We start from the raw sequence: 288,358 nt of genomic DNA on the forward strand, positions 1-288,358 counted from the left end.
TGTTACGGAGTTTATCTGAAAGGACAGGAAATATTCCATATGGCTCTTGTCAGAATGGCCCTGAAGAAGGAGACAAGATGCCCCTAAGAGTGGTGAAGAGAGAGCAAGGACGGGAATTTACCCTGAGATTAAAAGAGTGGGAGGAGGAAGGAGGCAACAAGAGGCAATGGAAAGAGACGCAGAGGAGAGGGAGGGCATGGGGCGCCAAGGAGAGAGAGAGACTCCTGCCGGAATGATGACGTCATGTTTTCCACTTATCTCATCTGGCATCAGCCACCCAGGGGCTTGTTTTCATATGAATGAGAATGTTACTCAGCTTGGTCTTTGTGTATTTCCCCCCCAAAAGCTATTTGTCTTAATCAGCATCTCTAACCGGAAGGCGGAAGGCGAAGGCACCCCACTCCAGTACTCTTGCCTGGAAAATCCCATGGACGGAGGAGCCCGGTAGGCTGCAGTCCATGGGGTCACGAAGAGTCAGATACGACTGAATGACTTCACTTTCACTTTTATGAATTGGAGAAAGAAATGGCAACCCACTCCAGGGTTCTTGCCTGGAGAATCCCAGGGACAGGGGTACCTTGTGGGCTGCCGTCAATGGGGTTGCACAGAGTCGGGCACAACTGAAGCGACTTAGCAGCAGCAGCATCTCTAACAGCCCTCTTTCCACAACCTGCCCTTCTGGAGGCTGAAAACAGACATCCATCTGGATACATGGAGAACACCTGCACCAGGCAGGAAAACTAGAGGCACGAGAAAGACGCGGGGCGGAGTCACAGCTGCCCTTAGAAGGTGACCCCGGCAAGAGGCATCCACAGTGATCTCTCATGCCAGGAGGTGGGTCTCTGCTTTTCTCTGCACGATTTGCCCAGGAATGTCCACTCTGCCTCCAAAAGCCTGACTCGAAGACCTGGCATGCATGTGCGTGCGGGTTAAGTTGCCCCAGTCATGTCTGACTCTTTGTGACCCCATGAACCATAACCTGCCAGGCTCCTTTGTCCATGGGATTCTCCAGGCAAGAATACTGGAGTGGGTTGCCATGCCCTCCTCCAGAGGATCTTCCCAACCCAGGGATCGAACCCAGATCTCTTATGTTTCCTGCATTGGCAGGCAGATTCTTTACCACTAGCACCACCTGGGAAGCCCGGCAGACCTGGCACCTGGAGCCAGCTTCCATCAGAATCAGGGAAGAAATGAAATGAGAAGGAACCGGCTGAGTTGAGGAGAAAGAGATGCTGAGTTTAGGAAGCCTCAGTGCTCTTGCGGCTGTGGATTGAATATGATCCTCAGGCCTCAGACAATAAACCAACCAACCCAGACAATAAACGGGAAAGTGAAAGTCACTAAGTTGTTCCGACTCCTTGCAATCCCATAGACTATTTAGTCCATGGAATTCTCCAGGCCAGAATTACCAGGGTGGGTAGCCTTTCCCTTCTCCAGGGGATCTTCCCAACCCAGGGAGCAAACCCAGGTTTCCCACATTGCAGGCGGATTCTTTACCAGCTGAGCCACAAGGGAAGCCCAGGCTGGCGTGGGTAGCCTATCCCTTCTGCAGCAGATCTTCCTGACCCAGGAGTCGAACCGGGGTCTCCTGCATTGCAGGTGGATGTTTTACCGACTGAGCTAGGAGGGAAGCCAGACAATAAAAGCGGCAGACATCTGGAGGTAGAGATAACAGGTGATGAGCAAGTACCCATCTGAAGCATCGCCTGTCCCTCAGCTCAGGTCAGACCTCTCCTCCCTCAGTGCCTGTTTCCTGGCCTGCAAAACCAGGACAACGTTAAATCACTTCACTTATTCCCTCCATGAATGAGTATAGAGTCAGGCCCAGAGACTGGGGCCAAGAGCTAGGAAAACGAAATACTACAGCCCTTCAACTAAAAGCACCTGTGCCTCCCTATTGAGCCGTCTTCTGAGCTTGCAGAGGGCCTTCACGTCTGACCCCACCCAGCCCGGGAGGGAGGAAACCTCCAGATGAAAACTCCAAGGATGCGGGGCTTCAGTGCTCTGTCCACAGCTCCATAACCACTCATGGCTGGACCGGGCTATGGAATTGGGTCTCCAAGGTAGGAGGACCACCCAGGTGGCCCACAGGTTTGAGGGTAGACTGTAATGGAGAGGTCTTGGAGGGGGGAGGTGGGTGCTATAGGCTGGAGGTTTGTGCCCCCCGAACATTCATGTTGAAATTTTAACCCCCAAGGTGATGGTATTAGGAGGTGGGGCCTTTGGGAGGTGATACATTCATGAGAGTGAAGCTATGAATGGTTTCAGTGCTCCTATAAGAGGGGTTTAAGAAAGCCCCCTTGCCCCTCCAGGCATGTAGTTATAGTGAGAAGACGGCCATCTGTGAGGAAGTGGGTTCTCACCAGACACCCAACCTGCGGCACCTTGACCGTGGACTTCCATCCTGCTCATCGGAACCTGTGTCCTTGGAGAACTGAGCTTCCATGCGTGAAATCCCACTCTCCTAAGATGACATCCCCGAGAGACCATGTGGCAAGCTCTGGATGGCAGCCCCCGCCACGCCCATGCTTCAGAGAGAGACCTGGTAGGTGAGCCAAGAAGACTTCTGGCCTCCAGAGTCCAGCCATGGACGTCTCCCCAGGCACCGCAGAGCCAAGGAGGCCTGTGCCCTTCTGCATTGCCTGCCCACCATTTCCGTGACATCATGTGGTCATTGCTTTACATCCTGCAGTGTCAATAGAGTTGTTCTGCAGCAATGAATCAATCCCAACAAAGCCGGGCCTGAGCTAAGGACACTGGTCACACTGGTCTGGCCCCAGGTGCTGAGGATGACTCTCCAGGGCAAGGTGGGAGAAAGTGGCTTGAGTGTCAGTCATCCCAGCACCAGGAGAGACCTGCAGGGAACTTGGAAGCTCTGCAGCCAAGGAAGTGAGGCTACAGGTGAGGAGGGACAGCTCCAAGTCCTGGCAGTGGTGAAATTAGCGCTCCCTTGGCAGGCAAGGCTTCTGATGGTGTTCTACAGCCCACTCCTCTGGCCTGTCCATGGATCTTGGAAGCACGCTGCCCCCAGTATTAAATCCTTTTTTTTTTTTTTTTTTGCAGATGAAAGCCAGAGTAGTGTCTGATACCTGCAACTTAATCTGCCTGGGGCAGAGTCCACTCACCCTGCTTAGATAACTGATCAAACCTGATGCTGATCCATTTCAGAGACCGCATCCCAGCCTTTTCACTGATTCTCTGTGCTCCCCAGAACTCTTCCAGTAAATGCCCTTTGCTTTGCCAAAATTGCTTTCTGTTGCTTGCAACCAGAAAACCCCAACCGAAATAAAAGTTAAGTTGCAAATTACAAGGATATGTTCTATTTAATCCCATGTTTGAAGAACTCACTTTTCAGATGATCAACAGTGTAGAAAAGAATGATGATTTCCATAGGATGGAAAGATGTAATTAGGAATTTTTTTTTTTTGGTCTTTAGGAGTGGCTTTTTTGTATTGAAAAGAATATTCAGGAGCTACTTTGTACTTAAAGTTAATACTCAGGTAATTCAAAGCCTTGGTTTTCTTGAAGTTTTTAAGTTCAATTTAGAAATAAGTTCTATTTATAAATCTTTCAAATTTTCACAAATGATTTTAAGAACACTTTCATAATTTAATTGAATTCCTTTAAATATTTTTAGCTGTACTGATAAAGCCAGCACACTCAATTTCCTTTTTAAAGTAAGTCAGTGGCTGGCAAACCGAACAACTTTTCCAAGTACCTAAGAAATTCTTAGAAATCTAATAAAATTTATCGAGATGATGATTAAACTCTTCTACATATTCCTATGTTGTTTAAAGACTAAAGCTGTCTTGGACATTTCAGCTTAAAATCTAGATGAACTGCTCAGTCCTCTAATAAGCCAAATTCTCCAGATTTTTTGCACTAGTCACTGCTGGGGCCCAGCTTTGCACAGACGAGGCCTGACAGCATCTCCACCTGCAGTTCCTTGCTTTTCACCCTTGTCTTGCTCCTCAGTTCCAAGGCCAAGGACCCCTTGTGAGCCACTCACTGTTCCTGAACACACGCACCGACCCGGAAGTGTAAGGGAGTTGAGGTCATGCGGGAGAACCCAGAAGCACTGGTTTCTTGCTCTGGTCTCCTCCACTGTCCCTTGAGCAGACCATTCCCCGGTGTATTCCACACGGTTCCTCAGAGGCGCTTGAAGGATGGGGCCTCAGTGACCCACTGCAATGACCAACTCAATTGAGAGTGAGTGGAAGTCGCTGTCATGTCTGACTCTTTGTGACCCCAAGGACTGTAGCCCGTCAGGCACCCCTGTCCCTGGGATTCTCCAGGCAAGAATACTGCAGTGGTTGGCATGCATGCGCTCCTCCAGGGGAATCTGCCCTGACCCAGGGATCGAACCCGAATCTCCCACGTTGCAGGCAGATTCTTTACCATCTGACGCACCCTGTTTTATTGTGTTACTCCTATTCCCTGGCTTTCCTTATCAAAACAAATTACCTGCCCAAATCCCATCATAGCAGCTCTGCTTCCCGAGGTGAGGTAGCGGGTGGGATGGGGGTGTGTGGGCTAAGACAAAGACCAGTACATGCAAATTATTACCAGATTTTACACGATAGTGACACCATGGATTTGGTTTGCCTCATAATCTCTGTTGTCAATTCCAAGTCACTCCCAGGTTAAAGGTTTCACTAACTGGGTAGCTTAAAACCATTGAAATTTATTCTCTCATAAACTTCTGGAAGCTGGAAGTCTGAGATCAAGGTGATTTCAGGACTGTCCTCCCTGTGAGCCTCTGGGTAGAATCCATCCTTACCTCTCCCAGCTTCTGACGGCAGGGGGCAATCCTTAGAGTCCTTCAGCTTACAGCTTCATCGGTCAGGTCCACTCTGCCTCCATTTTGATATGGCATTCTCGCCGTGTTTCTTCATGTTGTCTTCCCTCTGTGTGTGTCTGAGTCCAATTTTCCCCCTTCTATAAGGATACCTCTCACAGAATTAGGGCCCACCCTAATGACCTTATCTTAACTTGGATAAAGCTGCAAAGACCCTTTTCCCAAGTAAAACCACATTCTTTTTTTTTTTTTTTTTTTTGACTATGCTGGGTCTTAGTTGCAGCACTCAGAATCTTTGCTGTGAAAATGAGGGCTCTTAGTGGCATTCTGGGTCTTTTTCCCTGACCAAGGATCAAACCCAGGGCCCCCCTGTATTGAGCTCAAAGTCTTAACCACAGGACCAGCAGGGAAATTCAATATCGAATTCTGAGATACTGGAAATTAGAGCTTCAATTTGTCTTTCAATTCAATTTATAACGCCCACGGAGGGAACAATTAAGTAATTCTAATCATCTAGTGGGTTTCCAAGCAAACTTTGAGGTTTCCCTTCAGCTGACCATTTTGCAAACTGACCAGAGATTCTGGCAGGAGGTAAGAACGGAAACTGTAGGTCTCCAGGATGTGGAGAAACTGAATCATCTTCCATAGTCATTGTGCCAGGGTGAGTCTAAAAGCCCAGGCCTTCTGAATGGGATTATGGAAACAGAGATCATAAACTACAAATTCTTTCATTCAGCTTCAGCTAGAAAATGGGAGAGGAAGCAGATCCCCAGGAATCAGCCGTTGTTAAAGAACCCTGAGAAAATGAGAGATTGTTGATACAGGTGCTCTCTAGACAGAAGTCCTGGGGTCGCCATTAAATCTTGTTAGGTAGAACAGGAAATAGTAGTGAATATTTACACACCTGTGAACAAATAACATAAGCTAATTCTGTTTACACTCTGTATCTTGTCATCAGAGTTGAAATTCTGTCTAGTTTGCTAGAAAGTGCAAAGATATTTGCTGTGATATTAAAAGTTTTACCCTTATATTTCCAAGGATTTTGACTTAAAATCTTAAGACTAATATGTTTGTTTTTTGCAACTACATTTGAGAGGATGTTTACTGTAGAAAATGGTGTTTGTTCACTTGGAGGTATAAGCTTCACTTGTCAGAGGAGGTTAATCTTTCCCAACAATCTTGGTGACAAATTAATTCACTATGACAGCATTTGTCTGGCTCAGATGAACTCAACTCATAGAAAAGGACTGAACAATTTTTCTTATTATTATTATATAAAGGGACATGCCTGTGTGCAACGTGCCTTTATTAGTAGAGTGATTCTAATGGATTACCTTAACCACAATCTGTCAGGGTGATCCTACTGGTTAAGTTGCTTGAATTCATCACATCTTTCCTCATTCTTGAGTTTGAATGATCGTGTTCCTAAGTCACTGGCAGCCGCTTGAGGGGATGTGACTATTTACTTTTTTTCTCTCATGAATTCTTGTCATAGTCTCCCTACAATCCACAAATCCATCTGAATGCAACAAAATGCCATTTGATTGAATTCTTCAGATCTCTCTGACTTTATCTAGCTTAATAGTCATAACCTTCACGGTCATACAAATGACAGGAGGTCAACTTCTCAAAGAACAAGCATCCGACGGGCACCCACTTTCACAGTTGCCATAAGGAATTTCCAGGTGAAAAGTAAGTAGAAACTGAGAGAAGTCTGATCCTTACAATGAATAGTTAAAACCCCTTATAGAAAATGAGTGGATCTTTGGCAAACGCTGTGTTCATTCATTCGTTCAGGTGCTCAGTCCTGTCCTACTCTTTTGTGACCCTGTGGACTGCAGCCCACCAGGCTCCTCCGTCCATGGGTTTTCCCAGGCAAGAACACTGGAATGGGTTGCCATGTTCTTCTCCAGGGGATCTTCCTGACCCAGGGATCAGACCCGTGTCTCCGGCATTGGCAGGTAGATTCTTCATTGCTGAGCCACCAGGGAAGCCTTTAGTGTGTATATATATACATACATACATATGTATATATACACACATATATATGTATGTATCTATATATACACACACACATACACACACATGTATACAACAGACTATTACTCAGCCATAAAAATAATGAAATTCTGACATTTGCAACAACATGCATGGATCTTGAGGATATTATGCTTGGGAGAAAAGCCAGACAGAGAAAGGTAAATACCATATATTATCGTTTGTATGTAGGCTCTGAAAAATGAAACAGATGAGTGAACGCAACAAAACAGAAACAGACTCTCAGATGTTGAGAAAAACTAGTGGCTACCAGTGGGGAAGGGCAAGATGATGGTAGAGTATTAACAAGTACAAAGCACATTTATAAAATAAATAAGCTCCGAGAATATATTGTACGACACAGGGAATTCAGCCAATATTTTAGAATAACTTTAAATCTAGTATAATCTCTAAAAACATTGAATCACTATGGTCTACACTTGACGCCAATATAATATTGCAAATTACACTTCAACTAAAATAAAGTTAAAAAAAAAAAGAATTCAAGAAAGATGACACGCAATAGTAAAACCCTTCCATGGCAAAACGAAAACAAAACAAAAAATGCTCCACTCACGAAGCATGTGTCCCAAGGTGGGAGGCATGTGCCCACAAAGCCATGCCTCTCTCTGTCTGGGCCTTGACCTGCCCACATGGCCCCTCGAGGCAGGCACTTCCTCCAGGACCTGTGAGTACGCACGCCTCTATTTCAGTTTCTCATACGGTTTGTTGAACTGGGAGACTCACCACCAGCACCCTGAGCTCCACTTAACAACTGTTCGTTTCACAGTATCATATCAACACTAAACTTGGATGAACCTTAAAAACGCTAAACAAAAGAAGACAGATTCAAAAGACCATATATTGTACAACTGCGTTTATAAGAAATACCCAGAAAGCAGGTTAGCGGTTGCAAGGATTTGGGGTGGGGGCAGGGAGGGGGAGTGAGAAGTAGAAGTGTTTAAAGGGTACAGGGTTTTCCTTTGGGGTGATGAGAAAGTTCTGGAACTGTAGAGTGGTGATGAATGCAAGACACTGAATATACTTAATGCCATTGAATAGCACACTTAAAAGTTATTTAAATAGTGAGCTTTCTGTTATAGAAGTATTATCACCAAAAAAAAGTCAAAAAGTGGAACAAAACAAAAAACATATGGACAAGGAGCTGGCATGGAGTGAGGGAAATTAGCCAGTCCCAGGAAAAAGGGGGAGGTGCTTCTGCCGGGGCAGCCCCTAGCCAAGGCGAACCGCAGGGCAGGGCCATCTCAAAAGCCCAGACATGCACCTGCAGTCTTCAGGTAACAAGGTAGACTAATCCTTACACAATTGCCAACCAAGTACAAAAAGCTTCAACAAATTCTTATCGAAGGGCTGGAGACAGAAACGAAAGAAACTTTCTGCCCTTGTGGTGAAGAATGGTACCTTCCCCTCCCACCTCTACCTGCAGCAGCAGGACAAAAGCCTTTCCAACTCCGAGAGTTCCCGCTGTGCCCTGGAAATCCTGCACCACCCTTTTCCCTGGAGGACTCTGAGCGGAAGAAAGGCAGGGCGTTGGCGCCCTCTTCTGGTCACTGAGTGGCTTTGCTTTTCTCCCTCTGATTAAGGTGAGTCTCACCGGCTGGCTGAAAGGGACCGCAGTTTGCACTCGCTCCGTTCCTCGAGGTGTTAGGGAAGCTGAGAAACCACGGTCCTGAAGGCAGCACAACCTTTATCTATATAATTAAATTTACCATTTAAACATTTTACATGAAAGGTTCAATGGTGTGCTGTGCTTAGTCGCTCAGTCGTGTCTGACTCTTTGTGACCCCACAAACTGTAGCCCACCAGACTCCTCTGTCCACAGGATTCTCCCCAGGCAAGAATACTGGAGTGGGTTGCCGTGCCCTCCTCCAGAGGATCGTTCCAACCCAGGAATTGAACCCGGATCTCCTACATTGCAGGTGGATTCTTAAGTTTATTCTCATTGTTGAGAAATATCACCACCATCCATCATCAGGATATTTTCGTTTTCCCAAACAGAAACTCCATGCGCATTAAACACTAACTCTCCATTTCCCTCTCCCCCAGAGCCTGTCAATCCCTAGGAATGTGACTACTCTAGGTACCTCAATTTCAAATGAAATGGTTTATTAGGTTTATATCTGGTTATATATATAACATGATATATTGGCATAAAAGTAATTGAAGTTTTGCATTGTTGAACACTGCCATTTAATATTGGAATTCATTCTTAAATAAATGTGGTTATGTTACACATCAGTTTAATGAGCATTTCTCGCTATTTTTTTTGCTATTGACTTATTACTGTTTATTTTATATTTATTTTAGACTACAGAAATTATACTGACAAAAAGCAAATTCAAGCAATTTTTTTATTCCAATTCAAAATGGGTCATACAGCAGTGGGAACAACCCCCAACATCAACAACCTGGCCCAGGAACTGCTAACGAACGTACAGTGTAGTAGCGGTTGAATAAGTTTTCAAAAGAGATGAGAGTGTTGAAGATGAGGAGTGCAGGCCAGCCATCAGAAGTGGACAACAACCAATTCAGAGCAATCATCGACGCTGACCCTCTTACAACTGCACGAGAAGCTGCCGTAGAACTCAACATCAACCATTCTATGGTCATTCAGCATTTGAAGCAAATTGGAAAGAGGAAAATAAGTGGGTGCCTCATGAACTGACTGGAAATCAAAAAAATCATCATTTTGAAGTGTCATCTTCTCTTATTCTATGCAACAACAATGAACAATTTCTCATTTAGATTGTGACACGTGACAAAAAGTGGATTTTTCTATGACAACTGGTGATGACCGGCTCAGTTGCTGGACCAAGAAGAAGCTCCAAAGCACTTCCCAAAGCCACACTTACACCACAAAAAAGGTCATGGTCACTGTCTGGTGGTCTGCTGCCCCTCTGATCCACTACAGCTTTCTGAATACCGGCAAAACCATACGTCTGAGAAGTATGCTCAGCAAATTGATGAGCGCCACGGAAAACTGCAATGCCTGCAGCAGGCATTAGTCAACAGAAAAGGCCCAATTCTTCTCCATGACAGAGCCTGACAGCATGTCGCACAACCAATACTTCAAAAGTTGAACAAATTGGGCTATGAGGTTTTGCCTCATCTGTCACATTCACGTGACCTCTCAGCAACTGACTACCACTTCTTCAAGCATCTATCTAGACAAACTTTTGCAGGGAAAATGCTTCCACAAACAGCAGGAGGCAGAAAATGCTTTCCAAGAATTCTCAAAGCATGGATTTTTACATTACAGGAATAAACACACTTATTTCTCATTGGCAAAAATGTGTTGATTGTAATGGTTCCTTAATAAAGATGTGTTTGAGTCTAGTTAAAAATTTTAAATTCACGATCTGAAACCACAATTACTTTTGTACCAACCTAATAGTATTTGTCCTTTGGCTTCTTACACTTTGCATAAGGTCTTTATCAATATTTTTTTCTTTCTTCCTTTTTCCCTTCCCTCCTTCTTTCTTTTCTGCCACAAAGCATGTGGGAGTCTTACTTCCCCAACCAGGGATTGACCCCACAACCCCTGCATTGAAAGCACTGAGTCTTAACTAACCCTGGACCACCAGGTAAGTGCCTTCATCAATATTCTACCTTTGAAAGCAGCAGAGGACTTTTTAAAAAATTACTGATACCTGGGTCATAGCCCTAGAAAGTCTGAGGTCATGGGTCTGTGGTATAACTAGGCACCTAGGTAAGACCCTTCAGGTGATCCCAATGTTCAGCCAGGTGGAGCGCTGTTCCCAAACCAGGCTGCACATCAGAGTCACCCGAGGTGCTCCCAGCCTCGCCTGTCCCACCTCTGACCAACTCGTTCAGAATGTTCAGGAACAGGCCATCTTCAGCAACACCCTGAGTGACTGCTCAACACCCAGGAGACCCTTTGACAGAGCCCACTCTGCCGGTGACGCTGGGAACCCATCATGCAGACTGCCCCCAGCTGCAGCATTGACCTGCAGAGGGCGTGTCCCCCCCAGCTGCTGGAAACAAGATAGGAAATACTGCTATCAATATTTAAGAAGAGAAAGCTGAGTTTCAAAAAAAAAAAAATATAGTGATAATGACCATTTCCACACTTAGCTATGATAGTCTAGATTCTAGCATAATCCTACTTAGGGAGGGAGGTTACAGGGCAGACATGCAGTTTCTTGTACTGTCCTCGTACAGAATGAGTGGAGAGGCTGTGGGAACCTCTGACAGGTTCATGCAGCCATGAGGACCTTACCCCTGACTGGGCCCCAAACAGCCCTGATAGCTAAAAGAGGCATGTGGATAAATGCACAGGAACAGGGCCCTTATGAAATAGAATATGGAATTATTGATTATCAATTGTAGCAGAAAAAAAAGTCAGGGCCAGGCCAAGAAGGGAGGTTCACCTGGGGCTCCTGCCACATGCATCTGAGCATGGGTACCCACCCCCGCCCCCCGCCAAAAGTTCTCTGCCTGGACCCCTGGTCTAAGATAGCAGGCTTTGGGGCTGCAAAGGGTATTACACCCAGGGCTGAGGGCCCCTGGTGATGACTTTCAGAAGAGGAGGTGAGAAGGGGTCTCACGAAGCTACAGAGAGAAATGAGGAGGGCCTCACACCTGCCTCCACTCCATCCAGCTAGGCTGCCTCTGCCCGACACCACTGTTAGCTGTCACCCACTCAGAGCGCCTCTCTTCCCAGGAATATTCCATGCAGCCAAGGTGAAGACCTTAGCTCATACCAGGCCAGCCACGTGGGCAGAATCCTGCAGGCAGCACTTCCCAATGGGGTCCCAGGGAAAGAGCAGCAGTTCTTAATATAGAAGGCCTTCTCCAAGAAGTGCCAAGGTCCTAGTTGGTCTCCAAGAGCCCTGAACTCTTAGGAATGTAATGATGCATGGGAGAAGGGATTTACTGCTAGAGCCCAAAAGTTGGCTGTCAAATCCTAAGGGCCTCAGGGGAAAGAAAAGAAAGAAGAGAAAATGTGAGCCCGGTTAGATTGGGCTATTTGCTACAGAGGATGGAGGTGGTTTTAAAGCAACTCCACTGAGTTTTCCAGCACTCTTTGAAATACAGGTTCTTCCATAAGTAGTGTATATTTGGGAAAGTTTCTCTCTCTGCAGAACATATATCTTGTACCCACACACACACACACAATGCCCCACTGAGTTCTGGAAGTTATACCATTAAAGGAATAGGCTTAAATTTGGTGAGAAATAGCAGCCTAATGACAGGAGGGGGTGGACAGCAGTCCTAACGGACCACGCTTGCCTTCCCTGTAGACTCTGTGTGGTTAGTTCAGCTTGTGCTGTTAAATAGTCCTAGAGAGGGCAGGGCAGAGTAGGGTACTTGGAGATCTCCAGGGCAGACTGGGGTGCTGGGATATCTCCAGGCAACCTTCAAACCTGTGGTAACAGTGAATAAACCAGCAGAAGAGTAGGAAGCCCAAACTGAGTATCAAGTGGTCACTCAGGGAGCTGACCCGGAAGTGAAAGGGCTGTGCTCAGAAAAACAAAGAAAAGGGCCAGCTGGGCCCTTGGGGGCAGCTCTGTTCGCAACAGGGTGGACGAAGCTGGGGGCAGGCGGGCAGGGGGGGGGGGTTGTTTGTTTTCTTGTTTGTCATGCAAGCTGGATTTCAGTTCCCCAGCAAGGAATCACAGGGATCAAACCCAAACCCCAACCCCACCCCACCCTCGTGGCAGGGGAAGTCCCAGGAATTGAGTTTTGAGGCCAGAAATGATTTCCACCCCCTCACCCCGCACATCGCACATCCCGCTGGGATGGCAAATCCCATCCCAGTGGGAACCTTTCAGTGAGCCCCTTGTTGTATTTTGTCCAACACCTCTTCATACAAAACATCACATAGCACAGAGAGTGCGTTTATTCAGCCCAGCGAAGCCGGGGGAGGGCCAGAAAGAGAAGAAGGGAGGAGTGAGCGGGAAAAGAGACAAGGCAGTTGCCAGTTGGTTTTTCATTTTGAGTGGCTGTTCCATGCCCACCCGTGGGGAAAAAATCTTTGTCTGGTGCCTTCACTGCTTGAGAGATCACCATTCACTGCTCTTACTAAATGAAAGTCAAAGTGTTAGTTGCCAAGTCGTGTCCAACTCTTCGAAACCCCATGGACTGTAGCCCTCCAGGCTCTGTCCATGGGATTCTCCAGGCAAGAACACTGGAGTGGGTTGCCATTCCCTTCTCCAGGGGATCTTCCCAGCCCAGGGATCACACGTGAGTTGCCTGCATTGCAGGCAGATTCTTTACCATCTGAGCTACCAGGAAAGCTCTTACTAAAAAACACTGTAAGTGAAAAAAGCCTGAGATTCAGTCCTCTCCCATGGACTTAGGCCACTTGCCACACCGCAGGCTCCAACTCTAGGAATACTTAGAAGCACCCAGGGTAAGATTTGGACGCTTCCTTAGAAAAGGTATAAACCCACATTCCCCCTCCATCACCTCCCCACACTACAGTCTGAGAGGGAGGCAGCTGGGAACAGCTTTGCATCGATACAAGGGAAACCAGAAGTTACAGGCTTTGATCCCTCAGGCAGACTTCATTTATTGACATGTATGTTTAAATCATATTTAATAAAAAGCCTTGTGATGTCCAAACTGCTACGCTAGCCATTACTTTTCTTGGGAAAAGTAGCGCAAGGAGGTTCATCCATAGTTAGGTCTAGAAATCAACACAGATCCAAGTAAGCAAATGTTATTGCAGGTCTAAACCACTGCAATAAAGCAAATACTGTAATAAAGTCAGTCACATGATTTTTGTTTGTTTCCCAGTACGTATGGAAGTTATGTTTCCATTATACTGTAGTCTATCAAGTGTACAATAGCACTTGTCAAAAAGCAATGTACAACGTACATCACTTAATTTTAAAATACTTTATTCCTAAAAAATGCTAACCATCACCTGAGCCTTCAGTGGGTCATAATCTTTTTGCTGGTGGAATTCTTGCCTTGATATTGATGACTGCTGACTGATCAAGGTGGTGGTTCCTTGGGGCGGCTGTGGCAATTTCTTAAAATAAGACAAGAGTTTGCCACACTAATCGCCTCTTCCATTCATGAATTATTTCCCTGTAGCATGCAATGCTGCTTGAAAGCATTTTACCCACAGTAGAACCTCTTTAAAAGCAGAGTCAATTCTCTCAAACTTCGCCACTGCTCTATCAACTAAGTTTAGGGAACAGTCTAAATCCTTGGCTTCCCTGATGGCTCAGTTGGTAAAAAATACACCTGCAATGCAGGAGACCCCAGTTTGATTCCTGAGTCAGGAAGATCCCCTGGAGAAGGGATAGGCTACTCACTCCAGTATTCTTGGGCTTCCCTTGTGGCTCAGCTGGTAAAGAATCCGCCTGCAATGCAAGAGACCTGGGCTCAGTCCCTGGGTTGGGAAGATCCCCTGGAGAAGGGAACGGCTACCCACTCCAGTATTCTCGCCTGGAGAATTCCATGGACTCTATAGTCTGTGGGGTCATAAAGAGTCGGACACAACGGAGCGACTTTCACTTTACTTTACTTTTGCTAAATCCTTTGCTGCCATTTCAGCAGTCTTCACAGCATCTTCACCAGGAGTCGCTTCCATCTCAAGAAACCATTTACCCATCTATAAGAAGCAACCTCTCCTCCATTCAAGTTTTATCATGAGGTTGCAGCGATTCAGTCACATCTTCAGGCTCCACTTCTAGTCCTAGCTCTCTCGCTATTTCCACCACCTCTGCAGTTACTTCCTCCCGTTAATTATCTTACCTGGATTTTTTGGATAATTTGCTGCGGCTTCTACATCAGCACTTGTTGCTTCAGCTTCTACTTTGACATAGTGGAAATGGCTTCTTTCCTTAAACCTCATTGACCAACCTCTCCTAGCTTCAAGCTTTTCTTCTGCGGCTCTCTCTCCTCTCTCGGACTTCTTAGAATTGAGAGATAAGGGCCTTGCTCTGGATTTGGCCTTGGATTAAAGGAATGTTGGGACTGGTTTGATCTTTCATCCAGACCACTAACACTTTCTCTAGGTCAGAGTGGGCTCTTTCACTTTCCTATGATTCGTTTGTTCACTAACTGCTTAGCACAAGAGGTCTAGTTTTGGCCTGTCTGAGCTTTTGACACGCGTGATGTGTGTGCGTGCTAAGTCACTTCTGTCGTGTCTGACTCTTTGCAATCCATGGACTGTAACCTGCCAGGCTCCTCTGTCCATGGGGATTCTCCAGGCAAGAACACTGGAGTGGGTTGCCATGCCCTCCTCCAGGGGATCTTCCCGACCCAGGGATCGAACCTTCATCTCTTCGGTCTTCTGCATTGGCAGGCAGGTTCTCTGCCACTAGTGCCATTTGGGATGCCCAAGGCAATGGCACCCCACTCCAGTCCTCTCGCCTGGAAAATCCCATGGACGGAGGAGCCTGATAGGCTGCAGTCCATACGGTCGCTAAGAGTCGGGCACGACTGAGTGACTTCACTTTCACTTTTCACTTTCATGCATTGGAGAAGGAAATGGCACCCCACTCCAGTGTTCTTGCCTGGAGAATCCCATGGATGGAGGAGCCTGGTAGGCTGCCGTCTATGGGGTCACGCAGAGTCGGGCACGACTGAAGCGACTTAGCAGCAGCAGCAGCTTTTGACATGCTTTCCTCATTAAAACAAAAGTTAGAAATGACTAGGCTTAAAATGAGAGATGGGCTCCTCGTCCTTTCACTTGAACACTGAGCGGCCACTGTAGGGTTATTAACTGACCTAGGTTATTAACTGACCTAATTTCAATGTTGTTTTGTCTCAGGGCATAGGGAGGCCCGACTAGAGGGAAAGGTGAGGGGACAGCTGGATGTTGGAGCGGTCAGAACACACACAACATATATGGATTAGGTCCACTTTCCTACATGGGCATGTTTGTGGCCCCCAAAACAATTACAAAAGTAACATCAAAGATCACTGATCACAGATCACCTTAACAAATATAATCATGCCAAAGTCTGAAATATTGCAAGAATTACCAACATGTGACACAGGGACACAACGTAAGGCACAGGGCACCCCTAGCGTGCTCGGCCGGAGAAGGCAATGGCACCCCACTCCAGTCCTCTTGCCTGGAAAATTCCACGGACGGAGGAGCCTGGTAGGCTTTAGTCCATGGGGTCGCTAAGAGTTGGACACGACTGAGCGACTTCACTTTCACGCATTAGAGAAGGAAATGGCAACCCACTCCAGTGTTCTTGCCTGGAGAATCCCAGGGACGGGAGAGCCTGATGGGCTGCCGTCTATGGGGTCGCACAGGGTTGGACACTGAAACGACTTAGCAGCAGTAGCAGCAGCATCGTGCTTGGTGCAGGCTTGCCACAAACCTTTGATTTGTAAAACATGCAGTATGTGGGAAAGGCAGTACAATGAGGCTCAATAAACTGAGGGCTGACTGTGAACAGACTCACGGTGTGTATTCCATTGTCAAGCTAATAGCCTTTCTTTGTTTACCGAGCATTAATCAGAAACAACACTTACAAATAAAACCAGTTAACCATCTAAACAAGTACACTGTGTTTAATACAGGAAATTGGATTTGTTCCCTTAAGTCATAAAATTCTGTTTAGGGAATTGAATTTGTTTGCTATGGTTGTAAAATGAGCTCACTAGTGAATTAATTTAATCCAGCATTCTGGACATGGTGTTGATTTTCCTGCTGGTCAGAAAATCTCCGTTCCTTGGATTGTTCTTCTCAGGCTTATAAGGGTCTAAAAAAATAAACTGCCACTCTAACAGCTCTAAATCCAAACAGATTGCAACTTTTATTTTTCCCTAACAGAGTCATAAATGTTTTGAGTTAAACTTGATCCCAATATTTGAGGGATCTAAAAAAAAAAGTGCCATGATTTCTGAACACTGCTGTCCTATCATAGAGAAAAGGTTTGGGTGTAACTAAATTGTACAAAATAGATTCACGTTGAACTTGTAAACGGAATCCTATTTCACAGAGTTAACAGGGGGACCTGTTATCTGGCAAAGCATCTTGATGTAAAACCATGTACCATAGCTAATTTTACTGTTTTTAAGATTATTATATATTGACCGTTCCTTTTAAACAGAAGCCTGTGTTAATATTGTAGTTCATTCTTTCTACCACTTTCCCTTGGATAAATAGGCTACGATAATGACTGACTACTATTCCTCATCTTGGAATAACAATTTACAATTTACACAGACTGCTTCATCTGATCATCAGAATATCTTGTGTGGTGAGTTTCTCTCCCATCTCACAGAGGAAGGAACCGAGACTCTGAGAGGTTATATGACTTGCTGAAGGTAACCAGCCAGTAGGTAGGTGACAAAGTCAGGGAGTGTCTTCAGATGCCTAGTCCTGTGTCCTTCCAGCGCACATGATGTCAAATTAGGGAGTCAAGCATCTCTCCTTCTCCAGGGAGGCTGTATCTGCTGATGAGTCAGTGCGAGTGAGCACGTGGAAAGCTTTAAACTTCTGTTCACATATTTTGCTATAGCAGAGCCCTGTGTCTCTACTAGCAAGGCTTAGCAAACAATTTTAACTCTCTGATCTACATTTCTGAAAAACATTTCTTCTTGAAGGGAGACATTCGGGCCATTTCCTGGTTAACATTTGCAAAGCGCTGCAGGAAACTCATTAGCTTGAAAGGAACAGGATCACGGCAGTCGCATTTGGAAACAGAAGGTGAGGCGTTAATTATTAACATGATATCACCCGAAGATTCACACAGAATGATTAACGGTGCTGTTGGGAATGTTAGGACGGAATGAACAGAGCCCTTGAAGCCATTCCCGGAGCAAGAAAAGGCCTGGCTCCTGCTCTGAGTGTTCACAGCAAGGACCCAGCGGGAAAGAACAACTTGTTATTCTTATTCAGTTATGATTCTTCCTTATTAAAATGCATTAAGCCATTCCAAAGCCTACAAGGTGACAGATTCAGGCTTTGTTGAGGCACCAGCATTTGCAATTCTATAAACTCAGCCATCTTTGTTGAGCCAAGGCTCAAAGTTAGTCTTGGGTGCCTGGTGAGGGGCAGGGTGCACAGCTGTCCCTGGGATTCCAATCATTCACTGGGGAGGATCAGGATCAGACTCACATCCCCACGCTGCAGGCCGGAATGGACCTCGCTGAACACCTGGGTGCCTTCAGGAAGAGAAGGAACAATATCTGGAGAGTGGGTTGCGGGTGAGGAGCAAAATTAACTGGTGTTTGCAGGGCACCATCTATGAGCCAAGCACTATGTGAAGTGCTCCCTGTTATCTAACTGAATCTTTGTAGAACAACAACTCTGAGTTATCGTTTCCATTTTAGAGATCAGCACACTGAGGCGTGGTGCACTGACTTACAGGGTCACGCAGGTGAGTGGCAGAGCCAGATTCACACTTGTGGGGCCAAATTCCAGGCCGCATCCTCCCAACTGCTCTGCCCTCCCTCGGGAGAAGAAGGGCGGTTGGAATTGACCCAGGGAATGGTAGGTGGAAGCAAGGACATGGATGGTGAAACATTCAGGAAGTAGGAATTTAAGAAGTGCCAAGGGAAATTAGAGGTTGGTGTCTATGAAGAATCTTATGTGTCAGGCTTAGAGGTCTGTGCTTAACTTGGTAAATAATAGGAGCCTTTTAACACATACATAAATACAGAAAACACTTACTATACTAAGGTCGGACTGGAAGAACGTAAATTCTGTAATATAAATACACCGATAGTCAACCATAAGCAGTTTCACTTATCGACAGGTTATGTCATCAACAAGTTAAAACAGAAATGCGACAAAAGAACAAAGGCAAACACATATTTACTGAGAGTGAACAATGGCCATCCCAGGCTTTTCAAAGCATATCACTTTATACACTGATAGGCATTTAATTTTTACCTTAAAAGACCATTCTGGTATGTGTTCTATGATTATAAAAGTAATACAGGCTTACTGCAGACAACTTGGAAACTGCAGAAAAGCACCAATACGTGTCTGCCTGGTTTATAGCACTACCTGCTGGCTCTCCTACTCGGCTGCCATTTCTTTTAACAAAACCCACTCTAGTGTTTTTCTAACGTGTGAAGCATTCTCTCAATTACTCCCCAGGATTCGGTTCACACCGATGACCAGTACTAACCACACTTGTTAGGTCCTCAACTTCCTTCTGTGTCTTTTTCTCTCCCTTCTCCTCTCCCTTTAAGAAAACCCCATCTCATGAGTGACCTAAAGCCGGGGCCAAGCTACATGCACATCCCCACCCTGACCGCTTAGCCTGGCAGTGCTTGAACTCTCCTTTCGCTCTCATTCATTCGACAGTCCCGATGTCTAGGGTTTAAAAGTAAGAAATGTCAAATCATGGCCTTAGGCTGGCATTCAGCTTAACAAGCACCGCCTGGGGAAAGAAAAACTTTAAATACATAAGCATAAAAGTAACCTGTAGATGGGTTATAAGGAGAGAAAGGTCACTTTCATTTGTCAAAACAGGCTCCTCCTGAGGAGTGATAACTTCAGATGACTTTCAGACTCTTCCTCCTTGCAGTCAACATTCATTTTCTAATCACTTACTGAGCACCTATGAGGTCATACAGGAGATAAAAGGGTTTCCCCTATGGCTCAGTGGTAAAGAATCCGCCTGCAATACGGGGGACACAGGAGATGTGAGTTCAGTCCCTGGGTCAGGGAAGATCCCCTGGAGGAGGGCATGGCAACCCACTCCAGTGTTCTTGCCTGGAGAATCCCATGGGCAGAGGAGCCTGGCGGGCTGCAGTCCATAGGGTTGCAAAGAGTCAGGCACGACTGAAGCAACTGAGCACAGCACCGCGCAGGAGACACAAAAATATGCGAGGTAGGGTGACGCCTTTAGCAGTTTCAGACCTACAGGTTAAAAAAGTTTTCAGTGAGGTAAAAGATGTTAAGGGGCCTAAGGTGGCTGGAGTGCTCTGGGCATTCAGAGACGGGAATTCTCCCCTGAGGAAGGGGATCAGGCGTCTGATTCAGGTCTGGGAGTACAGACAAGAGACACACGTGAGATGTGCATGTGTGTGCGTGTAAGTGTGCCTGGGTGAGTGGGGGAGGGGATCTGAAGCAGGAAGAACAGACGGTACAAAGGCAGGGAGCCCTAGAGACCAGGCAGTGTGCAGGGAAGAGAACAGCCAAACTGAATGGAAGCAGAGAGAGGAACAGAAGACACTGGAAAGGAAGCGTGTGAGCCCATGGCTGAGAGCCCGGGATGGCAGAGTTTGGACTCCATTCCCACTCGTCTGGAACTACTCAGTCATTCACCAAATGTTTCCTCATCATGATGTGAAGTGACGTGAAAGTCGCTCAGTCGTGTCCGACTCTTTGCGACCCCATGGACTCATCCAGGACTTCTCCAGGCCAGAATACTGGAGTGGGTAGCCTTTCCCTTCTCCAGGGGAATCTTCGTAGCCCAGGGATCGAACCCAGGCCTCCTGCATTGCAGGCGGATTCTTTACCAGCTGAACCACAAGGGAAGCCTGTTTCCTTATCATAGACCCCATCAGATAGAGACAGAAAAACAACTCATGGGCCCTTGCTCTCACCACGGAATTCCATGATGATTTAACTTTCTAGAAGGATAGTTTAAACTCAAAGACAGCTTATTTAGAGAAGAACAAAACCAGCCAAAATGCAACACTGGTGACAAGAATTTTTCCTGTTTTTGCTAAGTGATAAGCTGTCCCAAAAGTTAGTCACTAAAAACAACACTCACTTGATTGCGTACTAAATTGATTCAGTCATGTCCGACTCTTCGCGACCCCATGGACTGTAGCCTGCCAGGCTCCTCTGTCCATGGGATTCTCCAGGCAAGAAGGCTGGTGTGGGTTGCCATGCCCTCCTCCAGGAGATCTTCCTGACCCAGGGATCAAACTCATCTCACTTACATCTCCTGCATTGGTAGATGGGTTTTTTACCACCAGCGCCACCCGGGAAACCCCGCTCACTTGATTCCGTACTTGTAATTCTGCAGTTTGGGATGGTCTTGATGGAGACAGCTTATCTCTTTTCCATGTGGTGCTAGCTGGGGTAGCTTGATCGACAGGGTCTGGCTAGAACGGCCAACTTGTGTCCTACATCTGGGTCTCAGAACTCACCATGGGCTGGTGTGGCCTGCACCCTGAAGGCCTGTGAGCTTTGCAGTTGCCCAGCCTTGAGGCCAGAGACAGCAAAGAGCCGAGAGATGGCAATGGGACATTGATGGTTTCTTAGACAGGGGATCTGACACAAAGGCTCCTGGAGCAACAACTCACCATGTGCAGCAGAGGGCAGGTGGGCCATGCCAGCAGCCTCCTTCTCTACTCCAGGAAGGAGGAGGCTACCATTTACAGGGGGGAATTGATATCAGGTGGCCTCATCAGTTACCAGGGAATAATTAAGCCTTATAATTAAGAGAATTGTATAGTCATGTGAGTGAATCGGGGACTGGCCAAGCAGGACATACCCAGAGAGCAAGAGAACAACCTTCTTGAGAGGGGGAACCCCATAAAAGGGGTCCTCAGTTCTCCTCCACATGGCATCTCCGTGTAGTTACCTTGGTCTTCCTTCCAAAACGGAGACTTCAGCTGTTTTTCTTCCTTCCTGGTAGTCTGGCTGTTGATGCAGCAGCTGGCTCCACCCAGACTGCAAACCAGGAAGCTGCTGGGGCTCTTAAAGCATAGCTAGAACCGGCACGTGGCCCTGCCAGCGCGTGCTAGTGGTTACCGCAGGTCCCAACTGCTACGTCACTTCCTGTCTTGACAGGAAGCAAGCAAGCCCACTCGTGCCTGGCTCCAGCCGCCCCTTCTGCCCCCTCCCACAGCCTGTCCCTCCCAGGACACATCGCACCCCCTTGTCTGTGTATGTGGTCCTGTCTTTGGAGAGCTAGGACAGAAAACTGAGCCCCTGGTGCTCAGACTGGCATTACGATCCCCCTGCAGCATCTGTGGCCTTGTGTTTTCCAGTTTCAAGGCTGGACATAGTTGGTCCAGGTATGACCCAAACGCCAAGATCAGCAGTAAATACCAGGATTTCCAGGAGAAGACTGAGAAGCCATCTGGCTGGAGGGAAGGTGGGAGGGACTGTGAGATTTTCCTTCTTGTAAGATTTATAAGACTTTTTGCTTTTTATAAATCTATAAGATTTTTATAAGAGGGACTGTGAAATTTAACTCATTATAAGATTAATGTGACCCCACTTATAACTAGGATTGATCACCAAAAAACTGACATAGTAGCCAAGAGATGATTAATAAAAATGTATACTCAGGACACATAAAAGCAAAAGTTAACTGAGTCAAACAGAAGAGCAGCAGTGGCAGGTTTTTTTAATTAGTTTTATTTTTTTACATTTCTAACCATCCATCAGTTATTCCATAACAAGGCAGTGTGCTGACTGAATGTAGGCTCCTGTAGTCAGGGTTTGAATTCCGCTTCGATTAATTTCTGGGTAATCTTGGGCAAATTAATTTCCCTGGGCCTTAGTTTTCTTGGGCTTCCCTGGTGGCTCAGATGGTAAAGAATCCGCCTGGAACGCGGGAGACCTGGGTTCGGTCTCCAGGTTGGGAAGATCTCCTAGAGAAGGGAACGGCTACCCACTCCAGTATTCTGGCCTGGAGAATTCCACGGACAGAGGAGCCTGGCGGGCTATAGTCCATGGGGTCACAAAGAGAGCGACTTTCACTTTAGTTTTCTTACCTATAAAATGAGGGTACTAATAGTACCTTTCTCACAGCTTGTTGTGAATATTAAATAATATTTGCAAAGTGTGTAGTACCCAGTGAACTGTAAACATGCTCAATACACATTATTCATTATTAGTATTCCACATATTACCATTACCTCGAGGTTTTTCAACACATGCTTCATCGATTTTTTTTCTCTTTATTAACTCTTGTTTGGAATGATCTTGGAGACACTGGCTGTTGACAATGATGAGCATCTAGAAACTGCCCTCCACACTAACTTCTTAGTACCTTGGCCAACTCTAAATAGGTCTCGCCAGAAAAAGGTATTAATAGCAAATGGCAAAGGATCAATAGCAGATTAAAAAAAAAACAAAAAAAAAAACTTCAGGTAATATTCTCCTAAACCTTAAAAATTAAAAAGAAAGGTTGGTCACAGAGATATCCTTAAGAAGAAAAATGCTGAGAAAAAAGCACTGAATCCACATATACTTTAAATGTTTTAAAGAAAGGACGCACCTTACCATCAAACTTGTGTGGAAGAAAATGAGATACGCTATTTAGAATTTACTTTCGATGTAACTATGCAATTCCACGGTCTTAAGTTTGCCATCAATTGCTCTCCCAACATCCCATTTTCTATTGCAATCACCAGAGGCAACGGAGCATCCGAAGGGTTAAAAGAGGGGGACTACCAGCCCCCAGCCATGCGCTCCGGGACCCACCTCCCTGCTGCTCTGTGTTTACAGGATTTTATTTGCATAGAAGAACTGCAGGAGCTCGGGATGGTAGTGGCTCTGAAAGAAATTGGCAAAGGGACACGTGAGGGACGGATCCAGTAAAGCTCCTCGACTCTAGAACCAGTAGATGGTCATCAAAGGCTGAGCTTGAGGGTAAACAACTTTCAGGTTCTCAGAGGAGGAGGCATCATCACTGGCATTCACCCAGAGATCTAAGACAGGTGGTGCCAGTGGTAAAGAACCCGCCTGCTACTGCAGGAGACATAACGCAGGTTCCATCCCTGAGCCAGGAAGATCCCCTGGAGGAGGGCACGGCAACCCACTCCAGTATTCTTGCCTGGAGGATCCCCTTGGAGCCTGGTGGGCTACAGTCCATGGGGTCACAAGGGGTCGGACACAACTTAAGCGACCTAATACACACACACACACGCAGAGATCTAAACAGGAACTGCCAATGTATTCTGTGCACAGTCCTCCGGGCGTTTTGCCATTTACATTGCGTTGTGGGTCAATTACAGTTGAAACATACAGTTGTTTTATGGGGGCAACTCCCTGGTGTGCCGACCACCTTCCGCCTTACACCGGCATCGACTGCGCAGGGACTGGAAGAACGTCTCCTGCCCTCGCTCACTCACCAGCTGCCGGCAGAGCTTAGGGTTCCTTTGATCCTCCTCATTCTGGAAGCTGTAGTCCTTGCTTTGTCTCAGATACGGAGAACAGGCTCGAAAAGTTGTTTTGCAGGCCTGAGAGAAATAATATTACCACCTAATGGTCACAAACGTGAGAGAGTTTTATAATTCCAAGCGAGGAGGAGGAATGCGCCGATCTGTGGTCTAGGGACCACTGAGAGGGTGAACTTCACTTCCAGAAAGTTTGAAAATTTGAATCTTAAAGGATTTCTGCTTATGTTTTTTATTTTATTTTTTCAAACTTTAAGCTTTTTATTTTGTATTGGGGTATAACTGATGAACAATGTTGTGATAATTTCAGGTGAATGGAGAAGGGACTCAGCCATGCGTATACATGTATGCATTCTCCCCCAAATTCCTCCCACCCAGGATAGCACATAAAAACTTTGAGAGGATTTATGCTTATGCAATGACCATGTCTATAACTTGGGCCTGTAGGGGAGGGCAGAGCCTGGGTTTACCACAACACTTCCTGTCTCATCAAAAGTAGTGCTGGATTGCTATATTTAAATGGGTAACCTACAAGGACCTACTGTAGAGCACAGGGAACTCTGCTCCATGTTATGTGGCAGCCTGGATGGGAGGGGAGTTTGGAGGAGAAGGGATACGTGTATACGTACGGCTGAGTCCCTTAGCTGTTCTCCTGAAACTATCACAACATTGTTAATCGGCGATACTCTAACACAAAATAAAAAGTTTAAAAAAAAAACTATTTTAAAAAGTCATGCTAGATTCCTAAATTCAATCTCAATCTCTCTCTCTCCCTCTCCCTCCCTCATGCACCGCCTTAAAGAAGATCAGTGATTTAGTGGAACCCTTTGCTGGGCTTCCCTGATAGCTCAGTTGGTAGAGAATCTACCTGCAATACGGGCAACCTGGGCTCGATCCCTGGGTTGGGAAGATCCCCTGGAGAAGGAATAGGCTACCCACTCCAGTATTCTGGCCTGGAGAATTCCATGGACTGTGTAGTCTATGGGGTCTGACCAAGAGTCAGACAGGACTGAGCGACTTTCACTTGCTCCTGATGGTTTTGAAACTCTCACCTGCTCTAAAGCAGCCCTGAGGTCCACCCAATCCCATGAGGACACATTTTCTCCAAGAATGAAACAAAAGTTTCATGGCTCAGACAGTAAAGAATCAGCCTGTAATGCAGGAGACTCGGGTTCAATCCCTGGGTCGGGAAGATCCCCTAGAGAAGGGAAAGGCAAGCCACTCCAATATTCTTGCCTGGAGAATCTCTTGGACAGAGGAACCTGGAGGGCTACAGTCCATGGGGTCACAAAGAGTCACACACAACTGAACGATTAACACACTTCTCATTGGAGGAAGAAATGGCAACCCACTCCGGTGTTCTTGCCTGAAGAATCCCAGGGACGGGGAATCTGGTGGGCTGCTGTCTATGGGGTCACACAGAGTCGGACACGACTGAAGTGACTTAGCAGCAGCAGCAGCAGCACTTTTCATAGGAAGCTAAGAAGCCAAATCTGAACCAGGTGGAAAATCTGAACCAAGTGTGCTGACAAAAGCTAGCTGGGCATGAACGAATCTCCTCTGAGAGGAGCTGCTGCCCTAGAGAGTCAGCCAGCACCTCCCTGCCCCGTCTCCATTAACCTGACTGTATCTGGCATTGACAGGGGCCAGAACCAGGCAGGCAGGGCAGGAGCAGATGGAAAAGAACACCCCTGCTCAGAGAGGAATCAGGTAGCCATCAGAGAGGCACTTTCTCCAGGACTCACACGGACGCTCCTCTGAGCTTCCATGATGGAACTGGCCGCAGTGGAGGGCTTGACATCCCGACTCAGCAGGGCTGCCTCCCCGCTCCCTCCGCAAACGGTGCTGTGGTTCCAGGTGTTTGGTTGCCAGGAGAGGCTCAGACTTACCTTGGCCACCTGGGGATTCCTGTCCTGTAAGTGGGTCAGGAGGGAGTCCTGAGTCTGCTTCACCTGACGGGTGAAGAAGCTCTTCCACTTCCGTCCAGCAAGGTCAGCCAGTTGCCCAAACAAGACAAAGGCCGAGTATCTCAGGCTGTCATTCTCCTGTGGGTCCCCCGTGAACAGAACAACAAACCCCGGTCAGTACCACAAAGAGCTGCATCACGGGACAGCGCGGCCCTGTTCCCTGCACGTTCCAGGTGAGCCCTGACCTCCCGTCTCAGCACTTGGCCAGCTGGGCTGGGGGATGGAGAGAAGACCCCCGAGTCTGCACTGAGGCCCTCCTCCAGCAGACACGGGCATCACTGTGGCTACTCCCAGCTCCCCAGATTTTTTCTTCATTATTCAACGTTGTGGAGATTGACGATGTTTACAGGGTTTGAAATTCAAAATAACCAAGTATTATGGGCTTCCCTGGTGGCTCAGATGGTAAAGAATCTGCCTGCAATGCAGGAGACCCAGGTTCGATCAATTCAAAATAAACCAAAAAGGTTTATAAAAAAAAAAAAAGAGTAAGTCTCCTTCCTACACTTCTCCACCTGCCACCAAAGTTCCCTCTCCACAAAGTCATATATTTTGTATGCAGCCCTTCGGAAAATTAAGAAGGAAAAAATATATATATATTATTATATAGCCCTTCCCACGTTTTTACACAAATGGACATGGACCATTCCACTGTTAGGCACCTTGGTTTTTCATCAGTCTCTCTGGGAGCTCTTTTCCATGTCAATCCAAACAGAGGTTTTTGGCGGGGCAGGGGGTGGGGGGTGGTGCTGTGTCATAGTTCATTTGACCCACTCCCTGTTAATATTCCCAGCATTTTTGCCAGGCCATCTCTATGTTGGTCTGAATTCTCCCACATGCAGCAGAAATCATTGATGAGGAACAGAGAACCAGAGTGGTAACCCAGTCTCCTGACTCATGGTGAAGGAATTTTTATATCAGTGTTTCCTGATCCTCACCAGCTCTAGGTGAACCAGAGGGAACCGGACTTGGACGGGCCTCCTCACACAGACGTTCAGCAAGACTGGACACCACTGATCTCTTGTGAAACAATTTTTAGCATGTGTAACACATACAGAAATTGCTTTAGTGTTGCACTTTCTCCACTGTTCTACCGGTGTGTGTGTGTGTTTAATTCGATTCAGCTGGCGCTCACGGAGTCCTGACTCCATCTGAAGCACTACCCTAATGCTGTGAGATGTACAGAGGTGTGTAAGGGGCTGTCTGTCCCCCCGGGAGTCTGACAGTCATCTGAAGGGGACATAGCACAGGCAGGCAGGGAAGAATGCTCTGACAGAGTTACAAACTGTCAGAAAGAGCTCCCCACAAGTATCCCCAGGTTTCACTTTGACAAGGGCTCTCTGATCAAAAATCAGTCTACCTAGCTTTAAAAAATGATTGCATGAGAAAATGGGTTACCTCTTTACTCATTAAAGCCAGACCTGGGGCAAGTTCCTTGACCCTCCCGGCCTCAGTTTCCTTAGTCACAAGATGGAGCTGATAAAAAGAGCTCATAGTCCATTAACCAAGAAACATGGGGCCAGAAACTTCTTGGAATTCCATTTTTCACCTCTCAGATTTGGTGTCCTTAAGCGTTTGTTTTATGCATTACATAACACTCCCACGGAAGGGTCTGCAGAGTACCCCCTAAGCAAATGCGCTTGGAAAGGGGACTGAGGAGTTTCCCCTGAGGCCCTCGAAGTCCTCGTCCTCCCCGGCTCCTCCTCCTCGAAGTCCTCGTCCTCCCCCAGCTACCCCTCCTCGAAGTCCTCGTCCTCCCCAGCTATTCCTCCTCGAAGTCCTCATCCTCCCCGGCTACTCCTCCTCGAAGTCCTCGTCCTCCCTGGTTCCTCCTCCTCCTCAAAGTCTGCGTCCTCCCCAGCTCCTCCTCCTCAAAGTCCGCGTCTTCCCTGGCTACCCCTCCTCGAAGTCCTCGTCCTCCCCGGTTCCTCCTCCTCCTCGAAGTCCTCGTCCTCCCTGCTACTCCTCCTCGAAGTCCTCGTCCTCCCCGGCCACCCCTCCTCGAAGTCCTCGTCCTCCCCGGCTAGCCCTCCTCGAAGTCCTCGTCCTTTCCAGCTACTCCTCCTCGAAGTCGAAGTCCTCGTCTTCCCCAGCTACTCCTCCTGTGCCCCCCGCACACACGACCTTAATGCCTAACTGCTCCTCTCCTCTGGAGGAAATCCAGTTTGCCGGGACCGTGGTTGCTGATGTGCACAAAGAATCCTCCCTCTTTCAAGGCCCATCTTTGACCACCATGTACACACACATAGGGTTCCATCACCTAGGATTCCATCACCTGCCCGCCCCCCACCCCGCCCCACCCAGGAGGATTCACTGTAATGGAGCCGTGAGTATATACACTCTGATGACGTTGACTCCCACATGTGTTAAATGACATTCCAGAGACTTGATAGATTAGGATTGATGCCCTGATCCCCGGTCCTATTTAAAAAATCCCTCCCTTTTTCCCTAAGAGTCCTTTCAGGACTCTCATGCCTGGAATTCTAGAATAAAGGCTTATGCTGCGCCCCCACCCCCACCCCTCAAGGTCGCATGGCAAACAAGCCCTGGCGATTAAGATGGCACCTCCAGAGAGACTTAGAGACACCTCCCTGGAGATACCTGCTTAATACTCCAGGGAGGTGGAGTGGAGACCTCCCTCCCCACCCCAGAGAGCCCTGGTTCACATCGAGCACAGGCCTCCCTGTGAAGGAGGGGAGGCAAATGTCCCAGCAGCTACTCATAAGCTTCAAGCTCCATACTTTGCGGGTTTCTCTTCCTCCGGTGGGGTGCAGGCACCCGGCTCTCACGGAGTTACTCCTGAGGAATCAGGTGTGAGGAACTCATGCAGGATGCTCTGTGAGTAAATGCAAGGTCTGCTCCCTGCTCTACAGGTCTTGCGTGTATGTGTGTATGTGTGTGTGTGTGTGAACTATGGTAAGCTAACTGATCAGCTGTGTGTGTGTGTGTGTGTGTGTGTGAACTACAGTAAGCTAACTGATCAGCTGTGTGTGTGTGTGTGTGTGTGTGAACTACGGTAAGCTAACTGATCAGCTGTGTGTGTGTGTGTGTGAACTACAGTAAGCTAACTGATCAGCTGTGTGTGTGTGTGAACTACGATAAGCTAACTGATCAGCTGTGTGTGTGTGTGTGTGTGTGTGTGAACTACAGTAAGCTAACCGATCAGCTGTGTGTGTGTGTGAACTACAGTAAGCTAACTGATCAGCTGTGTGTGTGTGTGTGTGTGCGTGTGTGTGTGTGTGTAACTATGGTAAGCTAACTGATCAGCTCCCGAGCCCTCACATTCTGTGTCCATGCACTTTTTGTTCAGCCTGCCTTGTCACCCAGCAGTTAAGAGGGCAGGCCCTGATTGTAAAGCAAGTATCCAATTAAAAATCAATTATAAAAATTAAAATAATAAAATAGATAAGCAACAAGGATATATTGTACCAAGAATTACAACCATTATCTTGTAACAACTTTTAATGGAGTATGAACTGTAAAAATACTGAATCACTGTGTACCTGAAACTAGTATTGTAAATCAACTATACCTCAATAAAAACAGAATTCAATTAAAAAAAAATTTTTTTTAAACAGGAAAAAAAAAAGTGCAGGCCCTGCACAGAGGGCCTAGTTTCATACCCACTGACTCACACCACGATCCCTGGGAAAGCTACCTAACCTTTCAAGGCCTTGGTTTCCTCCTCTATAAAGTGAAGATAACAGCGCCTGCCTCACCGGGTTATCATGAAGGTGAGATGATCCATGTAAACTGCCTGGAGACAGGCCTGCACACAGTAAGACCTCACTAAACATGGACTATGCTGATCATCACATTTGTAAGAAACCATTGAACACACGTGAGCGTCATCATCGTTAAGTGTGTATATACGCATCGGTTCTACTATGATGAACACTCCTTGAGGGGTGGTGATGGAATCCTTAATATCTTTATATGTCTTCCATAACCCCCAGCACAGTACCAGTCTCTCAACAAGAAAGTTGAAAGTGAAAGCCACTCAGTCATGTCCGACTCTTTGCAATCCCACAGACTATACAGTCCATGGAATTCTCCAGGCCAGAATACTGGACTGAGTAGCCTTTCCCTTCTCCAGGGGATCTTCCCAACCCAGGGATCGAACCCAGGTCTCCTACATGGCAGGCGGATTCTTTACCAGCTGAGTCACAATTTCTTAATAACTAGCGAATAACAGAGGCCTTGTTTCCTGAGCAACGCATCACCCAGGGCTCACATTTGACTTTAAGAACCTGGAATTTTCCCGCATCGTCTCACTTACGTCATCGAGCAGAGTTCGGGTCTGGAGGGTGATGTCTATGAAGAAGGAGCCCAGGGCTTTCCCCTGCATCTTGCCCAGGATGATGGTCAGGGTTTTCATGCTTTCATGGATGACTTCAGAACTCACCGGGTCATACAGACCATGCACCAGCAGATCTAGGATAATCTTCTTATACTTTCTCACCTGTTAGCAAGGTTTGGAAAGTGTTAGCAGCACAGCAATCGCTCTGCAGGGGTTGGAAAGCAACTCCACTTCTAATCATCCAATAACCTGGGGCTTTGGACTAAGAGGTCGTGGCTTTCTTCAGCACAGGATGCAATATCTCTCGGCAAAACAACAAACACTTTCACTAATCTGACCCAAGAACCCAGCTCGGTCTTGGAAGCACGGAAAGAGCAGTCTAGAGCCTGGCCTGTGGGTGGGTGAGGCTGGGGAGGGCATGTTAAGGAGGGTGGTGGGCTGGGTGACCTAGGGACCTGTGGCCTATTGGGGATTTTGACAGGGGATGAGACGAAATGGTCACGGAAGTGGACAGATGCTGAAGGAAGAAGTGGGGAAAACATCTTTTCCTAAACAAACAAATTCTTAGAAAAATTAAATTCTTCTACTAAACATAAATTCTTAGGAAAATTAAATTCACCAGAGGGTGATGTCCAGCTGTGTGTTAACCTTGCCTGCGGTTCCGTATCCCAAGGCTGATGATACTGAGCAATGATGACCCTGAGCCGACCCCAACGGAGTCACATGAGCATCTGTGCAGTCTCCTGCCCTCGAGGGTGGAAGGAGCCAGTGACTTTGAGAGCTTCTGATCTCTCAAAGGTCACGGTGGTGATAGACGTCGTTCCCATGGTTCCCTTAGATCCCATGGCAGACAGGAGCGGGAGACACTCTCCTGCTGACGATGAAGAACTAAAGCTGCCGTGCTGTGTGAGGGCGGCCTCTGGGAGCCCATGGCCAGTCGGCAAGAAAGGAGGGACGTTAGTTCTACAACCGGAAAGAACTGAATTCTTCCAACAGCTCCCAAAGCTTGGAAGATGACCCTGAGCTTCAGAAAGGAATGCAGTCTGGCCCACACCTTGATGGCAGCCTTGCGGGCCCCTGGGCAGAGGACCCAGCTGAACTGTACCTGGACTCCTGGCCCAAGGAAACGGTGAGATACGAACGCCAGGCCATGGAGATCCTTTACACAGCGTGGACCCCCAGCCCTGGGGACTCCAGGCCACGAGGGCTGGCCGAGTGCCCCCTGCCCTTCCTACCTTGTCCGGGGTCTCACAGGCCATGGTTCCCAGGCCTCTCATCACCATATGACGCTTTTTAACACTGGGGTCCCGGGCTGTCTCTGCCAAGATGAAAAACACATTCTTCAGAGGTTCCTGCTTCTGGAGCCTCAGATTCCAAGAGACCTAGGTGGTGGGTCAAAAATACATTGATTTGGGAGTGTTCAGAGTGGCACCCTACCCATCACCAACCCTAATCCCTCCCTGTAAGAAAAACCTGTTTTGCTGCTCCATTTTACTCCTTTCTCCGCCTAAAGACACCTGGCTTTTACTGGGAATATATTGTTTAATCTACATATTGGAGAAAAGAATGGAGGAAGAGAAAAAGGGGTGGAGAAAAGTGATGCAGAGCTTATGTTGAGGTAGGTTTGGGGAGATTACAGAGAGGGGTGCCTGGGCAGCTGTGGATGTGACACAGCTGAGACAACGGGGCTTTAGGAGCATTCATGAGATCTGAGAAGCCCAATCTCTTTAAACAGGACAGGGGAAGCTGTGTTCCCCAAGTCCCAAAGAAGGGTTTCCTTGACCTTCTTCCTCCCACAGCTCTTCTTGTTTTTCTGCTCCACCTTGTAGCTAAACCTTGAAAAACGTGTCTATACTCACTTTCTCCAGCTGCTCCATTCTCTCTTGAACCTTCTCCCATCAGGCTGATGGCACCCATACCCCCTCCCCTACTCTCTGTCCCCAGTATGACTAAATCCCAGGGTCAATTCTCAGTGTTCATTTCACTCAACCTCTCAAGAGCCTTTGACACAATTAGCAAAGCACATCGACAAGCATTTTGGGGCACTTGCAAGATGTCCTACCCCAGAATGTGAGCATCTGAGCAATGATTAGGAAAAGAAACGCATAAATAATGCATATTGGGAAGCACTGTGTGGCTGATGCATAAATCTGGACTTCAGGGTCTAAACTCTAACTGTAGGGCAAGAGATGGGATATTAGGGCTTTGAGCCCTGACACCAAGAAGGGCGTGTTGTCCTGGGCATCACAGGACATGGCAATGTGTTGGAGTCAGAACCAAGACAATGCAAGATTCAGGCAAGATCCAAATTATCCTTAGTAGAGGGTGTGGGGTGGGGCTGGAGACGAGACCCTCAGCCCTATTTGGAGTTTGTGTGATACCAAGGCTCATCAGTATTTCTGAATATTCATTGCAGTTCATTCTATATTATTAAGTTCGCAGCAAGCTAAATTCTTCCCAACTCATCTTCTTGTTATCCTATAAACATTTCACTCGTGTTAAGAGCTGCCATCAAACTTTTTTCAGAAGAGGCACCTCAGTAGAAGGAAGGGAAGGAACCCACAAGCACATGTATCACAAAGTGGCTACTGAGACAGCCCATTTGTTCATAGTAATTTGTCTCAGACCTTGGAAAAGAAAGACATCACTGATGTGCTTCTCTTCTTGGGCTGGGTGGCGGGGCTGGAAAGGGGCTGGCCCAGCATTCTTCTCGGTGTTTGGTCCATGGAACTGAAAAAAGAACAAATCATCATATGAGCCACAGACACTCAAAGCCCTGTGCCAGGTAGGGCTATAAAGAAGCAGCATCCCTGAGGTTTGTCCTGGGGAACCTGTCACCAAGGAGATGGACCAATCACATCAGAAGATAAAGAGCAACACCAGCATCACAAATCATCAGCGAAATATAGATCAAAACCACGGTGAGATACCACCTCTGGGAGTGTACCCTCGGTCAAAGCCCACAGTGGGTTAGGGCTTATTCCTTGAAGAACCAGGTGGTAAGCCAAGCTATTTGTTCTTTGTTTATATACAGCTTGCAATTTTACCACGTGTGTATATTATTTAAAATATATCGGGTTGGCCAAAAACCCGAACGTTTTGGCCAACCCAATACATTATAAATAAATACAGCTTGCAAAGTGATTCTGATCTGCAGCCTGGTTTGAGACCCACTGGAGTAAACCAGCGCTTCTCAGACGTGAGTTATCAGAGGAACTTTGTAAAATGCAGATTCGGACTCAGTGGGTCTGGGGTGGGGTTTCCTGCCTTTCTTATAAGCTCCCAGGTAACATCAAGGCTGCCAATCCTGAGTACCACGCTTTGAGAGCAAGGATGCAAAGTTGGAAGCTACAGGAGATAAGACTATGCACTGGAAGTGCTGGTAGAGATGCCCCACTGCGCGCGAGAGAGCTTCAAAGGAGAAGCTGAAGCACACTGAACACATCGAGGTTCCAGTGGGATTCCATGCAGTAAGTTACACGGGAGAGGTAATAATAACAATTAAAACAGGGAAGTGGTAGAAGATACGGCAACAGGAAGTAGTTAAAGGCCAGCCATGAAGGACTGACTAGAGAGTTCAGTTTTAATTGTAATATTAAATTAAATTTGATTAGCTTAATTATGTAATTAAATTTAATTTAGTTTTAATTTGTATATGAGTGAACCATTGATTTTTTTTTTAGATGAAATCCATGTAACATACAATTAACTATTTTAATAACATTGTGCAACCACCACTTTTATCTGGTCCTAACCTAAAATGCTTTCATCAAAGAAAATCCCATACCCATTAAGAAATTACCATTCTGCCCTCCCCCACCAGTCCCTGGCAACCATTAATCGGATTACTGTCTCTACGAATTTACCTACTCTGGATATTTAATATAAATGGAATCAAACAATATTAGGGCCTTTTGGGTCTGGCTTCTTTCTCGTGGCATGATGTTTCTGAGGTTTATCAATGTTGTTGCACATACTCGTACTTTATTCCTGTTCATATCTAGGTAATATTTCATGGTATGGATAGCCACACTTGCTTAGCCATTCATCTTTTGATGGACAGTGGGTTGTCTTCACCCTCCAGGTGCTTCGAATAGCGCCTCTGTGAACAATGGTGAACAAGTGTTTGAATATTTGCTTTAATTCTTTGGGTGTATACCTAGGAGTGGGATTGCTGAGTCATATAGTGATTCTAAATGGGCTTCCCTCATAGCTCAGTCAGTAAAGAATCTACCAGCAATGTGGGAGACCCAGGTTTGATTCCTGGGTCGGGGAGATCCCCCAGAGGAGGAAATGGGAACCCACTCCAGTATTCTTGCCTGGAGAATCCCATGGACAGCAGAGTCTGGCGGGCTACAGTCCACAGGGGTCACAAGAGTTGGACACGACTTAGCAACTAAACCATCACCATCGTGATTCTATGTTTAACTTTTTGAGGAACTGCCAAACTGTTTTCTGCAGTGGCTATAATATGCAAGAGTTCCAATCTTCCCACATCACCAAAAGCTTAGTTTCCAGTTTTTAAAAATTATTATTACATTCATCCTAGTGGGTGTGAAGTGGTTTGCCCTTCTGGGTTTGATTAGCACTTTTTAAATGACTACTGGTATCTTTTAGTATGTTTATTTGTGGTTTGTACACCTTTTTCAGAGCCATGTCTATTAAAATCCTTTGCCTGTTTTTTAATTGAGTTGGTCTATCTTTTTGTTTATTAGTTGTAGAGTTCTTTACATATTCTGGATGTGTGTGTGTATGTGTGTGTGTGTGTGTGCTTAGTGGCTCAGTCGTGTCTGACTCTTTGTAACCCCATGGACTGTAGCCCACCAGGTGCCTCTGTCCATGGGGATTCTCCTGGCAAGCATACTGGTGTGGGTTGCTTGTCCTCCTCCAGGGGACCTTCGCAACCCAGGGATCAAACCCAGGTCTCCCACACTGCAGGCGGACTCTTTACCATCTGAGCCACCAGAGGAGCCCCATACTCTGGATACTAGACCCTTATCAAGGGCTTCCCAGATGGCGCTAGTGGTAAAGAATCTGCCTGCCAAAGCAGGAGACCTAAGAAACCTGGGTTCAATCCCTGGGTTGGGAAGATCCTCTAGTGGAGGGCATGGCAACCCCCTCCAGTATTCTTGCCTGGAGAATCCCATGGACAGAGAAGCCTGGTGGGCTACAGTCCATGGGGTCACAAAGAGTCAGACACGACTGAGCCATGAAGCACACACACACACACACACATCCAGAATATGTAAAGAACTCTACAACTAATTCCCTGTCCATGGGGGTCACACACGACTGAAGCGACTTAGCCCAGCACAGACCCTTATTGGACATTTGATTCACAAATACTTTTTCCCACTCGGTACATTGTCTTTTTATTTTCTTGACAATGTTTTTTATGCACAGTCGTTTTTAGTTTTAACAAAGTCTATCCATTTTTGTTGTTGTCATTGTTGTTGAGGCTTTCAGTGTTATATCTAAGAATTCACTATCAAATCCGGTCACAAATATTTACCCCTATGTTTTCTAAGATTTTTATGGTTTTAACTCTTAGGCTGTTCATCCATTTTGAGTCAGTTTTTGTGTATAGTGTGCAGTAGGGGTTCAGCTTCGCCAAAACCATTAACCTTTGTTTTGGTTTTAAAAAAACTTTAGTAGAAGAAATGACAGGTATGTAGCTACAGTGGTTCTCAACCCTACTCATGTTGGAATCATCTAAGGAACTTTGAAATGTTTAACACCCTGTCTACACCCCAGACCAAGTCTACCATCATCTCTGGAGGTGGGCCTGGGAATCAGTATTTTAAAAAAACTCACCAAGTAATTCCAATATGCAGTTACTGAATAGACTAGTGACCAATCATCTTGTTTTGCCCTGGTGATACTGTGATTAATAAGAAGAAACATATATTTGGTCTTGGCCCCATTCCTGGCACGGAGGTCCTAAAACCCTTGGAATTCCCTAAGTGATTAGAACCATAAAAGCATCTTCTCTTACACTAATGAGGTGGCCCTAAGTCATCTGAAGGTGGGGACTGGTTGTCAGGGGAACCAATCCAGTGATCAGAGGGCTGGAACTTTCAATTTCACATCTTCTTCTCCTGGGAGGAGAGAAGGGCTCGAGATTGAGTTCAGTAACCAGGGGTGAATGATTTGATCAACCGTGCCTAGATAAAGAGGCCTCCACAAAACCCCAAAAGGATAGAGAGCTTCCAGATCAGTGACCACATGGAGCTTTAGGGCAGGTTGTGTACTTAGAGAGGCAGGGAAGCTCCTTGTCCTTTCTCCACATCTTCCTGTGCATCTCTTCCATCTGGCTGTTTCTTAGTTATATTTTTATAATAAACCCTTGATTCAGGAAGTAAAATGTTCCTCTGAGTTTTATGAGCTGCTCTAGCAAATTAATCGAACCCAAGGAATGGGCTGTGGGAACCTTCAGTCTACAGCTGGCTGGTCACACATACTGGTGACAACCTGGCCTTGGGATTGGCCTCTAAAGCATGGGGACTGAGCCCTTAACCTGTGGGATCTGATGCTATCTCCAAGTAGACAGTGTCTGAGTTGAACGGAACTGAACTAAATGGAAGTGAATCGTGCGGCACCCAGACAGTGCCCGCCGAGGAACTGGAGAATAGATTGGTGGTGTGCAAAAAAAACACACTGGGGCATGGCCCTGATGGGTTTCCTGGGACATGGGACTTTCAGAGCTAAGAGCCGAAAAGTCCTGGGCAAGCCAGGACAAGTTGGCCCTGCTAGTTTTGCTGCAGTTCTGAATTTATTTAATGCAGGTGACTGCTAGAACCCAGTCCTGTTAAACAGCTGTGCTTTGGAACATTTGACTCTTTGACCTGGAGGTACACGGGGATTTGGCTTCTCCATTATCTTTGCCCCCCTACCCCAACCCAAGCTGGTTTCAGTAATGCTCTCTTAGTCAGAAGACACTCAGGAGACCCATGAAAACACCTCTTCACCCTGTAACCCCTGTCTCTGTTGCTTCTTCATCCCTGGACAGCACACCTCCCCTCACCACTGCAATGAGGGACCCCCAAACCCCCCAGAACACTGCATTCCCACTAACTAGCAAGATTTTTTTTTTTACTGCAACGTGGCATGTGGGATCTTAGTTCCCCGAACAGGGATCAAACCCACACCCCTTGCATTGGAAGAGTGGAGTCTTAACCACCGGACCAGCAGGGAATCCCCTAGCAAGATGGTTTTTGTTGCTTGAATAAAGGCGTTCCCACACACTTCGCAATGAGCCAGTGGTTCTCACACCCAAGTGCACACCCAAATCACCTGGAGGATCTGTTAAAACACAGATTCCCAGAGCCCGTCTCCAGGGTTTCTGATTCTCTACACCTGAAGCAAGACCCATCAGTCTGCATTTGTAACAAGCTCTCAAGTGATGCTGGGATGCTCCCAGTCCAGGCATCACCATACTTTGAGATCCAGGGCCTTTTAAAAAAAGAAACCACAGTATTACTATGTCATCCCCTTCCAGAATGAAGGGATTTAAAAATTTACAGAGGCAAAAAAAAACAAAAAACAAAAAACAAACAAAAAAAACAAAAACATGCTTGGTTGTTCCTTTCTGGGGAATTTCTGGACACAACCCTTTGTATCAAGGAACCTGCCACTCCTCAGGCTGAATGCTCTGGATCGGAGCTGACGGGCGCTGAGCTGCGGGTATGTAGAGCTTAGAAGAAGAAAGTTCCCTCAATGGTCACTCCCCAAGGAGGGCACAGGCCTCAGTAATAAACTGCTGGTGTCCCTGTTCTGCTGCATAAGAAAATCATGCCTGAAGCTTCTCCCCATCATGCCTGAAGGAAGGAAAGCCAACCCGATTCCCTGGTCTTCACTCTGGCCTCTCTTGCAGGATTAGCACAGCACAGCTGAGGGCTTTAACCACCCAGGCCGCTTCCCCAGGCCTCAGGAGGGAAAGGCCTCACCTCTTTTTAAAATTTTTATTGATTTATTTATTTCTGGCTACTCTGGGTCTTTGTTGTTGCAGGCAGGTTTTCTCCAGTTGCAGCGAGCAGAGCCTGCTCTCCAGTTGCAGCTCAAGGGCCCTAGGGTGCATGGACTTCAGTAGTTTCGATTCCCGGGCTTTAGAGCACGATGCACAAGCTCATTAGTTGTGGCACACAGGCTGAGTTGCCCCATGGCATGTGGGATCCTCCCGGACCAGGGATCGAACCCGTTTCCCCTCCACTGGCAGGCAGACTCTTAGCCACTGGACCACCAGGGAAGTCCCAGCCTTGTCATTTCTTAAGAGCCACATCTAATGGAATTTAAGGCCATGGAAGGCTCTCAAGCAGAGCAAAGTACTTGAGGTTGAGCACCCTGCTTGGGGGATTCAGTTGTGTTTAGAAAAACACAGGGCCGCTCACCAACGCCCACCTCCCCAGCACAAGAGAAAAACTGTGATCTCGTTTAGTCTCGAGGTATCAGGGCTCATCTCCATCTTTGGGGCAGGGAAAGCAAAGCATTTCTCACCGTGTTGGCTGGGCCTCCTATGTCAGAATGCCCCAGAGCTTGTTAGAAGTGCCAGGCCCGCTCCATAATTACAGGATCCGAGTCCCAGGGAGCGGAGGACCTGATGGCGTTTACAAGATGCCTGGTGACGGTCCACACAGCTGGCATAGAAGAACCTCTGGAATATTCAGGAGGAAATTTACCAACTCCAGAAGTGGCAAACTCCACTCACCTAAGGCTGCACATTGAATTTCTCTTTCAAAATAAAATTAAAATCAGGCCAACTGTACAGGCTATGACTTGGACATACCTCTTCGATACTCTTCTTAAATTAAAGGTTTGCTTTAAGAAATACAACAAATCTAAAAGTTACTTTGAGGCTGCTGGGCCCTTCACCTGAGTTTTGTCTCCCAAGCTTGTGGCATCTCAAAGGCTTGCCTCCACCCACCTGCCTTGCTGCCTGCCTCCCTCCTCCTCTCCGAAAATTAAGTCCTTTCAACCCAAACCAATCAAACAAAAGGATCATCTCCACCTGCTGCAAGACAGGATCTCCAAGAGGAATGTTATAAACAAACTGTGAAGAAACAGAGTGTGTGGATTTGAAGGCTTAGGTGTTCATAACTCCACCCATAAGCCCACTGGCCCCCAAACAGCCGTTCTTTGCCATGAGAATTGGGCTCTTCTGCTGGGTGACTTGGACTCCTGGTCTAGCATGACTGAGTCCGCTCAGTCCGGAGGACATCTGGACACCTTGAGCCTAAGGCCAGGCTCTGCTTGGAGTTTTGTTCACCCCTGTGCACATTCTTCAACAAATTCTTCCCCCTCTGGAAAGTCCTTCCCTCTATGCTGATGACTTGCCCCCGATGGGGACAGTTTCACCATCACAGCGACCCTGAAGCTTGTCTTCATGGCCCCATTGTGTTCTTACCTGGTTTTCCTGAACAGACCTGGATTTGGGGTGACTTAGATGAGTTTTGCCCTTGAGGCTGACTCCCAAATGCCTTTGCAAATTTAATTCCTTCTGACTGAAAATGTTAGATTTATAATCAATAACCTTTTAACTCACTAAAACTGAAAGCTATATTATGAAGACCAAAATTCTTATCTGTTAAATGAGGGAAAGAAACTGTTAGGTTTGCAACAATCCTTCCAACACTGAAGTTATTAATGATAACAATAATTAGTAGCTACCACCACTGGACACTCGTGTATGCTAGGCACTATACTTAGCACTTTGTATACACTGCAGGCGAGGCTGTTTATGACCTCTATGAACCAACCTGCCAGGTTAACCACATTCTGCAGGCCCTCTGTGAATGGTACCTACCAGTGCTTGTGGCCCATCGTACTCTCTGCTAACTTCTGCTGCGTTAGTCCTCATATGCTTACCAAGAATCGGTTTATAACAGCTGTACTTGTTACTGTAACCGTGAATTTTAACTATTATAGAAACTGATGAAATATGAGAAAGGGAGTTGTTTCTGTGAAAGCAAAATTGAATATTTTGGGAGGTTTCAACAATGGGGAAGCAGCTTTAAAAAAATGCTGTCCAATTAAGATTTGTGTGGGTGGACAGAAGTTTGAAAACAGTGTTAATAATCTGGAATGATTTACTGGAATTGGGATGTTCGTACAGAAAGCGATTTTACCTGAGTCTTCTCAGATGTCTTTAAGTTCTCACTACACTGAAAGAAACCCAACCTAGACCTCACAGATCCAGTGTTATGCGTGTGGCTCATGGAAAAAAAGCTCAACAAACACTCCCTGGAGGATTCTATGTTCAAAGAAAAGGCCATAGCCCCACATTAAAAACTGGGAAATTCTACCTTTTAAGGTAAATATTTGATGTGATGTTTTATATCAATAATTCACTCCTTCAACCATAAGCTCTCTAAAATCCATTCCCAATCTCTCAAATAAGTCTTTGTTTTATTTCATTTAACCTTTACAATAATCTTGACAGATAGGTTTACTTATGCCCACTTTAGAGGAGAAACTGAGGTTTAGAGTGGTATAAACAACCTATGTCGATGTGTGCAGGCTGAGTCACTTCAGTCGTGTCGGACTCTGCGACCCTATGGACTACAGCCCGCCAGGCTCCTCTGTTAGTGGATTCTCCAGGAAAGGATACTGGAGTGGGTTGCTATTTCCTCCTCCAGAGGATCTTCCCCACCCAGGGATCGAACCCACGTCTCCTGCACCTTCTGCATGGCAGGTGGATTCTTGACCACTGAGCCACCGGGGAAGACCGTAAACAACTCAAAGTGAATAGCTACTAGCAGAGAGGAGTTTAAGATGCCAAAACTACACTTCCCATAACTGTGTCCTAAGCCTGTATCCAGCTCCTAGACGATGTCCTGAGTGCGGGCCAGGTGAGGACACACCACAGGGACACTTGAGTTTGAAGCATCAGTATCTTTTCAGCCCCACCCCCATCTAAAGCTCTTAACACAATGATCTTAATATAATCATCTATAATCTATTGGTCATAGATTGGCATAGTTTGTGAAAAGAAAAGAAAAAGTCATCAAATCGCCTACCACAGTTTTACAAAGGGAATATCAACTCTCTGATACGGTGACCCAAGTGACATTCCAGAAAGGTCTGGGGACGCAAGCAGACCGTGGCCTCTTCCAGCCGCAGCCCAGGTGGTCCCAGCCCGCAGCCGGCCCTTACCTGCGGTCACGTGGCGATGCGGCAGGTGCGGCCGGAGCCGGGTCACCGCGCAGAGCTGCTGTTCCCGGGGTAGCCGCCAGATGGGATGACTCGGCTCAATTTTCCCAGCCCTGAATTCCTAACATAGGAGAAAGGAAACGAGAAGCAGAGTCTGTTCAGGATAACGGGTCAGCGCAGAGTGCTGGAAAGTGAGACTCATATGAGGAAAAACAAAACAAATCAAAGTTTAGATGGATTGAAGTGGGGGAGGGGACCGACCTCTGATAACCACAACGTTGTCTTAGGTGGACACAAGCCCCCTTGTACCCTTTCCTTCCCCAGACCGGGATGAGGTGTTTTCCCACCTCTCTGTGCTGTGTTCGCCCCTTATTCGCCCCTCACTCCGAGTCCCACCCACAGTTTCTAAAGACAGGACTGCAATTCTGAGGCTCCTTCGCCTGCGCGGACAGGGCCCTGCCCAGCCGCGATCCCGAGGGCGGTCACTAGATGGCGGCATCACTCAGTGGACCGGTTCCAGGGAGCCCCCGCTCACGGCCGCCGCTGCGGCGCTTCCCTCCCTAATCCAGATGGAGCACTTTTGAATCTCAGGACGGGACACTGTGTTCCCGGCCAAGCGGCTTCATTGTGACTGACTGCTGCACCACCAGCCAGAGGGTTGACCGTTGATGCCCCTTCCTGCCCAGCAAACAGGTCCTGAAAGGACTGATTTGAATTTTCAATAATGTAAATGATTTATTGGGAAAACCAAGCCAAACAAAAAAGCCTGTGTATAAAAAATACTCGCGCAATTAAAGAGCCTCCCTTCCATCATTCTTTCTTCCCTGGATTCTCCACCCAAGTGCATAAATCTATTTGTTGATAATTATTTACTGTCTGGGTGTGTGTTGGGTAACTTGGGCAATGTGTGAGAAAAAGGAAAAAGTTCTATTTTTTTTTTTAAGTTCTAGGAGCTTATGGTTATGCTAACAGGTAATGTTTATTGAATATTTCTGAGTGCCAAACATTGGGGTAGATAGTGTGTAGACTATCTTGTTTGATTCTTAGGTTAGTACTCTTAATTATGATCCTCATTTTCATGGGGAAATTGAGGCACAGAGATGACCTTGCTCAAGGTCACATGGTTAATTAGTGGCAGAGTTATAATTCAACCACAGGTGGGCTCATGTCAGAGCTTAGCCCGTTAGCCACGATAACTGGGCAGTGGAAAAGTTTGGGAGATCTAACTGGGAGACAAGTGGACAAATATAAACTGAAGTAAATCAGAGTGGAAGTTTGGAAGACAAAGCAGAGGGAGAGAAAACAGATGCCTTGAAAAAATAAGAATGAGGCTAAAACAAAACCCTCTCTGGGCATACACGGGCACCCAGGTGACCTCTGAAAATGCAGTTTCAATGGGGAAAAGAAGCTAGACTACAGAGCTGGGGAACTATGTGGAGAGAGAGAATGAAGGCATCTTACTGCAAAAGGAAGGCAATAAAGAGACTAGAGGAGACAACAAGATCAAGAAAGGCACTCCGGTGTTGCTGTGTGATTTTAAAATAGAATACAGCTTGGAAGTGTTTCAAAACAGTTGCAAAGGAGACCTAAGAGGTGGGTAGTGCAAGCAGTGAATAGTGAGATAGGAGCAGCTGAAGGGAGGGAGCAAGGGGACAGGGGAGAGAGCTAGCTGTGCGGGGGAGGGAGAGAGGACCCCCCCAGATCCCCACTCCTCATTTTTTTATCTGAAACTGGGAGACAACCGCAGAGATGGAGATACATCAATGTGAAAATGAGAAGAATGAGCAAGTTCAATTCATCCAAATCGGCCTCTCTCTTCTCAGGAACACCAGAGTTGGATTATCTGCCTAGAGTGGGAATAAGATTGGGGAGGTCATAGCCTTGTACTGAACTAATCTATGCAGTGTTTAGGATGACCAAAAAGCAGATAAAATTAAACCAGGCCACAGAAGCAGCTGAAGAAATAAAATCTATGCTGCAAGTGTCAGGATTCTCTGCCAAGTCTCACGGGTGATTCAGGACTGAAATATACCTGCTCCCCCCCACCCCCATGGACGGAAATACAACAGATAGACTATTAATAACCCCTCAGGTCTAAAGTTTCTTTGTATTCAGGTGTTGAGACATTTGGCAGAGAACTAACGTGCTCCTCATTTGCCAGACGGGAAAACAAAAGGGCAGACAAGTTTCCCTGTTTGGCTTCAAGTCACAGAGAAAATCTGGGCACAACCAGAATTGGTATTCAGGAGCCTTGCTGATCCAAATTCTGCTCTGTTCAACACTTCCCACAAAGAGCATGGACACAGCTAACGACCCCAGAGAGTCCCAGACACAGCACAAACCTGGGAAGCGTCCAGACCAGGACACAATGCCCAGGGAACAAAGGTTCACCTAACATGGCTTTGGGACACCACACAGCTCTTCTGGGAATGAGAAGCCTCTTTGATAATTCGATTGCAACAGATTGATGTACTTATGACACAATATCCTTCACATACTGTAATTATTTTATTGTTTAACAACTCTATGTTCACTCGCTCAATTAATATTTCCTTATTGTCGGAAGTTCAGGGGCTGATGCCTCTGGAAAAATCAAAGAGGGTAATTACTGAGTCTGCTGTTACTGATGAAAACGACAACAGGCAGAACTAAATTGGTCAGCAATTCACTGTCGACTTAGACTTGGCACATGAGGACAAATGCCTGGCAGTGATCAACACGGTTTCCTCTTTAGGGTCAGGATGTTCAGAAGACCCTCCTTCTGTACTTGTGTGTGGTCCCAGCAGGAAACTTGCCTAAAAGGGATGGCAAGTTTTGAGTTTCTTCCCTCTCGTCTTTTTTCCAGAAATACGTCCAGGTCAAGCCAAACTCTCCCTTCATTTTCACTTCTAAAAAGAAATCTAATCAGCTGCCTGCTGCTGCTGCTGCTGCTGCTGCTAAGTCACTTCAGTCGTTCTGACTCTGTGCGACCCCATAGACAGCAGCCCACCAGGCTCCTCTGTCCCTGGGATTCTCCAGGCAAGAACACTGGAGTGGGTTGCCATTTCCCTCTCCAATGCATGAAAGTGAAAAGTGAAAGTGAAGTCGCTCAGTCGTGCCCGACTCTTAGCGACCCCATGGACTGGAGCCTACCAGGCTCCTGCATCCATGGGATTCTCCAGGCAAGAGTACTGGAGTGGGGTGCCATTGCCTTCTCCGAATCAGCTGCCTGCTCAGCCACAAATTAGGAATGCCAGTTCCTCATTCATTCTTTCCTTGTTCTTCAGTTGCTTATGGAGCTCATAGTTTCAACAAGGCAGAGCGCTCCCAGGTGGCACTGTGCCCTCTGGAGACCGCAGAGGGAAGACATGGTCTTCTGTGTCTGTAGACATTGGTGAGGGCCCAGGACAGGAGGTGACAAAGAGCAGTTCCCTCAGGCTAGCCTTCGTGAAAGAATGCACCTCAGCACCTGGGCTTACCAGAAGCAGTTTAGCTGAGAGAGGCAGAGAAGAAAGGCTAAGGTGCTCAGGGTGCAGGGTCCCAGCTGGAGGACCCTGGATGAGTCAGGGAACCTTGTGCTCCCCAGATTCTTCCACAAGACCCCCTCATCCCCACCCCACACCAGTGGAAGCCCAGAGCTGCCACCACAAGCAGGAATCCCTTGGGAAACTCTTCTCCACCATCACCCTCCACCATTTGCCTCCCATTGGCTTCCCTTGTGGCTCAGCTGGTAAAGAATCCGCCCACAATGTGGGAGACCTGGGTTTGATCCCTGGGTTGGGAAGATCCCCTGGAGAAGGGAAAGGCTACCCAATCCAGTATACTGGCCTGGAGAATTCCATGGACTGTGGAGTCCATGGGGTCACAAAGTGTTGGACACAACTGAGTGATTTTCACTCTTCACTTTCTGCTACATATCTGGTTTATTTTAATATAAAAGCAACAGTCTTTTTGTTTCAAATCTTTGAATACAGTAGACAGCACAAGGAGAAACACAGGGTTTATCCCTCTTCAAATACCCTCAGGCACAGAGGGTAGAACACAGGGAGGCAGGAGCCTACCTACGAAGTCTCTCCAGTTCTACCAACTATGAGCAAGAAGCTGCTCTCAGCCGTTTCCTTGTCCAGCCCACCATCTGGCTGCCCTGCGGTCTGTTTTCCTAACTATATCACTTGACAGTCATTGTCAGTACTGAAAGCAAGAATATGTTCCAACTTTTCTGTTAAGTAGCCTGAGATGATCTCAGAAAACAGTTTGCTACTCAACCCGGAAAACCCACTAAGTCATGCAAATTGAGAGGTTCAAATCTTCATGTTCACTGCCCGGACCATTGAAGTGTGTGTATCTGAAAAGCCGGCAAGTCTCTGAAAGATGTCACTTTGCAGAAGCAACGTGTGCCCCTCTGTCGTCCCAGTGGCTGAACGCCCAGGCCGAGAGGGCTGGCACAGGGTTGGTGAACCCTAAAGAGTGCTGCGCGTTTGCCGCAAATGCTTTAACGTGCTGAGGGTGATCCTGAACTAATCTGATGTCACTTCTCACTGGGCATTGAGCTCATCCAGGTGAGCAAAGCCCCAGGGTGTGCCTCTGGGTTTACAGAACTCATGGTTGGATTAACCCCCACGAACTCCTGCCACTGTCCAGTGAGCCTTACTGAAAAAGGGCAGATGGCTGCACAGAGGAAAACGATGCCCCAGAAGAAACTGAAGAAGCAAAACCTTGTGTTGCAGGAATAAATTCAGCATAAAGTAAGTGCAAATAAAAGTAAAAAAGAGAAGAAGTTCAAGCTTTTGTTTGTTTGTTTGTTTGTTTATGACCCCATGGACAGTCTCTTGTGTCTATGCATGGGATTTCCCAGGCAAGAATACTGGAGCGGGTTGCCATTTCCTTCTTCAGGGGATCCTCCAGACCCAGCTATTGAACCCGAGTCTTCTGCATTAGCAGGCTGATTCTTCTTCTTTTTTCTTTTTTAAGAAGTTTGAGTTGAAACATCTTTCCTATCTGAGACATTAATTACCCACACCATCACCAGTACCCCCACAGCATCACCAGAACCCCTTACTTGCAAAAATAATTGTAAAAATATGTAAACATTTCCGAGCCCAACTGGTTCAATCTATAGCAATCGATGAACTGTGTTGAGCAACAGTGTTGAATAGAATCGGTTGAATCCAGAAAATACTCCGTGCTATCTTACCTGAGCTGGGTGATGAGGCCTCCTCCTCGGAACTCATCCTGGTGAAAGACGAAGTGATTACTCCCAGGAACATCGAAGTCCTTTAAGCAAGCTCGGGGCTGGCCGTCAGTTGCGTTCTTGTCCTTGAAGATGAAACATAGGGCAGATTGGCATTTTATCACGAGTGGGAAATGCATAATAAGGCCTTTTTAGGCTATCTGTCCCTGACAGTTGCTAGAGATTCATTACAGGCCATACTGTTTTGCAAACTTTGAAAAATTTTGTGTTCGTTTCCTGTTTCTGCCAGCGCCCAGAGAGAGAGCCCCAGGAGCCTCACTGCCGCAGAGAATTGAAACAAAAGATAGCCCGAGAGTCAGATCAAGCCCACCAACACGACCACAGGTCACATTCTCCCTGCTCTTCACATCCTCAGGCATTCTCATGCTCTTTGCCCTGTTGTCTCCTGCAGTCCTAGGAAGGGGATCATTCTCAGGCCTCTTCGACAGCAGGGAGGCTGAGAGGCTGGCAGAGTGAATAGGGGTCTTGCCCAAAGACGCCAAGCTGGTTGATGGGACCGGGCTTCCTCTCCTGCTTTGAGCAGCCACAGTCGTTGGAGGGTTCAGCCACTCACCTCTACGGGCCGTTCGCACTCTGACATCTTCCCTTCTCTCACCCTTGACCTTTCTCACCTTGGTTTCTGCTCCCCTCCCACACCTCCCTGGTCCCTGTCTTCAGTTTGCTGTGGGCATTGCTTCCCAGGCTCCTTCCTCCTCAACGACTTGGTGTTAGGATTGTGTTTACTTTCCCTTCTGTGTTGCATTTACAGTAGAATCCGATAGAATTCCCGATGACAAGTGTGTAGGCATTTGATGACAATGAGAAAGACCTCAGTCACAGTTTGACCATCAGAACCATATATCCACATTCAGAAGTGCTCTATAATGTGGGCTGGATTAGAAACCCAGGCTGTGGGACTTTCCCGGCAGCCCAGGGGTTAAGACTCTGCCTGCCACTGCAAGTTCAATACTGGTGATACTGGTCGGGGGAATGAAGATGCCACATGTCACGGGATGGGGTCAAAAATTAAAAAAAAAAAAAAAAGAAAGAAAAGCAGAAAGAAAGAGATCCAGGCTATGACTGGGACAGTTGACTCTTCCTTGAGAGACTGGAGAAAATTACAGTAGTAGAGTAGAGTACTCTTTGTAATAGCCCACAACAGATGTGTTTCAACAACTCCATCTTTGATCCCACAACACCAACCTCCCACCATAGCTCCATCACAGTATTCCTGCACCTTTCCTGATATTGTTCATTTAATCTCTCCAGAAAAGAACAAAAGAAGTCAATCTGATCAACACACATCTGTTTAGGAATCAAGTCTGTAGCTTTAGGTTCTAGAGCAGCTGCTTCTCTTTCCTGCTGGTCTCTATTCCTTCGAGAAACGATACATTAGAAGGTCCCCTGGAAGGAAGGGAAAAGGAAGCAACAAGCAAATCACCCAGTTTCACCCACTAGGACTTCTTTTTTTGTAGCTCTTAAGTTTGGGAGGGAAAGTTGACAATATCGACTAAAAGTCCATGTGCCCCCCGCCCTTTTTTTTGGCTGCGCTGGGTCTTCATTGCTGCACTCGGGCCTTCTCTAGTTGTGGGGAGCAGGGGCTACTCCCTAGTTAGCGGCCCATTGCTGTGGCTGCTCTTGTTGCGGAGCATGGGCCCTAGGGCATGCGGGCTTCAGTAGTTGAAGCTCCCAGGCTCTAGAGTGCAGGCTCAACTGTTACGGCCCACAGTCTTAGTTGCTCCGAGGCATGGGAGATTTTTCCCAGACCAGGGATCAAACCCGTGTCCCTTGCGCTGGCAGGCAGATTCTTTACCACTGAGCGACCAGGGAAGCCCTCATGTGCCCTTTGATTCAGCAATTCTGTTGATCGTTGCTCACCCAGGGCAGAGATGATTTTTTTGTAAATTAGAAAAAAAGAATTTCTTCCTCAAGGCATTTTATGTTTATCTGCCAGAAAATTATCATAATAAGTATTTACAGGTGTGACATCCACCTGAAACTAACACAACATTGTAAATCAACTATACACCAATAAAAAAAATTTTAATAAAATGAAAAATTAAAAAACTAAAGTTATGATGTCTACAAAGTGATTGGTGCCCATATAAAGGAGTCACTTTGTGTAGTGTACAACCTGTACAATTGTATACATTAGCCCTGCCTGCGTGCATGCTCAGTGGCTTCAGTCGTGTCCGACTCTTTGTGATTCCATGGACTGTAGCATGTCAGGCTCCTCTGTCCATGGGGATTCTCCAGGCAAGAATACTGGAGTGGGTTGCCATGCCCTCCTCCAGGGGATCTTCCTGATCCAGGGATCAAACCCGGGTCTCTTATGTCTCCTGCATTGCCAGGAAGGTTCTTTGCCACTAGCACCACCTGGGAAGCCCACATTAACCCTGGTTACCTTATAAATACATACGAAGAACAACATCAGGATACACGTTAGAAAGTGCTGAGAGAAACTGTTTTTGTAATAACAAAAAGATTGTTGTGATGTCCATCGGTAGGGGACAGTTTAAATAAAAATTTGGGGCACATTTATATAATGGAATTCTAGGGAGCCTTACAGGAAAAAAAAAATGGAGATTTATCAGTTCAGTTCAGTTCAGTCGATCAGTCGTGTCCGACCCTTTGCAACCCATGGACTGCAGCACACCAGGCCTCCCTGTCCATCACCAACTCTGGGAGTTTACTCAAACTCATGTCCACTGAGTCGGTGATGCCATCCAACCATCTAATCCTCTGTCGTCCCCTTCTCCTCCGGCCTTCAATCTTTCCCAGCATCAGTGTCTTTTCCAATGAGTCAGTTCTATGCATGAGGTGGCCAAAGTATTGGAGTTTCAGCTTCAGTACCAGTCCTTCCAATGAATATTCAGGACTGATTTCCTTTAGGATGGACTGGTTGGATCTCCTTGCAGTCCAAGGGACTCTCAAGACTCTTCTCCAACACCACAGTTCAAAAGCATCAATTCTTTGGTGCTCAGCTTTTGTTATAGTCCAATTTTCACATCCATACATGACTACTGGAAAAACCATAGCCTTGACTAGACAGACCTTTGTTGGCAAAGTAATGTCTCTGCTTTTTAATATGCTGTCTAAGTTGGTCATAACTTTTCTTCCCAGGAGTAAGTGTCTTTTAATTTCATGGCTGCAATCACCATCTGCAGTGATTTTGGAGCCCCCCAAAATAAAGTCTGTCACTGTTTCCACTGTTTCCCCATCTATTTCCCATGAAGTGGTGGGACTAGATGCCATGATCTTCGTTTTCTGAACGTTGAGCTTTAAGTCAACTTTTCCACTCTCCTCTTTCACTTTCACCAAGAGGCTCTTTAGTTCTTCTTCACTTTCTGCCATAAGGGTAGTGTCATCTGCATATCAGGTAATTGATATTTCTCCTAGCAATCTTGATTCCAGCTTGTGCTTCATTCAGCCCAGTGTTTCTCATGATATACTCTGCCTATAAGTTAAATAAGCAGAGTGATAATATACAGCCTTGATGTACTCCTTTCCCAATTTGGAACCAGTCTGTTGTTCCGTGTCCAGTTCTAACTGTTGCTTCCTGACCTGCATACAGATTTCTCTAGAGGCAGGTCAGGTGGTCTGGTATTCTCATCTCTTTAAGAATTTTCCACAGTTTGTGGTGATCCACACAGTCAAAGGCTTTGGCATAGTCGATAAAGCAGATATAGATGTTTTTCTGGAACTCTCTTGCTTTTTCGATGATCCAACAGATGTTGGCAATGTGATCTCTGGTTCCTCTGCCTTTTCTAAAACCAAATTGAACATCTGGAAGTTCATGGTTCACATACTGTTGAAGTCTGGCTTGGAGAATTTTGAGCATTACTTTGCTATCATGTGAGATGAGTGCAATTGTGCAGAAGTTTGAGCATTCTTTGGCATTGCCTTTCTTTGGAATTGGAATGAAAACTGACCTTTTCAAGTCCTGGCCGATGTAGATCTGTATGTGCTGATATAAAGAAATGTTCAATATATATTACTAAGTAAAAAAAAGCAAGGTTCAGAGGAGAATATATTATAACTCAATGTTGTAAAATTTTTAAAAGAAATCTGATACAGCCCTTTTTTTCTTCCAAGACACTCAAGAAATCATTAACCAGAGTCTTTTTGGAGGACAGTAACTGCAGGAAGAAGGAAGCTTTTAGTTCAAATGTATACCTTTCTGTGTAGTTTGAACTTTTCTTACCAAATGTATTTATTGCTTTCAATTTAAAAAAAATAAAAAATAAATCAACAGGGGTAATCAGAATAGAAAGTTACAGGTCTTTTAAATTTTTTATTTATTAAAAAAATGTTTGTTTATTTATTTGGCTACACTGGGTCTGAGTTGCATACATGGGATCCTCAGCTGCAGTCCTAACTCCCTGACCAGGGATGCAACCGGAGCCCCCAGCATTGAGTGCTAGAGTCTTAGTCAGTGGAGCACCAGGGAAGTCCTTACAGATCTTTTTTAATTCTTGCACTTTTGAGCATAAAAATATCTAAGAAACATTTTTTAATTGTTGTGCACATCCTCCCATAGAATACATTTAAAAAATAAACTACGGGTTTTTTTTAGTTTGTAAATATTGTTGTTAAAACTTTTTTTTAGTAAAAGAAGTTCAGTTTATAAATATTTAAGGTAACTTGAGAAATACATAGTAAAAAAGAGAACAAAGCCCAATACAAAGATTTAGCTAATATGCAAACTCCTGTTCCATCTAAATTTGGCATATGCAATCTACTTAACTGATTTGCTTCATGTGGTGAATTTTTTTGATAAAATTCAGCATTCCACCCTGGTTATCCTTGTCAAGCGCATAAATGTATCACTTTGCCCCCAGTGTTTTGGGTTGTCTCTTGTAGCAGTGGGGCTGAGAAGTGGGAATGGGTAGGAAGCTGGTGGAGGAAAGGGAAGACAGAATCCTCTGCACCTTTTAGGGCATTTTCACCTCTCACTTCATGCCTCTGAAAACAGAGACTAAACTCATGTATCTGTTAGACCACAAATACATTTAATCATAGAACAAGAGCATCATTAATCTCACTTTATTAATTCAGTTCTTGTTGGGTGTAAATTCAGCGCTTCCTGAGTTGCCTGTCATTTAAAACCAAGAGACCTGGTAGAAAGCCGATAATTGTATGTCATTTCACTTTATAGTACAAAGTGGGCGTAGAAGAATCAGATGAGCTGTCTTTCTCCCTTTGATCTCTGGAGAAAAGAGAATTCTAATTGTTCCTCTCTATTTGTTCCTGAATTTAAAACTTCGTTAGCATGGAAAAAAAAAAAACTGAATTCATTATTACAAATTTTGTGCTAAGAGTTCATTCTTCCCAAATGAATATTTATTTAGGCTTCGGATACATAATTCCAAAAAGAAAAAGAGAGAGAAGGAAAAGAATGATTGTTTTTGGATGAGCAGAAGTGACATTGAATATCATTAAGTAACATAGCAACCCCAACTCTAACGATGAAGTGACATTTCTTTTTTTTTTTTTTAAGAAAGAACTATTTGTATTTCTTTTAAAAGTCTCTCCGGGATGTAGGAGGAGGGCACACTGAATGTGATAACTTTTACAGAACATTTTCTACTTGGGAGTTTTGTATCGTGAATCATGCATTTGTTCCGGTGTTAAGGGTATCAGACCTCAATTTTGATTACAAGTTACACACATTCTACACGTTAGAAAGTAAGTTTTAAATACTGAACTCCAGGGCAAGGTCTTCCCTCAACCCATTAACGTAACAAATACTCTTTCTACTTCGCTGAATTTCTGTTCGGAGACGTTATTTAGAGCCCAGTATTTATTTGCTGGCCACATCTGCCCCGGGTGTCCCCCGACTGTGTCATTAAACAAATATTTGTTCATTCAATAAACATTTATTGAGAGTCTCCTCTGTGCCAGGCTCTCTGCTCAACACGAGGGTATAGGGAAGATGAAGATAAATATATAAAGAAAAAGACATGATCCCCACCCCCTAAGAGGTCACAGGCTGGCAGGCTACGGGCTCTTCCATCCAACGTCCATGAGGATGATTTTTCCTGTGCATTTCGGGCCAGGACTGAAGTAAGGCCAACTTACACAGTAGGACAAAATTCTAGGAGCCGCTCACTGGCAGGGGTGAGCGAAGGCAGACGGCATCCCCTGGCTGCCCGAGCTCCCCATGTGGCCTTTTCCTCCTGTCTGCTGCCCTTCTCTCAGTTCACTGACACACTCACGCTTATCTCAGTCACTCCCCCCAAGTGTTTACACTCGGTGTCTATTTATCACGCCCAGGTTACCCTCCCGGTAACCATCCTTCGTTTAACCACTTCTTCCAGGCCTTGTTCAGTCCCCACCTTGAACGTCCTTCCCAGGCCTAAGAGCCTGGTCAGCTTCTCCCCACGCACTTGCATTCCTGCAATGGCCTTTATCACCAGCCAACTTTTTAAAAAGTAATTTTAATTTTTTTTGAGATACTGCCTTGGGACAGACCTTGGTCTTCTCCTTACTTGTTGTTCAGTTACTCAGTCGTGTCTGACTCTTGTGCCCCCGTGGACTGCAGCACGCCAGGCTTGCGTGTCCTTCACCATCTCCTGGAGTTTGCTCACGTTCGTGTCCATTGGGTCGATGATGCTATCTAACCATCTCATCTTCTGCCACCCCCTTCTCTTTTTGCCTTCAATCTTTTCCAGCTTCAGTCTTTTTGTAAGTAATAAGTCTTTCCTTTTCCCTGAAAAAAATTTTTATTTTTAATTGAAGTATACGGTTTTGTTTGTTTGGGGTTCTTTTTGGCCATGCCACAGCTTGCAAGATCTGAGTTCTATACTATATATATAGGCTTTCCAGGTGGCGCTAGTGGTAAAGAACCCAAACTGCCAATGCAGGAGACAGAAGACAGGAGAGAGGTTCAGTCCCTGGGTTGGGAAGATCCCCTGGAGGAGGGCATGGCAACCCACTCCAGTATTCTTGCCTGGAGAATCCTATGGACTATAGCCCACAAGTCTTCTCTGTCACAAAGAGTCGGACACAACTGAAGCAACTTAGCACATACACATACCATCTATATAGTATATAGTAAATATATGTAGTATATGTATAGTATATATATATATATATATACAGAATCTGAAAAAGAATATTCTTTTTCAGATTTTTTTCATTATAGGTTATTACAAGACTAACACCAGCCTATTTGTATCCAAATTATTACCTAGGAACCTGTCTCCCCAACCTGGGGTCGGGTGCCCGTGGAAAGCAAGGCTTGTGTTCCAGTCTTTGCAGACCTCACTCCAAACCTTCGGGACCCAGTGCAGTGCTTTACACGGGTGTGTGTCTTAGTCCACTCAGGCTGCTATAACAGATACCACTGACCGGGTGGCTTAACAACAGACACCTGTACTTCTCACGGTTCTCAGAGTTCACAGGAGGCAGTGAAGCCCAAGGTGCCGGCGGCAGTGGCTGGTGAGGGCTGGCCTCCTGGTTGGCAGACGGCTGGCTGTCTTCTTGCTGTGTTTTCACACAGAAGCAAGTTCTCTCTCAGTTCTCCTGTGTAAGGGCACCAACCCCTTTCCTGAGGGTTCTGCTCTCTCGACCTGGTCACCTTGCAAAGGCCAGACCTCCAAATACCATCACACTGGGAACTAAGTTTCAACATAAGGATTTAGGGGGTCAGTCCTGTAGACCAGAGTTTTAGCAAATGATTCCTTTATTTATCTGATTCTTTACAATCTTCAGCACATTTTTAGGCTTTCTTTTTAACAAAAGCAAACATTGATCTAAGGCATTCCCAGCTCTTGAATTTAATTCTACAGAAGCAAAATAGGAATTGTAAGAAGTTAGCTTGCTAGAAAATAAAAAATGTGTTTTTTTCCCCTAACGGCTAATTAAATGCAACAACAGATTAAGTAAACAAACATTTTGTTCAGCACTAATTTCCTCTGTGGGGCAGGGAGGGAGTAAATTGGTTAGGACAAAATAGGCTTTCTATTTATGGTGTAAGAGATGGCTACTGGGTGAAGGTCTAGGGGCTACTATTGAATGGCTTCTAATAAAGAATCACCCTGGTGAGCCTCTTCAAACTGGGCAACAATCGCAAGATCTTCTCTTTCCTGGTGATGAAAATGTGTTGTGGAATAGAACTGGATGCAGCCAATTTTATAAGCAGCGTTTTCTATGTATTGCTAAGGCACACCACTCCCTCATTGTAGGAAACACTACGCACATAGCACAGATGGTCATCTAAGCACATGAGTTAGAGTGCTTCTCAAGATGGTGCCCTTCATGCGCTATGTTTAAAGTGGATAACGAACATAGACCTACTGTATAGCAGAGGGAACTCGGTTGAATGTTATGTGGCAGCCTGAATGGGAGAGGAGTTTGGGGAATAATGGATACATGCATATGTATGGCTGAGTCCCTTTGCTGTCCGCCTGGAACTGTCACATTATTAATCAGCTGTACTCCAATATAAAATAAAAATTTAAAAAAGAGATGGTGTGCTGGAGGAGTTAGTGGGCTGGGCCTTAGCATAGTTTTTACCAATGGCATTGGCTCTGTCCCGTGGCATTTGATCTGTCACAATTATTTCGGTATTGATCCCACCCAAGCTTTTGTGAAATCCATCCTGAATCTGCCCAATCACTGGCCTCGAGAGTAGTCCTTCCATCTTCTTGCTGTTGCCGCACACCAAGGGCCTGGTGGAGGAGCCGTTTGTCTTCATGTGGTGACTATATAATGCAGTTTAATTTTGCTAATATAGTTTAGGCCAGCAAATTCAGAATACTGAATGGAAACGCGTATCTTTCTTGGAAGATCTTCGCTAAAGGTCTCTGTGATCTGTTTTTCCTCCCTCCACATCCAGGCATCAATCCTCTTCCACCTTAAGGACGCAAAACTCAAAAGAAGCACCACTTGCTGAATGTGGAACAGAGCAGGGTGTCTCTAACCCACGATGACTTTACAACTGCCATCAATATAGGCTTTGTCAACTAGGAGCAGTTCCAAATATGGAAGCCCCAGGGCACATTCAGGAGACGTGCTCTGAAACATGGGAACATTGTAGCCAGAGGGTAAATAAACCTCAGAATATGTGTTTCTGAAATCAAGGAGATTTTTAAATTAGTTAATTGGAAGTTGATTGTTTTAAAGGAAAGAGGAATGAAGAATTCTCGATTTTTATCTGCTTGAAAATTTTGACTTAAGGGCTACCAAAAAGTATGGAGGGTCCTCAAAAAGTTAAAACTATAACTACCAAACATATCTATGAAACAGAAGCAGACTCACAGATAAAGAGAACAGACCTGTGATTGCCAAGGGGGAAGTGGGATGGGGAGGGAAGGACTGGGAGTTTGGGATTAGTAGATGCAAACTATTATATACAGGATGGATAAACAACGAGGTCCTGCTATAGAGCACAGGGAATTATATTCAATACCGTGTGGTAAACCATAATGGAAAAGAATAGAAAAAGGATATATATATATATGTATATATATACATATATATATAAATAATTGAGTCATTTTGCTGTATAGTAAAAATTAACATAGCATTGTAAATCAGCTATACTTGATAAGTTTTTTTTAAATAAATAAAATCATTTTCATAAAGTCTACTTTTTCTTTTTTGCGGCTTTTTTTTTCCTGGATAAGTTAGCTCTCTGTACTTTTCCTGTTAATACCGTTCAAACCAATTTGAACCAGTATCATTTAATCTTTCTACAAACATTGACAAAGCTCTTTTTTTGTGTCTCATTCTGGGAATATAAAAATGGAGAAGAAACCATGTTTTTGGTCTACAAGCAGTTTATAATGTAGAAGAGACAGATTTATAAGCCAATAACATATAAGAAATTGGGTGTCATACGTCTACCAGAGAATTATAAGGGTGGAGGACAGAAAGGGCAGAGTCATCAGTTCCTGATGAAATAGAGTCAGAATTTAAGAATCTGAGTCATTAACATCAGAGACCTTTTCCAGAACTAGCATTTTCTGAGTTGATTGTATCTTCAAGGATTCCTCAGATGTGTCTTCCCTTAATTAACAATGGCATATGTCAAAACTCCTTTTTTTTTTTTGGTTGTATCGTGTCTTAGTTGAAGCACACAGGATTTTTTTAGTTGAAGCATAAGAGATCTTGTTCCCTAACCAGGCATCAAACCTGGGCCCCCTGTACTCATCCAGCACTCTTAGCCACAGGATCGCCAGGGAAGTCCCTGTCATAAGCTCTTTAATAAAGTCCTATTAGTTGGGGAAACTCTTTGTGTTTTCAGTGATGATAGATTCATTTGTCTTTGCCTATCTTGACGATCTCTGGTTCATAGGAAGATAACCAAAGGGCAAATTTGAATTCCCAGTTTCCTTCAAGGTCAATGGGAAATCACTCCCTTTTTTCCCTCCGGTCACTTGGCTCTCCTGATGTACAGCAGTACACAGCGCTAGCAACTGAGCGGCCAGCTGCTTGTGATCTCCAGCTTCTGAATTCATCCCCTCAACTTTTAGCTAAATATGGATGAAATTTAAAATTCCGTGACTTCTTATATCAACTAGTATTTTTAACCTGCAGATTGTGACTCATTAACAGGTCATGAAATCAGTTCAGTGGGTCTTAATCAGCTTTTATAGAAAGAAGTAGGATAGAAGAAAGCAAAATAGAAAATATCAGGATGCATTTCATCAAGTAAGATAAAAACTGGTGAAACTTTTTATTCCCACTTTTGTGTGTGTGTGTGGCCACAACATAAAATGTATTTCTTACTGTGTCACAGGGAGAAAATTAAGCCACTAGACTCTAATCTAGACTCTAATCATCATAAAGGCACTTATAACCAACTAGCAAATATTTGTTGAATCGACCTGATTTGTACGTGTGTTTGTGGATTTACTCAACAAACACTATGTCTGTATGTGTATATGACATTGACCATTGCAACCCCTCATTTAAATTTTGTGAAAATGAAGGATGAGAGCAGGCTTTCAAAGGTTAATCAGCTTCAGTAAATGCTCTTTTTTTTTTAAGAATAAATCATTCTGTTTACCAGGACTGCTTGATAACCTTTAATCTGGCTGGTATAAAATAGACCCTAAGGTCTCTAAATCATGTCCAAAACAGATCCTACAAAGCAGGAAGCGCCTGAGAAAGAAAGAAAGTAAAGTCGCTCAGTCATGTCCAACTCTTTGTGACCCCAAGGACTGTAGCCTACCAGGTTCCTCCATCCATGGAATTTTCCAGGCAAGAGTACTGGAGTGGGTTGGAGAATAGCTACTACTGGAGAAGGAGAATATCCCCTTCTCCAGGAGATATTCCGGACCCTGGGATCGAACCCGGGTCTTCCGCATTACAGGCAGACAGTTTGCCATCTGAGCCACCAGGGAAGCCCCTGGGTCATAAGCAAACAGAGCTTTCAGATCCTAATCTGTCCTGTGCTGGCCCAAACTGTTGCCTAACAGCCAATTTGAGCCGCTCAGCACACGTTCCTGGCCCCCTAGCATAGATGCTGTCTCAGGTACCTGTCCCTGTCTCAGGTAGCATAGATGAGAATAGATTAAAAGAACCTATCTTAAGGACCGAGTATAGTATCTGGCACATAGATAAACAGAGCAGGACCCTGTGGTCCTTGGTCTTTCATGCCATGAGGCTGAGTGCTGATTTTTTCTGGCTATGATGACTGCCCACCCCCACCGGCATTGCCACCATAGGCGTCGCTCTTCCTGCGAGCCACAACCTCCCTGTCCCTCGGTGGGCGGAGCCACCACTATCCAGAACTCCCAGTGCCCACGACGGTCACAGGCTGTACCCAGCTTGCAGATCTGGGCCAAGCCTGCAGGGGCCTGCACCGTCCCATCTGCCCTTCTGTGCTTCTGTCTCCCTGCTGTGTGGGCTAGATCATCCTACAAATTCTTCAGTTCTCTGCCTGCGGGTCCAGAGGAGTGGAATGGGGTGTTGGGAGGAGACTGGGGGGAGGGGAGTTGTGGCAGGGGTGTCTGGTGATGAATGCAGTCAATAAGACTCAGCCTCTGACCTGCTTGCAGCCCGGTGGAGGGCATCGGACTGTGATGGTCCACAGATAATCTGAGCAACTTGGGGAGGTGGCGGGGGAGGATCGCAGAGGCCCCCTTGCCATCCCTACAGCAAAACAGAGTGCCCTTCAGCAGGACCAGAGCTCTGAGGTTTCACAGCTGCTGCCGCAGCCCATGTTCCAGCGCTTCCTGGAGCAGGGGCTTATCGCGTTCCCTGTTCCCACCCCTGAAGGTCAGGCATGTTTCTCCCATCTAAGCGCCAAACCTTCTTTTGTGGGGAGCATAGACGTGGCTCCACTGAGATAGAACACCAGAGCCTACTACCCAGATAGAATCTGCAAAAGGGTCCATTTTTGTGCCCTCTGTTTTCCCTGGTGGCTCAGTGGTAAAGAATCTGCCTGCAATGCAGGAGACCTGAGTTCGATCCCTAGGTAGGGAAGATCTCCTGGAGAAGGGGATGGCTACCCACTCCAGTATTCGTGCTGGGAGAATTCCATGGACAGAGGAGCCTGGCAGGCTACCGCCTATGGGGCCGCAAAGAGCTGGACACGACTGAGCAACTAATAGTTTCACTTTTCCCAAATTCAAACATCACAGCAGCCTTGTCTGTGTCTTAGAGCAACGCAGAGTCCCAGCTTTCCAACGTAGACAGCTAATGAATGGAGCAACATAAAAATGAATGCTGAAACTCCCTTAAGGGGCTCCTCCTCAGAAACTGAAGAGAAATTCTTGCTCACTCCTGTGTGATCTGGAAGATCAATTGCATTCCAGAATCTTCTAGTTTAAAAAAGCAAGCAACCAGCAAGGAGTTTTAAATCTGCCATTTGTCTGGTTTTTGGCACAGCAGCAAAATGGCTAAATCTAGATCTGGGGTCAAATCCCAGCTTTGCCACTTAACATCACTTAACCCTCTAAGCCTCAGTTTCTCTCTCTATAAAATAGGGATAATCCCACAACCTACCATATTAGGTTGTTATGAGGATAGATTAAAAGAACCTATCTTAAGTACCGAGTATAGTATCTGGCACATAGGTAAACAGAGTAGGGGCCTGTGGTCCTTGGCCCCCATGTCCTCTGCCTGCCCTTCACAGACTGTGAAAAGCTTTAGCCAATAAATAAGTTTAATCAAGGAAGTGAGAACATGCAGAAACAAAGGAAAACAGTCAAAGGAGACCAAATAATAATAGTTTAGTCATTAAGCATAGTCAAGGACCTTGAGTTCCTTCTCAAGGGCTATAGATAATATTTTGAGCCATATCCTGTGAGCTGTCTGATAGATCCAGAAACCAGCACAGGGAGAAGTGAACTATGCGACGGCCGATTGCAGATGATATAAGCTGCCACAGTTCTGAGGACTGGCCTCAAGAAATGGAAGCACACCGACCCTGAAATGAAGATTAACTGTATGTAAAACAATCGAGATGACGCTGGGCAGACAGCTGATGACCAATTTCGAGATGACTGTCAGAGCTGACTGAGCTATCTCTGCTTGTAGGCCTCTCCGTCTGTCTACAAACGCTCTAGCCACTGATCGTCGGTTGTGGGGACTCAGCCTTTGGACAGGATGGCCTTCCCCGTTTGCCAGCATCCAAAATAAAGCAGACTTTCCTTTCCGCTAACCTTGTCCCGCTTTGGCTTTTGAACAGCTGCGCAGCCAGACCACACTTTCAATTACAATAGGAAACAATAAATGTTCATTGTTGTTGTTACAGTTATTAGCAATTATGAGAACTGGTGAAAGAGTAGGACAAGGTAATTCAGACTAAGACAAATGATAGGGAGTTCATAGACATGTGTCCTTACTTCAAAGTAGAAATTAAATTTACTGTATTTCAGTGTATCCTACTTGTTTGCTTGTACACATGCCAAAACCAGAGACACAGCACATCATACAGTGGAAAGAACATGGACTTCAGGGTCGGACTGTGCTCACATCCCCGTCTTTTACTTCCTGAGACATTTGGGTGAATCATCTAACCTCTCTGAGCCTCAGTGTGCATGCGTGCATAGTTGCTCAGTCATGTCCAACTCTTCGCAACACCATGGACTATATAGCCTTCCAGTCTCCTCTTTCCATCGGATTTTTTCAGGCAAGAACACTGGAGCGGGTTGTCATTTCCTCCTCCAGGGAATCTTCTTGACCCAGGGATCGAACCCGTGTCTCCTGCCTCTCCTGCATTGCAGGCGGATTGTTTTACTGCTGAGTCTTCAGGGAAGCCCCGCGTGTCAGTGCATTCATCTACAAAATGGAGTCATAATAAACTTGTACGATTGTGCTGAGGATTTACAAAAACCCCTCTCTTCTCCTTCTCTCGCAGGCTGACACTCTGTCCCATGCGAACAAACAATTCTTACCCTATAGGAGCCCTTATCACGTTGTACCATATTATCTCCCCCACCATAGTGTAAACATCTTAATTGGAGCGAGCCTGTTTTGTTTGCCTTTCAATCTCTGGTATTTAGTGAGGTCCTTGGACGTAGCTGGTGCCCAGCAAAAGCTTGCTAGCTGACTGAATAAATCACTGAAAAGGCAGAAAAATACAGTTGATAGGAAAACGAAATTCATTTACTCCCCATCTTCCCGAACAAGCTTAGTATCTCTTTCATAAGCGAATTGTGTTGTATGCTGAGATTTTCTCACTGTAGGAGATGTAATCTGATTCGTGCTTCATCTAAATCTTCACGATAAGTGGTATTACCATGCATCCCACTATATTCCCATGTCCTCTGGGTTCTGTGTTATCTGACCTTGCTTCTGAACTTTCTGCTGAATGGAAATCTTTTGTTAAATTATCATTACACAAATAACACACAATCACAAAAAATCATAAGTCTGGAAAAGTTAAACTAAAAATAAAACTAAAACACTCCAAATTCTACCAATAAATTATTATTAATATTTTAGGTATTTTTTTTACACAACCTTATTGAACTACAATTCATTACATTGTTGTATTAGCATTAGTTTGTATTACTAATTGTATTCTTGTATTAGTTTGCTAGGACAAGATATCAGTTAGGGTTCTCCAGTGAAACAGTAAAGGGTGTGTGTGTGTGCGCGCATGTGTGTGTTTGTGTGTGTGAGAGAGAGACAGAAAGAGAGAGATTTGTTGATTAATTTTAAGGAATGGTCTCACACGATTGTGGAGGTGCAAGTCCAAAATTGACAGGGCAGGCCGGCAGGCTGGAGACCTGGGGAAGAACTGCAGCCCAAATGCAGTCTTCTGGCAGAACTCCTTGCTCAGGAAGGTCAGTCTTTTGTTCTATTAATGCTTTGATTGACTGGATGAGACTCACCCACATTAGGGAGGGTAAACAGCTTTACTCAAAGTCCACCATTCAAATATTCATCTCATTCAAAAACACTTTGACAGAAAAGTCCAAAATAATGTTTGACCAAATGATTTTATTTTCTTGGGCTCCAAAATCACTGCAGATGGTGACTGCAGCCATGAAATTAAAAGACACTTGCTCCTTGGAAGGAAAGTTATGACCAACCTAGATAGCATATTGAAAAGCAGAGACATTACTTTGTCAACAAAGGTCTGTCTAGTCAAGGCTATGGTTTTTCCTGTGGTCATGTATGGATGTGAAAGTTGGACTGTGAAGAAAACTGAGCACTGAAGAATTGATGCTTTTAAACTGTGGTGTTGGAGAATACGCTTGAGAGTCCTTTGGACTGCAAGGAGATCCAACCAGTCCATTCTGAAGGAGATCAGCCCTGGGATTTCTTTGAAAGGAATGATGCTAAAGCTGAAACTCCAGTACTTTGGCCACCTCATGCGAAGAGTTGACTCATTGGAAAAGACCCTGATGCTGGGAGGGATTGGGGGCAGGAGGAGAAGGGGACGACAGAGGATGAGATGGCTGGATGGCATCACTGACTCGATGGACGTGAGTCTGAGTGAACTCCGGGAGTTGGTGATGGACAGGGAGGCCTATGTGCTGCAATTCATGGGGTCGCAAAGAGTCGGACACGACTGAGTGACAGAACTGAACTGAACTGAACTGAAATATATGGGCACTGGCTGTCCTGCCAAGTTGACACTTAAAAGTAACCTTTGTAGGCAGCCATGACAAAAATACCACAAACTGGGTGGCTTAAGGAATAGGGATTACTTCCTCACAAATCTGGAGGGTACAAGTCTAAGATTAAGGTGTAGCAGGGTTGATTTTTTTCTGAGGCTGCTCTCCTTGGCTTGCAGATGACTGTCTTCTCCCTGGATCTCCATATGGTCTTTACTCTGTGTGTCTGTGCCTTAATTTCTTCTTCTTAAATAGACACCGGTCATATTGGACTAGGCTTCATCCTAGTAACCTCTTTTTAAATGAACTTCTTTAAAGACCCTCTCTCCAAATATAGTCACATTATGAAGGGCTGAGGGTTAAGATCTCAACAAATGGCTTTTAAGGGGGCCATAATTCAGCCTGTAATGGTACCATTTTGAAACTGGGCAGGACCCTGTGGGGCCCTCCTGGTACAAAAAGACTTTCTGTGTCCCCTGTTTCTCGTTGGTAAAGAAAAGGCTTCAGCCTCCTAGACCTTCCCTGAGTACCAAAAAGCAGATTTAAACAGTTGTTAACCAGGGAACTGAGGGGATGCAGAAAGAAAGGAAGAGTCGTCAAGAAAACAGTAGTGCAGCAGTAAAGCAGAGTCCTCTGAACTGTGGTGCTGGAGAAGACTCCTGAGAGTCCCCTGGCCTGCAAGGACATCCAACCAGTCCATCCTAAGGGAAATCAACCCTGAATATTCATCGGAAGGACTGATGCTGAAGTTGAAGCTCCAGTGCTTTGGCCACCTGATGCAAACAGCCGACTCATTGGAAAAGACCCTGCTGCTGGGAAAGATCGAAGGCAGGAGGAGAAGGGGATGGCAGAGGGTGAGATGGTTGGATGGCATCACCGACTCAGTGGACATGAGTTTGAGCAAGCCCCATGAGATGGTGAAGGACAGGGAAGCCTGGCATGCTGCAGTCCATGGGGTTACAGAGTCAGACATGACTAAGTGACCGAACAACAAAGCAGAGTCCTAGTTCCTCCTCAAGCAACATACAACACATCTCCAAGTTCTTCCACAGGAACTGAGGCCCCCACCCTTACTTGGTGGAGGATGGTAACCACATGCTGAGACCTCAGACCAACAGAGGGCTGATGGTTGGGATTCCTAAAGTCCCACTCTGTTACTTCAGGACCAACCAATCAGAAAAATTCACATGCCCTGTAGCCCTCCCTGAATATTTTGCCTATAAAACTCTTCCTGGAAAACCATCAGGGTGTTTGAACTTTCTGAGCATGAGCTACCCATTCTCCAGGCTTGGCCCTGAGATAAACCTTTCTCTTCTCCAAACTTGAACAATTTTGGTTTGCCTGGCCTCATGGTGCATCTGACACACGAATTTGCATTCAGCAACAATTCAGTTCACTCACTGAAAGTGTATAATTCAATATTTGTTTTTTTTTTTTTTTAACATATTCACAGAGTTGTACAACTGAACTCTGGTCCACTCCCCTGCTGCACAGCAAAGTCAATGAGCTGACACTGGATTGTAGTGAAGGAGAGTACAGCGTTTATTTGTAGGGCACCAAAAAGCCCAGACACCCTGAGATAAATTTCAGGGAGAGTTTTTTTTTTAATTAATTAATTTATTTGGCTGCACCAGGTCTTGGTTGCAGCATGCGGAATCTAGTTCCCTGACCGGGGATTGAACCTAGGCCCCCTGCACTGCGAGCTCAGAGTCTTAGTCACTGGACTGCCAGGGAAGTCCCCAGGGAGGGGTTTTTAAAGGCAGCATTTGGAGTGAAGGTTGCAGCTCATGGACTTCCTTTTGATGGGTTGGTAGTGAGGTTCTTCAAGGAAAAAAGATAACCTTTTTCTTCCACTTTGGTCTGGTGTCTACGTGCTTCTGATCGGTAAATAGTCACCATTCTCCACTTGGGTGGGTGGTGGGGGGGGGTCTTAGTATCTGCAGAACAGCACAAGGATATGTATCATATTGCTATGTATATCCCTCAAGGTGGAACTAGGACTCTATTTCATTGCCAAATGATTGTCATTTCCTTTTTTGCCTAACTGCTTTTCTTTGGTCTCTGTGTTCCCTCACTTTCCTAATTAGTAACAGACGTGCCTGCTCTTTGGAACTCAGGGAAGTACTGGGAAACTAAAACCTTTTTCCTACAAACGAGAAACAGAGGCACTTTTGTATCTGGGAAGGCTCCATGGGGTCCTGTTTGGTTTCACAACCATCACCGTAATCAAATATAGACCAGTTTTATCACCCCCGAAAGAATTCCCATACCCATTAATAATTGCTCCCCATTCAGCACCCCCAGTAAAGGAAGGATCTAAAGCTCTATTCATAATTAAGGAAATGGAGGCCTGGAGATTAGTCCAGGGCTAGAATCTAGCTGAGGAAAACCACAGGGCTTCCTCCCAGGGAGGAATTTGAGATACTGATAGACAGCCACCTGTTCAGTCATACTCATTTTTCTAAGTGCCAAAGTGAGAACTGATATTCCCAAGAATTTTTCCATCTGTCAGTAAATCCCACGGCTATCCCAGCTGTATGATTGTGGAGCTAGATATCTGCTTCTTGTACTCATGTTCATCAGGGTGTTACAGTCTTTTGCTTAAGCATCTTGTTTATCCCCTCTTAGAAGCAGGTACAAAGTGCCCTTCTCAGAGAGTAAAGAGCCATCCAAGTCTGAAGCACGAGCTACCCACACACCTAGGGTTTAGTTCATAACATGGATGTCAGCAAAAAAAAAAAAACAAAAACACATGATATTAATTGTTCAGAAGTGCTGCCACAATATCCCCACTTGGAAAAGGCAGCCATTTAGTTTTCTTTACATTCTTTAGAAAGGACGATGGGAAATGCCACAATAAATTATGTCATGGGTTACACAGTTTTTTGGTTGAAAAACAAAATACAAGGAAGGGGGATTTCCTTTCTAATGATGTGCATCCCTAAGATGCTAGTTTCTTTAGACTTTTTGTCACTTTTCCTTACTAAAGTGACTTCAAGCACTGCACTTAGCAGCCCCATCAAACTTCTAGCCCCATAGGCTTCAAGCATTATCTTCAAAGACGTGCAGTTTAAAGATTCCCACCTAGTACACTACTGTTTTATAAAACGAACAAATAAGTAAAATTATTCTGGGGTGATGGGGTCTCTATAAAAGAAAGCATGGTAGGAGACAAGTTTATATACTCTGTCCACAGTACTCTGTCCACAGTGGGGTGGGGTAGGTACCAGATTGCAAAATAGCTTAATAAACCCAGAATCAGCTCTGGTTTGATGGCCAAACTAGGCTAGGGCCGAATTCTTATCAGTGAGCTAGGCTTATAGACACTTGCTTGGATTTTGCTTTGCAGTGTAAAGATATTTCAGACCTAAAATTTGATCTCTGGCCCAATAACACTTTTTTTTTTTTATGACCATGTGGCAAGCAAGACTTTAGTTCCCCTACCAGGGATCAAAGCCCGCCACAGTGGAAGCTCGGGGTCCCAATCACTGGACCACCAGGGAAGTCCCATAAATTTTGAATCAAAAGTCAGAGCATGGTCAAAGTTGCTGATATACTCCTGTTTCAATTCATGCCCCTTTTAGTGTGACAAGCCGGTCCACATCCAGATTTCTAGCTCTTCAGGTCCAAGAATAGAACTGGAAATGTGCACCAGCCTCAATGTAGAAAAAGACCAGGATTCTACAAAGGTATACAAACTCTGCCCAGCCATATACCTCTCCCTCAGCCAAAACAAAGAGAGCTTATCAATTTTTGAGATGTAATCAAAAAGGATAATCCAGAACTTACATGCAGATTACGTGTTTGCTTCTCTATAATGTAATTATCTATTAGTAATAAAATAAGTTACCATTAGCAGCATTAATTGACTTTCATATGAATTCATTGAAATATAGGACCCTGAATGTACAGACAGATCCAGGTCAACAAGAAGAATTACAAGGACCCAGAGTTTCTTCCCTTCAACTTAGGGAAAAGGTTTCTTTCCCAACACCCCTAGCTTTGTTGTAATGCTATTTCTTAATCACTTAAAATTCCAAAAGAAGTACCTTTGACCCACTTTTCTTTCTTTTGTGGCCATAATCCCTTTAGTCATCAATTTCCAAGCATTATTTCCTTGAAAAGTCTCACATCCTCCCTTCTTTGGTCCTCAGTCAGGGCAGGTCCTCAGTAACTACATGCTGCTCACGTCTTGCCCCAAGCTCCTCCCCATCTAATCCGCTTGGTACATCCATACCAGAACCCCTGTAATGCCATCTTCATTGAGTCATTCCTCAGCACAAACACATACAATGGTGGCCCCCTGGCACCTCCAACTTCAGCCTGTAATCCCCTACCAGGTTTTTGAAGTCCTTCACAAACAAGATTCCTCCGCTAGACTTGCTACTCTTGGATGGCAAGGGTGGTCTTAACGATCCCCCATTGTAACACAGAGTAGGCAGGGAGAAAATTCCAGCCAAACGAACCACCAACAAACCTTGAAGTCCACAGAGTAGGTCATACCACCCATTTGACCATAATTACTGGGACAGAGAGTTAATGAGTAGTGTGGATGTTTTGCGTTTATACCGGTGAGAAAGCACAGGAAGGGCATTTTGACAGGTCAGTACTTTGCCTGGTCTTGTAAGCGCTTGCAATCCTTCTCTTGAGTGCAGAACAATAAAACACAATTATTTCATGAGTACTTTTAAATGGTAGTATAGGCTCAGAAGAATTGATGTCAAATATTTCTTAAAGTTGACTGCAATGTGGTGATTTATAGGAATAATATATGTTTGGTCTTCATCCACAGCTCCCCAAACCCTTGGAATTTCCTGAGCAATAAGAGCAATGGGATATTTGGTCTCTTGTCTTCTGCTCCTGGAAATACTTCAGGGAAGTTGACATTTAGATCCCACTCAAGCATGGGACTGGCTGCCAGGAAAACTGACCATGCATTTAGAGGGTTGGAACTTTCAGTACCACCCCCATCTCCACTCCATGTTTCTCATTTCTGGGGAACATGGAGGGGTCAGAGGTTGAATCAGTTGCCTTTAGTCAATGATTTAGTCAATCATGATAATGCAATGAAGTCTCCATAAAACCCCAAAAAGGACAGCTTCTTGATTGTTTTGGGGGGAGCTTTCATGTTGGGGAACCAGAAAACTTCTCTGTCCCCTGAGCCAGACCCTAAACACATCCATCACAGAAGCTCATTTGTTCAGGACTTCTCCTTATGTATTTCTTCATCTGGCTGTTGATTCATGTCCTTTAATATCCTTTTATAATAAACTGGCACTCTAGCAAGTAAAATGTTTCTCTGAGTTTTGTGAACCATTCTGGCAAATTAATGGAACCCCAGGACGGGGGTGTGGGAACCTCTGATTATATGGCCTATCAGTCAGAAACACAGGTAACAACTTGGACTTGCTCCTGGCTCCTGAAGTAGGGGGCAAGCTTGTGGGACTGAGCCCTTTACCTGTGGAATGTTATTCTATCTCCAGGTAAGACAGTGTCAGAACTGAGTTGAATTGCAGGACACCCCGCTGCTGTCCACGACTTGCTCGCTGGTGTGGGGAAATCTCCAAGGACTCTGGATGGAACTGGGTCCAGAAACCCTCTTCATTTACTGCACAGAATTCAAGGCTGTGGTGAATACCCTGTCTGACCACAGAACACTGTTTTGTTTGATCACATACCCTTTCACACAAGTCAGATATATTATAAATAGCACCACTTGAAAATATAAAAATAAAAGAACACATCACTGGGGAGATCACTTAACATTTCTAGACCTCAGATTCCTTATCTAAAATGAGTTTGTACAAACCGGATGATCTCTGTGTTCCCTTCAATTTTGATGTTATTTGATTTCATATGCTAGACAACCATCTTCTGCTCCATAAATTAGTAAGTTAATTAGTTTGAGCATTTAGTTTTAAGAGCACACAGGCCAGTAAACTCCTGTATCTCCAGTATATTTCTATGGAATATTCAGAGGGTTGGAAACTATTTATTTTGATAAGGAAGGAAGTTTTTTTTAATTTTGAGCACAACCATGCTGCCAATCATTACCATCATATCATTTTAAGAAGACATTTTAAAGCCAAAAATTTAGTCTCTGGATAAAAGATAAACCTTATGTTTAAAACATTTATTTTATTTTTAAAAACTCATTGCAACCTCTTTATTTGTCTCATTTCACCACAGACTAAGGAAAACTTAGTCACAGACTGATATCTGTTGTCATCCTGACATCATTTCTTTTCCTCTGTGTGACCTAGAATGTATTAAATCCACCTTCCCCATCTACACATAAGGGTACAAGTAAATCCACCATTTCATCATCTATAAATATAAAATATAAAATTTTGGCATTGGAAGATGTATTAAATAGAAGAACCAAAAGACATATTCCACCCCAATGTTTATAGCCTCACTATTTACAATAGCCAAGGTACAGAAGCAACCCAAATGCCTATCAACAGATGAATGGATAAAGATGTGGTATTACACTGGCGCAAAAGTAATTATGGTTTCGAACCTGAATTTGAAATCATTATAACTAGGCTCAAACACACTTTATTAATCAAAATAGGAGCCATTACAATCAACACATTTTTTTAAATTTAATTTTATTTTATTTTTAAACTTTACAATATTGTATTGGTTTTGCCAAATATCAAAATGAATCCACCACAGGTATACATGTGTTCCCCATCCTGAACCCTCCTCCCTCCTCCCTCCCCATACCATCCCTCTGGGTCGTCCCAGTGCACCAGCCCCAAGCATCCAATATCGTGCAACAAACCTGGACTGGCGACTCGTTTCATACATGATAGTACACATGTTTCAATGCCATTCTCCCAAATCTTCCCACCCTCTCCTTCTCCCACAGAGTCCATAAGACTGTTCTATACATCAGTGTCTCTTTTGCTGTCTTGTATACAGGGTTATGGTTACCATCTTTCTAAATTCCATATATATGTGTTAGTATACTGTATTGGTGTTTTTCTTTCTGGCTTACTTCACTCTGTATAATAGGCTCCAGTTCCATCCATCTCATTAGAACTTATTCAAATGAATTCTTTTTAATGGCTGAGTAATACTCCATTGTGTATATGTACCACAGCTTTCTTATCCATTCATCTGCTGATGGACATCTAGGTTGCTTCCATGTCCTGGCTATTGTAAACAGTGCTGCGATGAACATTGGGGTACAGGTGTCTCTTTCAATTCTGGTTTCCTCACTGTGTATGCCCAGCAGTGGGATTGCTGGATCATAAGGCAGTTCTATTTCCAGTTTTTTGAGGAATCTCCACACTGTTCTCCATAGTGGCTGTACTAGTTTGCATTCCCACCAACAGTGTAAGAGGGTTCCCTTTTCTCCACACCCTCTCCAGCATTTATTGCTTGTAGACTTTTGGATCGCAGCCATTCTGACTGGCGTGAAATGGTATCTCATAGTGGTTTTGATTTGCATTTCTCTGATAATGAGTGATGTTGAGCATCTTTTCATGTGTTTGTTAGCCATCTGTATGTCTTCTTTGGAGAAATGTCTATTTAGTTCTTTGGCCCATTTTTTGATTGGGTCATTTATTTTTCTGGAATTGAGGTGTAGGAGTTGCTTGTATATTTTTGAGATTAGTTGTTTGTCAGTTGCTTCATTTGCTATTATTTTTCTGAAGGCTGTCTTTTCACCTTGCTAATAGTTTCCTTTGTTGTGCAGAAGCTTTTAAGTTTAATTAGGTCCCATTTGTTTATTTTTGCTTTTATTTCCAATATTCTGGGAGGTGGGTCATAGAGGATCCTGCTATGATGTATGTCGGAGAGTGTTTTGCCTATGTTCTCCTCTAGGAGTTTTATAGTTTGTGGTCTTACGTTTAGATCTTTAATCCATTTTGAGTTTATTTTTGTGTATGGTGTTAGAAAGTGGTCTAGTTTCATTCTTTTACAAGTGGTTGACCAGTTTTCCCAGCACCACTTGTTAAAGAGATTGTCTTTTCTCCATTGTATATTCTTGCCTCCTTTGTCAAAGATAAGGTGTCCATATGTGCGTGGATTTATATCTGGGCTTTCTATTTTGTTCCATTGATCTATATTTCTGTCTTTGTGCCAGTACCATACTGTCTTGATGACTGTGGCTTTGTAGTAGAGCCTGAAGTCAGGTAGGTTGATTCCTCCAGTTCCATTCTTCTTTCTCAAGATAGCTTTGGCTATTCGAGGTTTTTGTATTTCCATACAAATTGTGAAATTATTTGTTCTAGCTCTGTGAAGAATACCGTTGGTAGCTTGATAGGGATTGCATTGAATCTATAAATTGCTTTGGGTAGTATACTCATTTTCACTATATTGATTCTTCCAATCCATGAACATGGTATATTTCTCCATCTATTAGTGTCCTCTTTGATTTCTTTCACCAGTGTTTTATAGTTTTCTATATATAGGTCTTTAGTTTCTTTAGGTAGGTATATTCCTAAGTATTTTATTCTTTCAGTTGCAATGGTGAATGGAATTGTTTCCTTAATTTCTCATTCTGTTTTCTCATTATTAGTGTATAGGAATGCAAGGGATTTCTGTGTGTTGATTTTATAACCTGCAACTTTACGATAATCATTGATTAGTTCTAGTAATTTTCTGGTGGAGTCTTTAGGGTTTTCTATGTAGAGGATCATGTCATCTGCAAATTTTGCCAATAAGAAATAAATTTGTTTATTCCTGTAGCAAAAAAATCCATGCCTCAGGATTCAATGAACTCTTGGAAAGTATTTTCTGTGTGGAAAATGTGAAAGTATTTTCCCTGCAAAAAGGTGTTGAGATGCTTGAAGAAGTGGTGGTCAGTTGGCAAGAGGTTAGGTAAATATGGCAGATGAAGCAAGCCTTGTAGCCCAATTTGTTCAATTTTTGAAACATTGATTTGTGACGTGCAGTTGGGAATTGTCACGGAGAAGAACTGGGCCCTTTCTGTTGACCAATACTGGCTGCAGACCTTGCAGTTTTTGGTGAAGCTCATCCATTTGCTGAGTATACTTCTCAGATGTAATGGTCTCGCTGGGATTCAGAAAGCTGTAGTGGATCAGGCCAACAGCAGACCATCAAACAGTGCCTGTGACTGCTTTTGGCATAAGCTTGGCTTTGGGAAGTGCTTTGGTGCTTCTTCTTGGTCCAATCACTGAGCTGGTGGACATTGGTTGTCATATAAAATCTGCTTTTTGTTGCACATAACAATCCAGTCCAGAAATGGTCTGTTGCTGTTGCATAGAATAAGGGAGGATGACACTGCAAAATGACAATATTTTTGATTTGTGGCCAGCTCATGCAGCACCTACTTATGGAGATTTTTCACCTTTCCAATTTGTTTCAAATGCTAAATGACCATAGGACGGTCGATGTTGAGTTCTTCAGCAACTTCTCTGTAGTTGTGAGAGGACCACCTTCATTGATTATTTCCAGTTGGTCATTGTCAACTTCCAATGGCTGGCCACTGCACTCCTCATCTTCAAGGCTCTCGTCTCCTTTGCCAAACGTCTTGAACCACCACCACGCTGTATATTTCTTAGCAGTTCCTTGGTCAAATGCATAGCTGATGTTGTGATTTGTCTCCTCTGCTTTATGACCCATTTTGAACTTGAATAAAAAAAATCGCTTGAATTTTCTTTTTGTCTAACATCATTTCCATTGTCTAATATATATATATATATAAAAGAATTAGCAAGTAATAATTCATTAGCAAAAAAACATAAAGCAAAAAATGTGCATTAAAATGATGTATAACATAACCACATTTATTTAAGAATGTATTCCAATATCAAATGTGAAATTTAAACAATGCAAAACTGAAATTATTTTTGCACCAACCTAACATGTATACAATGGAATATCACTCAGCCATAAAAAATGAAACAATGCCTTTGCAGCAACATGGATAAATCTGAGACTATTAAGCTTAGTGAAATAAAATACTGCATGATATCACTTACATGTGGAATCTAAAAAAATAATACAAACAATTGTATATGCAAAATAGGCTCACAGATGGAGGAAAAAATTAGTGGTTACCAAAGGGAAGAGAGAACGAGGGACAGGCAAATTAGGAGTATGGGATTAAGTGATATAAACTACTGTATATAAATAGATAAGCAACAAGAATACAGAACAGAGAATTACAGCCATTATCTTGTGATACACTTTTTTTTTTTTTGGCTATAATGAGTAGATTACTGCCTCGCAAAGTCCATAATTGAGGTCCTGTTAACAGTAGCCTCTGGAAACTCATTTTTTTCTAACCTGCAGCTGATATAGAAAAAAAGGAGGATGTATTCTGTCCGTCAGCATAAGCAGAGACAGTGGAGACTGTGTTCCAGCCCCAGTGGCCGCCGGCAGACTGGACACCTGCATGTGATGAAGGGATGGGGTTCCAGGAGGAGCTGAGAGGTGAGTTACATGTTCAGATTTGAAAAGCATCAAACCACCCCTCATCAAACCACCCCTCCAGCTACAAAAGCACCTTTGAAAAACATGACATTATCTTTTAGAGTAAAAAAAAAATTTGTCATGCAGTCACTCAGTCATGTCCTTCTCTTCATGACCCCATGGACTGTAGACAGCCAGGCTCCTCTGTCCATGGGATTTCCCAGGCAAGAATACTGGAGTGGGTTGCCATTTCCTTCTCCACTGTGATAGGTTTAAAGAGAGTAAACCTCTTTTACAGAGTAAACTGTAAAAATACTGAATCACTGTGCTCACACCTGAAACTAATATGATGTTATAAGTCAACAATGTTTCAATTAAAGAAAACAAGAAGTAAGGTTAATTGGGCCCATCCATCCATCAGAGGGTGTTCGCATTCTTTCTGGTGCACCACCACCAGTTATCCTAACAGACAGTTGACAACTGGGCTGTTCTCGGATTCCCAAAGTAAGAATGGAACCATAACCACAGACAACCCTGAAAAACGCTTATTTACCATCAGCTTCCCTGTTACAGATCCCACATCTGCTTTCTGCGCTCTGAAAAGAGACTGAGAAACATAAACTTGGTTAAGTGTATGCATTCGGTCTAACACAGAGAGAGGCCCCATCTGCACACGCTTCAGTTCAGTTCAGTTCAGTCCAGTCACCTAGTTGTGTCCAAGTCTTTGTGACCCCATGGACTGCAGCACACCAGGCTTCCCTGTCCATTGCCAACTCCTGGAGCTTGCTCAAACTCATGTCCTTCGACTCGGTGATGCCATCCAGCCATCTCATCCTCTGTCGTCCCCTTCTCCTCATGCCCCCAATCCCTCCCAGAATCAGGGTCTTTTCAAATGAGTCAGTTCTTCCCATGAGGTGGCCAAAGTATTGGAGTTTCAGCTTCAGCATCAGTCCTTCCAATGAATATTCAGGACTGATTTCCTTTAGGACGGACTGGTTGGATCTCCTTGCTGTCCAAGAGACTCAAGATTCTTCTCCAACACCACAATCTAAAAGCATCAATTCTTCAGCACTCAGCTTTCTTTATAGTCCAACTCTCACAACCATACATGACCACTGGAAAAACCATAGCTTTGATTAGATGGACCTTTGTCAGCAAAGTAATGTCTCTGCTTTTTAATATGCTGTCTAGGAATTATAAAAGATGCTTACTTCTTGGAAGAAAAGTTATGACCAACCTAGATAGCATATTCAAAAGCAGAGACATTACTTTGCCAACAAAGGTCCGTCTAGTCAAGGCTGTGGCTTTTCCAGTGGTCATATATGGATGTAAGAGTTGGACTGTGAAGAAAGCTGAGCACTGAAGAATTGATGCTTTTGAACTGTGGTGTTGGAGAAGACTCTTGAGAGCGTCTTGGACTGCAAGGAGATCCAACCAGTCCATTCTGAAGGAGATCAGCCCTGGGATTTCTTTGGAAGGAATGATGCTAAAGCTGAAACTCCAGTACTTTTGCCACCTCATGCGAAGAGTTGACTCATTGGAAAAGACCCTGATGCTGGGAGGGTTTGGGGGCAGGAGGAGAAGGGGACGACAGAGGATGAGATGACTGGATGGCATCACTGACTCGATGGACGTGAGTCTGAGTGAACTCCGGGAGTTGGTGATGGACAGGGAGGCCTGGCATGCTGCGATTCATGGGGTTGCAAAGAGTCGGACACAACTGAGCGACTGAACTGAACTGACTGAGGATGGTCACAGCTTTTCATCCAAGGAGCAAATGTCTTTTAATTTCATGGCTGAAGTCACCATCTGCAGTGATTTTGGAGCCCAAGAAAATAAAGTCTCTCACTGTTTGCATTGTTTCCCCATCTATTTTCTATGAAGTGACGGGACCAGATGCCATGATCTTCTTTTTTTGAATATTGAGTTTTAAGCCAGCTTTTTCACTCTCCTCTTTCACTTTCATCAAGAGGCTCTTTAGTTCCTCTTCACTTTCTGCCATAAGGGTGGTGTCATCTGTGTATCTGAGGTTATTGACATTTCTCCCAGCAATCTTGATTCCAGCTTGCGCTTCATCCAGCCTGGCATTTCGCATGATGTACTCTGCATATAAGTTAAATAAGCAGGGTGATAATATACAGCTTTGCCCTACTCCTTTCTTGATTTGGAACCAGTCTGTTGTTCCATGACCAGTTCTAACTGTTGCTTCTTGACTGGCATACAGAATTCTCAGGAGGCAGATAAGGTGGTCTGGGATTCCCATCTCTTGAAGAATTTTCCATAGTTTGCTGTGATCTACACAGTACATGTTTCACTTGTCTCTAATTTTCAAGGCTTAATTCAAATGTCCTCCCCCTCCAGGAAGTCTTCCCTACCCCTTCCAACCAGAAGCAATCTGCCCTTTTTTGAATTTCCTCAGTCTTGTTTCATACTATTTTATCTCACTTTTCAGTTTCTTCCAACTTTGTATTTAGTATTATAGTGCTATGCTATGCAAGTTGCTCAGTTGTGTCCAATTCTGTGCGACCCCATGGACTGTAGCCCACCAGGCTCCTCTGTCCATGGGATTTTCCAGGCAAGAGTACTGGAGTGGGTTGCCATGCTCTCCTCCAGGGGACCTTCCCCATCCAGGGATCGAAACTGCATCTCTTAAGTCTCCTGCATTAGCAGGCAGGTTCTTTACCACTAGTGCTACCTGAATATTATAGTAAAAGATGTAAAAAAAAATCTTACTTGCTCTAGTCAGTTGTAAAGTCCTTGGTGTTGAGAATAAAGTCTTTGGACTTCATGTGTAGCTAGGCACATGTAGCAGAAGATCCTACAGGAAATGGATTCTCAGTAAACTCAGGGAAGAATGAAGCAAGGGAAGAAGGAAAAACAACAACAACAACGAACAAACAAACCTTTAAGTCTGTAAGCTAAAGGAGAGGACTTTCTACCTGGAGAAGTCCTCTAAGGGAGTATTCAAGAGAAAGTGAAGAAGCAGAAAAGGAAAGAGAGTTGTGTTAAAAAGCCAACAGATGAGAGAAAGGGATTATGTCTAAACAAACAAGGGGCAGAGAAAGTGGGGGAGAGGGATGCAGCTGGGAACATTTTCTTTATGGAAGATACTTTGTTTCATGACCTTCCCTTCTCTCCTCCTGCTTTTCCAGTCTGCTTACTCAATGTGTTGACTTGCTACCAGAAAGAAGTTAAAGCTAGGCATGTATATGGGCTAACTGCAGACAGGCTTGCACTCTGAGAAGCCAAGTTAATTCCTTGCCTAGAATGTAAGGACTACTCCTCTGAGAGCAATCAACTGACTCACTCAGGAATTTTTCTCCACTGCCAATGAGCAGATTCGTTCCTACAAGGAAATCACTGGAACATCTTGTTCAGCCAAATCATTTCTTCTTCAACAAAGTCCAAGCCAGTTCTCACAATGCCAGGCTGTCCCTTGCTCACCCGGGATTTTGTCTGGATAGATCATCTTAGCCTGGGTCAGCAGGGGGTAGGACAGAACCTTCTGTCTTAGATAGAGGCATATCACCCACATACTGCTGTGGGATCATCCTTGCCAACTCAGAGCTATATCCATTTGACACTAGCTTCGTTTCAACCATTGAGCCTATCAGTTCAGGTCTGGTCTTAGAGCCCGCACCTCAGACTCAAGTATCCAGAACAGAACCCTTCGCCTTTTCATGCATTGTTTGCTTTTCTTCCTGATTCCTCAAGCCTTGATTTAACATCACTCTCCCAAGTCAGGAAGCCTTCAGATCTATCTACTAACCAGCCCTAAAGGCTCTTTCTCTCTTGGGCCTAATAAGATATCAGGATCTCCACCCATCTCTGCTGTAAACTCCAGAGATGAAGCCAGAGTTCCCCTCCTTATGCAAAAGTTGCCACTTAAGCCAATATTAAGTGAAAAAAAAAAAAGGAAAAAGAAAAAAAATCACACCTACCATATAGCACTGGGAGCTATACTCAGTGTCATATAATCTACAGTGGAAAAGAATCTGAGATGGAATATATATATATATATCTACATATTTACCTGTCTATATATCTGAATCATTTTACTGTATACCTGAAACTAACACATTATAAATCAACTCAGTTCAGTCATTCAGTCATGTCCAACTCTTTGCAAACCCATGGACTGTAGCACGCCATGCTTCCCTGTCCATCACTAACTCCCAGAGCTTGTTCAGACTCATGTCCATTGAGTCAGTGATGCCATCCAACCATCTCATCCTCTGTCGTCCCCTTCTCCTTCCACCTTCAATCTTTCCCAGCATCAGGGTCTTTTCTAAGGAGTCAGTTCTTCACATCAGGTGGCCAAAGTATTGGAGCTTCAGCTTCAGCATCAATTCTACCTCAATAAAAATTTTTTTTAAAAAAAGATAATGACTATTCACCTGACACAAAACAAAACAAAGCTTAAGCAATTTTTCTAGGAAGAGTTTTATAGCCACTCCCTTCACAGGAACACTAACTATCTATAAATAAACAGTGCATAGTTTCAGTTCAGTTCAGTCACTCAGTCGTGTCCAACTCTTTGCGACCACATGAATCGCAGCACGCCAGGCCTCCCTGTCTATCACCAACTCCCGGAGTTCACTCAAACTCATGTCCTTCGAGTCAGTGATGCCATCCAGCCATCTCATCCTCTGCCGTCCCCTTCTCCTCCTGCCCCAATCCCTCCCAGCATCAGAGTCTTTTCCAATGAGTCAACTCTTCACAGTGCACAGTTTACAGTGTTCAAAAGTCACAGCCTTAGGGAGCTCCCAGGCTCTGTTTCTAGAGGCAAAGCTCACCACCCAGCCCCTTCCTCTGGCTGGATCTTCACCCCAGGAGTGGACAGGGCTCACAGAATAGTTGAGCTGTCCTCTATCAAGAAGTGGTTTGCATTTCTAAGACTCTCCTGTTCCATGTCTCTGACCAAAGAGTGATCACTTTCCTTTTTCTTAGGTCTATTTTTTTAGCTAACTAGTCTTAAAATTTAGAATCATTCCTCCATCTCCCGCAAAACTGCAAGCTCTATCCTCTGTCCCTTCCTTTCCATTCCATCCCTATTGTCCTGGTTTAGGTTCTCTTAATATTAATAGGTTAACTAGTCTAGCTTATCCCTCTGCCCTCCTAACTGATCACTTGATTTCTGATATCATCCCAGAATGATACTTCTGAAGCACATTTTCATTATGTGACTACTTTCACTCCATGCAGGTATGACCTCTCCTAAAATGCTCAGCAACTCCACTGCTTACAGAACAAGGACACGATTACTGAGCAAGGCTTCCACATTTGAGCCCCAACCTGCCGCTCTTATATTCTCATAGTCTACATTCTGGCTATTGGAACAAGATCTAAGACTTCAAATCTCTCTCTCTGTCTGGAATACATTTTTACTTATCAAAGTCCTAGCAATCCTTTACACAAAACCCTGCACATGGGTGTTTTATAGCAACTTTATTCCTAACCAGGGAATCTTGGTTTGGGCCCTGGCTAGGGGGTCCTTTCTCTCCTACCAGTGGTGTCGTGAAATATTACTGGCTTTTAATCTGTTTTCCATATATAACGAAACCTCTTCCCTCAAACTCATTATGACTCACAGCAACTTGGTAAATTGTAACTTGGTAGGCAAAACTGAGACATTTATCTTTTCAGTGTACCCAATCCCTCCAGAAATTGGAAACTTAGGTTCCCAGCAGCCTTAGGGTGAATAAGAAAGGTCACCACCTGACAGCTGCAGGAATCTCAAGAGATTTGGGGGAACCTGAAAAGAGATGGATCCACCCAAATCTACAGAACCTGGAGGCAAAGCCCTTGGCATGGCTTTTGAGAGGCCTTTTAAAAGTTCAGTCTGAGCAAACAAGTTAATCTTAATTTGGCTATATTTGGCAAAAAATGAAGGTAATTTTAGAGAGAAAAAGATTATGTTTCAAAGGATATTAAATTCTAGTTTTCTTAGTTGGGGTCCATATCTAAGACTCACCTCCCAGCTAATTCTTTGTTATGTAACACAATTGTAAAGTTTAATTATTAAAAGATAATTTGTTTCTAAATTTGTTTCTGAAGCTTATCACAATGATCTATCTTTGGATAAAAATCAGATGCCCCACAAGCTGCAACCAGGAGATTATGCATACTGGAAAGGGCATAATTTGAAGAACTGTCTCCATCCTAGCTAAAAGAACCGTTACTGGGAGAAGGAAATGGCAACCACTCCACTGTTTTTGCCTGGAGAAACCCATGGCCAGAGAAGCCTGGCAGGCTACAGTCTGCCGTGTCACAAAAGAGTCAGTCACGACTTAGCTACTCCACAACAACGACTGGGTACTCTTCACTAGCTTGTTATGAATTCCCAGTAAGAAAGGGCCTCTGCCCTGGGCTGGTCTATAGAAAGGACTGCTGACCTGAACTGACACCCGTATCAGTGGAAGAAGACAGCAGCGGCAGGGAGCTGAACCCGAAACCCAGACCAGGCCTGTAAGACCCATCCGCCCAACTCAGCTGAACTGTTTCCCAAATGTTTGTCACCCTGTAACATTGAGTGGTATTGCTTTACTTCTAATCTTACTGTTGCCCCCAGTGTTTAGGATAAAAAGAAAATTCTCTAGTCACAGAATGTGTACTACTCATGACATGAATCGCTGCTTGCTTTAAGTCCACTGCTAAAAGCCCACGTAAAACGTTTGTGTTATAATCAGGTACAATCGATAACATGCATAGCCTATAAATTAGCATACCTCTGAGCTTCTTCACAATGTCTGATTGGTTTTCCCCTAAAGTGGATAACTACCCAAATGTGTAAACACACACACACACACACACAAAGAAGACCTACCTAGCACCGAGGGACAGGATGGACACGGGACAGGAAGTAATCACCCTGGGGTCAAGGGATAAATACTGAAAGATTGGCAAACAAAAGGGGAAATGATAGAAGAAATACTCACATTCTGAAGTATAGGGAAGTCCTTCTAGTTTAACTTGAACTTAATAATGACTAGAGCAGCCTGTTTGGTGGCCCACTGATCATGCTTTGTACATCTGCTTTGGCTCTTGAGGAAGGGAATGCATTTGAAAGTCAAAATGGAGTGGCTGTGGTTCAGGCATCCAAAGTGGGGCTGTGCGGCCACTGTGGGTAAGATTTTGGACACATTGTATGGCTGAGGACTTGAATTTTCTGAACACTGTTGGACTTGGGCACACTACCAGTTGCTTTCAAGCAGTGTCCCCTGGCAGCTGGCAACTGAAATGAAACCTTATGGTCTCAAAGTCTCCTCGTATAAGTATTAAATTTTTTGCTTTAGATTAGATTTCAGCATAAAAATAAGACATATGTGTAATGGCCATAGCTCCTGTTATGTGTATAATACCACTTCAGAAGTTAAAAGCTAGTTTAGATAAAATTAGGCAACTGACGACCTGGCTACAACAAAATTTCCCCAGAAACACCAGGTCCAGATTGAATTTCAGGCTTATTTTCCTGAATTCCTCAGGGAACGAGATCTGTTTTCCCAAGATTTATTGGAGTTTGGGTTGTCACGCTTCCTTCTCCTTTTAACTGGGTCTAGTGCACCAGAACGGTTGACCAAGGTGCTCAGATCTTAAGCACACATTCTCCCTGCTCAGCGTGCACAATACACACTACTTTCCTTCGCCACAGCCTGGTGTCAGCCAGTTGGCTTTGCTGCACCGTGGGCAAGTGGATGCAAGTTCAATTCGGCAACAAAACTAACTGCATAACATCACAGTCATGGATAAACGTTACTCATTTGCACAAACCCATAGAATGTACAACCACCAAGAGTGAGCCTTAATGTAAAAACTATGGACTTCAGGTGAAAACGATGTACTGACTTTGGTTCATCAGTTGCAACAAATGGACCGCTCTGGGGTCCGGGGATGTTGATCTTGCATGTGCTGTGCAATGCGTAGGGTCAGAACGTATGGAAACATTGTATCCTCCTCTCTGCTTTGCTGTGAACTTGAAACTACTCTAAAATAAACAAAGTCTATTAAAAAAACAAACCTGAGCAATCCTTCAAGGCTCAGAAATAATGACGCTACTTCCCAAGCCTTCCTTGATTTTCACTACCTGAAAAGCTTTCTCCCTGCTCTGTGCTCACAGCATTTCCACACACCTTCTCCAGAGCACTCACCTGTTATTTGTATTACAGTAACATGTTCACATCCTATTTCCTCTTCCAAACCACAAACTCCAAAGGCCCAAGAAAGAACTATTCATTTTTTTAAAAATTTATTTGACTGCTCCAGGTCCCAGTTTCGGCAGGTGGGATCCTCGTTGCCTTATGCAGGATCCTTAGTTGAGAATCAGGATCCAGGTTCTGGACCAGGGATCTAACTGGGACCTCTGCATTGGGAGCACCGAGTCCCAACTACTGGACCAGGGAAGTCCCTGATTTTTACGTCTTTCAACGTCTAACACATTTCCTTACATAAATTTCCTTAAACACTATTTGTTAAGTCCTTTAATACACCAATGTTGAGTTTCATCAACAACTTTGTGTGTCAATAAATAGCTTTCAGTTCAACCTACAAACACTGGGACTTTTGCCAGGAATTACGTTAATCATTTCTCATATAACTGTACTCTCAGTCTAAAGGTTAATCTATACAAAGATAAACTTAAATAATAATAAATCCAAGTACGTTCCTGATAACTGTATGCTTATCTGGCATTTTACATAAGAACTGGTTCTTTTGTATTCCCTGAGTCAGAGAAGGAAAGGAAACCAGACAGATAGGGAACAATTTAAGGTCCCAGCAAATGAAGGATGAGATTAGATTTAGAATTTTGCAGGGTTGAAGGAAAGGTTCTTGCTGAGCTCCCTGGTGTGCCAGCTGATGAAGCAGCTGACTGAAGGTGCCGATTGATAAACAAGGTGATTTGACCAGCATCTTGCACATAACGCTAAAGAAAGGTATCTAGCGGGCAGACGACTGTCCCAGCAGTACGGTACGTTCTGGGTGAGTTCTGGCCCGGCATTCAGAGGAGCTGGGTGTTAGCTGGTCCTCACTCACTGAAAGGGCTTTAGGGGACACATTTACTCACCTGTCTGAGTCTCACTGCATCTCCAGAGAATGATTATGGCAGACTGAGCATTAGATCGCTCTAATGCTGCGATCTGGAGCAATCCCTTTGCTTGATCAGGTATTCTGAGTGAGTGACTTTGTTGCATCTATGGGAAGTATGAAGGGAGACTAAAACTAACACAGTTGAAAAAAATTAACAAAGTGGGGAACAGAATAGGGAAGAAACAAAATAAGCTCCACTCATGGAGAGTCTGGAGAGTTGGGCTATAAAATATGACCTTGATACAGGAAAGGGGAAGAGGGCAGAAAATACTGGACTTCAGACTTTTACAAAACCTCCCTTATCTCATCAGATCTTCACAGTAAGCACCCTAAGAGTTGTGTGAGATAAAGGGATGGTAAGCAGGTTCATTTACAGGTGAATAAAGTATTTCAGGACCCCACCCCAACGATAAAGTCCTTGAACAAATCTTGACAAGCCCCCTTCTGCACCTTTAGGCTCCTGTAATTTGTATTGGCTTGTTGCTGGTGCTGGCTTTACTCTGTGACTGCCTGGATTCCAGAAAGATGAAGAATCAAAAAATAACAAATAAAATATTTGCTAGACTTATGACTTGAAGTTGATTGCTTCTTCCCGCTACTCTGACATGGGGACATAATGTGACAAAAGTGTTATTTTTGAAAAATAAATTAGACAACCATTAGTGAGATGGAAGAGCTCTGGAAGAGAAGGGAGACAGAAATGTGACCAGGTAGGAGTTGTGGCAATTCCTGAAGGCTAGAGAAGGCAATATAAAGAGAAGGAATTGGGTCTTGGTGATAACTGGATTATAGGAGATGAAGGAAAAATATTCAGATTCGACTGTTATCTATTGAGCATTGATTATATTTCTTGTTTTATAGTTGGGTAGGTGCTTTCACATGCCCATTTAATTTGCTCTTCAGAATGACCCTGCAGAAATAAGTTTTATAAGAGATATTGAGGAAATCACCATGGTCTATGGCTAGGAAAGGATAGAATTTGAATCTAGATGTCTTAACTCCGAGTTCCATGTTCTTTTCAACACATTATGGATATATGGGACTTCCCTGGTGGTCCAGTGGTCAGGCATCTGCCTGCCAGTGCAGAGGACATGGATTCTATCCCTGATCCCAGAAGATCCCACATACCACATGGCAACTAGGTCCATGTGCCACAACTACTGAGCAATCTGGAGTCCACGTGCCACAGCTGCTGAGCCTGTGTGCTGGGACCACTGAAACCCACGCAGCCTAGAGCCCATTCTCAGTAACATAAGGAGCCCACGCATCGCAACTAGAGAAAGCCCTCACATGCACAGAAGCAAAGACCCAGTGCAGCCAAAAATAAAAAACAAATACCTTTTTATAAAAAGACATTATGGATCTAGAGAAGCGGGATTTACAGAAACAGCACAGCTGGAGGAGCGGCCCACAGAAGGGACACACATTGGGTTTGATTCTGGATCCATGAATGTGAGCCATGGTGGGACATCCTGGAGATGTTCAGTGCTGACCTGGCTCACAGTCTTGCTTTCCATCCCCATTCACTTAAACGCAGTCCCTCCCCAGAGCCTGGGCCTGCACTGCACCTCTTCCCCGGGTCACACTGGATTCAGCCATTTCAAGCAACTGCTCCACCCAGTTACCCTAGCTGCTGCCCGTGACTGCCGAGCCTCCCAGGTTTGCGGTTTTCTCATTCCCATTCAGTTTAGTTCAGTTGCTCAGTCGTGTCCAACTCTTTGCGACCCCATGGACTGCAGCATGCCAGGCTTCCCTGTCCATCACCAACTCTGAGAGCTTGCTCAAACTCATGTCCATTGAGTCAGTGATGCCATCCAACCATCTCATCTTCTGTCATCCCCTTCTCCTCCTGCCCTCAATCTTTCCCAGCATTAGGATCTTTTTCTAAGGAGTCAGTTCTTCACATCAGGTGGCCAAAGTATTGGAGTTTCAGCTTCAGCATCAGTCCTTCCAATGAATATTCAGGACTGATTTCCATTAGGATGGACTGGTTGGATCTCCTTGCAGTCCAAGGGATTCTCAAGAGTCTTCTCCAACATCACAGTTCAAAAGCATCAGTTCTTTGGTGCTCAGCTTTCTTTATAGTCCAACTCTCACATCCATACATGACTACTGGAAAAACCATAGCTTTGACTAGATGGACCTTTGTCAGCAAAGTAATGTTCCATTACATATGCTTTGACTTTCTGGAAATGTTGGTCCCTTGCTCTTTCTAATCTATTTTTCTTTTACTTTTCTTGGCGCCTCCATCTCTTCAAATGGCCCCAGACTCCTCGGCTGATCATTTAGATCCTGCTCTTACCAACACCTTTTATTCCCTTGCACCCTCTTCCTCTGTAGCATCTCAAACAACACTTCAAGCCTGGCTCAGTGTTACAATCTGCTTTCCTGCTTACTTAATTACTAGAGAAAAATGTCTCAATCTTGCAGAGAACACTTACAAATCCTCCAGCTTCAGCTGCACCCTCAGCAACTACCTCAATCCTTTCCCTGCCTGGTTTCCCTGTCAATTATTGTTGTTATTTAGTCACTAAGTTGTTTCAAACTCTTTCGTGACCCATTGGACTGTAGCCCGCCAGGCTACTCTGTCCTTGGGATTTCCCAGGCAAGAATAACTGGAGTGGGTTGCGATTTCCTTCTCCAGGGGATCTTCCTGATCCAGAGATCGAACCCAAGTCTCCTGCATTGGCAGGTGGGTTTTTCACCACTGAGTCACCGAGGAAGCCCCTCCTTCTCTCTTGCCTCCTGTGTTACAGAGAAAACCTTAAGAGCACCTTGCATGCTCTCCCTGTCACCCTCCCACCTAGAAATGTATCAACACCCACTCCCTTCCTTACTGTGTTTCCTCCCATGACAGAGAATGGACTGTCCCTTCTGCCCAAGGCCAGCCCCCAGCCTCCTCTGCTCCCTCACAAGCTACACGCCATCTCTCTTCCTCTGCCGGCTCCTTTCTTTCAGCTTCTAAACGTGCTCCAGCTTCTCCTCCTAGACCTCCCCTGCCCTCAACATCCCCTTAGCTGTTGCCCAACTTCTCCGCTGCTCACCCAGACTGCTCGAGAGTCAGTCTCCACTTCCTCACCTCACACTTGCCCCTCACCCTGCTACAGCCTGACTTTCACCTCCAACCAGCTCATAAAACAACGTTCTGAATTGAGAGTGTTTTTATCTTCCTGGACCTCTCTGCTCTATTCTGTGTGTGTGTGGCAAAACACGCATAACATAAAAAGTACTGTCTTACCATCTTTAAGTGTGTAGTTCAGTAAGTAGTAAGTATATGCACAGTATTGTGCAACCATCTTGTAAAACTGAAACTCTGTAACCGTGAAACAACTCCCCATTCCCCTCAGCCTCTGGTAACCACTATTACACTTTCTTTAAATCTGACAACTCTAGAGAACGTATATAAGTGTCGGTGTGTGTGTGTGTGTGTGTGACTTATTTCACTTAGCGTAACGTTCTCAGAGTTCATCCATGCTATAGGATGTGTCAGAATTTCCTTTCTATTTAAGGCTGAATACCATTTCATTGTGGGCTTCCCTGGTAGCTCAGACAGTAAAGAATCTGCCTGCAATCACAGGAGACCTGGGTTAAATCCCTGGGTTGGGAAGATCCCCTGGAGGAGGGCATGGCAACCCATTCCAGCATTCATGCCTGGAGAACCCCATGGACAGAGGAGCCTGGTGGGCTACAGTCCATGGGGTCGCAAAGACTTGGACATGACTGAGTGACTAAGCACAGCACAGCACACCATTTCATTGTATGAAGAGACCACATTTTCTTGATCCATTCATCTGTTGATGGACATTTCAGTTGCTTCCACCTTAGACTACTGTTTGCTGCAAACACATGTATGAAAATCTGAGACCCTGCTTTCCATTCTTTCGGATGCCCAGAGAAGCAGGGTTGCTAGATCAGATCATCTGCTCCGTGTTTAAAGCCCATCCTTTCCTCCTTCCTAAAGCTCTCTGCTCCACTGTTTCTGTGGACACCGTCCTTGTTGTCACATCCAGTTCTCTTTGTACCTCGCTTTCTCCATTTCCTTTCTGGATCTCCCTCTGCCTGCCCTCGGGGTCTGCGCCCATCAGGATCCATTCAGAAAAACAGAAACTGCCTTTCAAAGAGAGGGTCTTTGATGCAGAAAGTCGGTTATAGAGTCAATGGAAAGTTGAGAGGATGTGAAGGGGGATGTCAAGGTAGCCCAGCTCAAAAGCCACAGGAAGCCACTCCCACTCCCAGAACTGGGGAACAAAGGAAGAGATGAGGTGAACCCTCATCGTCGTTGGGGCTCAGGGTGGGCCTCCCCAAAATTTGCCACCGTGGCATATTATTTTGAATTAAAATTACTTAAGAAACAGGCTATGGGGACGTCCCTGGCGCTCCAGTGTTAAGATCCATGCTTCCACCGCTTGCAGGTTCTATCCCTCTTCGGGGTACTACAATCCTGCTTGTTTCAAGGTGAGGCCAAAACAAGAAAGGAACAGCCTATAAGAAAAAGACACCCGGGCACTCCTCCCTAAAAGCAGGAAATGAATCTCCCCTGTGAAAGGTGCCCTCCTTGCACCTGGAAGAAGGACGCCCTCGTTGCCAGAGCTGGGAATTCAGGCAGACAGGTCTGTATCCACAAACCCTGTTACTTCTTTAATGTACCACCCCAAGCCCAAACTCTGTTTAGATTCTTCGCTAATTACATACCCAAAGTCTAGGTTTCTTTGTCCTGTCAATTCTTCACAAGTTTATCATTTATCTAAAAAGTATAAACGTGCTTATAGACATCTATAAGACCTCCATGCATAAACTGAACCTGTTTTGTTTTTTTTTCCCCCCTCCTATTAAACTCTGTTATATCCGTTTTAATTATTGGACCAGCCAAAAGTACACAAGAAGGGTAAGGGGGAAATGTCCCCTCCCCCACATCCCCAAGGGGCGACTAGAAGTTCTCAGAAGGCCCCTTCCATGCAGTCCAGCTGGTACCTGGACGCTCACCCAGGGTGCTCAGTGCTGAGACTTGAGTAATAATGGTAACAATTAGAAGCAGGAAGAAACTCCATTCTGCCCCCTTCATGCTTCCCTGTCTCCCTTTAGTGGGTCTCACTGGCAGAAGCCAGCAGGAATCCAGCTGGGGGGGGTGGGGGGGTGGGGGGGTGGGGGGGGTGGGAACCGGAAGTCCCAGCTGCAGCCTCAGCTAGCACAGCCTGGAGGGCAGATGTGGAGCTGGAGACGTTGCACAAGCGCTGAGCCTGGGCTTCTAGCCTGGGCCCACCATTCTCACTAAACACACTTGAGGGGAGGCTTTTCAGTTTTCTAGGAGTAAACTCTTACGTGCTGCCATGCCAAGCTAAGTTGCTTCAGTCCTATCTGACTCTTTGCAACCCTATAAAATGTAGCCTGCCAGGCTCCTCTGTCCATGGGATTCTCCAGGCAAGAACACTGGAGTGGGTTGCCATGCCCTCCTCCAGGGGCTCTTCCTGACCCAGGGATCGAACACGCATCTTTTCAGTCTCCTGCATTGACAGGAGGGTTCTTTACCACCAGTACCACCTGGGAAGCCCCGGTAAACTCTTATGGTGACACCCAAACTTGTCTCTTTCTACTGAACTTCAGACATGTTTTTCCTTCAATTGCCCGCTAGAAATCTCCAGTGCAGTGGCTCACAAATTGAACAGGCTACAAACTGGACTCGTCATCTTTCCTCCTCAGCCTGCTTCTAACCCTGTTCTTTGTCTCTACCAGGCCCCACCTAAGCCCATTAGCTCATCCAGAAGCCTGCAGTCTCCTCCTCTCAATAGCTTCTTTGCCTCTCATTTATCTCTTCAGATCCTCCCTCCCTTCTGCTCCATCTCTGCTCCATGGTCCAAGTTTGGGCCCTCATTCGGTTCCCCCTGGAGGATTCCATAACCTCCTCAATGTTCTGTTTCTTCTTGCCCCCCTTAAACTTACACAGTTGCCTAAGTGGTCCATTCAAAACCCTTCCTTTAATAAACTCTTTGGGGCTTCCCTGGTGGCTCAGAGGTTAAAGCGTCTGCCCGCAATGCGGGAGACCTGGGTTCGATCCCTGGGTGGGAAGATCCTCTGTGGAGAAGGAAATGGCAACACACTCCAGTATTCTTGCCTGGAGAATCTCATAGAGGGAGGAGCCTGGTAGGCTACAGTCCACAGGGTCGCAAAGAGTCGGACACGACTGAGCTACTTCACTTTCTTTCTTTTCTTTCTTTCCGTGGGTCCCACTGTCCTTCCCTCCTCTGGCCCTGCCTCTCCTCCCCAGCTTCATCTCTTGCCCCTGCTCCCCTATCTTGTACTCTGCTCCGGCAATTCTGAATTGCCCGAGCTATGCTATTTCTTCGGAGAAGGCAATGGCACCCCACTCCAGTACTCTTGCCTGGAAAATCCCATGGATGGAGGAGCCTGGTAGGCTGCAGTCCACGGGGTCGCTAAGAGTCGGACACGACTGAGCGACTTCACTTTCACTTTTCACTTTCATGCATTGGAGAAGGAAACGGCAACCCACTCCAGTATTGTTGCCTGGAGAATCCCAGGGACAGGGGAGCCTGGTAGGCAGCCGTCTATGGGGTCGCACAGAGTCGGACACGACTGAAGAGACTTAGCAGCAGCGGCAGCAGCATGCTATTTCTTGGGCTTCCCAGGTGGTGCTAGTGGTAAAGAACTGCATGCATGCTATTGCTCATCGTTTGTTTGCTCTGCCTGGAAAACCTTTCCTCCTCCATGGCCCCTTGGAGCTAATGCTGTGTGGCATTAGGGAGCTTAGTTTCCCAACCAGGGCCAGAACCTGGGCCCCCTGCATTGGGAGCACAGAGTCAACCGCTGGACCATTAGGGAAGTCCCTTCATGAATTTCTAAGCCAGTTTACCTCCCCATCTTAAACACTCTCTGGGACTTTGTGCTTCTCTCTTCGGAGAAAATATCTCAATTATAAAATTGTATGATTGTTTAATGTCTGTTTCTCCCACTTAGTAGCTGACAAGCTCCACAGAGGCAAGGACTAGGCTTGTCTTGGAGTCTTAGTGCCTGACTTGATAACCAGCACATAGTAGGTCCTTGCTATGGTTTGTTTCTTGCTATGGTTTGTTGAATGAATGTCAATTAATGTTTGAATTAAAATTAATGTTTTCCTTTAATTTAATCTCTATATGAGAGGATGGATGTTCATTAAACTTATTGTGGTAATCGTTTCATGATGTATGTAAGTCCAGTCCTTATGCTGAACACCTTGAGTTTACGCAATGCTGTGGGTCAATTATGTCTCAGTAACACTGGAATAAAAAATAATATGACACAATTAAATGAAAGTAATGTTTCCTCACCCTTATCCCAGATGGGTTAGGTGTGTCCTCTCTGTGTCCCCATTATACATGGTTCTTGTTCAGTCGCTCAGTCATCTCCGACTCTTTGTGACCCCATGGACTGCAGCCCCCCAAGCTTCTGTGTCCTTCCCTGTCTCCCTTAGCTTGCTCAAACTTGTGTCCATTGAGTCGGTGATGCCATCCAACCATCTCATCCTCTGTTGTCCCTTTTTCCTCCTGCCCTCAATCTTTCCCAGCATCAGGATTTTTTCTAGTCCGTGGGATCACAGAGAGTCAGATGTGACTTAGTGACTGAACACGCATGCAGGCACTCAAGAAAAATGTTTACTGAATGAATGGAGCCTCTTGAGGGGAAAAGAATAGGATCAAAAGTGGGAATTCATCATAGGACCCAGATTTATGCATCATCTCAATGGGTTACATTTAAGATTGAACTTTTGGGGTCAACCATCATTGAGGGGAAGGAGGGAGAGGAGATAGCAAAGGCAAGGCCAGAGATCCAGAGGGTTACTGCACCAGGGACGTTAAAGAAAAAAAAAAAAGTTTCAAGAAGGAAGGACAAGTCTGCTGGGTCATATTTTGCTGAACAAATAAGGAAGTTGAGGACTCAAAAAAAAAAAAAAAAAAAGGGTTTAATTCCCCTAAAAAGAGGAAGTTCTGCACAGTTTTTAAAAACACTGTGGAAATGGAAGCCAGATTTATGAAAAAGAAGAAGGGAATGGTTTCCCAGGAGAGAGCAGAGACGTGGACTGTTTCTTGAAAGGGCTTGGCAGCGTGGAGGCGAGGCCAGCTCCCCTATTTGGATAAAGTAAAAGGAGCTCCCGAATACTCCCTCTCATGTTTTCTTCTCACTTCTCCTTTCTGTCCTTAGAAGTACAGAATGGGTTGAATTCATGACAGAGAGTTCAATTTCCCATTTCTTGCTGTTAGCATATTGTTTATTGAATACTATTTTCACTGCTGGCATAAAATAACATTCTCTTCCTTCCCCAAACTTACATAAGGACTCTGGTGACTTTTCATGTCTATTCAGAAATTGTGAATGAAATCTAAAAACATAAAGTCTTTTTTTTTTTTTCACAAAAGGTGCTAACATACATTTTTCTACCAAGAAAAAGAAAATTGAAAATGCTTTTAAAAAATATCTTCATGGACTCTCTAAAAAACATATTCTAGAGCAATTTTACTCCAAGAGTAAGAATGTGGAGAATAAATTACTTTCTTAACATGTCTAACAGTATGTGCCTCTGGCAACAGGGACAGACGTGAACAAATGCCTCTTAAGAAGGATCAGAAGATGACAAACAGGAGTTTTCTAAATTAAACACCTTGGAGGCTGGGAAATCTAGCCAAGTTTCAACCTGAAAGCAACCTCTGCAATGCTGGCCAGATAAATCTGCCTTTGAGTCATAAGGCTGAATCACCAGAGTGAGGGAAAGCCCAGGCAACACTGTCCCAAGCAATGCTCAACAGGTGACAATGGAGGGAAATTTACTGAAAGTCACCAAAGACCTTTTGACAGAGAATGTCTCAACATAACTGTGAAATTGGAGCTCTGATGAAAGAAATTGCTACAGGAGACTATTTTCCAGTAATGAGAGTTGAACTCATAAATTGCCAACAGGTGGAACGAGGTTCCTAGCTGAACTCATACAAAGGCAGCCTTACTGGGAGTATGTGAACTCGGACTGAGAAAAGTTTATTCATTTTCAGCAAACTCTACCTGGAATTTAGCATTCTTTTCAATTATGGATGTAGGTAACAAACTACTAGGATTATAGAAACCATGAATTTTTGTACCGCCTTCCAGCTATTGCAGGCACTATGTAACATGATTTACACTCATCATTACTAGTTATTCAGCCTATCACTAGATTTTTATTTAATGCATTATAAAGTAGCATATGTATCATAATGCCAGAAATTTGAGGTTTAAAAATATTTTGTAGCTTTATTTCATTATAATTAGATCTTCAGTGACTCCATGTATTTCATTTTATGCATTAAAAAAAAAATTCAGAGGAGTCTGTAAACTTCACCAGACTCTCAATGCTGACCATTACACACAAAAGATTAAGTACCCTGGCCTAGTACTTTATGAATAAACCTTATGGTTCATCATTTCTAGTTTCAGGCACAAAGATATGGACAAGATTTATACCATTTGGTGCCTTAATAAGTTAGAATCCAGATACAATTTTTGCAAGGTTGTGTTGCTTAGGACTGGTCATTTACTCCATGTTGTTCTGTGCAACTTAATTTTGGTTCAAGTGTAATAAAGGAAAGATGTTCTACCTCCCTTTGGATGCCTGTTAAGGCAGAATGTTCCCAGTTAATTGCTGGAACTGGTGTAGACCCTGACGTGAACCATCAGAATGGAATCAAATCTCCAGAGTGGTCCTGGGGTCCCCCAGACATTCCTAAGGCAATGAATGGCTATGGAAAGAACACCTAGAATTCCCAGGCCAGGAGTGCAGCTTGGTGCTGGTGGTGATTCATTCTGGGAAGCATTTCAGAATGCTAGTAAGTCTAAGGTCAAAGAGCACTGGAGGAGAGGCAGCTAGGTTTCCTTTGTGGTTAGACCACATCTTGTTGATGTAAAAAAAAGGTGAAATATCCAACTTAACAATGTCAGAGCTGTTTTAGGTTTCTGATATTCCATGTACCAAGCATTCATCATTTATTGCTCAGTAGGAAAACATATTGGATAATCAAACTCTCTTTATGAATTCAGGTTCTGTAGTTACCCTCTTGGCCAGAGAAATCTTCAACACTTTATAGAAATATGTCCCTGTACTGCCCCCAAGAGATAGAACCGCAGAGCTAGCTTTTCATCCCATGTAGTCAGAGAAACACGAAGCCTGCCTGGTCTATTAAGGACCTGTATACAGAATTATACTCAAGATACCAGGAACACTATTTGGATAATCAAGGCAAACATTCCTAAGATTTTGTTCCTAGACATCACTCAGACTTTGCATGCATCCTATTCCATGCAAACATTCCACCTGGTGCCTAGCTCATAATTACACATCTGGAGAATTAACAGAAAAATTGCACTGCTCATGATTTAAGCATTACAAATCCTCACTATGAGAAGGAAAGACTAATTGCATTTTCCCTGGCTCAGGAAATATTTGAAGGTATACAAAGTAACACTGGCTTATTATTCTATACTTAGAAATGATAGAAAAGCTATGATAAACCTGGGCTTCCCAGGTGGCGCTAGAGTAAAGAACTCACCTGCCAATGAAGAAGATGTAATAGATGCCAGTTTGATCCCAGGTGGGGTAGATCCCCTGCAGGAGGGCATGCCAACCCACTCCAGTATACTTTGCCTGGAGAATCCCATGTTCAGAGGAGCCTGGCGGGCTACAGTCTATAGGGTCGCAAAGAGTCGACATGTCTGAAGCAACTTAGCTCACATACATTCATGACAAACCTAGACAGTATATTAAAAAGCAGAGACATCTCTTTGCCAACAAAGATCCATATAGTCAAAGATATGGTTTTTCCAGTAGTCATGTATGGATGTGAGAGGTGGACCATAAAGAAAACTGAGCACCAAAGAATTGATGTTTTCAATTTGTGGTACTGGAGAAGAATCTTGAGAATCCCTTGTATTGCAACGAGATCAAAACAGTCAGTCCTAAAGGAAATCAACCCTGAATATTCATTTGGAAGGTCTGATGCTGGAACTGAAGCTCCAATGCTTTGGTCACCTGATGCCAAGAGCCAACTCATTGGAAAAGCCCCTGATGATGGGAAAGATTGAAAGCAAAAGAAGAACGTGTTGGCAGAGGATGAGACGGTTAGATAGCATCACTGACTCAATGGAAGTGAATTTAAGCAAACTCCAGGAGATAGTGAAGGACAGAGGAGCCTAGCATGCTACAGTCCATGAGATTACTAAGACCCCCCATTCACAGCAACATGAGTTCACAGAATCTAGGACTTCAGGAGTCTACTGTGCTTCTCAAGTGCCAATGTGCGTGGAGCCACCTGAACCTGTTCTAACAAGCTCCCAGGTGATACCAAAGTTGCTATTCCTGGAGCCCTCCCTTAAGGGTTTATAGACAATGATGGTGCCAGGACTAGGATTTAGAATAAGTAACACTTAGCAGCAGCAGCAGCAACACCACCAAGCAACCAGCTCAGGAAGATCTTAGGGGCAGCCTTAGCAAGACCGAATCACTTTGGATCACTTAGAGGGTATTTTCACAATGACAATGACAGTAGTAAATTTTTGCCTTACTCTTTCCAGGTTTCTTGAAAGTCCTAGAGAAAAATAAATTGTGATGCAATATCATCCATAAGCATCAAAATGCTACTTTTCCTTGGGGGTAAAGTTTCTTCTATTATTAATAAGCCTATGATATTAACCTCTCTGTTCTTCACAAAGATTTCCAGAACTTTCCTTAAAATATTTTGGTAATGATGCTAAGTCACTTCAGTCGTGTCCAACTCTGTGAGACCCCATAAATGGCAGCCCACCAGGCTCCCCGTCCCTGGGATTCAAGACACTGCTTATTATGGTATTAGTTGACTCTTTCAGACAGTCTGCAAAGTTAGATTTATTTTAATTATGTAAGGAGTTGTTAGCACTTTTTTGGAGGTAATTATCATCATTAGCATGTCATTGTATTTTGGGAATAACAAAAACATTATTGTTTCTTAATGATAGTATTTACCTTCACCAAACGTTTTTATGTCTCACTCCCAGACTAGGCTAACAGGTTTGTTGCTACAGTGTCTAACACAAATATCTTTTGTGTTATACTGTTTACTTTCTCTTGTATTTTTAAACAGTTTGCATTTTTAATAACCCTGATTTATTGAAGGATACCTCCCAGTGCCACAGTCAGAATTCATTATTAATACTGCCTATTCTAAGAATTGTATTTATACAACTCTAACAAATAGAGTTGTATAAATCTAGTGATTAGGACAGTCTGTTTTTGCTATAGATAATGTGCCAACCTGAAACCAATGATGCTGCTCACATATATTCTCATTACAAAGAGACTGACCTTCCATAATTCTCTGGAACCTCAACAATATGGATTTCCCTTATGGAAACATGGGCTTCCCTGGTGGCTCAAACAGAAAATAATCTACCTGCAATGAGGGAGACCCAGGCTCGATCCCTGGCTTGGGAAGGTCCCCTGGAGAAGGAAATGGCAACCCATTCTAGTACTCTTGCCTGGAGAATCCCGTGGACAGAGGAGCCTGGCAGGCTACAGTCCACGGGGTCGCACAGAGCCGGACACGCCTGAGCGACTGACACTAGCGCTATGGAAGCACACTGGAGTGCTGGGGTGCAATCCAGCTGCTCCAGAGCGCACCCTGGCAGTCCAGGGTGTCTAGTGCTGGGGCCGGGCTCATCCCCGGTTGGGGAAGAAGCCGCTTGGCATGGCCTAAAAATAAGGAAGTAAATCAAGCCGCTCTATTTCCATGGCATGTTTTTCCAAGCATTTTTCACTGATCTGGAGAAAGTGGGCAAATGTGTATCCATCTCAAGACAACTGGCTACACACCTCCTTAAACTGTGCCTCAGGAAGAGTTTTACAGGAAAGTCGTGTAGCTAGGTGTACACCGGCAGCCTGACCCTCATAGCTCCTCCCGCTTCACAGGTGGACCAGCCAAACCAAAGGCAAACCCAGAGATCCCAGCCTCTATTCCCAACAGCGCAGGACTCACACAACCATTCCCCACCCGTGTCCTTTCCTATTTGTTCTGCGACGTGCCCCAATTACCTATTTCCTCCTCCTTGTTTGCTGTTGATTTGGGCCTTGGCACCTTGTTTTACCTGATCATCTGCTTTGTGATTTACCCTTCCATGAAAAGCTTGTGCCTTCTTTCCAGGCTCAGCATCTCTTCTATTTTCTGCATGACTACTTTTTTTTGGCTGCTCTGCAAATCTTGTGAGATCTCATTTCCCCTACCAGGGACTGAACCCAGGCCAAGGAAGTAAAAGCATGGAATCTTAACTGCTAGGCTACTAGGGAACTTCCCTGCATGGCTATTTTGACAATCCCACAAGGCCTGGTGAGCCACATTCTGGGCAGCCAAGAATGGTCCCTTCCTTTTTTCTTAGTGTGTCTAGTGGACGACAAGGAAGAAGCCTAGAAGAAAGGTATTAGATCCACAACAGTTTCCACAGGGAATGTCTGCTCCAAAAGAAACAGCAATGCATAATGCAAATAGTTTATTTTATGATCCCCCGGAGAAGGCAATGGCTACCCACTCCAGTATTCTTGCCTGGAAAATTCCATGGACAGATGAGCCTGGTGGGATACAGTCTATGGGGTCACAAAGAGTCAGGCACAACTGAAGTACTAACACTTTCACTTTCATTTTTTCAAACATGTATTTGTTGGAGTGGATATAAAATTCGTGCAGTAAGGTGTATGAGTTATGTCACTGAAATCTGACAAATGTTTATACTTGTATACACTTGTGTAGCTCCTGTCCAGACTGTGGTAAAGAATGTTCCCTTGTGTCTCTTTTCAGCCAACCCCCCTTAAACCTGTTTTACTGACTTCTATCATCAAAATTTCTCCTTAAGGAATTCCCTGGAAGTCCAGTTGTTAGGACTCCACACTGTTCCCGCTGTAGGCCCAGGTCTGATCCCCAGTTGGGGAACTAAGATCCCATTAGATGCATGGTGTGGCCAAAAAGATTAAAAAAAAAAAATTCTCCTTAAAAGCTAATTTCTTTTTCACTCAGTCATTTCTGTACTCATAGCACCAAGTAAAGTGTCATGATTGTCTCTCACACACACTAAGTCTAGCTTTTTAAGTATTATAATAAGCAGTATTAAAGTAAAAAATTATTTGCTTAATCCCAGAAAAATCAAAATTAAGAACTACAAACAGCCTTTCCCTAATTTTTTGTTCTGTAAGAAGGACTGTACTTTGGGATGATACAAATGGATCTTCATCACAGCTGCTTGGAGCCAGCTGTGTTTCAGAATCTAGAAACTTTGGGATTTGGGAAAACATTCCAAGGAGCATACACTGTATGTTTTATAATGTCCTCAGTGGGATCTGAGGTAGTGCCATAAAAATATTCATATTACTAAAGAGAAATATATGAATACTTACATCATGTTGGGAAACAAAGACTATAGACAGATGTGACAATTTCTTATTTGTCATCAAATAAACTCTGACACCACCAAAGTAACAGAATCCCCCCAGATGGGGAAAAAAACATTTTGGGTTGTACAATTATGGATAAGAGTTAGTGAACTTGTATGTAATATATTAAAAAACTTCTCTGCTTAAATCAAGATTCGCTCTTATGTTGTATCCTCCACCAAGCCTTCTAGGTAACATACGTTGAAGAAATAATTACTTCTGGGAGTACCTCTCTGCTTGCCAGATGAGATGCTGCTGGGATTCATGAATAAAGCCGATTAGATCTTCTAATTTACTGTTAAATTTTGTTTTTTTCTTAGCAGATTGGAGACAGTGATGGGCTCCAAAGTGAATTTCCAAAGGCCTTTGGAGACAAGCAAGCAGAAACATATGAACGGCACCCAAGAACTCTGAGTTCACTGTATTTTTCACCATTCATGAGAGCTGTTGAATGAAAACATATTTCCTAGTATGGAGGAAGCCGGGCAGCAGTGGGAGGCAAGAGGCTGTGAGCAGGGTGCAATGGTTACCCTCAGAAGCTTCTCACACTAGCAGCCTATCTCTCCCATCAAACTAAGTCAGCCCTGCATGCATGACCTCTACCTGACCATACAGACACATGCAAGAGATCTCATGATTGAAGATGCCTGCTCCAGAGCTATATTGGGCTTCCCTAGTAGCTCAGAGAAGAGTCTGGAGAGTCCCTTGGACTGCAAGGAGATCCAGTCCATCCTAAAGGAGTTCAGTCCTGGGTGTTCATTGGAAGGACTGATACTAAAGCTGAAACTCCAATACTTTGGCCACCTCATGTGAAGAGTTGACTCATTGGAAAAGACCCTGATGCTGGGAGGGATTGGGGGCAGGAGGAGAAGGGGACGACAGAGGATGAGATGGCTGGATGGCATCACTGACTCAATGGACGTGAGTCTGAGTGAACTCCGGGAGTTGGTGATGGACAGGGAGGCCTGGCGTGCTGCAATTCATGGGGTCGCAAAGAGTTGGACACGACTGAGCGACTGAACTGAACTGAACTGAGTAGCTCAGACAGTAAAGCATCTGCCTGCAATGCAGGAGACCCAGGTTCAATCCTTGGTTCGGGAAGATTCCCTGGAGAAGGAAATGGCAACCCACTCCAGTCTTCTTGACTGGAGAATTCCATGAACAGAGGAGCCTGGCAGGCTATAGTCCATGGAATCGCAAAGAGTTGGACACAACTAAGCAACTAACACACACACACACACACACACACACACACAGCTATATTACACAATTCCATCTAATCTGATTTAGGTGATACGATGGTAATGTTGATGAAAATAATCAATAAACAATCTATGAGAAGAACGAAAAAGAACTTCATCTGAGCCAAGCCGAAGACTATAGCCCAGAGACAGATCTAGTGGAGGTGATGGAATTCCAGTTGAGCTATTCCAAATCCTGAAAGATGATGCTGTGAAAGTGCTGCACTCAATATGCCAGCAAATTTGGAAAACTCAGCAGTGGCCACAGGACTGGAAAAGGTCAGTTTTCATTCCAGTCCCAAAGAAAGGCAATGCCAAAGAATGCTCAAGCTACCGCACAATTGCACTCATCTCACACGCTAGTAAAGTAATGCTCAAAATTCTCCAAGCCAGGCTTCAGCAATATGTGAACCGTGAACTTCCAGATGTTCAAGCTGGTTTTAGAAAAGGCAGAGGAACCAGAGATCAAATTGCCAACATCTGCTGGATCATGGGAAAAGCAAGAGAGTTCCAGAAAAACATCTATTTCTGCTTTATTGACTATGCCAAAGTCTTTGACTGTGTGGATCACAATAAACTGTGGAAAATTCTGAAAGAGATGGGAATACCAGACCACCTGATCTGCCTCTTGAGAAATTTGTATGCAGGTCAGGAAGCAACAGTTAGAACTGGACATGGAACAACAGACTGGTTCCAAATAGGAAAAGGAGTTCGTCAAGGCTGTATATTGTCACCCTGCTTATTTAACTTATATGCAGAGTACATCATGAGAAACGCTGGGCTGGAAGAAACATAGACTGGAATCAACATTTCCGGGAGAAATATCAATAACCTCAGATATGCAGATGACACCACCCTTATAGCAGAAAGTGAAGAGGAACTCAAAAGCCTCTTGATGAAAGTGAAAGTGGAGAGTGAAAAAGTTGGCTTAAAGCTCAACATTCAGAAAACGAAGATCATGGCATCCGGTCCCACCACTTCATGGGAAATAGATGGGGAAACAGTGGAAACAGTGTCAGACTTTATTTTTCTGGGCTCCAAAATCACTACAGATGGTGACTGCAAGCCATGAAATTAAAAGACGCTTACTCCTTGGAAGGAAAGTTATGACCAACCTAGACAGCATATTCAAAAGCAGAGACATTACTTTGCCAACAAAGGTTCATCTAGTCAAGGCTATGGTTTTTCCTGTGGTCATGTATGGATGTGAGAGTTGGACTGTGAAGAAAGCTGAGCGCCGAAGAATTGATGCTTTTGAACTGTGGTGTTAGAGAAGACTCTTGAGAGTCCCTTGGACTGCAAGGAGATCCAACCAGTCCATTCTGGAGGAGATCAGCCCTGGGATTTCTTTGGAGGGAATGATGCTAAAGTTGAAACTCCAGTACTTTGGCCACCTCATGTGAAGAGTTGACTCATTGGAAAAGACTCTGATGCTGGGAGGGATTGGGGGCAGGAGGAGAAGGGGACGACAGAGGATGAGATGGCTGGATGGCATCACCAACTCGATGGACATGAGTCTGAGTGAACTCCGGGAGTTGGTGATGGACAGGGAGGCCTGGGGTGCTGTGATTCATGGGGTCGCAAAGAGTCGGACGCGACTGAGCGACTGATCTGATCTGATCTGATCTGAGTTGTGTTCTGCCAGACTACAGAATGGGGGAGGCTTATAAAAGGCAAAGCCCACAAAACTGATTAGTTGTTTGTCAACAATTAGGATTGGAGCTGGCAAAAATTTAGTTTGCTTATTCAGCGAGGATTGGTTGGGGTTCAAAATGGTGACATAGTTATGGGGGAGGCATTGAAACCATAAAGTTGCAGCTGCTAGCAGCCATTGTTTTGAGAAAAGCTGGTGGTGTCCTTGAGTCTGATTACAGCTCCAAAAACTCAGGTTCTCAGTAACGCAGGAACGTGTCTGAAACCACATCCACAATGGCCATCAGACTTTGTTTTGAATGCTTGAACCACAGTTATCCCATTTTGAGTATTCAAATGCATTGTTTTCTTTCATGGTTATAGTATATGTGCAATGCACGTTTAATAGGCCACAAAATAGGCTGTTCTAGGTAGCATAGGAGAAGGCAATGGCACCCCACTCCAGTACTCTTGCCTGGAAAATCCCATGGATGGAGGAGCCTGGTAGGCTGCAGTCCATGGGGTCGCTAGGAGTCGGACACGACTGAGCGACTTCACTTTCACTTTTCACTTTCATGCACTGGTGAAGGAAATGGCAACCCACTCCAGTGTTCTTGCCTGGAGAATCCCAGGGACAGGGGGGCCTGGTGGACTGCTGTCTATGGGGTTGCACAGAGTCGGACACGACTGAAGCGACTTAGCAGTAGCAGCAGTAGCAGGTAGCATAAGGTTTAAATTAAATCAAGTTTAAGACAAAATGACTTTTTCATACCTCAGTGTGAACATTTCTTCCATCAGTAACAAAAAGGAAATATTTTTTAAAGCTTTTCACTGTGTTTAGATTGATATGGAAGCACTTCTGTTTAAATTTATTATAAAAGTCTTCAGAAGGGAAGTCAAATGATAATTGCCATTGCAGAAACAAAGACTGCTGGGATTTTATATTTTGGAAAACCGAGAGAAGCAGGAAAAGAATTTTAAAATGTTCATTTTGAGTTAACATCTCAACATTTCAGTTTATGAGGTCATAAATGCAATTAATGAAATAAAAGAAGTAATCACTTCTTCTGAACTACTACAATGCTTTGAGCTTATTCTTTACATGTTGCCTTTAAATTTTTTATAAGGAAATGTTCAATTATACACAGAAGTAGAGGATATAGTATAATAAGCCCCCTTAAAGACAGGACTCAGTCTTAACAAATGGTGGCATTTTGCTAATCTTGTTTCAACTATCATCATTTTCCTCCCTAGAACAATGTAAAGGAAATTCATGACATCATGATTATGTCATTTCATCCATAAATACATACCTAACAACCAACTTCTCTTTGAATTCACCCATGTGAAAAAATGCTTTATCTCCATATTATAAGGTAGACTCCTTGAAGACAAGCAGTTTATCTTTTTCATTCCTGTTTCCCAATTAGCTCATCTCAGAAGAAACTTTTTAAATTTAATTAATTAATTTTATTTTTTGGCTGCACCAGGTCTTCACTGCTGCTCTCAGGCTTTCTCTAGTTGCATCGAGCAGGGCCTACTCTCTAGGTGCAGCGTGCAGGCTTCTCACTGCCGAGGCTTCTCTTGTTGCAGAGCATGGGCTCTAGAGCCTGCAGGCTTCAGTAAACTGAGATGCGCAGGTCTAGTTGCCTTGAGGCGTGTGGGATCTTCCTGGACCAGGGGTCAAACACATGTCCCCTGAACTGGCAGGTGGATTTCCAACCACTGGACCAACAAGGAAGTCCTCACCAGAAACTTTGATATACACACAAAATAAACTACACTCTGAGCATTGCTTAATGAACACACGGCCTCAGACAGTGGTTCTTAAACTTGAATATGTATCCAAATCAACAGAAGGACCTGGCAAAACACAGATTACTGGTCTCCAACCATGGAGTTTCAGCTTCAGTTGGGTCTAGGGTGGGGCTTGACTATCTGCATGTCTAACAAGTTCCCAGGTGATGATATGACCATCCAGAACCACGCTTTGAGAACTCTTTCATTAGAACAAAGAAGACGTCAATAGTCTAAACCTGCCCACTAATTATTCAAACATTAATCATATGTGAGGACTTAGGAGGAATACAGGGAGAAATGATTTTTATAAACCCCCACTTTCATGAAGCTTATATTGGATGAGAATTACTTTAAAAAGAAATACATGCACGAGAACTATTAAGAAACACAGGAGCTGAAGTCTCACATCGGAAGATTCTTATGTAATTGGTATAGTGACCGCAATGCATTGTTTTAAGCTCGAAGGTAATTCCAATGTGTATTTACATACTATTACACCAGGGTTTGGGCTTCCCCAGTGACTCAGCAGTAAAAAAAAAAACCCCACCTGCAATGCAGGAGATGCAGGTTTGATTCCTGGTCAGGAAGATCCCCAGGAAGAGGGCATGGCAACCTAGTATTCTTGCCTGGAGAATCCCATGGACAGAGGAGCCTGGCGAGGTACGGTCCATAGTGTCACAAAGAGTCGGACACGACTGAAGAGACTGAACACGCATGCACGCATGCACGCACACACACCAGGACTCACTGAAGAGATTAGAGTTTGAGTTATGAAAGAGATTTTAATAGTTTAAGTGGGGAGAGGCTTCCCATTTCCCAGGCTAGGGGTGGGGGTGCCATTAGTTCCAGATGCTCTTTCTGGTCTTTCCAAGACGGTGAACTGCACATAAAAATACTCAAAAGTATTCAGAGTGTACACAGCATAATTTGTTTCTCTCTTCCACTTATTAGTGGTACCCTTGGGCAAGTCAACCTGTAACTCCTTTTGTAAAATGGGGATAATAATTATACCTATATCATAGTGTTAAGACAATTAAGTCATTTTAATATATACACAGGGAGACTCAGAGCCATGCTTAGCAGATAATAAGTGTTCATTGCATAATTATTTATTGAGCATCATCTACATGACTGGCAGAGAGACTGAGTGAGAATGCTTCACTTGTATCTGTATTCCTTTAACTTTACAAAGCCCTTGCTTATTTTTCATCACATTTCCTCCTTTCAAGGGCCTTTGATACAGGATGGGGGAGTTTAATTTGGTTCACCTGACAGGAAAAAGATGTTGGGTGATTTTTCAAGAGTGTGATAGATAGAATCATGTATTCAAACCTCCCAAAGAGTACTCTTTCTTTTGCTATAAATAAGCAAACAAAAACAAAAAAATTGAACTGAGGAATTTGTTCAACTCCTTTGCAGATATACCTTCCTATATACACATACATGTTCACAGGGATCTTGACCATCTTCTATCATTCCCAGATGATCTATAAATGGGATGTCTAATCTATCGATAATCTATATTCTACTTGGAGTTGTATTTCTCATTCAGCTGTATTTCCAGTCAAGGACTGTCAGCTCCTAACTCCATTTTCTGAAGAGAATTCTACATTTCAGAGAGGTCCTTTCATTCTCTCAAGGAAATTCACAAAGTGGAAAATGTAAAACAAGTTTGAGTAAGAAAGTCCTCTTCTGCAACATACCCATGCATACCGAAAGTTAATATAGCAACTAACATGTTCCTTTCATGTCACAGGTACTTGGAGATAGGTTACATAATGAAAGCATAGGAAAAAAGACAGATATAAGGAAAACATGAGTAATCATTAACAGAGACATAAAATCTAAAACCTTCCAAACTTTCTCTGATGGTTTCTATTAGCAAGGACCACTCCAAAAGACACAACTCCTGTAATACAGTGGTTGTTATTCTGTAATACACTGTAATACAGTGGTTGTTATTCTGCAACCAGTGAGGAATTTTCTGTATGATTGCAAACAAATATGTGGAAACTCATTCCAACACTTTAAACACAATTCTCTTAAGCTTTGAAAAACACTGTACTCTTTTGAATTTACCTTTTTAGCCTCTATCCAAAATTCTTGCTTGAATTGAGCTATTTCATCTGTAAGTGATGCTATTTTGATACAGTAATAATTAAAGTGAGACACCAAGATGTCTCAGTTCAAAGTTAAAAGGCTAAGTGCGATCACATACCACATCCCTAGGTCTCCAGAAATAATTTAAGCATACAAACAAATTTCAAGTATAGAATTATTTTTGAATGAATTTAAAGGGCCAGTATCTAATATAGTAGGTTAGTGGCACACAAAATCAAAGCAGTAATATTATCATTATTAATACAGTAATAAAATTTTAATATTAATATAGTAGTAAGTATTAATACAGTAGTAAAATAGCAACTTTAGATCTGGCATCCTTAATTTGACCTAATGGGAATTATGAGCTATCCTAAAGAAACAAGTATAAAATTAAAATAATATGACAAGATTTCTGTGCATTTTAACAGTAACTGTTAGATGTCATTGTTAGTCCAAACAACAGAAAACCTTATTTGAGGTGATTTATTCAAGCAGAGGTTTATTTCACAGAATAAGAAATATGGAATAAGAATCAAGGTGGACTGTGGCTCAGTAATACTATTGGGGATCCAGGTGCTTTGATCCTGCCAATATACTTATAGGCCTTCATCTTCTTGCTTTTCATCCTATGGGCCAATAATGGGTGCCAGGACTTCAAGCATTTCTGGTAAGAAGTGGGATGTGAAACAAAAGGTACATGCCAATTGAGTCTTTCTTAAAAAGCCTTTCCTTCTTTTAAAAACGCCTTTTCCAAAGTTCCATCTAACAGCTTCCATATATGTGGAAGACTCCAACAGGGTCCTCTTAGACCAGCACTGTCCCACTGAAATATAACGTAAGCCACAAACTGGAGTTGTACATGCAATTTTAAATTTTATGATAGCCATGTTAAAGAAGTGAAAAGAAAGAGATGACATTAATTTAAATAATATATTTCACTTAACCCAAAATATCGAGATATTATTTTGACATGTGATCAATATTTTTAAAATTGACATATTTCACCTTTTTTTTTTGCACTGTTCTGGAACTCAGTGAGTATCTTAATTTAGAGTTGCCATATTTCAAATGCTCAATAGCCATGTATCACTGTACTGGGAGGAAGCCTCAAACCATTCCCCAAAGTGACTAAGAAGTGAATTGGGATGGACCAGCAAAACAGCACCGTCTGCCTCTTTGACATGAACAGATACTTCATTTACTAAGGAATGAGCTGATCTCAGTTTAACCGAAAGAAATCCCATCCATGATAAGCTCTCTGCAACCCTTCAAGTTGGGATGATTCTACTGTAGGACGGACTGTCTTTCAAAGACAAAATAATTTTACCTCTACTAATGAAGCATTTATAATGACACATAATTTTTAAATTTTCTGTTTTCAGCTTGAAGCATCTTGACAGTTTCTGGCAAGCAGGGTTGAGGTCATGCGTATTTTTAAAATACTTTTATTTATTTATTTTTGGCTGTGCTGGATCTTCCTTGCTGTGTGCAGGCTTTCTCTAGTTGCAGAGCAGGAGCTACTCTGTTGCAGTGCACAGGCTTCTCACTGTGGTAGCTCCTCTTGTGGAACACAGGCCCTAAGCACTGGGGCTTTAGAAATTGCAGCAGGCAGGCTGAGTAGTTGTGGTCTGCAGGCTCTAGGGAATGGGCTCAGTAGCTGTGGCACACAGGCTTCGTTGCTCCAAGGCATGGGAAATCTTCCCAGAGCAGGGACAGAACCCGTGTTTCCTGCATTGGCAGGTGGGTTCTTACCCACTGCACCAGCCAGGGAAATCCCATGTTTTTTCTAGTCTCTCTGTTCCATTGGTGGTTACTATAGCAGCCATAGTCACCATTTATCCTGTAACTACTAGGAAATGGCAACCCACTCCAATATTCTTGTCTGGAGAATCCCATGGACAGACAAGCCTGGCGGGCTACAGTCCAGGGGGTTGCAAAGAGTCAGACATGACTGAGCCGCTAAGCACAGTTTCCCCAACATGCCCCACCCTTGGATGCTCAGACAGGCACGGCTGCTCCAAATTTTACAGGATCGTCAGAGTTTAGGAGGCTAGAATTTACTTTTCTCTACTTCTGCTCAATCTTCTCTATCCTACATTTCCATCACTTCATGTTCTCATTCCATTTGCTTTGCCTCTTCTTCACCCTTTACATCTTTAAAATTCTATTACTATACTTTAAAAGCACACAAACTCCATTACAGCAAAGCATTTTCGGTGGCCACATTTTCTGAAATAAGGATGAAGAACTATCCTCCAATATCATAACCATGGGTGAATTATACATATATTAAGGTAGGGTCGCACTACTTTCACCATGTCCATTTAGGGTGCCAGTGCTTTTTTCTGAGAGAGAATATTCGAATATCTACTTATGGGGATGGTGATGACAGTAAATTCCCTGCGGGTCAAAAGTTGTGTCAGCCCATGGTTGATTCATGTGAATGTATGGCAAAACCCATTACAATATTGTAAAGTAATTAGCCTCCAATTAAAATAAATTAATTAATTTACAAGAAAAAAAAAAAAAAGCTGTGTCAGTAACCATGGAGAGCAGCAAAGAATTTGGCAGAAGAGCAACTCGAAGGCAGACAAAAATTGCTCAAAAACATCAAGTTGTTCCTCAAGGGCAGAGGCTTCACATTTCCCAGGCCCGCTTTCTTCTGCGTCTCCATTCTCCTGGTTGGCATCCTGGTCTTCGAATCTCTGCTTTCCTCTCCCTGCCTCCACAGGCAGTCCAGGAGCGGCCCACACGCCCAGCCTTCGTCGCTTCCCGCGTTCGGGTCCTGGTACCCGCCGACAGGTCCCACCCCGCCCCATCCCCGGCCTCGCCCGCGCCTGCGCAGAGCCTCTTCTCGCGCGAACGCGCGGCCATCTCCCCCGACCTACCCCACCGCCCGTCGCCAGGATGGGAGGTCTGCGGTTAGCCAGCCCCAGCTCTTTCCGTGGGGCGGCAGCTGTCCTCTGCGTGTCCGGACTCCTCCCACCCTACACGCCTGCGGGCTCACTCCTGGCGATCGGGCCCATAAGGGCACCTGCCAGGCCCCCAAACAGTTACCTCAGGCTACCGGGCAGAGGAAGGTCCTTGGAGGCTGGGACCCGGGCGCCGGCGGCGAAGCCCCTCCCCTTAGGGCTGGCTTCCTGCCTCCGCATTGGCCCGCGCGCCCGTCAGTCTCACCCCCTTCGTGGGGCCGCCGCGGCGGTTCTCCCCGGTCAGTCTCCTCGCTGTGCGGGTGTACTGGCTGCCTCGGCTCGAGTCCAGCAGAGCCGGCTGGTCGGAGCCTGAGCTGGCGCCGGCTCCCTCCGGGAAACCTCGGGAAGGGGAGGGCCGCACTCGGCCCGAGCTGAGCATCGTCCGGGTGGCCTGCGGGGCCGCGGCCTCTCCGCCGGCAGCACCACCTGTCGCGGGGCAAGAAGCGGGGTAAGGGTTTCGCGCGGCGCGCGGCCGCGGGCCCCCGGGGCCGGGAGTTCCGGGATGCGAGCGGGCGCCGGCCTTCTCACCCCGGTGGGCGGAGCCGCGCGTTCGGCCCGCGAGGACCCGCTGGGCGGATGGGAGACCCGGGTGGAGGGAAAGGAGCTCGCCGAGCCCGGGCTGAGAGCTCGGGGAGCGGTCGGGGAGCGGCTACACCCTCTCTGACCGTGGACACCTCTTCCCTTGCGCACGGTTTAGGAACGCGACTTAACCGAGCGAGATTCGCTGGTCCAGGGCGCCCCGCTTCCCGACCCGGAGAAAGGCCCGGTGGCCTCCGTAGCGCGAGCATCTTTTCTACCTTATATTCCTGCTCCCCTTAAAGACCGATTTTGTGGCTCTGTATCCCTTTGTCAAATAGTTCTCATTTTCTGCAGGGATGGATTAATGGCAGGAGTTAGACACTGTGTGTGTGTGTGTGTGTGTGTGTGTGTGTGTTTGGATCGTTTCCTCGCTTTAAAGGAAGTTTGTCGCAGGCTAGAAAGTTCCAAGATTGGAACGATTCTGACCATGTGAAACGACATCTGTGGACTAGCATTGGCAGGTGTTTCTTTGACGCAGGTGATATCCATTTTTGCCTGTGTGATGTTACACAGTGAGGTCCTGGATTTGACTTTCTTGGTCCGGAGATAATTCTAGAAAATTTACTTTGCCATTTGGTGGGAAGAAGCTTAATCCAAACAACGAATCTCAACAGAAGTGCTTCCTTACAGAACACTTTCTCTCGTATCTGTTTATCTTCTTAATGTTTATGGCAATCACTTCAAAACAAAGCAGTTGATAGCACTGTAATTTGTTTTAGTGTTGCAATCGATAACAATGGAAGCACGGATTAATGTGGCACTCCACTCCAGTACTCTTGCCTGGAAAATCCCATGGACGGAGGAGCCTGGTGGGCTGCAGTCCATGGGGTCGCTGAGAGTCGGACACGACTGAGCGACTTCACTTTCACTTTTCACTTTCCTGCATTGGAGAAGGAAACGGCAACCCACTCCAGTGTTCTTGCCTGGAGAATCCCAGGGACGGAGGAGCCTGGTGGGCTGCCGTCTATGGGGTCACACAGAGTCGGACACGACTGGAGCGACTTAGCAGCCCCAGCAGCAGAGGCCGGAGCGCTGTTTCCTGCAAGAATTATCTCAAAATAATGCCCTGAGATTGTTATTCTTTATTATCTCCGGTTTAGAAAGAGAAGGGAAGCTGGTGGCCTAGTGGTAAAGAAGCTACATGCCGATGCAGGACCGCAGGAGACACAGGTGCCATCTCTGGGTCCAGAAGATTCCCTGGAGTAGGAAATGGTAACCCAGTCCAGTATTCCTTCTTGGAGAATCCCATGGACAGAGGAGTCTGGTGGACTCCTGTCCATGGGGTCACAAAGAGTCTGACGCGACTGAACATGCATGCATTACAAAGGAGGATTAGGAAGGTTAAGTAACTTGCCCAAGATCCCAGGTTTTAAGTGGCAAAGCCTGGATTCAGATTCAGGTAGTCTAACTTAATAGCTTCAACCTCCTCTTAACCTTGTATGCTCCTTAAACATTGTTCATGTTGTAAAGCTAATTGCAGTGTAGTGCTCCTAAGTTTTGATCTTTAGTTGCCAAGCTTTCTGGATATTAAAGAAGAAACAGCCGTTTCCTTACCCCTCCCATATACACACATATTGTAGTAGTTACACAAATGCTAGGTAAATATATATTGTGTAACTACGGTAACAGTTAAGTTACATGTTACATTACGTGGTTTGCAGAAGTAAAGGGAAAATAGTTTAGCAATTTTCTTCTAGTGGTGGACCTTTAAATAGTCAACTTTGAGCACCGCTTTGTAACCTGTATCTGATTCTTTTATGGTAGCAATAAAGACTTGAAAGTTAAGCATAGAGGGAAGAAATGCTGATATAGCTTTACCATATGTTAGAGAAAATGTTGGGCTATGCTTTTGTAGAAGTTTTGCATTTTCTTGAGAACTAAAACTTCCTCAATGGTAGTAGTTTAGTTGATAAGTCGTATTTGACTCTTGCAACCCTATGGATTGTAGCCTGCCAGGCTCCTTGGTCCTTGGGATTTCCCAAGCAAGAATACTGGAGTGGGTTGCCATTTCCTTCTCCAGGAGATCTTCCCAACCCACGGATTGAACACTGGTCTCCTACATTGCAGGTGTATTCTCTACCACCTGAGCCACCAAGGAAGCCCAATAGTTATTCTTGCTCAATGCCGCTGCTGCTACCGCTGCTGCTAAGTCGCTTCAGTTGTGTCCGACTCTGCCTACTCTGCAGCCTACCAGGCTCCTCCGCCCATGGGATTTTCCAGGCAAGAGTACTAGAGTGGGTTGCCATTGCCTTCTCCGATTCTTGCTCAATAGTACTCCTAAAAGAGAATTGCTTACAGGTTTCACTTTTATAAGGTGTTTATGTATAATGTTTTTGTCTTTCAATATATTTGTTATGAAAACACTTTAAAATTCATAAAAGAAATACCCATTTACCACTTGAGAGTATCTTTTGTAAATTAACTCTTACTATGAAGCTGTTTGTGCATAAATTGTATTTAATTTCATATAAAAAGTAAGCTATTTTAAACTGCATTACATTTTATATTAAAGTAAAATTATAATCTGTTTTGGTGAATTTCAGGCCAACTCAACAACCATATTTTAAAACATAAATAACACTAAAATGTGTAGTTGTTTACTAAGGATCAATATTGGAGAAAATTCATACTAAATATCAAAGTTACTCCACATATGATTTAATGAAATGGTAATCATTTTATTAAAAGCTAACTAATTGAAAGTAACCATTTTAATTATTATACCTGCCTATTACACCTGCCCTGATCAATATATACAAATTTTTAAAGTTATGAAGAATATATTGATTATATTGTTTAGGATAACATTTGATATTTGCCTGGATCTGTATGCCATCCAAATTCTCATTCTTGACCTAATGATTTCAAATCATTTAAATAAATGTTAGCCATGATTATCCTCATAGCCTCATGTTTTTAAAGTTATATAGGGGTTCTTTTTTTAGACAAATTTTTATTGAAATATTGTTAATATACAAACTTTGTAGGCTCTTAAAATGATTTCACTTTGGAAGATGATTCAGAAACAGCCTTTTAGAAGGCACCTTCTGACCTCCTTAGTTTATTACTACTGATAACAATAATACTTAAATAAATAACATAGAGCACTTAGAGGGCACTGTGATAAGCATCTTACATGGATTATGTGATTTTAATCTTAAAATGGCCCTATTTAATAGTTCCTGTTGTTTATCATCCCTGTTTGACTGCTACTCGAGGAGATTGAGACTTAACTGTGACCTAGTCAGGATCATGGAGCTAGTAGTGTCTTAGGGGCAAAGCTAGAATTTAAGTCCCGTGATTTGATCATAGAGCTTACTTTCGACCACTCTGCCGGATTGCCTGGATGTGGATCTTATTGAATGAACCAAGTGAAGTAGTCAAGCTCTTTGTGATGATGATAAAGCTTTAAGGGGTTGATGCTACCGCTGCTGTTTAGTCGCTCAGTTGTAGCTGACTCTTTGCAACCCCACGGACTGTAGCCTGCCAGGCTCCTCTGTCCATGGAGTTCTCCAGGCAAGAATACTGGAGTGGGTTGCCATTCCCTTCTCCAGGGGATCTTCTGACCCAGGGATTGAACTTGGGTCTCCTGCACTGCAGTCAGATTCTTTACAGTCTGAGCCACCTGGGAAGCCTTGAGGACTTGATACTATATTTAAATATCATCATAACTGCACACAGCTGCTTAATAGGTTCCCTTCCCTTCCCTATTTTGTTGATGAGAAAAGTGAGACCTTCAAGTTAGGGGTTCCCAGACTTTTGGACTTCATCAGCAAGTTTAAAAAAAATAAAGTGTGTGTGTAGGTGGGCAATTGGGATCAGATGTAAGGTCCCCAACTTTTAGTTCCATCGACGTTATGGACCTTTTTTAGAACTACTACAATCTACCATCCCCATCCTTTAAAAAAAAGTTTGTTTTTTATTTTTAACCACCAAAAAGGGAGGAAGATGATAATTATGACGTGGAAACAGACAATAAATTTAGTGTCATGAAAAACTATATTGTCCTAGTTTTTCTCATTTGGTTATAGGTCAGTGAAAAATGTGTTCCAGACTGATGCCAATTCAGAGACCATTTGGGAATGCTTGGGTGACACAATGATTCCAGACTGGTAATTAGCTGAGTCCAGATTCAGACTGAATGCCGAGCTTATGCTCATTGCACCTGGTCATAAACAGGAGAGAGGGTATGCTCAATTGTGTCCACCTCTTTGCGACCGTGTGGGCTGTACCCGCCCAGTCTCCTCTGTCCATGAAATTTTCCCGGCAAGAATACTGGAGCAGGTTGCCATTTCCTACTTAAGGGGATCTTCCTGACCCGGGGTCTCCAGCCTTGTCAAGTGAATTTTTGACCACTGCACCATGACTTCTCTCCAATTGACGTCTCCATTTCATTGAACTTCTGCTTTCTACCCCTAGCTAGGCAGCTGGGGAGAGGAATCTTCAGCAGTCAGTGACCTAGCAGTTTCAGTCCCAGTTGGGTTTAGAAATACCACCCAGAGTGTGAACTCACTGCCCACCCGCCCCTCCCTGCAAGGCAAGGTGAATGACACACCAGAGGAAGAAACCACAGGCATACCTCAACATCCAGGAAACTCGAGTAGTAAGCAGCTTCATTTTCCATATTTATTCAAAATGGGAAGCCCCACCTTCTTTTGTTTCCTGTTTTTACTTAACTCATTTTTACAGTTCTTTCATCCTGTCTTATAATATGAGGAGTTCAGGTGTGCGTTTTCCCCCTTTTATCTTGTTGCCTCCAGCTGGTATTAAGCCTACTGTCTGTCTCTCTGTCTCCTTAGTCCTTGGTTCTATTTTTGGCAGAAATGGGATTTTCTCCTTAAATTGTTTTTTGACTGATGCCTACTTGTTTTAAAGACATTATTAAAGTTACTTTTATTTTTTTATTTTACTCTATCACTTAGTAATAAAGTAATAATTTGAGTGCTATGACACCACTTCTATAAGTCTTTAATATTTTTCTGCATCTGTTCTCTCGTTTGATCATTACAATTATCTATGAGGTAGATTTGACAGGTAGTCTTTATTTTACAGAATAAATTCAGTATTTGATGGAAGCAAATTTATAGCCAGGAACTGAAGATAGAAGATTTTATGTCAGAATGTTGATCTTAAGTACTGAAAGGAAAAACTTGTTTCTTCCTACTCGCAGGCTCAGTTCTTTTGGCCACCAAGTGTGTTTTTTCCCCACACCTAGTTCTCCCCTTCTAGGCAGACACTGCCTGGGTGTGCTTCAGCTGAATTCTAACACTCTCTACCTGGAGATAGCTTCCAAGCCCACAAGTTAAGGACTCACTTCAGAAAGACTGCCCTCACTTCAGATGCCAATCAAAAGTCCCAGGTTTTGACCCATGCTTCTGACCAACTGGTTGTAGATCAGGGCTTCCCACACCGCCCTCCTCAGGTTAGATAGTTTGCTCTTCTGGCTCACAGAACTCAGAGAGACACTTATTTGCAATTACTGGTGTATTATAAAGGGATACATCACAGGAACAAATGGATGGAAAAGATACATAGGTCTGGGTATTGGGGCTGGATGCAGGAGGGCATGGCACTTCTTTATCCTCTGGGCTTGTCAACCCCGGACACCTAGATGAGTTCACCAACCTGAAAGCTCATCACCTCTCCTTGTTCAAAAGTCTTTATGGATCTTCATCTGTATTGGTCCCACCCCTTTTCCCTAGGGACCTGGAGTGGTACTGCAAAGTTTCCACTCTAATAATTACTTGATCTTTCTGATGATCAGCTCTGTTGTGAGGTTATGCAGTGGGCTCATCCTAAGTGAGTTCAGTGAGTTCAGTAGCATAAACTCAGGTATGGTCAAAAGGGTCTCCCTATGAATAGCAAAAGATACTTCTGTCACTCAAAATTTCAGTGGCTTTTAGGAGCTCTGTGCCAAGAACTGGGGACCAAGACCAAATATATTTTATTATACTTGTGGTATGACAAAATGTTGCTTTTTTTTTTTCAGATAGTCTTTGATTTTAAATTAAAAAGTTTTTCAAACTCTTTTTTAGATTTGCCTACGTCACCACTAGACTACAATACTAATCCAGTCTTTTGGTACCAAAGTTTTAATTGTGATAAATAATGCTTTCTCTCCTGGAAGACCCATTGAAACATGATCAGCACTACAGTTTCAATTTCTGTCTTTTCAAAATTTATTTTGAAATACTTTGAAAGACTTGGTTGTATACATTATATTTCATTATACTTCATTAATTCTTCACTGTGTATTTTTAGAACAGGGATACCTGTAAATATGGTTATCGAACTCAGAAAGTTTTAAAGTATACAATACTTATAGTAGATTTTCCAGTTATGCCAGTTATCCCCAATCATGTCTTTGATAGCATTTTTTGGGATCAGATTTTGCATTTAGGTGTCTTGTCTTTTTAGTCTTCTTTGAATTGCAGTTGTTACTTAGTGTTTTTCATGACATGAACATTTTTGAAGAAAACTCGTCTGTTATTTTATGGTATGTCTCTCGTGATTTTTTAAATTACTGTTATTGAAATATATTTAACATAAAACACTGTGAAAGTTTAAGAGGTACAACATATTAATCTGATACATTTATATATTGTAATTATTGCCATTGTACTGATAATTAGCACCTCTGCATGTTATATAATTCTAATTTATCTTCAGTTATTGGAATAATTAAGCTCTAGACTCCTTGCGAGTTTGATTGTAATACAGTATTGTCGCCTGTGTTCACCAGGCATTAGATCTCTTGGACTTCTCTCTTACGACTCTTGTTGGAAGAGTCTGATGTTTGTACCTTTAAACAACATCTGTCCTGTCCCTTACCCTTATTCCCATCTCTCATGATTCTTGATCATTTAGATTGCTTGATTCTGTAGCCATATTTAGATACCACATTTATATAAAATATCCAGAATAGGCAAACTCAACACAGAAGGCAGATTGGTGGTTGCAGGCACTGGGGTAGTGGGGTACACCGCTTAATGGGTGTGGTGTTTCCTTCTGGGATGATAAAAATGTTTAGGAACTAGATAGAGGTGGTTGTGCAACATTATGGATTTTCTAAATCCCTCTGAATTGTTCATTTTATGTTATGTGAATTTCTGTTCCATAAAAATTAACTTAAAATCCTAATGTAGATGATTTTGCTGCACCCCCATATACAGCCTGGATTTCTCCTCAAGTAGAAATTCCATTAAAAGCTGTTGCGTGGAGGTTTCCCTGGTGGCTGGCTCAGTGAGAATCTGCCTGCCAATGCAAGAGACACAGGTCTGATCCCTGGTCTTGGAAGATCCCACATGCCGCAGGGCAGCTCAGCCCATGTGCCACAACTATTGAGCCTGTGCTATAGAGCCCAGGAGCCGAAAGTGCTGAAGCTCGAACCCTCTAGAGCCTGTGCTTTGCAACAGGAGAAACCGCCGCAGAGAGAAGGAAGCCTGTGCATTGCAACAGGAAGGTAGCCCCTGCCCACCGTAACCAGAGAAAAGTCTGCGCAGCAATGAAAACCAGCACAGCCAAATAAATAAAATCATGTTAAAAAGCTGTTGTATGATAATTACGATGGTTTGTGATGATTAAAGACATGAGCATTGTAAATTGATTTTTAGTGGAAGAATTGATACACAGAAGAATCCATTATATATTCTCATCAGTAAATATTTAAGATTTAATATGTAGTTTTCCATTTTGAAAAATTCCCATAATGTTTGTGATGAATGTGAAAGGACAAAAACATGTTTTCTAGCCAATTTGCATGATTTTAAAATAGTAATAGGTTTTCTACAAACAACGTTTTAGTACATTGAATGTAAATATTGACTTTATTAGTACCTTAAAACTTGAAGTCTAGATTAAGAATCGGATAGTTTCTCTTCCTCTGAATGTATGTATTCCAGGCTTTTTTCTGTTATAAGTCTCCACACAATGTTTACATTGAACCTCAGTTCAATCGCTGAGTCATGTCCAACTCTTTGCGACCCCATGAATCGCAGCACGCCAGGCCTCCCTGTCCACCAACTCCCCGAGCTCACCCAAACTCATGTCCGTCGAGTCGGTAATGCCATCCAGCATCTCATCCTCCGTTGTCCCATTCTCCTCCTGCCCTCAATCTTTCTCAGCATCAGGGTTTTTTCCAATGAGTCAACTCTTCGCATGAGGTGGCCAAAGTACTGGAGTTTCAGCTTCAGCATCAGTCCTTCCAATGATCACCCAGGACTGATCTCCTTTAGGATGGACTGGTTAGATCTCCTTGCAGTCCAAGGGACTCTCAAGAGTCTTCTCCAACACCACAGTTCAAAAGCATCAATTCTTCAGCGCTCAGCTTTCTTCACAGTCCAGCTCTCACATCCATACATGACCACTGGAAAAACCATAGCCTTGACTAGACGAACCTTTGTTGGCAAAGTAATGTCTCTGCGTTTTAATACGCTGTCTAGGTTGGTCATAACTTTCCTTCCAAGGAGTAAGTGTCTTTTAATTTCACGGCTGCAGTCACAATCTGCAGTGATTTTGGAGCCCCCAAAAATAAAGTCTGACACTGTTTCCACTGTTTCCCCATCTATTTCCCATGAAGTGATGGGGCCAGATGCCATGATCTTAATTTTCTGAATGTTGAGCTTTAAGCCAACTTCTTCACTCTCCTCTTTCACTTTCATCAAGAGGCTTTTTAGTTCCTCTTCACTTTCTGCCATAAGGGTGGTGTCATCTGCATATCTGAGGTTATTTCTCCTGGCAATCTTGATTCCAGCTTGTGCTTCTTCCAGCCCAGTGTTTCTCATGATGTGCTCTGCATATAAGTTAAATAAGCAGGGTGACAATGTACAGCCTTGACATACTCCTTTCCCAATTTGGAACCAGTCTGTTGTTCCATGTCCAGTTCTAGCTGTTGCTTCCTGACCTACATATAGGTTTCTCAAGAGGCAGGTCAATGGTCTGGTATTCCCATCTCTTTCAGAATTTTCCACAGTTTATTGTGATCCACACAGTCAAAGGCTTTGGCATAGTCAATAAAGCAGAAATAGATGTTTTTCTGGAACTCTCTTGCTTTTTCCATGATCCAGCAGATGTTGGCAATTTGATCTCTGGTTCCTCTGCCTTTTCTAAAACCAGCTTGAACATCTGGAAGTTCATGGTTCACATATTGCTGAAGCCTGGCTTGGAGAATTTTGAGCATTACTTTATTAGCATGTGAGATGAGTGCAATTGTGCGGTAGTTTGAGCATTCTTTGGCATTGCCTTTCTTTGGGATTGGAATGAAAACTGACCTTTTCCAGTCCTGTGGCCACTGCTGAGTTTTCCAAATTTGCTGGCATATTGAGTGCAGCACTTTCACAGCATCATCTTTCAGGATTTGAAATAGCTCAACTGGAATGCCATCACCTCCACTAGCTTTGTTTATAGTGATGATTTCTAAGGCCCACTTGACTTCACATTCCAAGATATCTGGCTCTAGGTGAGTGATCACATCATCGTGATTAGCTGGGTCATGAAGATCTTTTTTGTACAGTTCTTCTGTGTATTCTTGCCACCTCTTCTTAGTCTCTATGCTTCTATTAGGTCCTTACTATTTCTGTGCTGCATTGTGCCCATCTTTGCATGAAATGTTCCCTTGGTATCTCTAATTTTCTTGAAGAGATCTCTAGTCTTTCCCATTCTATTGTTTTCCTCTATTTCTTTGCATTGATTGCTGAGGAAGGCTTTCTTATCTCTCCTTGCTATTCTTTGGAACTCTGCATTCAAATGCTTACATCTTTCCTTTTCTCCTTTGCTTTTTGCTTCTCTTCACAGCTATTTGTAAGGCCTCCCCAGATAGCTATTTTGCTTTTTTGCATTTCTTTTCCATGGGGATGGTCTTGATCCCTGAACTTAACATTCGCTGTTTAGATGTTTCATACCCTGCCACACTTGTGTGAATTACAGAGAGGGTAAATATTTGGCTAACTGTAGTAGGTAATGTGTAAACAGTAGCAATGATTATTGTCATCGAAGGACTTGAACTGTTGTCAGAAAAAATAAATCTTTGCCTTCACACTGTTGCTTACTCTTTTATAATCCCTTCTATCTATAGAAACACAAATGTACTTTGAAAACCTTTTCATTTGTGGAAAGTGAAGCTTTCTAAATCTGCTTTTGAAAACTTGTCCCTGATATACCTACAGTTCTATAATAGGTTTCTCATTATCTTTATTTGCTTTGTTTTTCCCAGGTGAGAAAAAAGATGCTGTCCAGGTTTAAAATAGTCGCCACTCCTTGTACTCTGGCATGCCGCCATTTGCACACAAAAGAGAAAGGCAAGCCACTTATGCTGAACCCAAGAACAAACAAGGTTAGTAACATTAACACTATCATACATTTTCTCTCTTCCTGGTAAAGGTTTGATATATTTTAGATAGATATAGTATGAAAGATTTGTATTGTGTGGCTTTATACTAAAACTATTCGAAAGTGGGTTGTTTTTTTTTCTTGCATGAACTTTTCTCTTTTCAGCGTTGCTTTATACCTTCTAAATTTCACCATCTCAATTTCTACCATCCAGAAAGAGTTGACTTTATTTCCTAGTTCTAGCTTAAAAAAAAAAAAAAATCCAAGAATAGCAGATAGGTCAAGAGTTTTGGCCAGATGCAGTATATTTAGTCATTTTATTGCTTTTATAAATAAATGAATAAATGTTCTATAATTTCCTAATCCCTGATGGATCATTCATTCTCACTGTACTTGGACGGAAAGAAATAGAAGAGGCCTTTTCTTTTCCCCCTAGTATGCTTACCTGCACAATGAAGAGTCTAGTTAAGGGATTTTTATCAATATTGTGTCTGAAGGAAGATAACTCAGGATCAGCTAAAGTGGGTGCACTTCTGTGTACATCAGGAGGGCATTGTTGTGTCCACGAGCAGAAGACAGGTTTGTGAAACAAGTGGTGATGGAAGACAGAAAAGAGTAGAAGGGCAGGTGAGAGGAAGGTTGTTTCTGCTTTCAGGGCATCCGTTTTAGACTATGTCACGTTCACTTACTAACTCCGGGCCAGCAATTTAAGAATTTTATCAACTTTTATTATAAATGCTCAATACGTAAAATTATTTCTTTAATAACCATTTTGATTTCTCCTGCGCATTATAAATAATGGTTTTGAGTGTCCCTTAAATCTAGGGACAGATTTAAGGTAGGAGATAGGCAGTAAAACCTTGTGTGGCCAACTCATTTATCTTTAGCAATAGGATAAGCATTTTTAAATGAACTAGTTCTAGCTTAAAAAAAAAAAAAATCCAAGAATAGCAGATAGGTCAAGAGTTTTGGCCAGATGCAGTATATTTAGTCATTTTATTGCTTTTATAAATAAATGAATAAATGTTCTATAATTTCCTAATCCCTGATGGATCATTCATTCTCACTGTACTTGGACGGAAAGAAATAGAAGAGGCCTTTTCTTTTCCCCCTAGTATGCTTACCTGCACAATGAAGAGTCTAGTTAAGGGATTTTTATCAATATTGTGTCTGAAGGAAGATAACTCAGGATCAGCTAAAGTGGGTGCACTTCTGTGTACATCAGGAGGGCATTGTTGTGTCCACGAGCAGAAGACAGGTTTGTGAAACAAGTGGTGATGGAAGACAGAAAAGAGTAGAAGGGCAGGTGAGAGGAAGGTTGTTTCTGCTTTCAGGGCATCCGTTTTAGACTATGTCACGTTCACTTACTAACTCCGGGCCAGCAATTTAAGAATTTTATCAACTTTTATTATAAATGCTCAATACGTAAAATTATTTCTTTAATAACCATTTTGATTTCTCCTGCGCATTATAAATAATGGTTTTGAGTGTCCCTTAAATCTAGGGACAGATTTAAGGTAGGAGATAGGCAGTAAAACCTTGTGTGGCCAACTCATTTATCTTTAGCAATAGGATAAGCATTTTTAAATGAACTGTGTAGCTTATTAAATGAACTACACAGTTCATTTAAAACTACATAAAAACTCAGGGTTTTAACCCCTTTACATTTCCCAGTCTTAGATAAAATCTTATAAAGAGGAACATGACACACAAAGAATTTAGTGATTTGACTTTTTTTTTTTTTTTCATTCTAAAGGTTCAACAGTTTTATAAGGTCTTTTCCAGAGAACTAACTTTTGGTTTAATTTTTAATTTTTCAGTTTTTTTTTTCTGTTTTCTATTTATTTTCACTCTAATGTTTATTATTTCCTTCCTTTTCGCTTCAGGTTTAGTTTGTTCTCCTCCCCCGCCACCCAGTTTCTTAAAGTAAAAGATTAAGTAATTGATTTGAGATCATTCTGCTTCTTTCCGCTACATCTACAGCTACAAATTTCCCTCTTAAAATTATTTTCACTGTATCCTATAAGGTTTGGTGTGTGTGTTTTAATTCATCTTAAGGTATATTCTAATTTGCCTGTGCTTTCTTCTCTGCCCACTTGCTTTTTATAGGACTGTATTAAGATTCCCCAAATATCTGTTTATTTTTATTTATTTTTTTCCCTTTATTTTTAATTTCTAATCTTGTTACACTGTGGTTGGAGATCATACTTCGGAAGACTTAAAACCTTTTAAATTTATTGAGACTTGTTGTATGGCCTGACAAAGGGTCTGTCTATCTGTACAAGGAGAACATTCCTTGTGCAGATGAAAAGAATGTATATCCTGCTTCTGATGAAGGAGCATCTGCTGGGTCTAGTTGGTTTATGGTGCTCTTCAAGTCTTCTTTTTCCTTGTTGATTTTCTGTCTAGTTGTCTTCTCCATTATTGAAACTGAGATACTGACATTTTCAGCTTGTTGAATTATCTTTCTCCCTAATTCTGTCAGTTTTGCTTCATGTATTTGGCCCTCTTTTGTTATCTTACAAGTATGTTTATATACTTAATGGCGTGTATCTTCTTAACTGGAGTGACCCTTTCAGCAAAAGGTCCTCCTCTAGTAATGTTTGTTTCAAAGTCTGTCTTCTCTGTTACTAACGTACCTCTTCCAGCTCTGTTTTGGTTACTGTTGGCATCCTGAATCTTTTTCCATTCTTTTACTTTACACCTATTTGTATCTTTGAATCAACATGTGTCTCTTGTAGTCAGCATGTAATTGGATCATGTTATTTTATCAGTTCTGCCAGCCCTTTTAATTTTAGAATTTCATCCATCTACATTAATATAATGTCTAGTAGGGTATGATTTATGTCTGCTATTTTGCTATTTGTTTTAAAAGTCTTATGTGGTTTCTGTTCCTTGTGTTAAATGTTTTCCATTATACTATTTAAATTCCCTTGTCTTTTACTGCCTATTTCTGAGTTCTTTTCTCAGTGGTTTGCCCTGGGGACTACAGTTACTGTCTTTATCACAGTCTAGTTCAGTTTGATACTAGTTGAATTAAATAGTTCACCAGAACTTTGCTCCTGTAGAGGTCTATCTCCTTTTGTGCTGCTTTTTTGTACAAATTATATTTTATACATTGCATAACCATCAACACAGATGTATAGTTATTATCTTACATAATTGTCTTTTAAATTGAGTAAGAGGCAGAAACCTACAAAAAATATATTTGCACTGTTTTTTATATTATGCAGTCATCTCACCCATGTTCTTTATTTCTTTGCATGGATTTGAGTTACTGTCTTGTGTCTTCCATTTAGGCCTGAAGGATCCCCTTCAGTATTTCTTGTGAGACAGGTCTGTTAACAATGGATTCTCTGTTTTTATTTATCTGGGAATGTCTTAATTTCTTCATTTTTGAAAGATAGTTTGTAGAATTAGGAAGTTCTTGGTTGACAGTTGATTTTTCCTTCAGCACCGCCTATGGCTTCCGTGGTTTCTGATAACTTAGCTGTTACTCTTTTTCAGAATCCCCTGCATGTGATGAGTCACTTCTCTTTGCTTTCAGATTTCTCCTTTTGTCTCTGGCTTTTGACAGTTTGAATAGGATGTGTCTGGGGTAGAGCTCTTTGTGTTTTTCTTGATTGGAGCTATTGGGCTTCTTGAATGTGTGGATTAATGCTTTTCATAAAATTTGGGAAGTTTTTGCCCATTATTTTTTCAATTATTTTTTATCCTTTTCTCTCCTCACCTCTGGTACTCCTGTTATGTATATGTTGGCGCTCTTGATGGTATCTTTCAGGTCTGTTCATATTTATTCCATATTTTTCCTTTCTCAGACTGGATTATCTCAGTTGACCCATGTTTAATGATTTTTTTTCTTCTACCACTCAAATCTGCTTATTGAACCTCTTTAATGAAATTTTTATTTCAGTTGTATACCAATTTGAGAATTTGTTTGGTCCCTTTTTATAGCTTCTCTGCTTATCAATATTTTCTGGTTAGTGGGAGGTTATTCTCATTCTTCCCATAGTTTGTTAGACAATGGTGTTTTTTAGTTTTTTTGATGTATTTAGAGTAACTAACTTTTTTCTTTTTTTATTGAAGTATAATTGATTTACAGTGTTTCAGGTGTATAGCAAAGTAATTCATGTTATGCACACATATATATACTTTTCCAAACTCTTTTTCCTTATAGTTCCCTGTGCTATACAGTATGTCCTTGTTGTTTATCTACTTTATATATAGTAGTGTGTTAATTCCAACTTATTTATCTGGGAAACAACTAGATAAAAACTAGAACAACTAATTAAAAATCTTTGTCTAGTAAGTACAATATTTGGACTTCCTTGGGGGCAATTTCAATTAACTGCCCTTTTTTCTTATATACGAGTCAGACTTCGTGTGTTTTTTGTTTGTTTGCCTTTATGATTTTTTGTTGAATAGTCATTCCTCCCAGGGTTTGTAGTGTTGCTGTTGTCTATTTAGTATCATTTCTGAATTCTTTCTTCTTGTTATATTTGCCTACTGCAATCTCTGCTTTGTTAACTTAGTAATCAGGGAATGATTAAGCAGAAACTTAAATACCTGGAACCATTCTTTGCCAAGGAGCTCTGTGTATCTGTGGGGGTGTGCCTTTAATTTTCTTTCTTGCATTCTCAGTTGTGTCCGACCCTCTGCGACCGCATGGACTGTAGCCTTCCAGGCTTCTCTGTCTGTAGGACTTTATTAAGGCAAGGGGAGGGTACCCCAAGGAGACTCTTCCAGGGGATTTTCCCGACCCAGGGATGAAACCAGTGTCTCTTGCATCTCCTGCATTGGCAGACAGATTCTTTACCACTTGAGCGACCTGGGAAGCCTGGGGCGTGCCTTTAGTACTCAGCTAAGCAGTTTACAGGGCTTCCCAGGTGGCGCTGGTGGTAAAGAACTCACCTGCCAATGCAGGAAACAACCAGGTTCGATCCCTGGATTGGGAGGATCCCCTGGAGGAGGGCATGGCAACCCACTCCAGTATTCTTGCCTGGAGAATCCTATGGACAGAGGAGCCTGGTGGGCTACAGTCCATGGGGTCACAAAAAGTTGGATACCACTGAGATGACTTCTCTGAACTGTGGTGTTGGAGAAGATTCTTGAGAGTCCCTTGGACTGCAAGGAGATCCAAACAGTCCATTCTAAAGGAGATGAGCCCTGGGTGTTCTTTGGAAGAAATGATGTTAAAGCTGAAACTCCAGTAGTTTGGCCACTTCATGCAAAGAGTTGACTCATTGGAAAAGACTCTGATGCTGGGAGGGATTGGGGGCAGGAGGAAAAGGGGACAACAGAGGATGAGATGGCTGGATGGCATCACTGACTTGATGGACATGAGTTTGAGTGAACTCCGGGAGATGGTGACAGACAGGGAGGCCTGGCGTGCTGCAATTCATGGGGTCACAAAGAGTCTGACACGACTGAGTGACTGAACTGAACCGACCTGAACTGAGGTGACTTAGCACAGCACAGAAGCAGTTTACAACTATGTGTCAGCCTTCACTTCCTGTTTACACAGAGCCTCAAGGCTAGCCAGAGGTGGCTCAAGTCTTTCCTGGACATGCTTACAGCTATGCATATGACCCTCTAGGTTCTTAAGAATATGTCTCAGCTTTTCAAAGATCCCCCTGAACTTTTCAGTTTTCCTTTTCTGTTTTTTGGTTAACCTGTTTGCCCCATATGTTATCTACTGCCTTGGGGAGATGCTGCGTTAAATAATTACCTCTGATTGTTTACAACAAACTGTTCTGGGGGCTGGGGGAGAAGGCTATTCACACTGCCCGAGCTGCAAGTCAGGTCAAATAAAGACAGCCTTGTAGATAGGGTCTTCAGGTCTAACAATGACAGTTACCTGGATACTGGGCTTTAGAAGAATCTCCGACCCTTCCTGCCTTTCTCCAATGACAGCCAAGCTCTAATTTTCAAAGTGACTGCTTCACAGTGTTTGCTTTTTCAAGGTTACTGTGGAGCTGGGGAGGGGAGAATAGGAAGAAGGAAAGTTAAAATGCCATGAAGCTTTCTGTTCTTACTGAAATTCAGCAGTTTTTCTTGAATAAATGATCTCCAATTGCTGAAACCTTTGGTTAGTTTCCGGAATTCTGAACTTTTGGCCAGGGTTCTTGTTGCTTTTATGAAGGAAAATATTTTTTTAGAAGTCACTGACATCTCTTTGATAACAAAAAATTTAACCCATAGCTGAATACCAGAAATTGAAAAAGTTTATTACATAGGTTAATTTGTCTTAAGTGTCATTTCTTCTTCCCTCTTCCCTCTGTTCAACCTCATTCCTGTCTAGTCATGGTAACCTCTTAGTTTGGTTTGTATTCTTTCAAACTGTCTGTTGCTTTCATTTTTAATATGTGTGTGCATCTGTATATAACATGTAGTTTATGGGGATTTTCTAAACATAAAATAGGGAGTTTGTTTTGATTTTCAAGTTAACTTTTTTTCCTAACTGTGTATCTGGCAGGTCTTTCCACTATACACTTAACAACATATACAGATATGTTTATCTGTATGGAAGTGTCATAGGTTCGTAATTCTTCCATAATTGATGGACTTTTAGTTTGAAATAGACTGGAGAACTAGAAACAGTGCTACAACTAATCTCTTCGTATGTACCTCTTTGTTTATGAATATTTCTCTAGAATAACTAGGTAGAAGTAGAATTGCTATATGTGCATTCAAGATAGGGAAGCAATCTCAGTGTCCATCAACAGATAAATGGATGAAGAAGATACACACACACACACACACACACACACACACTAACAATGGGATAGCACACAGCTGTCAGAAAAGAATGAAATTCTGCCATTTGCAACAGTATGGATTGACCTAGAGTATTATGCTTAGTGAAGTAAGTCAAAGACAAATGCTGTATGATATCACTTATGTGTGGAATCTAAACAATAAAACAAGTAAATGGATGTAACAAAACAGACTCACAGATATTGAGGACAAATTAGTGGTTACCAGTAAGGAGAGGCAAAGGGAGAGGGACAAGGTAGGGATAGAGAATTAAGAGATACAACTACTTTGTATACAATAAATAAGCTACAAGGATATATTGTACAGCTCAGGGAAATATAGTCATTGTTTTATAATAATTTTAAATGGAGTTTAAAGAAATTGAATCACTATGTTGTATACTGGAAACTAACATATTGTAAGTCAATTATACTTCAGTTAAAAAAATAAAATATGTGCATTAAAAAAAAAATCTAAGAATACTTTAAAATTGGCTTTCAAAAAGCCTAGAGCAATTTATATTCCCAGCAGTGGTATGAGAGTAATTCTTTTACTATATTCTTACCAGTACTAGATATGATCAATCTTACAAATTTTTGAAAGTCGGGGCCAAAATGTTATCTGGCTGATCTTTTTATGTTTAAATTACATTTGGTAGGTTACATTACATTTGTTACCCCTGTAATTAATAATTTTTAATTCTTTTATTTTTTTCCTTTTTAGGGGATGGCGTTCACATTACAGGAAAGACAAATGCTTGGTCTTCAAGGACTTCTACCTCCCAAAATAGAGACACAAGATATTCAAGCCTTACGGTTCCATAGAAACTTGAAAAAGTTGAATGGCCCTTTGGAAAAGTGAGAGTTGATTAGACGTTTAGTTTTTTTTTTTAATTGATGTTTTGATCAAAAAAATTGGGAGTACTATTATGTATTATGTATGTATTATGTATGCATGAGAAATAAGTCTCATAATGAAACTTGTATTTTAGTTGATTTATTTTATAATGATTATATTTCCTTCACTTCAGTGAATAATTCCCTTATTTTCACTGTAGTAAAATTCAGCAGGAATCAGTTTTTTATAGTTAAAATCACAGAGCTTTAAGGTTTGAATTGAATGGTAGAAGCAGAGACACCCGTTCTGTTCAGCTTTTATTGATCACCTACTTTGTGTGCTGTTGCTAGCCACTGAGGATATAAAATGAGTAATAGACAGGGTGGCCATATAATATATCATCCAATCCAAGACACTTTGGGGAGTGAAAAAGAGGTAAATGAAACTGTCCCAGGCAAACTGGAATGTATGGCCACCCTGGTAACTCACAGCCTGCCTTCTAGGAGCTCATCCATACGGAGTTATGCTATGACCATCATTGTAGCTGTACTGCAGTGTGCAGGACAGCGAGGAAGAGGGACGTGCAGAGTACATTCTGAAAGCATGAAGACGGATGCCTTCTGCAGCCTGGGAAAGCACTTCCTGGAGGAAGTGATGCTTTAGTTGAATTTGAAACAGTATGTTACAGGGAGCAGGCAAAATGAGAAAGAAGGGCAGGGTATTTTGGGTAAAGGGATCAGTCTGACTATAGGACTAAAATATTCATTTGGTTTGTAAAGCATAGGGGATTATTGGATATTGGTGACAAGTGAGACTGGTTTCTTTGACATTATGGGGCATAATGTCAAATGAGTGAGTGAGTGAGAGTAATGAGTGAGAGACTACACACATATACATACGTACACACGTGTGTGCTGTGCTTAGTCACTCAGTCATGTCCAATTCTTTGTGTGACCCCATGGACTGTATCCCACCAGGCTCCTCTGTTCATAGGATTATCTAGGCAGGAATCCTGGAGTGGGTAGCATTCCTTCTCCAGAGGAACCTTCCCAACCCCAGTCTCCTACATTGCTGGAATCGTTACCGTCCAAGCCACCGGGAAAGCGCATATATGTACGTACGTACATATGTACGTGTGTGTGTATAGTCTCTCACTCATCACAGAGGGGAAAGAAAGTCAAAAAGTGGTGTGAGGGTCACAGAAGGAGTAGGGTGTTATGGGACCTGAAAATCGGAAAATCTAAAATGTATGTATGTGTGGTGGGGGATGGGAATGACCGAAAAAGACAGCAGAGAGTGCGCCACCTCCGCTGCGTTTGGAGAGCATGAGTAGAGAGGACTCTGCCTGAGTAGAGGGTGTTCCAGGCAGCAGGTGCGTCGTCGTGTGCTGCAGTGCCAAGGTGAGAGTTCTGGTGCGTTTGAGAAACTGAAGCAAGTTCAGTACAAAGACGAGGCTGGAAAGTAGTCAGGGAAATCTACTTAACTATTTTAAGAGCTTACGGCTAATAAAACTGGTGTTTGAAAGCCATTCAAGGAGAAGAGAACTGATCAGAGGTATGTTTTTAAGAGAATAGATTGGAGCAGGGGAAGTTGTTTGTATAGAGACTTGTTAGAAAGGGAGGAAACAACTGTGTGAAAGGTATTTAGCAGATAGTCTCTGTAGGACCTGTGGATTTATTAGGTTGGGATTGGGGAGGGTGGGAGAGGAAGAATTCAGGAATGGACTCCAGATGGATTCCCATTTGATCAGATGGTAGCAGGAGGAGGAACAAAAGAGAGGAAAAAACGAGTCTATTTTATGTTTAATTCAAGGTGATAATTGATTTTTCAGCCCAACATCTCCCTATTTTCTAAACTTTATTCTTTAAAAGCTGTTATTTATAGTTTTATATGAATTAACCATTGCGTCCTTCATGCTGCTTCTGTGCACTATAATAGACTTAAAATGCTTCTAAGTTTCCTGGATTATAAACTCCACGAGAACAGTGGCACTTCTTACATCTCTGGAGTTTACGATAGTGCCTGGCACATATTTAGTATTTAGTGAATATTTGAATGAATGCACTTTATTTTGTTTTCTTGTTTACATGTCAATCACCTTGAAGATTAGCTCCTTAAGGGTGAGGTGGTGGTTTAGTTGCTCAGTCGTGGCCGACTCTGCGATCCCTTAGACTGTAGCCCACCAGGCTCCTCTGTCCCTGGGATTCTCCAGGCAGGAATACTGGAGTGGGTTGCCATATCCTTCTCAAGGGGAATCTTCCCAACCCAGGGATTGAACCCAGGTCTCCTGCATTGCAGTCAGATTCTTTACCGGCTAAATTACTAGGGAAGCCCCTAAGGGTGGGGGCCTCATGGTAATTTTTGCATTTCCAGTGCCTGGTTCAGAGCCTGACTCACAGGGCTCAGTAAAGGTTAGCTGTTGCTTCTGATTCTTTTCATCATCATCATCTACCATTTAAGTGCATTTTTATTTTTTAATCCTGGGTATTACATAAGGATATATAGGGTTTTGTTTTCCAGGGGGAGGGGATCCTCAATTGTACATGTTTAAATTTCATTTCAAAGGCTAAAATCTTTAATGCTGTCTGATGTAGACATTATTTACTGTGCTCAATTTCAGATACATCTATATAATGGGAATACAAGAAAGAAATGAGAAATTGTTTTACAGAATACTGCAAGATGATATTGAAACTCTAATGCCAATTGTGTATACACCAACAGTTGGCCTTGCCTGCTCCCAGTATGGACACATCTTTAGAAGACCTAAGTAAGGCTTATTTTTAAAATATTTTTGCAAATTAACTATTATATAGGAAAAAAACCAGCACCGATTACATTTCTATTTTTTGTGTTGCAGTCTTATCCAACCACAGTTCCCTTCCTTAAAAACTTTTCCCTTCCACAAAAACTTAATTTGGACAGAAAGGGATTCATAAAAATCTAATATGTCATATTCTTCATTTTGTGGAAATAGCATCATTCATTCCTAACCTTCTTTAAGTTTTGATTGTTAGAGAAATTGTGCATTTTTGTACCGAAAAAATAAGTATTCTCCATTTTGGTAGCATATTCTGCAGAATAATCATAAAACTTTTTGACAATCTGGCTGACTAAGAGAGTAAATCTCATTTTTTATCAGTTTTATTTCTATTGCTTGTTGATTTTTATGATCTTACACAAATTTTAATTTCACATAGTTCAAGCACTTCCAAATATTTTAAGTGGAAAGGATGCTGGGATGAGTGTTGGCTCAAGCCTTTGAGTAAGTAAGTTACTTTATCCCTCTGAATCCATTTATCATAAAATAGGGATTTCAGTACCTTTAAAAGAGCTGCTGAGAAGGTCAGATGGGGAAACTGATATGACAGTTCTTTATAAACTTTTAAGTGTTGTGTAAGTGCTATTTTTACTTAATTTGAGTTTTCTTGTCTTGTTCCTCTAACCTGTAGTCATTTCCCACCATCCTTATATCTTTCCAATGTCCTGCTTACATACTGATACAAATGTAGAAATTCAAACACCGTGTGACAGCATTTGTCCTCAGTCTCCTCTCCTCTAGTCTGGTGGCTCTCAAACTTTAACATGCATATGGAAACATCTGTGGGACTTACTTAGTGTTGATCCTTGCCAACTTTTCCTCTCCTTCCTATTCCCAAGATTCTGATGAAACAGAGAAAGGTCTGGAGGTCCGGATTGTAATGAACACCGTCGGTGATGGTGTTACAGGTATTCCCCGGAAGACACTTTTGAAAACACTGTCTGTTCTGTGCTATCAGTTAATGTGTCTAAACATTTCTGTGATATGGCCCAGCTCTTCAGCTCTTTTATCGTTTCATTTTCTCTTAGAGTAGTAGTATTTCTCAGTTCAGATAAAGGGAAGATAAAGGGAAAACAAAAGGATCCTGATGCCCTGCTCCCCTCCACCATACACACAGAGGTTCTGATTCCTTTAGTGTAGAGTTGGGCCCAGGTACTACTGTTTCATTAAAGCTCCTGGTGTGATTTTGTTGTGCACCAGAATTAAGAACTCACATGAAACATAAAGAGCTTTTGGATGAGGGCAGATAGTATGTATCATTTATGCAGTGACAGTGGGTTTTTTTTTTTTACATAGGAGATGGTCGGTGAGTCTTGGTTGGTTAACTCCAGGCCAGTTAAATCGGAATCTCTGGGGTAGAACCCTGGAATTTTTAAAAAGCTCATCAGATGATTCTACTGTACTAGGTAGTTATGGTTGAGAAACTGTTTAAACTGCTTTGAGCTAGGATAGTAATGCCAGAGTTAAGATGTCAATGAGAAGAATGGATAAACAAGATCCTACTGTATGGCCAAGGGGACTATATTTAGTGTTCTGTGATAAGCCATAATGGAAAAGAATATCAAAAAGAATGTGTGTGTATGTATATATATGTGTGTGTATATATATATATATATATAAAACTGAATCACTGATGTACAGCAGAAATTAACACAACATTGTGAATCAGCTATACTTCAATAAAAAAAATTTTTTTAAAGATATCAATGAGAAAGTTAAATATAAGAACCTATTGGCCCTCATTTCTACTTTCCCTGTTGTCCAGAACCTATGTTTCTTTCTCTCTCTTTCCCTTCTCTCTTCTTTTTTTGAAACCTGGATTGATTATCTCAATTGGATAACAATATACTGTATTTAGAATAACTTTTTCCTTTTTCCTAATGCTGCAAGGATGTATTTTTTATTTGAGATTACTGTAGTTTTCTTCTCTCCCTTCCTGCTTCTTCAGATTTCAAACTCCAGTGACTTTTAACAGTAGTTTACTTAGTGGTTTCATGTTCTGTTGCATTGATGGGATGTCTTTATATTGATTTTTGGAGGTATTTTATGGAGGTATATTGAGTTTATTTGAGCAGGAGATATGGATACATTTCTTCTTGGGTAAAATGATTGCATCATTTAATAAGAATCTTTGTTGCAGCTACTGTGTGAACAATGCAATTACAGCTTCAAGTAGCTGAAAATATTTGAAAATAAACCAGTGTTACTTAGATCTGCTTAGAAACTACACTGTGTCTTGATGTTTTTATTAAAATATCTAAATATTCCAATTATGAACAAAAACTTAGAAAAAAACCAAAAACTGTCATGAAATGCAAAGGTGTTTTTGTTCTGTTGCAGGGGATTATTTATTTCAATCTCAGACAGAGGTCATGTTAGATCAATTGTGGATAACTGGCCAGAAAATCATGTTAAGGTACTAATAGCACAACCTTCCTTTCACAATGTTTTTTCTTCCTATGTAAGTTACCTCTCAATTTCCAAGAACAGTTTTTTTCATTGTTGCTCTGTTTTACTTTATACTTACATACATGCAGATTTAGTGCTCTGAGAAAAACATGATTGTCTTTACAAAAGGGGATGGTATAGAGTTTGCCGTGGGAAAGCAATTGCAGTAAGGTGAGCCTGCTCACTTCAGTACCACTGGTACCTCCTGCCTTCAATTAATATTGTTCTAGGTAAAGAAAATACATTAAAATGCCCTAAAAACTTCTATTCTGGTGGGTGATGAGGAGGATTCATTATGTCTTTTTTCTTATAAATCCAAGGTAGATTTAGATTCTTAATCAATCTGGCTGTCTTTCACAAAACAAAAACTAAGGACTTATTTAAGATCTTTTTGTAGGCTTTTGTGTTTATTATAGGCAGTAATCTTGATTGCCTTTGTTGCGTGTCTTCCTCACCAAAATAATCTTTGAATTATCATTTGTTCAAAGAGCCTAGAAAAAATTCAGTCAGATCATTAAGTTCATAGTATCATCTTAAAACTTTGTAGGTATATTTTTTATTTTACATTTTTTTCACCATTGCTGAGATTTTTCTTGTTTGGCTTCGGTTGTTGTTTGGAGTAGCATGTGATTTCTAAACTCCAGATGGCAACACACTCCAGTATTTTTGCCTGGAGAATCCCATGGACAGAGAAGCCTATTGGGCTACAGTCCATAGAGTCGCAAAGAGTCGGACACGACTGAGGACTTCACTTATTTTTCTCTTAGGATTAATCCTTATCAGCAGTTTGTTCCTCCCTACCCTGTTTAGTCATTTGAACATATTTAAGTTGATCCTCTAGTCAGGGGGCTTCCCTGGTAATTCAGACAATAAAGAATCTGCTTGCAATGCAGGATGTCCAGGTTATTTCCTGGAGAAGGAAATGGCAAACCACTCCAGATTCTTGCCTGGAGAATTCCAAGGACAGAGGAGCCTGGTGGGCTATAGTCCATGGGATCACATGGACACGACTGAGCGACTAACATTTAACACTTTCTAGTCAGAAGCATTTTACTCCTAAACCAGAGACAAAGAAATCAAATCTAGTTAATTCTCCTTTTTACATCTAGAGTCTAGAAATCCTCGAATTTTAAATATTCTTGGGTGGTTTATTTTAAAAGTTAGTTAAGAAACAATTTTATTTTTTAAAGTGAGAGTGAAAATATGTGAAGAAAATATTTTTTTAATTTCTTTTTTATTTAATAGCTTTTCTGAGATATGATGCACAGACAATGCAATTCACCAGCTTAAAATGTAAATTCAGTAATTTGTAGTATATTTGGAATTGTACAGCCATTATAATTTAGAAGACTTTCATCACAGCTCCCTCATCCCCACCCGCCAGAAAAGCCCTGTACCCATTAGTGGTCATTCCCTTCTCCCCAGCCCTAGACAACCACTAATGTACTTTCTTTCTCTGTAGATTTACGTATTCATGTGAATGGAATAATAGAATACGTGCTATTTTGTGATGAAGAGAGTCTTTTTTAAAAATGCTTTTGTTTAGTGCTCCATTTTGGAAAACTTTTAATTGGTATTTTTTTTGTGATTAAGGCTGTCGTGGTGACTGATGGAGAGAGAATTCTAGGTCTTGGAGATCTGGGTGTCTATGGAATGGGAATTCCAGTAGGAAAACTTTGTTTGTATACAGCTTGTGCGGGAATACGGCCTGATAGATGTCTGCCTGTGTGTATTGACGTAGGAACTGATAATCCGGTGAGTAAAATTACTTTCCCTCTCTGATCCTTCTCCCACAGCTTTATTGCATCCCTCTTTTAAAGATAAGAAGAGAAAATTCTGTGATTAGATGTTAGCCTTTTTCTTAAACCTCTTTTAATATCTATATGAATAACAATAGATTAATACTATTAAAAGTTTTTTTAAGAAGAGCAATATAGTTATATTGTTATAATAATTATTAATTTTTTTATACTTTACAGTTTCTGTTTTACAGAATATGTTTACATTGGTTATGTAATAAAAAACTTCACATTTATGTTTGTTCTGTTTTATAGGCCCTCTTAAAGGATCCATTTTATATGGGTTTATATCAGAAAAGAGATCGATCACAGCGTTACGATGACCTAATTGATGAGTTTATGAAGGCCATTACTGACAGGTATTTTTTCTAAAGTTTGAGTATATGAAAGCGTCTTAAAAAAATAGAACCACTGTTTTGTTTTCCTTTATCTTTTGTGAAGATAGAGGAGATTAAACGTTTGAGAACTTTGGTTCTTTCCTACCCAGTGTGATGTACTGATATGTGGTAGTAATGCTTTCTGCTTTGCTTTCCTCAGTTATCTGACATCCTGAGCACACTGAAATCTTGAAGTCTGTACTCACTGCTCCTAAGTAATACCTTCACTGTGCAGTTCTTTCAACCCTCAGCATCCAGGCTCACTTCACCATTTCAGTGAAATTCTTGTGCAGCTTTCATATTTTAAATTTTGGTCTTTTCTCTCCTCCTGTCTGCAGCATCTGACCAGGTTTTCCACTGCTACATCCTTGAAATTTTCTCTTCTCTTGAACTAAAAGACTTTCCTGACTTAATCTTTCTCCAGCCGTTTTTGTTTCCTTTGTCATCTCCACTGATTTTTTTCTTGTTCTCTTCTGGTAAATGTGGGTGAGTATATAGTTCTTTCCTCTTTTGAGTCATGTAGCCTGTGACTTTTATGCTTGTGACTCTCAGCCCATGAAAACCTATCTCTGTAGTCCCACCTTCCTCTGAGGCTTGCATTTCCAATAGCTGGAATCCTCCCTCTAGAGGTTTTGTTGCTATCTCCTTCCCTTTCTAAATTGTCTGAAAGTGAAAGTGAAGTTGCTCAGTCATGTCGACTCTTTGCAACCCCATGGACTATAGCCTACCGGGCTCCTCTGTCCATGGGATTTTCCAGGCAAGACTACTGGACTAGGTTGCCATTTCCTTCTCCAGGGGATCTTCCCTACTCAGGGATCGAACCCAGGTCTCCCGCACTGCAGACAGACGCTTTACCTGTTGCCTATCTTTAATAAATCTAGCCTCTGTTAATAGCAGTAGCATGTACCCTCATCACCAAACCTTTGATCTTGTCTAATCTTTGACTCTTCCTTCTCTTCTGTCAAACCCATATAGTGTCATTCAGTCCTCACATCCAGTTGGTACTACCCCGTACAAGCCTCAGAAATGCATCTTTTCTTTTCCATTGCCACAGCCTCTTTGCAGATCCTCATGTCTCTTTTGGATTCTTCAGAATCTTCCTCTAGCTTTTCTCCTCACTGTTTCCTCTCCACCTTACCACCAGATTAGACTTTTAAAAACTGTTTTTAAACTACTGACATACTGTTTGTTATGTCATTCTTTGGCTTAATTTCCTATTGCTGAAGGGTAAAGTCCAAACATTTTATGATCTAGCCCTGCGCTACCTTTTTTTTTTTTTTCCCTGGCTGCCCCTGGTGGCATACAGGATCTTAGTGCCCCAGCCAGGGCTCAGACCTGTGCCCCTTGCAGTGGAAGCATGAAATCTTAAACACTGGACTGCCCAGGAAGCTTTCCTGCCCTACCTTTTAGATTACTGGTACATGGACGATCCTAAAAATTAACTCCTTTTCAGAGTCAAAGTTGTTGCCATATCTAAAACTAAACTTTTTATCATCCCAGACATTGCCACCTCTTCCCCTTCCCCTTTTTAGTCATCCAGGCTGCCTTGGCATTTCAGTTGCTTTTCCCTCTTCCCAGGTCTGGTCCTCATCATCAAGTTCTGTTTGTTCATTCTGATGTCTCATAATTATCCCTTTCACTTCCTGTGGCTTCCGCTTCACGTCTTCTTGTTTTTGTGCCTCAGTACCTTCCTGATTATTTTCCCTTCTTTCTCATCTCTCTGTGCATTTGATATGTGCTACGCCTCACTGGCAGCTTTATCCTTCCTCCAGGGAGTCTTAGATGAATTTTTCCCTTCTCAAGCCTTCAGTGATTCTATATCAGACACAGAAAAAAGTCCCCTTCCCCAGTTTTGCTTTCAGAATTCTCCCTTATCTGGCTCTAACCTCCCTTAACCAACTTCTCCCTTATACTTTTATATAAACTCTGAAATATGTAGCCAGATTTGAAAATTCAGGAACAGCAAAATAGACCTTGTATTTCTTCCTACCACTTTACTTTCTGTTCTTTTGGAACCCAAATAAAGTTCCACCTCCTTTCATGCCTCCCCATACTTTACCTCACCAAGATGACTGATATCTTTTTTTGAAAGCCAGTGAACTCATACAGCAGTTTTTTTTTTAACTGCTTATTTAATATATACTTTACTGTGTTGCTGTTAACTGTGAACGTAATGAAAATTCACATATCAAACACATACTTTTTGAGACTCAGAGACAGAAATCTCTTCCTTTTTAGGAAGTTATTTGTGTATATATGTTCTGGGCACCCCCCTGAAAGTGAAAAGTGAAAGTAACTCAGTCGTGTCCAACTCTTTGCAACTGCATGGACTATACAGTCTTTGGCACTTGAAAATAGTTTGTACAGATTAGTATCCCTTTGGTCCATCATGGTGCTACATTCATTTTAACCATCCCATAAATTTTTCTGAATAATAGATTTTTCTATATGTTGAGTCTAGTCTTTCACAGACTCTAAAAATTGTTAGTGTGGCCTTAAGTGAACTAACTTAGTATATTATTTTAAAAATGTTTAAAAGTGGTATTTCATCACAACCATAACGGGCTTTGCTGTTTTTTAGATATGGACAGAACACACTTATTCAGTTTGAAGACTTTGGAAATCATAATGCATTCAGGTTCTTGAGAAAATACCGAGAAAAATACTGTACCTTCAACGATGATATTCAAGGTAAAGCAAAAACAAAAACTTAGGTTTTTTATTCCTGCTTAAACCTTTTTTGTAGTGTGCCCATTTTTCACTGTACCATGTTTTGCCTGTCTTACAGGGACGGCTGCGGTGGCTCTGGCCGGTCTGCTTGCCGCGCAAAAAGTCATTGGGAAACCGATCTCAGATCATAGAATCTTATTTCTTGGAGCAGGAGAGGTAAGTTTCTGTGAGCTTTTAAGTTTGAAAACCAACACTGTGCTTTAGACTGGAAAATGGGGCATAATGAACGTCTAATTTTGTTGAGATAGAGGGCATAAATTCAGGATCTCTGTTGTGAAATAGGTAATTTAAAATCTTCGGAAAAATATCACAAAGAATCAAGTTTTGTGTGCTTCATAAGGGAAGAATAGATCCAGTATTTCTCATACCATTATAATTCTCATATATAAAGTAACTTATAATATCGCATCACACTCTAATCTTTGTTTTTGAAATTTCTGTTTTGTTGGACAGGCTGCTCTTGGAATTGCAAATCTGATAGTTATGGCTATGGTTGAAAATGGCCTCTCAGAAGAAGAGGCACGAAAGAAAATTTGGATGGTTGACAAGTTTGGTTTATTATTTAAGGTAAGGTATTCTAAACCTTGGAGAAGCAAAAGTATGTTGTTATAATGATATTTTTAGAGTTTTCTTTTCATATTCAAATCATAATGTCTATGTTGGCACCAGATGTATTCTTTCTTGCTTTGTTTTCTGACTCCTGACTCTTTTAAACCTAATGGCTTTTAATGGGAAGTCAGAAGTTCCTAATTAAATTGTTAGCAGGACATCTGATCATTTGAACAGAAATCCTTTAACTCTTTGGAGATCACAATCTCTTGTAGCAACCTAATAGAAATTTATGGACCTTTTCCCCAGAAAAAGGCATGTATTCCTAAGGTGAAATGATGGATGATAGGTTTATCCCAGGTCAACTTGGTATCCTTTATTCTTGCCCACCTTCCTATCATTGATCGCCATTTCTAATAGCTCAAGAAATGCCTTGTATCCTATACTGTGTAACACATCAAAGAATAGGTAAACTGTTTCATAGTTGAGCTTATGCAGTACACAATGCTGTTATATTTCTGTGGTGTTTATTGATATTTATAAACTACTTGTCATTTACATCTTTGGAGCAAGCTTATATCATTTACTTTGCTCTAGTTCCTGAAATCTTTTCTTAATTAGTAACAGTATTCTATTAGTACAAAAAATGAAATAAAAAACTGAAGTATATGAATGAAAAATCTTGAATGTTTAAATTTTAAATAATTACTTAAGTATTTAAAAAGTGTATCACACATTGTGATTAACTTATTTAACCTTTTTTTTCCCAATCTCATTTGATCTTATCAAACATTTTTTGAAATTTTACAAATGAGGGAAGAGGTTTAAAAAGGTCAGGTCATTTTTCCAAGCTTGTAAGTCATGGAGGTGGAATTCCACCCAAGTAGCTTTGACTATGAATCCTATGCTGTTAGTCATTCAACTGTGCCTCCTCCCAAAGCTATAACTGCCATATTTACTTGTATGTCAGATGCAAGGATTATTGAGACCTTGTACCTGGAAGACCATTGGAGAGTGTATATATTTTTGCTAGTACACAATGAGTTTGGTGCTTCTGTTTGTGATGTTTGTTTTCATAAATGTTTTGGTTCTTTATCATGTTTGCAGTAATCAAGTCTAGGATGATGTATGTGCATCTGCAAGTTCAGGGTATGTTTTTCCTTTAGCATGAGTTTTAGGCTTTGTATCTCTTCTTGGGACTCAAAACACTGTCCTCTTTTTTGAGACTTTGAGAGTTTCCGATTGAAGTCCTCATGGAAGAGATGTGGTCTTCTTGGGAGCAAGCATGTGAAGCCACTGTTCTGAGAACTTGGATCTACTGAGGCTGTATTTCAGTCTTTTAGTTAATTCCCCAGCCAAGTGATGATGGAGTTTTGCTTTTCCAGGCCCCTGCTTGTCATCACAGACAAGCTGGGGCTTGTCTGGAACTCTGATGTAAAAAATCACCTTTGCCGAGGGAGGTCTTTTCTTTTGCCGAAATAAGGATATGAATTTGTCATCCTGGTTGGTTTTTGCATTCAACATGTTTTTGTTTGCTTTAAACTATTGAGAAATTAATCACTGTTCTAACATGTCAGTGGTATATCTCCCACACTTGTGACACTACTAAGGAGTTTATTTTTAATGGGTTTTGACCTGGGATTTGGTGAGGAAAGCATATTACTTCATTCAGCTCTTTTAAACCAGAATTCCCCTTTCCTGAACTCTTGGTAGTATAAGTCCATAATGTCTATCTAAAATTCTGAAATCCCTGAGTTTTTCCTGAAATTCATTTGGTAATAAATCTGACAGACCTGAAATTATATGCTAACTTTAGTAGCAAGACCAAAGATGATATTTCTAATTTTCACCTTTTGTACTTGATGTGACTATTCATAACTTCCGTTCAGTTGTGGAGTGCCCACTGAGAGAGTGTTTGTGATAAATTACACACCCTAGTATTCTTGCCTGGAGAATCCCATGGACAGAGGAGCTTGGTGGGCTATAGTCCATGGGATCGCAGAGTCAGACACGACTGAGCAACTAGCACTTATAATATATTATCATAAGACATTTCTGAAATATGAAATTCTAAGCTCTAAAATGCAGCTAGCTCACATAAGGAATTGTATGCCTTTGTGCCCTGTTGGATTTAGGAAGACTTCACAGAGTAAATGAGTTTTTGAAAGGGATTATAAATTTTTGGTTATAATGGAATTTGATGCATGTTTTATATTTGGGTTTATGGGCAGTATGAAGAAAGAATTGGAAGATAATGAGTTGAAGAGAAATGTAAATGAAAAAGAAACATTCTTACTGTAGTAACAATATGTGACTTATAATGATGTCTTCTCAACTAATCCTCAATAAACATTTACTAAAAAATTGTATTTTATCTAAAAATTCAGGGGCGGAAAGCTAAAATAGAAAGTCATCAGGAAGCATTTGCTCACTCAGCTCCAGAGAGCCTACCTGATACTTTTGAAGAGGCAGTAAATATACTTAAGCCTTCAGCTATAATTGGTGAGTAAAGTTGTTGCCAAGTCATTCTGTTACTTACCTGTATAATGCCAGGCCTAACTTGCATGCAGGATTACTAAAAGTGAAATGACATATTTTACCTAGCTTTGAGCATATATGTTTCTGTGATAGCTTTGTTTTTAAATTGATCTTTATTGGAGTATAGTCGCTTTACAATGATGCATTGGCTTCTGCTGTACAGCAAAGTGAATCAGCTATATGTATGCCTATATTCCCCCTCTTTTTGGATTTCCTTCCCATTTAGGTCACTATAGATGTGATAGCTTTTTTTTTTTAACTGAAGTATACTTGATGTGGAGTATCATATAAGTGACAGCTGTACAGTGTAGTGATTCACAAATTTTAAAGGTTGTACTCCATTCATAGTTATTAAAAATGTTGGCTGTGTTCCCTGTGTTGTATGTGATAGCTTTTAGGTACAGTGTATACAGTTCTATTAACAGATGTTGCTTGTACTTTTAACTTCTAGAAGCTGTGTGATTGCTCATGCTTTGCTTTTAGAGTTGGTATGACTGGTGGGCTCAAAACCTGAAAAAGACCAAGGTTATTTGACAGACTGTACCAAGAAAATCCCTTGCAGAGTCAAAGATTTTCATTGACAACAAAGCTGAAAGCTTTTGGTATGTTTTAAGAGTCAGGCATTTAATAGCTGTCATCAGACTGTGTAACATAGCATTAACAGAAAATGTAAAGAGTATTTAAAAGAGGGACTATTTCATTTCCTATACAGCTATAATAAGATTTGTATATATATATATCATTTTATATATGTATCATATATATATATACATCATATATATATATACACACACATATATATATCATATATATACACACACACACACATATATATATGTATCATTTTTCTTATATTTTACCAATTTCTTGGAGGAGCCCTATGGAATTTTAAATAGTAAACTGTTTTAAGTCACCAACAGTTTTTATGGTTAGGAAAAGGATATCTGTATTAGGTTCTTTACTAATTGAAACTCACAATTTTTTAGAGTGGGAAGTAATCTTTAAGATTGTGAGTGCATTTCTCTCAGAACTCAATTTTTTGTTGTTTAGTTGCTAAGTCATGTCCTATTCTTTTGTGACCCCCACAAGACTATAGCTCACCAGGCTCCTCTGTCTATAGGATTTCCCAGGCAAGAATACTGGGGTGGGTTGACTCAAGATGGAAACCTAAGAATCTGTCCATTGACTCCGGCCCTGGAGGATGAAGGAAATGAGAAAAAAAATGTTTCATTCTTTTAGAACTCATGGATTCCTAAGAATATGTCCACATACCCCATGTGACCACATGGGAAAACACTGAGTATACATTCCTTTTTCACATGAGGAAAACAAGCGCAGAGTTATTAAACAACTTGCCTGAGATGTTGTGAGTATCTCATATAGCCAGGAGTGACAGAGGAAGCACTAAAATTCTGGTCTCCAGATCAGTATTTCTCTTTATTACATGTCAGTTTATAAAATGGAATTTAAACTTTCTTTGACTGTTGAATGTAAGTCTTTTCATTGGATGAACTACGTAAGCGTTCAGCTGAGGCGTTCCTTGTCATCCCAGTTCCCACTCTGGGCTGAGTTCTTCTTTCAGCCATGCCTCTGTGCGCTGCACACTGAGCGCCCGGGACTGGTCTTCTGGTTTTCTCTTTACTCTGTTGTTTTCTCTCTCAACTCCTAAGCTGCCTGCATTATACTCACTTTTATATCCCAGTGACCTACATACAGTGTCTGAGACATTGTCAGAGCTTACTAAAAGTTCATTAAACTGATCTCTATCAAGAAAGTGGATGACTATAGTCAAGAAGATCTTTTTTTCCCTTCTAAACTCCTATTATTTTATAATGAGTACCACAGAGTATAACAAGTTAACATTTAGAGATGCAACTTTTTCATTTAAAAAAGAATTTTAATTGTGGTAAAATATATATAACTTAAAATTTGCCATCATACCCATTTAAAAGTATACAATGAGGTAGTGTTAAATGCATTCACATTGTACAGCCAGTTTGCGGAACTCTTCACCTTTTAAAGCTGAAGCTCTGTGCTTATTAGACAACAATTACATGATGGAAGTAGTCTTTTTTTTCTTTTCCCTGTTGCACCATGTAGCATGCAGAATCTTAGTTCCCTGACCAGGGATCAAACCTGTGCCCTCTGCATTTGGGAGCATAGAATCCTAACCACTGGACTGTCAGGGAATTCCCTGGAGGTTGTCTTATACTCTTTTTTTTTTTTTTGCTCACAATTTACTATGTCTGGGGTAGATAATAAATATTTAAGTAGAAATTTTAGTGTTTTTATTGTTTCTCTTTTCAGATGTAAGATTGGAATTATCTTAGCAATGCAAAATTGTATCTTTGTAATGGGAGTTTGCCTGTGCTTTTGTTATGTTAAACCTATTGTAGAAATGCTGTTGATGGGAATGCTGTATTTTACTTGTAATGAAGTTGCTTTTTTTTCCCCCCTTTACTTATGATAGGAGTTGCAGGAGCTGGCCGACTTTTCACTCCTGGTGTAATCAAAGCAATGGCTGAAATCAATGAAAGGCCTATAATATTTGCATTAAGTAATCCTACGGCACAGGCTGAGTGCACAGCTGAAGAAGCATACACGCTTACAGAGGTATTAACAACAATATGAAATGGTTATGTCTATTATTTTCCCTCTATTAAGGAGAGTTTAAATTTTAGTTCTTTTGAATTCTTTGCCACTGCCACTGGTTTATATTCCAGTTATAAATATCTGCTTATATACCATTGGAACAGTTGGATTTTCCCCTCCTATTCCACAGGGATATAGTTGTAATCTCCACAATGTAATCCCTTTCTGTATTGTTTTTGCAAGTGACCTTTAAGAGGCTCTAGGAAGTAGGTTTTTTCTTTTTAATTTGGGTACAATATTGTGTTAGTTTCAAGTATACAGCAAAGTGATTTGGGTTTTTTTTTTTTTTCTTTTTTCAGTTTTTTGTATTCTTTTCCATTTTAGGTTTTTACAAGATATCAAATGTAGTTCCCTTTGCTATACAGTAAATCCTTACTGTTCAGGAAGTGATTTTTAAAACCTTGTTTAACAGTGATATATAGCAGTAATTATTGACACATGGCCTTAAGAATAATTCATATGTCTTAATTTTTAGTGTTCTATCTCTATTAAAAGTTGTTTTATTATGGAAAATTTGAGGTATATACAAAAGTAGAAAGAATGATACAATTTAACTCCCGTGTACCAATGTTTTTGTTATTTAGTTGCTAAGTCATATCTAAATCCTTTGTGACCCCATGAACTGTAGACAGCCAGGCTCCTCTGTCCATGGGATTTTCCAGGCAAGAATACTGGAGTGGGTTCCCTTCTCCAGGGGATCTTCCCGACCCAGGGATTGAACCCAGGTCTCCTGCATTGTAGGTGGATTCTTTACCAGTGAACCACTGGGGAATCCCATCATGTACCAATATTCTGCTTCAGAAGTGGTCAGCTTATTGCCAGTCTTGTTTCTTTGACATCCTACTCACCTTAGATTAGGAAGCCAGATTCAGGTGTATCATTTTATTATTAATATTACAGTATATCTCTCAAAAGTTAAGAATTCTTTTAAAAATATAATCACAGTATCATCATCACACCTCACAGGTTTTTTTATTTATTTATTTTTAATTGTGATTATTTCTTTATTTTTGGTTGTGTTGGGTCTTCATTGCAGCTCATGGGCTTTCTCTGGTTGTGGCAATTGGGAGCTACTTGCGGTGTGCGGGCTTCTCATTGCTGTGGCCTCTCTCGTGGAGCACAGGCTCTAGGTGCATGGCCTATCACACTTCACAGTTTTAACAATTTTTGAATGTTTATTTGATGCTTTTGTATAGCTCTTGGTTCTCTACTAAAATTTTGTCTTGGCATTTAATTTCTTGAATACATGAATTATAATTAAAGTAAGTATCTGATAGTAACAAATATCTTGCTATCAATCCATTTCATTATGTGTTTTGTTTTCTTCTTGGTTATCCAGTTCTTGTCTTCGTAAGCCGACTTTTGCTTTTCACTTCTTTGTTGACTGCTAGGTAGTGCAGATAAAGAACTGTAGCAATAATTTGAGGCTCAAGATGAAGTTAGCTTCCTCCACGGCGACTTTACCTATCCTTCTGGAGACTGGGGTGGTGGTGGTTGGTGGTTTAGTCACTAAGTCATGTCCGGTTCTTTGTGACCCCCTGGGCTGTGGCCTACCAGGCTCCTCTGTCCAGGGGATTCTCCAGGCAAGAGTAGTGGAGTGGGTAGCCATTTCCTTCTCCAGGAGATCTTCCTGAACCAGGAAGTGAACATGTTTCTCCTGTGTCTCCTGCTTGGCAGGCAGATTCTTTACCACCAAGTCACTTGGGAAGCCCTCTTTCTGGGGTAATCCCCCGTAAGTTCATCAGGATGTAGTCCATGAGAGGCCTCATCTGTGTTCACAGTTAACCTTTTCTCTGGAGTATAAGTCAAAAACCCTGGAGTATTTATTGGCACCTCACCCCTACCCCTAGTGGTCTATAAACTACCTTTTTTCCATCATCATGGGACTCGTGACACTTTTGCTGTTCAGGCTCTCAGCCACAGATTTTCCTTTTGAAATCACTCACCTGAAGGAGGAGAGCTTCAAATGCTGAGTTCGAATGTCTTGTTCTCCTCATTTTTTGAATCTTGACCATCTCTACCTCCAAGCCCTCCCTATCTAGGTTGCACTCCTATTTCCTTGAAACATATGTTTAATATATTTTATAGAGTTTTTCTCACTGTTACCAAAGGGAGAATTGGTGTGAAGCAACCTAGAAGACTATTCGCAAAGTAGAACTCTGTCTCAGAACTTTCCGAACTTCATATTCATGCTTTTGATATATTTAGCATTATATTTCTCGTTGTTATAAATTTTATTTTGACACATATATTCTCTCAAAATTCCTTCTGAGTCTATATTGCCATTTTGGTTCAGTTCAGTTCATTTCCTCAGTTCAGTTCACTTCAGTCGCTCAGTCATGTCCGACTCTTTGCAACCCCATGAATCGCAGCACACCAGGCCTCCCTGTCCATCACCAACTCCCGGAGTTCACTCAGACTCATGTCCATCGAGTCAGTGATGCCATCCAGCCATCTCCTCCTCTGTTGTTCCCTTCTCCTCCTGCCCCCAATCCCCCCAATCCCTCCCAGCATCAGAGTCTTTTCCAATGAGTCAACTCTTCGCATGAGGTGGCCAAAGTACTGGAGTTTCAGCTTTAGCATCATTCCTTCCAAAGAAATGCCAGGGCTGATCTCCTTCAGAATGGACTGGTTGGATCTCCTTGCAGTCCAAGGGACTCTCAAGAGTCTTCAACACCACAGTTCAAAAGCATCAATTCTTTGGCACTCGGCTTTCTTCACAGTCCAACTCTCACATCCATACATGACCACTGGTTTGCTCAGTCATGCCCAACTTTTTGTGACCCCATGGACTGCAGTATGCCAGGCTTCCCTGTCTATCACCAACTCCCGGAGTTTACCCAAACTCACGTCCATCAAGTGATGGACATTCAACCGTCTTATCCTCTGTCGTCTCCTTCTCCTCCTGCCTTCAATCTTTCCCAGTATCAGGGTCTTTTCCAATGAGTCAGCTCTTTGCATCAGGTGGCCAAAGTATTGGAGTTTCAGCTTCAGCATCAGTCCTTCGAATGAACACCCAGGACTGATCTCCTTTAGGATGGACTGGTTGGATCTCCTTGTAGTCCAAGGGACTCTCAAGAGTCTTCTCCAACACCACAATTCAAAAGCATCACTTTTTTGGCGTTCAGCTTTCTTTATAGTCCAACTCTCACATCTATACATGACTACTGGAAAAACCATAGCCTTGACTAGACGGACGTTTGTTGGCAAAGTAATGTCTCTGCTTTTTCTAGATTGGTCGTAACTTTTCTTCCAAGGAGCAAGCGTCTTTTAATTTCATGGCTCCATTCACCATCTGCAGTGATTTTGGAGCCCCCAAAAATGAAGCCTGTCACTGTTTCCATTGTTTCCTCATCTATTTGCCATGAAGTGATGGGACCAGATGCCATGATCTTAGTTTTTTGAATGTTGAGTTTTAAGCCAGCTTTTTACTCTCCTGTTTCACTTTAATCAAAACTAAAGGTTATCATCCCCCAAATTATCAATTAGTCTTATACAATGCCTGTTTGGTACGTATACTACATGTATTATGGGCCTTGGCATTTCCAAAATATAAAAAACTTAAATGTTTTGGGCGTATCAGTAGAAGACTGTTCAAACATTTAAGAATTTTATTTTTTAAGATGTACACTGAATGAGTGACAACTCCCCAAAGAGACTGGTTTGGTATACTCTATTCCGTTAGTTCTCAGTTGCAAATTTTTATATAAATTTTGCCTTAGTGTTACATAAAATAACGATATATATATTTGTCAATTCAGTTCAGTCACTCAGTCATGTCCGACTCTTTGCGACCCCATGAATCGCAGCATGCCAGGCCTCCCTGTCCATCACCAACTCCCGGAGTTCACCCAGATTCAACATCCATCAAGTCAGTGATGCCATCCAGCCATCTCATCCTCTGTCGTCCCCTTCTCCTCCTGCCCCCAATCCCTCCCAGCACCAGAGTCTTTTCCAGTCAGTCAACTCTTCACATGAGGTGGCCAAAGTACTGGAGTTTCAGCTTTAGCATCATTCCTTCTAAAGAAACCCCAGGGCTGATCTCCTTCAGAATGGACTGGTTGGATCTCCTTGCAGTCCAAGGGACTCTCAAGAGTCTTCTCCAACACCACAGTTCAAAAGCATCAATTATTCAGCGCTCAGCCTTCTTCACAGTCCAGCTCTCACATCCATACATGACCACAGGAAAAACCATAGCCTTGACTAGATGGACCTTTGTTGGCAAAGTAATGTCTCTGCTTTTTAATATGCTGTCTAAGTTGGTAATAACTTTCCTTCCAAGGAGTAAGCGTCTTTTAATTTCATGGCTTGCAGTCACCATCTGCAGTGATTTTGGAGCCCAGAAAAATAAAGTCTGACACTGTTTCCACTGTTTCCCCATCTATTTCCCATGAAGTGATGGGGCCAGATGCCATGATTTTCGTTTTCTGAATGTTGAGCTTTAAGCCAGCTTTTTCACTCTCCACTTTCACTTTCATTAAGAGGCTTTTTAGTTCCTCTTCACTTTCTGCCATAAGGGTGGTGTCATCTGCATATCTGAGGTTATTGATTCCAGCTTGTGTTTATTCCAGTCCAGCGTTTCTCATGATGTACTCTGCATATAAGTTAAATAACAGGATGACAATATACAGCCTTGACGTACTCTTTTTCCTATTTGGAACCAGTCTGTTGTTCCATGTCCAGTTCTAACTGTTGCTTCCTGACCTGCATACAAATTTCTCAAGAGGCAGATCAGGTGTTCTGGTATTCCCATCTCTTTCAGAATTTTCTACAGTTTATTGTGATCCACACAGTCAAAGGCTTTGGCATAGTCAATAAAGCAGAAATAGATGTTTTTCTGGAACTCTCTTGCTTTTTCCATGATCCAGCGGATGTTGGCAATTTGATCTCTGATTCCTCTGCCCTTTCTAAAACCAGCTTGAACATCAGGAAGTTCACGGTTCACATATTGCTGAAGCCTGGCTTGGAGAATTTTGAGCATTACTTTACTAGCGTGTGACATGAGTGCAATTGTGCAGTCGTTTGAGCATTCTTTGGCATTGCCTTTCTTTGGGATTGGAATGAAAACTGACCTTTTCCAGTCCTGTGGCCACTGCTGAGTTTTCCAAATTTGCTGGCATATTGAGTGCAGCACTTTCACAGCATCATCTTTCAGGATTTGGAATAGCTCAACTGGAATTCCATCACCTCCACTAGCTTTGTTCATAGTGATGCTTTCTAAGGCCCACTTGACTTCACATTCCAGGGTGTCTGGCTGTAGGTCAGTGATCACACCATCGTGATTATCTGGGTCATGAAGATCTTTTTTGTATAGTTCTTCTGTGTATTCTTGCCACCTCTTCTTAATATCTTCTGCTTCTGTTAGGTCCATACCATTTCTGTCCTTTATTGAGCCCATCTTTGCATGAAATGTTCTCTTGGTATCTCTAATTTTCTTGAAGAGATCTCTAGTCTTTCCCATTCTGTTGTTTTCCTCTATTTCTTTGCATTGATTGCTCAAGAAGGCTTTCTTATCTCTTCTTGCTGTTCTTTGGAACTCTGCATTCAGATGCATATATCTTTCCTTTTCTCCTTTGCTTTTTGCTTCTCTTCTTTTCACAGCTATTTGTAAGGCCTCCCTAGACAGCCATTTTGCTTTTTTGCATTTCTTTTCCATGGGGATGGTCTTGATCCCTGTCTCCTGTACAGTGTCACAAACCTCGTTCCATAGTTCATCAGGCACTCTATCTATCAGATCTAGGCCCTTAAATCTATTTCTCACTTCCACTGTATAATCATAAGGGATTTGATTTAGGTCATACCTGAATGGTCTAGTGGTTTTCCCTACTTTCTTCAATTTAAGTCTGAATTTGGCAATAAGGAGTTCATAATGTGAGCCACAGTCAGCTCCTGGTCTTGTTTTTGCTGACTGTATAGAGCTTCTCCATCTTTGGCTGCAAAGATGTTTTTTTTTGTTTTTGGTGGAGGGATGTTTTGGTGTTACTCTCACTCCCTCTGCTGCTGAGTGAGAAAAATTCTTAAAAAATTTTTTTTCATATTTTATTGGTCAGTTAGTTGCTCCTAGAACAAAGAACTTCTACTGAACATGGACTTCAGAATGAGACTTCTGTTAATAAGTTCTTGCCACTATAGGTTGATTATGAAAGAAGAATTTTAAAAGGATGGCCTGGAGAAGATGAACTACAGTTGAATCTTGCCATTCTAGAGAAGATGCCCAAGATCTTTCTAAATCTCCAAATTTACTGATGCCATGAGGACATAACATTTTCCCCATGAAGAGCTATATTGTATAGCCCACTTAATAAATCTATTAAAATTAATGGTGGCACAAAGATAACCTATATTACACACATTGTGGTAACACACATGGCATTAGCCATGAACTAACCCTTAATCTGGCTTCCCTGTGGCTCAGCTGGTAAAGGATCCACCTGCAATGTGGGAGACCTGGGTTCCATCACTGGGTTAGGAAGATGCCCTGGAGAAGGGAAAAGCTACCCACTCCAGTATTCTGGCCTGGAGAATTCCATGGACTGTATAGTCCATGGGGTCACAAAGAGTCAGACACGACTGAGCGACTTTCACTTTCACAACGTAAATCTTCAAAGAAAAAATTTTTTGTCACAAATAAAGCTGTACTTAGAACAGGTAGAGAATGGGACTGGCTACAGCTGTCTGGATTTGTAAGTCCAAGACAGTCACCTGGGCCCACCACTGGCGCAGTTGACTTGTTTCTGTACCTAAACCTAAGATCATTTTGAAACTGCAAGTATGTCTTGTAAAAGTAATAATTACTATACATAGTAGATCTTCAGAGTGTCCAAAGGGTCAAATTCTTGAGTACTAAATCCACTAGGGTCTACTGTCTTTCAAAGGACACTCACTCTTGGTATAATACACATATTTGCATGTGCTCGTGCTGTCATGTCCGACTCTTTGCAACCCCGTGGACTGTAGCCCACTAGGCCCCTCTGTCCATGGAATTTCCCAGGCAAGAATAGTGGAATGGGTTGCCATTCCCTCCTCCAGGGAAATCGTCCCCACCCAGGGGTTCACCCCACGTCTCTTGCACCTCTTGCATTGGCAGGTGGATTCTTTACCACTGTGCCACCTGGGAAGCCCAGTGCACATCTTTTGATGTAGGGAGAAGCAGACAAAGCATTATCTAAACACTTAACATATTATGGACTTCCCTGGTGGCTCAGTCGGTAAAGCATCTGCGTACAATATGGGAGACCCGGGTTCGATCCCTGGATCGGGAAGATTCCTTGGAGAAGGAAATGGCAACCCACTCCAGTATTCTTGCCTGGAAAATCCCATGGACAGAGGAGCCTGGTAGGCTATAGTCCATGAGGTCACAAAGAGTTGGACATGACTGAACAACTTCACTTTCACTTTTAATGTATTACATGACATTTCAGAGCACAGTACTAAAATTGATGGATACAACAATTTTGGAGACTTCCTTTTCTTTAGAAGACAACATGCCATATATTTTTGGAGTGACTGGTTACACCATATGCCTTTTTTATAAACTGGGGGCATTGTAGCATAATAGAAAAACCATGCGTTTTAGAGTTATGAAAACCTAGGTTCAAGGTTAATGGCTACAGTTGTGATACGTGACTTTTTACAAAGTATTTGGAAATATTTAAGCCTTAGCTTTCTGAGATTTTTTAAAAAATACATATTAGTGAAATGAGATGATAATCTTACAAGCCTTTTGTGTGGGTTAAATTAACTGAGTTAACACATATAACGGAGAAGGCAATGGCAACCCACTCCAGTACTCTTGCCTGGAAAATCCTATGGATGGAGGAGCCTGGTAGGCTGCAGTCCACTGGGTCGCTAGGAGTCGGACATGACTGAGCGACTTCACTTTCACTTCTCACTTCCATGCACTGGAGAAGGAAATAGCAACCCACTCCAGTGTTCTTGCTTGGAGAATCCCAGGGACGGGGGAGCCTGGTGGGCTGCCGTCTATGGGGTTGCACAGAATCGGACATGACTGAATCGACTTAGCAGCAGCAGCAGCAGCAGCAACACATATAAAGCACCTGGTACAGAGCCAAAAACAGCAGATGTGCAGTAAATGGTAGTGATATAATTTTTGATGTTCCCCCCTCATTCACAGATGTTTATAGTAGTCCTCATTTATTATTAGGGATGATATTTTCTTACCATCTACATTTTTAAAGTTTTAAAGGAAAGAGGAGTGTCAGGTTTTGAATTTATTAATGGACATTTTTCAACTTTATTTGAATGTATGCTGTGCATATAACAAACCTCATTCTAATAAGGATTTTAATAAAAGGATGGGGAACACATGTATACCTGTGGCAGATTCATTTCGATATATGGCAAAACTAATACAATATTTTAAAGTTTAAAAATAAAATAAAATTTAAAAAAAATTAAAAAAAATAAAGTAAATTGTGCCTTTTGCAGGTAATATGTTGATCTACTACAGATTTTAATTTTGTTTTCATTCACCTTAATTGTCTAGTCTACATAAAGTGACAAAATTGAGATTATTTCATTTCTCAACAGGGAAGGTGTTTGTTTGCCAGTGGCAGTCCGTTTGAGCCAGTGAAACTCAGTGATGGGCAAGTCTTTACACCAGGCCAAGGAAACAATGTATATATTTTTCCAGGTAAGTGCCATCATTATGTTAGAGTACTCATTAGTTACAGTAAAATTCTTCTTGAAATTCTTTAGAAATTAATATTTGAAAAACAATAGTATTTACAGGATTTTGCTACAAATGTACAGGAAAAGTCAAGGAATTAAGCAAATCCGTTGTGCTCTATTTCCCCTGAAAATTTATTTAATCATACTGTTCATTAAATTTGTTTTTATTACAGAAACAAAATAGTACATGGTTCATAAAAATGCAAAAGGAACAGAATGTTAAAAAATTAATTAACTGTGTTTATCTCCCCTTGATACCTCCTTATCATACCTACAAGCTATAACCACTGTGGTTTCCTTTGAGTCTTTGTGATGGTTACCGTCATGACTGGCACACGTATCTCCCCTTACCTTGATTCTTCTAACTCTAGACTGATACATGTGAACTTCCAACTATGACATCTAAGTAACAGTCCACACATACCTCCTATTACCTTCCTTTGTCTCTACTCTCAATTTCTGTTACTACTTTTAGTTTTCCTAGTAGTCAGCTTTATCTCTACATAATGAACTTAAAAGAGCTTTTGTAAGCAATTTAAGATAGTTTTATTAGCTTGCCACAGTGAAAAATGAAAAAAAAATCTGGTATTTAGCTTCCTTATCTCTTATTTCATCTCTCAGCTATAGTTAGTTAATATTTCTGTTGTAGAGAAATTCTTGAAATTTACACTGTATTTTGTTGTTTTCCATGTTTTGTCTTTGGATTGATTCTGAAATTAACTGATGATATGTTATTCATGTCTAAACAAGAGTGTGGTTTGATAAATACAGTAGAACATGCAATTCTATATCACAAAATTTTTGACATTCAAAGTCTTTTAAGTGTCAGGTGTAATGAATCCTCCTTTAATTTCTTGCTTGCTTGCTTCATTTCATCTAATCCTACCCCACAGTAAATCATTTCTGTGGTGGTTCTCTTGCCCATGTACACTATTCCTTTGCTGATGTTAGCCTGAGCTATTTAAATTCCACTTGGTTTTCTTTTAAATTCCTTTGTTGTTGTTCAGTTGCTAAGTTGTGTCCTACTCTTTTGTGATCCCATGGACTGTAGCCTACCAGGCTCCTCTATCCATGGAGTTTCCCAGACGAGAATACTGGAGTAAATTGCCATTTCCTTCCCTATGGAATACATCTTTGAATAAGTTTTTGTTTTTAATAAAGCGTGGATGAAAACTGAGTTTTTATGTATATGAAATGTCTTCATTTTTTTCTCTGTTGGTTGGGTGAAGATTTGCAGATTCAAAGTCTTCTTCTTTTTAGTTGTGCCGTGTGGCTAGCTGGGTCTTAGTTCACTTCCCTGACCAGGGATCGAACCCAGGGCCCCAGCAGTGAGAGCACTGACTACTAACCACTGGACTACCAGGAAATTCCCTCAAAGTCATTTTGTCAGACCTTTGAAAACATTTCTCCATTCACTTTTAGTGGCCAGTGTTGCTGACAGAAAATCTGGTGTTGATGAGATTCTCATTCCATTGTACATACTAGTTTTGTGTCCCTGAAAATGTTTCAGTGTTCTGTTTCTCTTTAGGATTTCTGAAAGATTGGTAAAATGCATTCAGGTTTGGGCTTTATTTCCATTTATCATGCATGTCTGCAAGTGGGCCAATTTACTGTATCTTCTTTTCCAAAGGATTTTTTTTTCTGTTTTTATTTTCCCCCATTAATTTCCATCCATTATTTCTGTTTTTTCCTTATGGAACTTGGGTTAGACAACCATGGTCAAATCCCTCTGTTGTCCTTGACTTGTAAATTTTATTCATGTTTTTGCCTCTTATCTTTTTTGTTCTGTAATATTGGGGATTTCTGTGGTGTTCATTCATTCATCTGTATCTATTTTGGTTTTTAGCACTTCTAGTATATGTTTTGTTTCAACAGTCTTCTTTCTTTTTATTATGGAAAATTTCAAGCATATACAAAAGTAGAGGGAAGAATGAAGTCCCGTGTTGCCTTCTCCCACCTTTTGGCAGTTATCAACTGGTAGCTGATATATTGGAGAAGGCAATGGCACCCCACTCCAGTACTCTTGCCTGGAAAATCCCATGGATGGAGGAGCCTGGTAGGCTGCAGTCCATGGGGTCGCTAAGAGTCGGACACAACTGAGCGACTTCACTTTCACTTTTCACTTTCATGTATTGGAGAAGGAAATGGCAACCCACTCCGGTGTTCTTGCCTGGAGAATCCCAGGGACGGGGAAGCCTGGTGGGCTGCTGTCTCTGGGGTCACAGAGAGTCAGAACGACTGAAGCGACTTAGCAGCAGCAGCAGCTGATATATTTAATCTATATTCCCACCCATTCCACCTTCACTGGGTTATTTTAAAGCAAATCAGAGACATCATATAATTTCATTAATAAGTACTTCTGTATGTGTCACTAAAAAAGTGAAAACATTTTTTTACTTAAAGATAACCATAGTACTGGTATCACATCAAAGAAAATAAACGATAATTGCTTAATATCATATCAACTCAGTAGGGTCAAATATTATTTTTTTTTATTCCCAGTAACCTTCTATTCATAGAATAACTCGTTAATGGCCACTTTTCTTTTTAAAGCTAGCAGTGTCCTTTCAGCTCTCTTCCTAGAGTTAGTAAGACTCTTTTAAATATTTCTTCCTTTGTGTTGTTTTATTTTCCAGCAGTTTCTGGCGATCCTTCATTTACTTGTTTTAATGAAAGAATCATGCATAGTGAACTAGTGGCTTGGCATAAGTTTCTTTGTACTTGTGTCTTTTCCTTGTGGGCTCTCCCTGAGCAGCCGCAGCCAGCTGTAAGACTTCATGACAGGTAGAGCTATAGCATGCAAAGGCTGGCATCAAGGCAGCGTGTTGTTATAACTCTTGTTAAAATAAAGATTGGGGACCTGTGAATATCCTGGTGCTCTTTCCTCCTCTTCACCCATGTAGTTGTGATTGTCTTAGAGTTCCACTCTGCTTGTCTCTTGAGAGATAGCATCTGTAACAGAAATTCTCCCATCATTGACTATCTCTTTCTAGAACTCATAATGTTCAAAATCAGTCTGTCCCATCCGACATTATTTCTCTAGCATAAAGCCTTAAAAACATGAATACTTTTCTGTTGACTTACCAAAGCCATTTTTAATATTGCATTTGACCAATAGAGCACTTGACAGTTGATTACTTTTATATAACACTTCCCTGTCCAAACTTAGCAATAACAGTTATTAGGACTATAAATATAGACATAAAAAATGACTTGGTAGCAGAGGTTAAAATGGATTTAAAAACAAGATTGGCCAAAAGAATGTTCATGAAGCAAGTAAAAACTTAAGGCTCTGTTTGAATTGTGTGCTGTAATAGTTATAATTGGATGAACAACAGAAATAAAACCTGAAAAGGGACTGAGGTTTCCTAATGAGGAAAAAGTGGCCGAGAGGTAAAGCTGTGCTTGTCAGCGAGCGAGGACAAGAGTTGGAGTCTGGCGCCTGTGGAGGGTGGGCTGCTAGTGAACCATCTCCTCCTCTAGGCTGAAACCCTGAAGGACTGTACTTTGGAGTGTGGGGATAGTTTACCCTTGAAGTTACCTGTAAAACCTCAAGCGTTTGTTTTGGCCTGCCAGTGCCCAGAAGTGCTCAGCAGAAACAAAGAGAGATCTTCTCTGGTACAAGACAACAGTATCCTGCTCCTCAAGTTACTCTTACAAATAAATCTTCAAATTCAACCCCAGTTAAGAAATAAAAAAGAAATGAGGCACATGAAGAGACAAGACAAACATAAGCCAAAAGTAACAGATACAAGCCAAAAGTAACAGATACAATAACAAATAACCCTCTGGAACTCTAGATATCAGACAAATGCTCTGAAACAAATAACTTATGTTTGAGATAAAAGCATTCAGCCAAGTAACACTAAATTCTAGAATTGAAAAATACAATGTTAACTCAGTTAATGAGGCTTATAGAGATTAGACCAAAGAAAATTAATAAACTGGAAGATAGACCAGAAGAAACAATCAAGAGACAAAAAAAAAGATATATTAATAATTATATTAACATATTAATTGAGGTACATTTAATTGAGGTCCAGAGGAAGCTGAGAGTAAGAATGAAGAAGAGGCAATATTTACAGACTTCATGGCTGAGACTTTCTTAGACCTGACAAAGGACATCAATACACAATATTCAGGAAGCTCGGTGAAATCCACATCTAGGGACATCATCATGAGGCTTCAGAAAATGACAACAAAGAGAAGACTATGCATGCAGCCAGAACAAAAAGGTTTCCTTCAAAGGAACAATTGTTAGACCAACAACTGACTCCTCAACAGCAGCAAGATGTCAGAAGGCAGTGGAGTGATCTGTGTAAGTGGCTTTTACAAAATACTTGTTAAGCTTAACTCGTTACACAGTGTAAAGAACTTTCAAGAATGAAAACAATGAAGACTTTTTAGAAGGGGGAAAAAAAAGTTTTCACCGTCTATCTGCAGACATGTAAAAATGTAGAGTAAATTCTAAAGAATATTCCTTAGACAAAGGAAATATAATTCCAGCTAGAAGTGCAGAGATGTAGGAAAGAATGAAGAGTAAAAAAGCTGTGATTATTTGAGTTAAACAAAAGGAATGTCATATATATAGGGGAAAGCAATAATGATATATGGGATTTTGAAAAATACATAGACAAAATACACAATAATAAGAGCTTATTGGTTACACAGAGTTAAACTGTTAAGGAGATACTTCCATTGCCTGGCAGGAGGGTAAATTAAAAATTAGCATGGAACTTTTAATCAGGATGTATGTTACAAATTTGAGGATAACCACTAGAAAGCTAGGAGAAACTTCTAAGCTATGATAAGAGAATATGAGGGAAGAAAGTAAAATGATTTTTTTTTTAATTCCAAAGGCAAGAAAGAGGAAAGGGAACATGAAACAGACAAAACAATATAAGAAGACAACAGATCTTGCCCCCAAGAAATTTCAAGGAGAGAAAAGAAAAAAGGAGGGAAGGAAATTATCGAAGACTGTTAACATTTCCCCAGATCCAGATTTCCAGATGGAAAGGGCCCACCTACCACATGCCAGATATGGTGGGTGAGAGTAACATACCTCAAGGCACATCATTGTGAAATTACAGAACATTAGATACAAAAGAAAAAAAAAAAAAAGATCCTATGTCATTCCAGAGATGCAAAAAAAAAAAAAAAGATAATCACAGGAAACGTATCTGGAATCACATTGTCACCAGACTTATCAACAACAATGCTGGAAGCTGGAAAGTATTGAAATAATGTGTCACAATTCTGAAGGAAAATTACTTCCAAACTAGAATTCTAAACCCAGACAAACTATCAAATAAGTGGAAGGTAGTAAAAGTGTGCGTGTGCATGTGTGTTGAAGGACCAGTGAGAGCTCTTCAAAAATGCAAGATTTAAAAAAATGTATCTCCCATGTACTGTTCTTTAGAAAACACTGGAGAGTATAGCCTACAAAAAAAAAAAAGAGAGAGAGGAACAAAAATACTAGGAAGAAGTGAGATTTAGGAAATGGACTCAACTTAGAAGCAAAGGGAATCTGTATGAAGGTGAAGAGTTTCCGGGAATAGCTCCATATCCAGGATGGAGAGCAACGAGGCCAGATTGGAGCTTCAGCAGATTTATTCTGGGGGTGAAACGAGAGAAATGTGAGGTTGTTGAAATTGCTAGATGATTGAGACAACTAAATGAATGTCTCAGCATGAAATAATTTTTAGTACTCAAAAATCAAAGGAAAAGCAAAAAAGACAGTAACTTTGAGAGAAATAAAGTTATGCAGAAGAGGAAAAGTTAAGATACAGTGTTAATACACTGTTAATAGCACTTAAGAAGGAAGTCATAATAATATAAACACTGAATATTGATTCAACCAAAATTATTCTCTAACTCTATTGGGAAGAAGGCTGGAAATGTGCCAGAAAGCTAAATATTTGTTTGCCACAGGAATGAGTCCGTGATCTGCAAAACTAAAAGTCAATCAGAAGAGAAATAAAGTTATGCAGAAGAGGAAAAGTTAAGATACAGTGTTAATACACTGTTAATAGCACTTAAGAAGGAAGTCATAATAATATAAACACTGAATATTGATTCAACCAAAATTATGCTCTAACTCTATTGGGAAGAAGGCTGGAAATGTGCCAGAAAGCTAAATATTTGTTTGCCACAGGAATGAGTCCGTGATCTCCAAAACTAAAAGTCAATCAGAAGAAATAGAGGCAAGCTTTGTGAGAGAGAAATGTTATTAGGTTAGTGAGAAAGCAATTGCGGTTTTGGACCATGGATTTTAAGTCATTGTAACTAGGTTCATCATGACTTCCCTGATGGCTCAGCAGTAAATTATCCTCCTGCAGTTCAGCAGACACAGGTTCAAGCCCTGGGTCAGGAAGATCCCCTGGAGAAGAAAATGAACCCACTCCAGTGTTCTCGCCTAGAGAAGAATCCCATGGACAAAGGAGCCTGGTGGGTCACAAAGAGCCGGACACGACAGTGCACATGCACATAACTAGGTTCAAATACATATTTATTAATCAAAATAGAAACCACTACAATGAACACATTTTGCCAATGAGAAGTTTGTTTATTCTTGTAGCATAAAAATCCGTGCTTTCAGATTTGACGAACTCTCAGAAAGCATTTTCTGCCTCCTGCTGATTATGGAAGCTGGTTTTCTCTGCAAAAAGTTGTTGAGATGCTTGAAGAAGTGGTAGTCAGTTGAGAAGAGGTCAGGAGAACATGGTGGATGAGGCAAAACTTTATAGCCCAATTCATTCAATTTCGAAGCGTTGTCTGTATGACGTGCAGTTGGGCATTATGAGAAACATTGGGCCCTTTCTGTTGACCAAGGCTGGTTGCAGATGTTGCAGTTTTCGGTGCATCTCATTGATTTGCTGAGCATACTTTTCAGATGTAATGGTTTCACCAGGATTTAGAACCCTATAATAGGGGCAGCAAACCACCAAACACTGACCATAACCTTTTTTTTGGTGCAAGTTTGGCTTTGGGAAATGCTTTGGAGCTTCTTCTCTATCCAAGCACAGAGCTGGTCATCGCCTGTTGTATCAGTTCAGTTCAGTTGCTCAGTCATGTCCTACTCTTTGAAACCCCATGAACTGCAGCACGCCAGGCCTCCCTGTCCATCACCAACTCCCGGAGTTTACCCAAACTCACATCCATTGAGTAGGTGAGGCCATCCAACCATCTCATCTCTGTCGTCCCCTTGTCCTCCTGCCCTCAATCTTTCCCAACAGCAGGGTCTTTTCCAATGAGTCAGCTCTTCACATCAGGTGGCCAAAATATTGGAGTTTTTCAGCTTCAACATCAGTCTTTACAATGAACACCCAGGACTGATCTCCTTTAGGGATGGACTGGTTGGATCTCCTTGAAGTCCAAGGGACTCTCAAGAGTCTTCTCCAACACCACAATTCTAAAGCATCAATTCTTCGGCGCTCAGCTTTCTTTATAGTCCAGCTCTCACGTCCATACATGACCACTGGAAAAACCATAGCCTTGACTAGACGAACCTTCATTGGCAAAGTATTGTCTCTGCTTTTTAATATGTTGTCTAGGTTGGTCATAACTTTCCTTCCAAGGAGTAAGCGTCTTTTAATTTCACAGCTGCAGTCACCATCTGCAGTGATTTTGGAGCCCCCCGAAATAAAGTCAGTCACTGTTTCCACTCTTTCCCCATCTGTTTGCCATGAAGTGATGGGACCGGATGCCATGATCTTTGTTTTCTGAATGTTGAGCTTTAAGCCAACTTTTTCACTTTCATCAAGAGGCTCTTTAGTTCTTCTTCACTTTCTGCCATAAAATCTACTTTTTGTGACATGTCACAATCCAATCGAGAAATGGTTTGTTGTTGTTGCGTAGAGTAAGAGAAAGTGACACTTCCAAATGACTATGTTTTTTCATTTTTAGTTAGCTCAGGAGGAACCCACTTACTGAGCTGTGTTCACCTGTCCAATTTGCTTCAAATGCTAAATGACCGTAGAATGGTCGATGTTCTTCGGCAACTTCTTGTGTAGCTGTGAGAGGATCACCTTCGATGATTGCTCTCAGTTGGTTGTTGTCGACTTCTGGTGGCTGGCCACTATGCTTCTCATCTTCAAGGCTCTTGTCTCCTTTGCAAAATTTCTTGAACTGCCACTACACTGTACATTCGTTAGCAGTTCCTGGGCCAAATGTATTGTTGATGTTGTGAGTTGTCTCTACTGCTTTACAATCCATTTTGAACTCGAATAAAAAATCACTTGAATTTGTTTTTTGTATAATATCATTTCTGTAGTTTGAAATAAATATAAAATAAACAGCAAGTAATAAGTCATTAGCAAAAAAAAAGCAAAAAATGTACATTAAAACTATATATAACATGATCACATTTACTTAAGAATGTATTCCAATATCAAATGGCAAAATTCAACAATGCAAAACTGCAGTTATTTTTGCACCAAACTAATAAAATAATCGGCTAAGAGAATTAAAAACAGTCACCTCTGTAGAGCAAGAAATAGAGGATTAGAGATGGACTGGGAATTAATGTTTTTGTAACAACTGTTGATGAATTATATACATTTGTAAATTTGATAAATGTGAAAACTAAATTGCGAAAAGCCATTTGATATTTCTAAAATTATTTTTTCTAGTAAATGAGAATTGTAATAGTTAAAGATCATTTGATTTTAGTACTCAGATTTCTGTTTTCTCTTGGCTGCTTTGTTTTTTCAGATAGGTTGTTTGGGGGAGGGATGCCTTACCATTAATTTGGTTTAAATCTAGGAATTTTATTTCACTCCTTTCATAATTTGAAGTGACCTTACTAAAAAAACTATTTTAAATGTATTCCAGGTGTGGCTTTAGCTGTTATTCTCTGTAACACCCGGCATATTAGTGACCATGTGTTCCTGGAAGCTGCAAAGGTTAAGTGTTTTAAATATTGTTTGGTTATTTTTTAAAGGATGAATTATAAAAATGAATTTATCTTAAAAACAGAGAATGAGTTAAATCTGCCTTATGAATGAAATGACTCATCCATTGTTTTTTTGATATACCTTCTTCTACATAAAATTAATTTACCATGATTTTTCCAGTGTTTAATTGCAAGCTGTGAATCCTTTCATATATACTCTACCTGTATTATACATATCTGAAGGTTACATAAGTGATAGCACAGATAAAATGTCTCTAAGTATGATTAAAAGTCTTTGCTGCTGCTGCTGCTAAGTCGCTTCAGTCGTGTCCGACTCTGTACGACCCCATAGACGGCAGCCAAATCTAAATATTTACTGTTTAGTGGAAAGCAGTTTTAATTTCTGCAGTGGATTAAGTGTATTCCTGCTAGAAACAAGAATAACAGAGAATTATTCTCTGTTCCCCCAACCCTTTTCCCATTTCATTTGTCCTTATTACTCTGTTATTTATGCAAACAAAAATGAAATTATTTTCTTTCTCTTCAGGCTCTGACAAGTCAGTTGACAGATAAAGAGCTGGCTCAGGGGAGACTTTACCCACCACTTTCTAATATTCAGGAAGTTTCTATTAACATTGCTATTAAAGTAAGTAATAATTTATACCTCTTCACAGAAATTTTAATGGTGTTTTTACACAACTAACACAGGTTTGAGAAAAATTGGGAACATTTACAGAGGGCAAACAAGAAATTTTAGGTTGCTCATATTCTTACTACCAGAATGTAACTCTGCTTTGATGCCTTCTAGTCTTTTTTTTCTTCCCACAAACATATAAAATGCACACATGTGTAGTCACCTGTGCCTGTTTTTAAAGCTGGTTCCTCACTGCTTTTTTTCCACTTAATATATTGTAAGTATAGTATGTAAATCAATAATAATTCTTAGGAGCACTAATATTTGTGGAATTCTCTTTGTTGTTAGATCATAATTTGTTTAACCATTTCTCTGTTTTGGGGGACATTTAAGCATCTTCTGTTTCACTAGAAATAATATTATAGTGAATATCCTTAGATGATATTATAGTGAACATTCTCAGATAATATTACAGTGAACATCCTCAGGTAATATTATAGTGAACATCCTTAGATAATATTACAATGAACATCCTTAAATAAGTCTTTATATGCATTTGTGATCATTTTTTCTTAAGGTAAATTTCTCATCATAAGAACAAAGGATTGACATGTTAAGGCTTCTGATAAACATTGATTTATCAGAATGATAAATGATTTTTCAGAAAAAAAGTATTGATTTATACTGCCCTGTTAGATAGGAATGTATTCTGCCAATACTTAGAATTACTTTTTTAATTGCACATGTTACTTTCATTTAAAGCATTTACTTTATTAAATTGAATATTTTTGTTTTTATTGAACAATAGTATTCCTTCTGTATTTGTCTTCTACTTTCTAACAGTAGGCTCTTTAAACAGTAAGGGTAATGATCCTTCTGTTTTCTGTGCTGTAGGTATTTTCCCCTTTGTCATTTACTTTAACTTAGTGCCATTTTTCACACTTTTTTTAATGGAATGATCCATTTATGGATTGTTTTCCTACCTCCTGTGGATGTTGATGCTTTCTCCCTCTCCAAAGTCATAAACGTCTACCTGTATTTTCTAATAACATAAAACTTTTTTTTTTTTTTAACATAAAACTTTTTAATCCCTCTGAGATTTTAGTGTATGATATGAGACAGAGAAACATTCTTTCCTGAAAAGTTAACCAGTTGTCTCAGCACCAACTGACTGGGAATGCTACTCTTGTTAACATAAAAACAAACATTGGTTCCTTTACTAGGAGTCTGTTGTGACCATATTTGCCTATTATTAGGCACTGTTTTCGTTTAATAATGTTTGCTATTTGATACTACCCATTATACATATGAAACCATCATTATGGTTTTTTCAGGATTTTCTTTCTATTCTGACCTTTTTATTCATTTGGATGAATTTTTGAGTCAGTTTTTTTAATTCAAAACCCTTCAAACTGAGACTATGTCATATTTATAAATTGGTGAAATTGAGTCTGTCTGTATTGACTCTTCTCTATTCGATATCTCTCTCTCCATTTACTAAGGTTTTTCTCTAAGTTTTTCAGTATAATTTTGTTGTTTTCTTCATTGAAATGTGGCATGTTTCCTATTACTTATTTTCATAGATATTCAAAATTTTCGTTATCCTTTAAAATAACATTTTCCCTTTCCATATATATTTCCTCACTGGTCATGTCTAATATATAGGGAAGGTATTTATTTGATAACAGGGTTCTTTGTTGAACTAAGTTAATTCTTTTGCAATTGTTGAGTTGTGAATTATCTGAAAATGACTGTTTTTTTAATGTATATAACTCACTTTTTCCCTATTTTACTAAGTCACTTGCTATGTAAGAGCAGTTTTAAATAATTGAGTTGATAAGGGCACACATGCTAGTATTTTAATAAGGATTGAAATAAGTACTTTTAAAATCTTTTTGAAGAAGTAGGCTTATGTTCCTACTATTTACTAAGATTTTCTTTTTTCTTTTTGGCTGCTCTGCATGGCTTGTGGGATCTCAGCACCCCAACCAGGGAGTGAACCCAGGCCTCTGTTCCACTAGGCCACCAGGAAGCTCCCAAGATTTTCATAAATATCAGGATTAGATGTAGAATTTATCAATTGCACTTTCAACTTAAATGCTGATGATCGTAAGATTTTACCCCTTTGAGTATTAATGTTATTGTTGCATTATATTAATACTCATAAAATAAGCAAAGATTGGAAATTGATAAAGAATGATATGCCTAGGAAATAATCAATTCAGTTGACCTGGAGTCTAGAATATAGATGGGAAAAAGGCATTAGGTAAGATTTGAAATTAAGACTGGCTGTACAGATGCACAAACGCCAGGTTTAGGACTCTGAATACTATTGTAAAACAACTGAAGAACTTAGAGCCCAGCATTTAGATGAACAGAGTTCAACTTTAGAGTGTTATAGGTGGGACAGATTTTGGAAGATACCAGTCAATTAGATTACTAGTATGTGCACATGAAACGTAATATATAAGGAAGAAGATCTGTGCTTGGGGGTGGTATGGGAGCAGAGCCCCCAGGATTGTGTCTCTTCCCCCTCTTCCTCCTTCTGTGTCCTAAGGTTTTCCTTTTATGGAGCCAGGGGATCAGGAGAGTAGACAGTGCTTTGTGTCTATCCCCCAATGCTACCCAAGGCCACCGGGCAGCTCCACATAGCCACTGGTCACCTGCTGGATATCTGTGCAACCTCCTTGGCCCTGCCCCTAGTCTTTCCTGTGAATACAGACGTGTTTCCTACAAAAGACTAGACAATACAGGTGACCCTTGAACAATGTGAAAGTTAGCTGCTGACTCTCTGCGCAGCTGAAAATCTACATATTACCTTACTGTTGGTCCTCAGGGTCTGAGGTTCTGCATCCACAAATTGAACCAACTGGGAATCCGTGGTATATATTTAGTAAAAGAAATTCACCTATAAGTGGACCTGTGCAGTTCAAACCCTTGTTGTTTGAGGGTCAGCGGAATTTGACACATTTTCCATCACAAAATATCATGAGAGTGAGCTCCTAATACCAAGTTCAGTTCAGTTCAGTTCAGTCGCTCAGTTGTGTTCGACTCTTTGCGACCCCATGAATCGCAGCATGCCAGGCCTCCCTGTCCATCACCAACTCCCGGAGTTCACCCAGACTCACGTCCATCGAGTCAGTGATGCCATCCAGCCATCTCCTCCTCTGTCGTTCCCTTTTCCTCCTGCCCCCAATCCCCCCAATCCCTCCCAGCATCAGAGTCTTTTCCAATGAGTCAACTCTTCACATGAGGTGGCCAAAGTACTGGAGTTTCAGCTTTAGCATCATTCCTTCCAAAGAAATGCCAGGGCTGATCTCCTTCAGAATGGACTGGTTGGATCTCTTTGCAGTCCAAGGGACTCTCAAGAGTCTTCTCTTAACACCACAGTTCAAAAGCATCAATTCTTAAGCATCATCCTAAGACCAAGGATTACCTTTAATAACCATCATTTTTCCTTAAATATTTCTTTTAGAAAACTGAAAGAACTAATAGTAATCATCATTTAGAATGAAAATTAGAGGAGGAGACATAATTGTTTGAAAAAAAAATTTTTTTTCTATGATGTATCACTACATTCTTTTTAAAGTTAGACCATAACTTCAGAACTTACCTATATGATAGACACTGTGCTACCCTGTGAGGAAGCTTTTTCATTCTGCCTCATTTTACAACATAACTAAGATTCAGAGGGTTTATCTTTACCACCAGTCATGGTGTGTGGCTTGCTACAAAGATCAGAAATTCATTCAAGCCAGTTTAGGTATGAAGTACCTAACTTAACTTTTTAGGGTGGTCTGCGGTCTAGTCTCAGAATACTGTGGGCTTGAAACATATTTCTCACTTTAAATACCTTGGGCAAGTTACTTAAACTCCTCAGACTTTGTTGTTCTCATGTATAAAATGAGAATAATAATAACAGTGGAAACAGTATCAGACTTTATTTTTTTGGGCTCCAAAATCACTGCAGATGGTGACTGCAGCCATGAAATTAAAAGATGCTTACTCCTTGGAAGGAAAGTTATGACCAACCTAGACAGCATATTCAAAAGCAGAGACATTACTTTGCCAACAAAGGTCCGTCTAGTCAAGGCTATGGTTTTTCCTGTGGTCATGTATGGATGTGAGAGTTGTATTGCGAAGAAGGCTGAGCACCAAAGAATTGATGCTTTTGAACTGTGGTGTTGGAGAAGACTCTTGAGAGTCCCTTGGACTGCAAGGAGATCCAACCAGTCCATTCTGAAGGAGATCAGCCCTGGCATTTCTTTGGAAGGAATGATGCTAAAGCTGAAACTCCAGTACTTTGGCCACCTCATGTGAAGAGCTGACTCATTGGAAAAGACTCTGATGCTGGGAGGGATTGGGGGCAGGAGGAGAAGGGGATGACAGAGGAGGAGATGGCTGGATGGCATCACTGACTCGATAGACATGAGTCTGGGGTGAACTCTGGGAGTTGGTGATGGACAGGGAGGCCTGGTGTGCTGTGATTCATGGGGTCACAAAGAGTCGGACACGACTGAGCGACTGAACTGAACTGAACTGATAGGGTTCTTGGGAGGGTTAAATGAGATACCCATGGAAAGCACATAAAAACATGCCTGACACTCAGTGATGGTGGTGCTGAGTTATTACCATGTACAGGTTCCAGTCCTTACTTTACTTGACCTTATAGTTCTAGTGTCCAACACCTGGTTTGTAATAATTTCTGTGTCCTTTCATTGAAATTGTAGAGCAAAAACACCTGGCTCACTTGGGTTAGATTTTCACCCTAGCCCTGTCAGCTGTGACCAGGAAGTCGAGTCTCCCACACACATCTCAGCAGGGCTGTGGGAAAGGACATAGGCAGGGCAGGCTACCCAACCAGGTCTGCTGGACCCGTACACGGTAAAGCGGAAGGTTACTGCAGTGTCAAGGAAATGTTGATATTTCAGGGCAAGGGGAACTTTAAAGTCACTTTAAAGCATATCAAACTTATGGTGAGAGTGCAGATATTTTTAATCTTCTAATAGTTTCTGAATGTTTTGAAGTGAGTCCAAGTAATGTTATTTTTTCTTTTGAAAAAAACACCATCCTTCCAAATTCATTACTTTGTGATTTAATAATACCTTTTCTTTTAAATAGGTTAATACTCAGAGCCATACAGTAATCTTATTATTTTTCAGGTTACAGAATACCTGTATGCTAATAAAATGGCTTTCCGATACCCAGAACCTGAGGACAAGGCCAAATACATTAGAGAAAGAATATGGCGAAGCGAGTACGATTCCCTGCTGCCCGATGTGTATGAGTGGCCAGAGGCTGCAGCGCACCCTCCCCCCATAACAGAATAGAAGCACACCACTGATACTTTCCATGCATCAGGGAGCTCCTTTTTTTCAGACAGAAAGAGAGAATGTTCTTAAATTCATGCTTTTTTCTGTTTAACTCCCCCCTCCACTTGATTTTTGCCCATGAATCCACACTTCTGTACCAGGGTGGATGTGTTGACTACTCTGCCCACCTGCACCCTGCAATCAAATGACCATAATGCTTTTACTCTCGTTTGTAGCTCACGTCATATCAGAGATATTAAAAATGTTCTTGTGAATGTCTTCACTTGTGCTCTTGTTCACTCTTAGCAAAATATTTGCTGGTTACTACTACAGCTAAAAATCCCTTGTCCAGTTCTTGTAGGGCTACTAAAATAGAAATTTACTTCTGTGGATATGAGTACAGAATTTTGAGAAGATGCCAAATTTAACCAAATTCTAAGGACAAGTTGTCAGCATCTAAAAATACCTTTTTATATCTGCTTTATTTGACCTTCATCCTCTGAAATGCCTTTCCAGTAGACAGATACAGAAAAATCTACCCTATTATTTATTTTCTGGGACTAAACTGAAGCTTAATTATAAAGTGAAACAGGAACTATTGCTGCCTTTCGACAAATTAAATAGTCATTGTTTTCAACAGTGTGTGAAAATCACAGTGTAATTTTGTAAAATAAAGGTAATATCTTAAATGTAATTGCTTTAATTATGATATTTTTATTGCATAACTAGAAATTTAGGTTTGCTTATTATGAAGAACACATTTTCATTTTCTCCTGATTCTGAAGAACAGGGTATAGGTAGACTTCATAAATTATGATTTTTGACAAGTGATTTTTAACAACTTGACCATGTGTTTCCCATCTAAATGAGTCACATTTAGACTCATCTACGTGAATCTATACCCTTATTCCAGTAGTGATGGTCTTTATTGAGATAATTTTGGAATGTTCCTATGATACATTCCTTTAAATATCATTAGTAGTAATAACTAACTCCTTCTCCATTGAAGATGGATTTAATTTTTTGAAATCACCAAAATTAATTTAGAGCTAAGTGGGAGTGAATAGGTGTTTAGACCAGTAAATGTCATTTTTAGTCCCAGTGACATGGGTAATAACTACCTAGTCAAATCAGTTTTCTTATGTGGCTTATACATTGGAGAGTTCTAAAGGAAAATCCCAAACATTTTGAGAAGTAGTCTTGCTATATATAACCCTAACATAGTTGCTTTGGGGCAACAAACAAAACTTTAAAATGCCCATTTTACAAGATAAACTATAAAAAATTATTCATGGCTGCATATCAATGTGCACATTGTTTGAAGTTTTCCTCCACAGTCCTTGATACGTTAGATGTAATATTCTGGAGGGGGATAGAAGGGCTTCATTTTTATGTTCCTTTTACCTAATAGGTAGAGATTAATTGAGTCATAGTAATTGTGAATGTAATTCAATGTTTTAAGAATGCGGCATTGCCATTTTGAGTATGGAAAAATGCAGTTGGTTAAATATACTTAACAGATGAGTAAAATCAGGTATGTTTTATCTGTTTGGTAAAATAAACAGTCAGATCACTGTTTTCCTCAATTAAAGATGAAAGGCTTATGGTTATCATGTTACCTTTGTCAAAATCATCCACAAAAATACTCTCTGTGAAATCTTGATTTTAGTTTACATTACAAGTAAAATAATTACAGACCTGTTTTTTCAATCAATTCTTCTTGAAGACAGGAAAATGCAAAATTAAAGTAATTTTACTCAGATGTTTGCTTATTCAAATGTGTCTAATACAGTATACATGGAAATATTTTAAGGAGAAAGCAAGGCTAAATGGCATATAGCCTGCTTATTCAAATAAGACAGAATAAAAGCTGCTACTCTCATTATGTGTTATTTACGAACCAGAATTTCAACACATAACAATTTTTGGATGTAAACTAAAATGTTCTATTATTTAAGCCAAGAATACAGGCAGGAACTATCATCATGGTGGTAGGGGGAGGGGTGGCATCATGGCAACAAATTGGAAAAGAACCATTTGAACCTAATAGGAATGGACAGTTATTTTCGTTCTTTTGAAGAAATTCTGTAGATCAGGCTGTCAAATTATTTAGTAGGGAAAAGTGAGAATGCATGTTTTTCGAATCTGGAATGACCTATCACCTGTACTGTGAAACAAATTGGATAGCGAGTGAGGGTAAAGGTTTATTGACTATAATGGGAAAATGTCAAAGATTTTAGTTAAAAAAATTTTTAAGGGATGGATTCTTAACCAGGAGTGGCCACCAAATTACTGTGAAGTTTTAAAATGCAGATGCCTCTGGCCCCTCCTCTAAGGGCCCTACGCCACCAGCACCAGGAGCTGGGTGGTCGCGGGGAGCTAACCGACCCTCCTGCTGACGCAGCGGGCCTGAGATGGGGCCTGAGATTCTGCACTTCAGATAATCTCCCAGGGGTGCCCATGCTGCTGTGCAGGGGACATGTGTGTGACACTGCTCCTGAGTCCTGAGTATAGTGTGTGTTTAAGTGCTCAGATAATATATGCTGTCTCTGGAAAAGAAAACTGAAATTCTGTTCTTAGACCAAATTTGTTTCATCTGCTTTTGTTATGTATAACCTATATAGGATGTTCATAAGAACAAAAATAAAAAACTTTTAAACAGCTGCTTCTGAAAATACGTAATTAGAACATTGTTCAGTTCTTAATTAGATTAATATACTTTGTTAAGTAAAACCTAGCAACTAGTTTTTCACTTATAAAAGATTATCAAGTAGATATTTGTTCTATTATTATTTGTTTTATGATATAACTTACCCTATCTTTTGTCTTTTCTTTCTCTAAATTATCAGCCTCTGGAGAAATAAGATTCCACATTTTCCTTTGCAAAGGAGTTGCTAATGAATTAAGACCAAAGCATAATAGTTATTGAGGGGCATGGAGCATTATTTACTCTCAGATTACTGAAAAAGCCCAAGGGGGATGGCAGGGTAGTGGGAAAACTCTTGCCTTTCAGGAAAAGCATTTCATCTGGACGCTGCTGTTGCTTTTCCCAAGCCCATTCAGTATCCCTCAAAAATAACCTCTTCAAGCCCAGAACAGCTCCAGGGTTCTGTTAAATTGACCGAATCAGAATCAGCTCTGCTGAGCATACACAATACTGGAGAACATTAATATAAAGCTCAAAGCTCTCTACTGGGATTCCACTTAAAGGGACTGTCCTAGTGAAGTAGCACCAATATCATATTTCCAGCCAAGGTAGGTACACGTGTATTGCTGACTTTATAGAAAACGGCAGAGATACTCCTTGTCTACTTCGGCTGTCAACCGATGTATGACTGGCATTTCGATATTCATCCAGATTTTAAAAATATCAGTCCTCCACAGACAAGCTAAATAAGAGTAACATACATAATATTTAAAATGATCAAGACAGTTTTACTACAGAAACCTTACCCCTCATCTGAAATCAAGAATACAAGTGGAGAAAAAGCTCAATGCTTTGTTCCGAATTTTATAAATTCAACTGGGCCTAATTAGGACACGATTCTTATTGCATAATTCCCTTAATCCTTGCCAGGAGTTACTCAGATAAACCAGTGATTAGATTTTAAAACAATAATTATTTTCCTTACATGGATACGGAAGACAGTGCCTCTCAAGGAGAAAAAGGTCTGGAAATGTGTGCATAGTTCAGTGACATAAAATACACAAATTTAAGTCACGTGACTTGGATGCTTTGCATCTTTCTGTAACAGCTTTTTGCCAGTAAACTGACTCTTTCTTTGATGTGGCTATTTAATCAAGCCTGTTTTTCCCAAATAAAGATGTATTTGCTACTTTGCTTTATGGGAAATTACCCCTATAATCAGCACACTTAAAAGTTTTAAGACAAAGGGGAAATTAATGGGTATTTATTCCCCAGTTTTCAGTATGTCCTTTTATGTTCTGGGAGAACTGTTCTCCTTGACTTTCCTAATTTTAAGTGTCATTCTAGCAAATCGTTGATTCCTACATAGTCACTGAATTATCACCAACACATCAGGTATGTTCAGTTAGCAGATGATGATAAACTAAATTTTATGGATAGCACCTAGTCTGCTGGTCATTGTTCTAAGCATCTTACATGAGGCAGCATACTTAATCCTCATGACCACCTTCTGTCACTAGCCTCTCTCAGAGAAGGACACAGATGCACAGAGAGATTAAAAGATTTCCCCAAGTTCTCTGCTGGTAAGAGGCAGAGCTATGCCTCACCTCAGCCCTTAGTGGGGAAGAGGGGCCTCTGTGACAGGCGATTTTATCTGGATCTTAAATACCTTACTTTTAGGAACTGTTATTTCAAGTGAAAATTTTTCACTTGTTCTCGTAAGATTAGTCTTAGGTCCTTTTTCATGTGGTTTACTGGTTCATGTGATTTTTTTTTTTTACTTTGTTCCCATTTATAATTCAAATACAGTATAAACCTATTTAATCCATTAGTCTTAAGCATTTTAAGTACTGAATGTAAACAATAGATCTGGTTTTGAATTTAGTAAATTACACTAAAACTTCCAGATCACTAACATATTTTGATTTGGTAATCTTCAAAAATTACCACAAAAGGGCTTCCTTTGTAGCTCAGCTGTTAAAGAAATCTGCCCTCTATGCAGGAGACCTGGGTTTGATCCCTGGGTTGGGAAGATCCCCTGGAGAAGGGAATGGCTCCAGTTTTCTGGCCTGGAGAATTCCATGGACTGTATAGCTCATGGGGTTGCAAAGAGTCGGACAGGACTGAGTGACTCATTTTCCCTCACATTTTCAGCTGCCAATCTTCAAAAAACCACCAACCGCTATCACTGTTTCAGTAGCACTTAAACACTTTGTATTTTGTTTTAACTTTCTTTTTTAAATTATAGTTGCTTAACAATGTTGTGTTGGTTTCTGCTGTACTACATTTTGTATCTTGACATCTGCCAATGTCAACGTGAATTGGGAATTGTAAGATGTATTTTTAATGATATCTATTATATGCATGTCTATAACTTCTTCCATTAAAATCTCATAATGGAAAATATTGATAGTAGCATCAAACATATGCAGAATAAGGAATTTAGGAATTTCTGAAGCCTATTTTAGTTAAGTATTTGACACAATAACATTTCTGCCTAATGTTTTATTAAACTTTGTCTAATCACCTTTAAAATTAACTGAAATTAAAACTGTGTTTTTGCAATTGATACTGTATTTCCTTTGGTAACATGTGAAGCATTCATTATTGACTTGAAGGGAGTTGCATGTAGCAAAAGTCATTACCCTTTCTCACCTTTGTATTTGGAATAAGCAGTGTTGTGGAAATAGCCTATGGAAATACCAGTTTAAGGGGAAAGCCTTGTGTAGAGTGTATTATACCAGATTGACATATTCCAGATGCTTCCAAGAGTCAGTCTAAAAACTTCCTAATGGTATGAACTATTTTTTCTCATTTGTGATATATAAGTTCTACTGAAATGTGTGTATTTTCTTTTTTTAATGGAAGTATATAGTTCATTACAACATTGTGTTAGTTTCAGGTGTACAGCACAATGATTCAGTTACATATATATATATTCTTTTTCAGATTCTTTTCCCTTAGAGGTTATGACAAGATATTGAATATAGTTCCCTGTGCTATACAGTAGGGCCTTGTTGGTTATCTATTTTACATATAGCAGTGTGTATACGTTAATCTAAAACTCTGAGATGTGTGTATTTTCTTAATAAAATTTTGCTATGTATCAAAAATGTGTTATGATCATGTTTTTAAAGGCAGCTGTAAGGTATTATCTTGGTATTATCTTAAAACACACGCACTTGGTATTAAACCGTAAACGCATGCCAAAATACTTGATCCCCTGAGAATATGCTGTTAGACTGAAGTTCGCTGTAGACCTAGTGATTCTGCTCATCTTTTCATTTCCTTCTGTCTGTTTCTTTACCCTCTTTCTCTCCTTATTTTGTTTAATCAGAGGAGTAAAGGAATGATTTCTCACCTCTTCCCCCACCACATACACCTTCCCAGACCTTAGTGTTAGAATACTAAAACAGAAAGACTGTATGTTGATTCTGTGATTAAGGGAGAAGATGGCATTAGAGCTCATACTTACTGAGTGCTTCTTCAAGCCAGGCCCTGTCCTAAGTACCTGATATTTTTTTACTCATTCAAGCATCACAATGAACTTCTGAAGTGTTGACATTTCCCCCATTTTACAGATGTAGGATCTGAGGGGGTCACATAGCTACTAAAATGCAAAGCCACGATTCAGAGCTCTTGTGACATGTTTGTGACAGAAACTTCAGTCCCGTTTAGACTCTCCTCTTAAGCACAGCCCGCCCTGCACAACAGGGCAGCTGAACATCACGGTCCTGCTGTCTCACCGAGTCAGAATCACGAACTTCAAGACAGCCTCAATGCTCCTGGCGTATCCCAGTCCGGTAACTCCGGTACCTTCCCTTCTCTCAGATCCCTGATGTTCTCCTGCATCCTAGCTCTCAAGACAGCCTTGCTTCAATCTCACAGAGAAATGGGACGATCAGAAGAAGGTGTCCCCAAGCTCCCCTTCCCCTCATCTCTCCAGGAACCTTGAGAAAGTGAAAAGCGGCAGCTCTCAACTTCCAGGAGCTGACCTGATACTAGGAACTCATGGCTGAGCTCTCCTGTTGAATGGGATACACTCACTGACACCCAGAGTTCCCCCTGTGAGCTGTCCCTGCGGCAGTGAGTGATGGATATCTCACAGGACATTGACAAGGCGACTGTGACCACAATGGATTAAGACAAAAACAAGGTCACTCCAACATCACGTCTTGTTTAGTCACTCAGTTGTGTACAACTCTTTGTGACCCCATGAACTGCAGCATGTCAAGCCTCCCTGTCCATCACTAACTCCCAGAGTTACCCAAACTCATGTCCATTGAGTCGGTGATGCCATCCAACCATCTCATTCTCTGTTGTCCCCTTCTCCTCTTGCCCTCAATCTCTCCCAGCATCAGGGTCTTTTCCAGTGAGTCGGTTCTTTGCATCAGGTGGCCAAAGTATTGGAGGTTCAGCTTCAGCACCAGTCCTTCCAATGAATATTCAAGGTTGATTTCATTTAGGATGGACTGGTTTGATGTCCTTGTAGTCCAAGGGACTCTCAAGAGTCTTCTCCAACACCACAGTTCAAAAGCATCAATTCTTTAGCGCTCAGCCTTCCTTATGTGTGAGGTCCAACTCTCACAACCATACATGACTATTGGGAAAATCAGCATTGACAATACGGACTTCTGTTGGCAAAATGATGTCTCTGCTTTTTAACACACTGTCTAGGTTTGTCATAGCTTGTCTCCCAAGGAGCAAGCGTCTTTTACCTTTGTGGCTGCAGTTACCATCTGCGTTGATTTTGGAGCCCAAGAGAATGAAATCTGACACCATGTAGACCGTCACGTCTACACACGGGCAAAACCTGAGTATCATCCAAACCACAGAAATGACCTCCCTTTGCACCCAGAGTTATCCTTTTGTTAAAAACTAATAAACAGGGGCTTCTCTGGTGGTCCAGTGGTTAAGACTTCAAGCTCCCATTTCAGGAGGCCCTGGTCTGACCCCTGGTCTGGGAACTAGACCCCACATGCCACAACTAAGACCTGGCACAGCTAAAGAAATAAGTAAGAAAAAGTATATATATTTTAAAAAACACATTGAGGTATCATATTTTAGAATTTGTTGTTCAGTCACTAAGTTATATCCAACTGTTTGTGACCCCATGGACTGCAGCATGCCAGGCTCCTGTGTCCTCTACTATCTTTGCTCAAATTCAAGTCCCTTGAGTTGGTGATACTATCTAACCATCTCATCCTCTCCCACCCTCTTCTCCTTTTGTCTTCAATCTTTCCCAGCATCAGGGTCTTTTCCAATGAGTCAGCTCTTTGCATCAGGTGGCTGAAGTATTGGAGCTTTCAGCTTCAGTATCAGTCCTCCCATGAATGTTCAGGGTTGATTTCCTTTAGGATGGACTGGTTTGATGTCCTTGCAGTCCAAGGGACTCTCGAGTCTTCTCCAGCACCACAATTTGAAAGCATCAGCTCTTCAACGCTCAGCCTTCTCTATAGTCCAACACTTTCTCAACAGCCATTTTTCACCTTTCAGAACATCTATCATCAAAAAAATCTCAAACAACAAATGTTAGCAACAGTGTAGAGAAAAAGGAACCCTCCTACACTGTTGGTGGGAATATAAATTAGTGCAGCCACTGTGGAAAACACTAAGAAATGTTGTGAGAAAACAGAGTTTTCTCAAAAAACTAAAGAAAGAACTACCATACAATGCATCAATTCCACTCCTGGTATTGATCCAAAGAAAAGTAAAATGTTAATTAAAAAGGTACATGTATTCCTTCAATTAAAAAATAAATTAAAAAAAAAGACACATGTACTTGTGTTCACAGTAGTACTGAGAAATCTCCATATTGCTTTCCACAGTGGCTGTATCAATTTACAATTGCCAAGATATGTAAGCAACCTACATGTCCATCAACAGACGAACATACAGAGAAGATACGGTATCTATATGATGGAATATTTGTTGTCATTTAGTGTCTGACTCCTGTGACCCCATGGACTGCAGCCTGCCAGGCTCTTATGTCCATAGGATTTCCCAGGTAAGTATACTGGAATGGGTTGTGATTTCCTTCTCCAAGAGATCTTCCTGACCCCAGGTTCAAACCTGCATCTCCTGTATTGGCCAGCGGATTCTTGATCACTGAGCTACCAGGGAAGGGCCACTCAACCATAAAAAGAGATGAAAGTTTGTGTTTGCAACATGGACAGACTTGGAGGGCATCGTGGTGAGTGAAAATATCAGAAAAGACAAGTAATGTATGATATCACATGTTGAATGCAAAAAAATAAACTAGTAAATATGACAAAGAAGAAACAGAACTCACATATATAGAAAACTATTAGTTACCAACAGAGAGAGGGGATGGAGAAGGAGTGAGATAGGGTTAACAGATTAAGATAACTATGTATAAAATAAATAAGTTACAAGGATATATTGTATAACACAGGGAACAAAGCCAGTATTTTATAATAACTGTAAATGGTTAATTAAGGGCTAGGTTATATTTGCAGGGGCAGGGTTCTAAGTGAAAAAAACTGGACATAGTAACTATTGAAGATGAATGATGATTCTATATAGAGGTTCATTAAATGTTTTCTCAATTTTTGTGTATGTTAAAAATTTCCCATACATTTTTTAAATGAACATAAAGCACTGTCTAGAACTCTCTAAAGCTATAATAACCTCTGAGAAAAGCAGTTGTAAGAAATCTTGATTGGGGTGGGCATAGGGGATGGTAGGTTTAAGCCAGGAACCTCTGGAATGGGCAGATCTATTGGGGGCACTGCTACAGGGAACCCCTAGCCGAGTTGTGGTCAAGACCTAGTTGTAGAATGTGTCTTCCTGAGCATTTCTCAGCCAGGCAAGTGTCCGAATAAACAACGTTCAAGGTCCTGTTTTTTAAAATGTTGATAAACCAGTTCCTGCTTGAACAAATCCACCTTATTTCCTTATTTTTCCATTTCCAGGAGATTAATCCAAGTCTCAACCTTCCCACAAGACCCAGCTCAAGTCTAACCACCCCCTGCTTTTTTTTTTTTTTTTTGCAAGGCAGTGAGGTCTTAGTTCCCTGACCAGGGATTGAACTCACCCCTGGCAGTGTAAGTGCAGAGTCTTGATCACTGGACTCCCAGGGAATTCCCTAACCCTTCCTTAATTTAATGATCTCCCTATTTTTGTCACTGTCTGTTTTCTCCTTTGCTCCCTCATTTTATTAGTGACTTTCTGCTACTTCTTTTTCCAACCTTGGTGTATGCTCCTAAAACCAGGAACCATGACATATATTAAAAATTCATTATCAAAGTCGGATTCTCTCTCCACAAAGGCGGAGCTTAAGTAACGCTTGCATAAATAAAAGCTTTGAACAGGCCCAAAAGTAAATGATCCCACTCTCCAGGTAGTGTTAAAAACCCTCCATCCACAGCACTTCTAACCTTGTTATAGAGCTGCTGGATACTTTGACCACCTCCAGCATGTAAGCAAAAATCAGTACATCTGACACTACGCAAGAGTGTGAAGCTTTGAAAGCTGGAGTTTGACCTGAATCAGTTTTTCCACCAGGGCCACGTGCAGTTTCGGCCGGGGCTCCTCACCCACGTGTCCAGGAGGCGATGCTGTGGCTGTGCGCTCCGCTCAGCAAGTGAAAACACCGGCGACCCTGCTGCGGGCACAGCACCCGCAGCTGCGAATTTTTCAGGAGACATTCCGCGGTATCCCTGGAAGTGCAAAGTGGAATCGAAAGAAGACTTGGGATCTAGAGTAAGTTCTACTATGAACTCTGATTCCAAGGCACCGCACGCTTCCGTTTTTAGTGCTTCAGATAGATTCATCCCCATAAAATCACAGACTTTACGCAAATATGCCAGAGCAAAGCATCTGGGAGAACGCTCTTGTTTGAAAACGTTCAGTTCAGTACAGTCGCTCAGTCGTGTCTGACTGAGCACGCCATGGACTGCAGCACGCCAGGCCTCCCTGTCCATCACCAACTCCCGGGGTTTACCCCAACTCATGTCCATTGAGTCAGTGATGCCATCCAACCATCTCATCCTCTATCGTCCCCTTCTCCCACCTTAAAACTGTCCCAGCATCAGGGTCTTTTTAAATGAGTCAGCTCTTCGTATCAGGTGGCCAAAGTATTGGAGTTTCAGCTTCAACATCAGTCCTTCCAATGAACACTCACGGCTGATCTCCTTTAGGATGGACTGGTTGGATCTCCTTGCTGTCCAAGGGACTTAGAAAAGTCTCCACACCACAGTTCAAAAGCATCAACGTTACATGGCAAAAAAAAAAAAAAAGCCATACAGTAGGGACTTCTCTGGCGGTCCAAGTGGTTAAGACCTTGGGCTTCAAGGGCAGGGGGTGAGAGTCTGATCGCTGGTTGCAGAACTAAGACCCCACATGCTCCCAAGCAGTGGCCAAAAAATAAAAATAAAAAAGCAACCCACACAGCAGACATTTTTCACTTCAGGCGCTCTGGTCTTCCCGGGATACCGCAGCCCTCTTAGGGGCAGTCCCACTCGCCGCGGGACAGAGCGGCGGACCCACAGCTCAGCCTCACGCCGGGGTCGCGCTCCGCGGAGAACCACCGAGCGCGGACCTCCGGCGCCTCCTAGAGCGGTGGGTCGCGGACTCGGCCGGCGGCGCACTTCCGTCCGCGCGCGTCGCCGCCCCGCGGACGGCCGGGCCTCGCCGCGGGCCTCGGGGAGTGGGTGAGTGGGGCACGGCGCGCCCGAGGTGGGGGGCGGGCCGGGGTCTGCGCCACCGAGGCCTCCCCCGCGCCCGCCAAACCGATCGAGCGCTCGGGCGACCCGCGGAGTCGCGGGCTGGGCCGGAAACCGAGGACCCGAGCCGGGGAGCTAGGACGCGCCTTGTCCACCCACCGCCCCTCATCGCGCCTGCTTACCCCGACCTGCGGGCCGAGGACACCCTGCCCCGCGCCTCTGCCGCCTCCCACCCTCCTTTTGCTCGATAGGCGTGGAGGAGCTGCTGGGCCGGCCGGCGGTCGGAGACCCGGCCTCTGGCCACAGCTGGCTAGGCCTTGGCCTCGCAAAGGCCACTCTCTGTGCAGAGGGCCTCGGCCCTTTCATCTCTAAAATGGAGGATGACAGGACCTGCCCTGCCTGCACCGCTTGGGTGGATTGCAGGCTTGGCACCGCCTCTGCCTGAAAACTCCTTCGGAGCCCGACAGTCTTTAGAATCTTCCGGGGATTGTAGTCTGCAGCCAGGACTAAGAGCCACTAGCCCAGAGTGTCAAGTGACCCTACTGAGCTCGGTCGTGTGTTGTATTCTCGCTAGGAATGTGTACTGTCAGAAAACAAACGGCTGAGTTTTGTTTTGTTTTGTTTTGTTTTGTTGTCCAAGAAGACAAGACCCAAAACCTGGTTTGCTTACTTATTTCCTAGTGGTGCATAACGCGCACCAGTGATTAAATTTCTGGTTACTTCCCGACCTAATGGAAGACTTTTGGTTATTTGGCTTGCTTTTAAACTTTTTATTATGGAAACTTTCAAATCTATACAAAAACAGAATTGTGTACAGAATGTACCAACTCATGTACTAATCGCTAATTGATCTAGTTGCATCTGGCACCCTCACCCCCACTGGATTATTTTAAAGCAAATCAAAATGTACCATTTCATCCATTAAATACTGGCTTATGTTTACACAACACAGTAACTCATTGAACATAACAGCATTATCAGTCTCATAAGAATCTCCTGTTACTCTCTGGTGAAGTTTGCATTTCCCCTGTGCTCTCATTTTTTTCCCCCTCCCATCATCTGGTGGTCCAAATCAGGATTCAGACAAGCTAGACATGTTACGTTTGTTTGATGGCTCACATCTCTTTGTCTCCTCCTCTCTCTCAATTATTATTTTTCCTAGTATTTAGGTTGTTGAAGAAGTCAAGCCATTTGTCCTGTACTGTTTCTTACATACTGATTTTTGCTTTTTCCTTCGCTGTGGTGTGCTCTAATAAACGTGTTTAGAAGACAGCCTTTTCCAGATACATGTTATATTTTTTGGCAAGAAAACCTCATCGGTTACTGTGTGCTTCATATTGCATCACGTCAGGAGTTGGATTAGGTCGTGCCTCTGTGGTGTTAAGATTGATCACTGGCTCTTTTCCATACAAATTGTATTGCAGGGTGACTGATTGATCAGGGAATTACAGAATACTAATAACTACAGAAGGAATGAGAGAATATCACCTTTTGACAACCCCTAATGAAATAGTGTTTCCTGGAAAGGATCACTAATGGTTGCTAACATCAGAAAAAGAGACAGTCAGACAGCTTGTGCTCCCTGGTGGAACTTCCCAATACCACTTGTTACATATTCTTAGGTGGTAGATGGGGGATAAAGAGGAAACAGGATTGACCTTGAGTTGATAATTGTTGAAGCTCAGTGTGACAGTACGTTATACTAATCTCTCTCCTTTTGTGTGTGTTTGAAATTTTGCATAACAAAATTTTTTTTATTTTTTTTAATTGACTTGTTGACTAGTGAGTTCAGGTCAGCCTGATCCATCCATTGTAGTTCTCCACTAGCCTTTCACTAACTGGTTCTCAAAACTGACTGCATGTTAGGATCACAGGGGAAGAATTTTTCTTATTCAGTTCTAAAACACATGTCTCTTGCGGAATTTCCTGTTGATTCTGGGATGGAGCCCAATGGTTGATGTTTTAAAAGATCTCCAGGTGATGAGTACTTCAGGATTCTGTACCACTGGCTTAGATCTACTATCAGTTACACATGCAAAGTGTTTATATTCTATTACACCTTCTGCATTTATTACCTTAAATTTTTGACTTTCTGTATTCACTTTACTCTTGTGGCTCTTGCAAACTGCAGTCCAATCAGAAAGCCTTTGCAAATTAAACTATAGAGTTATCAGAGGAAGTCTTGATCTTGGAAGTGAAAATGTGGAGTAAGGCATGGAAAGGTCACTAGCAATAACCTAAAAACTCATGTGTGGGGTGGAGAGATGTACCACCCACCTGCTGTGTGAGGTGTGGGGCCGGGGTGGGGAGCTGACTGTACCCCCAATGGAAAGGGAGATGAGGTGACACATAGTCAGAAAAGCATGTTTAGCTTTATGACACATTTTTTTTTAAGTCATGAAGTAAATTAAATGCAAAATAAAGTCAAATAGGTAAATAAAATGCTGCTTATTGCAACCAAAAACAATTCAAGGATTTTTTTAAAAAGTTAATCTCCACCACCATCATTTTAATCACCCCCGAGATAACCATTGTAGCAGTACGGTGTATATTGTTCCTCACCAGACTCTCTCTGTCTTGTATAACATAGATGTTTGGGCATTGTTTTAAAAATGAGATTATGCCATAGCCATCTGTAACTTTTCTCATTGTCATCCCTTCAGTGCAGGAGTCACAGACCTGGCTGAGCTGTAGAACAGATAGTTCATGATATGAATGTACAATAAAATACTCAGTTGTTTCCATATTTATATTTATCTATCTATCTGTATATTCAGATGGTTTCCAAATTTTAGCCACCTTAAAAGTTTCACAGTAAATATCATTCATGCTTATTGGCTCTTTGGATTTCTTTTGTGAATTTCTAGTGTATATTCATTGTTTTAGTTTCCTATTTTGTACTTTTCTTTTTTAATGCATTTGCTTGAACCATTTCTTAGGGGCATTAAATAGTGAAGTGAAGTCGCTCAGTCGTGTCCAACTCTTTGCGACCCCATGGATTGTAGCCTACCAGGCTCCTCCATCCATGGGATTCTCCAGGCAAGAGTACTGGAGTGGGTTGCCATTTCCTTCCCCAGGGGATCTTCCTGACCCAGGGATCAAACCTGGGTCTCCTGCATTCCAGGCAGACGCTTTAACCTCTGAGCCACTAGGGAAGCCCCTTAGGGGCATTAACCCGTTATCAAACAGTACAGTTTTTTCCAGATTTTTTTTTTTTGGCAGGGGGAGGTCCTTTGACATTAAGAGTCTTTTGATATATGAAAATTTTTATGTAGTAAAAATGTCTTTTTAAAAGCTTTGTGTTTCATGTCTTGCCATTAAGGGATTTTCATCCCCAAATTTGTATACATATTCTCCTAATTTTTTTGAACACTTTTGAATTTCTGAACCATGTGGAATGTATTTTTATATAGGATGCAAGATAAGAATCTTGCTTCGCTTTTTCTGCGAAAATAACCAATTATGTCAGCGTCATTCATTTAAAAAAGCCACTCTTTTTACATTTCTGTTACATATTGATTTCCAGTGTACCTGGGTTTATTTCCAGACTATCCCTTCTCTTACTTACAACTTTATGTTTGTGGCCAATAATGTATCTTTCCATTGTGCGTGATTAGTGTCATGTTACTACCTAGAAAAGTAAATCAGTACTCACTACTTTGTATGCTTTTCTTGCCCATTCTCAGACCTACTTTCTTTCTTTCATGTGATCTTTGGGTTATGTTTGTTCCAAGATGAATCGCACTGGAAATCTGATAGAATTTGCATTAAATATACATGCATTAATTATGGAAAGAGGCATTTCGGTGATAGTAAATCTCCTATCAGAGAAGCTAATGTATTTCTCTCTTTGAGTCTTTTAGGGCCTGTTCCTTTCTCGTTAACTTTATTTCTAGCTATAAGACTTTTTTTTTCTCTTGTGACTGAGGGTTTTTTTCATTTTTGCAAGGACTGAGAAAAGTTTCTGATAGGTTTCTTTCCCCCTGTAGATAGTATATTTATCCAGCTCCCTGTCGAGTTTTCCTGTTTTAGTAGTTTTTCTTAAACTTACATGTTTGTTTCCTTCCTTGCCATCCATGTGGATAATCTGTAATTGGTTATATATAACTTTGGCAAATAGATTCGGAAACAGTGGAAGCTGACTTTATTTTTTTGGGTTCCAAAGTCACTGCAGATAGTGACTACAGCCATGAAATTAAAAGAGACTTACTCCTTGGAAGGAAAGTTATGACCAACCTAGATAGCATATTAAAAAGCAGAGACATTACTTTGCCAACAAAGGTTTGTCTAGTCAAGGCTGTGGTTTTTCCTGTAGTCAGGTATGGATGTGAGAGTTGGACTCAAAAGAAAGCTGAGCACTGAAGAATTGATGCTTTTGAACTGTGGTGTTGGAGAAGACTCTTGAGAGTCCCTTGGACAGTGAGGAGATCCAACCAGTCCATCCTAAAAGAGATCAGTCCTGAGTGTTCATTGGAAGGACTGGTGTTGAAGCTGAAACTCCAATACTTTGGCCACCTGATGTGAGGAACTGACTCATTGGAAAAGACCCTGATGCTGGGAAAGATTGAAGGCAGGAGGAGAAGGGGACGACAGAGGATGAGATGATTGGATGGCATCACCGACTCAATGGACATGTGTTTGACTAAACTCTGGGAGTTGGTGATGGACAGGGAGGCCTGGCGTGCTACAGTCCACGGGGTCATGCAGAGTCGGACACAACTGAGCGACTGAACCGAACTGAACTGAAGTTTGGGTTTATTTTACTTGATGCGTATCTCCTGTCAGAGAACTGTATCAGAGGGGTTTCCCTGGTGGTCCAGTAGTTACGAATCTGCCTTGCAGTGCATGGGGCACCGCAGTGAGAAGCCTGCACACCAAATGAAGAGTGGCCCCCTCTTGCTGCCGCTAGAGAAAGCCTGAGTACAGCAGTGAAGACCTACTGCAGCCAAAAAGTAAATCAATAAATCTTTTTAAAAAGGAACTGTATCAGAGATAGATATGCCCAAAAATAGTGAAAGGAAAAAGAGATATCAGGAGTTGGCAGAAATCTACACCCTCCGCAGGTTGTTGCTGATCACCTGTGAGAGCAGAAGCCCAAGCGCTAACCCCTCATGGACCCTCTTATCAGGGGAGTGAGACGTTCCCTCAGCGTTACTGTGTGTTACTCACATTGCTGTCGAGTGTTGTAGCGTTTTGTTGTGGTTTCTGATGGTTCAGAGAAAGGGCTGCTCACCATGAGCTGCTCACCAGAGAGAGATCACTTAGTGAGCATAATTAAGTTCCCTCTCCTGCCCAGAACCTCACTAGAGCTGTTTATTATTAGAAGGATTTTCAAAAAAATTAATCAGCAGGAAGTACAGAGTCCTTATATACCCACTCCCCACCACTGCCCCTCATCAGATTCCCCTAGTGCTGACATCTTACGTTAGTGTGGTTCAACGGTGATGAGCCAGTATTGACCCACAGTTTACATTAGGGCTCATTCACGTTTTGTGTTGTATATACTATGGGTTTTGACCAATGTATGATGTGTCTGTCTTTACTGTATCATGCAGAATAGTTTTACTGCCCTAAAAACCCCATCCCTCCCTCCCTTCCCCCCCAAACCACTGTCTTTTTACTATCCCCATAGTTTTGCCTTTTCCAGAATGTTGTGTGGTTGGAATTCAACTACAGTTTGGTTACATATATATATATAATTTTTTGTATTTATTTATTTAATTTTTGGTTGCGCTGGGTCTTCGTTGCTGCACAGGCCTTTCTCTAGTTGAAGCAAGCAGGTTCTAGTTGCTGTGCACAAGCTTCTCATTCTGATGGCTCCTCTTTTTTCCGTTCCCGGGCTCCAGAACACAGGCTCAGTAGCTGTGGTGCACAAGCTTAGTTGCTCCACAGCACGTGGGATCTTCCCAGACCAGGGACTGAACCTGCGTCTCCTGCGTTGGCAAGTGGATTCGTTACTATTGAGCCACCAGGGAGGGCTCTCCAAGTGGCTCAGATGGTAAAGAATCCGCCTCAGTGCAGGAGACCTGGGTTCTATCCCTGGGTCAGGAAGATCCCCTGGAGAAGGGCATAGCAACCCACTCCAGTATTCTTACCTAGAGAATTCCATGGACAGAGGAGCCTAGCGGGCTACAGTCTATGGGGTCACAAAGAGCTGGACACAGCTGAGTGACTAACACTTTCAGTTTCACCAGGGAGGCCCTCAACTGTAGTTTTTAATTAACTGAGTTTGGCTTTTTTTTTTGTTTGTTTATTTGCGTGAGCAGTCATACAAGGTTTGGTAATTTGTAGCTTTTACTGATTAAGAGTTACTAAAATCTTTCTTTAGATTTCTGCGGAAAACTATTAGAGAACAGGAATCCACACTGTTCTCAATATATAGAAGTTAGATAACCGTGAAACTCACAAGAACCTGTTCTCGGTGATTTTGAGCAGTGATGTGTGATAATCCCTAAGTGACCTTCTCGTTGCAGGGTGGAAGATGTCTATGGATGTGACATTTCTGGGGACAGGTGCAGCATACCCATCCCCGACCCGGGGTGCCTCCGCTCTGGTCCTTCGGTGTGAAGGCGAGTGCTGGCTCTTTGACTGTGGGGAGGGGACCCAGACACAGCTTATGAAGAGCCAACTTAAAGCAGGTGAGTATACGTTCTACTTTCTAATTAGGGCTGTCTCTTGCTCGTCTTCATTTTCTCGGCTCTCCTTGGGCCTTCTACCCAGAAACAACCCCAGCAGTTGTACCCCATTTCAGTGCTGGAGCCCTGGCAAGACTTGGAAGGCATTCAGGCATCTGGCCACACCCAGATGCCTAGATGAACTAGCTGAATGACTACCCAACTTACTTCCTCCTTCTCCTTCCTTCCCTTCAGTCCTTCACTTTTCATTCTTCCTGTAAATTGAAGAGGAAGGATGTACATAGGCTTAGGGCATGGAGAATGGAGTGGGATACATCGGACACGTTAAAAAGACACTGCTCAAGCACGGGAACATGCTTACTTCCCCCAGGAGGTGGGTGTAAGTATCATGAGAGGGAAGTAGGTGTTCTGAGGAGTGAGTGGTTCTTTTCTGCTTGGGGTCATCAGCGAAGACATCTGAGAGGGGGTGATATGTGAGTTGTTGAAGGAGGAGGAAGGGCTCCCTGGGCTGAGGAGAAGAAGGGCATTTTGGCCAGAGGGAACAGAGCGAGCCTCGCCCCAGGCCCACCGAAGGGTCCAGTGTTCACAGAGCCTTGGCCCAGAGTTGGGTAGACCAGTATTCCAGTCCCAGCTGTGTCTCTGCTTATCACCTTAGCAGACCAGCAAGCTTGAGTTTTTCTTCTCTCATCTTTAAAATGGGGTTAAAACCCCCCTATCAGGGCTTTCCTGATGGCTCAGCTGGTAAAGAATCTGCCTGCAATGCAGGAGACCCCGGTTCAATTCCTGGGTTGGGAAGATCCCTTGGAGAAGAGATGGGCTACCCACTCCAGTATTCTTGCGCTTCCCTTCTGGCTCAGCTGGTAAAGAATCTGCTTGCAACGCAGGAGACCTGAGTTCGATCCCTGGGTTGGGAAGATCCCCTGGAGAAGGGAGAGGCTGCCCACTCCAGTATTCTGGCCTAGAGAATTCCATGGACTGTATAGTCCATGGGGTTGCAAAGAGTCGGCACGACTGACTCACTCACTTCACTTAAACCCTCCACTTAAAAGGGGTGATGTAAGAATTGTATACAATAATCCCTTCTCTGTGTGGTTGTCTACTTCTCATCAGTTAAATCTCAACCCAAATGTTGTCTCCTCAAAGGCTTCCCCCAAACTTCTTGGGTTAAGTAATTTCTCCCTCACCCCAGGCATTCTCCTGCTTTGTGCTGGTTCTCCTGACTTTTTAGCATCATCAGGGTCTAAAATTGTGTTGCTCAGGAAGTTGTTTCTGTGTTCACTGTGTGTTCCCTGTACGACTAGACTCGCTGAGCATGTGCGCACCTAGGGGATGCCTGGTGATATCTGTTAATGCGTGAGTAAGATGTTCAGCTTAGTACCGGGCCTCTCACTCGTTAGATCTTGATAAGCGGTAGTTACTGAAATTATTCCTACGGCTCATCACAGCACCTGGCGTTTAATGACTAAAAGAAAGATAGCTCTAGCATCCGAGGATCCCTTGGTCTAGTGGTGGAAACTGATGTGCAGACAGTCATGGTGAGATGTGACAAGTCGGAATTAAGAGGTGTTTTCTAGCTACTTTTGAAGCACAGAGGAGGAGGACACAAACTGTTCAGAGAAAGCGACTCAGAGATAGTAACAGTCGGGCGAGGATATAAGAGATGAATAGACGTTTCTCTGGGAGGAGAAGCAGGGATGGATATTCAGGGAACAGATGACAGAGTGAGCAGGAAGTAAGGGAGTTTCCAGAGACATGACGTGTTTGGGGAATCCTAAGCCATCCAGCACTCTGAGTACTTGACTGCAGAGATGAGAGACAGGAATGCTTAAAGTGAGGGCCAGCTGTGAAGACTTCGGTGGTATTCTAAGGTATCTGGGCCTTATTATTTAGGCTGTTGTCAACAAGAAATAATTAAATACTTTTTAATCCAAGAAATGACATGGTCTGATTTGTGTTTTAGGACAGTTTTCCAATAGCAAATGTATTGGGACAGAGAGTGGCATCAGGCCCAAGGCAGTTGCATTCACCTGGTGAGAGAGAGAAGATGAAGATGCTGGAGCAGAAAGTAGGAATAAGGATGAATTTGAGAGACTCAAAGAGATATGTGTAGAGCCAGCAGGAGACGTGACTGAGTGAATGTCTTAGGATGTGAAGAAGTACAGAATTACTCCAGGTTATATGTGGTGATATCCCAGACCTAGATAGAGGGTTAGGAAGAGAACTGTTGGAGGAAGGAACCAGGCATATCACTTGGGACAGGTGTACACAGTTCAACCCTAATCACATACTGTCTTATGTTGAAACCCTGTGGTCAGAGCAGTGTTATGCTTTACTTCCCTGGGATCACACAAGGCTTCCTTTCACGAGACCTGGCAGGGTAGGCACACGCCAGAGTGGTGGCTGTAATATTTAGAGAGTAGGAGTTGAGGTGGCAGGGTAATTAAAATAGAAACAAGTGACTGTTGTATTAAGAGGTTTGGGTTTAGGGATAAGTCTCCAGTTTTCACTCAGTACCTGTGTCAGTTATCTAATTCTGCACAACGGATTAAAAATTTAGTGGGTTACTTGCATTTATTATCTCATAGTTTCTGTGGGTCAGGGACTTCAGGCCAGGCTTAACTGGATTCTCTGTTCCAGGATCTCAGCAGGCTGCAGCCCAGGTCTTGGCCAGTGCTGGGGTCTCATTTCAGAGCTCACTCAGGTTGTTGGCAGAACCTTCTAGGTGCTGAACGAAGGCTGCTGCGGCAACCTGAGGCCTGCTGTCGGTCCTGGTCATGGGGGTTTCTGCTGCAGGCTAGCCTGCTTCCTTTTACTGCCTGGAAGGGAGAAGGAGACTTAAGAGCAAGTCTGCCAGCAAGATGGACTCTTAGAACATAATCGCAATGCATCCTTGTGCCGTGTTTCACTGGTTAGAAGCAAGCGCCCAGTCCCACCCACACTCACAAGGAAGGAATTATAGAGGGATGTGGACAGCTGGAGGCAGGGGCCACGGGTACCGCCTTAACTCTATTTGCCATAATACCTTTCTCTCATGTTTTATATTTTACAGTTATTTTTCAACAGATCACAAAGCTCAAGCTTTTTAAAATAAAAGTTTGGCCAAAAAATAATAATACTAAAATAAAATCTAAAGGGAACTTTTAGCTTATTAAATTTTTATTGATTTAAAAAAAGAATTCCTGGCCTCAGGGAGGAGATGATATGGTAATCCCTGAACATCAGCAAAGACACTCTAGCACTTCTAAAGCCCCAATCTCAACCTGGAATCCTCAATACATCTTGGTTTCTCTCAGTAACCAAATATGGACCCATCACTGTTGGAATCTTCGAAAGCCTTTTAGCTTATACTACCTCCTGGGGTAATAATATTTTATGGGTTTCATAAGGAAGTACTTTCTGTCTGTCTAAATATACTTCTTTCAACTTTCCATGGTCCTGATATCCAAGCATCTGATTAAAAAGTGTGCGTTTGTCATATCTATTTTTTTTCATAATTTTAAAGGTAAGCTTAAGCTTTTTTTCTCCCTCAAAAATGATTACAAAAAAGTATTATACAAGTATAATTTTAAAATGATTATAATAAGTATACATGTTCATTGTAAAAGTTTAAACAAAACAGAAAAATATAAATAAGAAAATCCCAAATCTCTCTCTCTGGTCAGTGAATTTTCTATACATATAGTTATGGTAGTGGTGCAGGTATATTTGTGTGTGTGTTTGTATATAATTTTGCATAAATGCAATCAAACTATATTTGGTATTACTTTTTTTTTCCAACTGAATATAGTATGTATCAATAATGTAGACATTTTCCTACCGCAGTAAATATCAGTGCATCATTCCTTTGGGCATAGAGGATGCTTAGTCTTCTACTCCTATATGGATGACATTTTCCCTGGTAATTTTCGTGTTCTTAAGTGAAAGGGAACTCAGGCATTTTTCTTTTTTCATTTGATAGCTTCCTCTTACCTTTGATAATTGTGGTTGCCATTCCTTCTCCCACTGAAATCAAGTTTCTTAAAAAATGAAATGTCTGTCTTCCATGAAACTGTGATAACTGTGGAAGTTACTTTTTCTTACCTAACGTGTCTCACTTGCTTTGAGTTCACTGATTGTTTGGTATTCAGCTTTGGCTGTGCTTTGCAGTAAATAGGGAGAGGCCCCGGAAAGTCTGACTTGGCAGTTTTGAGGTCAGTGTGAGACCACGACTCAACAACTGATGCAGTTCTTTTGTCTGCTGATTCTTTAGGTCCCACTTGGGAGGGTGGGGGGCTGTTGGCAGCCCAGACAGCAGAAAGGGGGAAATGAAAGCGTTCCAGAAGTAAAAAAACAGCAAAAACAAAGACTAAACCAAGGCAACAAAAAGGAGCATGTTGGGGAAACTTCTAGTGTGCCTCCTGGGGATTCTCAAGGTTCAAGATCAGCCCCTACCTGGTCCATTGTTCTCTGCTACAGTGCCTGGCTTGATGTAGTAACACTGAGAAGACTCGCTTGGAGCACACTGTTACCTGGATGTCACAGGACAGATCCCATCACAATAAACTAAATAGGCAGGTCATGAGCTATATTAAAAATATGTTAATTGTGATTGTTACTTTCAAAAGGCTTTGTGGTGCATCTCTGAAAAACGTTGATGTGGCATCCTGCCACGTACCAGGAGTAGATTCAGTTTGTTGTTCAGTCACTCAGTCATGTCTGACTTTTTTGTGACCCCCATGGACTGCAGCCTGGAGGGTGTTTCAGTCCATGGAATTCTCCAGGCAAGAATACCAGAGTGGGTTGCCATGCCCTCCCCCACGGGATATTCCCGACCTAGAAATCGAACCTGCATCTCCTATTTTGGCAGGCAGATTTTTTACCTCTGAGCCACCAGGAAAACCCATACAGTTTACCATTGGCTAAATCAAGTTACAGCCTAAGTCAATATGCACTGGAAGAGCTGCTGTATTAGTTCAGACCGAAAGGAAGGGATGGACCCACGTGCCTTTACGAAACACCATGGGGGGTTTACCCTCGGATATGCACTCCAGCATCTGTTGCCTCCTCCTCCGTGGTCCTTCACCTCTATCCCTTTCTCCCGACCTCCTTCTCCCTCCTCCCTGTCCTCCCCTCCCTCATCCCCCTTGCTTTTTCCTCCTTCTCCTTCTGTCTCATCCAGGCAAGCAGGCTCTGGCTTGGTTAGTTAGTCTTTGGCCAGTGTGGAGTCCTTAAAAGGCAATTTTGGTTTCAGGCACTGGTCCAGTCTGTTGGAGCCAAAGGAACGTTTGTTAGCATGCTGGGAGTACATACTTGCTGTTCTGAGAGGGAGCAGCAGGGGGCAGTGTAACTGCCAGATACTTTCGCACTTGAGGCCTAGCTGATTACTGAAGTGAATCATTTTGGTACACGTTTTCCTTTTTTCTTTTTTCCAGTGAGAGAACTTCCCTGGTGGCTCAGATGGTAAAGCGTCTGTCTACAATGTGAGAGACCTGGGTTCGATCCCTGGGTTGGGAAGATTCCCTGGAGAAGGAAATGGCAACCCACTCCAGTACTCTTGCCTTGAAAATCCCATGGACAGAGAAGCTTGGTGCAGGCTACTATCCATGGGGTCCCAAAGAGTCGGGCACGACTGAGCCACTTCACTTCACTTCACTTCTTTCCTTTTCTCATTTTTCCAGTAAGAGGATGTATAGGAAAATACTCTTAAAACTGTAACACTGTATAATTTGAAGATGTTTTATGAAAAAAGTTGTATCTTATTAAAACCTTCCAGTGAAATAATACTTGTCTTTCTTGCTTCTGGAATCATGTAGAAAAATACATGCATGTTTCAAGCAGCTTTGTGTGGGTTTTATTTCTGAAAAATTCAAAAATTTGTTTTTCTGCTTCAATCAAAAGGGAGAATTACCAAGATCTTCATCACGCATCTTCATGGAGACCATTTCTTTGGCCTTCCTGGCCTCCTCTGCACAATCAGCCTGCAGAGTGGGTCCATGGTCACCAAACAGCCCATCGAAATCTATGGCCCTGTGGGGCTTCGGGACTTTATCTGGCGAACCATGGAACTCTCTCACACGGAGCTGGTCTTCCCTTACGTGGTCCATGAGCTGGTGCCTACAGCGGATCAGTGTCCTACAGAAGAACTGCAAGAATCTGTGCAGGTGGATAAAACAGACAACCCCCCCAAAGAGGGAGAAGGACGAACTATCCTGTTAGACTCAGAAGAAAACTCGTACCTCCTGGTTGATGACGAACAGTTTGTTGTGAAAGCGTTTCGCCTCTTTCATCGAATACCCTCCTTTGGATTTTCAGTCGTGGAGAAGAAACGCCCAGGTAAACTCAACGCACAGAAACTGAAAGATCTGGGTGAGTGTTTGTTTGTTTTCTCCTTTCTCCTCAGTTGAGTTGTGAGCTGAAACAGTTAGAAGTGTCATAGAAACCTTCCTTTCTTGTTTCCCAGGCCTAACACTTAAACATTTTCTCCACTTACTTCCTTTTCCTGAAGTTTGTTTATTAAGGGAAATCTCTGGGGCCAGAAGATGCTATTCAGAGCAAAAATGAAGTATGTATTTGAAGTCTCTCTTCAGCTCTCTAGAGGCACATTCTTGATCTGCCTTATCTTCAGCTTTTCCTATCTTGGTTGGTGGGGTGATGGTGGATGTCTCAGGTCTGGGCTTTTATTTTCTCATGTCATCTTTTTGAAGTATGTTTGAGTGGCATCTTTGGTCAGATACTTTTCACCATAGTTCTCAACCATGCAACTGCAACTAGCTGCTTTCTGAGTTTTCCTTCTTCATTGACTTGGCCTAGTCAGTCAACTTTGATTAAGTTATTAGTAATTTGGTGTTTGGAACACTGCCTCAACCAGTTTTATTTATTTATTTATTTTTTGACTGTGCCAGGTCTTAGTTGTAGCACGTGAGGTCTAGTTTCCTGGGGAGCGAACCCAGGCCTCCTGCATTGGGAGCATGGAGTCTTAGCCACTGAACCACCAAGAAAGTCCCTCAACCAGCCTTATATACCTGGGTTCATCACACTTGGAAGCAAGCATTCAAAGATTGGCTTGGGGCCCAGCCAAGGCCTCGTACCTTCTCCATGCTAGGCCATCACACGCCCAGGTCCCTCAGCACCTCTCCCAAAGCAGCGCCAGGCACATCAGCCCTCTAGTGTCACCGCCTTCCTTGCCATGCCGACGACAGAACCTGTGAAAAGCATGGCAGTGGTTTTTCATGTGTTCTTTCTCTTTATTTACACAATCTCTTCTTTCTTCCCCAACTAAAACAAAGCACTAAGTAATGAGGAAAACTGCCTTAGACCAAAGATATTTTTAATATCTACAAACCTGTGAGAATACCAGTGTGTTGGGAAACGGTAAACATGATCCATGTTGGAATTAGTGAACGTACTCTGTTTGCACGTATTGCCCAGAGTGATCATCAGGTGCTATTCTCGATTAATATGAGATTGAAGCCCAGTTCGGTAAGCATGGAACTGCCTCTGTTTAAAATGAAGATTGATTGTGTGTAACTACCTGAAATTCTCCTCGATGTTGTGATCCAACAGTCCCCTCTAACAACTTTTTATTACGTTAATCAGTTTGTCGGTAACTTGTCATTTAAATGGGCTCTTTAATTTTACCTGAAGATAAGCTTATTAAATGCAGCACACAAAAACTTATTCCCATGCACAGCAGAGGATCCCAGCTGTTACCTTGACTATAATAAGGTTTTAGGGGGACTTAAGAGCTTAAACTTATCTGAAACGTGTGCTTGGAAATGTTTTCAGTACTTGGACATTGCTAGTATCAATAGCCAACAGTGAACTTTTAAAAAATGTATAAATATCCCAGTTTCCCACAAGTAATAAAATATTTATAACAATTATGAAAAGAATTGGATGCCTTTTCCATTTGCTATTTGCAGTGCTGTTGAAACAGACGCTCTTTAACAAGTCATAAATTCCATTCCCGTGATGTTTTGGTATCTGCGTCCATCTTTTAGGTGTTCCACCAGGTCCTGCCTATGGGAAGCTGAAAAACGGAATTTCTGTTGTTCTGGAAAATGGAGTTACAATTTCTCCCCAAGATGTCTTAAAGAAGCCTATTGTTGGAAGAAAAATCTGTATTTTGGGTGACTGTTCTGGGGTTGTGGATGATGCAGGAGTAAAGCTGTGCTTTGAAGCAGACCTGTTGATCCACGAAGCGACCCTGGATGACACCCAGATGGACAAAGCAAAGGAGCACGGCCACAGCACGCCACAGATGGCGGCGACATTCGCAAAGCTGTGCCAAGCAAAGAGGCTGGTTCTGACTCACTTCAGTCAGAGGTACAAGCCAGTTGCCTTGGCCAGAGAAGGAGAAGCAGATGGGATTGTAGAACTTAAAAAGCAAGCTGAATCAGTGTTAGACCTCCAAGAAGTGACTCTCGCAGAAGATTTCATGGTGATCAGCATTCCGATCAAGAAGTGAAACCAGTATTCCTGACTGCATTCTGATGTGTCTGTAAATATGTTATTGAACCAACAGTCACATTTGGTTTTTTTGTTGTGGTGGTGGTGGTCATTGTTGTTTTGGTCTAAAGTTGTTTGAGTCCTCATAATCCTGAAAAGGATGGAGCTGCATTGCTGAACTAACTCAGCATTGAGAGGGAGCAAGCTTTTTGATAATAAATCACTTTAAAAAGAATGAAACCAGCATCCTTCTTAAAGTCCACATTTGACAAAATGATAGGCTATTCAGGTATACATGCTTTGTGGCTGCTGCTTCAGAGATTAGCCAATGCACCATGCAATCCTGGGCTTAGCTTCTATCTAGCTTTATTGCTGTTGTTGGCAAAGTATGCAGGACTTGGCCCTTCTGGCTAAAAATGGTATTTTGGCAGTTTGTGTTGAATCTGTTCATGTTATTAACAAAAGAGAAATGTAATGAGATATTGGATATGCAGAATTGAAGCTGGCACGTTAAATCTTGAATTCTTTGCTAGAAGACTGAAGGCAGGGTCAGGATAGGTGTTTAGCCTTCAATTAATATTTTATTAAACTTTGCAGTTTGCTCTAAACCCAGGGTTCTCGGAGGTGATGCTGCTCCCTTAGATGGAAGTTTGAAGTTGTGGGATGTCTCTTGTCAAAACTAGAAGGGGTTACTACCAGCAGTTAGTCAGTACAGGGCAGGATGCTAGATCGTAGAGAATTCTGGTCAGTCCTAAACAATGAAGAATTATCTCATCCCACAATACATATTGCAGGTCTATTGAAATACACATCAGGATAAAACTTATACTCCTACTGTGAACATATTTTATAAAAATTCAATGACATAGGAGTTCAGGTGTTTTGGGGGCATGAACCACCAGTCTCCTTGCATGGTCCTGCAATAAACCTTTCTCTACTCAAAAAGAAAAAGAAGAAATAGTGATGTAATGAGTTGAACTACGAGGTAAGTCAAATTCTGCAACAAGTCCTAAAAAGCTAGCTAAGTGAATGAATATATTGGAATGTCACATCAAACATTATTTGTCAGAAATGAGCTAGGAGCTGGAGCTTGCGAATCTGGAGGTTAAAAAAATGACTGTCTGTCCAACTTGGGTTTAATTTATGTGTTCTGATAAATAATTCTTTGAACACCATTTTAGTAAAATGTTCTTTCTAGAATAGCTTTTCCTGCTGAGTTGCTTCCACATCCCTTCTGTCTGTCATGGGGTATCTCTGACTCATTTGCCCACAGTATTTCTCAAAATGTATTACATGGAAAGGTAGTCTCAAGTACTGATTCAGTCAAAAAGGTTCCCTAATCAAACTGGTTTGGGGAACCCTGTATACTGTGGGTCCCTCTGGCAGAGCTGTAATGCCCACCAATGTATTAACAACAGCACTGCTTCAGTGATCACCAGTGCCAGTCTGTGATGCCAGAAAGACCTGATTCCAGAGTCCCATTCTGCGCCTCACGACGGTCCCTGTGTGCTCTGAAGCAGGGTCCTTAGATCTGCTGATCTTTAGCTTGCTCATCTCTAAAAGTGAGGAAAATAATAGTAAGACCTACCTCTAGAAGTGCTGTAAAGATTAAATAAAAACAGTGTATAAAAGGAGCATAGCACGTTGCTTCAAGGCACGAAGTCCTAAAGTACAGAGGCTTGTCAACTTGAGCCCCTTTCTAAAGTCCTATTTCACCATATACTGTCCGTTAACATCTTAAGAAGCTAGAGAGTTTTATAGTATACTTATTCAGAAATACTGTCATGGTGTATAGTACACTATTGGATTCCTCTGGTCCTGGGGCTTTTCTAGTAAAAATTGACTCCCGGAGGGGTCTGGCATCCCTGAAGTAGTGATGGTCTAGCTACTCAAGATCTCAGTCATTCTGAAGCAGCCTCCAGAATGGGCTGATTCGGCCCTACTTTAGGCTCCTGGCCTGCCAGAGTACCAAAGTGGACCAGAACTAATGCATATCTTGATTTCTGAACTCAAGTCAAACCAGCATTCATTAACCTACTGTGTGCTGAATGGGCTTCCGCGGTGGCTCAGCAGTGAAGAATCCACCGCAGGAGATACGAATTCAATCCCTGGGGTTGGGAATATCCCCTGGAGGAGGGCATGGCAACCCCCTCCAGTATTCTTGCCTGGAGAATCCCATGGACAGAGGAGCCTGGCAAGCCATAGTCCACAGGGCCTCAAAGAGTTGGGCACAACTGAAGCGATATAGCACACATGCACTCAACGTGTGCCCAAACCTGTACAAGAGGGAATGGCTAGTACTAGTACTTCTGATGCCTGGAGCTCTGGTGTGTAAAGGTTGTAGTTTGGTCACCTCTACATTCTTGGAAATACCCACCGATACTATGTCCTCAGAAATGTGTATGGAATGAAACGAGACCACAAAATTTAAGACCTAAAGTTTAGAACCTGTGCCTAGCCCACTTGACTGCTGGGTTTGTCCAAAACTGTAAGTGCCTGATTGGTGGTATTCCATTTACTGTGTTGGAAGTAAATGAATACAAGACAAAATTTCAAGCTCGCTGTCTTCAGTGGTAGAGACTAACAGGAAAACCCAAAGTGAATATGCAGTTCTTTCAGATCTTTCTGATCTTACAGCCTATCACTCAGTTTTGCTGTTCCTGAGCATTATTTGATAGCTGACTTGAGCTGTGCCTTTAGAATCAGGCTCTATTAATATATATGTGGGCTAAGCCCTCAGAGAACACAGGAATGTGGAACAAATTGATGTGTTGGATTAAGTGTGGGGTAACAGTTCATGGCGAGAATTCTTTCTTGGACCCTCTTCTGGCCTAGAATTTGTTCTTAATGGTAGGACACATTCTAAGAATTTGTGGAGCTAGAATTGAGTGAATTTTTTTTTCCCCCTGTTAGGCCGGGCCATGCAGCTCGAGGGATCGTAGTTGCCCACTCAGGGATTGAGCCAGAGCCATGGCAGTGAAAATGCCAAGTCCTAACCACTGGCCTGCCAGGGAGTTCCCGAGTGAACCTTAAGTTGGACTTCCCGGAGCCTGTAATTTGTTCATGGTTATATGACTCTCTAGATTAGAATATGTGTTGTGCCTCAAACATATTTGATCACTGAATCCTCTTTTGCCAAGGAGCATCTTATAACATGGAGAAATGGTGTTCCTTAATACTATTGAAAATATTAACAGTCACCAACTATGTCCATCACCGACTTGATGGACATGAGTTCGAGCAGGCTTATGGGAGTTGGTGATGGACAGGGAAGCCTGGCATGCTGCAGTCCATGGGGTCGCAAAGAGTTGGACACGACTGAGCGACTGAACTGAATACTGTTGAAAAGCATTTTATTTATATTTTTTACCTGCAACTTTATTGAGGTAGTAAATTCCATGTCTACACCAAATATAGTATTTTTTTTGTCTTAAGCCAACTTTCCAATTGTCAGAAATTCATACTCCTGCTTATTTAGATAAAAAATAGGCACTTTTCTGTTTCTCAAAAGGTATTTAGACTTGCCCCAATAGACCCCAAATCATCTCTGTTTTCAAATACTCATGCTTCATTAGTATACTTTTAATAAACTTTTAAAAGCAGCATATGCCCAGTGATTTTTAAAAATAAAAAGATTTCAAGAAAATAAGATGACTACTCACAATTCTGCAGGAGGCTTCCCAGGTGTTGCAGTTGGCAGGAGATGCAAGAGATGTGGGTTCCATCCCTGGATCAGGAAGAGCCCCTGGAGAAGGAAATGGCAACACACTCCAGTATTCTTGCCTGGAGAATCCTATGGACAGAGGAGCCTGGCAAGCTACAGTTCATGGGGTCGCAAAGAGTCAGACACAACTGAGCGACTGAGCATGCTCACACTCATAGTTCCACCAATCCAGAGAGTGATCCTGAAACTGAAATGTGAGTCGGCATCACTCAAGGTGGTACACAGGTGGACAAGTGTGCATAGGCAGACACAGATCCTTGGGTTCTAATTCCAAGACTAATTCAGTATGTCTGGGGTAGAACCCAAGAATCTGCATTTTTAATAAACCCCCCCTAGGTGATTCTGAAGTATGTGAGTGCTAGGCCACATGCGGAGAAAAAGCTGTATTTAGGCACTTAGAAAAACTGAGGTGTACATAAATATATTTTATATATTTAAACATGCTTATAGATGAATGTATATTACACACAGCATATTTTTACATGTAGGTTGACCTCAACTGTTTTTCTCATTTAACATGAGCATTTTCCCACAGCATTAACTGTTCTTTGAGAGCATGAATTTAATGATTTTAGATTATCCCATTCTATAGAGGTAATATATGTTTTCATACTTTTGAGGCATTTGAGGTTGTTTTCCATTGTTATAAATAATACTGTCGTGAATATTCTGAGGCATAAATCTTTGTTTCTCTGAGTATTTCCTTAGCATTGATTTCTCTGGAGGTCAAAACATCTAACTTATTTTTCTGGACTCTGGTCAAGAATCTCTCACTTGTTTTCTAGCTCACACTGCGCAGCTGCAGGAGAGAGGCCTGTTTTGCTGCTCCATTGATAGATGATATTGAATCTCTTTGATCAATGACCTTTCTAACACTTCTCTTCCCAGACATTTGTCTTATAAAGATTATTTTTGCCTGCTAGTGAAAACAATTTTATTATGTCTTGCAACTAGCACGTATAATTCAACTGTGATTTCCTTGAATATTCTTATGTCACCTTAAAAATGCAGTTTTTACGTAAAAGGTAAAAATCCTTACTGCTTCAAATATGCTCATGATAGATGTACAGTGAAGGTACTTTTGTCTTCCCAAAGTTATATATTATGGTGAAATATATTGATCCTGTCCTCACTAAAAAATCCATTGATTGATGGATTTTTTAGGTACTGAATGAGTATTTTTTTTTTTTAACATGGGAAAAATAAAAAGGAAATGCTGGTGATGCTCATTCTTTGGCAGGACAAGGATAGAATTTGAGGGGGCTGTGGTGGGATGTAAGGTAAGATTGAGGAATTCTTTTAAACAGTGTTTAAAAACTAAAAAATAGTACATTAACCACACTACATTTTTAAAGGGGGTGGGGTGCGGGATGATAGTGAATACCAGATGAATGGTTAAGAGTGGAAGAAGGGATCCTTAGCAATCGCTATGGGAAGAACTGTGACGAGGACTGTCTTATACAAGCCTAATGGCGCTAGTGGCTTCCCTGGAGGCTCAGACAGTAAAGAGTCTGCCTGCAATGCTGGAGACCTGGGTTCAATCCCTGAGTCCTCAAGATCCCCTGGAGAAGGGAATGGCCACCCAGTCCAGTATTCTTGCCTGGAAAATCCCATGGACAGAAGAGCTTGGCGGGCTACAGTCCATGAGATTGCAAAGAATTGGACACAATTCAGCAACTAACACGTGGTATTTTGAACTATTTGTGTGTGTGTGTGTGTGTGTGTGTGTGTGTGTACATGTTCATTTAGTTTAAAAATTACATTAAAATACCTACACAACAGATGAAATGCTGCTCCAAATAAGTATGTCAATTGGGGTTTCCTTATGGGTGCTCCAGGCAGTTAACTGTTCCTTTCAAGACTTTTTAACATTCCACTCCAGTCCCCATACTGCAAAGAGGTTTTTCAAAATGCAAATCTGAACCTAGTACCCAGATCTGAATGACCTTGCCCTATCCCCTTTCCAAGCTAATCTTATTCCGCTATTTTTGCAGCCCCAGCCATGTGGGCCTTTTAGTCCTTTGTCAGAGATTTCTGTTGTTGCCCAGTCTTGGCACGGACCGCTCCCTGGGCCCGGACCCTGCTCCCTGGGCCTGGAATGCTTTCTCCTCTCCCCAGGTTAACCCTTCCTGAGCCTTCTGCTCACAGCTCTGCAGCCACATCCTCCTGGAAGCCTTCCCAGACTTCCCCACTAGGTAGCGTGTGACTGGACCCCACGTTCCTGTTGCTTGTCACTTCGTATTCTCATTTTGTTCCTGTGAATATCCAGTTGATGTTTCTCTTTGCCTCCAGCACTGTAAGCTTCACAAGAGCAGAACTGTGTCTGCCTGTGCTTCCCTTTGGGCCCCAGCTCCTAGGCCAGTGCCTGGAATGTATTAGGCACTCAATAAGTAGTGGTGACTGGTTCCATTTTCCTTGCCTTCCTATTATTCTATACCATGCTCTCCTAGGGATTTTTCCTGATTAATATTAAAAACAAAAAAGCAAACATCCTCCCTTTAATCTCTAAACTAAAAACCAGGAGGAAGAGAATGGTTGCCTATAACCTTCGTGATGGTAGTTTAGTTGCTAAGTCATTTTTTGCGACCCCATGGACTGTAGCCTGCCAGGCCCTTCTGTCCATGGGATTCTCTAGGCAAGAATACTGGAGTGGGTTGCCATTTCCTTCTCCAGGGGATCCTCCCAACTCTGGGATCGAGCCCACGTCTCCAAATGAGGCAAATTTTTGTAAATACTAATTTTAAAGCTTTAGCTTGGTGTCCTAAGGAATGCAGGCAGATACCTAGAATTGGAAAGGGCTGGAAAAAGGAGTTTCTCTAAGAAAGTGGGATGTTGGCTTTCACTATGCAGAAGTGTTATAGCCACGTGTTCCGGGAAACAAATTCACTCAGAAGGACAATGCAGATAGTGGAATGCAGTCTATTACACCGGCAGGCCCAAGGCAGAGTCTCTTCTTAGCCAAGGACCCTGACCAGTTTTTGTGAAAACCTTATATACCCTAAGTGTACGTGGCCACACCCACCTCCCCAAATTCCCTGAAACTAGTCTGAACAAAGGAAAAGAAAGATACAATCAAAGTTAACCCGTGATTCATATGCCTTAAGCCTAGGTAGTTAACAGGGGACAATTATCAATAGGCCTGTGGTCATACCCCAATAAACATGGTTCTATTCAGTTACACAGATAAAAATTAGGGTTTTCTTTTAGGCGGAGAGTCTAGGTATGAGCCTAGACTAAGAGCCTAGACTAGATATGAGCCTAGACTAAGAGCCTAGGCTCTTCCTTCAGGGGGCCTGGCTTTCCAGTTGGTATGTTGTTTCCATAAGTACTGGGCATAGAGCTCAAAGTCCACAGTCTGGCCCTAGATGGAGTCCTGCTTTCAAGATGGAACCTGTTCTGTCTGTTTCCTCCTTCGTAAGAAAGTCAGGAAATAAAGAATGAGAGGAGAAGGCCAAGCAAGCCTATGCAGGAGTCTGGAGCCCCGTGCAGGGTAGGGAAATGGTGGGATAGCCTTCAGAACACAGATGTCTGATGTTCAATCTTGCGGTGGCTGTGTGGATTGAAAGTGAGTCCCTCTATTTCCCTCAAATTTTCTTTGAAGTCTGCTGGACACTTAGGATTTCAGGATCTCTCCTCAACCCTTGACACTGCCAAAAAAGAGGAGGTCCTGAACTCCATCACTGGGTTGACCTGGTTGGGAAATGGGCAGCAGGAGTGAAAGAATGAGACAGCCCCAAACCGATACGGTTCAGAGCCGTGGAGTCGGGTGACCACAAGGACTCGTCTCCCAGGAAGTTTTGGGAGTCTGTAAGGAGGGCACTGACCCCATGTCACCCACCAAATGGGGAGGTAATAAGGACAGAGTAACTCTAGGTGATGCCTCGACACAGATATTTATGTGCCTTGACATATTTTTAAGGATTAAAAAGCTGTCATATTTAGGATAAGGAAGTTGAAGGGGGGTGCCTAAGTTTATCCAAAGTAACAAATATTTCCACTCCAAAATAAAGCTAGCTGAGAAACACTGTCGCTCTGATGTCAGCATGCTAATTATACTCAGCAGACATGGCAGGTACAAAGATTAAATTCACCCATGAAAAAGTAAAAGGGGAAAAGGGAAGGATCAAGTTTCCCTGCTATATAAATCCCCCTGTAACTGACAAAACCGTGAGGCAGACTCAGATAGAGCTAAGGCACACCGAGCTCGGTGTCACGAAATGAAACCGAGGCTATTTTGTCTAGCTCATTGTTGTGGCTGCCAGATAGGCCTGTCTGAATGACGCCGTATCTCTCAAACGTCCTGGACTAGATCTGACCTTGTAGACGTACCCATGTCTGGGGCAGCAACCCAAACACTGTTCCTGACTGGCTTACAAAGGGGCTTGTGTGGAACACACCGTCATACGGCGAGCAGACACTGGAACATGATTGATCCCCTCCCTCACATGCCTACACTGAGAGGCAGTATAGCCTACTGCGGTAATCTTCAAACAAGCGTATCTGTGCCCCTGAATAGCTGCAAAGACTTTTCTAAGGATATACAGGCATGCTTTCACATGAAATGTTTCTTAAAACCAATCTCCCTGAGCACTAGCATAGGCAAAGTGTCTTACTGGTTCCATCGTACCATGCTCCAGGACACCAAAGAAGGGGATAGTTGAAATACTGGTATTGGGGTGAAAACATGGATAATTAGGTAATAAATTCTTTTCAAGTTGGGTAGTTTCCAATATGTTACTTTGATAGAATTGAAGGAGGATCTAACCAAGTTCAGATCAAGGAGTAGTTATTCTGTCCAATAATAGATTTTAATTGCTTTCTTGAGATATAATTCACATACCACACAATTCAATGGGTTTTCACATATTCATGGAGTCAGGCAACTATCACCACTATCAATTTTAGAACACTTACTTTATCCCCAAAAGAAACTATGGTGACTTCCCTGGTGGTCCAGTGGTTAAGACTCCGAGCTCCGAATGCAGGGTGCACAGGTTCCATCTCTGGTTGGAGAACTAAGATCCTGAATGTCATGTGTGCTGTGCCAGCCAAAAAAGGGAAAAAGAAACTCCATACCCTTTGGCAGTCACTCTCACTTTCATCCCAAACCCCAGAGTCTTAAGCTGCTTTCTATCTGCTAATGTACTTTCTTCCAAGGAGTAAGCGTCTTTTAATTTCATGGCTGCAATCACCATCTGCAGTGATTTTGGAGCCCCCAAAAATAAAGTCTGACACTGTTTCCACTGTTTCCCCATCTATTTCCCATGAAGTGATGGGACCGGATGCCATGATCTTCGTTTTTTGAATGTTGAGCTTTAAGCCAACTTTTTCACTCTCCAGTTTCACTTTCATCAAGAGGCTTTTTAGTTCCTCTTCACTTTCTGCCATAAGGGTGGTGTCATCTGCATATCTGAGGTTATTGATGTTTCTCCCAGAAATCTTGATTCCAGCTTATGCTTCTTCCAGCCCAGCGTTTCTCATGATGTACTCTGCATATAAGTTAAATAAGCAGGGTGACAATATACAGCCTTGACGTACTCCTTTTTCTATTTGGGACCAGTCTGTTGTTCCATGTCCAGTTCTAACTGTTGCTTCCTGACCTGCATACAAATTTCTCAAGAGGCAGGTCAGGTGGCCTGGTATTTCTATCTCTTTCAGAATTTTCCACAGTTTATTGATGGACGTGAGAGTTGGACTGTGAAGGCTGAGCGCCAAAGAATTGTGAACTGCTTTTGAACTGTGGTGTTGGAGAAGACTCTTGAGAGTCCCTTGGACTGCAAGGAGATCCAACCAGTCCATTCTGAAGGAGATCAGCCCTGGTATTTCTTTGGAAGAAAGAATGCTAAAGCTGAAACTCCAGTACTTTGGCCACCTCATGCAAAGAGTTGACTCATTGGAAAAGACTCTGATGCTGGGAGGGATTGAGGGCAAGAGGAGAAGGGGACGACAGAGGATGAGATGGCTAGATGGCATCACTGACTCGATGGACGTGAGTCTGAGTGAACTCCGGGAGTTGGTGATGGACAGGGAGGCCTGGCGTGCTGCGATTCATGGGGTCGCAAAGGGTCGGACACGACTGAGTGACTGAACTGAACTGAATGTACTTTCTGTCTCTATGAAAAAAGAGAAAGTGCAATTGTTAGTTGCTCAGTCATGTCCGAATCTTTGTGATCCCATGGACGATAGCCTGCCAGGCTCCTCTGCCCATGGAGCTCTCCAGGCAAGAACACTGGAGTGGATAGTCATCCCCTTCTCCAGGGAATCTTCCTGACCCAGGGACTGAACCGGGGTCTCCCACATCGCAGGTAGATTCTTTACTGTCTGAGCCACCAGGGAATTTGTCTTTTCTGTACTTTTCATACAAATTGAATCATATGGTATGTGGTCCTTTGTGACTGGCTTTTTTCACTTAATGTTCTCAAGATGTTTCCATGGTGTAACTTAGATCACTAGTCCATCCTTTTTATGGCCAAATAATATGTTATTGTATGGATACACCAAAGTTTATTTATCCATCAGTCAATCCATTAATAGATTATAAAAGTATTTGTTTACAATATGCCTATAAAAGAATGCAAAAGGAGACATTACTACAGATCTTTTAACAAGTCAAAAGAAGATAATATAAATAACTTTAATTTTAAATAAAATTACTAAAAACTTCCTTAAAAACACAACTTTCTATGACTGACTGACACAAGAAAAAAGTATAGGACTATTCATGTTTTCTATTTATTAAGGAAGTTGAATTTGTAATTAAACCCTCCCTACAAAAACAACAAACAAAACTCCAGGCCCAGATGGTTTCAATCGTGAATCAGTCTAAACAATTAAAGAAGAAATATACCTTTCTTTCCACAGACACGGCCAGAAAATAGAAACAGAGGGAACACTTCCCAACTCATTTTATAGGATCAGCATAACCTTGATGCCAAAACTTAAGGACAGGAAAATCACAGGCTAATTTCCCTCACAAAAACCCCAAAGAAAATAGCTAGTTGAATCCAGTGACATAGAAAAAGAATAAAACATTTTGACAAAGGGAGTTTTGTTTAACACTTGAAAATCAATGTTATTCACTATGTTAACAAAATAAATGGGGGAAGGTGGTAAAATAATCTACATAGGTGCAAAATTTTCTTTGGTAAAATTGATTACTCGTGTGTTAATATAATAAGGACACTTAGTATATTAAGAACAGAAGGGGACTTCTCTGGTGGTCCAGAGCTTAAAAATCTACATGCCAATGCAAGTTTGATTCCTGCTCTGGGAAGATTCCATCTGCCTCAGGGCGACTAAGCCAGTGTGCTACATTTACTGAGCCCACGAGCTGCAACTCCTGAGCCAGAGAGCCTCGGGGCCTGTGCTCTGCAACGAGAGAAGCCACCAGAAAGACGCCCGGGCCCTGCCCCTGGAGAGGAGCCTCCTCTCCCCAAAACTAGAGAAAGCCTGAGTGCAGCGGTGCTAGCTCCCATGCAACCAAAAATAAACACATACTTTTAAAAAAAGAAAATCAATTTTATTTCTATGTTTCAGCAATAAACAGATTGACATTTTTTAACATAACACCATTTGCAGGAACATTGAAACCATCAAAAAGCTAGGAATAAATCTAATGAGAGGTATGTGAAACTCCTCCATTGAAAACTACAAAACATTGATATTTATTAAAGAAGACTCAAATACACAGAATGGCATACTATCTTAATGAATTTGCAAGATTCAGTATTGGAAAGATATCATTTATTCCTAAATTGAACTGTAAGAATTCCAGTCTAAAGCTCCACAGCATTTTATGTGGATATATATATATATATGATGGAATTGATAAGCTATTTCTGAAGTCTATATGGACATGCAGAGGACCAAAAATAGCCAGAAAAATCTTGAAAGAAGAAAGAAAATTTAAGAGTTAACACTAGCAGATATCAAGATTTATTGTAAAATTGCAATCATTAAGACAATGTGATATTGCTTTAAGGAGGACAAATCAACAAAGGAGTATTAATAGTATAAAGCCCAGCAAAAAAAAAACTCCTCACATATACGGTCATTTTACTCATGACAAATATGGAATTCCTGTGCAATGGGGAGAGGATTATCTTCTCAATAAATGGAGAGTCAATCAGATATCTGTAATGAAAAATAGTTACCTTTGATGCCTACATTAAACCACTCTATACAAAAATCAATTACAGATGGATTTTCTATATAAATGTGAAGATAGCATAGAATAGCTCCTTGACCTGGGAAAAGCAAAGATTTCTTAAACAGAATACAAGCACTAACAATAAAGGAAAAGATTGTTAAACTGGACCTTAAAATTAGGAACTTGTAATTATAAACAATATTATCAAAAAAGTGAAAAGGCAAGCCACGGAATGATAGAATATATTTACTGATACCAGCCATGAAATTAAAAGACGCTTACTCCTTGGAAGGAAAGTTATGACCAACCTAGATAGTATATTCAAAAGCAGAGACATTACTTTGCCAACAAAGGTTCATCTAGTCAAGGCTATGGTTTTTCCTGTGGTCATGTATGGATGTGAGAGTTGGACTGTGAAGAAGGCTGAGCGCCGAGGAATTGATGCTTTTGAACTGTGGTGTTGCAGAAGATTCTTGAGAGTCCCTTGGACTGCAAGGAGATCCAACCAGTCCATTCTGAAGGAGATCAGCCCTGGCATTTCTTTGGAAGGAATGATGCTGAAGCTGAAACTCCAATACTTTGGCCACCTCATGCGAAGAGTTGACTCATTGGAGAAGACTCTGATGCTGGGAGGGATTGGGGGCAAGAGGAGAAGGGGACGACCGAGGATGAGATGGCTGGATGGCATCACCAACTTGATGGACGTGAGTCTGAGTGAACTCCAGGAGTTGGTGATGGACAGGGAGGCCTGGTGTGCTGAGATTCATGGGGTCGCAAAGAGTCGGACACGACTGAGTGACTGATCTGATCTGATCTGATCTGATAGCTGATAAGGACTTCTTGGTGGCTCAGATGGCAAAGCGTCTGTCTACAATGCAGGAGACCTGGGTTCCATCCCTGGGTTGGGAAGATTCCCTGGAGAAGGAAATGGCACCCCACTCCAGTACTCCTGCCTAGAAAATCCCATGGACGGAGGAGCCTGGTACAAGCTACTGTCCATGGGGTTGCAAAGAGTCAGACAAGACTGAGAAACTTCACTTTCACATTCATAGCTGATAAAGGGTTTGGATCTAGGATTTAATAGAGGTCATATGTTGCTACATAACCAATTACCCCCAAACATTGTTATTTAGTATCTCACAGTTTGGTAGGTCAGGAATCTGAGCACAGCTCAGCTACGTGCTCCTGATTCTAGATCTCTCGTGGGGTTGTAGTCAAGCTGCCAGTTAGAGCTGCGGGTTCATCTAAAGACAGCTGACAGGGTCCATAGTTCCTATACAAGGAAGCTTGTCAGCAGACCTTGGTCCCCTGCCTTGTGGGCCTCCCCACAGGCTGCCTCATGACAGAGCAGCTGGTTCCCTACAGGGCAAGCAACCTAAGAGAAAGCAAGCACTCAACACAGAAGCATGGTCTTTTTTACAATTCAGCCTTGAAGATGATATCCTATCACTTCTTCCATATTCTATTCAGTAGAAGTAAATCGGTCAAGTCCACACTCAAGGGAAAGGCATTATGCAGGGCAAAAATACCAGGAGGCAGGGGTCATTGTAGGGGGCCATCTTAGAGGCTGCCTATGACAACAATACATTATGAAACTCTTTAAAGTCTTGTCTTAGACGGAGGTTATATGCATATGTTTCTGGAGTGTCAGACTTTATTTTTCTGGGCTCCAAAATCACTACAGATGGTGACTGCAGCCATGAAATTAAAAGACACTTACTCCTTGGAAGGAAAGTTATGACCAACCTAGACAGCATATTCAAAAGCAGAGACATTACTTTGCCAACAAAGGTTCGTCTAGTCAAGGCTATGGTTTTTCCTGTGGTCATGTATGGATGTGAGAGTTGGACTGTGAAGAAGGCTAAGCACTGAAGAATTGATGCTTTTGAACTGTGGTGTTGGAGAAGATTCTTGAGAGTCCCTTGGACTGCAAGGAGATCCAACCAGTCCATTCTGAAGGAGATCAGCCCTGGCATTTCTTTGGAAGGAATGATGCTAAAGCTGAAACTCCAGTACTTTGGCCACCTCATGCAAAGAGTTGACTCATTGGAGAAGACTCTGATGCTGGGAGGGATTGGGGGCAGGAGGAGAAGGGGACGACAGAGGATGAGATGGCTGGATGGCATCACTGACTCGATGGACGTAAGTCTGAGTGAACTCCGGGAGTTGGTGATGGACAGGGAGGCCTGGCGTGCTGCGATTCATGGGGTTGCAAAGAGTCGGACATGAGTGAGCGACTGATCTGATCTGATCTGGAGTGAAAATAATCGAGCTATTCAGTTGTGACTTGGGCATTTTTCTGTATGTAGGTTATACATTAATGAACATTTGAATTATAAGAACATTTTTGAATTATATGTCAACTATATCCAACAAAGGTGGTAAAAAAAGAAAACATTTTTGTTGAAAAACTCAGGCAGAATTCTAAAGACTCTTATTCTCTGGCTATGCAGTCTAGCACCGAACTTAGGCTAAAATGGATTTTGCAAATAGAATTAAAGTCCCAAGTAAGTGGATTGTAAAGTACATATAAAAACTTTTTGTTACAGAAAAATATGATACAGTGATCAATAAAAGTATGAGAAAAGGAAAGAATACTATCAATAAAGGGAAGTAGAATGGAAAACAAGTGAGGGAGAAAAGGAAGAGTGGCGCATTTCACAGGGAGGACCAGTACTGGTGTAGTAGACTGGAACACAAACTCTGAAATCAGACTGTCGTGTGGGCTTGGATAAATTATTGCATCTCTCTTTGGCCCTAGTTTCTTCATCCACGAATCTGAAATAGTAATAGGATTACCATGAATAAACTGTTATTAAGATGAAATGATTTACCATAGATAAACAATTAGAACTCAAAGTGTTATATGTAAGTTATCATTGTGAAACCTCCAATCTGAGCCTGGGGTGTTCCCTTATCATTCACTTCAGTCTTAATTTCCAGCCCAGAGGGTGGCAAGGAAGTGCCGACAACCCCCTAGTTTGGGAAGGTTGGGGCCAGGGCACGCTACTTTGGACCTGTTTAGGCCACGAGCCGTATGTGCTAGTGAGTACCTGAGATGTAACTAGTCCATTTTGTCTGAAAATATTCCCTGGATTTCAGACAAAATGAGAAAAAGGATGTAAAATATTTCAATCATTTTGATTATGTGTTGAAATGATATTTTGGACATATTAAGTTAAATATAAATAAAGTACATTATTAAAGTTAATTTCACCTGTCTCTTTCGACTGTTTTATATGTGTAGGGGCTTCCCTCGTAGCTCAGTCAGTAAAGAATCTGCCTGCAAAGCAGGAGACCACCTGCAGCACAGGAGATCTGGGTCAGGAAGTTCCCCTGGAGAAGGAAATGGCAACCCACTCCAGTATTCTTGCCTGGGAAATCCCACAGACAGAGGAGCTTCGTGGGCCAAAGTCCATGGGGTTACAAAGAGTCGGACACAACTTAGCAACTAAGCCACAGCCACAATAAGCAATTTCAAATAACATATGTGGTGCTCATTGAATTTCAACTGGATAGTGCTTCTTCACACAGTCCGCCTCAAGGTCAGCAATCAGAGTGATCCTTTAGAAAGATAATTCAGGTCACATTACTACTCTGCTTAAAAATTCCCATAATACTGCATCTCACTTAAGAGTAAATGTCAAAATCTCAGCCAAGGTCGACTAGGTCCTCAGTGACCAGTTTTACCCATTGCCACCTCCAATCCCTCCAGTCTCGGCTGGGACCCAGGTTGTGCCCAATCTGAAGCTTCCACAGTAGGTGAACAGGAGGGAAAGTCAAGAGGGACTCGGGTCTTCAATAAGGAAAAGAATACAAACTACAAATATAAAACTAAGTACAGAATTGAGAGCTAATTTACAGTGAGAGAATAAATCTCAACAGTAAGTCCCTCTCCTTTGATATTCCTTTAGACGATTTATCAGACACATGTACATGGAAATGCTTCCAGATTGCAGCCTGGCTCACCACCCCACCTAAAACTCCCCGCAACTCCAAAATCCCCCACAGGAGCAGAGGTCCAGGCAAGTGTTATTGGCCTCACGGTAAAGGCCACTCTGCTCCAATCTCATCTCCTCATATCCTCCACACTCTCTGCCTCCTTGCTGTCCCTCACACCAAGCGTGTGTCCACCTTAGGACTCCTCCACTTGCTGTTTCCTGAGCCTGAAACATTCCATCACCAGCTGCCCTCGGAGCTTGCCCTCTCATATCCGTCAGGTCTCTGCTCAGACGTCATCTCATCCGAGCAGCCTGGCCCCACGCTGCTCTCCTCACTTCCTCTTCTCTTCACCCTGCTTTGTCTCCAAAATATTATCACCAACTGACATAACATGTATTTACATGTTTATTTGTTATCAGTCTCCCTCCTTTAGAAAGGAAAATCCAAGAGAACAGGAACTTGGTTTCTGATGGGTATACCGAGCACCGAGAAGAGTACCTGGTCTTTGATAGACACTCAAAAAATTTTGTTGAATTGAATGAACATATATAAATCGAGTGACAGGGAAGACCTATCATTTTTCAATATGAAATCATTTCTTCAAGGAAATAATTGACTCTGCACTCCTAACCCATATCCTCAATCATCACTGGTGGTGGTGGTGGTTTAGTCACTAAGTCATGTCTGCTCTTGTGAACCCATGGATTGTACCCTGCCAAGCTCCTCTGTCCATGGGATTTCCCAAGCAAGAATACTGGAGTGGTTTGCCATTTCCTTCTCCAGGGGATCTTCCCGACCCAGGAGTGGAACCCAGGTCTCCTGCATTGCAGGCAGATTCTTTATCGTCTGAGCCTCCAGGAAAGCCCCTCAATCATCATTACTTAGGACCTACTAGGTATATGGTAGCTTTTGTTTTTTTGTTTACCTGGCATGCTTCCTACTCACACCATCCTACTCCAAGTGCTACATTCAGCATCTACTTGGTAGCCTACTCCCCAGCATCCAAGGACAAGCACACATCCTAGGTCTGGCCAATGGGAGTGCTCCAGAATGATTGGTCAGGGATGAGTTCGTGACCTGAGCTCAGCCAATCGGAGTCTTCTTCAAGATTGGTCTTACTGGAGCTGAGGGAGAGGAAGTAAAGAAGCCCAGACTGTTGTGTCTCTTAGTTCTGCTAGAAGGCTGTGAAGTAAGGGCCCTGGATGCTGTATTCTCTCCCCAGGCAGAGAAGAGATGAATTGAAAGGAAGTGAGCTCCGGCAGCATGGAGTCCTGGGTGATCTTCTACTTCCTACAGCTCTCGCTTTCCTCTGTCTTCAACCCACAAGCTCCCCCAGCATCCTTCCAACACATTTCTTTCTTCTTTAACAAATGCCAGTTGGGCTCTGTCACTCACAATTAAACCTCCTCAATAACACCGTGCATCAGGCGCTGGGCTGCTGGCTGAGGATGCAACCATGATTTGGACACTATACTTGTCCTCGAGAGGCTTACAGCCTCCAGAGAGAGACAAGGAGGGAAAACAACTTGCAAAGAAGTACAAATATCATGGGATTGGAACTCACCAGAATTCAAGGCTTGGACACATCTTTCATGACATTGGTCAGATCCTTAAGTTCTTAGGATGATTTTATGTTCAAAGCAATCTAGGTATCTAAGATAATAAAGCCCATGATCAAATCAATAAATACCACCCGAGCCCCTACCATATGCAAGCTCAGCGTGAAGTGCTGCAATACAGGCTTAGAAAGCACTCTAAGAGGGTTAGGAAGGTGCACTTGCAAAAACAATAAAGCATATATAGTAGAGGAGGTTCAGGAAGAAGGGGATATATGTATACTTATGGCTGATTCATGTTGATGTATGGCAGAAACCAGCACAATATTGTAAAGTAATTATCCTTCAATTAAAAATAAATTAGTTAAAAAAAAGAATATATAGTAAATATGAAGTGAAGTCATAGGATGTTTTATTCCTTCCTATCTGTGTGTTTGTAAAAGACCAGTTTAGCATGGTTGCTAAGAGTATAATCTTTAGAATCTTCGCTCTGTCTCTAGCATGCAACCCTGGGCAAAGACACTGTTTCTCTGAGATTCAGTGTCCTCCTCTGTAAACTGGATAATATAACAGTATCTATCTCATAGGTTGATGGGAAGATTAAATGGGTTAACATGAGTAAAACACTAAGAATAGTACCTGTTACATACTAAGTCCTCAAAAAATGTTCACAAACAATAATATATGTAAACGATATAAACTCCTGGAAAGCAGAAGCCCTGGCATTCTTTGTGCTCAACTAACATGTAGAGCCCACTCAAGATTCTTCCACTGCTTTGGCTCAGCGACATTAATTTATTAGCAGATGCAGGCATTGTCTTGCTTTCTGGTTTCTCCATCTGCTCGAAGTTTATTACTAAATAAAAACAGTTGTGGGGTGGAGAAGGTTTTAGACATCTTTGGTCCAAATCCATTGGGCTTTTGTTTTGTTCGAAAGCTGTAATCTAGAGAGAATTTAGAAGCATCTGCTGAAGACTGTTTTTAGGCATATTTTGCAGAAATTTGTAGCATCTACTTATATTGTTATGTGCATCCATACTTGGAATCTTCAACCATTTACATGTGGTAATATCCTAACTGATGTTCCAAATTTGATGCTACTCTATGTATGAGCCTGCATATAGTTCCTAACTCTTTATAAGCTATGGATGTTAAATCAAGTTGATTTATGAGAAGCTGTACACTTTTTCACTCTTAGAATAGTCACAATTCTGCAATCCCAGGTTTGAATACAGATGTCCAGGAGTAGGGCCCCGAGATTAAACTTTACATTTGTTTGGTGCATAACAATATCTTATGTCCGTATTATACCTTGTTTAATGGTTACAGTCAGTCAGTGAGGTAGGCAAGAGGGGAGTATCATTTCATAGATGAAGAAATTCGAACCAAGAGGTGTTAACAGACCTGCCTAAGTTTGTTACTAAGCAATTCACTTTTTCACTCTTAGAAGTACAATAGTCACAATTCTACAATCCCAGGTTTACTAAGGCAGAGCCAAGACTGTGCTATTTTCTAACCACCAGCCAGTGCCCTTTTCTACTCTGCTGGCAGAGGGAAAAGTTAGGAACTCTTCCACCAAGTTTTACAGCCAACTGTACAAAGGACCTGGCAGTACTTGCCAAGAGTGGCCTGTGTGTGAGCCTTAGTAAATCCTGGGCTTCCTCTGGTTAGCCCCAGTAGGTCCCAGCCCCTTGACAACAAGGATTTATCTGAGGCAAATGTTGCAGATAACTGTGTTTGTTTGTTTGTTTTGTTTTGAAAGATTTATTTTTTAATGTGGACCATTTTTAAAGTCTTTACTGAATTTGTTACAATAATGCTTCTATTTCACGTTTTGGTTTTTTTAGCCATGAAGCACATGGGATCCTAGCTCCCTGAAAGTGAAAGTGAAACTCCCTCAGTTGTGTCTGACTCTCTGTTACCCCATGGACTATACAGTCCATGGAATTCTCCAGACCAGAATGCTGGAGAGGGTAGCTATTCCCTTCTTCAGGGGAACTTCCCAACCCAGGGATCGAATCCAGGTCTCCCACACTGCAGGTGGATTGTTTACCAGCTGAGCCATCAGGGAAGCCCCCTAGCTCCCTGACCAGGGATCAAACCCACACCTCCTGCACTGAAAGCAAAGTCTTAACCATTGGACCACCAGGGAAGTCCCAACAGTATTTAACTGCATCTGCTAGAACTGAGGAACTCTGGAATTGAAAGATCAAAAACAATCATCGAAGAAATAACTTGAATCATGGCGGAGAATCTTCTAGTCAAGTACTCAACCTTTCTGCTCCTCACTTTAAGCTAAAGCAGCCCATAAAACCCCACATAGTGTAGCAGCAGAAGGTATTTTTGGAAACAGAACTTTTGAACAAAAGCAATAATAGTTTTGTAGAGTCTGTTTTCATTAAAAGAGAGAGCCACCACAGTAGAATTTTTTGGTTACTAAATAGATGGGTCACAATAAACTGTGGAAAATTATGAAAGAGATGGGAATACCAGACCACCTGACCTGCCTCTTGAGAAAATATCTGTATGCAGGTCAGGAAGCAACAGTTAGAACTGGACATGGAACAACAGACTGGTTCCAAATAGGAAAAGGAGTACGTCAAGGCTGTATATTATCACCCTGCTTATTTAACTTATATGCAGAGTACATCATGAGAAACGCTGGGCTGGAAGAAGCACAAGCTGGAATCAAGATTGCCGGGAGAAATATCAATAACCTCAGATATGCAGATGACACCACCCTTATGGCAGAAAGTGAAGAAGAACTCAAAAGCCTCTTGATGAAAGTGAAAGTGGAGAGTGAAAAAGTTGGCTTAAAGCTCAACATTCAGAAAACGAAGATCATGGCATCTGGTCCCATCACTTCATGGGAAATAGATGGGGAAAAAGTGGAAACAGTGTCAGACTTTATTTTTCTGGGCTCCAAAATCACTACAGATGGTGACTGCAGCCATGAAATTAAAAGATGCTTACTCCTTGGAAGGAAAGTTATGACCAACCTAGATAGCATATTCAAAAGCAGAGACATTACTTTGCCAACAAAGGTCTGTCTAGTCAAGGCTATGGTTTTTCCTGTGGTCATGTATGGATGTGAGAGCTGGACTGTGAAGAAGGCTGAGCGCTGAAGAATTGATGCTTTTGAACTGTGGTGTTGGAGAAGACTCTTGAGAGTCCCTTGGACTGCAAGGAGATCCAACCAGTCCATTCTGAAGGAGATCAGCCCTGGCATTTCTTTGGAAGGAATGATGCTGAAGCTGAAACTCCAATACTTTGGCCACCTCATGCGAAGAGTTGACTCATTGGAAAAGACTCTGATGCTGGGAGGGATTGGGGGCAGGAGGAGAAGGGGATGACAGAGGATGAGATGGCTGGATGGCATCACTGACTCGATGGACGTGAGTCTGAGTGAACTCCGGGAGTTGGTGATGGACAGGGAGGCCTGGCGTGCTGAGATTCATGGGGTCGCAAAGAGTCAGACACGACTGAGCAACGGAAATGAACTGAACTGAAATAGATGGGATGCAGCACGGTTAGAAGTAGAAAGAGGGACTTCCCTGGTGGTCCAGTGGTTAAGAATCTGCCTTGCAATGCAGTGGATGTGGGTTTTATCCCTGGTTGGGGAACTAAGATTCCATATGCCTAGGAGTAACTAAGCCCATGAGTCACAACCAGAGAGTCTGTGCTCCGCAACGAAAGATCTCATGACGTAGTGAAGATCAAACTGGCGTAGACCGGTGCAGAGCATTTGAAGTGAGACGTGGAAATGGGTGAAGAGAAAGCCAGACAACATAAAGGATCTATTACATACAATAACCCCCTTTTTAGAGAAAATGTTCCTACTCCAAAATTTCCAGTAATATTCTTCTACATTTCCTTCTCCTGGTGTTATTGCTTTTCAAAGTTAGGACTTTAATCTCCTTGAGGTTGTTTTTTATACCTATGTTGTGAGATTGAACTTGATTTTTCTCCTTAAAGTGAGGCAACTCTCCCAACTGTGCACTGAATAATTCACTGATTTCCCGCTGAGGAGTGATGTCTCAGTCCCCTTTGTTACCAAGGTTTTGCTTCTGACCTCCTTTGGTTCACTGCTCTACTTGCTGTTCTTGCATCAGTACTGTCCTGATGATTCTAGCTTTGCAGTATATCCCTTTATTTGGAAGGGCACATACCCCTTCTGCCCTTCTTTTGAGAAGTGTCTTAACTATCGATAGATGTGCTTTTCCCACATATAGTTTAGAATCAGATTCTCTTCAACTAGGATTTTGATGCAATTACATTTAATTTGTAGATTAATTATTGTGAGAATTACTATTTTTACGATGTTAAGCCCTTCTACCAACGAACATAAAATGCGCTCTCGATTATTCAGGTTTTCTTTTATGCATTTTAATAGGCTTTTACATTTTTAATTCAGATATAGTCATCCTTCAGTATTCATGGGAGACTGATTTCAGAAGCCCCTCAGATAGCAAAACTGCAGCTGTTCAAGTGTCTTATATCAAATGGCATAGTATTTGCATATAACTTATGTGCATCCTCCTGTATACTTTTAATTCTTTCTAAATTACTTACAATACCTAATACCATGTCAAAGTTATGTAAATAGTTGCCAGCATGTGGCAAATTCAAGTTTTGTATTTTGGATCTTTCTGGACTTTTTTCCCCAAGTATTTTTGATCCAGAGTTGGTTGAATCAGAGGATGTGGAACCCATATTTCATGGGCATTCAACATTTTTTTTTTTTTAGTTCTACTAGTTTATTGCTACCAACCCATCTCCCTCCACCCTCTTGCATGCAGGCTCAGTCGTGTAACCCCATGGACTGCAGCCCGCCAGGCTCCTCTGTCCATGGACTTTTTCAGGCAAGGATATTGGAGTGAGTTGCCATTTCCTTCTCCAGGTCAAAGTATGTTTAATTTCAACATATGCTATAGTTTCATGGCTATTAAATGTAGCATCTTATTTACTGGGTTTTGAAGGTATATGGGAATACTACTGATTTTTGTATATTACCTTGCTATCTAGCAACCTTCCTAAACTTTGGTGGTGGTTTAGTTACTGAGTTGTGTCTGACTCTTGCGATCCCATGGACTGTAGTCGACCAAGTTCCACTGTCCATAGGATCTTCCAGGCAAGAATACTGGAGTGAGTTCCCATATCCTTCTCCAGGGGATCTTCCTGACCCAGAGATTGAACCAGGGTCTCCTGCACTTCAGGCATATTCTTTACTGATTTGAGCTATGAGTGAAAGTGAACTTTATTTAGACCTAATAATTTGTTAATTCTCTTGGTTTTCCAGATAAATGGAAATGACATTTAAATGTCAAAAACAACTTCTCCCTTTTCCTCCAGTTCTTAGTCTCTCTTTCGCATGGCAATATATTGGTAGTCCTCTATTATAAACCAGAGAAGGCAATGGCACCCCACTCCAGTACTCTTGCCTGGAAAATCCCATGGATGGAGGAGTCTGGTGGGCTGCAGTCCATGGGGTTGCTAGGAGTTGGACATGACTGAGCGACTTCACTTTCACTTTCCACTTTCATGCATTGGAGAAGGAAATGGCAACCCATTCCAGTGTTCTTGCCTGGAGAATCCCAGGGACAGGGGAGCCTGGTGGGCTGCCATCTATGGGATCGCACAGAGTCGGGCACGACTGAAGCGACTTAGCAGCAGCAGCTATGATAAACGGCAGTGGTGGTAGCGGATTCCTCTGTTTTCTTTCTGAATTAAAAGAGATCAATCTAAGGGCTCACTGTGTATAGTCTCTGACTTCTAGATCCTCTTTTAAAGAGCTGCTTGATTAGGTCAGACTCACATAGGATAATCACTCTTGATTTATTTAAAGTCAACTGATTAGGAACTTTAATTGTATCTGTCAAAACCTTTCCTATCCTATCCCTTAGCTATAATAAAACCTAATCACAAGAATTGCATCTCGTCAAGTCACAGGTCCTGCCCACACTTAAGAGAAAGCAATTATACAAAGGCTTGTCCCAATGGGAATCATCTTAGAATTCTGCCTACCGCATACTTTCAGTTCAAATTCAGGACTACCTAACTTCTTCCATCTTCCACCATTATCTCTTTTCTGCATGTCAAAATCTCAGTTCTCAGTAACACCAATACACTTATTTCCTTTATCTTGCAATACACACTAACAGTCTCAGAATGATAATAAAACCAAAACTCCACCACCAATGTGATTCCAAAAAAAATTTTAAGGACTTACTTGGTGGTCCAATGGTTAAAGCTGTGCTTCCAATGAAGGGGGAGTGTGTTCCATCCCTGGTTGAGGAACTAAGATGCCACATGCCCTGTGGTATGGTCAATAAGTTAATAAGATAAAATAAGTAAAATTTCTTGGAAATGTTTGACCTTATGTGTGTATGTGTTTGTGTGTGTGTGTGTGTGTGCGTGCACACGTGTTACCATTCTTTCATCCTTTGGGTATATCCCACCAGGCATGTACAGTCCAATTATTTGTTTTGAGTAATCAACTTGATGCACAGTTAGGTTTTATTTGTTTCAATTTGTTTTCATTTTTTAGGGATTCCCTTTTAATATAAATTGAATTTTATTATGTTAAATGTTTACATAGTTCTACAATAAAATCTGCAGAACAGATATATTTAGAGAATCCTAGCTTCTCTATTATTGGCTCTTCCTCACAGGCAGCTTTTTTATGATTTCGTCTCCCATTATTTTTAAATATAAGCAAATATGTATATATGTTTGTATCTGATGGAGGGAATCACATTACGATTTCACAATTTTTAATGATTATTTTTCTATTCAAACTTGTTTCTCCTTGTGTCATTAAGTATTTTATGTTTTTCCAGCTTTGAATTCCTTTCATCTAGATTTTCCAATTTATTAGCATTCAGTAGTTCATAATCTTTCTAAAACTATTTTGACTGTAAATTATTTCCTCATTATTTTTTGCATTGTTTACATGTATACCTTTCTACTTTTTCTTGGTCTTACTACAGAATCATCTAGTCTTTTCAACAAATTGTTTTTCATTGTTATTCATATTTATTGCTTTTCTTCCTTCTCGCCCACCATCATCAAATATCATTGATTTTTTCTCTTATCTTTTGCATTGAACACTTAGCTCTTTGGTTTCAATATATCTTGTTTGTCAAATAAATGTGTGTGATGCTATAAATCCCTTTTAAGTACTATCTTACACACACTTTGACACTTGGTGTTCTCATTGTATTTTGCAGTTTCCTTTATTACAATTTCTCTATTCTAGTATGTAATAGTATTTTTTACATTTTCAGATTTTTAGGAATTTTAAGCTACTCTTTTATTATTGATTTCTAAATTTATTGCATTATGGTCAGAGAGCATGGCCTACATGATGTTAATTCTCTGGAATTTATTGAAGGGCATGGCCAGTACATGACTGATCTTTGTGACTATTCCTTATATTCCTTGGAAAGAATATGTATCCTTTATTGGTTGAGTATAAAGCTCTCTATTAGAGTGAACTAACTGAGTTATTAAAATATATTTTATCTTCACTTTTTAAATATAAACTATTCAGTCTATCAGCTTCTAAGTCCATATACACAGTTCCCGACTTATGATGGTTCAACTTGAGATTACTCAGCTATATGGTGATGGGAAAGTGATACACTTTCAGTAGAAACTGTACCTTGAATTTTGATCTTTGATCTTTTCCTGGGCTATCAGTATTCAGTACAGTATTCTCTCCTGATGCTGGGCCGTGCAGTGAGCCACAGTTCCTAGTCAGTCACAAGATCACCAGGGTGCACAACTGATGCATTTACGACCATGCTGTACCCAAACAACTGCTTTGCTTTTCACTGTCAGTACAGTATTCAAGGTTTCCAAGATGGCGCTAGTGGTAAAGAACCCGGCTGCCAACGCAGGAGACATAAGAGATGTGGGTTCAATCCCTGGGTTGGGAGGATCCCCTGGAGGAGGGCATGGCAACCCACTCCAGTATTCTTGCCTGGAGAACCCCATGGACAGAGGAGCCTGGTGGGCTACAGTCCACAGGGTCGCAAAGAGTCGGACACAACTGAAGCAACTTAGCATACAGCACACAGTATTTAATAAATTACGTGAAAGAGTCAACACTTTATTATAAAAGAGGCTTTGAGTTAGATAATCTTACCCAACTGTTGGCTAATGTAAGTATTCTGAGCATGTTTAAGGTAGGCTAGGCTAAGCCATGATTAGTAGATTAAGTGTATTAAATGTTTTCAGTGTTTTAACGTTTCAATGTTTTCAAGTGTTTGCAAGATAAAACTCCTTTGTAAGTCAAAGAAGATCTCTATATTAAGTGTCCAATTCTGCTTGTTGATTCTTCTATCAGTTGTTGCTTTCTATTTTTTGAGGGGATATTGTTGGGTGCATATAGTTTGTTATCTTTATAGCTTCTCAGTCTTGTACTGCCTATGAAGTCCTCTTTGTCCCTTATGAAGGTTTCTATTTTAATGCCTATTTTGAGTGATATTAAATGGTTTATTTTGATTCATATTTATACTGTATCTCTTTTTCCATCTCTTAATATTTGAATAATGATTCACTGGGCACTCTCTTTGGCAGTGTCATACAATAAACATCAGGATGCCCCCGAGTCCAAGTTCAGCTCCTCAAGTTGCAACAGGTAGCCTCAGCTGTCTCTGATCCTGCACTGTACCCTGCTCATTTTCTCATCATTTTTCTCTCCCACAACAGTCTTGTTCATTATTATATTCCTATGTTGTAGCACTGTACCTGACATTTAGTAGGCACTCAGTAAATATTTGTTCAGTATGAATGCCCTCAAAGAACATACAGCCTTGTTAGGGAAATAAGATCCCTTTAAGAATAATTGATGGAACACTTACTATCTGTGAAATCTTTCCCACACATATCCCCTCTCTGATCTCATCTCCAACCTTCCCCTTCCCTCTGACTCTGTTCTCTCTGCACTGATCCTACTGTTGTTGCGTTTACCAAGCTCATTTCTGCTTCAGGATCTTTATACCTGCTCTCCCCCCGACTTTTCATAGCTCACTCCTTTACACTTCAGGTCTGCTTGGATGGCATATCTTCAGACAACCTTCCCTAATCATCCTATTTAAAACACTACCCTCTCTCCCAATCTAGTCATTCTCTGTGGTAATTTTTTTTTTTAAGTAACAGTTATTACTGTATAATATTACATTATTTGTTTGGCTACATGCTTATTGTCTCTAGAATGTAAGTTCTGACTTCACTTTATTTTTTCACTTTCATGCATTGGAGAAGGAAATGGCAACCCACTCCAGTGTTCTTGCCTGGAGAATCCCAGGGACGGGGGAGCCTGGTGGGCTGCCGTCTATGGGGTCGCACAGAGTCGGACACGACTGAAGCAACTTAGCAGCAGCAGCAGCAGGGCAGTGCCTGGCAAAGAGTAGACACTCACTAAATTTTTGTTGAGAGAATTTTCAGTCAATTCTCAAGTAAAAAGCTTTAAAGAAGTGTGAGGGTACCTATTTTTTTGGATGAAGTAAATAAAGCTGCTGCTGCTGCTAAGTCGCTTGAGTCGTGTCCGACTCTTTGTGACCCCATGGACTGCAGCCCACCAGACTCCTCCATCCATGGGATTTTCCAGGCAAGAGTACTGGAGTGGGTTGCCATTGCCTTCTCCAAAAATAAAGCTGAGAAGTTTCAGTAACTTGCAGGAACACAGCGATGGAGCAGGATGTGAAGGTAGGTCCCTTTGACTCCACAGCCCATCCATAATCCCCACCACCGTGTTACTGTCTCCTAATGAGGGAGATGCAAACACACGACTGCAGGGAATCAAGTGCGAGCTGGGGGCTTGTGGTTTTTCCGATGAGATCAGCTGGGATGAAGTCATTGCTCAGCAGAGGGCTGGGCGCTTTGGATGACTGAGAGTTGGAAAGGTAGGGACGGGAGTGAGGGCAAATCCCTGGCTTGGTCCATGATTGCTCACCGTAGCCTTGTCCTTGGCTGAAGAATCGGTTCTGATTTGCTCCCTGGGGGAGCAGGGAGGGTAGAGGGTAGGCTGTAGGGGAGAAGGGCATGAGCCTGCCCTCCAGGGCCTTTGGGTCAAACACTTCAACAAAGAACCCTTACCAAGGAGCCTTGTGGACTGTGGTTAGGAGGGAGGAACAGATGCGAATTCTAACAAGTGCAGCCTCGGGTTAAGTTCAGACCAAGTCTAAACTCCCCTTTGAAGCCGATTATCTGTGTTGGGGAGAGCAGCTGAGGGGCGGGGGGCGGACATCCAGGCTGGAGGGGGCTTCTGAGCCAGAGCTTTTATTTATTCATTTATTATTTTGGGCTGTGCTGGGTCCTTGTTGCTCCATGCGAGCTTTCTCTAGTGGCAGTGAGCGGGGCTACTCTCTGGTTGCGGGGCATGGACTTCTCATTGCAGCAGCTTCTCTTGTGGAGCACAGGCTCCAGCTGTAAGGGCTTCGGCAGCTATGGCGCACCAGCTCAGTAGTTGTGGCCCATGGGCTTAGTTGTCCTGCAGCATATGGAATATTTCCAGCTCAGGGATCCAACCTGTGTCCCCTGCGTTGGCATGCAGATTCTTAACCATGGGGCCACCAGGCAAGTCCCAGGGTGTCTTATTTAGAGAAGATAGGGGTTACTGTTGAACCGGGTAGGAGCTGACCTGATAATCAGCCTCCCCCAGAAAGGATGAGGGTGAGGAAACAGCTTTGACCACAAGTGGCGTCCAGGGCCTTCTCATTTCCAGCGATGGAGGAGGCTCGCTTGGCCTGGGAGAGGGCTGTGGCCCCCGGACGTCTTAGGAGTAGACCGTGGCTCCTGCCAGGCTTCCTCACAGGGGTCACCTTGTGGGCCAGGCTCCAGCCAGTTCTGGATAACCAAGGCAAGGAGAGAGCAGAGGGCAGGAAGTGTGTAGGGACAGTTCAAAGGCAGCAGCTGGGGGCAGCTTATCAGCTGTGCCTGGGAAGTGAAAGTCAGCCAGGCAAAGGAAAAGGGAAGAAGCAAAAGCAGAGAGGCATCAGCCACCACCGGGAAAAAGGGAAAGAAAACTCTCAGTGGGCTCAAAGTGTTCTGGGAGCCTCAGAGAGTGAGGGTCCTGCTGGCCACTTCTTTTTTTTAATTTTAATTGTAATTATCTATTGGCTACCCTGGGTCTTCGTTGCTGGGTGCGGGCTTTTCTCTAGTTGCAGAGCATGAGCCATGCTTCAGTTGCAGTCCGCAGGCTCCTCATTGCGGCGGCTTCTCTTGCTGCACAGCACGGGTTCTGGGGTGCAGCGGGCTTTAGAGCAGTTGTGTGCATGGGCTCAGTTGCCCCACAGCAAGCAGAATCTTCCTGCACCAGGGATCGAACCTGTATCCCCTGCACTGTCAGGCACATTCCCAAACACTGGACCGCCAGGGAGGTCCCTGGCCAAAGGTTTTCCTGGAAGAAGGGGACTGAAAGGCTGAGTCTTGGAACCAGGTATCCTTATCCTTTTCAGGGCTCCTTCCTGAGAGGTAGATGTGAGGTGTATGCTGCTCAAAGGCTCACAGCATCCTTCTTCTTCAAACTGTTGTTTAGTCGCTAAGTTGAGTCCGCCACTTTGTGACCCCATGGACTGTAGCCCGCCAGACTCCTCTGTCCATGGGATTTCCCAGGCAAGAGTACTGGAGTTGCCATTTCCTCCTCCAGAGGATCTTCGCGACCCAGGGATCAAGCCCGCATTATGGCTCCTAAATTGGCAGATGGATTCTTTACCACTGAGCCACTAGGGAAGATCCTTCTTCAAATGCCTCTTCCCTAAAAGATGGCACTTGATTATCCTCAAACCTCTGAAAAGGTAGTAACTGTAATTTTGGTCCTAGGTAAGGTCAATTGTTTCCTTCAAGGTTGTCTCCCAATAAAAATGCTTTAAAAATAATAAAAGATGTTGGTGATGTTAAGGTAAGATATCTTCCCCCTCAGGGCTGAAAGCTAAAAGTCCTTTGTACAAACACTCATTATAAAATTATTATGTCACTAAAATGATGCCACAGCACAAATGCCAACTGTTTTTTAAATGTTTTGTTTCTGCTTTTGACGAAATCATCATTTACAGGGCTCCCTGCCTGCAAAGTTCTCTCTTGTGCCTGTGAGGCGAAGTGAGACTGTTGGATGACAAGTTCACTTGTTGGGCTAAAATCTGTCTAGATTTAAGGCTGATTTGGAGTCTCCTAGGACAAGGAAAGACTGGATAAATTATAACTCTTTCAGTTAATGTTAATCATCATTCAGTTCCTTACTCTAAAGTATGGCACCCCATTAGGCTCACTCTGTGTCTTTATTGAATGACAGAATGTTTGAAAAATGAAAGCTTTTGGTTGAAGAGCATTTAAAGTACATAGAATCACAACCGTGGACCATCTCCTAAACATTCCTTTCTATTCCTCCCCTCCCCCATAAATTTTGCATTTTAGGCCCTAGAGTTCTGGACCTTGCCTTTGGAACTCTGATCCAGGGACCAGCAGTATCTGCCTCTTCTGGAAACTTGTTAGAAACACAGACACTCCATCTCCACCTTGGATCCACTGAAGGAGATTCTGCATTGTAACAAGACCTCCGAGTGATTTGTGTGCATGTTCAAAGTTGGAGAAACACTGCTCCAAGGCACCTGGGCCCCCTCTTTCCTGGGGCATCAGGTCAGGAGGCCCTGTTGGGGCCTGGCTTCAGCAAACAGCTATTAGGGTCACTGGGCAGCTCCACAAAGCAGTGTGTGGAAGGCTGGAGGCTACAGAGGGTTCAAATTCCAGTGGTACTGCTGAAGGAACTTTATCACGTGGGCAAGTGGCTTAAAAAATTTTAATCTTACAGAAAACTTGCAAGAATAGTACAAAGAACTTCCATATGGCCTTTATCCTATTCACTGATCATTAACATTTTGAAGAATCTGCTTGCCAATTTAGGAGATGTGAGCTCAATCCTGGGTTGGGAAGATCCCCTGGAGAAGGCAATGGCAACCCACTCCAGTATTCTTGCCTGGAGAATCCCATGGACAAAGGAGCCTGGTGAGCTATAGTACATGGGGTTGCAAAAGAGTAGGACACAACTTAGCAACGAAACAACGACAGCATAATATACTACTACTCAACAATAAAAAGGAACTAGGTACTGATACATACAACAGTATTTTGGATCTCAAAAACAACATGCTGAGTGAAAGAACCCAGTTACAAAAAACCACATACTATAAGATTTTATTTATGTGAAATTCTAGAAAAACCAAAACCTTAGCAACAGGAGGCATGTCAGTGGTTACCTGTGGTCTGGAGTATGGAGGTGAGGACTGACTGCAGAGGGGTAGAAGGGAACATTCTGGAGTGATGGGAGTGTTCTAAAACTGGGTCATCGTAGTAATTGCACGATGTATACATTTACCTAAATTCACTCTCTACTTAAAAAAAGTTAATGTAGATTATAGTCTAATGCAGATTATACCTCAATAAAACTGTAAACAAAACCCAAATGTATCTGTCTTCCGCTGGAGTTCAACTCATGAGCATGTCTTCCTTCACAGCCTGGCTCCAAACCTATCTTCCCGTCTTAGCTCCCACCTCTCCCCTCCACGCATTCACTCAACAAACATTCAAACATTCCATGAATGGCCCAGTGTTAGACATTCTGCAGAGGGCCAGAAAAGAGAACCTCTGTCCTCAGGGAACTCACAGTCCAGTCTAGGAGCAGAAAGAAAGGGTGCCCAACCCAGAAAAACACCAGGGATCCTAGAGGATCACTGAGTCTTAAAGGAGACAAAGAAGAAGATACATTCTAGTCACTCTGAATTTCAAGTTTCAATTAAATCTTTTGAACAGAGACTATGGATTCACGCTCCATTCACATTCCCTTCCCCACCCCATCCCCATGCTCCACTCTGGGATTCAGTCAGCTTCTGTTCACAGTTGCTCTTGTGGCCCTTGATGGATCTGGCTCTTACAGGCATTTACTAAGGAAAGAAAAAAGAGAGAGAGGGACAGAGGAAGGAAGGGAATGGAGCCTTGGCTCCATCTGTCTACTCTCTTCCTCATTGAGCCTGGCTTTGGCCACCTAGAAAGCTAAGAGGGCTTCCCTGGTGGCTCAGTGTAAAGAATTTGCCTGCAATGCAGGAGACACAGGTTCGATCCCTGGGCTGGGAAGAGACCCCAAAGAAGGAAATGGCAACCCGCTCCAATATTCTTACCTGGAAAATCTCCAAGGACAGAGGAGCCTGGTGGGCTGCAGCCCAGGGGTCACAAAAGAGTCAGACTTGACTTAGTGACTAAACAAAACAAAGCTAAAAGAACAAATCACTTGAAAAGTAAAATGCACGTCAGTCATACTTTAAGTCAAAGGAGATGACAGGGTTTACTATAGTGCTTTTAGGAATGTGGGAATCACTTGTAGTATTCAGGTTAATCAAAGTCAAGTGATTTTGCAAAAGCAACTTGGATAACTGTAAATATAAAACAAAATGCTGGGTTAACTCTAAAATCTCTATGTACTAACTCTTGCCTGGAACTGTGAGCTGTTAACTGCTAGGCCATTTCCAGAGGAATACTGTATTATCCTATTCCTTCCTAGGTGGGCAGTGCAAGAGGTGAGAGCTCTCTGTCTCTACTTCTGGGATGAAAAGGTTAAAGCTCTGGATTCTCCTTACCCTTTCGTTGTTCAGATGTTAAATTGTGTCTGACTCTTTGGTACCGCGTGGACTGCAGTATGCCAGGGTTCCCTGTCCTTCACCATCTCCCGGAGTTTGCTCAAACTCCTGTCCGTTGAGTCAGTGATGCCAACCGACCATCTTGTCCTCTGTCGCCCCCTTCTCCTCCTACCTTCAATCTTTCCCACCATCAGGGTCTTTGGGGAAGTTCCATTTCACAGGAGGTGGAGCCATCAAAAAAGACAAAAGAGGAAGAAAGCTTTCAAGCCTTTGCCTGCCCAGGACAGGATGGATCTGGGAAATGAGACGTTTCATTCAGGGAGGTTTTAGGAAAGGTGGCAGCTTAGCTCCTCTGCGGCTGTGGTCTTCAAAATTTCTTACTTACCTCCTAAAAGAAATTTGACAAATTATGTTTCTTCTTGTATTTTTAAAGGTCATATGTAAAATGTTTCATCTTAAGTTTAAATAATTTCTGGCATATTACAGGTATTGCCATTAAAAATAAGATTGTTACATCATTCTTTAAATGTATCCAAGGGACTCTAAATACCATGATGCATCTAGCGTCCATTTAAAAAAACATGAACAAGCAATTCTTTAAGAGAAATTTAACACAATTCTTTTTCTCCTTATCTTGTATTTCTATTCCACTTGCCCCTGAACGTTTTAATGTGATATTTTAGGCTGCACAGTCTTTTATTGATCAGCCTATTGTGTTTCCTTATAAAAAATTGAAAAAAGCTCTCAGTCCCTAAGTTTAAAACATTTATCTTGATCGTATTACCAATACAATTTTGTTATTTTTGATTCAATTTTGAATATCTAATTTACCTAAATTATATATCATGAATTTTGATCAACTGTTAAAATCACAGCAGAAAGGAACCCAACTTTGTAAAGCAATTATCCTCCAATTAAAAAAAAAAAACAACTGTTAAAGTGTAAAATATTTTTGCTGGAATAAAATAGGGTTCAGAGTCAACTCTATTTCTAGTTCACACTTGTAAGGATAGAAGCATGAAACATTTTGTTCATTCATTCAACAAATTTTTACTGAGCGCCTCCTACATGGCAATAGGAATTCTAGGCACTTGGGATAAACTAGTAAACACTACAGACAAATCTCTGCTCTTGTGGAGCCTACATTCCAGGGGAAATGACAATAAGCAGTACATGGAACACATAAGTAGACAGTACAGTCTGTGAGAAGATAAGAGCTATGGGGGGACAGAGCAGGGGAAGGGGGACGTGGGGTTTAGGATGAGGGTTCAGAATAGATTGTGATTTTAAAAAGGTCAGGGTGGGCCTCAGGGAGAAGATGGCATTTGACTAAAGTAGGTGAGAGAGTTAGCAGTGCAGATATCTGGGGAAGTGGGTGGCAAGAAGAGGGGACAGTTAATGCAGAGGTCCTATCTTAAGAGCTTGGCTGGTGTCTTCTGAGGTCAGGTAGGAGGTCAGTAAGTCCACAGCAGAGTCATCCAGGAGAGGAGGAACAGAAGATGAGATCAGAGAGGTAAGGATCAGAAGCGTGGCCGTGGTACAGGATATAGACTTTTAGGCTGAACAAAATGAGGAGCCACAGAAGGGATTTAAGCAGACGTATATTTTAGGAGGATCACTCTGGCTGTTATGCTGAGAATAGACTCTAAGGGGCAAGCATGAGAGCAGGGAGAACTTTGAGAAGACTAACTGTAGCATCAGGTGATGGTGGAACAGACCAGGGGCCAATGGAGGTGGTAAGGGATACTTTGGCTCTGGACTGGACATGGGATGGATAAGAAAGAGGGACGTCTAGCATGACTCCAGGGCTTTTGGTCTAAGCAACTTCAAGGATGGACGTGTCATCAGCAGAGATAGGGAAGTTGTTGGGCTGAAGAGATCTGAGGGAGAAGACCTGTAGCAGGCTGCTGGTATCATCATCTGGAGTTCAGATGAGGAGTTGGAGATAAAGGTATAAATTTGGGAGTTGTCATCCTATATGATGATACCATATATCTTACAGGGTACTGCAAGTCAGGAGACCCGATTAGATCACCAGTGAAATGTGAGTAGATAAAACAAAAGAAATCCAAAGAATGAGCCCTGGGCCATTATGAGGTCTGGGAGAAGAGACAGAATCAACAAAAAAGAAAGAAGTCAGGGAATGAAGGATCTGATGAAGTGATGAGGAGAAGCAAGAAGGGGCAGGTTTTGTTTTTTTTTTTTTAAAGGTGAATCAAGTGGTTAGGTGTGTCAGCTGTTACAGACAGGTCAATTTAAGATGATAGTTGAGAACAGGTCATTGGACTTAGGCAATGTGAAGTTCACTGTTGACCTCAATAAGAACAGTTTTGATACGGTGATAAGGATGAAAGCATGAATGGAGGGGGTTTAAGAGCGTGTGGGAGACCCTCTTGGCTCAAAACATAAAATACACACATACGTAATCTCATGTGTGTTGATGTGAATCTATTACACATGTGTACAGTCGTAACATACACATTATATTTGGCATGCTTTTGATCTTTATATTAATTGTACCATATGGTATATGTTATATTGCTCTAGAGTGGGAGAAGAACAAGAGAAAGCACAGGAAACTCTTAGGAGTTTTGTTGTAAAGGAAGCAGAAAAATGGGAAGGTTATTGCTAGTGGAAGTGAATCAAATAGAAGATTTTGTAGGACTGGAGAAATAAGAGCTGTTTATAAGCTTATGGGAATCAGCCAGTAGAGAGGGAAACACTGATAAAAGAGGAGGGGGGACAATGGTGGAGTCATGGTGATAATCTTGATCAAACAAGACAAATATTGAGGTCTCCTGCCTTTAGCGAGGGCACTAGCTTTAGTTCGGAGCATGGAAAATTCACCTGTATAATGGAAGGGAGGGTGGAGAAGAGGTTACAGAGGCTAGCATGAGGTTTATGGGTAGATGAGACAGCGAGATTCTGTGGAAGTTTTTGTGTCATTGGTTCAACGTTCTCAGTGGAATAGGAAGCAAGGTCGTGAATCAGTGAGGATGGGAGGGAAGAGGGTACAGGTTGGAGGACAGAGAAGGTCTGACATCTAGAAGAACGGAGGAGGGAAGGAGGATTCCTGGGCAGCAAGCACTAAAGGCCCATGTGCAGTTCACGGTGATGAAATCAAAGTGAAGCCGGTTAGTGACTGTGTTCTTTAGCCACAGTCAGATGCACAGGGCCGACATGAAACAGATGGAGAGCGGGCTTGATTCAGGGCTGTGGTTTTGCCCAGTAAGCACGATGAGGTGGGAAGAGGGGAGAGGGTTGAGAGTGTGTGCAAGAGAGCGACTGTGGGATGACTGGCCAGGATTTAAGTTGGTCAAGGACGGGACTGGCTCAGCTGGTAAAGAGTCTGCCTGCAATGCGGGAGACCTGGGTTCAATCCCTGGGTTGGGAAGACCCCCTGAAGAAGGGAATGGCTACCCACTCCACTATTCTGGCCTGGAGAATTCCATGGACTGTATAGTCCATGGGGTCTCAAAGAGTGAGCGAGTGACTGAGCGACTCACTTTTAAGGATGGGAAAGAGTGGTAAGTGGGTTGCAGAACTGTTGGGGTTAGAGTACTACAGGGAAATATGGAAACGGGAGGTAGTGTTCAGAGAGAGGTGTTTGAAATTGTGATGATGAAGAAAGTTGCCAAGTTTGATGAGGCTCCCGTGATTATGCCAAGGGAACGAGAGGCACAGTGAGGGTAGGACTAGATCCTCGGAGGAGAGGTCAAGGAACTGAGAGGTTAGGGAAGGTGGATGATCGTCGGAGTATACATGCTATAGGATAACTGCCTGGGATTAGGACTGAAATGGTGTTGGAGGGCCTGATGAGAGCAAATGATGAAAAAAATGAGGGGGAATGTGAGCAAGGATGAGGGACACTGGATGACAAGACTTAAAGCTGCAGGTGAATCGGGAAGAGAGAGGATGGTCTCGAAACACGGTGCCAGTGCAAGCAGGATGCTTACCTCACCTCCAAGGCCAGTCTAGGAGGCTCACGGGTGAAAAAACAGGACCTACTATTGAGGGGGGAAGGGGAAATGGTGCCCCAGGGAAGTCAGGTTTTCCTTAAACCAGGACCTGAAAGGAATCCGAAGAAATTATGGGGAGGTTGAGCTTATAGGAACTGTCCCTTGCATGAGTGAACAGACAGACTCTAATGTGGCCCCACAGGATCTGGCCTCCAGGAATACATGCCCGGTGTGGTCTCTTTCCCTTGGATGGGGGTGGGACTGGTGATTTGCTTCCAATAGAGTACGGCAAAGGTGACAAGATGCGTGTGTACAGATAACTACTAGAGATAGGAATGGAAGAAGTTTAGATTTAGCAATATTACTCGTTCTCTAAGTTCTTCCAAGTATACTGCCCAAGAGTCACACGGTGATCTGTTATCAAGTCACGTAAACTTTCCTTCAATGCTGTTGATAGCAAAGAACTGGAAGCCACCTGACTTGTACAACTTATAACCCATTTGTTCTGAGTCACTTTTCAGCAGGACACAAATTTTTCTGAACGTTCCTCTGAATTGTCCTAGAGGTTTTCTACATCTTGCATCTATGCGTCTGAGTAATGGGTGAGTTTTTACTTGGGTTTGTATGGTGGGAGTTGAACAGTTTTGAAAGGGGATGCTGTGTCTTCAGGTGCTTTCTTAAGCTGAACAATTAATAATAAAAAAAAATCTGGTCGCATGCAGGATCTTAGTTCCCTCATCAGGAATTGAACCTGTGTCCTGGAGGCTTAACCACTGGATGGCCAGGAAAGTCCCAAACTGAGCGGTTTTAGACCATAGAACACACGCTAGTGAGGCATCTGGAAATGAACACCTTAAAACTAGTCTTGGAAAGTCTTCATAAAGCCCAGGGAACACCAGTTTGAAGACGACAGTTTTAGAGGCTGTTGGGCAGAAAAGGAAAGAGCACAGGATGGGGTTAGGGGCCTGGGAGTAAAACTTGGTTGGGGGAGAAGACAGATTCTGAGCGACAAGACTTCCCTTCCGATAGTAATCTTGGTGGGACCCTCAACAGAAATATTTCCTGGTTGGTGAGAAAAAAATATATATGTAAATAGTATGTGTTTTCTGAAACTTTAAAAACATCGAGTAAATGCATTCATCTTGTAAACTTTTCAAAAAGCACAAGTATAAGGTCAAAAGTGGAGTTTACATCTTTCCTTTACCCAGCAGGTAACCTACTTAACAGGTGTGCTGTAGGACCCGAAAGTCCCATCCAACTCCGAGGTTTCGCCTATACCTCTTCCAACAGGAACCATTCAGGAATTTCAATACCTGTTCAGGCTCTCAAATCTGTGGTTCCATGATCTGTCCTGCTCAACCGAAGAAGGCATCTCGTGAGTTTAAACACCTCTGGATCCAGGGACCCAGGAATGGCGGAGAGGGAAGGTACGGTCACTCCAGTTTCTTTCCCAAATAACCCGCTACAGCTACGTTCTCCCCAAAGCAAAGCTGTTAAAAAGTCTCATTTTTTTGCGGCCACGCAGGTCCTCAAAAAAAACAAAAACAAAACAAAAAAACGAGGCCCTCCTGATCGTTGTTTATAAACTTACTAGAAACCCACTAACACGCCGAGCTCTCCCGCGCTGTTTGGGTACTTTGTGGCAAAGGGACGCCCAGGGCGCAGCCGCTCCCGCGATCTTTGCGGGCAGCGCACCCCGCCGGGGCCCGGGACCAGGCCGGGATTCGGAGCTCCCCGCCGCCGGCACTGGCCAGCGGGCGCCTGCGCAGAGCGACCCTCCCGACACTCCGGCGGGGGGTGCGGGGCGGGGGCAGCGAAGAGAAAGGAAAGCAGCGCGGGGAGGCGGGGAGCGGGGGGAGAAGAGGGCCAAACCCTGAAATTACCCGGATGTGGTCTCCGCGCGCGCATGCTCAGTGTCCTCCCGACAAGTTGGCAGCAACAACACGGCCCTGGTCGTCGTCGCCGCCGCCACCGCCGCGGTAACGGAGCGGCTCGAGTGGCGGGGCCCGCGTTCGTAGGCGCCCGCTGTCCTCCGGAGGCTCCCTTCCCGCCCTCCCCTCGGCTCCGCGGCCGCCCAAAGGGGCGGGAGCGGGTGAGGGGAGCCGGGCGCCCCGAGAGAGGGGCAATCCCCCTGCCCCGGCCCTGCCGCGGGGCGGCCCGGGAGCTCGGAGGCGGCCCGGCCCGCGCGGGCAGGGGCGCGGCGCCGAGGAGCGGGCGGCCTGGCCCGGACGCCTCGGGGCGCGGGGCGAGGAGCGCGCCGGAGCCCGCCGGGCGGAGGGACGAGCCGCGGCGGGAGAGCGGAAGCCCCTCGCCGTCGCCCGGGCCCAGGTAACGCGCCATGTCCCCCTCCCCTTCTCCCGGGCTGGGCCCGCGCGCCCCCGCCCGCGGCTTCCCCGCCCCGGGGCGGGCTCCCGGCGGCGGCGGGGAGCGCGCGCGGGAAGCCGGCGGGCCCGGCCCGGAGAGCCGGCGCGGCCGCCTGACGGGCCGAGCCGGGCCGCGGCGCCTCGCATCTCTCGGGCTCCGGAGTCGGTCCTGCGGCCCCGAGCTGCCCGCGGGGTCCGCGGCGGAACCGAGTGGAGCCCGCGCTGGGCGTGCTGCCGCGGCCGTCGCCGCTCTTTGTTGTTCTGAGGTAGTTCCCCCGTCCCTCACGGCGGAGCGTGTCGGCCCGGGCGGGAGCGGGCTGCCTTCGGTCTGAATGAAAGTTGTGAATGGTCTCTCTTCATTTCTTTTCTCGAGCAGTTGTTTTTTTTTCTTTGTCCCTTATTTTCTCTTCCTGGTTGTGTCACTCCAGTTCGTGTTTCTGGCTTTGGTTTGTTGACTTTACTTTTTTGAGTACCGTGGGTGATGGCGGCGTGCAGGAAACATTATTAGCACCTAACTGACCAGCCCGCTTCCACCCCCCCGCCCCGCACTCGTAATGAAAAATAAGAGCCAACTTATTTTATTGCTCCGACTGCAAGTACCGAGCGTGAAATCGGTGTAGGCTGTGTAGGGCGGTGGCTCCATCTCAAGCCCCAAACTGCTCTTGTGATTTCTCAAGCTGAGTTTGAGATTTTCGAAGAAGTGGGTGTGTTTCGTTAACTTGAAAGATTTTTTTTCGGGGGGGGGGGTGTGCAATATAGAGAGGTTTAAAAAAATAAAACTCTACTGAAAATTGATGATTATTAATATTTCCCCCTAGAAAACCGTAGTAAAATTTTTGAAAATAAGTATATGTGCCTGTTTCCAAATAGTTTATTTTGAATTTAGTTTCTTGATGCCTTTAGTTTTTAGGCTGTAGTTTAAAGGTGAAACTGCTAGTTTATTTAGGAATAGTAAATATAATGGGGAGTCATTTTAATTAGTCTGAATTGACTTTCTAAAAGCACGTTGTCTTGGCTGATTTTAACAACCTTTGACTTTTGCAAGACTTAGCATCCTTTCAGTTTCAGAGTGCTTAAAAAGAAGGTTCAGTACTTTTTTTCTGGTAGAAACTATTTAGTCCTAATAGAAAATACAGAAATAAATACCTTTACGAACTTTACTAGATTTAGTCAACTGCATTTCAGTAATTTTTATTGCAGTTTTCACACGTTGTCTTTGCTGTGTTGTGCTTAGACCAAATTTATTTCAGTTGGGGAGTGCTAGTGTGCAGCTTTTCTTTTTCTGCTAAAGGATTTATTTTCTCTTTTGGAAAGTTCGGATTTGAGTAGTATTTGACATTTCAAGTTGTAAATGATTAATACCATTATCATCTTAAAGTATGATTTTTTAAATTAATGTTTCTTCCTTAAATGTTACGGTTTTACTTTGGGTTTGTTACAGTACAAATATAATAAAGGTAGGCCAGGTGTTTAAAATTTGGAGTCTGTTTAGGTCTAAGGGTGGTGATGAATTGTGTAGGTTTAAGTTGTTGGAGTTAAAACTAAAACCCTTTATAGAGAAAATTGATATAACATTTTGTGAATCTGTTAATAGAAGTGGCTTTTTCTTTGCTTTCCAGGTTTGGGGGGAACTTGCTTTAAAGAGATATTGCATCTTAATTTTTTAATTAAATGCCTGTGTAGAAACTTCTTTGTTTAGTTAAGTTCCTTGGTTGTGTATCTTAAGCTTAGAAAAAACTGCAAGGCGGTTTCAGATTTAATGAAAACCTGTGCTGAGAAAGTCACTGTGAAGTTTTTTGAAATAAGTTTTATGTGCATCATTGACCTTTTTCGATGGCTTTGCTGTTCGAAGCAATTCTGCTTATACTGGGAAGCAGCAAGTCTTATTTGCTTATAAAAAACCTGTGCTTCACTTTCTTAAGCTACATTTTAGTTGAGCTGTTTCACTATTTGTGTGTTAATTTATTTTTCTGCATTCCCCTTCAGATCCTCCCCTCCACCCCCCACCCCTTGCCCAAGTGTTAAACTAATTTATGCTGTCCAGTCACACTCCAGCTCTCTGGCTTGGAAGTTGTTTTTTTTCTGATTGAGCTGGTGTTATAGTAACATCATTAGACACTGTTCTAATTGAGCCGTGAATTGCTGAAGCCTCTACTAGGGCAGTTAACCCTACAGGATCTGCCTCATTATATGTAAAACGCATATTTAGTCTCATCTAAAATTTTGTCCATTTTGGTGAGAACATACATTATTTTTCTTATGTGTAAACTTAGTTCTATTGTGTCCCCCTCTAGCTTATGCTTCTTTCTTTTTTTTCCCCCCAGTTTTTTTCATTCAGTGAACATGTTAGTCATTTCAGTGCTCTTTGTACATGTTTGGATTTCCTTTATTTTTGTACCCTACAAGATTGTGTAGTTAGGCAGAAATTTTTGTTTTGCTTTAGTGATGATTAAAAGTGACTATTATGTGTAAAACTAATCTGATGGAAATGGTTTCAATTGATTTCATTGTTTTCTACACCAAAGTTAAAGGAGTTAGATAAACCTAAACCAGAATTTAATACCATTTTGTTAAATTATTAAATTTTGGATTTTTTGCTCCACAGTTGATGAAGATTTAATTGTTTTAAAAAGAGAAATTAAAAAAACATCAAAAAAGAAAAGAGAAATTCAAGCAGTTGACAAATATGTCTAGATACTATTCATTTGAGCAACTTTCAGTACTGTTAGCACAGATAATATGCCAAAACATATGCTTAGTAATGAGTCATATTTAGAGTTTTTGGATTTTTTTCCCCCTCATCCTAAAATGTGTAATTTTGGTGATAGGAAATGTGGCTAAATTCCAGCTTCTCAGGAACAAAGTATTTTAGGTTGTGTCACCTTGACACTATTACATGGTGTACTTGGCATCCAGGAAAATTTGTTTTAACCGTGAGAGTGGATAAAAACTAGGGTAGCACTTACCTATGTAGAACTGAGATGGTAGCTCATTAGAATCTTAAAACTTAAGTTTTGATTATTTACTATTGTGAATTATATCATAGGTCAGATGGCTACTACATACTGTAAAGAGTCTGTTTTTACATCTTAATTTAAAGTTGGTGATAATTCTAAATACCTTTAAATTTAAAGTCTATACTTCATTGTTTACATTTTAAATGAGAATTGTTTGCATTTTGGAAAACTTGTTACTGTGTGGCGTTCATCTTTTTGTTGTTGTTGTTGTTTTTTACTCTTAAGGTTTAAGGCAGTGATTCTCAACCTTGGTTGTGTTTTGATGTCTCTTGGGGAGTTTTGCAAAATACTGATGGCTGGATCGCACTTCCAGAAATTGTGACTCAGTTGGCTTGGGTTGCAGCCAGATCAGAGTTCCAAAATGGTTGAGCTACAGGGTCCTCTGACTTCTTTTTTAAATTTTTTAACTGTTTCACTGTGTCAGCTTTACATTCTTTAATACAGGGATATACACATTCACATGGTTCCTTGAAGGTATTGCCATATTTCTTTTGCTTCCAAGTCTGTCCCTCTGTCTCCTGTTTGAACCTTTCTTCATTTTTCAATTCATTTGATTTGTCTGGTAGCAAGTTTTAGGAAGCTGTATTTCCCCTGCTGAGAAGTTGGTTTATCATTGCTATCCTAAATAGGAAGTTGATATTTTAACATATTCTAAAATGCTTACTTGGGCTCCTTTTAAAGACTAATGACTTGGGTTAGGTGCTGAACTTTGCATCTAAACTCCCAGTGGGAATTTGGTCTTCATAGGGGGTTGATCTGCTTGGAAACCATTGTATTTTGTAGGCAACAATTAACTGGTCACTTCATTGGTTCCTGAGAAGGGAGTTGCATTGATTTAGATTTTACTGTCAGAGGTTAACTTACACACTATGAGACGGTTGTTCAACAAGCCCAACTAGTGAGTTCTTCTTTTAAAAAAATGAATTATTTAGTTTTGGCTGCGCTGGGTCTTTGTTGCGGGGCCCAGGCCTTCTCTGGTTGTAGTGCAAGGGCTTCTCGTGGCCGGGGCTCCTCTTGTGGCTGAGCTCAGGCTCTAGGCCTGGGCTTCAGTAGCAGCGGCACATGGGCTTAGTTGCCCTGCAGCTTGTGGGATCTTCCTGGATCAGGGGTCAAACCAGTGTTCCCTGCATTGCAAGGCGGATTCTTATTTAACTACTGGGCCATCAGGGAAGCCCCATTAGCAGTTTTTTAGAGATCATCCAGGAGAGCATGATCAGTTCTCCATTTACATTACCTGAAGTAGTTCACAAGTGCTGGTTTGCCAGTAGTTGCATCTGGACGAGCTATTTAAAAAAATAAAACAGGATATTCTCTGTTCCTGCTGTACGTCCCATCCCCCAAACACACGGATTCAGGATGAGAATGGAGTGGAGGAGGCATGGGAGTCTATATTGTTTAAAAAAAAATAAAAGAACCTCTTGATTTTAAAGTGTTTGGATATGTTAGTATGCTTATCTTCGTTGCTTCATCTGTTTTGATGCAGTATAAGCTTTATTTTGCAGTCCTTGATGCACTGGAGTAATTTACTTAAAATTCATCAAACCCCAATCTTCTTTATGATGTTAAAAAAAAAAAAAAAAAGGACTTCTGCTGAATATTTGTCTTTGGTATGAGTAAGGTATAATTTTTTTAAATCTTAATGTAGATGAATGTGTGTAATTCAGATCTTTTACATTTTTCAAAATGTATTTCTCAATGTAAAACTGGGTTAAGGTTGTTTATCTATGGTATTCACTAGTGAATTCTGGAGCATCCGATATCAGTAGGTGGCCAGTCATTGTAATAATTGAATCATCTGATGAGAGGACAACTGAAAGTAGTGCTTAATGTGATGAGATAAAGAGAAATTATTGTTTAAAGTAACACTCAGTGCATCTATGTCATACAGGTCTACCAAAACTAGATGAAGGAAGAATTTTATGTGTACAGATGTTGAAATCAAGCAGCTGGCTAATAATAAGAAAAATGGCACAATTTCTATGTAATTAGTCTTTTTACTAGTTTCATATATCCGTGACATTGCAGTTTGTTCCATTGTCTTTCTGGTAATTTGTAAAGTGAAACATGTAGACTAGTACAGACGACATCAGTGCTTTGTGAAATTGATAGCACCTCAGACTCTGGGTGCTTTTAAAGTTAGGGCCTCACTCAGTATAGATTTAGTAGGGCTGGTGTGACCTGCGGGAATTCTGATATAGCCCCTGTTTGAAAGAATAAGCTTGATGACTTGATAGTCTTCAATTATGAGGTTTTATGAAATGTATTTTTCAGTTTCCAGTTATTAAAATCCACCCTACTTTACAATCTTTTAAAACAGTGTTTTCCAAAGTGTGATTGACAGACTCCCGGGGATCTCCATGTCCCTTCTAGGGGCTCATGAAACCAAAATCATTCTTATAATAAAACAGACATTATGTGCACTGTTGCTGTGTTGGCATTTGCACTGATCATGAGGAAGCAGTGGTGGGTAAACTTCTGGCACCTTAGTTTGAATCAAGGCAGTGGTACTAAACACATGTTAAGCATTTGAAAAAAAAATGCCAATTTCACTTAAAAATTTCCTTGGTAAAGCAGTAAAATGTTTTAATTTTTAAAATCTCTACCGTGGAGTGCATGTCTTTTCAGTATGATTAAATAAATGTGTGGAGACTTCCTGGTGGTCCACTGGTTAAAAATCTGCCTTGCACTGCAGGGGACACGGGTTCGATTCCCTGGAGAGGAAACTAAAATCCACCGTGCTGCGTGCTGTGCACAGAGCAAGTAAAACCCACCTGCTGTGGCTGCTGAGCCCACGCACCACAAGTCTGTTCACTGCAGCAGATCCTGCATGATGCAACTAAGACCCAACACAGCCACATAAATGTTAAATAAGTTAATAAATTGAGCTTCCCTGGTGGGTCAGTGATAAAGAATCCGCCTTCCAATGTAGGAGACTATAGAATTCAATCCCTGGATGGGCAAGATCCCCAGAAGGAAATGGCAACCCACTCCAGTATTCTTGTTGGAGAAATCCCACGGACACAGGAGCCTGGTGGGGCTACAGTCCATGGGGTCGCAAACAGTCGGACATAATTTAGCCACTAAACAACAACAATAAATAAATATTTAAAAAATTGAGGTGTGCATAAAGTTTTTCTGCACATCTATGTACAAAGTTCATCTCTAGGAAAACCACTCGCCACTTTTTAAATGGAACACCACTTTTATTTTTACTTAAAAAAATAATAAACTGTCAGTACTTAGACTTGGATATTTGGCAGGCATTTTCCTTGAAAGTGAGTGAAATGAGCCTGCCATTCAAGGATAATAACTGGTTGCTACCAGTGATAAGAATCTAGTCTTTTAAGTGAAAATTAGATTTCTGGAAAATGTGTACCTGTCACCGTGGGCTTGCCAGCTTCCCCATACTTAAAAGATTTTTCTGATGAGATTGGTGGTGATATTTAAGAATGTGATTTTAAAAAAATATATTCTATAAGAAATGTGTCAACCCTGGGAAGGTCTGTATAACTCATTGAACCAGTATTTTCTGGATGACCAATGCATGATGTTACAAATCATGTGTGGGTAGGAGAGCCATTCAAAGGGTAATATGGACCAGTGGATTTTTGTGTAACAGAGCCAAGAAATTCACTGATAGTTTCAGATTCCACATTGCAACTAACTTTTAGGAATTGCCATTTGTTGCATTTTGCGTTGAATAAAAGATGAACAGCCATCATTATATAAAAGGGCCATTAAAATATTCGTGTCTTTTCCAATTACTTACTTATCTGTGTAAGGTGTATTTTCTTCATAAACATTAAACATCACAATAGATTGAATGCAGCAGCACTTATGAGAATCCAGCTGTCTTCTCTTAAGCTAGACATTAAAGAAATTTGCCAAAACAAAAATGATGTCATTCTGAATATTGACTTTTTTGTTTAAGAAAATACTTATTTTTCATAACATTTATATTAATATGTAATGGGTTTATTAAGTTAATTGGATAGAGTAAACATTTTTAATTTGTGATATGGTAAATATTAATAGGTGTAACTCATGTAAACAAAGGTTGTTTGGAATTCTCAATAATTAAGCATGTAAGTAAGTGGACTGGAGACCAGTTTGGCAACTGCTATTTTAAAGTAACTCGTTATCTGTGTTACTGACAAAATTATTGGTTATTATTGTTGATATATGTGGTTTGTATTATATTACTCTTATCTCTGAGAATGTTATTAACTCAGTTTAAAAAAAAATTGAAGCATAGAGTTGATTTACAATATCGTGTTAGTTTCAAGTGGACAGTGCAGTGATTCAGATACATATATTTTTTTTCAGGTCTTTTTTACTTATAAATTATCATAAAATATTGAGTATAGTTTTCTGTGCTGTACAGTAGGTCCTCAAGTCAATTTTTGTTCAGTTAATTTGGGAAATACGTTGCAGTCAAGTGAAAAGGGAATTCATTGATTTGGTCTGAATCAGAGTTGGGCTCAGAGTGCTGGATCTGGGATCACAAGGAGCCAGTGTCATCAGGATTCTGTCTTCTGGTTGTGCTTCCCTTTCGGTTAGTTTAAGTCTCAGGTAGGGTCCCAGGTGGTGCTAGTGGTAAGGAATCCATCAGCCAGTGCAGGAGACATAAGAAAAGTGGGTTTGATCCCTGGATCAAGAAGATCCCCTGGAGTAGGAAATGGAAACCCACTCCAGTATTCTTGCCTGGAGAATCCCAAGGACAGAGGAGCCTGGTGGGTTACAGTCCTTGTGGTTTCAAAGAGTCAGACACGACTGCAGTGACTTAGCAGGCAGGCAGGCTCCAGACTGACTACTCCCAGCTTCAAGTTCAGGTCCAGCAAAGAAAGGCCTTTTTAAATTTTTTCTGTAGTTCCAACAGAAGTCCTAGAGCTGTCGTTAGCCTGACTTGGGTCCTCTCCCATTTTTGAAACAGCTGATATGCCATGGAGGTGACTATGGTTAGGCACAAGTGGGATTATCCTACCTTCCCAGGTAGATTCTCCTTGGGAAATCAGAGTACTGTTACAGAAAGGAAAATATATGCTGGCAGACAAAAAACATGTCAACTAGAGGACTTTATTGATACTTCTTTTAGCAACCTTTAATATATTCATTCAGAAAACTTAATTTTACAATAAGATTATTAATTATTAAATTATTTAGGAAATTGGTATACCAGTATGACATTTAAACCTAAGCCCAGAGGGTGAACAGCAAACATTTTAAAATTTGTCCCTTGTAGTTCATCTTAAAAGTTATCACAAAAATGTTCTTTTTGTTTCTTTGTATTATTCTTATCTTAAATCTTTATAATCATTGAAAAGTGTTAGTCACTCAGTTGTGTCCAACACTTGGTGACCCATGGACTGTAGCCTGCCAGGTTCCTCTGTCCATGGGATTTTCCAGGCAAGAATGGAGTGGGTTGTCATGCCCTTTTCCAGGGGATCTTCCGGATGCAGGGATTGAACCTGGGTCTCCTGCATTGCGGGCAGATTCTTTACCTTCTGAGCCAATTAATACTGTGCATATAAGTCCTTGTACTCTTGGAGGTTTTCCTCCAGCTGCCCTCATTTTGATGAGGCTCAGTCTAGGCTGTAACTTGTGCTTCAGGTAACTTGGGTCTTCAGGTAATTGAATTAAGCTTGCGCCCTCTCCCGCTCCACCCCTGGTGCACGCTTGTTTAGAATTCTTTCTAATGATACTTCACCAGGCTAGGCTGTTTTTTTTTTTTCTTGTTAAACTTAAGCAGTTTCTCAAATATTCCCATACTTGATCCTTGACTAAGATATGTATAACTTCTAGAAAATATGCCTCTGTGTTTGTTTTACAAATGTAATCATCCAAAAGTAAACAGACTTCTGAGAAATTAAAAAATGGCAGCATTCATTAATCACAGTTCATGAATCTCCATGAGAGCCTCTCCAGGCAGCACTCAGCCTGTTTAATTTTACTGAGTATTTTAATTATTGTGGGTTTATACTTCATGGAGTTGCTTCTAGATCTATGGTCAACTTCAGGTGGCACCTTATGTTTAATAGCAAGGCTACGGACAAAACAGAAAATAGGTAGATGTAAGAACATACCTCTGTCCCATTTGCTGACGTCCTGCTTCCCATTAATCACCCCTTTGCAATGGGATTGTCGTTCTGTTACAGTGACTCTATCTAATATCTGTGTGTTAGAGACTTTCACATAGGCTTAACATCTTTAATGGGCTGTTAATACAGCATATTTAAAGCTGATTTTGTTACTTAACCACTTTCAAATCTTTTATTCATCTTTCAGTAAACCTATCTAGGAAATGGGCCATCTTTTGACTGTTTTCTTTTCACTCCTTGTATGCAGTTGACTAAAAAAATTCTCGTTTGTTCTGCCTAGAAGTGTCCTGTTGGTTTTCATTGCCCATGCCCCTAGTCTAGGCCCACTCATCACTGTCTCCTAACTGGTTTTCTTTTCCTCTTTGCAAAGCTATCTTCTTGCTGCCACGAAGGTTTTCTTTAATGCAGATCCAATGCTGTTTCTCCTCCCCCTACCCTTCCTACTGTAAACCTGCTCAAGGTGAAACATCTACACTCCTGTCCCTCTGCTTTTTCCTATGGTTTTCCTTCAGCTTGGCAAATTCTTACTCACATGTGGTAGTACTATTTCATCAATATTCTCATGGCTCTTCTGGTGCCTGGTAATATTGTATTTCTCTTTATCTCCCTCCCCGACCTTGAAATTAGCCTTGGTCCTGGGTTTGTCAGCCTGGGTTTGTCAGCCCTATTGACATTTTGGGCTTGGTAAATTTTTCTTACGGGGTGCTGTACTGTGCATTGCACGATGTTTAGCAGTAGCCCTGGTCTCGACCCACTAGATACCCAGTAGTACTCTGCCCTCCACCACCGCCACTGCCCCCATCTCCCCCATTCCAGTTGTGGCAGTCAAAAATGTCTCTAGACATTTCCAAATGTTCCTAGAAGGACAGAGTTGCTCTGGTTGAGAAGCACTGGCACGGCCATATGACTGCCCATCAAGTGTGAGCAGAAGCAATAGTCAGCCTTTAAAAGCCAGAGTATAAAAAAATAAATAAATAAAAGCCAGAGTATGAGTTATACTATCTTTCCTCCTGCTTATTTAACTTATATGAAGAGTACATCATGAGAAACGCTGGGCTGGATGAAGTGCAAGCTGGAATCAAGATTGCCGGGAGAAATATCAGTAACCTCAGGTATGCAGGTGACACACCACCCTTATGGCAGAAAGTGAAGAAGAACTAAAGAGCCTCTTGATGAAAGTGAAAGAGGAGAGTGAAAAAGTTGGCTTAAAGCTCAACATTCAGAAAACAAAGATCATGGCATCTGGTCCCATCACTTCATGGGAAATAGATGGGGAAACAGTGACTGACTTTATTCTTTTGGGCTCCAAAAATCACTGCAGATGGTGACTGCAGCCTTGAAATTAAAAGACGCTTACTCCTTGGAGGAAAAGTTATGAACAACCTAGACAGCATATTAAAAAGCAGAGACATTACTTTGCCAACAAAGGTCCATCTAGTCAAGGCTGTGGTCTTTCCAGTAGTCATGTATGGATGTGAGAGTTGGACTATAAAGAAAGCTGAGCGCCGAAGAATTGATGCTTTTGAACTGTGTTGTTGGAGAAGACTCTTGAGAGTCCCTTGGACTGCAAGGATATCCAGTCAGTCAGTCCATCCTAAAGGAAATCAGTCTTGAATGTTCATTGGAAGGACTGATGCTGAAGCTGAAACTCCAATACTTTGGCCACCTGACGTGAAGAACCGACTCATTAAAAAAGACCCTGATGCTGGGAAAGATTGAAGTTGGGAGGAGAGGGGGACAACAGAGGATGAGATGGTTGGATGGCATCACCGACTCAATGGACATGAGTTTGGGTAAACTCCGGGAGTTGATGATGGACAGGGAGGCCTGGCGTGCTGCACTCCATGGGGTTGCAAAGAGTTGGACACAACTGAGCGACCGAACTGAACTGAACTGATCTTTCCCCCTGTCATTTAAGGACATGTAGAAATGGAGCTTTCTTAGCCTAATCTGTGAGAGATGAACATTGCTATTCTGGGCATATATTTGTGATTGACGTTTAGTTTATGCAGAAAACAAAGCTTTGTTTTAGGCTGCTGATTTTGGGGAGTCTGTGTCACTGTGACATAGACTAGCCTCGCTTGACTGATACATCATGCTAAGACTTAGCTAACTTGTGGATTTTCCATGCTTTCCTATTTCCGGATCACTTTAATTTCTACCTCTTTTAGGCATCTGTTACTTAGTATAATGATATGTTTGGATTGTCTCAGTCAGTGGTTCTCAGTGGAATAAATGCTGAAACTCCAACACTTTGGCCACCTGATGCAAAGAGCTGACTCATTTTAAAAGACCCTGATGTTGAGAAAGATTGAGGGCAGGAGGAGAAGGGGGTGACAAAAGATGACATCATTGGATGGCATCACTGACTCCATGGACATGAGTTTGAGCAAACTCTGGGAGATGGTGAAGGACAGGGAAGCCTGGTGTGCTGCAGTCCATGGGGTCACAAAGAGTTGGACATGACTGAAGGACTGAACAACAACAACTGTTGTTTAAGAGATGTTGTGGAAGTTAGTGGGAGGAACTTTGGTGCATGGGGAATGAGCATGACATCCTGCATGGGAGAGACTGTAAAGAATCCTTTGCTTTCCACAGTGCTTTCAAATGCCCAGAATATTCATGCAGAAGGAAAACAAATAGTCTGGACCCTAGCTCCATCTTAATATATATTCAGTTTTGGGGAATTAAGTTTCTATGTTTTTGTTTACTTTTTATTGGAGTATTGTTGGTTTACAATGTCATGTTTCTGCTATAGAGCAAAGTGAATCAGTTATACATATGTACACTCTATTTTAGATTCTTTTCCCATATAGATCATTACAGAGTGTTGTATAGAGTTCCCTGTGCTGAACAGTCAGTTCTTACTAGTTATCTATTTTATATAAAGTAGTGTATACATGTCAGTCCTGTTAATTCAGTTTCTTAACTGAAGTTGTTGGAACTTTATCAGCAGTTAACATTTTGGAAAATCCATGTCACTGACTACAATGCCATTGTGTCAAAACAACATACCTGTCTTGGAAGGTCTAAATTCATAGCTGTCATATTTATGGTGATTTACCATATATGTCCTAGCATCTAACCTCTTGATTATACTTTCTAATTTTGTTGATATGCTTGAGCATTTTTACTGAAATATATACTGCGTTATATATTAATCTTTTCCCCCCTTTATATTAGGGTATTGTTTATTTTAAAAATCCTAAGTAGGTTAGAAATTTGTTTCAGGATAGCTAATGAGGTGATATAAATTGTTACAAAAATGGGGTGTTCTCCTAGAGCACCATTTTCTGACTACCTGTTACTTGTTTCTGAATCTCAGTGCTTTGTTCAGAGGGGATACAGTGTTTGTTGAATTGGCCAATTTATGGTCCCCAGGTTGCTTTGATGTATACACTGTTGCATTTGATTACCATAGCCAGTCTGTAAACTTGGCAAGGCAGATACTGTTTCCATTTTATAGACTAGAGAATTTAGAGAGATGTTAACTTACAGTCATGCTACTAGAACTTTGGTTAAAATCTGTGCATTTGTTTATACCACTTAAATGCTCTTGTCTACTGTCATTCCATATCACTCTTTAAAAAATTGTAATCTAGAACTGTTTAATTTAGGAAAACACCTGTATGCCCCTATTATGTTTCAGACACTTGTGGTCATAGGAATATTTCTACTACTTTTCAGAGAAATGTGCAATTAAAACGTTTTCTGAGATACTGTTAGGGCCAAAAATAGCTTAAATTTTAGAGGTGGTTACATCTGATAGTGAGATTGTGATGAAATAGTTGCACTCAGGTGCTTGGTTGTTGTTTTTCAGTGTATCTGACGCTGCTGCCCCATTGACTGCATCACACCAGGTTGATCACTTCCGTGTTGTTCACTATATCCCTGAATTTGCTCAAATTCATGTCCATTGAGTCAGTCATGCCATCCAACCATGTCATTCTCTGTTCCTTCTCCTCCTGCCCTCAATCTTCCCAGCATCAGGGTCTTTTCCAGTGAGTCCGCTCTTCACATCAGGTGGCCAGATTATTAGTGCTTCAGTTTTAGCATCTGTCCTTGCAGTGACTACTCGGGGTTGATTTCCTTTAGGGTTGACTGGTTTGGTCTCCTTGCAGTCCAAGGGACTCTCAAGTGTTTTCTCCAGCACCACAGTTCAAAAACATCAATTCTTGGCGCTCAGCCTTCTTTATGGTCCAGCTCTCACATCTGTACATGACTGCTGGAAAAACCGTAGCTTTGACTATACAGACCTTTCTTGGCAAAGTGATGTCTCTGCTTTTTAATCCACTGTCTAGGTTTATCATAGCTAACACCACCCCCCGCCCCACCCCCCCACTAAGAAACATGCATCTTTTAATTTCATGGCTGCAGTCACTGTCCACAGTGATTTTGGAGCCTGAGAAAATAAAATCTGTCACTGTTTTCACTTTCCCCCATCTATTTGCTGTTGGAGAAGACTCTTGAGAGTCCCTTGGACTGCAAGGAAATCCAACCAGTCCATTCTAAAGGAGATTAGCCCTGGGTGTTCTTTGGAAGGAATGATGCTAAAGCTGAAACTCCAGTACTTAGGCCACCTCATGGGAAGAGTTGACTCATTGGAAAAGACTGATGCTGGCAGGGATTGGGAGCAGGAGGAGAAGGGGATGACAGAGGATGAGATGGCTGGATGGCATCACTGACTCGATGGACGTGAATCTCAGTGAACTCCGGGAGTTGGTGATGGACAGGGAGGCCTGGCGTGCTGCGATTCATGGGGTCGCAGAGAGTCGGACACGACTGAGCGACTGAACTGAACTGATGGGACCAGATGCTATGATCTTAGTTTTTGAGTGTTGAATTTTAAGCCAGCTTTTTACTCCTCTTTCACTCTCATCAAGGGACTCTTTAGTTCCCCTTCACTTCCTACCGTTAGAGTGGTATCATCTGCATATCTGAGGTTATTGATATTTCTCCCGGCAGTCTTGATTCCAGCTTGTGCTTCATCCACCTCGGCATTTTGCATGATGTATTCTGCATATAAGTTAAATAAGCAGGGTGACATTGTATATCCTTGATGTACTCCTTTCCCAATTTTGAACTGGTCTGTTGTTCCATGTCCAGTTCTAATTGTTGCTTCTTGACCTCAATTCAGGTTTCTCTGGAGACAGATAAAGTGGTGTGATATTCTCACCTCTTTAAGAATTTTTCCACAGTTTGTTGTGATCCACATAGTCAAAGACTTCAGCATAGTCAATGAAGCAGTAGTAGATATTTTTCTGGAATTCCCTTCCTCTTTCTATGATCCGACAGATGTTAGCAATTTGATCTCTGGTTCCTCTGTCTTTTCTAAATCCAGCTTGTGCGTCTGTAAGTTCTCAGTTCATGTGATGCTGAAGCCTAGCTTAAAGGATTTGGAGAATTACCTTCATAGCATGTGAAATGAGTGCAATTGTATGATAGTTAGAATGTTCTTTAGGATTGGAATGAACACGGACCTTTTCCAGTCCTGTGGCCAAGGCTGAGTTTTCCAAATTTGCTGACATATTGAGTGTAGCATTTTAACAGCATCATCTTTTAGAATTTGAAATAGCTCAGCTGCCATTTCATCACCTGCACTAACTTTATTTGTAGTAATACTTCTTAGAAGGGCCCACTTGACTTCACACTCCAGAATGTTTGACTCTAGGTGATTGACCACACTATTGTGGTTATCTGGGTCATTAAGATCTTTTTTGTATAGTTTTTCTGTGTATTCTTGCTACCTCTTCTTAATCTCTTCTGCTTTTGTTAGGTCTTTGCTGTTTCTGTCCTTTATTGTGCCCATCTTTGCATGAAATGTTCCCTTGCTATCTCCAGTTTTCTTGAGATCTCTTGTCTTTCCCATTCTATTGTTTCCCTCTATTTCTTTGCATTGTTCACTTAAGACTTTCTGATCTTTCCTTGCTGTTCTCTGAAACTCTGCAATCAGTTGGGTATATCTTTCCCTTTGTCCTCTACCTTTCACCTCTGTTCTTTTCTCAACTGTTTGTAAAGCCTTGTCAGACAACCACTTTGCCTTCTTTCATTTCTTTTTCTTTGGGGTGGTTTTGGTCATCACCTCCTGTACAGTGTTACAAACCTCCACCCATAGTTCTTTAGGCACTCTGTCTACCGGATCTAATCCCTTGAATCTGTTGGTCAACCTCCACTGTAATTATCAGGGATTTGATTTACATCATACCTGAATGGCCTAGTGGTTTTCTCCACTTTCTTCAGTTTAGGTCTGAATTTTGCAATAAGGAGCTCATGATCTGAGCCGTAGTCAACTCCAGGTCTTGTTTTTTCCTTACTGTGTAGAGCTTCTCCATCTTTGGCTGAAAAGAATATAATCAGTCTGGTTTTGATATTGACCATCTGGTGATGTCCATGTGTAGAGCTTTCTCTTGTGTTGTTGAAAGAGGGTGTTTGCTATGACCAGTGTGTTCTCTTGGCAAAGCTCTGTTATCCTTTGCCCTGCTTCACTCTGTACTCCAAGGCCAAACTTGCCTGCTACTCCAGGTGTCTCTTGACTTCCTACTTTTGCACTCCAGTGTGATGAAAAGAACAACTTTTTTTTTGGTGTTGGTTGCGAAATGTCTTGTAGGTCTTCATAGAATCTTTCAACTTCAGATTCTTTGGCATAAGTGATTGAGGCATAGACTTGGATTACTGTGATGTTGAATGGTTTGCCTTGGAAATGAATCGAGATCATTCTGTCGTTTTTGAGATCGCACACAAGATGCACACACTGCATTTTGGACTTTTGTTGACTGAGGGCTATTCCATTTCTTCTAAGGGATTCTTGCCCACAGGAGTAGATATGATGGTCATCTGAATTTAATTTATCCTTAATTACATTATAAGGTGGAACAAGTCTTTTGGATGTAATGTCAGAATGAATTCAGCGACATAAGTGTTTGCATTCTTCCAAATTTGTTGCAAGGTAATGATACTGAATTAAAAAACTATAGTCAGCTTGTAAGCATTTACCTAGTATATGAAAGGAACAGGGCATTGTACTGGGAATTTCTAAGATGAGAAAGTACTGCCATTTTCTAAACTTTGGCAACACGGTGTGAAGCAAATACATAATCATATAACTACAATATAATGTGTTGAGTTGTAATTGGGGTGTGGTTTTGAGAGTGGTGTGAAGTGATATAATAGGGCACACAGTAAACATACCAGGGAAGTAGTTCTCCTTCAGGATTGCGGTGAGAGGAGACAGTGTGTTAGGGGAAACTCTTGGAGGCATTGAGACATTTACACTGCACTTTGAAAGGTGGCTAGGAATTTACCGAGTAGATAAAGTGGAACTGGATATGGGACTGTTAGGCAAAAGAAATAGCCTGGACATGACTGCATTCGTTTAATAAGAAGAAGCACTTATATGTCCTGTGGGCACATAATGATTAGTAAGACAAGTATTACTCCCTGTCCCTGAGAGCTTTCAGTCTAGAAATTAAAATTGTTATGAGGTTGGTTTTCTGAGTTTTCAAACTGATGGTTCTCTTGGGACAGATTTGAGTTGAAGGTGTGTTTGGTTTGGCATCCACAGTAGTTTCTCTTTCTCATTCCTTCCTCCCCTTTCCCTGCAAGTAAGTTGCCAGTACTTATTTTTGACATACAGATGGGCTTTGAAAATGTGGCAGCTCAAATGCTACTTCTGCTGGGAGTATCGGCTGCTCACTTTAGATGGACGCGCACTTGCTTGCCTAGTACTTTTCTTTACACCTGCCACATTTTATTCATTTATATAATTTGCCTGACTCCTGTATGCCTTTGGGTTATGAGTCCTGGATGGGTGGTTTACTGCTGTTCCTGCCCTACTAAATTTTCTTGGACAAATTTTAATAAGAGAAAATGCAGAAAAATGCGTAATGTAGGAAAATCTCTTTAAAACAATTAAACATTTTGGTATTCAGAAAGTTCTCCTTTTTACTCAGCGTTACGTGCTAGACACCTTTATATAGATTTTTCCACTTTGAGCTCTGTATATTCTCCTTTTAATCCAGGTTCGGAGAGAGAGTTGAAGTAACTTAATCTGTCCCACTATTTAGTGTAAGACTTGGGATTCTAATCCATATCTCTCAACTTCAGAACCCACCAGGCAGGTAATCTCTGGTTATCTGAAAAGTACACCTTCAGCATGTATTTATTGAATGTGGGCAAGTAGCTCAGTAATCAAAGATACATGAAAAATGTGTTTCTGTTTGCCTGGGTTAGGTGTTTATATAAAATAGATAACAAAAAGAGGGAGTATGTATTAAATATCAAGTAATATAAATTTAAAGGAAGCCCAGAACTACATCAGTGTCTGATAGAATAGGAATTGGTGGAAACGACCAAGGTAAAGAATCATGTAACTTTATGAGAGAATGTAGTGGAGGTCAGAGACAGATAGGTCAGAGATGATTTACCAGGCTTTCCAGAGCTGGGTAATTGAGTGGTGGTCAAGCTGTACATGGAGAAGGAAATGGCAACCCACTCCCGTATTCTTGCCTGGAAAATTGCACGGACAGAGGAACCTGGCAGGCTACAGTCCAGGGGATCGCAGAGTCGGCCACGACTGAGCACATCAGCAAGCTGTGCAAGTAAAGGTTGTCAGAAGAGGAATCGATTTTGGCAGACTGATGAGTTAGTTTTATTAATTTGGTAGTGGAGAATGAGTTTTTAAAATTCAAGTAAACAGCCAAAGAAAATAAAAGTAAAACAAGCATGGGACACAGCAACATTAGCAAACGCGTGCAGAACAACCCGGCATGAGAACAGCCTCTGCTCCTGCTTCGTTGCCTTTGTTCTTAGGCTGATGGCCTTTTCTTTATTTCACGTGAGATTTTGAGGTTAGATAACTTAGTTTGTGTTATAGATGTTGAACGGATTTTTAATGAATATTAATTTCCTATATTTTAATTTCTTTTGAAAGGAATTTACCTTGTTGCTTTTATGGGTAAAATCTTCTGAGGAGTTTAGTGGTGTCTCTTTTAATAATAACTTTGTTGATGTGTTAATTCACATACTATAAAAGTCTCCCTTTTAAGGTGTATGATTTGATGGTTTTCCCTGTAGTGACAGAGTTATGCAGCCACCACAAGTATCAATTTTAGAACATTTTCATTACTCCTAAAAGACTAGTGGCTCAGTGGTAAAGAATCTGCCTGCAGTGTAGGAGACACCGGAGATGTGGGTTCGATCCCTGGGTTCGGAAGATCTGGAGAAGGGCATGGTTACTCACTCCAGTATTCTTGCTGGAGAATTCCATGGACAGAGGAGCCTGGCATGCTATATAGTTCATGGAGTCGAAAAGAGTCAGGGCTGAGCGACTGACACAAAGGAAGCTCCATACATATTAGCAATCACTCCTCACTCTTCCCCCCTATCCACTTTTTTTTTTTTTTTTTGGTGCTTTGCCTGTTCTGGATGTTTCATGTAAATGGGGTTATATAGCAAGTGGCCTTCTGTGACTTTCGCTTAGCATGTTTTCCAGGTTCATCCATGTTGAAGCATGTACCAGTACTTCATTCTTTTTTATGACTAGATAATATTACATTGTATGTATTTATACATTCATCAGTTGATGGGCATTTGAGTTGTTTTGGCTATTAGAAATGATACTGCTATGAACATTTATGTACATATTTTTGTGTGGACATAGGTTTTTGGTAATTTTGGATGGAATTGCTGAGGGTATGATTGCTGGATTATATGGTAACTTTGTGTTTAACATTTTGAGGAATGGTCAGAGTCCTTTTCCAAGGTGGCTGTACCATTTTGCAATCCCACGGGCAGTGTATGAGGGTTCCATTTTCTCATGAATGCTTTTTGTCTATTCTTTAGAGTTATCCAGCCTAATGAATGTTAAGTGGTATCTCTTCGTAGTTTTGATTTGCAGTTCAGTAATGATGAATGATATTGAGTATCTTTCACGTGCTTATTGGCCATTCTTCTTTGGAGAAATGAGTATTAGAATCCTTTGCCCATTTAAAAATTATTCATCTCTTTGTTGTTGTCGGTGGGCTCATAACAAAGATGGCTGTTGCTGATGGATAAACAGCGTTTGGTGCCAGGTGATGGCGAATTTTTCATCTGTATTAGTGGTTGACTTTTAGCTTTAGCTAGTTGTTAATCAAGAATGTTTTAAAGTGCTGCTCTTCAGAAGTAATCCATTTTGAAAGTTCTGTTAAGATTTTACTTTAGGGTGACTAGTACAGTCAACAAGACTTGATTGAACATGCCTCTATAATAATAAGGTCTAACTTTAATATTTTGGGAATGTCAAAAATGGCAACATTTTAATTAAGTCATTTAAAACTCTAAGCACCACGTTTAATTATGTGCATTGAGTCTTTGACTCAACTGAAGCAATTCCATCTTTTCCAAGGTAATTGAATCTGCTTTATGAAATGTGTTCTGATATCTGTCTCTCTCTCTTTTTTTTTTTTTAGATTATCCTGAATACTACATGTCTAACAATTTTCCTTGCAACGTTAACTGTTGTTTTTCGCTGCCTCCGAAAGATCAAAATTGCTCCGGAAATTGGAGACATATTTGATTTAAAAGAAATAACTTTAACAAATGGACAATATGTCTATTACAAATACACCAACAAGTAATGATGCCTGTCTGAGCATTGTACATAGTTTGATGTGCCATAGACAAGGTGGAGAGAGTGAAACATTCGCCAAAAGAGCAATTGAAAGTTTAGTTAAAAAGCTGAAGGAGAAAAAAGATGAATTGGATTCTTTAATAACAGCTATAACTACAAATGGAGCTCACCCTAGCAAGTGTGTTACCATACAGAGAACATTGGATGGAAGGCTTCAGGTTAGTCTTGTTCCAGGGTCTCTTCTGTACTCTGTAGTGGCAGGTTTCTACAGATTCTTGTTTCCTCTCAAGTTACTACGGAAGTTTTATGCTTGCTCCGTCTCTTTAGATACTGTAGTACATCCTATAGCACAGATATTATCAATACAGGATCCTGTACTGATACACTATGTGGAAATAAATGGAAGAATGTATCTTCTTTACAATAGAGGTATAGCTTAAAAATTTTTTTAAATGTTTTGACTAAAAAAAATGTTCAGTATAGAAAATTTGGAAAATAAAAATCAGAAGAAAACCTACATCTTTAGCCCTTTGGTATTCCTCCTTGTAGCCTTTTTTTTCTTTTTTGGTATTATATGTACCACTCAACTTTTTTTTTTTCTTTTTTTTTTTTTGTAATTTAGAAATCTGATATTGTATGTCTGGTACTTTTATGTGAAAAACAATCCAGAAGAATTCAACAATATTTTGAAAACTTATGGAGTTAACTTAAATTTACAAGTCTTTACCTTTTGTTTTCAGGGATCAGATTTTTCATGTAGAATTACATAATTTCATGTGTTTGATATTTTTAAAGAAACACATAGAAAACATATTGTTATGTTTAAAATTTTTTATTGCTAGATTTTGGGTATTGTTTCTTCATTAAATGCATACTTTTTTGTTTATTTTTAAAACCTGAGCCTAAGCCTTGAAATCATGCTTAAGTTTACTACTTTGTGACCTTGTCCAATTAAGTTATTTTGAACTTTAGTTTTCTCGTTTAAGAAATAGGAATTATAGTACTGACTTTGTAGTATTGCAAGGATTAAATGAGAATGTATCAAGTGACTTGCATAATGTGTGATGCTCATTAAATGGTCGTTTACTTTTCTTAGGTGGCTGGTCGCAAGGGATTTCCTCATGTGATCTATGCCCGTCTCTGGAGGTGGCCTGACCTTCACAAAAATGAACTAAAACATGTTAAATATTGTCAGTATGCATTTGACTTAAAATGTGATAGTGTCTGTGTGAATCCATATCACTATGAACGAGTTGTGTCACCTGGAATTGGTAAGTAAACTTGACTTTTATGCTTAGAAGCATAAAATAAAGGGAAAAGATATCAATAGTGTTTTAATTTTTCTAAGTTAAATTGTAAATTTGGAGATAGCCCAGGATTTCAACTAATGTTAAAAGTCGGACATTTTTAATGAAATATGTTTATTTAAATTTGAATTCTGAGCAAGCTTATATTTTGACTACTAAAACTAAGTATACATACTTGGTATTTTGCCTGCTTAGAACACTGTTCTTGAAAAATAAGATGGAAAGCACTTTTGCATTGTTAGATAGCATTTATATTACTATGCTTGAATTGAAATGGTTCATGGAAGTTTTGAATCCCTGGCTTAAATTTATATTCTGTAATTTTAAATATGATGGAAATTATTTTCATGATAATGATTAATATTTTATTTTTTTCCCCCTTTAAAAATTTAAGATCTCTCAGGATTAACACTGCAGAGTAATGGTAGGTAATCCCTTTCTTTTAACTTTCTCTCTTCTTTTATTCCATCCCCTTTAATTTTTATTGACCTAGAACTAGTCTGTATGGGTGAGTGCTGGTAACATTTACAAGAAAAGTACTTACTGCTTTGAAAATGTACATTTTGCAGGGGTGGGGGGCATGCATCAGGATTTAAAACTGGATTTAGTAGGCTGTTGACTCTTTGAATTTGAACTGCTATTTATGACTGCAAGTAGTCTAAAAAATGTGATGGGGAACATAAAACATACACAGAAAGAGTAAGTTTTGAATTGGTAAAAACTGGCTATTTTAGAAGTAAGTCTCACAGAACCAGTTTCAGTGGGTATAAATAATGTGTTTGATAATTTAGAATCATGTGTAACATAGTTTAAAAACACCCAAATTCTCATTTTTCTTCATTTCAGCCGAACTTATTTTTATGATTGATAATTTTGTGAGTGACTTAAAACTGTATACTGTATTAAATTTTTTTCAGTCTTGTTATATTTTGAGTAAATAAAACAAGGCTACTTTAAAGTATATGGCAATCACAGATGTTCTAAGCCTATTTTTAAAAGGAGAAAGTTTTGAGATAGGAAAATGAAACAAATAAGAGGGTGTTTTTTATTTTTTGTGTAGTATTTGAGAACAGAGATCTGTTAAAACTTTAGCTCTGTTTCTTGGAACATGTTAAGGAGCTAAAATTTCTGTAAGAACTATTTACATTGAACAGCAACTGATAAAAAGCCACCATCACCTTAGAAGGCTTCCCTGGTGACTCAAATGGTAAAGAATCTGTCTGGAATATGGGAGACCTGGGTTTGAACCCCCTGGGTCAGGAAGATCCCCTGGAGGAGGAAATGGCAAACCACTCCAGTGTTCTTGCCTGGAAAATCCCATGGACAGAGGAGCCTGGTGGGCTACAGTCTGGGGTCGCAAAGAGTCAGACAAGACTGAGCAACTAAACCAGTACTATCACCGTAGAAAGGTGTGCTGTTGTTCTGAAGTGGAATTAGTGATTCAGCAGTACTTTTGCTACAGAATCCTAGAAATGTGTCAGAAGTATCCCTGACCTTAAAATTTGGGAAGAGCATGAAAGCCTACTTGTTTTTATTCTCCACTTCTCTTCCATGTCAATAATAATAAAGGAAGACTAGTGCCTTTTGGTATTTGTTAAGGGTTAGTTGGTTTCTGAGAACAGTGGGTTAATAATGGAAGCTGTTGTGGTCTGAAAGGGTAGCTTTAAGATTAATTGGGTAAAGCCCAGCTTATTCATCACCCAGACATTGATATCATGTCACCTCTTTTTGAAAGTAAACACCCTTTAGATATTCACTATTCTCTGTCTGCATTTTTGGAGAATGAAAGCTTTTAACTCAGTGGGTGTTAGCGGTGATAACTGTATTAGAATCCCCCTAGGGAGCGGTTGTGATGCGATCTAATTCTGAAGACTCATTACACTGCTTCCTGTCCTAAACTATTGCTGTTATGAGTCCTTGTCATTGATGGACTTGTGTGGGTCGATAGCCCCTTTTCAGGTGCTCTAGCCCTGTAATCAGCCTTATGGATCCCCCTAGTGGTGGCTGTCTATAAAAAAAGGCTGGCCTCAGTGACTTTCCTCAGAAAACGACAGGTGTTTCTCACAAGGTCCTTTTAGATTTGGACAAAGTTTATAAGGCCATGTAGCTAAAAGTTAAGCAAATGGGATAATTCCTTCACTTTTGAGTTGGGATCTTGGTGGTAATTATTTCCAGCCTGTCTCATCTCTTATATGAAACTTTCCATGACCACATCCACTCGTGTATTGATTTTAACAAATATTTAATGAGCATGTATTGCCTGGTACTGTGTTAGGTTCCAGGGACGATAGGATAAATAGGTATGTTTTTTCCACTCGAGGAAGCACATAGTCTAATGGAGGAAAGAAAAGGTAAATAAGACAGTGGCAGTTCCATCAGACGGGCTGTGCCCTGCTTGCTAGTGGTGTTAAAGAGCAGAGGCCTAGGATGAGCTCAGTGTCTTCAGCTCTTCTGTCCGCTGTGAGTTCTTTACTCCTCACAGAGCATTTTACAATCTATATACGTGTATGACTGCTCTAAAAATACGGTTAAATCATAATAGCTAACACTTGCTAGGTACTTATTCTGTGTCAAAATGATCTACAGATATTGTGTCATCATTGTCATAATACTCCTACATGGTAGGTGGCATTATCCACATTTATCAGATACGAAGAAACTGGTTCCTGGAGAGGTCAGGGAACTTGCCCAAGATTAAGGCAGCTGGGAGGGGCTCACTATTGTTTAAATACCTAAGTGTCATAAAAGACTGTAAGCCCTGCTAAGGCAGTGAGCTTTTTTTGTTTATTAATGTATCCCAAGTATTAGAACAGTACCTGGAACATAGGTGCTCAGTAAATATTTTTTTCAATGAATTAATTTGTTGACTGCTAGTCCATAAAGAGAAATACTTAATAGTTTGATATCTGTTTCCTGGACTTTAAAAATATATACTATATGTTTTTTTAATTTTTTTTTGAATAGGCAATACATGGTCCATAAAATCAAAATACTATAAAAAGGTATACAGTGAAAAGAAGTGCTCCCACCCCTGTCCCCATTCCCCCCTACCTCAGGTAATCACTTTTATTAGTTTCTGGTGTTTCCTTCCAGGGTTTCTTTGCGCAAAAATACATGTTTTATTTCCCTCCTTTCTTACACAAAAACATATTGTGCACTTTTCTGGACCTTGCTTTTTTACTTAGAGTATATGATTTTTTGAAACGTAAGTATGATTATAGTGTACAGTAGTGTTTTTTAACCAACTTTTTTGCTCTTTGAAGAAATGTCTTACAGACATCGCTCCTTGTTGATACCCCAGTTTTACCTAAGAAACTTGTTTTAAATTACTTGATTAAAGAGTCTTGTAGACTGGTAGAAGTTCCAAACTTACACTTGGAAAGGTTTAGTCAATGTGTTAGGCAAGAAGAAGTTATGAGACGTAACTTTTTAAAAGCAGAATTCAATTATTTTCATATCTTTTTTTTTTTGGCTGCGCTGTGTGGCTTGCAGGCTCTTAGTTCCCCAACCAGGAATTGAACCTGGGCTATGGCAGTGAGAGCACCTAGTCCCAACCAGTGGACCATCAGGGAATTCCCGTAATTCAAGTGTTAAAATTACACAGTAAGCCAAAGTGTCAGTTGGAAAGCAGAAGCGATGAATATCAAGTTAACCAGCTGTATCTTCAAATTAGTAACTTTCTCCTTAGGTACTAGCAATAACAATATCTTGATAAAAAGATTCCAGTCACTATAAACAACAAAAGCCCTAAAATTTCCAAAAATTAAATAGAGATATTAGGATCTTATGGAGAAAATTATAGGACTTTGTTGACAAGTGTAATTTTTAAAAAATTGAATAAATACAGTCATATCCACATGGTTTTTTCTTTGCATTTTTATAATTTAGCCAACATTAGTGATGAATGGTTAGATCCACTCTTTTTTTTTTTAACTGACATACAATGATATGTTAAGGTCCTTTTGGTTGTCTTTTTGTTTCCATAGAATTTTCTAAACAGAAACCCTTTGGAGTGGAATTTATGGGTCTTAAAAATATCAGTGTCTTCATTATGATGCATGACAAAGTCCTTTAAGAGATTATATGTCAACATTTGAACAATAGATTATTCTTACCTCTTTGAAATGTTCTAATTTAATAAAAATAGCCACGTTGTAATGAATTAGTATTTATGTGTAATAGATTTTATCAAAGATTGACATAGAGAAAGATAAGGAGCATTACATGCTGATTCTTAATGGAAAAGTGAATGGCTATTTGTGGACTGTTGACTGCTCTAGGAACAGAACCTAGTGTTAAGAGTTCAGTAGATTGTAAAATTCTAGGGTAGTGTTCAGGTGCAGTAAAGGGTTGCTTGCTAAAGATAAAAAGCAAACCCCAAAACTATTACCTAAAAAGAAGTGGGAAGTTCTGGGCAGAGCCACTGATACTATAAATGCAATTTCAGTTTTCTTTTTTTCCTCACAGTAAAGCCGACTAACTATTCCTGGTTTGTTCAAGAAAAAGATGTTGTATCAAGTAGGGTCAGTTTACAGGGTTACATTAAGGTGTAACTATGTAGGAGAGAGATGTTGTTTGTTGAGTTTCCACACTACATATTTATAAAGCATCATAATTTGGGTTGGGTTTCTAGAAGGAAATTTCAGTTTGACTTAACCATTTGAGATTTTTCTGCTCCTTCTAATTTTTTAGGGGACATTTAGTATACTTCACTTTCAAAGAATACATTACTTAATAATGCTGGATCCTGGCATTGGATAGCTGTCAGATCCCACTCATATTTTTACACTGTGAAATTAGCAAAAAGATGAAAAAAATTAATTACTCGATCTCAAATTTGGTCTTCTTAATGAGGTAAACACTTTCTCCAGCCACTTGATTTTTGCCTATGTTATATATTTAAGGTGATAATTACGTTTAGATTATTAATTGGGAAGCTCAGAAATACCTTTTCAGGACCATAGCTGGAGGTTGTTGGAATTTAGTAGCCTTCAAATTTCAAGGCATTAATCAGATTGATCTGATGCCACTATCTCTAAATAAATAGCTTTCGCTGATAAAGTAGAATGCTTTTAAAGTTGTATGAGAAAATTCTGAGTTACACTCTAGTTGATTTTAGGTGTTGTTAATGTTACTTACAAAATTTTTTTTTCCTGGGAATAAAAGCTTGTAAGATTTTAAAATATGTTTGTTTTTCTGTGTAGCTCCACCAAGTATGTTGGTGAAGGATGAATATGTTCATGACTTTGAGGGACAGCCATCATTATCCACTGAAGGGCATTCAATTCAAACCATCCAGCATCCACCAAGTAATCGTGCATCGACGGAGACATACAGCACCCCAGCTCTCTTAGCTCCATCTGAGTCTAATGCTACCAGCACCACCAATTTTCCCAACATTCCTGTGGCTTCCACAAGTGAGTTGTAGAGTCAGATGTAGTCAGCAACATGAATTTTCCTAACCATTGAATATTTATAGGTAGTCACTTGGAGGGGACCTCCAAGTAAGTGAATATTAAAAGTACTGTGGTTATCTTTCATGGGTTAACAAGCATCAGATAGGTTTTTGAGTTGTCCTGGAAAAAAAAAGATATTTGTAATTAAAAAAAATTTAAATTTATATTAATGTAACAGGACATAAACCGTCTTATGTTGATGTATAGTCCCTTGGAATTTAAGTAATGCTTTAAATTAGTGGTCTAATTTGTACTTTATTACATGCAGAAGAAGTCTTTTGAGCTTTCACATAAATTTTAGAGAAATGTTTAAGTAGAGAACAAATAGTTTTGAACCAAGATGTTTATAGAAATCTGTATTAATGGAATTGCAAACTTTCCTCTAATCAGTGTTTTATTTTGCTTTATCTGGCAGATTACTTTATAATTGTCATCTCAGTCTCCAGTTGTACAAGCTTATTAGAAAAAAGGATCTTGACAAATTTGTTTGTAACATAGGACCCTCAAGATAGATGTTAAGTGTTCTGGTCAATTTTGGAATAAAGCTAAATTATATGTATCTTTTTTTTTCCTAACAAGAAGTGTATTTTAAAAAGATTGTTTCCAGTTTAGAGGTACTGCCTTCTCTGCCGTGTCATGGAAGCAGAGGGCTATTAGGTTCAGCTTTTCTTGGGGCCTGGTCAAGGCAATAATGACCTTATGTTGGACAGTTTTCAGCTTGGCAAGTGGAGTGGCCTTTTTAAAAAAAAAAAAAATGGGGGTATAGTTGCTTTACGCCGCTGCGTCAGTTTCTGCTGTGTAGCAGAGTGAGTCAGCCGTATGTATGTCTGTCTCCTCTTCCTTGGATTTGCTTCCCATTGAAGTCACCGCAGAGCACTGAGCGGAGGTCCCTGTGCTGCACAGTAGGTTCTCACTGGTTCTCAGTTTTATACATTGTAGTGCATGTGTGTTAGTCCCAGTCTCCCAATTTGTCCCCACCCCGCATCGTTCCTTTTTTTAATTAATCACAGAACAGGGTATTGGCATTTGTATTACTGTGTTATTTGTACGTCGGTGCTAAGGAGATTGTATCTCAGCCCACAACAGCAGTGAATTGTTGATGCATCTGGACTGATACTTTGTACATTGATATCAAAGAAAGCACATTCTGTTTATTTTAGTATCAGATCAAGTTCAACATAGAAATTCGATCTTTGGAACAAATGGAGGATTTATTTCTACAGTTGAATTTCAGATAGAGTATACCAAATTTCCCCTGGTTTAATTTATTTTACCTTTTCAAATAATATCCTTTGTATTTCCTACACAAGATGACAGTCTTCATACAGACAGTATATTCCAAATAGATTGGACCATATAGGTTAAACACATACTTTAGAGCCTGAACCTTTAATCACTTGGTGCTTCTGTTATTTCTGTATTAACCAGTTTGGGAATATAGTTGATAAACGAGTGGGTAAGGAAAGAAAATAAAAGAAGGTACATTATAGCCACTTGAGCATAGATGAGTGCCACTTACCTCTGTTGATCCTATCTGAGGATTGAATTGGCATGCCTTTATTGATGATTGCTCATGCAACTTCATTTTAACCATTAATGTTCCCTGGGACCAAGTCCTAGTCAAGATCAGAAAAAGTGGTATGAATGAAATATGGGTAATTTTGTCTTGGTGTTTTTTGGATGTATTTTCACAATGAGTAGTAATTAACTGTAAGTTTTAGAATTTGTTGCAGAATGTTTCCTTAGATCTTAAAAAGTATACTGATAAAATTAGAAAAAGGAAAAGAAATGACTAAAATAGAGGAATTGAAAGACTTCATGAGTTGTTTAATTTCATTTTCTATACTTGGAATTGTGTAATGAACGTATTCAGTATAGATAACTGTAGTGGGCGTTAGGTTCAGTTGGAACCTGAATATCTTCAGGGATTCTTTCTAAATTAAAACAGTTCAATTTCTCCTGTGTAGTGACAATTTTTATAAGATAGCTAAGAGTATATAACATGTACAGTTGTTAAAAATAAGAGCAAATATGTAATTAACCTTTAAAGATAACCTGTAAAAATTTGAGGGGGATGAGTAGGAAGGGAGGTTGCTGAAAACATCATCTTTAAAAAATTAATAGTTTAGGGAGTATTGAAATAGTCTCTTTAGCTTTTAATTTTATAACCTTAGCCTTACAGAAATCTGATTTGTAGCAGGAAGAAAAATTTTCTTTTTCTTCATACTTTGAGCTGTTTGTTGCATATTTGGGCAATGGTGTCATTTACTCTCTTCTATCTGATTATACTCCCATATGGATGAGAAAAGATTGAGGTAATGCCAGTAACAATAATTATGGAATTTTAGTGCTTTCCAAGTGAGGTGCACAGTTGACTTAATACTTGCTTGAAGAAATTTAGCTTTTTCCACACGAAAGATAAAGCCTTAAAAATGTAAGCAATTTCATAGAATGGTTTTGAATAGAATAGTTTTCCTGTTTCATTACATATAAGAGGGCAACTAATTTCCTGTAAATCCAGGAATATGATAGTGTTCTGAGAGGCAATTCTTGATTTTTAAAAGTACATGAGAAAATTTCAAAATAGACTGAATTTTTTTTTTTTTTTGGTTTGTTTTATTTATTAAAACTCGCAAATGCTGCGTTGACTGGACAGTGGAGCTTACCTTTTTTCCTTTTAACTTTCTCACCTTACCCATTACATTCCATTTAAAATACTTGCCTGCTCTCCTTTTTTATTGAACTTTAGCATTCTGCCATTACTAGTACCATTGCTGATACTAATGAACTTTCCAATTTTCAACATTTCCTTGAGCCTGGACTTTTGGAATCCTAACAGAAAGATGCAAAAGCTAGATGGAGTGGCTGTGGGTGAGCTAATGTACTTCTGAAGAAGTTATTAAGATAGGCTGGACCTGTACTGGGGTTTTGCTGGCATTTGGAGAATATTTGTGAAGAGTGGGCCACTAAAATCAGCTAGATATTAGAATAATTTTGAACTTCTTCAAGTGAAGATTTGCCTTTATGGATGACTGTAGGGTTTTTATTTGATAGGCCATGGGCGAGTTCCACTCTTTGCTCATCTTTATAGTTGTGACTTTCAGGTGTAATTAATCCTTCATTTACTGTATAAGCCATAGGATTGCATCTATAAATGTACCATATTAATGTCTTCTTGTTCCTCTAGGTCAGCCCGCCAGTATACTGGCAGGCAGCCATAGTGAAGGATTGTTGCAGATAGCTTCAGGGCCTCAGCCAGGACAGCAGCAGAATGGATTTACTGGTCAGCCAGCTACTTATCATCATAGTATGTACATGCTTTTTAAAATCTTTTAAGTAGTTGAGAAAAAATAGGCAGACTTTATATAAAAGCAAATTAATCCATGTGGGCCTTAATTTTTAGACAGCACTACCACCTGGACGGGAAGTAGGACTGCACCATACACACCTAATTTGCCTCACCACCAAAACGGCCATCTCCAGCACCACCCGCCTATGCCGCCCCATCCCGGACATTACTGTAAGCTCTTGTTTTTGTTGTAAGGGCCTTTTCTTTTTTGAAGTTTGTTTTCTTTCTGTTTTTAAAAAAATGTTTTTACATCTTTTATTCATCTTACAATTTAGTTTCATTAAATGATTAGTGCTTTTCAGTTTTTCATAGTTATGTTATCATACCTTTGTTTTAGAGGATTGATATTTACAAAACACTTTTATTTCTTCCTTGCTGATGTTTCATTAACACCACATTGATTGCCATTCATTTGTTTGTTTTGTATATGTTCTTAGATCTCATGTGTATTTGTATATCCATCCTAAGTGGACTGAAACTCCTTGAGAGTCACGGTCTCAAGGTTTCTCTCACTGTGGAGCTCAGCATACCGTAGACACACGGATGTTAAATCTGTCATTATTCTGTGCAGGCTTGATTGGGGTACCCTACTGATAACCAACCGTAGCTTGTAGTTTCAGGCAGAATAGGAACATTGTTCATTTGGCTTAATAAAATCAAGAGTATAAATCTTTCATATATATTAAACCCTTTTCCTCAGTTATAAGAGCAGTAGTACCAAAGGAAACTTGGAAAATAACACAGAGGAGTGAATAAGAAAATAAAAATTACCCAGAATTCTACTACCCAGAGATATCTACTCCTAATATTTTGTCACATTTTTCTTTCCAGTCATATAATTGGTATATGTGTTAATTTGGGGGGAGGAGGCTATCAGACTGTGAATATGTTACTGTACCTTGCTTTTTTACAGTTATGTTACTGTGTTTCCCTGTCTTATGAGAGTGTAACTTTTACTGGCTGCGTGGCCAGCATAGTTGTTAAGGGTGCTGAGTGTGGATGCTTAACTACCTGTGTGACCATTGGCAAGTTATTTAACCTCCCTAAGCCTTAAGGGTATTAACAGTAGTATATGTCTCAAGGGACGCTGTAAGAAGTAAATGTATTAATTCATGTGATTCATTTAACACAATGTCTTAACACATAATGATCTCACAGTTATTGCCAGTTTGTAAATATTCTTAATTTAATAAATCATAAACACTTATTTTAAAATGGATCTAACGGTTTGGATTATAATTATATCTTACAGTATGAAATATACTGTATTACATGTTACATGAATAATTTACTTAATAATTTGCATTGAAGTTTGCATATATTTAAACTGCATGTATAGGTATTATAAATTAATAGTTGGCATATGGCATTAAAATGTTGGCTATTAAATGTCTACAAAAGCAATTCAAGAAAAAAGTGATTCAAGAGTATTTGCATACTATAATTTTAAAATCAAGTTTTTAAGTTCTTAGACATTGTATAAACTTGATCTAAACAATTCCTAAGGTATAATAGTTATATTTAAAGGTTTATTAAAAGTTTTGGCACTGGAAAACTTTTAATAAATAAAAATGGGATTTTTTTTTTACTGTCTTTTCTTTAGGGCCACCAGTTCACAATGAGCTTGCATTCCAGCCTCCTATTTCTAATCATCCTGGTAAGTGTATTTCAGAATAAATTACCTACATTTAGTTTTTCTTAATGACAATGAGACATATATGCACACAGATTTTAATATAACTGCAGAATAACTTTTCAGATAAGTATGATATTCATTATGGCATTAGTTAACTAACAGTTTATGAGTAACAGATATAATCACACATAAACTGTTCATATTTGATTTTTTTTAACTGTCTGAAAGAAATGACAAGATTCCTGTTTTTGGCTAAAATATAAAGTACCAAAATTCTGCTTTTAAGACAAACATTTGATACATAAATGTGCAGTGGAAGAAACCAGGTTTCAAAATAGAACATCTGTAACACTGTAGCTTAAAAAGCCAGGAAGACTCTTAAGTAGATGCTGAACAGAAAAATAATTCACTGTATCTGTCTTAGGTAGGTTCAGGAATCTCTTCTTAATTGGAATTTAGAAACTATTTGCATTAAATTATGTTCAAAATAGTAGATTAAATAGCTCAGTAGATTTCAACTATAAACATAATAAAACAGAAAGTTTGGAAATAAAATACTGAAGGCTTCTTAACATAAACATAGGATTTTGATTTGTTTTTCTTCCCTCCATCCTATTGTATCTGTTTTTCTTTGCTTAGAAAGATGCAGATACATAATTTCATCACCTTAGTTTTTCCCCAGTTTGTTTAATTATGAAGAATTTCAACATATACCAAATACCAGTATAGAAAATTCTCATTCCTCAGTTTCAGCTGTTATTAACTACTGGCCAGTCTTGTTTCTTTCATACCCTCACCTACTTTTCATACCCTTACCTGTTATTAGGGTAGAAATCCTATATAATCATTTGATACATAAATATTTCCATATTTATTTTCAGTGAAGGTTTTTTAAAAATATAACTACAGTAACCATAAGATCAAATTAAAGGATAACTCATAGTTCCTCAAATAAATCTACATTATTTTCTTAAATAGTGTTCAGTTATCTATTTTTTTGTTGGTTCTGACTTCTAGCTGTTAAAAAAAAGCATTGAGGGTAGGCTCTTTATTCTTTAATTAGTCTCATATTTCAGTTTAGGAGATTTAAAGAATTTCTATCTCAAAAGGTCACGTTGCTTTAGTGATCACATCAGAGTATGAGAACCATTTTACGATGCTCACCAATAGTAGATGTGATACTTTCATTAACTTTTACTGATTTGAGAGGCAAATGTTTGTTTTGATAAGGAGAAGAACGCTGCTGGCGGGACAGAAGTATTTTTTAAACATACGTATTTACTAGTTGAGCAAACTCCAGGAGATGGTGGAGGACAGGGGAGCTTGGCGTGCTGTAGTCCATGGGGTCGCAAACAGTCAGTCACAAATAGTGACTGAACAACAGCAATGATTTAGTAGTTACATGTATACATTTTTAAACCATATATATTTACTGAATTATCCTTTTTAGTGGATTTCTAATCTTATTTTCACATTTTTGTGAGTCAAGGGGTCTTGCCTTTCTATAAACATTTAATTAAGAAATGTAATAAACAGAAGCACGTAAAACCAGTATACATACAGTCTAGTGAATAGTGTGGAAGCCAGCACCTGTGTCACCAGCACCCAGACTGAAAATTAACACACTGCAGCACTACCAGAAGCCTCCCTCCCCTACCGTTGCCTCAGCCAAAGGCTTCTTCTCCCCTCCTCTGGAGGTAACTGCTGTCTTGCTTTTTATGGACTTGTATTTCATTTACGATGAATGCATGCCTAGACAATCCAGTTTAGTAGTTTGATTTTTACCACTTTTTGAAATTACATAAATGGAATCATTGTATCAGAATCTTACTTCATGTTAATAAATATATTGTGAGAAGCCAGGAAAATCTAGAGGCTTAAGAATGAGAATGTTGCTGGTTTCAGGCAGCATCACTGAGAGTCAGTCGTGGCCCCAGCAGCTTGGGGGGTCTCAGTGTTCTCAGGGCTTGGTGACCGGCGGTCTACAGGGGGAAGGGTAACGAGGGCCCTGAACAGAGCCTACCCTGGAGGAGCAGTGGCAGGGAGCTGGGAATGGTGGCATGGAGCTAGTTATTTGGGTTCAATTTTGGATTCATCAGTTGCTTTGGCCTCTTGATGGATTTACTTCATTTTTCTCATTGTAGAACTGATGTTGAGACTTAACACCTCCTGATGATTAGGGAATAACATTCATTAGTTACTAGGATACGCATCTGTAGTGCCATGCACTGGCATTAAAGCTTCTATTTTATGAGTAGAATGGGAAATGACCAATTAGTATTGGTCTTTACCTTGGTGTAAAGGGTTTCAAACAGGACATCTGCTTGGTGAGTTATGTGCTTTGACTTGGATGGCTAAGTTGAAGAATACTTTTGGAAAAAGCTGATCTTTCATTTCTAATTTCTTTTGACTGATGCTCTTTTCCTTTTTTATGAAACTGAGATAATACTCATTAAATATTGATTGCAAATTAAAGTGAAGAGTTTTCTTCAGTGTCTTGAAGTGGTCTTAGTCATTGATACATGGATACAGAATTCACAGATTTGCAAATCCAGATTGTATTCTAGTACTCTGGAACTACCATTTAAGAGAGTGATTTTATGTGTTCATAAAAGATTCTCACAGGACATCTCATTCAGATCTAAATAACAAAAAGAGTAATTCATAATGAGCCACGTAGGTTCTTTAACCAAATGATTAACTTTCTCTTTATTCAAGAGAATAAAGAGAAATAAGAGAATTCTTAAACTTTTGTTTAAGAAATTAAAGATAATGCCTTGGAGACTTATATTTTCTATTATAATTGAACAACATTTTTTTGATAAAGCTGTGCTTTGTAATACATTTCCCCATTACAAAAAAATACTTAGCTGAGTTTTTAATATAGTGTTAAAGAAATTCATGTTGTTAAGTCAGTCTTTCAAAACCTTTCCCCTGGTCAGTGATGAGCAGCCCGTAGACTTCACGAGACCAGTTCAGCCTCACTAATTTAAGGAACAAGAAACTAAAAATAGCTATGTCAGCAGATACTAACAGTCTCTCTCCTTTTTAGGTGAGTTGGGACATTAAGAATGCTCTCTTGGAGTTGATTAAATTCTGTCTTGCAATTGCTGTTAGCTTTGAGAGGCTGCAGGCTTATCACCTATATGGCATTTGGTTCTTGGAGCAAAAGAGCACAGAGAGATCCAGAAAGGCTGAATGCGTGTTTCCTATTACCTTCTCCTGTTTTAAAAATAAGAATGTTCCCTCCTAGTTGTATAGTAGGTTTAAGTGGACTAGAAAATGTTTTCACATGGTATTTTATATCCCCACACCACCAAATTCTCTGGATTGCCTTTTAGGTTACCTCTAGCACCCTCCCTCCTCACAGATAACCCCTTTGCTCTTGCTTTCCTGGGCCTTAATAATCCTGTTAATTAGATGGTTGTTTTTATCCCTGGTCTATGGTACAACTCTGATGTCAGTTTCGTTTGATCCTCACAACCACCAAAATGCAGCTTTATTGTATGGTGTCATTGTTGTGTTGAGCTCGGTCGCTTCAGTTTTGTCCATCTATTTGCGACCCCGCGGACCATAGCCCACCAGGCTCATGGGATTCTACAGGCAAGAATACTGGAGTGGGTTGCCATGCCCTTCTCCAGGGGATCTTCCCAACCCAGGGATCAAACCCATGTCTCCTGCGTTGGCAGGCAGGTTCTTTACTGCTGAGCCACTGGGAAATGTGTGTTGTGAAATATTAAGCAAACAAAAATCCCTTTGGTGACTTGGAAATAGTAAAGTAAGGTTTAAGTGTAGTTGCAAATGTTGTAATTTATGATGATGAAAGTATGTTTTTCTTATTTAAACATGAAGATAATACAACTCTCTTTTTCCCCCCCAGTTGGCTCTCATGGAAAAAAGACTGCTTGCTATGGCACTTTCCTTGAAATAGTGTTCTTTAGTATGAACTAGGAAATGCATGTTCTTGGATCTCATTTTTTTAAGTACCATTGAAAACATTCTTGACTTCAGGATATTATTTGTAACAAAATTTACTCTTTGAGCTGATTATTTAAAGATCTTTTTTAAGTGCTATTACCATTTTTTGCTGCCAAAACATTGGGTAATTTTTATGTTGTCTTAGACTACCTCTTTAGTTTTAGCTTCAACCAATATATCACCTGTTATGTTTGATGAAGCTTCTTTGTCTAGAGCATAATATAATGCTTTTAATCGTTTTTTTTTTAATTTAATTTTATTTTTTAACTTTACAATATTGTATTGGTTTTGCCATATATCAAAATGAATCCGCCACCGGTATACGTGTGTTCCTCATCCTGAACCCTCCTCCCTCCTCCCTCCCCATACCATCCCTCTGGGTCGTCCCAGTGCACCAACTCCAAGCATCCAGTATCGTGCATCGAACCTGGACTGGCGACTCGTTTCATATATGATATTATACATGTTTCAATGCCATTCTCCCAAATCATCCCACCCTCTCCCTCTCCCACTGAGTCCAAAAGACTGTTCTATACATCAGTAAATATTTACTATATAAATATTTATAAAGTTTTACTATATAAATATTTATAAAGTTTCAACTTTATAAATATTTCAAAGCTAGCTTTTTAAGAAGACACTTTAATATATTGCTAGTTTTCATGTTATTATAATAAAAAATAATTAAAGGAGTGTTTGTGACTAGTTGGTTCTTCTGTATGGCAGAACATTTGCATTATTCAGATTTTGAATCACCCAGTTTTCATATGGTCTTTTTTATTAATACTTCATTGGGAAGTCCTTTTTTCCTTGACAACATTTTGAAAAGCAATTAGATACTTATAGACTTGATAAGAACTTTGTTTTTAATACATTTTAAGCATTTATCATATTTCATTTTTAGATCTTTTGGGAGGTTTTAAAATGGTTTTTTTTTTTTTTGGTCATACTGAGTATCTTTTCATCTTGTTGAAAGTTTTATTCATATTCTAGTTCAGCCAAAGTTCATAAATGGCACAGTAATATGCAGATAAATAATTGGTTCATCATAGAAAACGTTAATCGTCATAGAAAACGTTAATCCTCTCGTTGGTGGCACTGGCCTTTTCCCGCCTGTGTCAGACTCCTTTCTACTCTCTAGACTTTGGCTTTCCTCCTGAGAGTTACATTTGCAGTCTCCACATACGCGCATGGCCTTCCAGGTCTGACTTCTTCAGATAGGGTGCAGCCCTGCCGTCTAGTTTGAAGGACCTTCGCACTCTTCTGTCCCATACCCTTTTAAATTTCCTTCATAGTGTTTGTCATTACCTGAGTTATCTTGCTAATTTATTCACTTATTTGTCTGCTGCACCTCCATGAAAATAAGGACAGTAGCTAACAGTAGCTGCCTTGTTCACTGCTGTATATGTAGTGCCTACAACAATTCCCATGTACCCCATAAATACTTGTTATTTCAAAAAGGAAAATCAAATAATTTCCATATATGTGGGCTCTATGTAATAATTGTATTCTAACAAAAATTAGAAATACTTGGTTAGCTATATTTACATACCAAACTAGATAGTGGCTTTCTTTCCCCCCAATCATTTAAAATTATTTAAAATCATTTATTGTTGTTAAATGAATACACTACACACATTCTCAAAGGTAAAATTGTAGTAGTTATAAATGGACTTCACCAAAAATACAGATGGGACAAATGACCTTTCATCCCAGAGACAGTTGAAAATTCGTGCTCACAGAAGCTATGTAGTTGGAGTGTAATTAACTTTGACTCTGTAGCGTTGAATGTCTAACTTGGTTATGTACTTTCTCTCATTTAGGGATCTATAAATATATACCATAGACTGATGTTACTCAAGAACACTTCTTTGAAATACGTATTAGAATCTGTGTGTTGTTTGTTTTTTTTAAAGTTCAGACTACATAGAAAATATTATGTGCAGTCAGATGAAACATCATGGGAAAAATTTTATGATTCTAATTGTTTCCATTCTTTAAATTCCCTGTTGATTGAGTACTTTGAAGTAAGAACAAAATTAAGGATTTTAAAAATGATATATTTTTTTAACTTTAAGAATGCTAAGTAATAAGCTGAAAAATAGAAGACCTGGCCGTGCTTACTTTGTAATGCATTGTCAGTTCTCCTGGATGCTCTCCCCTTCCTTTAGCCTTTAAGAAAAGCTTTGTCATATGGAGTGAAAGTGAGAGCCTTGTACCTTTCTCACATGAGTGACTGTCTTCTCCCATTTGTCTCCTGTAGCTCCTGAGTATTGGTGTTCCATTGCTTACTTCGAGATGGATGTTCAAGTAGGAGAGACATTTAAGGTTCCTTCAAGCTGTCCTATTGTTACTGTTGATGGATATGTAGACCCTTCTGGAGGAGATCGCTTTTGCTTGGGTCAACTCTCCAATGTCCACAGGACAGAAGCCATTGAGAGAGCAAGGTATTGCAGTATAGTTAGTTCATTTTAAATACTGAACTTCTAATACTTAACTGGCAGGGGAGATACCATGATCACAAAGGTGGTTTTCCCAGGGTGAGGCTTATCCGTTGCACTCCAGATGTGCTGACCCCTGCAATTTCCCCAGATGTGGGAAACCCGACTGCATAATTTGTGGTGGTAGGGGACTACGTTTGCGCTTTCCCCTATTTAAAAAAAAGAAAAAAAAAATTAAAAACTGAACTTCTATTTGAAGCTATATTTTTCAGTGTAAATTATGTTTTTGAATATAAAGGAATAAAGATAATTTTAAACATTTAGAACTTGTAAGCATTTCATTTTAAGCGTAGATGTTTGTTATTTGATAAAATGCAGTCTCTTTTTAAAAGTTCATGAGGTTTCTATGTTTTGAATAGTAACTGGACCCTATGGAACCCAGTTTGAAAACTAGTTTTTATTTCCTCTGATTGTATAGTATTTCTACAAATTTACGGAGAGGAAATAACATAAAATGAAGACATGTTTCTGCAAGTGTTATTTATAATGAAAGTGATAAAAAAAGAAAAATGCTTAAGTAAATGTTAATAAACCTTTGTTTTTATGCAGTCATTAAAATATTAAAAATTTATATAATCAAATACTTATGAAATATTACAGGAAAACTTACACAATTTTAAGTATTGTGTGATCTCAACTCTTTAAGGAAATACGTGTGTGTGTAAGCAGACAGTCTTGACTCTGTCACTATTTGTGTGCCTTTGGCAAATTATCTACTCTCCAAGCCAGTGCTGTCGAGTAGAGTTTTCTGTGACAAAGGAAGTGGTTTACCTGTATTGTCCAGTATAGTAACTACTGGCCACACATAGCTATTGAGCATTTGGTTCATATGATGAACTGGATTGTAAAATTAATTTTAATTGAATGTGAAGGTTAAATGAGAATTTATATTAAATGTTTCTGACACATAGTAAGCATTATGTGAATGCTCATCATTATTACATGTGACTAGGATACTAAAAAAAGAAACAGAAAAATGTTAACAGTGGCTATCTATCTTTTGGCTATGGTTTATAACCAAAATAAAATGTCCTTTATTCTTTAAAAATTTTCAGTATTGGGTATGCTGTATAGTCTGAACTAAAATTTATTTTTAAATACCTATCAAAATGAAATGTGACTCACTTTTTCTTCCTAAGGTTGCACATAGGCAAAGGTGTGCAGTTGGAATGTAAAGGTGAAGGTGATGTTTGGGTCAGGTGCCTTAGTGACCACGCAGTCTTTGTACAGAGCTACTACTTAGACAGAGAAGCTGGGCGTGCACCTGGAGATGCTGTTCATAAGATCTACCCAAGTGCATATATAAAGGTTAGTTGTAATTTTACCCAAACATTTTAGATTTGGAAAGCTCTGTTTGTTATTTAAGGAATTGAGATGGATGTGGGAGAGATGTAAAAATGTCTTATGTATTAAAGAAATTATGTTTGTATTAGAAAATTTGTTAAATGTTTTAGAGAAATACACAAGTTCTTGGAAATACTGAGTGAAACCTCCAAATTTGTGTTCCTTTGATGTTTAAAATATGTAAAAATCAGCCTCTGAAATTTCATCTTAGCCAATCTTCAGGATTTTATGGAAGAAAATTCTAAAAGTAAAAGCTTTTTGACTTAAGAACTGAGAAATGAAAAATTCTTCAAAACTGTGTTTTTTTAAAGGTTAGTTATTTTGTTCTTTGAATGAGTTTTATTTGCTATATCATTTTGCAAATTAAACCTGAGGTAGTTTTCATTACTTGTTTCATGTTCAACCCATTTCGGTTTGAATTTATAACATACACTGTTTTTGAAAGAGAAAGATAGTTGTAATTAGATAGCCTAAATATATTTCTTTAAAGAAAACAAAAACATTTTCTTTTCTTTTCAATAAAAAACTTCATGTATGTATTTGACCGTGCTGGGTCTTTGTTGCTGCGAGCTGGCTTTCTCGTTGTGGGGAGTGGGGGCTGCTCTCCAGTCGCAGTGTGCAGGCTTCTCATTGTGGCGGCTTCTCTCGTTGCGGAGCGCGGACTCTAGACGGGCGGGCTTCGGTTGTTATAGCACATAGGCTGAGGGGGTCCGGCCCCCCGGGCTCTGAGCACAGGTTCAGTAGCTGTGGCACACAGGCTTTGTTGTCCCATGGCATGTGGGAACTTCCTGGACCAGGGATCCAACCAGTGTTCTCTCATTACATGGTGGATTCTTAACCCCTGGGCCACTAGGGAAGTCCTGTATTTCTAATTTAGACTTTTCACATTTTTTTAAAGTCCTAAAGTGTCTTTAAGGTTAGTTAAAAAGCAGTTGTAAGTTAGTAGATTTAACTCTTACTACTTAGTCCTTAGGAAATTGCTTAGCACACAAATAAAATTATCTTTATTTGCATTTTCTAATTTTTCCACAAGGAATTTTAGTTATTTGTGCTTTGTTATTATTTTTAAGTGGTGCTGGATTTCCTCATATACTTTGTAATCTATTTAGTATTTGTTGGCAAGTTTGTCTCAAGAGGTTTTGTTTTTTCCTCCTTGTCATTGTTTCTCCCTGTAGGGCAGTTCTGCCTTAGTCTGGCACGCATTGAGATACACATCTCAGAACCAATTCTTATATTTACAAGGTAGAGGGATTTTGTCCCTTGAGAAAATTGAGTTAAAATCCCCAGGTATGCTCAGGGCTAAATCCTGTTGCTTAGATTTCTCTGATGCTTACCCGTGCCATGGACAAGAATTTTATTCCTGGATGCATTTCTGAATTAACTGTCAGACTGTTTCACCAGCACTTGATTCATGGTCAGGTATCCAGTGCAGCCCTCATAGAGCCTGCCTGTTTTCTCTTTCCATGTCACTTCCTGTCCTGTACACCTTCTGTTTGGTGCTGGTACCTTAAGTAGCTTCTGTCTTTAGACCCTGCTGTCCCCTGGGGATTGTGTTTGTCCATCATCAGTTAAGGGATCCACGGGTTGTTGCTCTACTTTTTTTGGCTATTATGAATAATGCAGCTGTGAATATTCATAAGTTTTTAGGTAGATGTATGTTTCTATCTTCGGGAATGTATACCTAGGAGTGGAATTCCTGAATCAAAAGATGACTCTACGTCTGTCTACTTGAGGGACTGCCGGACTTGTTTTGTAAAGGCAGTGCCGTTTTACCTTACCACCAGCAATGTACACGGAGGGCTTCAGTTTCTCTATATACTCGTCAACACTTGTTCTCATGTCTTTTTTATTTTAGCCATCCTATTGGATGTGAAGTGGTATCTACCTCATTGTGGTTTTGATTTGCATTTCCCCAGTGGCTAATAACATTGCACTTCTTTTTTGGCCATTTGTGTGTCTTCTTTGGAGAAGGTCTGTTCCCATCTTTTCCCATTTTTTAATTGGATTTTTTTGTCTTTTTATTATTGTTGTGAGAGTTCTTTGTATATTCTGGGTATCAGTCCTATATCAGATACTGCAGCACAAAAGTTCTAAATTTTGTTGTAGTCTATTCTTTGGTTGCTTGTGTTTTTTGTGTCATGTCTAAGAAACTGTTGCCTAATCCAAGGTTATGAAGATTTACACCTGTGTTTTCTTCTAAGCATTTTATTTTATTATTATTTTTTTTCTTCTAAGCATTGTATAGTTTTAGGTTTTGCATTTAGGTCTGTGATCCATTTTGAGTGCATTTTTGTGTGTGCTATGAGGAAAGGATCCCACTCTGTTTTTTGTCATGAGAACCAGTTGTTTGAGTAACCATTTATCTAAAAGACTGTTTTTTTCCCCTTACTGAATTATTTTGACACCCTTGTTGAAAATTCAGTTGACCTTAAATGGTAAAGATTTATTTCTGGGTCATCAGTTTATTTCATTGATCTATATATCTGTCCTTGGGATAGCACTACCCTGTCTTGATTGCTGTAGCTTTGTAGGGAGTTTTGAAATTGGTGAGTGTTAGCCCTCCAGCTTTGTTACTTTTCAGGATTCTTTTGGCTATTGCCATCCCCTTGGATTTCCATGTGAATTTTATGATTGGTTTGGAAGATACTTATTTTTAATAGTTTTTTTTAGCCTTTTAACGTGTTTGTACCTGTGTATCCATCTTGACTAGAAGTCTCTAGATTATTTGTACAATTAGAAGTCGATGGACAGAGGGCTACAGTGTTGAATATATACTTTGTGCCAGACAGTAATTATGAACTTATCAGATATGAGGTAGTATTTAAAACATTTAAGCTTTAAAAATGTGGTATCTTGTATAATTTAATTTTTAGGATTGTCAAATAATGTAATATCTCTATTCTGGTACAAATGGTGCTTGAAAAGTCCCCCAAATACGAGACTTGTCATCACTTGATAAACCACTATATCGTGGATAGATTTTAATAGAAAACTCAGACTTTTGCCTTGAACAATAAATTATCTTCTGGAATATTTTCGTGGCGTAAAAGAAATCCCAATTTTGTTTTCTTAACTAAGATTTTGAAATAATTATTTTTAATTTACTGTTTATTAAGTATATTATTCTTTAGAAGAGTCTTATTAGCCAGAAGGAGATTCAAGTATATCCTAAATCTGGCCCTTGGCATTTTCTTCAGTTACTAATTTAGGGGGCACCAGTAACCTAAAGCGGAGAAGGCAATGGCACCCCACTCCAGTACTCTTGCCTGGAAAATCCCTTGGACGGAGGAGCCTGGTGGGCTGCCATCCATGGGGTCGCACAGAGTCGGACACGACTGAAGCGACTTAGCAGCAGCAGCAGTAGCAGTAACCTAAAGGATGTGTATTTTAGTGTTTTAGATTGTCACATAGACTTTTACCAGAGGTGATGTTACTGGGGTGAGTGCATATATATGAACCTGTGGAAAGAGTGCCTTTACATGGGGGAATCCAGCCCAGGCCCAATCACACACATATACACAAACATATTTTTTATCTTTTCAGTTAAAATGAGGAAAACATAGATTTGGAGAGCCATTCTTTCATTTTATAAACTTAAGAAGCTAGGACTAAATTGCATTTTTTTTTCTTCTATGATACTGATTTTTTCCCCTACTTCTCTCATGACATAGCAGTCACCTTATATTTATGAAAATTTGATGTAATAAAATAGCATTTTACAAGCTTTAAATGGAGCAGATGTTTGAATTCTTTTCAAGTGTCATTGCTCTTTTGCTTTCAAAAGTAAGGTCTGTTCCTTTGTGTTGCTTAAGCACTGGACACTCAGGTTAAGAGCTTTATTGAGATACAGAAATAATTCACATACCATATAATTCTCCCGTTAGACGTGTACAGTACAGTGATTTTTAGTATATTCACAGAGCTACAGCCATCACCACAGTCAGTTTTAGAACATTTTCATTACCCTAGAAAGAAATCTTGCACCCGTTATGTGCTACCTCCCAACCCCCTGTACCCTCCAGCCCTAGCCAGCTACTAATCTACTTTTTCTCTTTATGGATTTGCCTACTCAGAACAGTTTTTGTAAATGGAATCATCCAATTTGGTCTTCTGTGACTTCTTTCACTAAGCCTCATGTTTTCAGGCTTCATTCATGTAGCATATATCTGTACTTCATTCTTTTTAGGGCTGAATAACATTCCAAGCATTGCATTTTGTTTATTCGTTCATCAGTTGATGGACATCTGAGTTTTGGCTGTATTACGAATAATACCACTGTGAACATTCATGTTCAGATTTTTGTGTGAATGTACATCTTCATTTCTCTTACAAATACCAAGGAGTGGAATTTCTGGATCATAATGTAACTATGTGTAACTTTTTAAGAGACCGCCAAACTGTTTTCCAAAGTGGCTGTACCATTTGATATTTCCAGCAGCAGTGTATGAAATTTCTGATTTCTTTACAGTCTCATGAATATTTATTATTATCTGTCTTTTCCATGTTAGCCTTCCTAAGGGCATGTGACGTGGTATCTCATTTATGGTGGGTTTTGATTTGTATTCTCTGATGCCGTGTCAGGTTTGTTGTTGCACACATATATGTAAGGGACGGGGCAGGCAGTGCTTCTAAATCACAGCAGTAGTTTGGCCATCTCATGCGAAGAGTTGACTCATTGGAAGAGACTCTGATGCTGGGAGGGGTTGGGGACAGGAGGAGAAGGGGATGACAGAGGATGAGATGGCTAGATGGCATCACTGACTTGATGGACGTGAGTCTGAGTGAACTCCGGGAGTTGGTGATGGACAGGGAGGCCCGGCGTGCTGTGATTCATGGGGTCGCAAAGAGTCGGACACGACTGAGCGACTGATGTGATCTGATGATCCACTTAAATTTATTCCCAGTCACTAGATATTATGTGTCTTACATCCCCAGGTCAGATAACTTAGCAGGTCTTTAGTGCAGTCTTCTGTTCAAATGTCCAATATACCATCAACACAGTGACCTGTTTCTCTTCCTGGATTACTGTTTCTTGGTGTTGATATAAACAGTGTACTATAATTGAGCCTTATGAAAAAAGAATGCCAAAATTTGACTACTGGGTGAAAGAGAATATCCTGAAGGTGTTGACAGTGATCTTTATAAGACACCTTTGTTAAGTAATGGGTTTGTAATAAACTTAGAAGAGAGTAAGGAAATATGTTTAAACAGATGAAATCAGAGGTAAATTGTTGATTAACCCAGGGATGGAGATCAGGAGTATCATTTGGATCTGAGACAAAAAGAATATTTAAAACCTTTGGTTACTTTGAATTGTCTTTATCAACAGCTCAGATTCTGAAAGGAAGATGTTTCCTTTTCAGTGGAAGCCTTAATTTTATCATCCAGTATAACAGATGAAACCTGTTATGGTGTAGACAGTGCACAGTGAGGAGGCAGCTCGGGTTTCAGTTTAGCAGTATAGTCAACAGTTAAGTCTTTTGGTGTGAGTGCTGTAATTACATAAATAATCCATGTGGAAAGGAGATTTGCTGAGGTGTTTAATGAATCGTGTTTACTACGTCTGTAGATAAGAGTCGCAGTGTTTTAAAGTTTCATCTTTGTGGTTATCTGTGATATGTGCTCCTGGTGTTAGCATAGATCTAAAGACCATCATAATTACGATTGTTTATAACATATTGTAAAGAACCCTTGGTTAATTTTTAATTACTCTTGGTGGAGTTGGGGGTATGTTGAGAACATATTTGAACCCAGGAAATTATAAGTTGTATTCCCTCCTCCCAGAAGATATAAGATTATATATGGGCCATACTAGGTTAATGATGGAGAAGGCAATGGCACCCCACTCCAGTACTCTTGCGTGGAAAATCCCATGGACGGAGGAGCCTGGTAGGCTGTAGTCCATGGGGTCAGACAGAGTCGGACACGACTGAGCAACTTCACTTTCACTTTTCACTTTCATGCATTGGAGAAGGAAATGGCAGCCCATTCCAGTGTTCTTGCCTGGAGAATCCCAGGGACGAGGAAGCCTGGTGGGCTGCTTTCTATGGGGTCACACAGAGTTGGACACGACTAAAGTGACTTAACAGCAACAGCAACAGGTTAATGATGGTTAAAAAAAATTTTTTTTAAGTGGTTGTTAAATGTAAATGTAAAATGTAAATGTAAAATGTAAAACTCCTAGAGGATAATATAGGAGAAAATGTACATGACCTGGGGTATGGCAATGACTTTTTAGACATAACATCAAAGGCAGAATCCATGAAAGAAACAGTTGATAGACTAGACTTCATTAAGATTTAGTCTGCTCCATGAAAGATGGTGTCAAGAGAATGAGAAGATTAGCCACAGACTGGGAGAATATATTTGCAAAAGACACATCTGATAAAGGACTGTTATCAAAAGTATAGAAAATACTTAAATTTAGCAATAAGAAAACAAACAAACCTAATTTAAAAAGGGGCAAAAGACCCAAATCGGTGCTTCAGGAAAGAGGATATAATGATAGCAAGTAAGCATATGAATAGACTTTCAGCTTCATATGCCATTATGGAATTGTGAATTAAAACAGCACTGGGACACCACTGCATACTTGAAGAATGGCCCAAATCCAGAAAACTGACACCACCAGGTGCTGGCCAGGGTGGGGAGCATCAGACACTGATTCGTTACTGGTGGGACACTTTGGAAGACAGTTTGGTAGTTTCTTATATTCCCAAACATTTTCTAACCATATGATCCATCCGTCAACACTCCTTAACATTTACCCAAATGATCTGAAAGTTTATGTCCACAGAAAAACCTGCACCTGGATGTTTATAGCAGCTTTATTCACAGCTGCCAAAAACTTAGAAGCAACCAACACATCACAGAGTGGAATGTTACTCAGCACTGAAAAGAAATGAACTATTAAGTCATGAAAAGACACCGAGCAACCTTAAATGCATATTACTAAGTGGAAGAAGCCAATCTGAAAAGGCTACATATATTCTATATGATTCTAACTGACATTCTGAAAGAGGTAAAACTATGGACACAGAAGATGAGTTGTTTACAGGCATAGAGAGGAGGGAGAAAACGGATGGATAGGTAGTTTTCAGAGGATTTTTAGGGCAGCGAAAATACTATATCACTATGGTGGGTGGGTGGGTGGGTGTGGGTGTGTGTGGGTGTGGGTGTGTGTGTGCCACTCAGTCGTGTCTACTTTACAGCCCCATGGCTGTAGCCCACCAGGTTCATCTGTCCATGGAATTCTCCAGGCAAGAATACGGGAGCAGGTTGCCATTCTCTTCTCCAAGGGATCTTCCTGACGCAAGGTTCAAACCTGACTCTCCTGCATTGCAAGCAGCTTCTTTACCATCTGAGCCACCAGAGAAGCCCACATATCACTATACATTTGTCTAAACCCATAGAATCATAAAACCAAGAGTGAGACCTAATGTAAACTGTGACTTTTGGTGATAATGTTGTGTCAGTGTAGGCTCATTGATAACAGGTGTGCCTCTGTGGTGTGGAATGTGGCAGTGGGAGAGGCTGTATCTGGGTAGAAATAGAGAACTCTTTACTTTTTTGCTTAATTTTATCATGAACCTAAAACTCCTCTAAAAGATAAAGTTTGTCAGTTTCCTTCTTTAAAAAAAAAAGTCATTGTGGAGCTAATTGGCTTTTCAGATGTTTGCATCCCTATTTTGTGCTGTGCTGGGTAAGGCATTCTGAGAGGTCAGAGCACAGTGGAAAAATTCAGAATCTAATGGACTCTTGAAAAAACAGCGGTTTTTGTTCTGGGTGTTGTGGGATTTCTGATTTCCAGACCTTCATCATGCTTCCTGTCCCTTTTAGGACCAGTAGCTTGGTTAGGTAATAAGTACATCCATATTTGACAAACTGTGATCCAGAGACTGAGGTAGTCTAAGTTTTGTCCATTGTTGGTGCTAGAGGATAGGCACTGAGTAGAAAAATAATAAATAGGAATTTGGTTTGCCATTTGGAGAGGATTCTTTTGTTTATTATTGTTGTATGCTCTTATGGTTCATGTAAAGACTGTGACTAAAGACAATCAGAATTTTTTCAGGAATCTGAAAATTACTGGCATGGGTTTCAAACCTGTTCTTTATCTGATAAAGTTCTGTGTTACGCATTCTTCTATTTCTTTTATTGTTAACGATAATTATCCTCACTCATATTTGGGTTTTGTGCATACTTGGATTGTTTTAAATTGTACTTTACTTTTGTTGAAGGAGTATAGTCACATGGTTCAGAAATTAAAATGCTGTTTAAAATGTGCGTTGAGCAGTCTTGAGCTTCTACTCTGTCCTTGTCTTCCTTTCCTACAACTAACTTCTCAAGGTGACCACTCTGCTTGTGTAACCTTCCAATGCTTTAAAAAATGCCAGCCCTTGGCATGGTTGGTAAAGAGCATTGAAATTACTTATAAGCTCCTTAACTCATCTTGCAAGGTTGGTGGCTACCTGGGAGACCAAAACAAAATAAAAAAGAATAAATGACGTTTATTGAGAGCTTCCTATATACTATGCCAAGTTTACAACAATATGAAAAAGCATTGCATGCTTAGCATTCCCGTTTTATAGATACGAAAGTTGAGGCTTCAGAAAGGTTAAGAAATTTAACCCATGTAAGTAGCAGATATCAATGATAGGATTCAAAGCTAAGCAATTTTTTAAAAGTCATGAACATTTCTTAAATTGATGAGAAACTAGTTAATGGAATCCCATGTATCCATCACTGAGATTCAGTAGTTAAGATTTTACATTTACGTGATCAGTTCTTTTTCCTTTGTTTCTATTTAAACAAGACCTAAATATCCTGTTAGATGCTTCTGTGCAGCTCTGAGATATGCCCTTGTTTCGTCACATAGTGACAATGCCTTTTATTCATTCCTCCAAGTAGTTAGAATGATAAAGAAAAGAAGCTGACCGTATGACCTAGGCCGTCAATTCAACCTACAGAAAACTCTTCATTTAGTTATGAAAGGGTGGGATGATTTCTTAACTTCGTTTCACACAGTGGTGTGGTTTTTCACAAAGGCACTAATGGCTGACCCACACTGAACTCAGATGAAGGATACAGAGGCCAGTGGCAACCAAAACTGTCCTAATAGTGAGCTGTGCCTCTTTGGTGAGCTTCATTCAAGCCAGCTTTCCTAAGAACTTACCATCTACATAAAAAAATTAAACAATTGAATTAATTCTTTAATCCTGAGAGCTAAGTCAGGCTGTGAGTTTTAAGTAGATTGTGCATTGGTTTTTGACATACGGAATATTTCTGCTGGACTCACGGCATGAAACTTACACTTAATTTTTTCTTTAAGGTCTTTGATTTGCGTCAGTGTCACCGTCAGATGCAGCAGCAGGCAGCCACGGCACAAGCTGCAGCAGCTGCCCAGGCAGCGGCCGTGGCAGGAAACATCCCCGGCCCAGGGTCAGTAGGTGGAATAGCCCCAGCCATCAGTAAGTATGCTTTTGATTTTTTTTGTTTTTTCAAGTGTAGTAGTTGGTGCTTTATCTTGATTGACTCAGTTAATTAGTTACTTTAACCAGTAATAGAAAGTGAAGTTCTTTTTACTGGGATAATAACATTTTTGAATTTGTACAAAAAAAAATAAAAAAGCCTGTTCATCTATAATAGTTGCCCTTTGTTTATGGCCCTGTGTTCATTCTTTTTGTATCAAAAAAGGGACTGTGGGATAAAGAAGAAAGGGGGTTGTTATTATTATATTGATCAGTCTTCCCTATTTTTGTTGATGCTTTTAATTCTTGCTTCACCAGCTAGGGTGGGTTGTAATCACCAGTGTGCTTTGCTTCATTCTAGAAGGAAAGCATATTTCAATTTCAGAATTAGACGTCTCTCCAACTTTTTTTTAAGTGTACTGAGCATGGAGAGAAAACCAAGCGAGGGTGGCGTTTGGATAGCGTGTAGACTTGTGTTTAATTTTGGGGTAAAATTGAACTGTGTGCCAGGTTTCACACTGATGGGGAATTTTTTACTGCAGAGTTAAACTCCTGACTATAGACTTTTATGATGGAAACACGTGGCACCCATCTTCCACGTCTGAAGGCATAACTAGTGATTCATTCAACCCCTGTTCTTAACCTCTTCAGTGTGGTAAGCAAATCACACTGGCTAAGAAAACTGCAGTGGCCCTGCAGGTTTCTCTACAGTACATGCAAATTCCTCCCATTAGTTTCATTGTAATATTGATGAATGCAGATTGACTATATGACTGTATGTTCTGACTGGAGAATTAGATGCAGAGTCTCCGTTGTGACTTATGCTCAGGAGTTTACAATTTCGAGGTAGATAAGGCATACTCATTTATAGAATTTGATTTTTTTTTTTAAATTTGGGCATCTAAACCATTAATTTGCTAGTTTTGATGTTACAAATATGCTTTTACTGAAGAATCCAGAGCTGTTACTAAATTTCTCCTCGTCTACTGCCCATCCCCACCCCATCGAGTAATTACATACTATCTCTGTTACATTGTGAAACTGAGAGACAGACATCGTCTAGGTCATCCAAGAAGTCTTAGTGGAACCAGGACTATTTTCTGTCTCATTGTTAGTCATGTTTTACCTTGAACTAGATAGTTTAGACAGAGAGTAAAGTTCTTAGAACCAACAAAATGTAGACATGCACTGCCTCTTAAAAACAAGTTATTTCTTATCCCTTCACCTCCACTTCTAAAGAGAAAAAACAGATGGGGTGTTGGTGGATTGTGGTAATTTATAATTGATGGTAGCTAGAAGACCCATGTGGAATATACATTGTCTTAACCAAAAGTTTTCAGTCCCTGTTGACAAAGTATAGATCTATGCTTACTTTTTGGCACTTTGGCAGAGAAGTCTTGTGCTGGGGAGAATGCAGTAAAGAAAGCTGGTCACCTTGTTAATGTAAGATTTAGGGGGGATAGAAGGGGTCAGCCTGTCCCGCTGACGTCTTCCAAATCTTTTCTGATAGGTTTGTCGGCTGCCGCCGGGATCGGTGTGGATGACCTCCGTCGTTTATGCATACTCAGGATGAGTTTTGTGAAAGGCTGGGGACCTGATTACCCAAGACAGAGCATCAAGGAAACACCTTGTTGGATTGAGATTCACTTACACCGGGCCCTCCAGCTCCTCGATGAAGTCCTTCACACCATGCCTATTGCCGACCCACAGCCTTTAGACTGAGGTCTTTTAACTTAACGTTGGGGCCCTTACCATTATCAGGATGGTGGACTATAAGATGCAATCCTGTTTATAATCTGAAGATATATTTCACTTTTGTTCTGCTTTATCTTTTCATAAAGGGTTGGAAAATGTGTTTGCTGCCTTGCTCCTAGCAGACAGAAACTGGATTAAAATAATTTTCTTTTTCCTACTTAGAACTTTTCAGGCATGGCTCAGAGCTTGAAGATTGGGACAAATACATTCTTATTAAATCTTCACCAGTTTTGTTTGAAGGAATCATTCCAATGCTGGAAAATTTAGCCCTTTGAAATGTTTTAGAGCCTTTTATATGCAGAACATCAATATGTGTGTTACTCTACAGAATAAATTTAATATTGCTGATTTTAAAGGCAGAGAAGTTCTCAAAGTTAATTCACCTATGTTATCTTGTGTGTGAGTTGTTACTGTTGAACATACTTTACTCCGAAATATTGTGCCATGTGGGTGAGTTAATTTTACCAAGAGCAACTTTACTCTGTGTTTAAAAAAGATAGTAATGTATTATAACCTTTTATCCAAAATATTTTTTTTTCAAGTTAAACTAGTGAAGATGATTTTAACTCAGATTGTCTTGCGACCCAATTTTTCTTTTGCCAAGGCAAAACACTAATCTGTGTATATTGAGAATTCCTTAAAATTACCAGACAAAGGAGTATCGTTTAAAATTACATTTGTTATTTTTGTTGGATAACTATTTATCAATAAATATACTTTTGCCCTGTTAAACAGTAGATGTATTCTGTATTTCTAGGCACAGGGTTGGTTACTAAGGAGCCTAGAAGAGGAATTTCTTTCCTTCCTTAACATAGGGAAAGATTTTATATTTTTAAAAACACTAAAAGCAGTGTCACTCCATCTAATATCTTACCGTTCTGCACAGGTGGCAATGCTAAGCTAAATAATGAGTATTTTGGAAACTGCTAAATTCTGTGTTAAGTACTGTGCAGAATAATAGAAACATTACCATTCATTGATAGGTAGTTTGGATATTTTTGTACTTGATTTGATGTGTGACTTTTTTTTTTTCGTATACTGTTTAAATCATGTATGTTATGCCAATGTTTAAAATTCAGTTTTTGTATCTTGGGGCAAGACTGCAAACTTTTTTATACCTTTTGGTTATTCTAAGCCCTTTGCCATCAATGATCATATCAATTGGCAGTGACTTTGTATAGAGAATTTAAGTAGAAAAGTTGCAAATGTATTGACTGTACCACAGACACAATATGTATGCTTTTTACTTAGCTAGTAGCATAAATAAAACTGAATCTCAACATGCAAAGTTGAATTCTAGGTTTGATTTTTAATTTTTTTTTCTTTTGCACTTTTGAGTCCAGCCTTAGTGGTGAGACACCTTCTACTAAATGACAGGCAACAGCTGGTGCTCTCGGGCAGCTCTGGCTTTCTTCTCCACTCTACTAGGACTCCCCACGGACGTTACGTATCAAGTGTAGGGTTGGTTATTTTTTTCACTTTTATTTTACTGTAGCAAAGCTAGCCCTGATTGTCTATAAGATAAATAGGTTATCTGCAGGATAAATAGTGTGAAATCAAAGATGATCTTTCAGGTGTTTTTGCTTTTTTCGTGGAGGGCCTTTCTTAGTGTAATAAGATTATTTCAGGTGTGTTATAAGTTTGAGACTTGAGAAATACTTACGCATGATAGTCATCCTTATATCAGCTTAAATCAACAAATCTTCTACTTCCTTGCTTAGGTCTTCTTAATAAGACCATCCTAGAAACCACTGAGTTTGCTTATTTCTGTGATTTAAACATATCTTGATCCAAGCTACATGTCTTTTGCTTTTTTAAAATAACGTTTCTACCAACTCATTTATATTCTTGAGTTCTTACAAACACTTCTGTTAAAGACCTAGTTCTAAGCTGTAAAAATGTGGTGATTTTATGCTTTATTGGCAGATTGTCTAGAAAGGTATCTTCATTCTCTGGGAATTTTTGACTTTAGGTCTGTTTTACTGTGAATGAAGAGTAGGAGCGAGAGGAGAGAGTTTTAGAGTAACAGATTTTAAAAACAGTTTATTTGATTAGAACTATAAGCATGCTATGATATAATACATTGCCTCCTTTTCTACTTTAAAGAGAGTTTGCGTGTTTAATCATCTGGGGGAAGTATTGTGGAAAATATTTGCTAAGTAGTCTGTCTTTGCAGAGAAGGCAATGGCACCCCACTCCAGTACTCTTGCCTGGAAAATCCCATGGACGGAGGGCCTGGTGGGCTGCAGTCCATGGGGTCGCTAAGAGTCAGACATGACTGAGTGACTTCACTTTCACTTTTCACTTTCATGCATTGGAGAAGGAAATGGCAACCCACTCCAGTGTTCTTGCCTGGAGAATCCCGGGGACGGGGGAGCCTGGTGGGCTGCCGTCCATGGGGTCGCACAGAGTCAGACATGACTGAAGCGACTTAGCAGCAGCAGCAGCAGTCTGTCTTTGAGGCCAGGCCACCCACCTTGATTGCTTTTTACAAAGAGCCATAAAAATCCTACAAGTACATAGAAGTACTTCTAGTTATTAATTGCTTTATATTTGTGCCTAGGTTCAGTCACATGCTTTTAAGAAAACATTTAGTATATTATAATCAGTTATTTCTGAGGTCTTAGTTGTTGAACAGTATTTACATTTCTTAGAGGTAGTCATCTTTGATGAGTAAGACTAAAAGAACCACTAGGTTTAAGATTTTATGGCTGTTTTAAGAGTAGAATAGTTTCCACATTTCTTGGAATCTGATTGTTATGAGGATAGGGTTCTGGGTGGGTTTTCTCTAGCTAGTTTATATCTCAAAAATGCTCAGAATGTTGAGTTTCGGTGAGAACTGAGTGAGAGTTGAACCAAGTATGTACCTTTATAATCCAGTACGAGGCCCCTTCCACTTTGTCTAGTGCCTTTCAGTGCATTATCAAAAGGAAATCCTTAAATCCAAAATGGTGTTGTTGCCTTTATTTTCCAGGGGGTAGGTTCTTTTGTGGGATATAGTCTTATCTCATTTTTTATAGTATACTACCCCTGTTATACAAAGATAATGATAGTAAATCACTGCCATATAACCTTGTTTTTCTAGAAGCATGGCTCATTTGTATTGACCTAACAACTAAATAGGTTGCCTATCCCATTCCTCTTGTAAACATTGTAGGTTTACAGTTTAGGTGACCTGGCTTAAGGAGAACCATACTCAAAATATCCAGATAAACTGAACACGTATTAGTTGTGTTGCATTTCAAAGTCAAAAATCCGCTTTCATGAGGAAGGGTGTGGTGTAAAGAACGGGTATTTGTGATAGAACATTTGACGGCAGAATAAAATGTCCTGTCTTCCAGATGATAAATAGCTTATTTTAAAAGCTTAATTGCAGTTGTCTTCTTGACCATGCCCACCTAAAGAAGGGAAATTTTGCATTTTTCCCATGGTGCTCCTTAAGTATCTGTGAAGGTTAAAGAATATATGGTGAAGTATTTCTATTCTTGATTTGGTATTAACTAGTTAATAGTTACTAGCGATTATACAAAATCAGATTAGTTTTGAACCTTTTTGAGAGCCTTTTGGAAGAAACAGTGGTATTCTGAGTAAGGCAGAATCCTTTTTGTTGATAGTTTCTAAAGGTTGTTCTCACCATCACTGAGTCATTTTACTGGCTTTATGTTTAATGACAGCAGATTGGGAAAATGGAGTGTTTAAGTTACTGGGGTAGATGAGTATATGAAAGTAATTACCTGTAAAGTCAGTTAACAACTCCTGTGGATGGGCTTGGCTAAGACTTGCAGATGGAAGAAATGCTTTTTTTCCTTCCTAAAGGCAGGACCCCTCTTGTTGCAGATAGCTATCTGTAAAATAATTGCCTGAACCCTCCTTTGCAATATGATAGAAAATGGGATATGAGAACCTTGTGTGCAACCTTTCCATTTTTTCCTTTGGACAACTAGGTAATTTCTTTTCTCCTAAGATACATTAGGAAGGACATAAAAAGCTAGTGACCTTATTCATAGCATCCTCAAGCCCAGCCTTGTCCCTAAGCACTTGCCCCAGTGTTGCCAGAGTGTTTATCTTACTCTTCTGCTATCACCACAGAATGGAAATTTTTGCATAATCCAAATTTACCTTGTTTAAGCAGTAAAACTTTTTTTACTGTGCTCATTTTCTGGGGTGGAGTTATTTGATATGTGTGTCAGAGAACATATTGGATACGGTGTTTCTCTTGTGCCTCCTGGCTTGTAGACTTGAGGGGCTGCTGAGACATGTGGGACAGTTTTACCTTCACTAAATGGTCACAGGCTGCTGTGGTTTGGAGTGTTTGGTTTTGTTATACACAGACCCCTTCCTCCCGCCAGTTAATGACAGCAGCCACTTCCTGTGTGTTGTCAGTATACCTCCCCTTTCTTCCTTCTCCCCTTTCTGATTGATTTTCCGGACTGCTTAGGCAAGAAAACCCGATAACCATACTTATTAGAACTTTCTTTAAAACACGGGCAACTGGGACAGGACCCAAGAAACTTTCCTGTAAAGTGCTGAAAGGACTTCAGGGCTTCGGCATTTGATATCAGTTTGACACTGAGTGTGCTTCCTGATCCTTGCTGAGTTTCAGGTAGTTGAGAATAGAGAGAAGTGAGTCATATTCATATATTTTTTCCCCTTTGACAGGTTTTGTTGCTTCCACTTGAGTGCTGCTCAAAACAAAAACTGGGGTTACAAGTGTTGGTTGGTTATGAAATGAGCATCAATAGTCAAAGGCAGCATCACTGCCTAGAGGACACCAGCAAAAAAAGAAAAAAAACAGCAAAAAACGAAAGCTTGGAAAATGAGAGGGTTATTTTTGTTTTGTTTTGCTGTCCCTTTTTGAGTCCTATCTTCTGGCCTTCCTCCTCACAGATATTTTTGACCTTTAGGTGCCTTTATGAGAATTGAGGGTCTGATAACCTGCCCCAAGGAGTAGCTAAAGTGATTGCTGATGTTTTCAGGGATTTTAACATCAGCCTTGAATGAGTGAATGAACCTTTTTTCTTCCCCTTTCATCATTTTTTTTTTTTAATGTAGGAAGAACTAAGGAGAAAACTGGTGAAGACAATCATTTCTCTCTACTGATGTGGATAATTTTCAGTTTATCTCAGATGCTTTCTCAAATAGGTCTCAGAACCAGTGTTCTTGCTCAGCCTGAAACTGGTGGCTCTGGGCTGGGGCCAGAAGCTGCACCCTCTAGTTTGCGCTCTGCCACTGAAACTTGATGTATATGACCTTGGGCAAGTCATTTCCCTTCCTTGGGCCTCAGTTGCCTCATCTGTAAAATGAGGGAGTTGGACTAGATGAGTTCTTCCAGCTCTGAAGTTTAAGTGACCTTGCCTACCTTGCAGCAGTTTGGGAGTTCTTCCTTACTTTGGTCTGCTGTTTGAGGGGGCTTTTTACTTATTTCCATGTTATTCAAATGAGACTAGGCTTGATATTTTATTACTGTTCTGTGGACAAGAAGTTACATAATATGTCCTTAAGACTTAAATTCAACCAAAGGCCTAGCACCACCTTGGGGGCTGCAATAAATACTTAAAAAAGAGGGAGAAAAGCCTTCATTTTATTTTCCCATCATCTGTTTTCATGGTGTATTAAGGCTTCTTTTGAGTCATGATATTTTTACCTTTTGGGTATGTTTGTGACACCATCATCTTAGTGCTGTGTGCTGGTAAAAATTTTTTAAACTAAAATGAGTTGAAAACTTACTGTAAATGCCTAGTGATATTAGAGGTCATTGCTTTGGGTCTTTGGTTTCTTAACTCCTCTCAAAATAGGGAAATTCCCTTAAACTGTATCAATTAAAATGGTTTATATGACTCAAGAAAACAATACCAGTGGATGATTATTCACTTTATTTTTGGCTCTTGTTAGGTCCATTTTGATCAGAAAACTTGGCTGGAGCATTCCTTTCAGAGTTCTCTTCCAGCCCATCCTTGGATTAGTATAATTAATGGACTTGGCTTTTTCAAGGATCAAGCCTTCTTTGGGGGTGGGTCAAGGGTAGGGGGGTTGGGGAGTCCTGGTAGAGGCCAGCTCAGTGGTAGCTGGAAAGGAAGGGATGAAACCAGCTGCTGTTGCTATGGCTGCTTGTCATTGATAGAAGGACTCAGGGCTTGGATCGGTTAAAAGGCTAAACACGGATTCAACAAACTTCTTCCAAGTATTGGGTTCTGGCCACTGCCTTGGACGTGTGATTTAAGGGAAAAGTGTGAAAGCTTGTAGATGATGAAAACCTGGTGGGCTGCAGAACCATTTGGAAGAGGCGACTAGGGGTTGGGGACAGATTTGGCGGTAGTATCTGCCAATTCTGTCTCCTCTCCTGAAGTCAGAGGAGCCATGCCGTAACTCAAGAGACGAGCCACACTTAGCTTCTGCTTTGGGGAAAACTGATCAGCTAAGGGCTCTGGTAGGTCCTTTGTGGCTTTCTGTATGCTTTTGCCTGGTTGAAGTCTGTGGCTAAAAAACAGTTGAACCTTTCCTGAGAACTCTGTAACAAAGTATGTTTTTGATTAAAAGAGAAAGCCAATTAAATCATTATGTGCTCATTCTTTTTCTTAAGTTTGTGGGTGTTTTAGATCTAAAAATAATTCCTAATCACTGAGTGAATTCTTAGACTTGAGGACAACATTTTGCTTTATTGCTTTGTGACCATTGAAATGGAAACTGAAGCATTTCAAATAAGACCATGGGAGAGGAAACCCCATTCTTATTTCTAAAAGGAGAGAGTGAAGTGGTGGTGCTTGAAGAGGTGGCTGCTAGGGAATTAGAACCAAGATACTTAAAGTGAAAGTCGCTCAGCTGTGTGTGACTCTTTGTGACCCCATGGGCTATAGTCCATGGAATTCTCCAGGCCAGAATACTGGAGTGGGTAGCCTTTCCCTTCTCCAGGGGATCTTCCCAACGGTCTCCTGCATCGCAGATGGATTCTTTTCCAGCTGAGCCACAAGGGAAACCCAAGATGCTTAAAGGAGAGATGGAAATTGGGAACCCTATCATTGCCTATCTAAAGGCAAGGAAAGCTATTCCCCTCTAGCTGCCTCCTCTATGAAATGAAGGGTCCGTGTGGGGCAGGGGGTGGTCAGGTAAGGTGATCCTTTGGCAGTGACTTGTAAAAAAAAAAAAAGTATGACCAAATTAGGATTTTCTTTCTGATCTTGCTGATGTAAGTTCTAGAGGTGTTTATCAGGGCAAGAGACTTGTCCTCACCTGACCTAAAGTTCATAGTCTTTTAAGCCAGAACTTGAAGAGGGTTGTCAGTTGGCATTCTCTTGAGGGCAAGAAAAGCCTTTCTCTGTGGAATACTTCAGGAGAAAGGGCAGTTTTATGTATTTGTCTCTTTCTGCCCCGTGCTTTTGACCCTTGACTCTTTGTGCTTTATTCCTTACCACGGCTCCCCAAAAATGACAACCTGAAAAGTCCCAGCTCCTCTCAAACCCTTCTCACTCCATCTTCTGTGATGAATTGTAGTGCTCTTTACCCCTCAGCCCTTTCTGTTCAAAATGAGCAATTCTTTTTGTTCTGGCCCTGCTGTGGGGATGGGATTTTGATGTGGTCCTTTTGGGCCATTGCTCAGGCTCAGACAGATGCACAGAATGGGTTCAGGGAATTTTCATCAGCAGATCTACCCTAAAAGAATGGCAAAAGAGTTTCTTTAAACAGGAAATTATAAAAGAAGAAATTTAAAATATGGTAAGCAAAAAATACAGTAAGGAAAAATGTGTAAATCTTGAGTTTGATAGTTGAAGCAAAATTGTAACACTACCTAAGGTGATTCTAAATGTATACAGAGTAAATATTTAAAACTGCTGAAAAAATGAAACAGATGAACTCAGAGTACTAATAGATAAATCAAGATGGAACTCTAAAGTATGTTCAGGTAACTCACAATGAGGCAGGTGAAGGGGGTGGTCAGGTGGAATAAAACAAGCAAAAACAGAACAAAGAAATACTTTTTAAAAAATCAGACAAGCTCTAACATATTAATAAATGGTCTAAATACACCAATTAAAAGGCAGATATTAGTAGCATGTATTGAGAAACATGACCAAACTATGTATCTACAAGAAACTTCAAATATAATAATATCTGAAACAAAATCTGAAAGAAAGTTTATAGGAAAATACATATTAGGTAAACAAAAGCAGGAATGGCTATATTAATATCAGATAAAGGAGATATCAGAGCAAAGAAAAATACCAGAGATAGGGACATTATATAATGATAAAAAGAGTTTGATTCATCAAGACAGTTAATCCTAAGTGTGAGGAAGATATGAGAAGCAAATTTTAAAGAATTGAATGGAGAAATACAGCCACTACCATAGTTGGGGACTTCAACACAGCTTTTTAAACAATTGATAGAACAGCCAAACATAAAATCATCGAGGGTATAGAAGAAGTGAACACCACCATCAACCAATATGATTTATAGAACAAGTCATCCAACAACATAGTACCCAAATATACTATTTTGCTTTTTTAATGCAAACAGAACATATACAAACCATATCCTGGATAGACTCAAAGCCCAGCAAAAATTAAATCATGAATGTTCTCCAACCACAAGGGAATCAAACTGGAAATCAATAGTAGATAACAGGAAAATCTCCAAGCCCTTATAAACTAAACAAAATATTTCTAAACCATGGGATTAAGAGCAAGTCCTGAGGGAAATTAAAAATAACGCACTGAACTGAACAAAACAGTGGTTGTCTGAGGTGGCCTTACAAATAGCTGAGAAAAGAGAAGCGAAAGGCAAAGGAGAAAGGGAAAAATATACCCAACTGAGTGCAGAGTTCCAGAGAATAGCAAGGAGAAATAGGAAAGCCTTCTTAAGTGAACAATGCAAAGAAATAGAGGGAAACAATAAAATGGGAAAGACTATAGATCGCTTCAAGAAAATTGGAGATACCAAGGAAACATTTCATGCAAAG

The 288,358-nt window shown here is 41.5% G+C and overlaps 4 protein-coding genes, 2 long non-coding RNA genes and 1 other non-coding gene across 18 annotated transcripts; 5 read left to right on the forward strand and 2 right to left on the reverse strand.

Annotated features, from left to right (window-relative positions):
- Nucleotides 1-22,109: 22,109 nt before the first annotated feature.
- On the reverse strand, nt 22,110-106,399 carry MRO (maestro). 3 transcript variants are annotated; one of them, XM_024984281.2, is made up of 8 exons: nt 46,479-46,608; nt 41,309-41,426; nt 32,788-32,890; nt 31,396-31,542; nt 30,140-30,322; nt 25,786-25,941; nt 23,852-23,959; nt 22,110-23,273 (listed from the first exon to the last, which is right to left on the reverse strand). In XM_024984281.2, exons 3-8 carry the CDS (start codon nt 32,884-32,886, stop codon nt 23,220-23,222), a joined length of 747 nt encoding a protein of 248 aa, XP_024840049.1. In that variant the 5' UTR covers nt 32,887-32,890; nt 41,309-41,426; nt 46,479-46,608; the 3' UTR covers nt 22,110-23,219. The 3 variants fall into 3 exon arrangements, with proteins under 3 accessions (XP_024840049.1, XP_005224236.1, NP_001029724.1); XM_005224179.5 differs by lacking the exon at nt 22,110-23,273 and adding an exon at nt 106,310-106,399 and having other exon boundaries at nt 23,655-23,959; nt 46,479-46,600; NM_001034552.1 differs by lacking the exon at nt 22,110-23,273 and having other exon boundaries at nt 23,656-23,959; nt 46,479-46,504.
- An 18-nt stretch (nt 106,400-106,417) lies between these two features.
- ME2 (malic enzyme 2) lies at nt 106,418-164,445 on the forward strand. Of its 5 annotated transcripts, XM_024984204.2 has the most exons (18): nt 106,463-106,672; nt 108,871-109,023; nt 117,014-117,133; nt 124,609-124,742; nt 127,343-127,492; nt 127,923-127,991; nt 129,884-129,959; nt 131,585-131,746; nt 132,046-132,149; nt 134,749-134,858; nt 134,956-135,053; nt 135,351-135,464; nt 137,834-137,948; nt 140,455-140,597; nt 149,187-149,289; nt 158,160-158,230; nt 158,768-158,866; nt 164,017-164,445. In XM_024984204.2, the coding sequence occupies exons 2-18, from the start codon at nt 108,925-108,927 to the stop codon at nt 164,182-164,184; spliced, it is 1,935 nt and encodes a 644-aa protein (XP_024839972.1). In that variant the 5' UTR covers nt 106,463-106,672; nt 108,871-108,924; the 3' UTR covers nt 164,185-164,445.
- On the forward strand, nt 149,299-154,492 carry LOC132343788 (uncharacterized). The gene is made up of 2 exons (XR_009492747.1): nt 149,299-153,645; nt 154,187-154,492. It is a non-coding gene; the product is annotated as an uncharacterized lncRNA (long non-coding RNA).
- Nucleotides 155,819-175,337, reverse strand: LOC132343787 (uncharacterized). Its single transcript, XR_009492746.1, has 2 exons — nt 174,214-175,337; nt 155,819-157,593 (listed from the first exon to the last, which is right to left on the reverse strand). It is a non-coding gene; the product is annotated as an uncharacterized lncRNA (long non-coding RNA).
- Nucleotides 175,338-175,433: 96 nt separating this feature from the next.
- ELAC1 (elaC ribonuclease Z 1) lies at nt 175,434-205,646 on the forward strand. Of its 3 annotated transcripts, none has more exons than XM_005224204.5 (4): nt 175,434-180,452; nt 181,974-182,138; nt 188,013-188,480; nt 190,115-205,646. In XM_005224204.5, exons 2-4 carry the CDS (start codon nt 181,982-181,984, stop codon nt 190,579-190,581), a joined length of 1,092 nt encoding a protein of 363 aa, XP_005224261.1. In that variant the 5' UTR covers nt 175,434-180,452; nt 181,974-181,981; the 3' UTR covers nt 190,582-205,646.
- Nucleotides 205,647-228,457: 22,811 nt separating this feature from the next.
- Nucleotides 228,458-285,957, forward strand: SMAD4 (SMAD family member 4). 4 transcript variants are annotated; one of them, XR_003032359.2, is made up of 13 exons: nt 228,458-228,853; nt 248,452-248,830; nt 249,709-249,883; nt 250,314-250,343; nt 255,124-255,336; nt 258,563-258,682; nt 258,779-258,895; nt 260,328-260,381; nt 266,602-266,785; nt 267,979-268,147; nt 277,512-277,650; nt 278,193-278,305; nt 279,161-279,247. XR_003032359.2 is itself a non-coding variant. In XM_005224250.4 (12 exons), the coding sequence occupies exons 2-12, from the start codon at nt 248,582-248,584 to the stop codon at nt 279,370-279,372; spliced, it is 1,662 nt and encodes a 553-aa protein (XP_005224307.1). In that variant the 5' UTR covers nt 228,458-228,853; nt 248,452-248,581; the 3' UTR covers nt 279,373-285,957.
- Nucleotides 266,828-266,991, forward strand: LOC112444219 (U1 spliceosomal RNA). The gene has a single exon (XR_003032478.1). It is a non-coding gene; the product is annotated as a U1 spliceosomal RNA (small nuclear RNA).
- Nucleotides 285,958-288,358: the final 2,401 nt, after the last annotated feature.

The sequence above is a fragment of the Bos taurus genome, chromosome 24 (assembly GCF_002263795.3).
Source record: "Bos taurus isolate L1 Dominette 01449 registration number 42190680 breed Hereford chromosome 24, ARS-UCD2.0, whole genome shotgun sequence".
Lineage (NCBI taxonomy): Eukaryota > Metazoa > Chordata > Mammalia > Artiodactyla > Bovidae > Bos > Bos taurus.

Coding starts and splice junctions, on each gene's coding strand:
- ELAC1 (XM_005224204.5), top strand. CDS start 181,982: ATGTCTATGGATGTGACATTTCTGGGGACAGGTGCAGCATACCCATCC. Junction 182,139..188,012: donor GAAGAGCCAACTTAAAGCAG/GTGAGTATACGT, acceptor TTCAATCAAAAG/GGAGAATTACCAAGATCTTC. Junction 188,481..190,114: donor ACAGAAACTGAAAGATCTGG/GTGAGTGTTTGT, acceptor TCCATCTTTTAG/GTGTTCCACCAGGTCCTGCC.
- ME2 (XM_024984204.2), top strand. CDS start 108,925: ATGCCGCTGCTGCTACCGCTGCTGCTAAGTCGCTTCAGTTGTGTCCGA. Junction 158,231..158,767: donor TGTTCCTGGAAGCTGCAAAG/GTTAAGTGTTTT, acceptor CTTTCTCTTCAG/GCTCTGACAAGTCAGTTGAC. Junction 158,867..164,016: donor CTATTAACATTGCTATTAAA/GTAAGTAATAAT, acceptor ATTATTTTTCAG/GTTACAGAATACCTGTATGC.
- MRO (XM_005224179.5), bottom strand. CDS start 32,886: ATGGACCAAACACCGAGAAGAATGCTGGGCCAGCCCCTTTCCAGCCCC. Junction 30,323..31,395: donor CCTGTGAGACCCCGGACAAG/GTAGGAAGGGCA, acceptor CCTTGCTAACAG/GTGAGAAAGTATAAGAAGAT. Junction 23,960..25,785: donor GGAATCCCCAGGTGGCCAAG/GTAAGTCTGAGC, acceptor TATTTCTCTCAG/GCCTGCAAAACAACTTTTCG.
- SMAD4 (XM_005224250.4), top strand. CDS start 248,582: ATGGACAATATGTCTATTACAAATACACCAACAAGTAATGATGCCTGT. Junction 260,382..266,601: donor TCCTATTTCTAATCATCCTG/GTAAGTGTATTT, acceptor TGTCTCCTGTAG/CTCCTGAGTATTGGTGTTCC. Junction 268,148..277,511: donor ACCCAAGTGCATATATAAAG/GTTAGTTGTAAT, acceptor TTTTTCTTTAAG/GTCTTTGATTTGCGTCAGTG.